Source organism: Zootoca vivipara, chromosome 8 (assembly GCF_963506605.1).
Source record: "Zootoca vivipara chromosome 8, rZooViv1.1, whole genome shotgun sequence".
Classification (NCBI taxonomy): Eukaryota; Metazoa; Chordata; class Lepidosauria; order Squamata; family Lacertidae; genus Zootoca; species Zootoca vivipara.
The window spans coordinates 76,160,812-76,449,169 of NC_083283.1; the positions used below are offsets into that span (position 1 = coordinate 76,160,812).

General features: G+C 43.5%; 1 protein-coding gene across 2 annotated transcripts; it reads left to right on the plus strand.

The window, feature by feature from the left end:
- The first annotated feature begins 1,523 nt into the window (after window positions 1-1,523).
- DNAH5 (dynein axonemal heavy chain 5) lies at window positions 1,524-153,394 on the plus strand. 2 transcript variants are annotated; one of them, XM_035125561.2, is made up of 79 exons: window positions 1,524-1,842; window positions 5,353-5,487; window positions 7,848-7,932; window positions 10,426-10,583; window positions 10,808-11,029; window positions 11,920-12,057; window positions 14,479-14,655; window positions 15,578-15,691; window positions 16,528-16,635; window positions 17,585-17,707; window positions 19,345-19,560; window positions 22,229-22,336; window positions 22,882-22,967; window positions 23,932-24,253; window positions 26,171-26,377; window positions 27,806-27,977; window positions 29,392-29,537; window positions 35,219-35,381; window positions 37,992-38,237; window positions 40,551-40,741; window positions 40,834-40,930; window positions 41,546-41,682; window positions 43,818-44,019; window positions 44,558-44,793; window positions 46,627-46,845; window positions 47,591-47,653; window positions 50,654-50,892; window positions 52,237-52,477; window positions 54,023-54,222; window positions 54,307-54,460; window positions 54,903-55,066; window positions 55,835-55,991; window positions 56,508-56,720; window positions 57,371-57,595; window positions 58,363-58,535; window positions 60,780-60,958; window positions 61,891-62,078; window positions 63,203-63,397; window positions 65,526-65,660; window positions 67,729-67,836; window positions 70,225-70,378; window positions 73,095-73,241; window positions 75,311-75,552; window positions 76,651-76,827; window positions 78,233-78,437; window positions 79,358-79,500; window positions 80,790-80,924; window positions 81,542-81,664; window positions 82,225-82,438; window positions 83,149-83,372; window positions 84,515-84,713; window positions 89,912-90,084; window positions 90,719-90,849; window positions 92,407-92,560; window positions 93,874-94,141; window positions 96,658-96,889; window positions 97,444-97,558; window positions 97,840-98,016; window positions 98,191-98,394; window positions 108,678-108,857; window positions 109,266-109,403; window positions 109,862-109,997; window positions 112,867-113,183; window positions 114,565-114,720; window positions 114,940-115,122; window positions 117,988-118,231; window positions 119,987-120,101; window positions 122,971-123,161; window positions 123,574-123,695; window positions 124,454-124,603; window positions 124,954-125,199; window positions 126,661-126,880; window positions 127,500-127,705; window positions 128,954-129,157; window positions 131,553-131,768; window positions 132,830-133,042; window positions 133,852-134,004; window positions 136,314-136,545; window positions 140,284-153,394. In XM_035125561.2, exons 1-79 carry the CDS (start codon window positions 1,786-1,788, stop codon window positions 140,433-140,435), a joined length of 13,890 nt encoding a protein of 4,629 aa, XP_034981452.2. In that variant the 5' UTR covers window positions 1,524-1,785; the 3' UTR covers window positions 140,436-153,394. The 2 variants fall into 2 exon arrangements, with proteins under 2 accessions (XP_034981452.2, XP_060134022.1); XM_060278039.1 differs by lacking the exons at window positions 1,524-1,842; window positions 5,353-5,487; window positions 7,848-7,932; ... (1 more) ...; window positions 10,808-11,029; window positions 11,920-12,057 and adding an exon at window positions 13,235-13,248.
- Window positions 153,395-288,358: the final 134,964 nt, after the last annotated feature.

Here is a 288,358-nt window from a genome sequence, read left to right on the forward strand (position 1 = left end):
GAATCCCTGTGACGGGGTGAGCTCCCGTTGCTTGATCCCAGCTCCTGCCAACCTAGCAGTTCGAAAGCACGTCAAAATGCAAGTAGATAAATAGGAACCGCTACAGCGGGAAGGTAAACGGCGTTTCCATGTGCTGCTCTGGTTTGCCAGAAGCGGCTTTGTCATGCTGGCCACATGACCTGGAAACTATACGCCGGCTCCCTCGGCCAATAATGTGAGATGAGCGCGCAACCCCAGAGTCGGTCACGACTGGACCTAATGGTCAGGGGTCCCTTTACCTTTACCTTTACTGTTTCTTTATACTGTAGGAAGCTCAATGTAGCTTATTTTACAGTATTGGCCACTGGGGGGCACCACAGCATTGCTTTTCTGCATTTTGCAGTGCAAGAGAAATTCACCCCTTTTCAAGTGTCTTCTCATAGCCTTGTAGGTGGCATCCTGCTGGCTGTGTGTTTTAAAGCGAAAGCTGGTTTTAGCTGCAATGAGCTGTTCGTCCTGGCACAATATTATCACAGCACTGCGCAGCATGAACCCATTTAATTTCATATCCAAACTTAAGGGCTATTGGCTCTCTCTTTCCTATGTTTGCAAAGCTAGTCACTGAATACGGGAAACGTAGAATTCGTACCCCCAAAATGCATCAAGGCCATTCGCTTCTCTGACACTGATCAGTTAAGCTGGCGTGATAGCACATAACATTGATGAACATTTCAACATCTCAGGGAGGGAACAAACCTGTAAATGTTTCATGCCCATCTCCCATGAGGATAGAGAGTTGTCAGTCTGGCTGGTATTTAAACTTCACACAGTCACTAGGAATGGAAATAGCTTTGTGAGGCAGGCTGAGGTCCCAGGACGTGGGGATATTTGCATTTTGTATTTTTATGCTGTGAACCGCTTTGAGATACAAATTAACTAACTAACTAACTAACTAACTAACTAACTAACTAACTAACGGGTCAGGGAGGCATCTGGCCAGAGATGAGATGATGCAGGGTAAGCAACAGACTGAGAAACGAGAATCTGAGGGAAGAAACCATCTTGAGAAAAAGGGAAGTGGAGATAGCCCTCCCTAGAGATTCCAGGTATTGAACAAAGGACTTACTTTAGGCAAAGCAGAGGCTCTATGACTGAGCAACGCCCCTAAAAAAGAAAGACTGAACTATTCATTGATTAAAAGCAGCTATCCACCACATTTCACCATACAGTATTAGATTTCAGGGCAGTACAGATCAAGATGGCAAGAGATTGTGGTAACGATTATGGAGCTCTGAGTCAGAGATTGTGCTTCTGTTTGTGGCTGTATTAATTAAAGCCAGTGTAAGGTTTGACATCTTTTGACAGCCATTCACCTGTCTTGCCTCACAGAGCAAAAGAAAGAAAGGAAGGGGAAAGTGTTTGCCCAAGACCCATAGAACAAACAAGACCAAAGAGTGGTAAAAAGAGAGAGCACTGGAACAGGGACAGCTAAGATTGATATGCAAATTTGGTGGTGTAGTTTCAGAAGTCAACACTACCATAACAACACCACACCTACGTTGGGCTTGTCTCAGCAGCTCAAACTCCCGAGTTGTAGAGCACCGGGTGGCTTCTATGGGTGGGCCAGGCTCTGTTCACAATCTGTTTTAGCTGTGAACATTGGCCACATTCAGGAATCTAAACCAATCCGCAAAGCACCTGCCTTTGCCGGGGATCCTCATGCCCCCAAAAGTTCGACTAAGGGACTCAGAGCAACAAAGCAAATGCTGGCTTCCGATTAACTGTTAGTGAACTTTAGCTAGCAAAATGTTCAGAAGTGGGAAGAGACAACTTTGGAAACAAAGCATTGGCAGAGTTTTGAAGGTAAGAGCCAGAGACCCCTCGCTGTTTTGCGGCTGGGAATTGCATACCAACCCATTCTGGTTGTGCAATAAAAGTGGATTCGGTGCTCTTGAGCAACAAACCTACTTCCCTCCCTGAATCTTTTGCAGTAAGGAAAGTGAGGGGGAAATGTGCTGAAAAGACCAGGAGAGTAAATGGGAATGAATGCTCAATAATCAGCATTTAATGGGATGACTGATTGACATATGGGGGTGGAGAAGAATGAGTGGGTTTTCTTTTGCTTCATTGCGAATCAGTTTTGTGTTTTTTTAAAGGTGAAAATTATACTTTTAAGCTCATTTTCATTTTTAATTATTTTGCTTCCTGATCTTTAGAGGATGCTTGGATTTAGTCCTTCACTATGGATTTTCCTTGCATTTTTTTGCAGCTGATTTTTATGTGGCAATGTTTATTTTGATACTGACGAGGATGCTCTATTTAGTTAAGTTTTATAGAATGTAGAAATTCTCTCTTTTTTTTGTTTTGGTATTTGCTGTTTATTTAAAATGTTTTAACCTATGCTGTAAACTGCTTAAGAGTTTTGTTTAACCATGAGCGGTATATAAATGGTCCAAATAAAAATAATAATTGAAGAAAATACACACTAAATCAGAGCAAATGTCAATATGCAGAAAACCCAGTTGCTGTTTGTTCCAATACAGCAGTAAAGACTGGGTTTTCCTGGGGAAAAGCACAGGTCTGGATGAGCTGCAAGTGGAAGGATGGGCATGTGATTTTCTCCCGTAATTTTTCAAAAACCAGTAGCTGGGGTGGGGGACAGACATCACAAAAGGTAGGAATGGTCTTTTGAGCCTCATAGTTCTAAATCTCCCCTTCTACATCCAGAATCCAAAAGGATACCCTTCCACACCCCAAAACAACCATTTTATTGATTCAAAACAATAAAGATGATAAACGATTGCACACAGAGAGAAAGCACAGGATTGCTTAGAACTTTCTTGTTTTAATATGAGGTAAAGTGTTCCTGGAGAATAGATAAATGACTGTTTTCTTGTGTGAAGCTTCTTCTCTTTCTCTTATTTATTTTTAAAATCCTTTTCCCTTTTCAATTTGGAGAAGAGTGACAGATCATTATTAGTGCATAATTTTTATTATTATTACCTCATGAATTAAACTTCCGCCCATTATGGGCTCTGATGATTTATGCATTTTGAATGGGAAAAAATTGCCGTAGTAAAAGACCGTCGCGTCTTCTAGAAGGTCTTTAGATATGGAATGACGGCTTGTTTTCAGATATTTAACGTAGATGATGGATTGAGCTGTGTATATTGGAATCCTTATAATACCGTATCTTGTGATTCATGAGCTGATATTGGAGTGTTATTTATTGCATGATGGATTGCTTTTGTTTCAGTACCTTCGCTGGCAAGTTGCAGCCCCCCTTCCTTTCATTAGAGGAATAAGCGAAATAGGTCTATTAGCCATGGTAACTAAACATAAACCCAAAAACTACAGAGAATTTTGTTGTTTTCATGTTGCTGCTTGTGGGCTTTCTCAGGATTCCTTCCAGCCACTGAGGGGAACAGTATGTTAGTTCTTATATATGATATCCTTTCTCATGTTTTTTTTAATGCAACGACATCCCCCTGCATCACCCCAATTGGCTTTCTGAAGCTTGGACCATGACCGAAAACGATAGCCTGAGACTAGAAACTGGCACACCCCCTCCGTAATGTTTTGTTTGTGGCAGCTTGGGTAACCTGTTGCTTAGCAGCTTTGGCAGCTGCTGCTGCTATTGTCAAATGGTCGAAGGCAATTTGCTGCCAGGGTGAAATGAGATCTCTCCATCTTTCAGGTTGCTTTTATCAAATGATTGGCTTTTGTTTTCTAACCCCATGGCGAGGACGTTTTCAGGAAGCCAAATGATGCATGGCTCGTTTGGGCGACAATCAAAAGCCCTCTTATATCTCATTTTGAGAAGCAGGCGTTTTAGAATCCGTTGGAAATGAATGAAGAAATTATTCTGTCCGCTCAGCAGTCAGGAAAACAGTGCATAACCAATCCCTTCCTGTGGGTACTGTATGTGGCAAAGCCTATGTGGCCCTCCAGATGTATAGAAACGTAGGGTTGGAAGAGACCCCCAAGGGTCATTGAGTCCAACCCCCTGAAATGCAGGAATCCTGCCCACAGCTGTCCCTGGGTGGGCTCAAACCACCAACCTTCCGGTTAACAGCTGGACACACTGATTCATTACACCATGAGGTAGTTGGACTACAATTACATCACCTCTAACCATTGGCCATATTGGCTGGCGCTGATGGGATTTGCAGAGGCGGAACTAGCTGCTCGAGCACCCGGTGCGGCGCACATGCTGTGCACCCGGAGGCAGGGCTAGCTGCCTGCAGGGGCGGGGCTAGCCACCCATGGGGCGGGGCTAGCCGCTGTAGGGGTGCCGCCCACGTCGCGCATTGAGCATCCCAGGGGGCTGCCTGCTCACGGTGAGCGTCGAGCATTCCAGGGGGGTGCTGCCTGCAGTGAGTGCCCCAGGGGAGCGGCGCGGCAAAGTCACCCCCCCTCAGGGATGAAACCCATGGCGGACTGCTCCTCTTCCTCCGCCACTGGGGATTTGGAGTCCATCTGCATTCCTATCTCCCTTGACAGCTTCAGAGCCCAATTCTATACATTATGTGATGATGATGATGATGATGATGAAGCTTAATTGAGTTTATATACCGCCCTATACTTGGAGGTCTCAGGGCGGTTCACAGAAAAGATCACAACATATATAATCAGAATGAAAACAACAACCCAGTAACAAACACCCCCCCCCCAAGAAAAAAAGCCACATTTTAAAAGGGTATAGATCAACCAAAGGGCTGGTTAAAAAGGAATGTTTTTGTGTGGCGTCTAAAGGTGTATAATGAAGGTGCCCAGCAAACTTCCCTGGGGAGAGCATGTCACAGATGGGGAGCCACTGCAGAGAAGGCTCCGTTCTCATGTTGCCACTCTCTGGACCTCTCAAGGAGGTGGCACACGAAGGAGGGCCTCAGAAGATGATCTCAGGGTCCAGGTAGGTTCATATGGAAAGAGGCGGTCCTTGCAGTCCTAAGCCATTTAAGTCTTTATAGGTCAAAACTAGCACTTTGAATTGGGACCCGAAACTAATTGATAGCCAGTGCAGTCGGATCAGGATTGGTGTAATATCCTCAAACTTTCTTGCTCCGGTGAGCAACCTGGTTGTTGAATTCTGCACTAGCTGAAGTTTCCGAACCGTCTTCAGAGGCAGCCTTACATATAACGCATTTATACTTGGGGGAAAGTTCCCATTGAATGAATCCGAAGGAACTTACATATTACTGCAGCCCTATCCAGTGAACCCTGAGATTTCCCCCTCCCCCAAGAATATCACATGGAGTTTCTGGTTTATCACTGATGGGTTCAAACATCGGGAATTTTTGAGCTTCTAATGCAGGGCCTGGAAAGAAACGCTAAGTTCCCTCTGAGGTAATAATGGGAATTTTGTCCTTCTAGCAAAAGCTGAAGGAGGAAAAAGAGGCGAAGCGTGCTCACCTGGACGGCAGGCATGATTATATCCTGTCGATTGTTGCTTCCTGCGTGGATTTAGAGAAGGCTGAAGTGGAAGATGCAATCCTCGAAGGAAATCAGGTAGGCTAATGGATGTAGCTTCAGAAGGCAGAAACCTGCTGGGAGCGAAAAGGGTTTAATGCTATGTTCTTAATGCATTTAAGAACATGCAAGTTGCCATGCGCCAAATGTTCGCTCGCTTCACCATAAATGGAGCAAAATGGTTTTCGAAAAATCCCTTCAGATATTTTGTACGCCGGTTTATTGCCTCTGTTGAGGCTTTAGCATTCCTCCTCTCCTCCTGCTCAGTTCTGGGTCATCTTCCTGGAAACGGATGATCCTAGTGAGTCAGGATCACAATTTAAAATATTTATAGATCACCCCCTTCATCCTATTAGGATTCCAGGACGGCAGTTTATGGCTCAGTAGAAATCACATTGTGAGTGTGAGCATGTCACAAAGCTACAGAGCCATTTCCAAGACGGATGGCTTTCTGTAGTCAGCCGGACACCCTGGCTACCAGAGGCCAACTGAGGCTTTGTTATATTTAAGGGGAAGTTGGATTAGGAGTTTTCTGCAGAACTCTCAAAAATCCATAATTTCTAAGGTGCCAATTGAGGTTGATTGTCAAGCAAGCCCAGGTCATCCACAGGGCAGGAAGGAATGCCATTAGCTTTTTATTAACAGAAAATAACAACACAGCAGAGTCCTCCGGCTTATATTAATTTAACCGAGACATTGCTGAAACTGACCACTAGCCCTACACTTCCCCCTCTAACCTCTCATTTTGGATGAGAGATGAAGGCTGCATTGAGTTCGGTGGGCTCTCCCTGTGGGCCTGTCTGGTAGGAGAGCCAGCAGGACTGGGACTGCCCTGCTGTTGTGTAGCAAGGGCAACCTCTGACTGCTCTCTGCCTGAGTCTGCACTCACACTGTGACTTTCAGCCTCTAATCCTGTCCTGGAAGGCCCTCCTCCTGATGCCCTTTGATTGCACAAACCCTCTGCTTCTAGCACATCCCAGCTCATCCCTCTCCCAGACTGCTCCACCACCATGATCTGGTCACCATCTTGGGCAGGTGGCTCCTACCACTCTTCCTCATCCAGCCAGTCCCTGACATCCTATCAACCAGTGACCTGAGTAGCTCAGTGATGCTCTTACCATACCTGCCAAGTTGCTGTCGGAGAAATAAGGGACCGGGCCGGAAGTAGCAGACCGGAAGTAGCGCTGCCGCCATTTTGGAGCTGGGCGGAGCATGCTCAGAAGTGACTTTTGATGCTGCTTTGCCCAGTTTCAAAATGGCCGCCGTGCCAGAATAATCCGGAAAAAACAAAAAAATCCGTTTTTTCAGCTAGGAACAGCTGGAAAAACGGGGATTTCCCGGGGAATACGGGAGACTTGGCAGCTATGGCTCTTACCCAAGGGTGAGTGGGAAGCCTGGGGTTCAAAACGGTCCCAAACCCTTGTGGGCAAGACCTTTTAAGGTCTTCTTCTCCTTGTGAGATCCTGTGGTGCGATCCCTTCCCATAAGAGCACACAAGAGCACAGGGAAGGGCAACTCGGACCTCCCCAATGATTTCCTGGTCACACACCATTGGGCAATGGTGACCTGTGTGCCTGAAATGAGCTTAAAACTTCAGCAGACTCAACTACATTATCAGGGCTTGTCCACACAGGGGCGGAGGAAGGGGGGGTGCAGTGGGGGCGTTTCGCTCCGGGTATCACCATTGAGGGGGGTGACAAAATTCCGGGCGGCAGTCACTGCAGGGCTAAGTCGCGCACGAGCCACATGTCTCTCCTGGGAGTGATGCGGGTGACTAGGGCGCCCGCGGGCTCCGCGCTGCCCCAAACAGTCCGCCCGCCACCTGCCTCTCAACTGTAGGGTGGCTGAGTGGGAGGAGCCAGGCAGACTCCTCGGAGGTCCCACAGAGTGTCCTGCCCCAGCTCACCCCACCCCATGGGTGGCTGGCCCCATCACTGGGCGTAGGGCATGTGCGCCACCCCGGGCGCCTGATCAGCTTGCTCCACCACTGTGGCCACACTAACCTTTGCTCTGCTCTTTTTCACCCCGTAGCTTTCCCTGTGAAAACCCACTCTTTAAAGCTCAATCGGAGGAAATGGCAATTTGTGGGAAACATAAAATATTTGCTCCGATGGAGCACTAAAGAGTAGGTTTTTGCAGAGAAAGCTCTGGTGCAAATAAAATAAAATGCTTGGGCACAGAGCTTTTAAGCACAGACCCATGCCTGGAAAGAGCAGATAGGCCCCCAAGGTGTTGAAAGCACATGCAGGTTGTTGAAAGACCTGATTTCTATACACTCTGCGAGTGCATGCAAATATTCTGGCACATGGACATGTTTAGCTCTTGGCTGCTTCTCGTAGCAAGGCACTGATATACATTCAACTTTGAATTGTTGACTACCAATGATGAACTTTTAACAGATAGAGCGTATTGATAAATTCTTCATTGCTGGTGGCTTTCGTCACGTCATGTTCTACTATCAAGAGATGGAATCATCGGAAACAGGTAGGAAAAGTATTGCCCATAGAATTTTGCGAGAACATCCTTAGGAGTCAAAGATACAACCCACCAGCTCTTTACACACACAGGATGTGCTCTTTAAAGGTTTTTATTTATTTATTTATTTATTTGAAATCATTTTTATTTGATTTTACAAATATAAATTTATAACAATCCAAATGCATATCCATATATAGAGATTGATCTGAACCTTGAGACTTCCCCCCATCTCCTTCATGGGTCCTTTTGTCAACATTTACAACTGCAATATTATTCCATAATCTATATTATGTATCCATCCATATTATCCACAGTACAGTGGTGCCTCGCTTAACGAATGCCCTGCTTAACGAAATTTCCGCTTAACGAAAGTTTTTTTCTAGCGGAGGTTGCCTCGCTAGACGAATTTGTTTTACGAAAAATTCATCTAGCGATTCACGGTTTCCCATAGGAATGCATTGAAATTCAATTAATGCATTCCTATGGGCCAAAAAAAATTCAATGCATTCCTATGGGATTCGCTAGACGAATTTTTCATTATAAGAAAAGACCCGTGGAACGAATTAAATTCGTCTAGCGAGGCACCACTGTATTTGTTACATTACAAGTGGGATTAAAACCCGGTAATGTGGGATTAAAATCCTGCTAACTGTTTACAGTGGTCTCTTGAATAAATTATAAAATTTTCCCATTCTTTAAATTTTTTTGTCCTCTTGGTTCCTGAGCTTTCCAGTCAACTTTGCCATTTTGGCATAGTCCACCAGCTTGGTTTGCCATTCCTCTCTGGTAGGGACTAAAGGGTTCTTTCAAACCCCTTTCAAATCCCTGCCCCATGGACTTTGGCTGCCCCCCTCATAGCTCACATCCACACATTTAGAGCACTCTTGCACCACTCTGAGACTTCACTGGAAGAATCCTGTGAACTGTAGTTTGTTAACGGTTCTGACCCTCCCCCGACCTAAAATTCCCAGCATCCTCAACAAACTACCGTTCCCAGGATTCTCCATGACTTTTAAAGTGGTAAAAGAACGCTTTAAAAGTATGGTACGGATATGAAAATAGTATTGAAGACATTATACAGCAACGGGAGGCTCATCTGCACCTCCCACAGAGCATGCCAGTTGTCTTCTTCTTCTTCCCAGGGGCTGAAACGTGTAGGTTTTCCCCACACCTGTTCTGTTTGCCACATGCATAGGTAGAGATGGATAGTCTCCATTGGATGCCTGGGTTACAGAATCACAGAATTGCAGAGTTGAAACACAAGGCTCATCTAGTCCAACCCCCTGCAATGCAAGAATCTTCAGCCCAATGTTGGGCTCAAACCCATGACCCTGATATTACAATGTTTCATGCTCTGCTGACTGAGCTATCCACAGGGTTGCATAGTTAGTTGTAAAAAAATAAAAATAAAAATAACCTGAACACGGTATTGTTGACATGCCTATGCCAAACCCCCCAAATTTTCAGTGCAGATGTCAGAAAGGAAGCAGGCTTCTGTGTGCTTTAGATGGCTGCAAGTTCATGATAAAATCTTGTGTGTGATTTTAAGCAACATGTTCCAGCATGCATTTTAGTCAGTGGGTGGCTCTAGCATCAAGTGATAACCTGCATGCTTGAATGCCCTATCAAGGATCAAACACAACAGAGAGAAGATTCTTTGAATCAACTTGCATAACGTGCAAAGTGGTTCACACGCTCAGTTGTGACTTATCAAATGTTGTGTAATTGGGCACTGTATACCTGTTTGTGTGAAGAAACCCTAACTGGATACCTTAGCGAGACCCTTTGTTAATAGCCCTTTCCCCCAAAAGGTTGGCCTTTGCATAATAATAATAATAATAATTTATTTATACCCCCCCCAACTGATTTGGTTTCCCACTCTGGGCAGCTCCCAACAGAATAATAAAAAATAAAATAAAATAAAATATTAATAATAATAATAATAATAATAATAATATGATAAAACATCAAACATTAAAAACTTCCCTAAACAGGGCGGCCTTCAGATGTCTAAAAGTCAAATAATTGTTTATTTCCTTGACATCTGGTGGGAGAGCGTGTCACAGGGCGGGCGCCACTATTGAGAAGGCCCTCTGCCTCGTTCCCTGTAACCTCACTTCTCACAGTGATGGAACCACCAGAAGGCCCTCAGAGCTGGACCTCATTCTCAGCTGAATGATGGGGTTGGAGATGCTTCTTCAGGTATACTGGGCCGAGACCGTTTAGGGTTTTAAAGGTCAGCACCAGCACTTTGAACTGTGCTAGGAAACGTACTGGGAGCCAGTGTAGGTCTTTCAGGACCACTGTGATATGGTCTCGGTGGCCACTCCCAGTCACCAGTCTGGCTGCCGCATTCTCCATTAGTTGTAGTTTCTGGGTCACCTACAAAGGTAGCCCCATGTACAGCACATTGCAGTAGTCCAAGCGGGAGATAACCAGAGCATAGTGTTCAGTTGGCTGCACTGATACTGCCCCCCTCCCCTTCTTGAAATGTTCCAGGACATGGAGGCTCTACGGCAGCTATCCCTCAGTCGGCTAAAAGCAAAAGGCCTAAATTATTTGTGACGGAAGGCAAGGATGTTGCTTTAACTGGCATATGCGTTTTCTTCATCAGAACTAACCCATCCAAACCAATCACTGTGGAAAATATTAATCGTGTGAGTATATCCCGCTTTTTAGTCACATTAATGAGCACTTATAGGGGAGCTGCTCTGTGTTCATCTTGAGTTTGATTTGCACTTTGCCATTTATCAAGCAAAACAGACTGGGATAGATTGCATGCTTGATCTCCTCATTCAAGGCTCCAGTCCTCAGTGTTCTTTTCAGTAGTATGATAAGCCCCAAGCTAACAATGGGATGCGTTGTTTTGTTTTGTTGCCAGGAAGTGGCTTTCAATATGATGGATACAACTCACGGGGGTTTGCTGAACAGTGTACAGCAGTTGCTGTCTGATATCTTCATCCCAGCTCTGAAGACAATGAACTACGGCTGGGGAGAGTCGAGTGGACCACAGAAAGGGGCTAACATCAAGCAGGACTTCATTGCTTCTCTAGAGGGATTTGTTAGTGTCCTTTCGGGGGCTCAGCAGAGCCTGATGGAGAAGGTAGACTTTCTTGGTTTTGTATTAGAAGAATATTAGCTGAGCAAGGTGCATATGTGTTTAAAACAGGACATACTTGTATGCACCAATGGCATTGTACTCTTTGAGTAATGGACAAGCTTCCAAGGTTTCTTGAGTGTCAATTCCCAGCATTTACTGGGAGCATCATTTGAAAATTATATGCTAAGAATGTTAGAACAGCCCTGTGGCATCAGACTAAAGGCCTGTCTGGTCCAGCATCCTGTTTCTGCAGTGGCCAACTAGATACCTCAGGGAAGCTCATAAGCAGGTCATGTGGGCAATGGCCCATTGTTATTCTGCAGCAGAGGTATGCTGCTAATGCAGTTTATTCAGCAGGTGGCTCTGCGGTCTAAACCGCTGAGCCTCTTGGGCTTGCCGATCAGAAGGTCGGCGGTTCGATTCCCTGCGACGGAATGAGCTCCCATTGCTCTGTCCCAGCTTCTGCCAACCTAGCAGTTCGAAAGCACACCAGCTCAAGTAGATAAATAGGTACCTCTGCAGCGGGGAAGGTAAACAGCATTTCCGTGCGCTCTGGCACTTGTCATAGTGTCCTGTTGTGCCAGAAGCAGTTTAGTCATGCTGGCCGCATGACCCGGAAAGCTGTCTGTGGACAAACACTGGCTCCCTCAGTCTGAAAGCGAGATGAGCGCCACAACCCCATAGTTGTCTTTGACTGTCCAGGGGTCCTTTACCTTTACCTTACCTTATTCAGCTGAAGTCTAGAGCAGGGCAGGGTGAAGTTCAAAGTGAGTGGGTCCTACGTTTTGCAGAGACAATAGCCTTGAGGTTAATCTGTGCACAGCCACAATTCCTTGGGTGAATGGGTTACTGAACGTATACATGGAACAATAACGGGTTAAAATATTGCTTAGGTGAATCTGAAGAAGTGTGAAACCTATGATCTGAAAACCCTCAAGGGACCTGCAGACTACCTGGTGGCATCGAATAGTACGGAGACTCTGGAACGGATAGAGGCCTGCATGAAAGTGTGGATTAAGCAAATTGAACAGGTGATGATTCGATGAATTGTAGAATCATACAACTGGATTAAGCAAATTGAACAGGTGATGATTCGATGAATTGTAGAATCATACCGTGTTTCTCATATTTTAAGACGTGCCTATAAAATAAGCCATGGCACGATTTTCTGGAGGCAATAAAATATAAGGCATCCCCCCCAAAATAAGACATGCTGGGGTACCGTAGTGTTAGTGGTGGGAGCAGGCCTGCATGGCGCTTCTGCAGCGCGCACCTCGCCAAGCGCTGCTGTCTCTCCTGGGTCCCGCTCAGTCGGGACTCCGCGCAGTGCACGCTGCTGTCTTTGCCGGGTCCCGCTGAGTCGGGGCTCGGCGCAGCGCGCGCTGCTGTCTTTGCTGGGTCCAGCGGGAGGCCCCGCCATCCCCACGCGGCGCAGCGTCCCTGCGGGTGCTGCCTCAGGAGCAGTGAAGCCACAGCGACCCTCCCGCCCTGCAGGCACCCCGACGCTCCCAGCGCAGCCATGGCGCGGCGACCCGGAACTGGTCCCGCAAGCGCTTCCGGGTCGCCGCGCCTCGGGTTTCTAAGGAAACGCAACCCGGAAGCGGAGTTTGACCAATCCGCTCTAGGCTCCGATGGGGCAGCAGCCTCTATGCTTGTGCCATAGAGAGAGCGCCGGCTTGAAGCTCTGGTGCTGGTTTGTTGGCTCTGCTTTTGAGTCCGCCCCCACCCAGCACTGCGGAGCTTGGTTTGCGTGCAAAAAGCAACAGCACCGAAGGAGATGCGAAGGTAGGAGCCTGGGAGGGGGAGAAAGCCACCCCGAGATAGGCACCCCGTTCTGGTTTAGCGCTGCCCTGTGAGTTTAAAAAGTAGTGGCTGGGCAAAGCCCCTCCAGCTGCTGCTGTTTTTAATGTCTTGAGTGGGCCACGTGTATGGAGATCCCGGGCTGCCCAGGTGACAGTACCGCCCTCGCGGCCTTGCTGATGTCACAGCGCCGAGTCCCGACCCAGCGGGAGCCGACAAGGGCAGCAGCGCGCGCCACACCGAGCCCGACCCAGCAAAACTCTCTGAAAGCTTAATACCGGTAAAAAATTAAAAAGCTTAACAAAAAAATAAGACATCCCCTGAAAATAAGCCTTGGGGTGTTTTTTTGGAGAAAAAATAAATATAAGACATGTCTTAAAATGTGAGAAACACGGTACAACTGGATTAAGCAAATTGAACAGGTGATGATTCGATGAATTGTAGAATCATACAACTGTAAAATTGGAAGGGACCCCAAGGGTCATCTAGTCCAACCCCCTGCAATGCAGGAATCTCAGCTAAAGCATCCATGACAGATGGCCAACCAGCATCTGCTAAAAACCTCTAAGGAAGGAGAGTCCACAACTTTCCAGAAGAGACTGTTCCATTGTCAAAAAGCTCTTGCTGTCAGACAGTTCTTCCAGTTGAGTCAGAATCTCCTTTCTTGTAACTTGAAGCCATTGGTTCGAGTCCTACCTTCCAGAGCAGGAGAAAACAAGCTTGCTCCATCTTCCATGTGACAGCCTTTTAAGATATTTGAGGATGGCTACCATATCTCCTCTGAGTCTCCTGTTTTCCAGGCTAAACATACCCAGCTCCTTCAACCGTTCCTCATAAGGCTTGGTTTCCAGACCCTTTATCATCTTGGTTGCCCTCCTCTGCACACATCCCAGCTTTTCAACATCCTTCTTAAATTGTGGTGTCCCAAATTAAATTGTGGTGTCCCAAATAGGGGGACCCAGGTGGCGCTGTGGGCTAAACCACTGAGCCTAGGGCTTGCTGATCAGAAGGTCAGCGGTTCGAATCCCTGTGATGGGGTGAGCTCCTGTTGCTTGGTTCCAGCTCCCGCCAACCTAGCAGTTCGAAAGCACATCAAAATGCAAGTAGATAAATAGGAACCACTATAGCGGGAAGGTAAACGACGTTTCCATGTGCTGCTCTGGTTTGCCAGAAGCGGCTTTGTCATGCTGGCCACATGACCTGGAAGCTATACGCCGGCTCCCTCGGCAAATAATGCGAGATGAGCGCGCAACCCCAGAGTCGGTCACGACTGGACCTAATGGTCAGGGGTCCCTTTACCTTTACCTAAATTGGACACAGCATTCCAGGTGTGAATAGTTTACTATACATTGTGATGATTATTATTTTTTACAAAACCAAACTTATAATTCATCATTATGATACTAAGGTCTTGCTGACTGCTGACTGCCAGTATCTTTCTGTCAGAAGTTTTAATGGAAATTCATTAAGAGAAAAGTGCATTTCTCAAGTAAACTGTCAATTTCTTCCTAGCTTGCTTAGCATTAAGGACTCAGCATCCAACCAGACTCAAGATGTTAACACTGAAAACCCAGCAGGTTGCACACAGTCCACTGAGAGCAATTAGCTCTCCCCATACTCACCTGATAACAACCTCCTGTGTGACTTTGTAGGTCATTGCGGAAAATAGCCAACTGCGGAAGGAAGCAGATGATCTGGGGCCACGAGCAGAATTGGATCACTGGAAGAAACGACTGTCCAAGTTTAATTACCTGGTGGACCAGCTGAAGACCCCAGATGTAAAGGCTGTGCTCGGAGTGCTTACAGCTGCTAAATCAAAACTTCTGAAGGTAAGTCTGCTGGTTAATTGCTGGTGTGTTCATAAGATTTAGAACCCCGTTCCTTTTTCTTTAAAGGCAATACAGTACTTGTTTCCAAACACACATACAGAGAGAGACTTTCCACCCAATAAGCTCAAAAGGCAGCTTATAATAAAATGTGCCATGTTCCATAAACAGAACAATAAAATACTATAAAATTAGTACTTGTATATAGCAACACACACTGAGCCTTTCAATTGGGGTTAGCCCATAGGGCAGCTCGTAATAAAATGTACATTTCAGGACTAGAACAATAAAAAAATAACGCGTATATATAGTAACACACAGGGAGAGCCTTTCAACTCAGCTTATAAAATGTAATATATATATATAACTGCTGTACAATTCATGAAGATTAGCACAGAAAATTATGCCTGTTGAAAAACAAAGGCTTTAACTCGCTTCTTAAATGTCCCTTATGCTTGATATATACTTTGATACAATAAAATGAATGATATATCCTTGGGCTTATTATACCCCTAATAAATGACACCCCTAATTATACCCCTAAATACAAATTGACCTGCGGCAATTTCCTAGCGCATAGGCAAGGGGTAAATATATGTTGGTAAGAGCAGCCTTCTTGAACCTGGTGCCGTCTGCATGGATTGGACTACAGCTCCTATCAATCTCAGCTTGCATGGCCAATAGTTGCTGATGATGGGGATTGTAGTTCAAAAGATGTGAAAGGTATTAAATTGGGGGAGGCTGGTCTGAAGTCAGCTTCTTATTGCTTTCATAGGATGAGCTATGGTGGTTCTTTGACCTGAGACGGGATTGCTGTTCATTATTTGTTGAGGGCAAAAGCATTCATTTCAGAAATCCCCCCCTTTTTAAAAAAAGGTGTTTTAATTTTAAGTAAAGGATATTTTTTGCATTTTCATTTTCCAAGAGTTGGCGAGAGCTGGACACTCAGATCACGGACGCAGCAAATGAAGCCAAAGATAATGTGAAGTATCTGTATACGCTTGAGAAATGTTGTGACCCTCTGTACAACAGTGATCCTGTAAGTTTTTAAAAAATTAATCATTGTTATAAAGATATGCTTCTGTATAGCAAAGGAGTTTCCAGGGGACAAGCTAATGATAGTGAATCCTAACGTTTAATTAAACTCTTTGCAAATAGAGTCACTGCCAACTAAATCCCTGATTTAGACCTTGTGCAGAGTAGAAAAATGAATTTGTTGCCATAAGAATGGGTTTCAAAGCTTTACTGAAAATAGTCTTGCAATAGTTACAAATAAACTTTACAAAATACAAAGTAAAACATTGCTCTTAAACATACTAGCGATGGATCCCAGTCTTCTTTAAGTCATAGCTGCCAAGTTATCCCTTTTTTAAAGGGAAATTCCCTTATGCTGAATAGGCTTCCTCGTGAGAAAAGGGAAAACTTGGCAGCTATGCTTTAAGTCCTTAATTCAGTTCAATAATTTCCTCTCTCTGCTCCCAGAGAGAGAACCTAAGTAACTTGCTTGTTCAACAAGCTAAGTTCCTGCTGCTGCTGCTGGCTTTTTCTCCTGCTGTCATGCTGAGTTCTTATGTTTCATCTCCAGAAATGAGTAATCAGTTAGCATACTCAGTAAATGGAAAATCTCCAGTCTCTCCTTGCCAAATTTATCTAGTGCTTAACCTACTGCAAACTTCTCTTTGCAAAATGTTTTCATACACAATGCACACAGACATTACTTTTTTTTTTACATATTAACCTTATATTTTTTAACAGTTTGTGCATTTTGTCTTCAAAATGATACCTCTCTTGGTCCATGTTGAGTAATATTGAGTGATCACTTTGGCCAAATGACACACACAAGAATTTGCACTTACTGTCATGTTGGCATTTCAGGTGACGATGGTAGATGCTATTCCAGGACTCATACATGCTATCAAAATGATCCACAGTATCTCACGCTATTATAACACCTCGGAGAAGATAACGTCTTTGTTTGTGAAAGTAGGTACAAAGACTCTACTAAATAATTTTCCTTTTCTTGGGAAATGAAGTTTGGCTATTGTGAACAATTAAAAAACTTAGAATGCTAAACCATGGTTTGTTTAGCAAAAGTGTATGTGTTTTGAATGTCTGAACCATGGTTTGATTTCTGGCAACACATCATGATGTGAAACCATGGCTTGCTCTTGGTTTCTGAGCCTAAGTTGTTTTAACAATGGCATGATAACTGAACTGAACAGTCTTGCATACAGATGCACAAGGCAAGAGCATCAGGAAAAGAAACTAAGCTTTGAGAAGCAAGCTATGGCTTGTTTGCTTTTCTGTGAAACAACTCCCAGTTTCTTGAACAAACTATGGTTAAAGCAAGCCATGGCTTAGCATTATGTGCAAACACAGCCATAGTTAATCATACGATTGGATAAATGAGCTTTCTTTCAATAGAAAATATAGCATCTGAAAAAAGAATGCGAAAAGATGCAAAGTTGAAAGCTAAGTTGCCAAAATTAGGCTCAGTTCAGTTTGGGGATGGAGATCTGTTGAGTCACTGATAAATCTCTTGGACATAATTTTCAAGTTGATATGTTATTTCATGGTAGCCTACTGAAGCTAGATGTATTTTTTTGGGATATGGCTGCACACTATGCTTATCACGTGAAATTTCTCTTGTTGTGCGTTCTTTTTCCTAGTACTTTGGGGGGGGCATCAAGGGAGCTCATGAAAAATAAGCACCAAGGGAGGGAGGTATCCAGTGACTGGCTCCTCCTTTATCATTATGACTTAAAGCTCCTCCATATTTCTTTGTTTTACATTTCTTAGCAGCCGGGGATGGATTGCTTTTTACACTTAGCAAAATGCATGGCCTGGATCAAGCCGAAACAGGGATAGACAGTTGTTGATTTCACACACACACAAAAGCTGACTGAGACTAAGCTTCTTGTCTTACCTATAGGTTACAAATCAAATGATAACTGCTTGCAAGGCTTATATCACCAATAATAACACCGCAACCATCTGGGATCAGCCACAAGATGTAGTTCTGGAAAAAATACAGGCCGCTATACGACTTAAGCAGGTAACTTTATAACGTGGTATAAGACAGGGTAGCTAACCGTTACAATGAGCCATGGTCGACCCTCCATGGGTCACATGTCAAAGTGGGTGTGGCTGAAGGGTTAAAGTGGTTGTAGAGAGAACTGCAGTCCTCAAGGCTATTTGACATTTCCCCACTATTTTTAAATCATTCCTTATTCATTATGCTGTCCCCGGAGAGACCCATTTGGTGCCATCATTGCATGTCTTTAGGCGCCAGGCGAACACATTCCTTTTTCTCCAGTACTTTGGACATTAAATACTCTGGCCTGTTAAATGTGGGGGCGGAGGCTGTTATTAGCATTATTTCTTTTATTATGCTGTCTATTATTATTATACTCTGTATTGTGCTTTTATTATTGTGCTGTATAAATTATGTTCTTAATGTTGGGATCTTTGGATAAAGGGCAGTATATAAACCTAATAAGAATAAGAATAGTTTAAAATGTGGGGCGGGGGCTCGGAGGAGCACAGAAATTTTTTGACATCACAGTATGACTTACAGAAGCAGCCAGCATGCTTTCTTTTAAAAAATGTGAAAGCAGCGCATCAAGGTCCGGCAAACGGTGCTCGCTTCCCCGAGGATTTTATTACCTCGTAGCAGGTAATAAAGTAGCAGGTCTGGAATGCAGGTTGTTTTCCCGGCTCAGTTCATTCTGAACTCCATGCTTCTGTGCCGACCGGCAGCCTCTCCCCCAGATGCAGAACCGGTGTTGCTGCTCCAGAGGGCGATGTCTCAGAACCATCCTCTGCTACCAATGTTGGAATAATGCCCTGAGGTGCTCCTGCATTCCCCGCTGTCTGAGCATCCTCCAGTATGCACAGCTCTGGAAAAGACATTTCCCTTCTTCTCCAGTGCGTTCAGCGACATATACCAGATGGTATATGCACACTAGTCTTCTAGCATTACACAGCAAGAAGCGTGAGACATCGTAGAGCTAATCTACATATTTATTTACACACTATGTACAGACAAATAATTATGGCGTCTTCTCTCATCAGCTCCGAGAGAGAACAGAATGAAGTAAAAGCAAAAGTACAGCCCAACAGTACCCACAATGGAAGATAGATAAGGTCGTCTTCCATTCCCAGGGTCTCCCAGACAGGCGTGTGAATTACACCAACCACATCTGGAGCATCGGGTGCATGAAATACTAACACTGGGCATACCTACAAAAATCTTTTGGCACCAAGGTTGGATGCAACCAATATACAAAGAAAACACTTTAAAAAATGTGGAATTGTTGGGATGGCACAAAAAACCTCTAGTGATGCCAGATGTGGCTCATAGGCTGCAGGTTAGATACCCTGGTATAAGATATAACAATGAATCAATGACAAATTCTACAATCAAGGTTTAAGATATGGAGGGGATAAGGAAGAAGATGAAGGGATTGTCAAGAAACATAGCGAAATATTCTGTTATAGTAGTGTTTCATAGAGGGATATTTCTTTTTCAGAGCCTCTCTGACTTATGCAAAGAAATACCTAAAGTCAGTGTATCAAAGCAACCTAGTATACTGATGATCATGTGTGTCGTAAACAAGCGTGCCATTTTTGTCATGGTGCCCAATTCCATTTATCCATCTATTTATTTGTTTCCTGGCTCGCGTTCTTAAGGAGTACCAGAACTGTTTCCACAAGACCAAACAAAAACTGGAACAGAGTCCATCCGAGCGTCAGTTTGATTTCAGTGAGATGTATATCTTTGGAAAATTTGAAACCTTTCACCGCCGCCTACTTAAGATTATGCACATTTTCGATACCATCACAACCTACTCAGTTTTGCAAGACTCCAAGATGGAAGGACTAGAAGTGATGGCCACTAAATATCAGGTATGCAGAATGCCAACCTAAATGGATTTAGTCATCCATAGTTGAGCTCAACCTCATCTCTCTCTCTGTTCCCTACACTATAGCCAGCTCTTTGTATTGCTGCCCAAGGCAGCTATTTTGTGATGGTGCCCACTGCATTTTTATCAATATGCGAGTGCTGGCACATTATCATTGTCATCCCTCCCAACCCCCCCCCCACCACCACAACAAATCACTGTCCCTACCTACAAACCTGGTGTACATCTTAAGGGACAGGATGTAAGGGAAAACTTGTTTTAGGATAAGGTAGCATTTTGTCAAGGTGACAAGATAGGGCATGCTGTTAGGATAAGGGAAGGCCTTTCCTGCCTCACTTCCACCTTATTCTCCTTTATTATCATGGTGGGTTTTGAGCCCTCCAAACCCAGGACGTTTGCGTAAAAGAGCCACATTTTCCAGCTTTCTGCCACTGTCGTGCTCATGACAGGACTGCTGGACCCTAACACAGACAAGTATGCCAAAAGCTGGTACTAGGCCTGTCTAAATTTCTCCATGCCATTAATTCCCTGTACTTAGAATTGGACTAAGGCTTGGCCTGAGCACTTTCTTCTGGTCCAGAGGCTTTCAACCTTTTTGTAGTCTGTGGCTCCCTTGACCAACTACATTCTTTCTGTGGTACCCCCTGTGGGGCTCAGGAGCCCAGTCATGTCCCCACTTGCCTGTGGAGCAAGTAGCTCCTTTCCCCTTTCCGAACACCCTTGTGGAGGGTTCCCTTGGCCTCCTCTGCCCTCTCTTTGGGATTCCTTTGGGCAACTGCCACCACTACCCTGGTCTGCCCCAAAGAGAGGTGCCCCCGCACACTGCCCCACAAGGGCATTGGGAGGCAGCGGTGGGCACTGTCCCGCCTGCATGGCGGAAAGGCTCCCCTTCAGCACCGGCTGCCTGGCTGCCAGGCAGGCCATGCACACAGCAAGCACCAGAAAGGCCAGCCTGCTTGCCCAGCCTCTCACTTGTCTGTCCATTCCCAACAGCAAGGGCTGGCAACCAACACCCTCTGGCCAGCCCCAGAGGCACCATTCACCTGGCGAGCACATTGTAGCCAGGGCTGCTGCTGCTGCAACAAACAACTGTGCAAGCCTTTGGGAGGCAGAAATGCAAGAGGGCATCAGAGAAGGGAGGGAAAGAAAGGGGGGCAGAGGCCAGTGTTGCCCATGGCACCCCTGACCATCATTCAAGGCACCCTAGTGTGCCATGGAACACTACTCTGGCTGATTTTCACATGGGAATTGGTTATTACAGTGGTACCTTGGGTCCCAGGTGGCGCTGTGGGTTAAACCACAGTCTAGGGCTTGCTGATCAGAAGATTGGTGGTTCGAATCCCTGCAACGGGGTGAGCTCCCGTTGCTCGGTCCCAGCTCCTGCCCACCTAGCAGTTCGAAAGCACGAAAGTGCAAGTAGATAAATAGGGACCAGTCCGGCAGGAAGGTGAACGGCGTTTCCGTGCGTTGCTCTGGTTTGCCAGAAGCAGCTTTGTCATGCTGGCCACATGACCCGGAAGCTGTCTGCGGACAAACACCGGCTCCCTCGGCCTATAAAGCGAGATGAGCACCGCAACCCCAGAGTCGGACACGACTGGACCTGATGGTCAGGGGCCCCTTTACCTTTACCTTGGGTTACAGATGCTTCAGGTTACAGACTCCGCTAACCCAGAAATAGTACCTTGGGTTAAGAACTTTGCTTCAGGATGAGAACAGAAATCGTGTGGCTGCAGCGGGAGTCCCCATTAGCTAAAGTGGTACCTCAGGTGAAGAACAGTTTCAGGTTAAGAACGGACCTCCAGAACAAATTAAGTTCTTAACCCGAGGTACCACTGTATTTGTATAAAGGAGCTCTCGGTCATTTCCTTCCATGGTAAAACATGATGCGTTGCATAGTTCACCACCCGAGGGAGAACAAGACCCAAATAGGGAGTTTTGGACCCAAATCCAGTGTTTCGCTTGCTGCACGTTTTATATTGGTCTTCAACCGGGTGAACGGTTCTGTTAATAGGTTTTGCCCGAGAATCCTGGGAATTGTAGTTTGCCGAGGTTGTCAAGAAATCCTTTAGAGACCTCTCACCCCCTTGAGTTTGCTGACTATTAATGATGTAAGACATCTTATTGTACTTTCATTTGTACAGACCGCGGCAATGCAGGAGCAATGGGAGGTAACTTGCGCCAGGGTTTTCAATGCTGTGATTTGTGGTTATGAATATGACATTTTTGCTTCTCACTAGAGGCCTTTGAATGAAAGGAAATAACACTGGGACGTTGTGTTTCAACTCCTATAAGCTCCTATATTTCTACTTCTATATATCCTTTGTCAAAATAAGTAATTGCACCAGAGTGTGTTCTACAGAAGTGTTGCACATTTTTGCATGTTTGAGTGCAAAGAAAGAAATATGGCTTTTAAATGAGAACTCATTGGGTTGAGCCTTTTTGTGTGCAAAACTTTATTACCTAGTTAATGAATGCTGCCTGCGTTTTAGCATTATCAGCTACCCTATTGTAAATATAAGCTGTGTAGGTCCCCCTCCCATGTGAAATATGTATTTTTAGTTGGGCACTGGGGGACAAAAAGTAAATGTTTAGTCCTTTGCTGATGACATTAATGCACTTTTGTAACAATATTCACTCCCAATTATATTTAGAGTATTATTGCCACCATGAAGAAGAAGCAGTACAACTTTTTAGATCAGAGGAAAACTGATTTTGATCAAGACTATGAAGAGTTCTGCAAGCAAACAGACGATCTTCATGTAAGTTTGAATACTCACAAATTTTATTCTTGATCACCCTCGTCACTGAGAATAAACACACCCCTTCATAACTACTACTACTATTAATATTAATATACCGCCCTATACCTGGAGGTCTCAGGGTGGTTCACAGAACAAAATCAAACTTCAAAACCACAAAATACATAATCAAAACAACAACAACAACAACCCAATAACCCCCCCCCCAAACCCCCACATTTTAAAAGGGCCTAGGGTGTCAATCAAATCGGCCAAAGGCCTAGTTAAAAAGGAACGTTTTTGCTTGGCACCTAAAGGTGTATATTGAAGGCACCAGGCAAACTTCCCTGGGGAGAGCATTTCACAGACAGGGAGCCACCACAGAGAAGGCCCATGCTTGTGTTGCCACCCTCCGGATCTCTCGAGGAGGAGGCACATGAAGGGCCTCAGAAGATGGTCTCAGGATCTGGGTAGGTCCATATGGAAAGAGGCGGTCCTTTGGCTGCGCTAGTTAATTTAGAATATAATTAATAAACGTCTTCCATCCTCATATTTTCCTCCTGCAGCAACAATTACAGTCATTTATGGATATTACCTTTGAAAAGATTACAAACACCGAAAGAGCCCTTAGTATGCTGTCAAAGTTCGAAAGGTAAAGATGATGACTTTTAACCATTTAATGTGAAGCTACCAGTACATATGTAACCCTTTCATCCTTTATTTTTGAATTAATTTTTCAAAGTGTTGCTCACAGGTAAAAGAACATGAATTCCCATGGCATGTGGGTTTATCATCTAGGGCCTAGATGGCATTTGTAGTCCCTTCCAACTCTGTAGGTGGAATGCAATGTCATGCTAGGACAAATGTCCAGTCTACCCAACCATTTCAGCTTGCCAGAGGGAATGACCCCCTCCTTGCCTTGCAAGCGATTCTGAGGGTTCTCCTATGCCTCCTGGTTTATGGGGGTGGAGAGGAAGGAAAGACCCATTGCAAGCAAAAGTCCTTGTGTAAGGCTTCCACTGATAAGACTTATTTTGTGAAGCTCGCTCACCTTTTCCCGGTGGGCAGCGTTGTGGCCAGGCAGCCAGGTCTCAACATTTACTTGCCAAGGGGGCAGAGGGACGCCGCCTCTCCCTCGCATCACATCAGCCATGTCATCATTGCTAGGGTCTGCCCCCTGTGGGACTACCTCAACCAATCAGCTTTCAGGGTGGGCATTGGGCTCAAGTGGTGGTTAGGCATTGGGTAAGCCTTTGTGCCTTTGTTTGGATGGAGGGGAGGTTGTAGCCTTCATCTGCCCCTCCTCAGTAAGGGTATCCGGTTAAAGGGATCTGGGGTTTGAATCCTGTCCGAAGCCTGGACAAGGGCTAGGGCCAAGTGGCAGATCGAAGTGCATGTCCTACTATGTATGTATATTGCTTGCTATTTAGGAATACAGTAAAATCTTCTCACCCACTTGTGTTTCGTATTGCTTCTGAATCCTAGACAAAAAACCCACCTTGCCTTTGGCAAGACAGTGCCTTGGTACGCAACCTTGTCCTATGATTCTATGAAGAGAAACCAATGAACTAACTCCGTCTTCACAAACCTCTTCTGATGGTGATTTCTTTTTGCAGACTAGGAATTCCTAACCTGGGGATTGATGAGAAATACAAGATAATCCTTCAAAACTATGGTCACGACATTGAGATGGTCTCTAAGCTGTACTCCAAGCAGAAGAACGACCCACCACTGGGGCGCAACCTTCCTCCCATGGCTGGTAAGATCTTGTGGGCTCGGCAGCTGTTCCACAGGATCCAGGAACCCATGGATCTCTTCCAGAAGCACCCCCTCGTTCTGCAGACAGCAGAAGCCAAGTCCATAATCCGCAACTACAACAGGGTGGCCAAAGTCCTTCTGGAGTTTGAGGTTGTCTACCACAGGGGGTGGCTTCAACAGGTAAGATGGCATCCTTGTTGTTTTCGTAGTGGAATCCAAGCGGCATGAATTGATGCTAGAGGTGGGGAGAAATTTGAGTTCCTGTTTAAGGCAAGCTGACGCAGTTACACAAATCGAAACACAGTTGTCCCCTTTAAATTTACCCTTCTCTGAATTTTGCAATGTGGTTCTCCAGCTGAGTAGCATGTACAAAAATGGGCACATTAATGTGTAGATTAGTGTAAATAGTATACAAAATGTGTTATACAGTATTGAGTGAAATTGCTCGGCAGAAATGAGTACTGCATATTAGATTGCTTTCTAATCTGGGTGGGTTTATTGCCGCCAGGCTTCAGTGGTATAATACAAACTTTGCTTGTGGAAGGTTCAGTCTTCTACATCTTGAGTTAAAAGGTTCTCAGATAGCAGGACAGAGAGACTCCTGATTGAGGTCTTGAAAAGCCAGTGAGAGTAAACCGTATAAGGGTAGATGGACCAGTGGTCTGACTCAGTATAAATAAATTTCCTATGTTCACATGGGTTATTCAGTGAAAGGTTTCTGAGCATACAACATGTGAGAATGTGCATGCAATGTGTCAACAGCAGCTTTCATCTCTAGCACAGCTAGCACAGAAATAGAGTTCTTTGCTTCAGGAACTGTGGGAGAGGAGAACCAAGATGAACACTGCTTCGGAGCTGGGCTTGTTGTGTAGCCATGAAGTGTAGCAAGTGCCATTTATTCTGCAACCTTGCTGGATGTAAATGTTGAACTGCAGTTTGCTAGAACTACAGAACTTGCTGAGATGTTGCTTCCTCTTCATGACTTGGGGTGGGATTCACCTAATGAGCCCCATTGGTGGAATTGCAGGGCAAGGACTTCTGCTTGCCCAATGGGGTTTTTCCCCTTGCCTCCCCTACGACCCCACAAATTGACTTGGGTGTGTGTGTTGAGAGAACCCCCATAGCAGCACACGGGTGGAGGAGAGGCGAATCATTCCACCCGGCAATCTGAAACGCTTGCGCAGACAGAACAATTGGAAGAGCGCAGCATTGAATTCCACCCACAGGCATTAAGGATTCTTCTAGATTTTTTGTGGGGTTCCAGGCTACTGCAAAGGGCTTCTGGGGCTGTATTTTCCACGCAGGCTGGCTTCCTCAAGTGCATACCATAAAAGGCATCAACTAGTTGTGTCTTCTAACTTCATCCCCAAGCCAGTCTATAGCAATCTAATGTATCAAAAGTCTATGGAAAGCTTCCAGATAGTTAGAAGAGCAGGATTCTGAGACTGGTAGAATCCCAGTGGCTCAGATGGTTAGATTGGGCTGTGCCTGCTTTTGTGCATGGCAGTGGTTTTCAACCGGTGAGTCATGGCACACTTGGGGGGGGGGCTTGAATGATGATCAGGGGTGCCGTGGGCAACACTGTCCTCTGTCCCCCTTTCCTTCCCTCCCTTCCTCTGATGCCCTCTCGCATCTTTGCCTCCCAGAGGCTTTCACAGATGTTTGTTGCAGCAGCCCTGGCTACAAGCTCCCCAGATGAATGGTGTCTCTGGGGTTGGCCCGTGGGTGCTTCCCAGGCCCCTGTGGGGTCATGGGAGGAGACACCACTCTTTGGGGTGGGGCTGGGGCAGCTCAGAGACCAGGGGCAGCAGCTGCGGCTTCCCGGAGGGCTCCCAAGGGGGAGGGGATAGGAGAAGAGGATGAGCCCACAAGGGAGGGTGCTCAAAAAAGGGTGAGGGGCTGTCGGCTCTGCAGGCAAGGGGTGACATAACTGGGCTCCTGAGTCCCACAGGGCTGCCTCAGAAAGAATGCAGTTGGTCAAGGGAGCTGTGGACCCAAAAAGGTTGAAAACCTCCGGTGTAAGGTGATAGTTTTGGACAAAGACAGATGTGAGCTCGTCTTGATGACAGTAATGTCTGTAACATTTCTTGTCTGCAGGTCCACCTAACTAGAGCCGGGCTTCAGGCCTCATTATTGGTGAAAGCTCCAGAGCCAGGAGAAATATTTGTTAATTTTGACCCAGAGATTCTCACCTTAATAAGGGAAACAGAGTGCATGTCACGCATGGGACTAGACATTCCACCCTTTGCTGTTGCACTTCAACAGAAACGTGACTCTTACAAACAGAACTTCAATAAGCTGCAGGTATTCTTCGATTTCTTCAACCTAACTGTTGCATCTATGGGAAAGTCAACTCGCTGGTTTAAGAAGATACCTGATGTTCCAGGATAAACTATCCTCGTGCCGTCTTTTCAGTTTACTTCATGCGCTGTTTACATATGACTGTTTAGAGATAAAACAGTTTTTTAAGGATCTCCTGGATGTGCCAGTAGGTTGAAATCCTGTCTTGTTTAAATTGCTATGTAGTCTTTCCTACTGAATTTATCTATACTGTATGTCGCTAAATTTTTCTTTTTCTTTTTGATAATCATTTTTATTAGTTTTCAATTACAATCCAATAATAGCCTCATTATAACAATACCAATTTATAATTCAATTATTAATACCAATAGTTCAAATACCGAATTACATAATTTAGATAAGGTGGCCCCCCATGTGCTAGAATTGATGGCTGGATTATTTGTCCCAAAATCTTATTAATTTCCATTGCTTTCCTGTCATAATAATAATCCCTTATACAACAACTGCAATGTTCATGACTTCTATTCATGTTGACACCTTAAATTATTTTTGAAACTACAAGTGAGGAACTCAAACTATATTCTCATATGTCACTAAATTTGGTTAGGTGTTCCCTCCAGTAAACTTGGAGGCTTATCAAGTATAATGATGAGATGAACTACAGCAAAACTGACCCCACCTTAAAAAAAGAAGAAGAGTATTCTTGCAAATTGTCATATTTGTATCCTGATAGTCTTTAAACCAGGTCTCGACATATTGTGACCCACCCTGTTAGATATAGATGGCTGACAAAGTCTGCATCTACACAGCTATAAAAAATGCTCTGAAAAAACCCGTTTTAAAGTTCACAATGAAAAATTTCACAGAGTTCCAATTTCAGCTCTACAGCGCCATCTGGTGTCACAGTGTTGTAACACATTTACTGTATAACGTTTTATTTTTACTAATGTAGCTGAGTCCCAACAGTGGCTTTTCCAGGACAGCAAAAACAAGATGGTTATAAAATATCTTGCCAGGCCACAATACATGGTTGATGGACAACTTGTGACCCAGTCAGTTGAACATAGTCCAAGTATATCTTTAATCTGTAGAGCAGAACTCGACAATATGAGGTGGATAAAGGTTTTTTTGGGGGGTCGGAAGGCACATTTGGGATTTTGAGAGCATATTGTGGGTGCCTATCACAAATGGCTGCTGTGGGTGTGTCATAATACAAAATGGCTGCTGTTGGGTATACGGTATAACACAAAATGGTGGCCGCATTGAAAAGAGACAGGGCTATGAAATGGAGAGGACATGACCCACCAGTGGGAATAATGCACATACTGAGATTTTGGGGGGTGGGTCTCATAAGGGATGCTAGTACCTTTGAGTGCCATTCCCTCCTTGCTCATGCTGCATGTTTACAACCCTTCCTGGGCCTCATTTCAGATGATGCTGGCAGAGTACAAGAGAGTGAAATCAAAAATCCAAACTCCCCTTCATGTGCTAATGGCTCCTCATTTGGCAAAAGTGGATGATGCTATCCAGCCTGGTTTGACCACACTGACCTGGACATCCCTGAATATCGAGAAGTACTTACAGAGTATTTTGGATAAGCTTGGTAAGTCTTATCATTAGGAATAAGACACTTTCCTTACAGACTTGTAACCAATCAGCACACAAATGCAGTGCCTTCTTAATGATCAGGACTGAGGTTCAAACTCTGCATGTGATCTGTTCGTTCTTGGTGGTACAGCAAGCCTGCAACTTACACAGGGGTTATGTTCCGGGGATCGCACCCAAAGCCATAATCAAGTGTAGGTAAAACCCATCAGGTTCAATGGCGGGTAAGATTGCCAAAGTCATTTTTCCTTTCCACCCTTTAAAAATATTATTGTTGTTGTTGTTGTTGTTGTTGTTATTTTGCTGAATGCACACATGTTAAATGTGCACAAGCTGCAAACTTACTGTATGCTGTTAGGTGCAAAGCACAGGTGTTCATTGGTGTGTTAAATGACATCAAGACGAAATTAGTGTTTATAATTCTTCTTTTGTTTGATCTTTGTTGTCTTCTCTAGTGCCACGATAAAGACTTTGAACTCCAGGAAGGAGTTCAGGAAGCTTATCACTATTTCTTCGGATTCCTCATTTTTTTTTTATCCTTCCTTATAAGTGGAAATAATAATGATACAGAGTGTAATAGGTTGTTTTTTTTTAATGCCAAACTAGGTATTTAGCACAAGACATGGGGCTGGGAACACCAGCTGTTGACCAAGCCATTCTATGACTGAATCTACACATATGTAAAAAAACACTGTGAAAATGCTTTTTAAAAACGTTTTAAAAATGTATGTGGAATTTACCATTAGCTCACCACCGCCATCTAGTGTCACAATTGTATAATACACTTACAACACACTTAAAATGCTGTATTTGCAGCTGTATAGCTGAGTGCCAAGTCTCAGCCTGTGTGCAGTTTTGTTTCACTTCTGAAACTCTTCAAAAGTGATTGGTTTTTATATTTTTCTTCTAAATTTTAAAATACATTTATTTATTTATTTAATTTTATACATTTCAATAATTTTACAATCATTTCAACATTTCAAAACTCAACTTCCTTTCCCCCTCTTTCTACAGTTCCTTAAATTTATTTTTTAATATTTTCTGCATATTTCAAATTAACTTTTCTTACTCATTTATTCATCTACTGTACTTTAAATATAGACTCTTATAAAATTGCAGGTTATTACAGCAATCCTGCCAATGTTCTTATCTGTTTACAGTTTGTTTGTAAATATTCAATAAACCATTTCCAGTCTTTAATAAAAAGTTTTTATATTTTTCAACTGTCCTCTTTAAGATTTTGATGATGAAAAACCCTCTCTGCCCTCTCGGCTGGCTGCTACGTTGCACCCCTTAACAATGGTTTTAAGAATTCCCTAACACATTAGTCCATTCATGCTTAAAAGGGAGGGGAAAGTGGCTTCTGAAAGTACTTGGCCTAACTATATTCATTCTCTTCTTTGCCCTTGAAGCTGACCTTGAGTTGCTGCTTGATCGAGTAAATGACCTAATAGAATTTCGTATCAATGCTGTTCTCCAAGAAATGAGCACTGTGCCCCTTTGCAATCTCCCTGAAGACGATCCGCTGACCTGCGAGCAATTCCTTCACATGACAAAGGTATAGTCATCATGTACACCTAGCCTTCACTGAGGAATTAAACCTGTGCCTGAGCTGCACCACTTTCAGCTGCTTGCATTAAGGATGTTCTTACATATACACATACACTTCCCTGCACATAATAATAATAATAATAATAATAATAATAATAATAATAATAATAATTTATTTATACCCCGCCCATCTGGCCGGGTTCCCCCAGCCACTCTGGGTGGCTTCCAACAAAACATTAAAATACAGAAAGCAAACATTAAAAGCTTTGACCTCTGGTGGGAGGGCGTTCCACAGGGCGGGTGCCACTACCGAGAAGGCCCTCTGCCTGGTTCCCTGTAACTTGGCTTCTCGTAGCGAGGGAACCGCCAGAAGACCCTCGGCGCTGGACCTCAGTGTCCGGGCAGAACGATGGGGGTGGAGACGCTCCTTCAGGTATACTGGACCGAGGCTGTTTAGGACTTTAAAGGTCAACACCAACACTTTGAATTGTGCTCGGAAACGTACTGGGAGCCAATGTAGGTCTTTCAGGACCGATGTTATGTGGTCTTGGCAGCCGCTCCCAGTCACCAGTCTAGCTGCTGCATTCTGGGTTAGTTGTAGTTTCCGGGTCACCTTCAAAGGTAGCCCCACGTACAGCGCATTGCAGTAGTCCAAGCGGGAGATAACTAGAGCAGTGTTTCTCAACCAGTGTGCCGCCAGATGTTTTGGGACTACAACTCCCATCATTCCTGACCACTGGTCTTGCTAGCTAGGGATGATGGGAGTTGTAGTCCCAAAACATCTGGAGGCACACTGGTTGAGAAACACTGAACTAGAGCATGCACCACTCTGGCGAGACAGACACATGAAAAATAAGCATGTCAGGGAGAAGACTAGATTAGACTTCACCTCCTTACTTCTAGTTTTATGAATGGAAGGCACTGTTTGCATGGTAAAGTCTACAAATCACATGATTGCCTACCTGCAGTATGGTGTAACAGATCAGGTGCAGAATTATGGCCTCAGAGAAAACTACAGAGTCATTGTTGTTGTTTAGTCATTTAGTCGTGTCTGACTCTTCGTGACCCATGGACCAGAGCATGCCAGGCACTCCTGTCTTCCACTTCCTCCCGCAGTTTGGTCAAACTCATGTTAGTAGCTTCAGGAACACTGTCCAACCACCTCATCCTCTGTTGTCCCCTTCTCCTTGTGCCCTCAATCTTTCCCAACATCAGGGTCTTTTCCAGGGAGTCTTCTCTTCTCATGATGTAGCCAAAGTATTGGAGCCTCAGCTTCACAATCTGTCCTTCCACTGAGCACCCAGGGCTGATTTCCTTCAAAATGGATAGGCTTGATCTTCTTGCAGTCCATGGGACTCTCAAGAGTCTTCTCCAGCACCATAATTCAAAAACATCAATTCTTTGAAACAAAATAAAAAAATTCCTTCCAGTAGCACCTTAAAGACCAACTAAGTTTTTTATTTTGGTATGAGCTTTCGTGTGCATGCACACTTCTTCAGATACACTGAAATAGAAGCCCCCAGACACTTATATATAGAGAAAGGGTGGGGAGGGGTATCACTCAGAAGGGTGATGGAGATGGATGATTGACTGACTGATAGCTGTTGACTACTGTAAACGACTGCAAATCAATTATTTGGCGATCAGCGTTCTTTATGGTCCAGCTCTCACTTCCATACATCACTACTGGGAAAACCATAGCTTTAACTATACGGACCTTTGTCGGCAAGGCGGTGTCTCTGCTTTTTAAGATGCTGTCTAGGTTTGTCATTGCTTTTCTTCCAAGAAGCAGGTGTCTTTTAATTTTGTGACTGCTGTCACCATCTGCAGTGATCATGGAGTCTTAGGTTCCTTCTGAACAGAGCTAGGTTCTTTTGGATTCATGCAGATACTCATAGTAAAAAATGATTGCAGGCCATTGAAATTTGTTGTTGTTGTTTTTAATATAAGCATTATAGTGTGCAATAAAAAAAAAGTTCAGCTGATTTCGGTATGGGTATGAAGATGCCAATTGCCTATTTTTATACTTGATTTGCATGTTGAAAATCATATTCTACCATTTGGTTTTTCCTGCTTCTAAAATTTATTCCAAAATTGGTCATTGTATAAGGGTATACAGGACTTAGCATTTAAATTTAGTCTTTTTTTTAAACCTTTCTTTTAGTTTTTACAATTATGATTCTCATCCGGCTTTTATCTACTCCCCCAAAATCAGAAATATAATAAAAGTTAACTTTGCTTTCCCATTGTTCTCTATTGTCAGGGGCTGGACAGAGGAGGAATGATAGAGACAGCCTCCCCAGCCTGACCCTTCCAGAGAAGAAGAAGACAGTTCAGAATTACAACAGGGGTTTGAGGGAGATCACAACTCAGTGGCAGACGAGGGGAAAAGTTGGGGAATAATGGGAGAGAAAGATCAGGCAGAGCCAGAGCAGCAGCTGGCCGACACGTTGTCACTAGAAAGCATTCCAGACCCTCCATCTCCCAGAACCCGACAAACCTTAAAAGTAGGAGAGCAAAGAGCTCAAAGACAGAGGGCATGTAGCAGCACCTGTAGAGGAGACGATGAGAATGACAAATGAGGAAGTGGGAGAGATTGGGGTTGGTGGAGATTCACTCGGGACGCCATTATCCAAGAGGCTGGTTTTTATAACCTCTCTTTGTAAAGTTTGAAATAATAAAGGACTGTAAGAAACTTTCCATGGTTTTTATACTTCCCTGGGCAACCAGCCAGGAGCTGCTGGTAGCATCCTGACATCTAGTAAAAGGTAAAGGGACCCATGACCATTAGGTCCAGTCGCAGACGACTCTGGGGTTGTGGCTGGCATTTGTCCACAGACAGTTTTCCAGGTCATGTGGCCAGCATGACTCAACTGCTTCTGGCACAGCAGGACACAGTGACGGAAACCAGAGCACATGGAAATGCCATTTACCTTCCCTCCACAGCTGTACCTGTTTATCTACTTGCACTGGCATGCTTTTGAACTGCTAGGTTGGCAGGAACTTGGGCAGAGCAACGGGAGCTCATCCCATCACGGGGATTCGAACTGCTGACCTTCCGATCAGCAAGCCCGAGAGGCTCAGTGGTTGAGACCACAGCGCCAACTGGATCCCAAGAGAGGGGGAGAACAGAGCGAGCGAGCCAGAGGAAGGGGCAGAGCTTAGCTGTTTAGTGGGAAACCACAAAATGTATTTTCTCCTGGGTATCTCTTAGTCCCAAGTCTGCTCTCTACTGACTGGAGATATGCTGGTGGGCATAGAGACCAGTGTCTGCCTCTCAGGTGAGCAGCATCTGCATGACATCACAGTGGTTAGCCCCTCCCTTTCAGGCAAGCATCATCATGTGGTCACAATGGCCTGCCTCTCCATTTCAGGCAGGCAACATTGAAATGGACCATAGCACTGTGCAAGGACAGGGGCTACTTGTGTCGTTCTCATCACGATAGCATATTGTTGGAAAAGTAGCAGGCGAGAAGAGGAAAATAGCGGGACGGCAGGTACCCCTGAGCAGTACAGGGCTTCTCTCTAGAGCTAGTGCCACCAAAAGTTGTAGAGATAATGGAAAGAAGTAGAAGAATGGTTTGCAACGCTCTAAATACAACACACGGGTGGTGCTGTGGTCTAAACCACTGAACCTAGGGCTTGCTGCTGGAAGGTCGGCGGTTTGAATCCCCGCGAAGGGGTGAGCTCCCGTTGCTCGGTCCCAGCTCCTGCCAACCTAGCAGTTTGAAAGCACTTCAAAATGTAAGTAGATAAATAGGTACCGCTTTGGTGGGAAGGTAAACAGTGTTTCTGTGCGCTGCTCTGGTTTCGCCAGAAGCGGCTTAGTCGTGCTGGCTACATGACCCGGAAAAACATCGGCTCCCTCGGCCAGTAAAGCGAGATGAGTGCCACAACCCCAGAGTCGTTCACGACTGGACTTAACTGCCAGGGGTCTTTTACCTTTACCTTTTAAATACAACAAAGTGGTATAGACAGCAATGTGCTGATACCCTAGAAAAGCAGCGGAGTTGTGGGCAACAAACAGAAGCAGGCTAAGAACAGACTAGTAGCAGAGGTAGGCATCCCAGATGTTACTGTGAGGCATCCACCTGAAGCAGATGTTTTGTGGCGACCGATTTATAGAATCATAGACTTGTAGAGTTGGGAGGGATACTGGGGGTTATCTGGCCCAGCCGCCTGCAATGCAGCTGTCCCATACGGGGATCGAACCTGCAACCTTGGCATTATCAGGGCCATGCTCTAATCCATGGAGCTATCCAAGGAGATAACAAAATGGGGTGGTGGGTATAAGGAGCAAGAGAATGAGACGGGAGAAGGCAAGGAGACTGGAAGGATAGTGAGCCTTGGGGATAGGAATAAAAATTGAGAGGGGGCCAGCCAGCAGGGGTAGAAATGCTCACTCTGGAATGTTGCTTCATCAGAACTGAGCAGATGCCTTCTGGAGACTGGCATGTTTGTTTCTGCTGAAATGACATAGTCACAGTGAGTGTGGTATAGGAATACTGTACCAGCCTGGGAATTGGGAGACGGGTTCAAAATCATGCTATGCAGATCTCATTGGGTGACCCTGGGCCAGTCACTATCTTTCAACCTAATCTGCTTCACAGGGCTGTTGGGAAGATAAAATGGATGGTGACAGCAGACATGTCTGTGTCTGTGTCTGTGTCTGTGTCTGTGTCTGTGTCTGTGTCTGTGTCTGTGTCTGTGTCTGTGTCTGTGTCTGTGTCTGTGTCTGTGTCTGTGTCTGTGTCTGTGTCTGTGTCTGTGTCTGTGTCTGTGTCTGTGTAGACCAGGGGTCCCCAAGCAAATCGCACAGCGGGCCGGAGGGCGGGGGAGTGTGCGGGAGTGTGCGCCCACATGCGTGGGCACACACTATTTCCAGCGTACTTCTGGATTGGAGGAGCGCCGGAAATAGCTTGTGCACATGCGCATGGGCCTGCTCCGACCTGGAAGTGCGCTGGAAAGGATGCTTGCGCATGCACACAAGCTATTTCCGGCACTCCTCCGACCCGGAGGTGAGCAGCTGTGCCACACTGCGCCGGTAAGAGCGGGCGGCGGCAGCGGGCGGTGGGGATCGCCGTGGACCGGATAAATCGGTCCTTCGGGCTGTATCCAGCCCAGAGACCGTAGTCTGGGGGTGCCTGGTGTAGACCCATGTATGCTTCCCTGAGCTCCTTGGAAGCAATGATGAGACAAAAATGCAACAAAGACCGTTGGCTCTTTCCATGTGTTTATGTAACTCAAGAGAACGACATACACAGCTGTCTTGTTGCTAGCATTGCTAAGCCAGAATTAAACCTAATTTATTGAAAGCTGCATGAATTACGATAGCTAGGAAGAGGCAAGGTGAATATAAAATGGAAGAATGGTATAGAGAGGTGTGGGATATAGCTATTAATGATAAATTAACATGTGACATTAAGGTAAGATGGGGAATACGCAGGAGAAATGATTCTGAGGAAATAGGGAAGGTGTTTGTAGAATTTGTACTGTTGAAATGGAAAGGGGTCAAACCATCTCAAGAGGTGTCAAAGTTTTGGGAGGTTGGATAGTTACAATGGAATGGTCTCGGTGGTGGGGTGCACATTTATATTCTTATTTGTTTATTATTATTACCTTGTCAAAATAAAAAAAGAAAATTAAAAAAATATAAATCTAAATGATACTGTATTGGCATTTTTGCAGGAACTCTGTACGAAGGGAGCATGCACTTTGCACCTGAAAAGCTCGTTGGTGGAGGAAGCAACAAACGAGCTTATCAACATGTTACTGGACACGGAGGGGCAAAACAGAGGGGATTCTGGCAATAAGATTCTGAGTGGAAGCAGCAATGAGGAAATGCATGAAGGTAAGGACTGGCATTTTTACTCAGTCTATTTCAGGTATGGGAAATCTCTGGCTTGTGGGCCAGTCTTGGCCATCCACCTGTTCTAACTTGGCCTGCAAGGCTATCCATCCCCCCCAACCACGCCCACACACCCATCAGCTGACGTCACCAGTGATGTCAGCTGATGGGCGAGAGGATGGGGCATTCGCTGCCTGCCCTGTTCCCAGCAGAGGATTGCATGCGGAAGAAGACTGGAAGAAGTTTAAGATATATTTGGAGAAAAACTATAAGGTTAGAGAAGGACAATAAGGGAGGGGGAAGTATAAAGAGGCTGAGGAGGCGAGAAGTTAAATAAAGGAGGGAAATGATTGTATGTTAAATAGTAATTATAGATTTCAGACTCTTAAGGAGATTTTTTAACTATTCTATAAATATGTTTAATAATAGGAATGGAATAATGTATGCAATGAGTGAATTAGAATGAAGAATAGAGGAATGAATTAGAGAGTGCCATATTAGATATAAACAGAAACGTGGAAGGGGGGGGGGAAGGAGGAAGTCAACAGTGTAAAGCAGACACCCCCAGACTTCGGCCCTCCAGATGTTTTGGACTACAATTCCCATCATCCCTGACCACTGGTCCTCTTAGCTAGGAATCATGGGAGTTGTAGGCTAAAACATCTGGAGGGCCGCAGTTTGGGGATGCCTGGTGTAAAGGAATTACAGGGGAGCAATATTTGGCTAAGGGATATTATATTGTTAAAGTATGAGTATATGTTTCCCCAAATGTGAATAAGTTTTGATGTATCTTATTTTTCTTTTTTCCTTGTGTTTAAATGTTTTTTCTTTGTATTTTTCTTTTTGCTATTTTTCTTTTTTCTATGTAACGGTTAGAAAATTAATAAAAATATTTAATAAAAAAAACACCTTTTACTCTTGCTGGAAAAAAAAGAGAAGAGGATTGCATAGCCAAGGCAGCAGGATTTCAGCTGAATTGGAGAAGCACGCAAGCTGCTTCAAACAGCACTTTTGTGAAGTGCTTTAAGGCAGCTCCTGCAGTCCCGTTTCAGCTGAAATGGGGCTGTGGAAGCTGCTGTAAAAGGCTTCACAAAAACATTGCACAAGAGGTTTCAAATATTTCTTTTGAAAGTGAGTGGTTGGTGGGAGGAAAGAAGGTTACCCCCTACCTTATTGTTGCCACTGCCATTTGTAGGAGAAGCATGTGAGTCTTAAAGGGCTGAGGGTAGAGACTCAGAAAGGCTTTTGCAAGTCTCCTCTCCCTGAAGTTCAGAGTGAAAAGGACTTAAAAAACAAATGGGAGGAGACTTGCATACACCTTTGCCAGTCTCCCGCCTTCCTTTTTTAAGTCCCCAATCTTGCTCCAATCTTGGGTTGGGGGACCCACAAAAGTGTTTGCGCAAGCTTCCTCCCACTTGCCTTTTAAGATCAGAGCAAAAGAGATATTGACAGGTGGGCACCCCATGCGGAGAAACTCGACACTGAGACTTCAGAAAAAGCACGAGAGCAGAGTGCTCATAATACGACATTGATGGATAATTTCCTTGTTGTTGTCCTGTGCTGTGTTTTCTACAAGCTAGTAACTGAAATAAATCTGTGCAGTTGTCGTTGCTCTTTGTTAATGTTTAATGAAAATAATAATACTAACTTTTAAAAAGAGAGAACGAATAGGGATTCCTGTCTGAAATTGCAGGAATTCCTGTCACTCATACACTTAATCTCTTCTGATTTTGGAATATTACGTTGTCATACCAAGAAGACAGATTTATAATTTTGAAATTTACTCCTAACTTCATTTACTTCCCATTTGAAGCATGAAGAACAGAAGCTTTACGTTCAAAACCATGATTCAATGTGCATGCACACAAAAGCTCATACCAATGACAAACTTAAAGGTAAAGGTAAAGGGACCCCTGACCATTAGGTCCAGTCGTGACCGACTCTGGGGTTGCGCGCTCATCTCGCATTATTGGCCGAGGGAGCCGGCGCACAGCTTCCAGGTCATGTGGCCAGCATGACAAAGCTGCTTCTGGCGAACCAGAGCAGCACATGGAAACACCGTTTACCTTCCCGCTGTAGGTAGGTTTATCTACTTGCACTTTGATGTGCTTTCGAACTGCTAGGTTGGTAGGAGCTGGGACCGAGCAATGGGAGATCACACCGTTGCAGGGATTCGAACCGCCGACCTTCTGATCAGCAAGTGGTTTAATCCACAGCGCCACCTGCGTCCCTATATCTGCAACCAAAAAGTAAAAAAAAAAAGTTATTAAAAAGAGAAAGGAAAGTTGAGATTCTCAGGCAATTCTGTACCTGGTCAATTTTGTGTGTGGATTGTCTGTGCTCCTGAAGCATCACAGTATTGTTATGAGCCATGTATAACATGGGGCATCTCAGTTCTGACTCATGTTAACTGGCTAATTGCATAAGTGGTTGACAACAAGAAAATGTGAGAGAAAGAGACAGACAGACAGACAGACAGACAGACAGACAGAAGGCATGTTCAGATGAACACAAAAAACCTCTAAGGGGGATGGGTTTCCTGTGCACACAGTCAAGATTAAGGACTGGCTGCTCAGACGGCTACTGACTTAACTCCACTGATTCTGTTCCCAGGAGTGGCGGAGGACGGGCCATCGGACCCCTTAGCATCCTCGCATACAGCTAGCCAGATGTCAGCAGGCTTGTCTTCCCCCTTGACCAAGAAAAAGAAGAGGGAAATGGAAATGCTAGAGGAAGAAGCCCAAGAGCTGCTGTCCCATTTCAACCACCGCAACGTGGATGCTCTTCTGAAAGTTACTCGCAACACCCTGGAGGCCATGCGGAGGCGCATCCAAGCCTCTTCTATGTTCAGCTTCTTAGGTAAGACTCGTGGCATGCTCAGCAGAAACAGATGGGCATGGCAAAACCATGGTTAAAATTTCAAACATCCCATCTTCTTACAAGCTGTTGTTGATGGAACTGGCTGTTGGTGGTCTTAGGTGAGACTGCACAGTTGGGTGGTACAATATTTCGCTTGTTTAAACCTTTACCAGATCAGCCAGGGCCAGCTCAAGACATTTTGCCACCCGAGGCGAAGGGCAAGCTGTTGCCTTACTTCCCCAATTCCACGTTGCAAAGCTCATTAGGCTAGCAGCTGAATCTTTCCCCTAACATCTTTCACTGTCCCCAAGGGCAGCAGGTTATCTTAAGGGATACAGGACAGGCTGCATGCCGTTACTTGCAAATGCCATTACTTGTTACCAGTCAATAATGCTCCATGAGAAATTTTCAACAGAAATCAAACATCCCTGCTCAACAAGAAACAGGACTGGGCCTACTATGGGGCAGATGTCCAGAACCGGCAACAGACTTATCTCCTGGAGAAGTCCTAATTTTTAGCATTGAGGCTGATTATTCCATCCTCTGCATCTCCCCACCGACTTGTGTGCTGCTGCATAGTCTATGCACAAAGCAGACTTTAGCAATCAAACAGAGCAGATAAGATTCCCAGGGCACACAATCCACTTCCCCTTGACATCAGTGGGATAACTTCCTCCGATGCTAATGGAGGTGGACTGTAGCTTCCTGAATATTGCTCTTTCATGCAAAAGGGGGGGGGGGAAGAATGCAGACAGATTTGGGACAAAGGTGCTTTGAAGTTCTGCAGTGCATTGAAAATACATGCTGATGCTTTCTTTATGAACTGCTGTGGGTTTTTTGATGAGGAGCATGGTTAAATAATCCTAGACGTCTGCATTGACAGAATGCTGCTGTTTAATCAGAGACGATATGGCATTGAGCAGACGTATGCTCTCTCAGCATGGACACCACACGCAACCTTGTTTGCCGGCACACTGAGACACTGTGTGTGGGCCACAACGCAAGGGCTGCAAATCCTAGCACATGCCAGCAATACAGATTTGTTCTAGTGAAGGCACATCATGGGAATGTCTAGGATTGGGTGGGCATTGTGTGTGCTTCTGCTGCACATCTAATCTCCACTGTCAGATTGTTATGGTGGTCATCTCCTCTTCAGGGTTGCATGGCTGGCATGAGCTGGTGCATGTGGCATAATGGGCACCATGTGTGAAGGGTCTGCCTGTGCTGAGTCACATAAGATTTACTAGAAATAGTTCTTTTTTAGTTTAGCACCCCAAGCCAAACCAGAACCATGGGCACCTCCAGTGGAATCACTTTTGGAGTGTCACCAAGTCATCTGTGTCAGGGACTAGATTGAAGAGGAATGGTGGGGACTGCCCCCTTCTCGAGAACAGGAAGACAGTATAGATTTAGAACAGTGGTTTGTGGAAGGGTATAGTTCAGAAGCTGCAGAGGGCAGAAGTTGGGAAATACTGGAAGGGGAGAGCAGGAAGAAGGAGAAGCACCAGGGGAGAGCCAGCTGACAGACTCGGTGTCCTTGGAAAGCATTCCTGCTCCCTCTCCCAAGACCGGATAGGCATTGAGGGTACTTTACTTGGAGCGACACCACCATTGAATAGAGACTACATTCTTTCTCTCTCTCTCTGTGAATACTGAATAAATTATGTGGTAAGGACTCTTTGTATTTATCTGCATTTTTGGCTGCCACTGGGGGAGGGATAGGATTCCCTGGGAGATTCTTATTTTTCTTCAGCAGAATATCCTGGATTAATAATGGTTTGTCTGTCTTGCTCTCAGGGACTGTGCTGGAGGAATGTTGGGAGCCTTGCCCTCCTCCTGTTCCTGATCTGGATCCTGAATCTTCCCAGGAGCAGTAGGACGGTATAGATTTGGAACAGTAGTTTGCAGAGGGACATAGTTCAGAAGGCAGAAGCTGGGAAATACTGGATGGGGAACAGCTAGGAGACGAAACACTGGAAGGGAGAGGGTTAACAAATTCACAGTCTCTAGACAGCATTCCTCCACCGTCCTCCCCAAAGTTGAGAAGAGCTCAGAAAGTGGCAGAACAGAAAGCACAGAGGGTATAAACTCTGATTACGAGATGCAGACGTGACATAGATTAATAGGGACAGAAGGGGGTGGACTCCTTAATTGGGAGCACCGCCATTACTAGGAGAGGTGTTCTTTGTATAATCCTCGCTAGGATTATAGTTTCTAACTGGTAAGAAGACTCATTTTTCTTTGTTCTGCTTATCTACTGCCATGGGGTAGGAAGCCGATTCCCTGAAGCCTGACACTTGCCTTTCTTTTTAGATAAGGAGAGTGTCTCCAAGCAGAGACAGAGTGCTCAGCCCATCTTTAAGGCTAGTGTTATCCTTTCCATTCCAAATTTTGCTATGATGCCCGCACTTGAGGAAGTACAGCAAGCACTCAACAAGGCTGTGGACTTCATTGTAAGCGTCATGAAAGGAGTTGGCCAGTGGAGCAAGGAGAGGCTATCTAAGGTATGGCAGCTCTGTGTTTCTGATAGCTTTCCTGATAAGATACATTCAGGTTTGGGTACCACATAATCTTTTCCCCCTTCATTTCTGCACAGCAAAAGATGCTAGAAAGTAAAATGGCTGCTTTGCGAAATGAAGGAGACAGCGATTCTGAGACTGAAATGAGACAAACTGAAGTTGGAAATCTCCTTGGTAATACTTTGCAGCGATTATGTATGAATCTTGCCTTTATTAGATATACTGGGAGAAATCTGTATTTTTAAAATTGTTTTTAAACTTAAGGAACATTTATGGTAACTTAGATCTTCTAAGCAAGTAAATTTTACAAGAGTTCCACATAAATTTTGGAGGAATTCATGAGCAAGCAGGCTGATGTGTGCAACTAAGGATGATTTTGCATGTTAAAACATCAGCAAAAACAGATGCATGAGTCCCCCATGTGTATTTTTTTTGCCACATTCTATCATATATGGAGTCCCTCAAAGCCTGAAGTGAGGTGTAGCTTGTCAAACCATGTAAAAAAATAATAATGTCAAGAGACCTTGTCTGGAATCCATATTTAACAAATAAATAAGATAACAAAATCACCAGGAGAAGATTGAAATGCTCTTAAGGAAGCAATTGAACAAAGAGCCTATCTAACTTAGCAGCAATATACTGCAAAGCTATCAGCATGTTATTTTTGGTTGTGCTTAAGTTTTCAGAATGGTCAGCACAATATATAATTAAGATGTGTTTCGAGATTTGTGATTTTGTCTCTGAGGCCTAATGTATTAATGTGATGATTGCAACTGTTCCCCGCTCAAGACACTGCTTCAGATACAGCCTCTCTGATCTTGCCTTCTCCTGTCCAAAACAAGAACTACTACAAAAGCATTTCAGAGAATAAGGAAATAATTAAGCTGATGTCCGTTCTTAGCACATCTATCAATTCCACCAAAAGGGTAAGTAAATGAGTAGGGATCTTTAAGTGGGGTGGCTGGTGAAAAGGAAGTAACCAAATCAGGAAGAGAAAAGGGTCACAGAAAGGGATGGGGAGGAAAGTATATGGGAAAGCAAGAGGAGGAGGAGGAGGAGGAGGAGGAGGAGGAGGAGGAGGAGGAGGAGGAGGAGGAAGGAATTGGCAGAAGTCAATCGAAAAATGGGACTGCAAAGCATTGCTAGGAGTGTCAATTTGCATTTCTTAGTGTAGAAAGTATTGATCTGATGTGTAGAGATCTTTCCTATTCTAATTAAATCAAGAGGGTTCTGGAAGCTTCTCTATGTGAAAGAAACAAGCAGAAGGTTCATGATGTTTGGGTTATTCCTTCAGAAAAGCTGAGTACAGCTGGTTTAAACTGGTCCTGTTATCTCGTCTGTCAAGGTCTTGCTGACTATAATAGTAAGGCCAGAAGGAGCCCAGCTTTTACTCTTTCTATCTCTCTTCCCTTCTGGTATGGTGTTCTGTACATAGTATGCTTAGTGTTAAGTTTCAGCCTTGTTGTAAGTTATTGTAAGTTTAAGTTAAGTCTGCTGCAACTGGATTTCTTATGGACAGTGCCGATCCTGAATGGATTGGATTTGTGACCGTTATGCTCATTTGCCTTCAGTAGCAGTAAAGCTCTGCTGGATGAAATTTTAATTTCCCTTGGTCTATTATTTTGGGGAATCCTGCCACTGTTTAAGTTTTACTCCGCTTAACTATACATTGGAATCTGCTCTGGATCAATATTGAGTGGAATTTCCATGACAAGTAGAGGGTGACAGAATGCAACTATTGCAGGACCATGTCTGACCTGGGCAGCCTTCTGAGCTAGCAGAATTCCACGGTCCCCAAAATGGGGGGGGGGGGAAACAAATAAATCTCATTAGCTATAGGTGCTTAACTACTTTTGCTTTGTGACTTTCCTTACATTGTGAAGGAAAACGCCCAACTGAGAGCTTTGTCTCAATACATGCCTGAAGGCCTTTTCTGTACCAGACCAGGAGTGGAAGGGTTGTTCTGGGTCCCTTCCATTTCCAGCCAACCAAACCCACATTGCAACACGGCATGTGATTCCGCCATTCTGCAGAGGGCATCTTTGTTCGTTAAGCCATTCAAGACTGCAGGGTTTGCACAAAGGAGCTAGAAAGAAACAGTGACCTTTTTGGACTATATAAGAGCCAGTTGACATGGGACCTTTTTCTTGGCTTGCAATGCTGGTCTGTTTGCATGTTTGGGAGCTCGTAGCTTTAACCTTTTGCAATTCTGGGCTGCATCATTAGGAGTATAGCATCTAGATCAAGGGAAGTAATAGTACCACTGTATTCTGCTCTGGTCAGACCTCACCTGGAGTACTGTGTCCAGTTCTGGGCACCACAGTTCAAGAAGGATACTGACAAGCTGGAACGTGTCCAGAAGAGGGCAACCAAAATGGTCAAAGGCCTGGAAACGATGCCTTATGAGGAACGGCTTAGGGAGCTGGGTATGTTTAGCCTGGAGAAGAGAAGGTTAAGGGCTGATATGATAGCCATGTTCAAATATATCAAAGGATGTCATATAGAGGAGGGAGAAAGGTTGTTTTCTGCTGCTCCAGAGAAGCGGACACGGAGCAATGGATTCAAACTACAAGAAAGAAGATTCCACCTAAGCATTAGGAAGAATTTCCTGACAGTAAGAGCTGTTCGGCAGTGGAATTTGCTACCAAGGAGTGTGGTGGAGTCTCCTTCTTTGGAGGTCTTTAAGCAGAGGCTTGACAGGCATATGTCAAGAATGCTTTGATGGTGTTTCCTGCTTGGCAGGGGGTTGGACTGGATGGCCCTTGTGGTCTCTTCCAACTCTATGATTCTATGATTCAATTTATGTATACTGTAAATTAGAATTTTTTGTGATTGTGGATGTTGCTTTGACTGAGCTCACAACTCCATGCTAAGCTACTTGAATAAATGCAGCATTACAAACCTTTCCTAAGAACACTTTTTGAAGGTTCACAACTTCTTTGGGTTTGTTTTCATTCTAATCTTAACTCTTCCTGCACATTCTTCCTAGGTGCCAGGTAAAACATTGTCTGGAAACTGGCTGTGTTCAGCCACCTTACTTTGTGACTTGTTAATGTTTCAGGAAGTCCTTGCAGCCTTGGAGCGCTTCAGATGTTACCATCACATCTGGCAGAGAGAGAAAGAGGAAACCATTGAAAACTTCATCAAAGGAAGCCCTTTGCTCTCTGAATTTGAATCCCAAATTCTATATTACAGAGACTTAGAACTCGAAATTAACTCTGAGCCTGAATACATATGCGTGGGAACAGTTGCGCTATTTACTGGTATGGTGATTTAATATTCAAATGTCATCAAATTCATGCTAGTCTCTGCCGCAGTTGAGAATCTTGCTTAAAACTAAAAGGTTGCAATCCATTGTACACCTCCCTGAGAGTAAATACCATTAAACTCATACATAGCATTTGTGTTGTAAATGTCACTCCTTTTGCTCTACCTATTGGTTCTAATGAACGTACAGTCGTACCTTGGAAGTCGAACTGAATCCGTTCCGGAAGTCCATTTGACTTCCAAAATGTTCAGAAGCCATGTAAGCTCCGTCGGACGTTCACCTGCCAAAAATAGTTCACAAACCAGAACAGTCACTTCCAGGTTTGCGGCGTTCAGGAACCAAAATGTTCGGGAACTAAGCTGTTCCAAAACCAAGGTACGACTGTATATTACAATGCATTATAAAAGCTGTTTTGTTTTTGGTCCCTTCTCTCCAAATTCATGGAATGGGAAAAGGAGGAGGGGTTTATTCAGGAAGGGGTGTGCCATTACTTCCTTAGCTAGCTGTCACTGATTGAATTTTTGTTCCCCCAGCGGATCTGAAATTGGCCCTAACAACAGAAACCAAGGCTTGGATGGTTGCGTTTGGACGTCACTGTAACAAGAAGTACAGGACAGAGATGGAAAACATATTTACCTTTGTAGAGGAAATAATCAAGAAACTGAACCGTCCGATTAAAGACTTGGATGACATAAGGATAGCAATGGCTGCCTTAAAGGAGATCCGAGAGCAACAGATCCCCATAGACTTCCAAGTGGGACCAATTGAGGTAGATGGAAAGGGAGCCTGTACCCGTCTCCTGATAGGATCTTTGGTGCTGAATTGTGTCTGTCCCTTGCTGCCCCATCCTGGCCCACAACTCAGGGTCCTATCACAGTCTGCTGTGCTCTTTTGTTTATTATATATAATCCCCCCCCCAATGCAATTTAATATCCTGCCTTTCTCTCCTAGTGGAATATCAAGGCAGCTAAGAACATCGAAACAATAAAATGTCACATAAAAAACAAATTAAATTTAAATGCTGATCAAACCAATTTTCTTCCCCATACCTGATGTTGATGCAAAGTTATGGGCTCCTTTATACCTCCCCTCCATTTTACAAACAAATTAGGTATTTTATATATTTCTCCACGGCTTAATCCACTATTGTATGTTCATGATGGGGCTCATTATCGTTTCAACTAACACAGCAGTGCAGGATCCATCGAAAGGATGGCCTGAAATCATTTTGGTCAACAGTGTTTCACATGAGATGTTAACGATTTTTCCTTGGTCACTCTTTAACTGCTTAGTGACATGTCGGGTTGTGCAAAATGTTCCTTGCTTTGGTGGATGTTGAAAAGCGACATTGAATTCTCTGTGCATTTCTCTAGAAAAAAGAGAGGATATGCAATTTTTGCAAGGGCATGTTTTTCTGATTTCTTGCGGATCCTTTCAGATCCTCCTAGCATTAGTGTTCAGACAATCATATATGAAGAAGCCTTTGGCTGCATACATGCTCCACTTGTTCCTTCCTTTGCATGAAGAAGCAAAAAAAAAAAACCAAGAACTCTACCATTAACTATAGTTTCTCATATCGCCCAGATTGGGTAACTATGGTCAGTGGGTTTAGAACACTATTCTGCCTCATTCTGAAGCCATTGATCCTTTGGGTGAAACTCCCAATTTGGGTGAAATGAGAAATTATATTAATGGAAGACTATCGGGTTATTTTGCTTGCTTGGGCAAATGGAGATATTAAGCCATAAAGGTAAAGGTAAAGGGACCCCTGACCATTAGGTCCAGTCGTGACCGACTCCGGGGTTGCGCGCTCATCTCGCATTATTGGCTGAGGGAGCCGGAGTATAGCTTCCAGGTCATGTGGCCAGCATGACAAAGCTGCTTCTGGCAAACCAGAGCAGCACATGGAAACGCTGTTTACCTTCCCACTGTAGCGGTTCCTATTTATCTACTTGCATTTTGACGTGCTTTCGAACTGCTAGGTTGGCAGGAGCTGGGACCGAGCAACAGGAGCTCACCCTGTCACAGGGATTCGAACTGCTGACCTTCTGATCAGCAAGCCCTAGGCTCAGTGGTTTAACCCACAGTGCCACCTGGGTCCCCCATTAAGCCATACTAAGCCAATTTATATATTGCTATTCATTTGGCAAGGATATCTTCTTATTTTTACATAGAAACACATATGCCCATCATAAACAGAAAATTGTTCTTGATAGAGGGAGAGGCGGTTTAATTATGTATGGCTCGTGTGACATCAGGTGCACACACTGAGCTCTGGGCCCCCTCAATCCTGGGGACAATCTGGTACCTTTGGGGCACATATCTGTAGCTGTAAATATGATTCACTCTCAGACCTGAAATTCTTAGATTTCCATTGCATCCCTGGTGCCATGTTGACGAACTAGAAGTACAGTTAATTAAAATTCCATGTCAAAGTCAATTTCAAGTTACCTGTTCCACCAGCCTAGCTCCTTTGCATCTTTAGCAGGACCACCTGCTACATTTTTGATCTTGAGTTCCCTGAAGAATGTTTCATTATGTACATACTTATATGTAGATTTTTTTTTTGATGGTCATAGATAACAACCTTTTGTCCCGGCAGGAGTCCTATGCAATGTTAAACAAGTATGAGCTCTTGGTGGCAAAGGAAGAGATGGAAAAGGTGGACACGTTGCGTTATACCTGGGAGAAAGCGCTGGTTCGAGGGAATGAAGTGCAGAATGAATTAGTAGCATTGCAACCCAAATTCAGAGGGGAGCTCATAAGCACGGTGGAGATATTTGTGGAAGACTGTGATCAGTACTACTTGGATTATGAGAAGGTGAAGGACCATAGTATACTGGGGGAGGGGGTATCATTTGTAAGGTATAGATTTTTTGGGAAGATGCCTGAAAAGGTGCCAAGCGTTAAACACTGAAAGTATATTTGAGTTGAATACATCCTCTTGGGGTCCCTTCCAGCTCCACAATTCTATGATCTGTCTTGGAGAATAATCTTGGGCTGTTGTTGTTCTTTATACAGAACAGGTATGGGTGATGATAACCCAAATTCAATTGAGGGGGTTGGATTGTGGACTGAAAATAGCTAGACTTCAGGCAAAAGGCTGGCCAGGTTCTTTTTGGTCTGTGGATGCCTTCTTTTTAATTGGTTGCAACGAACCAGTTCGTAACAAAACAAAGCACTCACACACATTTAAACAGTCCCATACATAAACAGCATTGTCTTAAAAGGCCAACATCAGCCCGACAAACAAAACTATAACTATATAAATGCTTTTAACTCCAGGTCAGGCTCTGGAAGTTTTCTAATAGGGAAGGTATTCCAAAGTTGTGGTGATACACACAATAAGACTGTCCTTTCTTAAGCCTTTGGGAAGGGTTAACATTGTCAGATGGTTTATCTGAAATTTACTAAACTTTTTTTAAAAAATTATGACGTAGACAGAATAGGGGTGGCAGAATGGAGAAGTTCTTAAAACTAAGGATGATTCCCCCCCCCCCCGAAAGGCTACGGTATACAAATGTATGGGACTTTTATTTATAGGATATGTCAACTCTCTCTTCCAGAATGGTCCCATGGTGACTGGTATTGAACCGCAGGAAGCTAGTGACAGACTCATCATGTTCCAGGTATTCTTCGACCATTTAGCCCATATCTTTTTATTATTATTATCAAAATATTTTATTAACATATAGAACACATACATTTACATTTACACAGTACATATACATAACACAATACCTTATTTTCATAACATAAAGCATACCTACATTACTCTCTGTATTATACCTACCTATACTACATATCTCCTGCCAACCTAGCAGTTCGAAAGCACGTCAAAATGCAAGTAGATACAGCGGGAAGGTAAACGGCGTTTCCATGTGCTGCTCTGGTTTGCCAGAAGCGGCTTTGTCATGCTGGCCACATGACCTGGAAGCTATACGCCGGCTCCCTCGGCCAATAATGCGAGATGAGCGCGCAACCCCAGAGTCGGTCACGACTGGACCTAATGGTCAGGGGTCCCTTTACCTTTATACTACATATACATACCAACACAGCTACACACCTGCCCCACACGAACACCCACAAAGTGAGTTGACTTCCAGCTGTTTTTGTTACGCTACTTTATTTTTCCAATTGGCTTAAACGCATTTCATTATTTCTTTAATCTCTTCTTCTGTCTTAACTTCACTCTCCTTTCACTCTAATCATTTTCTGGATTCACTCAATATCTGTCAAAAGTTCTACTTTTTCCACACAGCTTTTGATGTTGACCTTAAAGATAGCCCACTCCTTATTCACTTTTTGTACCATATCTCCTCTTATCCTCCGCGTTAGTTCGACAATATGAAAGCATTCCATCATTTTAGATAGCCAGTCTGTTTTTGTTGGGATGCTGCTGCTTTTCCTTTTAGCCCATATCATATTATTATTATTATTATTATTATTATTATTATTATTATTGCACCACCCTTCCCAGTCAAGACCGGGCTCAGGGCGGCTAACAACAAAAATATCAAAACAAGCATAAAAGAAAAATTCAATTAAAATACAGATTAAATACAATGTTAAAATTCAATTTTAAAATGGGAATCTACAAGTGGAACCTCATTTAAATATCTGTAGGATAAAACCTTAGGGGAGGGTAACACCGGGGTCAGACTGAGTCAGTCCAAAGGCCAAGTGGAACAGCTCTGTCTTGCAGGCCCTACAAAAAGATGATCATGTGCTTAACCTTCCCATCTTGCCGAAGCCCTAATCATAACTGGTGCCATGAAAACAGATTAACATGAGGGGTTAATGCAGGCATCCCCAAACTTCGGCCCTCCAGATGTTTTGGACTACAATTCCCACCATCCCCAACCACTGGTCCTGTTAGCTAGGGATCATGGGAGTTGTAGGCCAAAACATCTGGAGGGCCGCAGTTTGGGGATGCCTGGGTTAATGTGATAGAGCTGGTTCATAGAGAGGAGGGGAATGACCATGGAGAATCCATACAGGCTATTATCAACCCCCAAAACAGTACAGGTGCCCAATGGCTCAGCTACACTAGAGATCGTGGACCTGCTACATTGTGCTTGCATGCAAAGGGTGAGTTGGGTATTCTGGGCCTTGAAAATAATGGGAAGCTGAATGGGGATCACATGGGGAAAATATATTTATTGTATATTAAAACAAAGACCAGTTCTTCCACAGTGGGGAAGCAGCCCATGTTTTTCACACTGTTAGCAAACTCCCCGATACACTGTGGTTTTCCACTGTGAAAAGCATCATTGTACAATAGTTCAACACCAATATGCTTTCAGTTTTTGCTCATGGCACTTTCTATCCATGTCAGTATAATTAAAAATGGTTCTGGCTTTTGCCAGCTGTTCTTATGAAAACTCAGCTCAACTCCACACTGTTACTTTGAACGTGTCTGAGTCTCTGTATCTGTGCAACAAACTGCAGTTTTTATCCATGCAGCTACGATTTGTAGCAGCCATTCCATGTATTCATGTACAATCCCAATGTGTTGACGTGGTGTGGTGGCTTGGGTGCATTTGGATGTGCGTGGCAATACGTAACAAGGTTAAAAGGGACATTTTAAGAGATGAGTGGGATTTGGGCCTCTTTGAATGTATATGTGCATCTCCCCTCCATGTACTGCATGTGTGTATGATAGTTTTCAAGGTGGTGACCACCAGAGGTGGAGCTAGCTCAGGAGCCAGCAAACTTTTTCAGCAGGGGGCCGGTCCACTGTCCCTCAGACCTTGTAGAGGGCCGGACTATATTTTGCAAAAAGAAGAAGAATGAATTCCTATGCCCCACAAATAACCCAGAGATGCATTTTAAATAAAAGCACACATTCTACTCATGTAAAAACACCAGGCAGGCCCCACAAATAACCCAGAGATGCATTTTAAATAAAAGCACACATTCTACTCATGTAAAAACACCAGGCAGGCTCCACAAATAACCCAGAGATGCATTTTAAATAAAAGGATACATTCTACTCATGTAAAAACACACTGATTCCCGGACCGTCTGCAGGCTGGATTTAGAAGGTGATTGGGCCGGATCTAGCCCCCGGGCCATAGTTTGCCTGCCCATGAGCTAGCTGCTCCGGCACCCGCGGCGAGTGCTGCTCGTGGCGAGCATTCGGGGGTGTGGGGGTGTGCCGCCCGTGTTGTGCGTCCCAGGGGGGCACACGGCGATGTCACCGCCCCTCAGGAATGACACCCAGGGCGGGCCGCACTCACCACAGCCCCTTCCACTGCCAGTGGTGACCAGCCCTGAACTAAATTGGCTTGATTTTCAGTGTGTCTTAAAACTAGCATGTATTTGGGAACTTAAAGGACTTTCTAGTGCAAGGAAGCAAGACCAAACCTGTGACAAATTCAGAAGAACCCACCTTCTACTAGGTCAAAACGACAGTTTACAATGATTGGCAGACTTTCAGCATCTTTCCCAGTTGTAACTGAGGTTGCCCAGGGTTGAACCTGAGATCTTCCACATGCGGAATTTAGCTCTTGCTTCCCTTAGCTGCTAACTATTCCTAATTTGGATAAGTGGCCTCTTTGAGCTGTGTTCGTTTTATTTCTCGTGATTTCAAGCACCATATGCTCACATGTGATTTTAAACTCCAGAACCGATTTGACAACCTTTATCGGAAATACGTCACCTACACTGGGGGCGAAGAGCTTTTTGGTTTGCCCGTGACGCCGTACCCTCAGCTTCTGGAAATCAAGAAGCAGCTGAACTTGTTGCAGAAGCTTTATAGCCTGTACAACAATATCATCGAAACAGTAAACGGCTATTATGATATCCTCTGGTCAGAAGTGAACATTGAGAAGATTAATAACGAACTCCTTGAGTTTCAGAACAGGTGAGAAAACACTAGGATGTTCAATCTGCATTTAGCATTAAACATGGGCCATGTATTTACTCCTTCAAATTTGGTGCTAATATTTAGCTGCTTAAAGCAAATCTCCGAAAGAGCAATGGAAGGAACATTGAGCTTCAGCTGATTGGTTTTTTTTTTTTACTTAATCTTCTTTAGTCCCTGACTTGCCAGGCAGAATCTGTCACCAATTTAATTTTCATCTTTCGAGCTGTTGCTCTCCGATTAAGTGTTCAACACTTCTGATAATTATAAAGGTGTTGTGACTGTTTCTTAATGTGAGACGCAGATGTGCCTTTAGTACAAATAGGAAAATTGATTGTGCTACCTCTTCTTAAGAGAAGGTTTGCAGAGCCACAAACTGGGTTTTCTTATTGGTGGGTGAGGGCGTGGAACCTGGAGCCTTCCAGAAATTGTTGGACTCCCATAATCTCTGACCACTGGCAATGTGACGGGCTAATGGGAGTTGGAGTTCCCTTTCCCTTTCCCTGCTATAGATAAATGGTACTTCAAGGTGGGTCTTGTGGTATCAGTGCTCCTTGCGCAGACCATACCTGCCAAGTAGCTGTCAGAGAAATAAGGGACCGGGCTGGAAATAGCAGACCGGAAGTAGCGCTGCCGCCATTTTGGAACTGGGCGGAGCATGCTCAGAAGTGACTTTTGATGCTGCTTTGCCCAGTTCCAAAATGGCCGCCGTGCCAGAAGTCGCACTGCAGCCATTTTGGAACTGGGCAGAGCAGCATCCAAAGTCGCTTCTGAGCATGATCCGCCCAGTTCCAAAATGGCCGCCGCACCAGAATAAACCGGGAAAAAACAAAAAAATCTGTTTTTTTCAGCTAGGAACAGCTGGAAAAACGGGGATTTCCCGGGGGAAAACGGGAGACTTGGCAGCTATGACGCAGACGCTTTTCTTGTGATGTCCACACCACATTGTTGTCATCAAAATGCCACCCTGTATCCCGCCTCCCATTTAATATGGATTTACTGTTTCCAGTGGTGGAAATGCTAAAAACAACAACCTGTTGCCAGAAACCTCTTTACCAGTGCTATTTTTGTAGAAAAAGTTCCACTGAATTCAGAGGGATTTATTTCCAGGTAAATGTGTATGGGATTGCACGCTAGGAAGAATTTGAACCCAGTGGGGTTTACGTCTGAGTCAGCGTTTCTCAAACTTTGGGTCTTCCAGCTGTTGTGCAGCTCCCATCATCCCTGACCCCTGGTGGTCCTAACTAGGGGTGATGGGAGTTGTAGACCGTAACGTTTGAATTGCACTGTGGAAATATTTGAAATCAGGTTAAAATATTGGGTGGTGGTTGTGTGTGCCTCTAGGTGCCGCAAGCTGCCTCGAGCTTTGAAGGAGTGGCAAGCATTTCTGGACCTTAAGAAAACAATTGACGACTTCAGTGAATGTTGCCCTTTGCTCGATCTGATGTCTAATAAAGCCATGATGGCGCGCCACTGGAAGCGCATCACCGATCTCACTGATCACAGTTTCGATGTTGAAAATGAGTCGTTCAAACTGAGAAACATCATGGAAGCACCTTTGTTGAAATATAAAGAGGAAATTGAGGTAAGAATAATGCTGTCAGTACTGAGATGGGCCCATTGGTAAGTGATGTGACGTCTCCCATATCTAAATTTAGGATCTATCTATTTAATCTTTGCATCCAGTCACAAAGAAAACATTAGCATCTCTGTCAGCAAATGCTTCTGTACCAGTAGAATGGAAGGTAGGACAGGAACGCTATCTTGTTATATTTAGAATGATACCTGCACTTGTCTTATTCACATGTTCATACATGGTTTGGACCATGAGAGGGAAGAAAGGGCGGAAAGAATTCCTATCCTTACCCAGTGTTAAGAAACTTCATGTTAAAAAGGAAGTGGTTCTAGTCAGTGCTATTTTTCTAGAAAAAGAGGTATTGGAACTCATCAGAACACCTCCCTCATTCTCTTAGAATAGCAATGGCATCCACCTGAGTTCCGGCTGGGGAAAAAAGCCCCGTTCTAGTTCTTTTTGTAAAATGATTTGGGGTTTGTTTGTGTTTTACAATCAAGCAGTATATAAATTTTATTTATTTATTTATTTATTTTAATAAACAATCTAATCCTGTCCAAAAAGGAACCAGCTCCAGCTAAAGTGGTTTACTTTTACAAAACCAACTAGTTCAGTCCAAGTTCATCGAAACGAACTTATTTAGTTTGTAAAAGGTTCATTCTCGGCACTTCCCTCAGCATTCAGAATGTTACAAGCTGCTGTGCTGAAGGATAGAGTCTGAAATTAAATTAAGGATACAGTGAGATGTCTGATAGTGAGAATGTCAACTAGTTGCATTTCCACACTAAAGAAGACTTACCCTGTTTGATTGCTGCCTGTCACACAGCTGTTAAAGACGCAAGGCATTGTTTGCTTCTTTCTTCTACCTGTACTTCTTGCTGTTGGAAGAAGTCCTGTTGGAAGAGAGTGAGTCTCTTCAGGAGGGAAGATGCAGGGAACGCCTTCCATTCCTTCCTTCTGATTGCTTAGCACCTCCATATCTGCATAACAAATCTTCGAATGTTGCCTCCACGCTTTGCTTTCTAACTTTCTTTATAGACATTGGATTGACCTACTTTTTAAGAAAAAGAATGCTAAGAGTCTGGGATAAGCAAAGATTAACTGCATGCTGCCAATTCATGGAGTTTGGCCTCCAACTTCCATTGTAGTACAATACTTGGTCATTTAGTAGGGGCATTAGCTCATTATTTAGATGGGAAATGCTGCTGCTGAGCACTAATCATGTACACAGTGCTTTTTTTCTTAAAAAATGTTTAGGGGGACTATCATTTTCCGACTCATATTGAAATACTGCCCCTTGATGAGGCCAAACTTAGATTCACAAAATGTTTCGGGGGTATGCGCCCCCCTGCTGCCCCCCCCCCCCCAGGAAAGAAAGCACTGCATGTACATATTCTGGCCACATCAAAGAGCTGAAACAGCTACACGGGCAGGTCTTGGTAGGGGGGGTCGGTTCTTCTCTTAAGTGATGTGTACAGCCTCTCTAAGTCCTGCGTATTGGGTGATGCTGTGGCAAGCTGTTAAATTCCGTGCAAAAAATGTTGATTGATTTGATAGGATATCTGCATCAGTGCAGTAAAGGAGAGAGACATTGAACAGAAGCTGAAACAAGTGATTGCAGAGTGGGACAACAAAACATTTACTTTTGCTAACTTTAAAACTCGCGGGGAGCTGCTCTTGAGGGGAGATAGCACTTCCGAAACCATTGCAAGCATGGAGGACAGCTTGATGATTTTGGGTTCCCTAATGAGCAACAGGTAATATGGAAGACCCCCTTTCTCTTCTGATAAGTTATTTATGTGATTATTTTTAATCTGTCTAAACGCGTGCATTTATTTCAGGTACAACACACCGTTCAAAGCTCAAATACAAAAGTGGGTACAGTACCTCTCTAACACTACCGATATAATTGAGAATTGGATGACAGTGCAGAATTTGTGGATCTATTTAGAGGCTGTCTTTGTAGGTGGAGACATTGCCAAACAGCTTCCAAAGGTAAGTGCTTTTATTTTGTCTTATGGAATCGGCAGATTTGTTCAGGACAATTTGAGTATTTACAATGATTACCCCTTGCAACATTACATACCCCTGAACATGTACAGTGGTACCTCTACTTACGAATTTAATGCATTCTGAACACACATTTGTAAGTCGAAAAAAATTGTAAATCAAATCCCATAGGAATGCATTGGGAGATAAAATTCGTAAGTCGAAGCAACCCTATCTAAAAATTCATAAGTAGAAAAAATCCTATCTAAACCGCATCCAAGATGGCGGACGGAGCTCCATTTGTAAGTAGAAAAATTCGTAAGTAAAGTTATTTGTAAGTAGAGGTACCACTGTACTTGAAGAGCATCATACCGTAGTGTGGTCACAAGAGAATAGCATGAGAAGCTATACTGAAAACCATGCCTCCCTTGTTTGTACCTTAAAACAGGAAGCAAAGCGTTTCTCCAACATTGACAAATCGTGGGTGAAGATCATGACGCGAGCTCACGAAATGCCCAATGTGGTTCAGTGCTGTGTTGGAGATGAAACCATGGGACAGCTCCTGCCTCATTTGTTGGATCAGCTGGAAATCTGTCAAAAGTCTCTTACAGGGTGAGGTTGCTTATAGTGAAATCCTTCAGCTCTGGGCAATCAGTTATGACAGGGGAAATTGAAACCTGCTTATTGCTTGCATTCCACTAGGATTTGCCATTGCTTGCCGTTCTCTTAAGTGGCTGAAAAAGATCAGGCTGGCAACTCATGGTCCGAACTAGAAACTGAAGCAATTATGTCACAGTTAAGAGAAAAAAACTTAATTCACAGTAATCTCTGTGAAGCAAGATAGCAGTTGCTTCCTGTTATTGAACTGTTCAGGCAAAGTTTGCAAGGAGATTATACAACACAGACCGATTATCTGAGCTTTCATTCTCACATGTTTGCGGGGACTTGCAATGTTGCATCAAGCAACCCCACACTTTCCACTGCATTTCTTCACCACTTTTCTTACAGCAAAATGCTTGCTGTTTTGTTTTTGTGAAGCAGGGTTGTTGCAAACATCCCTCCTTGCCTGCCTCTTCATCTTCCTGTGGAACGGCTCTGGCTTTCTCTTGCTATCTCCTCCTCATTTAAATTAAGTATGTCTTGGGGATCAGCAGCCTTCGTTAGTTCATGTTGCAAATGGTCTGTAATACCAGGCAGCAACATGAAAGCATTTTAAGTCCCTTGGAGCACGGTGAGACTCACCTTCTGCCATTAACAGGGCAGTCTATAATGGGTAAGGAGAAGATTTGGGTCCCTGAGAAGCTATGATGAAGTTTCGGCAGGCAAGAGCTGTGTTACACCACTCACCACCGTGCTCATTCTGTTTTTGTTCAAATTCAGGTACCTGGAGAAAAAGCGGCTTTCATTTCCCCGTTTCTTCTTTGTGTCAGACCCTGCCCTGCTGGAAATCCTGGGCCAGGCTTCGGATTCTCACACAATACAGGCCCACTTGCTCAATGTCTTTGATAACATCAAGTCTGTGAAATTTCATGAAAAGGTTTGCATAACTGGTAACATAATTCTTAGAAAGGGAGCAGTGGTTATCTGAAGTCCTAGTTACCTGCCAGTCCTTTATATACCTTGCCCTAACCTCAGAGGACCAGAAATACAGGAAGCCATCTTGGAGCCTAATGAAACCACTCACCTGGCTGCTCAGGTCTCACCTGTGTTCACGCTCCTCTGTTAAGCTTAGGGTAGAAAAAGGAGATTGGCTTTTTCAGGTTATGCACAGCACAAAACAGTGCTGTCTGCTCCAGCCAATCGGAAGCCACACCGGATGTTCGGCTTCCGAAAATCATTCGAAACTGGAACACTCACTTCCAGGTTTCGATCGTTCGGAGGCCGATTTGTTTGGGAGCCAAGACATTTGAAATCCAAGGCACAAATGTATTTATTATTATTATTATTATTATTATTATTATTATTATTATTATTAGTCCAACAACATCAGGAAGGGTATGTTGGCTATCCCTGGTTCCATGCAACTTTGTCACACAAGATGTATAATTTCTAGGTGTATGATCGGATCCTTTCAATTTCCTCTCGGGAAGGTGAGACAATTGAGCTGGAAAAGCCCGTCATGGCAGAAGGTAATGTGGAGGTTTGGCTCAATTCCCTCTTAAAGGAATCCCAGGGCTCTTTACATCTCGTGATTCGGCAGGCAGCTGCAAGCATCCAGGAACCGGACTTCCAACTAATTGACTTTCTTTCTTCCTATCCCGCCCAGGCAAGTTTCTTACCCCCTCCACCAACAAAAAACAGTTATGGGATTATGGTTCCAATTTTTCCAAGGATTACGCTTGATATAAAGAGCCTATTGCTGTGTATGTGAATGGAAGCTGTCTCTGACTTGCCAGAAAGTCAGAGACTTTCTCAAAACATAAAGGCAGAAAAGGGATCACGGGTTGGGCCACCTTCTTGCAAGCTGACGGCAGGTGGTCTTTCTGGGGCGGTAGCTTGCTCCTTTGCTGCCCCTCGCACTCTTGCCTTTTCAGAAGCTTTTGTAGTGGTGGAGTCTGTTTGAAGTCCTCAAAGAGAAGCCCTCCCCAAGCCCACCAGGGAAGAGCTTCAGAAAGCACTTCTCCACAAGAACAAGTGCTTTCTGGAGCCCTCATTCTGCCTGGTGGCAAAGTCAGGTGGCAGAATGCTGTACCACTGCTAAATTCTCCTTTACCTGGGTTGCTTCTGCAGCGGTGGCGAGAAGGGCAGGACAATTGCGTGAGCCCTGCATTTTCAATTTCCACTACCCGAGGCAGCTGCCTCACCCTGTGTCATGTGTGGGCCGGCTCTGTCGATCAGCAGAAATGGCTTTTTGAAGAACCTGACTTGAACTCTGCATAACTTTCCTAAAATATAAATAAATCCCCCCCCCCCTAGGTTGGGCTGTTGGGAATTCAAATGATCTGGACCAGAGATGCTGAAGAAGCTTTGACCAACGCAAAGTACGACAAGAAAATAATGCCAAAAACGAACCAGTTTTTCCTGGACCTCTTGAATACTCTGATAGACATGACGACAAAGGACCTGAGCCCCATAGAACGCATCAAATATGAGACACTGATCACAATTCATGTGCACCAACGGGATATATTTGATGATCTGGTAAAATTATTTTTTATGCCTGGGGGGGGGGAGTAGAAGTATGCTCAATAGGGAATGCACATTAAATACATTCAGTAAATATAATCCACTAGGGCAAAAAAATATATTTTCGGTGCTGTCCTAGCAGACAAGTTGTGAACGTGTTTTCACCACTGCTTTAGCTTATGGTTCATATGTAAGGCTTTGCAGTCTTGTCTTATCAGGGATGCGGGTGGCGCTGTGGTCTAAACCACAGAGCCTACGGCTTGCTGATCAGAAGGTCGGCGGTTCGAATCCCCGCGACGGAGTGAGCTCCTGTTGTTCAGTCCCAGCTCCTGCCCACCTAGCAGTTCAAAAGCACATCAAAGTGCAAGTAGATAAATAGGTACCACTCTGGGAAAGTAAATGGCATATCCGTGCACTGCTCTGGTTCGCCAGAAGCAGCTTAGTCATGCTGGCCATATGACCCAGAAGCTGTAACGCCGGCTCCCTTGGCCTATAGAGCGAGATGAGTGCCACAACCCCAGAGTCGTCCACAACTGGACCTAACGGTCAGGGGTACTTTTGCCATTACCCTATTATCAGATCTGCCTCTTGTTGTGCTCAGTTGCCACTGTCCGTGCAACCTTGCTCTCAGTGAGATGTTATCATCCCAAGGCTTTTTCTACAGTCAGCATTCAACTAGTTTCCCTCTCCTTAATATACACTCGAGTCAGTTGCCAGATTCCTTCTCAGAAACTCTGTTTATAAAGCCCTTCATCTATGGCAACATGGTCTCTTGTTCCTAGTGCCGTATGCATATCAAGAATCCCACAGACTTTGAGTGGCTGAAGCAATGCAGATTTTATTTCAATGAGGATGCGGACAAGATGATGATTAACATCACGGATGTGGCCTTCACGTATCAGAATGAATTTCTGGGCTGCACAGACAGGCTTGTCATCACCCCTCTCACAGACAGGTGAGAGATACTTCTGTCCTTCCACCTACTTGAAGGATTAGATGCTCTGTATGCCAATGTCATTCTCCAGCATATTATTTCGGAGCCTCATTCAGTCTTACTTTCGTGGAGCATTAACTGTGAGGGTTTGTGCAAGGTTTTGAAATCAAGACAGAGAAGAGATTTTTCCTTATAATTCATGACATTTTTATATATCAAAAAAAAGAAGTACCGGTACATTCATCTTCATCTTCAATGAAAGATAAAGAGGCCTTGTTTCACTCTGGAATGGCAATATATGGTGGTTGTCTTTAGCATATTTCTAGGAAGGAGAGGGGTTTGGACTCCAGATTCCAAGTGTCCAATTGCAGGATCCATTTCAGATTGAAACTCAGACCATCTAGCATTTACCATAATGCACAATACAACAGGGACCAATGAACCAAAGCCACTACAGACTCTGGGTCATGTTTCTGAAGCCCAGTGGGTATCGTGGGAATTAGTATGGCTATTCTGGATTAAAACCAGAAGAGATTTGGGTGTGGTTGCTAATTACTATGTGTTTTCTTAGTGCTTGACTACAGTAATTTAAAAATGAAAACTTGTTGCTGACACATTTATGTTATCTTTAAATTTATTAAATGTGCATTCGGTCTTCTCACCCAAGATAGCTAATAGTAAAATATAAAGTAAAAAATCAAGACATCAACAGGTTAGTAGAACATCAATAGTATTAATACTATGCCTTTATTATGTGAAGCCAGCGTTTTCTGTACTCATTGCTATTTACACTAGAATAAATGTTTTAAAAACCCAGTAAGAGGGGGCACAATCTAACTCCCCTCCCTGCCTGCATGTTAGCTTTTGGATTTCTCAGATATTATACCTTGTAATTCCTCAGTATTCTGGCTTTTTATTGCATGTAGCTGAGTCGCATGTATCTGAAGCCTGGCAACCACAGCCAGTCAAATCAAACATTGCTTGAGGACCCCAGTGGCTCAGGTGGGCCTTTCATCAGCCTGACTTGACTATTCTGTCCCTGTTAGGGCTGGCCTACCTATCAGGTGAGGCAGCTGTCTCGGGTGGCAAGGTCCACAGGGGCAGCAGATCTCAATGTTGATCTTCGTTCCCCATCACCACTTGTTCCTGATGTCAATCTTCCCGGACTCACTTCTTTACTGGCAGGCAGGGGCGTAGGAAGGGGGGGGAGGTGGGGGGTGTTCCGTCCCGGGTGTCATCTGTGAGGGGGTGACAAAAAGGCATATTGCGGGAAGCTCGTGCACCCCCCCGGGTGCACAGCATGGCCACTGCTCTGGGCACCCATGCAGCTAACTGGACAAGGGTTGCGCTGGTCGGTTGAGAAGGCGGTGGGTTTTTGGGGGAGGAGTCTTTGGGGGTCGCCACAAATCACGCTCCTTGGCTGTTGGATGAACAGATGGTCCCCAACTCCTGCCTTGGGACTGAGGAGAGGGGAGGAGTTTTCCCTCTGGAATCCTTTCTGCTCAGCCTGGCAGGGTTGAGCTTCCTATAGGGACAGAGCCATAGCAAAGAGAGACAACAGATCTCTCTGTGAGGGGGCAAAAAAAGGCTCTTGATTCCCGAACTTATTTTGCATCCAGAGGCGCTCTCTCTCCAGGACGCAGTGAGTGGATCTGGGCTGGATTAGATGTGGGTGAGAAAGAAAGATGAAGGAAGAGGAGGAGTTTTGTTTTGCTGTGGAAACAGAGGGTGCCAGGATGGAGTAAGGCAGCGAGAAGGGACTTGAGTAGGTGGGCAAGGAAATGGGAGAGCGGGGGCCTCAGCCCTTGTGCTCCCAGCGACTCCATTCCACCAGAGACAGGGCACTTTTTCTGGCGCTGGGCAGGGTCTCCAAAGAGACCACGTGCAACCCAGAAAGCAGGGTGCCTTTAGGGCGATGTTGCCTCTCTGCCTTTCAGGAGGTGAAATGTCTTGGGCTGGCCCCACTTCTCCCCTTTGGGCCTGCAGATGGCTATCCTAGCGTTGGGCAGGCAGTGGTGCCACTTTTAAATGGGAGCCAAGCTCAGTTTGCATTTGCAGTTGCTACCCATCATTTTAATTCACCCAAAATGCAATGTCCCAGGCCATAGATCAATGAAACACAGTGGTTTGTGTTGATGGGGTGTGTGTGTGTGCATGCTGAGGGCCCCTTGCAATCCAGCACCAGCCCTGCTTTTAAGACCTCCAACTGGGCACAATAAGCACAAATGGCAAAGGGATATTTCTATTGCGCTCCTTTTCTTGCAGGTGTTACATCACGTTGGCGCAAGCCTTAGGTATGAGCATGGGGGGAGCGCCAGCAGGTCCCGCAGGAACTGGCAAAACAGAAACAACGAAAGACATGGGGAGATGCCTTGGGAAATACGTTGTGGTCTTCAATTGCTCTGATCAGATGGATTTTCGAGGACTGGGAAGAATCTTTAAAGGTCAGGATGACGTTCACATTCAAGTTAGGACATACCATGTGCATGTTATATTTGCTCTTGTGTGTGGAAATGTGTGATGTGGAAGAACAGACATTTTCAAAGGTACGATTTACCATGCGCTTAAAATTTCTATCACCACGGCCTTCTCAATTCCTGTTGCATGGCGTTTCTTCATCTCACAGAACTTCTGTTACCAAATCATTTGTATGTAGGGTTATTGATATTTGCATGAGTAGAATCCTATTTGTACAAGGCAATATAATACTGGCCGCTGAGACCATATAACACCGGTCCTGAAAGACCTACATTGGCTCCCAGTACGTTTCCGGGCACAATTCAAAGTGTTGGTGCTGACCTTTAAAGCCCTAAACGGCCTCGGTCCAGTATACCTGAAGGAGCGTCTCCACCCCAATCATCCAACCCGGACACTGAGATCCAGCACCGAGGGCCTTCTGGCGGTTCTCTCACTGCGAGAAGTGAGGTTACAGGGAACCAGGCAGAGGGCCTTCTTGGTAGTGGCACCCGCCCTGTGGAACACCCTCCCATCAGATGTCAAGGAAATAAACAACTATCTGACTTTTAGAAGACATCTGAAGGCAGCCCTTTTTAGGGAAGTTTTTAATGTTTGATGTTTTATTGTGTTTTTAATATTCTGTTGGGAGCCACCCAGAGTGGCTGGTGAAACCCAGCCAGATGGGTGGGGTATTATTATTATTATTATTATTAATAATAATAATAAAATAATTGCTACTAAATATTATTATATTATCTGAAGTTTGTTCCATTCTTGACTATGCATTCATTAGAACTCGCTTCAAGTTTTTAAAATTATTATTATTATTTGAAAGCATTCAAGGTGTCCTTTATATCTAAATCATGTAAAATGACCACAACACTGGCTGCTTTAGCATAAGGCTTTGCTTTGATTTCAGGTCTTGCTCAGTCTGGATCCTGGGGTTGCTTTGACGAGTTTAACCGCATTGACTTACCGGTGTTGTCCGTCGCCGCACAGCAAATTGCAATTGTTCTGACATGCAAGAAGGAGCGCAAGAAGAGCTTCATTTTTACAGATGGCGATAGCGTGGAAATGAATCCCGAATTTGGACTCTTTTTGACAATGGTAAGCACTCTGAAGATTTTGATAAGTGATAGTTGTCAGTTCAGAGAAACTGCAGAATTTGCAGTCTCTGCGGTTAGCTCATGAAATATGTGTCAGAGTTGAACTTTGCTCAGAAGTTACATCCCCGACCAAGGAGCCCTTCCGTTATACCGTGGATGAATGAGGGCTCACTGACCTATTGGTGAGAGGAAGATACAGTCGTACCTTGGAAGTTGAACGGAATCCGTTCCGGAAGTCCGTTTTTGACTTCCAAAGCGTTCAGAATCCAAAGTGCAGCTTCCAAAGAATGTTTGCAAACTGGACTACTCACTTCCGGGTTTGCTGTGTTTGGGGACCAAAACGTCTGAGTGCCAAGGCATTTGGGATCCAAGGTACGACTGTATTGTGTATTTCCTTAGTTGTGCTGTACTGCTCATTCACTCAGTTTTTCAGTGCAAGTGATACAAATGCTGTCAAGGAAGTGCTTTGGTGAACCAGCAGTAGGGAATCTCTGGCCCACATTTTTTGAATTAGGCTCAGCCAGGGAGGCCATTTTCCGAAAACACCTCCACCTGTCTCATACCTGATATTACATAAGACATGCCTGGGATCATCTAAGGAACTTCCTAGGTGGAACCTAGAAACATATAAAAAACGCTGAAAATGCTTAGTTTACACACACACACACACACACACACACACACACACACACACACACAGTGGTACCTCTACTTACGAATTTAATGCGTTCCGAATGCACATTCATAAGTCGAAAAAATTGTAAGTCGAATCCCATAGGAATGCATTGGGAGAAAAAATTCATAAGTCGAAGCAAGCCTATCTAAAAATTCGTAAGTAGAAAAAATCCTATCTAAACCGCATCCAAGATGGCGGACGGAGCTCCGTTCGCAAGTAGAAACATTCGTAAGTAGAGTTATTTGTAAGTAGAGGTACCACTGTATATATTGAATTTGCCATAAGCTCACCATCACCCTCTAGTGTCACATTTGTATAATGCACCTAAAACACACTTAAAACGCACCGAGTCCATGGTGCAACCAATGGGGCTTGCTCTCAGGTTGAGGACGATGTGAATAGTCGTCATAGTAGTGGTCTGATTAATAACTAATGGTCTGATAAACCAGAACCCAGGGTATGCGGGCCGCCAAGAGCTGCCTGAAAACCTGAAGATCAACTTCCGTTCGGTGGCAATGATGGTTCCGGACCGGCAGATCATCATCCGTGTCAAGCTAGCTAGCTGCGGCTTCATTGATAACATTGTGCTTGCGAGGAAGTTCTTTACCCTGTACAAGCTCTGCGAGGAACAATTATCTAAGCAGGTAGGAGTAGTCATGTGCTATGGAAAGCTTCATTCTACCAATAAATCTGAAGGACCAGTAGCCTTTCTAAATGTTGTGGTCTGCGACGTAGATGACGCCATTGGTTGGCTGGCTGATTTTTTTCTTTTCGTTTTTAATATTAGGGCAATAAATAAATAAATAAATAAATAAATAAATAAATACTTAACATAATTCATTGCATTTTTGCAAAAAAAACCCCCAATATATATATATTTTACATTGTCAGATTTGATCAAATTGAACAGGATAGGATTACTTGAGGATATTGAGGATGGGAGAGCAGATACCAAGAAATAGAAGCTGCCTCTGGATATGAATCACGGGACAGATAGATAGTAATCAAATAACAGCCAGTACTGCATAAGAACATAGGAGATAATCTGCTGTTTAATGTTGGTAGTGCTATAGGACATCCATGAGATGTTTCCTTTTGGGTTATCTTGATGTTCAAGGAATAGCATATCAATGATTTTTTTTCTTTCTGAAAATGAACCGATGTTGTGGCAGGAAGGGATTTTAAATAGATAGAGATGTTGAGAGATGTGATCCTTTGAGGGTTTAAAAAAATATTTTTGTGTGTGTGCAACGGTGTACCAGTATAAAAAAGAAGGTGAAAGACCCTGTTTTGTGGAAGATTTTTATTCTTAAAAAAAGTTTTGTTGCACAAAAGAGTTGAATATGTTTCCCACCTTCTGCAGGAATGTTCTTTTAATAAAAGGTGGGTTGAAAAAAATCCAGTGCTGCACCATGCCTCTAAGGGGGGGGGGAAAGGCACAATAATAAAATATGAAAACTCAAAAAGGAGAAAGAACCCTCACCCAACCAAAATGCTTTACTTACCTTAAAAAAAAAAATACTTGCTTTTGAATTCATGCTCACTGGGCAACCCTAAGCCAGCCACTGTCTGTCAGCTTAATGCTTAATGAATTTCAGAAATAGACTGGAAAGAGAAGTTGCTGAATTGCAACTTATCACCAAGCTCAAAACCATGGAGGGACCTGGTTGGAACAGAGACATAGGATTCTTATCTCATTATACATGATAAAGCGATCTTCAGCCATCCCAACCCTTGCTTTTTCATGCAAGACCATTTGCAGTCATTCACAGTTGTCAACAGCTATCAGTCAGTCAATCACCCATTTCCACCACCCTTCTGAGTGATACCCCCCACCCTTTCACTACATAACCGCCTGGGGACTTCTGCTTCAGTGTATCTAAAGAAGTGTGCATGCACACGAAAGCTCATACCAAAATAAAAACTTAGTTGGTCTTTAAGGTGCTGCTGGAAGGATTTTTTTTATTATGTTTCGACTACGTCAGACCAACACGGCTACCTACCTGTAACTAGCTTAATGCTTGTTTGTGAATGTAGAATGGCTTGTTCTCCTTGGATACTTGTGTAATACATGGTAATATCAGGGCAAGAAGTGTTCTTGAGGGATACAAAAATCTCCCTGGAAAAACTTCCTAATATGAGGTGTATTTCTTGCCTCTTTCCTGCCCTGCTGCCATTGGCACCATTTTTTTACAGCCAATTTTTCTTCCTCTGTTTGATCTTACCCAATTTGTGATGAATGTGAAGATGTCATGCATGGCATTATGCAGTCGTTCAGATTTGGCTATTTGGCTATGTCATGACGATGTAACAAAGGACAAATGAAGCCAGTTGCTCAATGTTTAAAAAGGAAATAGAGGGTCCTCATCCTCAGTGGGAATCAATTCCACTTCATGATAGACTGAAGTGTCATGACAGCAGTTATGGTGTGGTGTTAAATCATCTCCTTCATCTTTCTTTTTGGTGGAGATATCTGAAACGAGGATTGCATGTCCAGAAGCAGACCTTAGAACAAAGCTGTCGTATACTATTTGCAAATTTCTGTCACAGATTATAGAGCAGGCATCCCCAAACTGTGGCCCTCCAGATGTTTTGGCCTACAACTCCCATGATCTCTAGCTAGCAGGACCAGTGGTCAGGGAAGATGGGAATTGTAGTCCAAAACATCTGGAGGGCCGAAGTTTGGGGATGCCTGTTATAGAGCGATCTGTCATTGGTGCAAAGGTGTGCCAGATTTGCTTGCCTCTCAAAAAACTTTTGACCTGTTCTCAGGTACATTATGACTTTGGACTGAGGAATATATTGTCAGTGTTGCGGACCTTGGGAGCTGCCAAAAGGTCCAACCCGGATGACACGGAATCCACAATTGTCATGCGTGTGTTGAGAGACATGAATCTTTCTAAACTGGTAAGCTTGCCGTAGATGTGCCTGTGCACTAAACATGTTTTGGAGGCTCTTCATCAGGTGACCCAATCCTCAAAGATGAATTCCTTAAAATCATAGAATCATAGAGTTGGAAGGGATCCCGTGTGCCATCTAGTCAAATCTCCTGCAATGCAGGAATCCCAACACATGGCTCCCATCCAATTTGAAACCATACTGGGCCCTGCTTAGCTTTGCAAATGTGCTACCAGATACATTGCAGTACCACTAGTAGAGCAAGACTTCCGGAACGGATTAGGTTTGTAAACCAAGGTACCACTGTATTTAAAACCAGCTAGAAATGAGAGAGTGGGAAGTTGGAAACATGGGCCAGGGCTGTGGGCATGGTCCCCTCTCACCTTCCTCAGACAAACAGAAGCCCAAAGCCCTCGAAATGGACCCCCAGTTGCTGGTGATGGCAGCAAAGGAATAAGGGATCTTTGTGGACTCATTCAAGGTTATGGAACTGGAAGGAGAGGAGAGCTCCCTTAAAAATGCTAGGAAATACTGTTGTACCCTGGGCTGTGGTGGGAACATAAAGGAGAGAAGTCCTTTAGCACTGGGGATTACAGAGGAAATAAAGCTCAAGTTGTTTGCCTGCTTGACACAATGTGCCCTCTCATGAGTCGCTGGAAAGGACTTTGAAGTGCTTCTCTTCCCAGAAACCAAGGAGCGGCTTTCTTTGTTATGAAATGCTGTTTCCAGGGAAGCTGGTCTATTGCCCACTCAGTGTCCTCCTGATGCCAGGTGAAGAAGGTCTTCTGACTTCTGCAGGCCTTTCAAAATGATGGTTTGAGTTTTGAGGCTTTATTCCATTTCTGCGATTTTATTCAGGGTTCCCCTCCCCTCCCTTGGCCTTGCGGCTTTTGATAACATTGTTTTCAAGGCATATTTTATGTTTTATTGTTAATATGCTTATTTGTGCTAGTTGCCTTGGTATACGTAGCAATTCTGCAGGCGGCATAGCACGTGAGTGAATGAATACATTGTGCAAATTCAGTCTTTTGGTTTGTTGGAAGGCTGAATGGAGAAATAGGTTGGAATAATCAATGCAGCAAGCTTTTCTTAGGCGATTCCTTTGTCTTAATTTGTGCTTCCAAAATAACTTATGTAACAGCTGGCTACTTATCCTCTGATTTGCTTAAGCAGCTGTGAGTATTAAACCCATTGTTCTATTGATGAAGAAGCATTTTTCTATCTTTTCTAGACTACTATACCTTTCCCTTCCTCCTTCGCTGCCACCAAATGGCGGCTCCTGAAACCCAGTTTTTCCACCCATCCTTGTGTCCATGTTGGTGTTGACAATGAAATGAGTGAAAGCTGATAGAATATGTTTTGAGAAGGAGTGCAAAGTGCTGGTTGTAAGTGTTGCAGATATAAAATATGTATTTATAGCATTTGTACCCTGCTCTCCCTCCCCCTCCCCCCTCTCTCACACACAGAGTTCCAATCCTTAGGCTTGGAATCCTAAAGACAGCACAAAAGGAAAAAGGAACGAGGAGGGAAGAGGGGGGAATTCTGAAAGTTAAATAGCAGTTCTTATAATGACCAGCTGGAATGGAAACAGGGCAAAGGCAAGGAGGCACCCAATGGAACTGGTCTTGAGGCAGGGCTGATGAAATGAGACAGCCTGATGGAATGTCTGCTTCCAGGTGACAACCGAATTAGATGAGGCCTGATGCAGCAGACCTTTCAGTAATAGGGTTGCTGTATCACAAGCTTCCAGACCTCTTCATTTAATGCCTCTGGGTGCCGTCATTTTCAGATATTTCCCTTACCTTGCCTGCTTTATTTTTTCTTGCACTGTCCTTCCTCTTGCCTATCAATGTCCTCCCCTTTCCCCCCTCTCCAGGCTGCTTAGACTGGAAACTGTGTTTTATCTTTGCCAGCAATGCAGAGGAAATGTTAGGCATATTGGTGAGTTGACGCTCTCCTGTGCACTACAAAATAGTGGATTTGGCAACACATTATTGTTAAGGATCTTAATGAAGCTAAGCATTGCGTTACAGAAAGCAATACCTTTTCTGTTGACATTTCTGTGCTGTTTTGGCAGATCGATGAAGACGAGCCCTTATTTCTGAGCCTGATTGAAGACCTTTTCCCAAGTATTCAACTTGACAAGGCAGGCTATCCAGAGCTCGAAGCTGCTATTAGCAAACAGGTAATGATTACAAATGTTTACATACGGCTTCTTCAGCTGGACAAAAGACTTTGGCTCAATGAATGAATCCCTTGGGAGGGGAAAAACTTGCACTGACCATGAATTCCCAACACAAAAAAATTAGATTGAGTGGGTGCTTTGTTGAAAGCATGAATAAAAATCCCAGGAAGTGTTTTCTTCACTTTGGATTATAAATGAATATTCGAAATGGGCTATGTTTGAGGATATGCACACACAGATACAGTCTCTTTCTTCCTCTCCCCTAATCACACACACAGTCTCTCACACTTGTACACAACATCATGCTAGAAAAGGAGAAAGTAGCATGCTCTTGCCCCTAGGAATGTCAGAGAATTCTGATGGCAGTGGCAGCAGAAATGGCTGATGTTCGCTTATACATCCCAGGTCCAAAAAAAAAATGAGTATTTTTTGTTGCTGCTTTAAGTGCCCAAACAATACATAATTGGTTACACCCCTCTTCTATTTGCATTGTGTCTTCTTTGCACGGAAATGAACGGAGTGGAAGAATTTAATGACAATGTAATTATGTAATTGCTCACGTTGGGCCAGTTATTCGAATTTGCCACAGCAGACAGCGAGTCTAATAGCATAGCTCTGAATGCAAGGCAAGCTGTGGTGGAATGGAAAAGGTGTTGCATGGGAGAAAAGAAGGCGAATGGAAAAGGATGCCATCTTTCTTTTCTTTCTTTGGCGATCACTCGTAGCCGAGTAAGATTGTCTTCCATAAACACGATTTTAACAATGGGTCTGTAAGTGACTGTGGAGGCCAATTCTGGATCCACACGTCCTTCCACAGTGGGGATATAGGTTTCCGGGCAGGCGTTGATCACGGTGTGGATTTGCCAAGTGTGCCTTCCTCTTAGCGCATTTCTCCCTTGCGTCCTGAGATCGAGTTTCTTCAGAGCCCATGGCACCTTTGGTAAAGGCTGTTCTCCAACTGGAGCGCTCGCAGGCCAGTGTTTCCTAGTTGTCAGTGTTTATACTACATTTGTTAAGATTTGCCTTGAGACAGTCTTTAAACCTCTTTTGTTGACCACCAACATTACGCTTTCCATTTTTAAGTTCAGAATAGAGTAGTTGCTTTGGAAGATGATCATCAGGCTTCCACACAACATGACCAGTCCAACGAAGTTGATGTTGAAGAATCATTGCTTCAACACTGGTGAACACTTACATCCCGACTTGCACCTCATGCGCACCACATTTTTCTTTCCCCCTTGCTTAGCGAAGAGATTCAGGTGTTGCAAGATCATATTTTGTATCAGGGTCTGAAACTTCTAATTAACATTATTTAACTCCAAGCAGGCTTGCTAAGATGTACAGGACTGAATCAGATAAGTGCTGGAGATGCAAAGAGGTCGAAGGAATGTTCTTTCACACATGGTGGACTTGTAAAAGGCTAAAAGAGTATTGGGAAATAATCCATAATGAATTGAAAAAAATGTTTCAAAGTACTTCCCCCTTTTTGTTTGCGATAATTCAGACTGAAATTCCCAGGTGTCAGAAAAGGTTATTTATGTATGCCAATACAGCGGCCCACGTTTTGTTAGCTCAAAAATGGAAAATGAGTGAGGTCCCAACTAAAGAAGAATGGCAACTTAAGCTGATGGAATATGTGCAGCTAGCGGACCTAACATATAGAATAAGAGAACAAGAGGAACATACATTTAGAGACAATTGGAAAATGTTTATTGAATATATGGGGGGGAATTGTGTACACTTGAAAACGTTGGCAGCATTAAGATATATTCAACAATGTAAACAAGTTTTGATGGATGTAATATTGAATGGTTTAGTTTATGTAAAATATGCAGGGATTATGATATGAACCACAGAAAGAGAAGAAGGGAAGTCATTCATATTTTAAGGATGCTTGAATGAGTATTCTAAATTGTAAAACAGAAAATGTAATAAAAAATTATACAAAAAAGATAGAGAAACTTATAATTAAGGCTGCTATCATGTCCTTGAATTTCACCAATTGAGGTTTTCTTGGTTTGGCAGAAGGCCCTACCTGCTGGGCCAGCAAAACAGGAGATGCATCTCTGCCATGGCAGATTTGCCAGTGGAACTGGCTGGATATGCTGGTGGAACCCTCTGCTGGCGTAGATAAATCCCACCAGTGAGGATAAACTGGCAGAATGGCTAAAAAAAGAGAGCCGAGTCATGGACAGGATAGGGGCAGCAGAGGGGGAGACAAACGCTTCCACCAGATCCGCTACCAGACCCTAGTGATGGTGCAACATTTCAGCATCTCTGCATCTGGCGCAAAGAGTTTCCCTCTCATTGAATTCATTGGAAGTGTCTGTCAATGAGCTGCGTAGATGGGACAGTCAATCACGATATGATTCTTGGTGATCACGACAGGTTGAAGAGGCTGGCTTAATTAACCACCCCCCGTGGAGACTGAAAGTTATCCAGCTGTTTGAGACGCAAAGGGTGAGGCATGGCATGATGGCTCTGGGTCCCAGTGGTGCCGGGAAAACAACATGCATCCACACACTGATGAAATCGATGACAGGTATGCCAAACACGCTTGATCAGTAAAAACGATGCCTTTTTAAAGGATGTAACTGGTGGTAACATTGGGTTAGCCTGAAGAGGTACATGTTGGACCCCAGTGTTCAAAGGACCCAGTCTTACTCAACTAAAATGTATTGCATCTTGAGGCCCCAAGCCAGCCCCCCCCCCATGAAATAACTACACACGGACACAGAATTAAGGTTGGTGGGTAACATTAAGGCCACAACTTTATTGATTGCAAACTAAATGTGAGTGGTATTGGTATAGGCATTGGCTGAAGACTATAACGGACTACTGCCCCAGTTGAACAGAGTCCATGTAGGTAAACCCATCGAGGCAGCAACATTGGGGGTTTGCCCAACAGAAGCTTACCGCGAGGTTTCTGTGATCCTGGCATGGCCCTAGCCCATCAAGCGGACTTTGGACGAGATCCGGGACTCAGTGGCGTTGCAACGTGGGGGCGGTTGCACTCCCAGTGCCACATCTCCAGGGGTGACAAGACGGTGCCCCACCGCAGCGGCGCAAGCAGCGGTTTGGCGCCTCTGTTGCTCCAGGATCCTGGCACCATCCGCATGGTGTGGAGCGCCGCCACTGCCAAACCGCTACATAGCGCGCATGTGTGGCGTCACTACGTACGACATCGTACGTAGTGACGCCGCACATGCGCGCTACGTAGCGACGCCCCGCACTCCGGCACTGCCGGGACCTCCAGATTCCTTTAACGGAATACCTTTTGATCAAAGCCAATGCCTAACCCCCAAACCTAGAAAGTTGTGATGATTGCTAAGGGGGAAGGCAAAAAACCAAGTGACCAGTGCCAATTTGCCAAATGGATATAAAGACAGGCGACTTACACATAGTCCAAATCAAGGCCGAGTACCTACACTAAGGGTGGGAGGGTGGGTGTTCAATCAAGGGCCTAGGGCACTCTTGCACTGATGTTTATATAATTCCTTAACCCCCACCCCTTTCCTGATTGGCTGTGACCCGTGATGCCTATTTAGAGAAATGAAACTTAGACCTAGAAATGAAACCTACTTAGGGGTGTGTCCAGGGGCCCAGTCAGAAGAAGGACCGCCTTCTGAGGACGATCCCATTTTTAAACAGTGCGGAGACAGATTCTGAAGATGCTGAGTTTTATTTGTTTTGGGGAATTGTGATGACATGGTGGTGACAGATGGTGTCAGAAGAGAGTTACTATGGTAGCAGCAGAATCTAAAAGAAATGTTGTTACTAAGGATTTTATGGTAACCAGAGAGTGCCTGTGAAGGGTAGCAATGAATGGAAGATGGGAAGAAAGCTAAGGAACTTTTGTATTGTGGGATACCAGTATTTTTTCTTTAAAAATGCCAGATTTCAAATATAATAATTTTCCCATCGACGAACTACCGGTAAATAGTCAATGTTGGAGATTAAAGGTAAAGGGACCCCTGACCATTAGGTGACCGACTCTGGGGTTGCGGTGCTCATCTCACATTATTGGCCAAGGGAGCCAGTGTACAGCTTCCAGGTCATGTGGCCAACATGACAAAGCCGCTTCTGGTGAACCAGAGCAGCGCACAGAAATGCCGTTTACCTTCCTGCTTGGGGCTGTACCTATTTATCTACTTGCCCTTTGACATGCTTTCAAACTGCTAGGTTGGCAGGAGCTGGGACCAAGCAACGGGAGCTCACCCCGTTGCGGGGATTCGAACCGCCGACCTTCTGATCGGCAAGCCCTAGACTCTGTGGTTTAACCCACAGCGCCACCCACATCCCTTGTTGGACATTAGCACCTACCTAAATGTCTGGTTTTGGATAGGTTGGCTTGGCTAACTCTGAGATGAGTTGGTATGTTAAATTCAAAGGATGTTAATCTCGGAGAGAGGAAAGGATGGCAATGTACTGTTGATGCACAATTTCCTCCGGAGCCACCTCCGTGGATAGCTAGGGTTGCCAATAAAACAATGGGCACATGCCGATTACTGGGAAAGTTGTGTTTTCCCCTATGGAAGACTCCTCTCCCCAAAAGAAGTACTCCGAATCTGTGATGAGGCATGCAAGAGTTAAACTCTGGGGTGGAAAGCAGAAGGAAAGGGAAGAGACTTAGCTAGGCACATAGGCAAACCACTGCTTCACTATTCTCAATATTCTCTACACTGGCAGGCAGCAGTGCTCCTGGATTTCAGAAATCAGTATTAAGTACTATAGGCAATACACTTAAAAGCCTGAGCATATAAATGCAGGCTTCTAAGTTAACATACTGACTCAGGGTGTAAACCTAACTTTTGGAAGCCAGCATAATTTGTGCCGGCTTAAGCTAAAATGGCATAAAGTGTGCTAGATTTTCTGTTCAGGAGTGAGTCTCTGGCCACCTGCACCAGCCCAAGCCTGGCAGAGGGAAAACAAGCCTTTAAAATAGAGTTTAATGCACACTATTCTTTTTGCCAGTGTAAGTTTTGCCAGGTTACGTGATTGAGCTGAATGGAGTTAGGATCCAGTGTAATGCTATTCTCTGGTACCCGAAATAATCTTCTTCTTCTTCTTCTTCTTCTTCTTCTTCTTCTTCTTCTTCTTCTTCTTCTTCTTCTTCTTCTTCTTCTTCTTCTTCTTCTCCTTCTCCTTCTCCTTCTCCTTCTCCTTCTCCTTCTCCTTCTCCTCCTCCTCCTTCTTCTCCTTCTTCTCCTTCTTCTCCTTCCCCTTCCCCTTCCCCTTCCATTTTTAAACTTCTACAGACTGTGGGCAGCCTCATCGTGAAATGAGAATGAATCCTAAGGCCATCACTGCACCACAGATGTTTGGACGCCTCGATGTCGCAACCAATGACTGGACAGATGGGATTTTTTCCACTCTTTGGAGGAAAACTTTGAGAGCTAAGAAAGGTACTTAAAACCTCAGTGCTGAACTTTGATTAAATCAGGGACCAGGTAATCTGCAGCACTCTAGTTGCTGCTGAACTACAGTTCCTCTCTACCTTGGCTGTTGGGCCATTCTGGCTGCAGTTGATGGGAGCTGGAGTCCAATACACGTGGAGGGCCAAAGGTTCCCCACACTCCGCCCTAGGGGAAGACCATCAGCTACTCGTAAAAACATAAGAAGAATCTGCTGGATCTGGCCAATGGCTCCTGAAGCCCAGCATCCTGTTCTCACAGGGGCCACAGGGCCTGTGGGAAACCAGTGAGCAGGAACTGAGCACAGTTCTGCCAGCTGGTGTTCAGAAGCATAACTACCATGAATAGTACCCACTGGTAGCCTTCTCATGATTTGTCCAGTCCTCTTTTAAAGCCATTCAAGTTGGTGACCATCACTGCCTCCCATGGGAGAGAATTCCATTGTTGTTGTTGTTGTTGTTGTTGTTGTTGTTGTTGTTGTTGTTGTTGTTTTGTACCCTGCCCATCTGACCAGGTTGCTCTGTGTGGAGGTACTTTATATGTTCTGAATCTTCCAAAATGCAGTTTCATTGGATGTCCACGGATTTCTAGTGTTATCAGAGAGGGAGGGAAAACTTCTCGGTATCTACTGGTACTTTCTCCATAATTTTATAAACTTCTATCAAGTCACCTCTGACTTGCCTTTTAAGTCCCCTATGCTGTTGGTTGCTGCGTTTATCTGATTGCTGTGATGTTATGAGCCACAACTATTGTCCTGAGTGCAATGCAGCGCTCTTTCCTCTTTTACTACTCTTTTTGAATAGCCTGCTGGTTTGAGGGTGAACAATTGCTGCTTGGATAGATTTCCAAGCTATCTAAAGCCTTTTGTGTAAGGTACCTGAAACTGTATATCTATCTAACTGCCGGGGGAAGTTTTGAAAGGAGCAGCTTGCACACTTGAATATTTGGCTGAGGAAAGAGAAACTTTAGACTCTCTGGGGGCCAAAGCAGATCTGAAGTTAAACGAGGGCATCTTTGCATATAACATGTAATTTTCTTAAAAATGCAGAAGGCAGCACCTGTTGGGTTTTTTGGGGGGTGGGGCTAACAATTAATGGGATCAGAGCAGGTGGGGTGGAGGAGTTATGGTCCTGAACATTGCTCCTGAAACTGGCATGGGCTTTTAAGGAGGGAATTCCTCTATGCCAGCAGAAGATGTGTAAGTGAAGATAACAACAACAACAACAACAACAACAACAACAACAATTTATTACGATCAAAGACCAGCTTGCAAAACACAATAGTTATAGATTATTCATAAAGATAAAATATACAATTAGAGTAGATTGCAGCAATAGCTCATGAGTTAAAATTGAGATATATGCATACATCCGTACGGCTGAGATTTGGCCTACCATAAAAATTGATCCTAAGGCACCCCAAAAGGGGACTTCAGCTTTTCCCTAGTAAGCTATTTTATTCCAGGGGATGATCGGTGCCTACAGTTCTGGGCACAGAATCTGGCTACCAGCCAGGTCGTCTTGTGATCTTTGCCTAAGAGGAGAGAATTAAGTTTAGACTTGTCTGGTAGATCGGGGAGCCTCTTCAGCAAAGGGTTGATGGTTTCTCTACGAATCTCAGCATAAAAAGGACATCTAAAAAATATATGTTCGGGGCTTCCTATTTCCCCTAATGGGCAGGTGCAAAGTCTCTGTGCGTACGGGACTCTTTCATAGGAGCCTTCCAGAACCGGTGAGGGGAAGGCTGAGCTTCTAGTGAGAGTGAAATCCCTTCTTGTATTTCTGGATGCAAGGAAATAGAGATATGTTGCTGGAGCAGCATTGGTTAAATTGGAGAAATTGCATCTTTTGTGTACTGTTATTTGGGTCCTGTACTTTAAGTGGATTTCAACTGGATCTTATGCCAATAATAAAGGTGCATTATTGTATATCTCCCTCTTAGTTATGGTTAACTTTATGCAAGGATGCCAAAACATTTCAGGTGATTAAGCACCCTTGTTGTATAACAAAACAATCTCATGACATGGAATGTTGCTGTTTTTTGTAACCTTTGGATTATAGGGGAACACATTTGGATAGTTCTTGATGGTCCCGTTGATGCAATTTGGATTGAGAACCTGAACTCGGTGCTTGACGATAACAAAACATTAACGCTTGCTAATGGAGATCGGATCCCTATGGCACCAAACTGTAAAATTGTCTTCGAGCCTCATAATATTGACAACGCTTCTCCTGCCACTGTGTCAAGGAATGGCATGGTGTTTATGAGCTCCTCGGTTCTCAACTGGAGCCCTATTCTTGAGGTATAAATGTTTACATGTGTCCTTGGGCCGCCTCCATCATCAACTCCTTAATTGCCTTCGGGCAGTTGAAACTGGAACTGCGGAATAATCTGCAACGTCTCCTGGATGTGCATTTAGCTGGCTAATATGGATGAGAGTTTGCCATCCTGAATATTGCCTTCAGCAGGTTCAGCAGCCCGATAAAAAAATTCTGCTTCCATATGCACTGATTCAAAGCTGGACAGGATCTTAAATGTAGCTTTCCCACATCTAAGTCCATCATTCTGTGGGATGGATATCAGATCAAGTGCATGTTTACAGCTGACTTAAACCAATTAAGTTACAAAATAAATGAATGCAGCAGTGTCAAAATATGCCTGCCTTTTTGGGAGCTTTTAGAAATCATACTGTTGATTTAATGTTGTCCTCACCTGCCTGTGTGTGCCTGCAATTATACAAATATGATAGGCCACAAAATCTTGTAATGTCATCTCATTCATGCAATTGGGTGTTGTCACCTTTATGTTATTCTCTTGCTAATTAGGCTGTTTTAAATGTGCATTTTATATTTGTCTTCGTTTAGCAAGGTTTTATTTTGAAATTTCTAAGATAATATTTCAGTTTCTTGTTAATTAATGTTGCTTCAAAAATATACTTCAAAGTATACATTACTTGACTTTAGTCAGTAAGGTTTCATTCTGGATTGTTTTATTTGAGGTTTAAATGTGGGTTGTAAACTGCTTTGATTTCCCCCTCCTTAAAAATATAAAGCGGTATACAAATGAAATGAATAACGGTAACAATAATCTGACTAACAGGCAAGGGAAAATGGCACCAGAGCCAAAAGACCATTTGCTTCTTGCACAATCTAAGTGTTTTCCAGGGGCTGAAATTGCTCATTTCCACCTAAAAATCCAAATGGATAGCTGTATACAATGTTCTGCTCAAAATAATCCTATTGAAATTAATAGATATGCTTAACTTTAGGCCAATCAATTTCAGTAGGTTTACTGAACTTGATTGGTGACAGGCCTGGATAATATTTGGAGCAGCTCTATAAGAGTGAGAATTTGGACATATTTTTAAAAGTTACTTGACTCTTCTTTCTTGGTTGCCCAGGGCTTTCTGAAGAAACGCCCTACACAGGAAGCTGACGTTTTGCGTCACCTGTACACAGTGTCTTTCCCAGACCTCTACCGGTATAGCATCCAGTCCTTAGAATACAAGATAGAGATGCTGGAAGCCTTTGTGATAATGCAGAGCATTAATATGCTGCAGGGCTTGATCCCGTACAAGGTAAGCCGTTCCAGACTTTTGAAAAACAATTTTTGGAAAAGACCCTTGTTCTAAGCAAGATTGAGGTTTTGTCTGTATCTGGGTGTGCAAAGTCAAATGAGCAAATACTTTAGGGCCCTTCATTTGAATACCAATATTCTAAATGAATACATTATATCAGACATAGCTACATAGCACACATTAAATATTATTAATCCCTCAATAAGAATACATAATGCCCTTTGAAGTGCTTTGTACAATACTAAATTCTCCTTCCTTAAATAGCAGCAAGGAAGTACACATACCGGCAAGCTTTTCTATTAGTATGAATCAACTTCTGCTGGAATAAATGCAACACTGAAGTGTCCGTGTCTATTCATATACCAACTTCTGATTCTATACATAATATTGAGGAAATACATGCCCCAACATTCGAAATATGCAATCCACTTTGCGCTAACGTGTTATTATCAAGAAATGAGCAACCATCTTTTCCTACTCATGCATCAATGGGTTTTTATACACAATATACTTGAGTCACAAGGGAAGCAGACCAAAGTCTGGTTATATACAAAGGCAGGCAAAAACAGGACCTTGGACAGCTCCAACCGTGCTCTGCTGGCTGAAAGCAGCTAGATAAATGGTTGTCTCTGTAGGGAGCTAGGCAGCCAACTGAAACCTTAAGCAGGCTGGCAAGACCTGCAGTGTGATGAGCTCCTCTTCTGTGCAGGAGGTGGCTGGGTTGTGAAAGGGTCCTTTCCTTATTTGACCTATGAGGCTAAAGAGATAGAAGGACTGCAGGAGATTCATCCTTTGAGTCAGAGGATGGTGATCTATCTGTGCCCTCTGGCTGTCCCTAAATAAGGTATTGTCAACACTCCTCAGGGAAGGTCCCAAGCCTATGACATAAAGTATAATGCTGTCATGTGAACACCACTAACAGCCGTTTTTAAATTCATATTGCATCTATTAATGGTTGGTTTATATCTTTCCCTTTAAAAAAGGGTCTCCAGTTTTTGATAAAATCTTCTATCCTTCCCCGCCTCTCTATCTCTTATAGGTAAATACTCTGTTAAGCTAACCTTTCCAGCTGGCTCCCACAATTTCATTAGCTAAGCTAAGGATTATTGTAATAGCCTGCAGTTTTATAATAGTATGTATTTAAAGTAGATGACTAAATGAGCAAATTAAGTTAATTCGGATTTGCAGAAAATATTAAAAAATAAATAGAAGGAACCGCAGAAAGAGGGGGAAGGCAGTCAAGTTTTGAAATGTTAAAGTGATTGTAAAATTATTGAAAAGTATAAAATTGAAAATCATAAATAAAATAATAATAATAATAAAATGTAATTAGCTAAGCTTTCATAGCAGGTGCACAATAATTTCATCATTTAGTCACTAAAACCAATGGTGCTTTGCTGTTCAGGAACAGGGTGGAGAAATAACAGCAGAGTACCTGGAAAGATTGTATATCTTCTCCTTGATGTGGAGTGTTGGGGCACTGCTGGAATTGGAAGACCGTTGCAAAATGGAGCACTGGCTTCGGAATCACGAAACCATAAAACTTGACCTCCCCAACATCCCGGAAGGAAGTGAAGACACTATGTTTGACTACTATGTTACCAATGATGGTTAGTGAACTCCTGAGAAGTTACTATGTGTGCCTCATTACTAGCTTAAAAAGGTTTAGTGTGAATAGGTTATGAAGCTTTTGGGTTATGAAGTTTGCTGGATGTAACATCCAGTGATCAGAGACCTCCAGCTGAAGATTATTCAGATTTGAAAAACCTGTGTTGTTTATACTTGGTCTTCTTCAATCTTCACCCTGTCAATTCTAAGACACTTTGTTGGGACAAGAAGGCAGTGGGTTGCTGTGGAAGTAATGCTAATCCATAATTTAGCTATATAAGGACGAACACTTCCACTTTGTTCCCTTCCCATGTTCAGCTTGCTGTGCTGTCCGAACCCAGAAAACTGCTACTGATTTTGAATATAGTTAGTAGAAACAGGCCAAACCATAGTTCATCAAGCTGTCTTGTTTCAACAAACCATAGTTAAGATTAATCACTGATTCAGATGACATGCTAAACTGAAGTTAATCTAAAATGGAGGTGGAAATTTCTGAAATCCATGTGGCTGCTCCGAAGGAAAGTGGAGGGGGAATTATGCAAGACTGATATTCTGTGTGTTTTGCCCTCATAATGCAAATCTATGTTTAGTGTTACATAAGAAATGGGCCAGTCATATGCTTTTGCCAAGTTGTGCCATGCCTTTTACTCTCATGGGTCATGAATGTCCACCACACCTAATGCGTCATGAATACCCACCACACCTAATGGCTTCATGACTTAGTTCTGTTTTAAATTGGACGCAATGGGGATTAGAAGTTTCAGTTGCATCCCTGCTTTTGTAGATTTCAGATCTGGAAAGATGCCCAAAATGTCTCTCAGACTAGTTCTCCCTGACTACCTTCTTATGGGCTAATGCATACACATATGTTTAAATACAAGGCACGTTTCAAGGGGAATTCACTGCTTTTCCTTTGGACTAGGCAAATGGATGCACTGGAATACTTGCATTGATGAGTATGCATATCCCACCAGCAGCACGCCAGAGTATGGCTCCATCTTGGTGCCAAATGTTGACAATGTGAGAACGGACTTCCTTATGCATACTATTGCAAAGCAAGGCAAGGTAATTCTCTGATGATCCAGAGGGCTGGGGATTTTTACTTTGTAAACACAACTGACTTTGCTGTATGCATTTTTATCCAACTCCCCCAATTGTTCAAAGTCCTTTACAATTCTTACTTCCCTGTGGTAGGTTTATGATTTGGGCTAGGCTAAAGAATGTCAGCCACAAAATGAGCTCTATGGCTCAATAAGGATTTGAATATGGGTCTTTTGCATCCATACCCAGCACTAGCTGTTGCATTATGCTGGCCGCCTCTCAAAAGCAAAAATTCATGTTGTATGTTCAAAGATCTTGCTTTGCTCCCCTTCTGCTCATGTCAGGCTAGCTCTCCTAGAGCTGATTAACCCGGGTGACCAAATATAGCAGATGTTTAGTTGTGCAAATGGTATAGTATGGGATTTATGAGTAGCACTAGAGGTAAGTATGGCGGTTTCAAATCACGATTATTTTTTATGGTATGTGCACAACACGTTTCAGAGTTACACAGAAAACACAGATAGGTCTCTGCTTTCAAGGAGCTTGTAGATCTCAAATAAACAATGGGGAAATGACAGAGGGAGGAAGGGAAGAATGTGGGCAGATGCTATTATATATACATCAATTCCAAGACAGGAGTGCCTGGTGTGCTATGGTCTGTGGGGTCACGAAGAGTCGGACACGACTAAACGACTAAACAACAAAATACATCCTCTCATTTTCTTGCCTATTTTCTTTTTCACTCTTTCTTCCTCTTCTGCTTTCCACCATGGCCACATTCTCCACCTCATTATTTTTTCGGGACTATTCTTTCTCCTGCCCTTCCTTTCCAGTCCACCCCTCCCATGCAATGGTATTCTCAGGCCCACATCTTCATTCCTCCTTGACGCCTATTTCTCTACCGTTTTTGCATAGGCAAAACCTGCTCTTTTCTTCTCTAGGACTTTTACCTGCTCTTTTCTTCTCTAGGGCCAGTGGTGCTCTATCAATAGGAGCCAGTGAACCTTCTTTCTCTACCACTCCTTCTTGACATTAGAATAGCTCAGCTGATCAGTGCCAGAGGCTTCATCACAAAATCTCTTTGTGCATTACAATATAAGATTTTGCTGGTACAGCTAACTCCATTTTGGTCAGGGATGGGTGCTGCCAAAATAAATTATTAATGTTGCAAGCGATGATGTTTTTTTATTTATTTTTAAAATTTTCTTCTTCTTCTATATGACTTGAAAAGAATAATTTTGAGAATTGAGCCTCTGCCAATGCCCTCAGTTCAAGTATTCCCCAACTCATTTGGATTCTCTCCTCCTCTTCAGGCAGTGCTACTAATTGGTGAACAAGGGACCGCTAAGACTGTCATCATCAAAGGCTACATGTCAAAATATAATCCTGAAAGCCACATGGCCAAGAGTCTGAACTTTTCATCGGCAACAACTCCTTTAATGTTTCAGGTACTCCTTAGAATTATCTTTCTCTAAACTGAAAGTGAAGTGAGCCTTGTGGTTCACTTCCCTGACTGTATACCAGAAAGAGATTATTCAATTTTTTAAAAAATTAAATGTCAAAGGTCTATCTTCCCATACCCTGCTAATCTTGTTCCTGTGACTTTGGTGGCCAAATAGCCCCTCGCTTGGGGTGCCATCATTTCCTTTTTCATACCATTTAAAAATGCATAAGTGCATCCAATTCCTAATTCCTAAATCTCTTCCAGGTCTCCTGGTTGTTTCCATATTCCAGGGCAGTTCCAGCACTATTTCTGCTTTGCCGACTTTTTAATGGAATGCACGTCAGCCAAATTTAAATCTCCTTAAGATTTGCTTAACTTTTTTGGGGGAAGAATAAGATCTCTCCTCTTTGCGAGAGGGAAGACTTTGTGGACGAGATCCGCTTCCCGCGCTAAGCAGGGGGGCGTGTTTCGGCCCCCTACCACAACCTATGCCTGCTGCCGCGCCCAACCTCTGGCTGGCCAATAGGGCCAGCCGGGGGGCGGGGTTTACCTGCATGCCTGTCATTTTAAAGGCTTGAGGAGATGTTTAGATTTTTGCAAACATGCATGTTCTTCTTCCAGCGCACAATTGAAAGTTATGTGGACAAACGCATGGGCACAACTTATGGTCCTCCGGCAGGAAAGAAAATGACAGTCTTCATTGATGATGTGAATATGCCTGTGATCAACGAATGGGGAGACCAGGTCAGTGTAAATGAATAGGATATTTCTTTTTCACAATTCAGTGCATTGATTTGAATCAGTAGTCAGTATGAAGGTGATCACATTTTACCAAGGTTTTTTATTTATAGTGGAAAATGTTCCAATGTTGCTTCAAAGCAGTTCCTCTTAAGTTGACAGAGAACATTGCCTGATTTTATCTGGAATGGCAAAAATCCTAGATTAGCTCTAGTTATCCTACAAAGACCTAAAGAGGAGGAAGTAAAAGTGCTCTGACACAATCAAACATGGTCATGCTAGGATTTCATTCTTATGTAAATACGCCATAAGACAATGCAAGAATAAAAATGTATGAGATGAGTCAATTTATTAAAGGAGCTCTGCAAATCTGAAAAACCATAAGTCCTATTGAATTCAAAGGGTCAGTGGGAACAGGATTGCAGCCTGTTTGTTTGTTTAATGCCAAGTTTTTGACTGATTGGTTGCCTGAATTTATATCCCACCCTGCCTCCCAAAGGGGCCCAACTTAAGAGCAAAAACAAAGCACAAAACGTTATAAAATGCCTCCCATTTTCCCCCCACAGGTCACTAATGAGATAGTTAGGCAACTGATGGAGCACAATGGTTTTTATAACCTGGAGAAGCCTGGAGAGTTCACCAACATTGTGGACATCCAGTTCTTGGCTGCCATGATTCATCCGGGTGGCGGACGCAATGACATCCCTCAGAGACTGAAGAGGCAATTCTCTGTTTTTAATTGCACTCTGCCTTCTAATTCGTCCATCGACAAGATCTTTGGTAATGTGGAGAGCTTTAAAACTCTCTTGTTCGTACTCCATATTAAGTTTTCTTTACACTTGATGAAGAATTTAAGAGACTGCCAACACTGAGAGTTTGCTGCCCTTGTTTATTGTTGTTGTTGTTTAGTTGTTTAGTCGTGTCCGACTCTTCGTGACCCCATGGACCAGAACACGCCAGGCACTCCTGTCTTGCACTGCCTCCCGCAGTTTGGTCAAACTCATGTTGGTAGCTTCGAGAACACTGTCCAACCATCTCGTCCTCTGTCGTCCCCTTCTCCTAGTGCCCTCAATCTTTCCCAACATCAGGGTCTTTTCCAGGGAGTCTTCTCTTCTCATGAGGTGGCCAAAGTATTGGAGCCTCAGCTTCATGATCTGTCCTTCCAGTGAGCACTCAGGGCTGATTTCCTTCAGAATGGATAGGTTTGATCTTCTTGCAGTGGATGGGACTCTCAAGAGTCCTTGTTTATATGAGCAGGGAAACCCAGAATTTTATTTCTTCCTTAGGTTTTTCATTTACCTGTAGCAGGTGTGGCCTTGAGTCTCCTGGAGGCATTTGCTTTGCAGGTTTTTGTTTTGCAATACATCCACTCTCTAGTTTTGCTGTGCTGTTGCCTGAACTGCATCAGTTGATGGTGGCATGGGGCTCTGAGACGCATGGTTTCTCTCTCTCTCTCTCTCTCTCCAAACTATCATGTTTGGGTTCTCCAGGTGTGATTGGTGTAGGACATTACTGCAGCCAGAGAGGCTTTGTGGAGGAGGTGAGAGCTACAGTCTCCAAGCTGGTGCCACTGACCCGCAAGCTGTGGCAAATAACCAAGGTCAAGATGCTTCCGACCCCTGCCAAATTTCATTATGTGTTCAATCTCCGAGACCTTTCCAGGATTTGGCAAGGGATGCTGAATACCACCTCAGAAGTAATTAATGAATCAAATGTAAGTAATACGTGTGGTGCCTTCACATATTGCGGATTGGCATGATTTATTTCAGATGCTTCAGGTTTTTGGAGACACTTTGATGATAAACACAGTACAGTAGGAACCAGAGAAGCAGCCCTGTTCAGTAAACTGAACACTGGTTTACATTCACAAATGATAAAATAAAAGGAAGAGGACCCTGCTGAGTTCCAAAGGTTTACTCTTGGAAGGTTGATTTTGTTCCTGCATTATGGTTTACATGATTTTTGGAAGGCCAGGGCTGCAGCTGGAAGGAATGTTTTTGGAGCCTGGTGGCCATGATTCCCCCCTCCCCAACCCCAGGTCAGTAAGGGCAATCTTTCCTGCCCCCAAGTCTTTCCTATATCACCAATCACACTGCAATCGTACTTGGGAAGACGAAGACAACCATCAAGCAGTATTGGTACCCAAAACATTAGATTAGATAAAGAATCAGCTTAAAATAGGAGGTAAAGAAGACAAATAAGAGGTGTGTGTGTGTGTGTGTGTGTGTGTGTGTGTGTGTGTGTGTGTGTGTGTGTGAATTTCCCCCTCCTGATCCTATTCAAAGATGGCATCCTATTCCTGGCCTTTGACACTTCCTATGTTTGTTTTTTTGGTATTTTTTACACACTGTATTTCTCCAATTGAAAACTGTTTTGACTGATCGTAATATACTATTGTATCTTCCCACGTCTGTAACCTACCCTGGGAGCTTATGATGAAGGGCGAGAAAGTCTGCTCAAATTCCTTTTTTCTTAAGCACAGGTGCTAAGAAGAGTTTTTCGATGCAAGTCTATTCACCAAGGAACGGGTCACTGTTGCGTTAAACCCTTAATGGCCAATTAGCAAATTAACATGGTTTGATCGTTGGGGGGTGCCCTTAGGTGAACATTATGCACCTGCAAATCAGGTCTTACTCCGTTGTTACCACTTTGTGATGTTTTTATTGTAATGATCTGCATGTTTTAGCAGACCGTACTTGTGTGTGTGTGTGTGTGTGTGTGAGAGAGAGAGAGAGAGAGAGAGAGAAATTCTTTTTTTAAAGAGAGATCTGGATGCTGCAAAAAATAAAAAAACTAATCGGAAGCAAAAAGGAAGAATCAGTTTTTCTTTTCTCCATTTTGTAAATCTCTGGACAGGTGCTCATAAAACTGTGGAAGCATGAATGTAAGCGTGTTATTGCCGACCGTTTCACAACTCCTGAGGATGTCACTTGGTTTGATCTGGCACTGGCAAAACTTGTTGAAGGGGAACTTGGCAGTGATAAAAAGACCCTGGTGGATCTTGGCACTGATGCGTACTTTGTGGATTTCTTAAGAGATGCCCCTGAAGCTACAGGTAAAAATCTAAACTGAAAACCATCTGTCTGACATAAGGAAAATGAAGGGGTGATGGACAGGGGGTGTCTACAAGATGTCCAGTTTGGAAAGACATGGTCTCTTGACAGCAAACGGGGAAATAATAAAAATCATAATATAATAATGTATAATATTGCCTTGATAACTAGGCACTGTGTTGTGATTCTAAGGATGCTTTAGTTGTTTTCCCATTCATTGGAGGGAGAGCCTCTATTCTTGGCACTGCCAGCTCAGAGTGAGCGCAAAAGTGAAGCACTGGGGTGCTGGAGTCAACTAATGTGTCGGTGCAAACAACACACTAGTCTGTCTTGTCACACTACAGAAAGTAGCTTTTGCTACTTAGGTGTAGGTACCAGAGCATAAAGAAGCATGCATAGGCTAGGCCTCTATCCAATATAGTTGTTAACAAGGATGGGGGAGAGATTTGGTTGTTTGAATTTTAATGACAATCTGCCTAATTCACATTTTCCCAAATAATACGAGACACAGCCATCTGTCAAATGTATACGGGTGAAACTTGGAAAATTTGAATATCGTCGAAAAGTGCATTTATTTCAGTAATGCAACTTAAAAGGTGAAACCAATATATGAGATAGATGCATGGCATGCAAAGCAAGACATGTCAAGCCTTTATTTGTTGTAATTGTAATTATTTGTCATTAGGCGGGTCAATTATAAATGGAATGTAATTAATGAAATGTAATAGCGATGTTTATTTTGGTTTATTATTGTATTATTGTAACTCTTTGTTTTATTACTTTGGAATTTCCAAAAGAAAGCTTTTGTAAAAATAAAAATAATAAGTTGCATTACTGAAATAAATGCACTTTTCTACAATATTCAAATTTTCCGAGTTTCACCTGTACCTCTGAATGTTGCAATGGACTTCTCCAATTCAACAGAGGAATGAGTGCATCGTCATCAGGCAAAATTACATCCAAAAATGTGCACATTAGGAGAAAGGATGGCTTCAAAACCAATGTGGAAACAACAACAACAACAAATGTGGAAATAATAATAATAATAATAATAATAATACCACTTTGGTTGTGGAAATAATAATAATAATAATAATAATAATAATAATAATAATAATAATAATTTCCACATTGGTTGTGGTTGTTATATTTATGTGCCACTCACCTGACTGTGTTGTCCCAGCCACAATGCACGGCTCCCAACAAAATATTTAAAACACAATAAAACATCAGCAATTAAAAACTTCCCTGAGTAGGGCTGCCTTCAGATGTCTTCTAAAAGTCGAATAGTTGCTTATCTATTTGACATCTGATGGGAGGGCATTCTACAGAGCGGGTGCCACTACCGAGAAGGCCCTCCTCTGCCTGGTTCCCTGTAACCTCACTTCTCACAGGGAGGGAAGCGGCAGAAGGCTCTTACAGCTGGACCTCAGTCAGTGGCGGAGCTCAGTCAGTGGCGGGGGAGGGGGGGCGGAGAGCCGCCCTCAGGGATGTGGCGTGTGTTCCGGGGGCGTGGCATGCCGCCTGCAGGGGCGTGGCGCCCAGCACAGGTGGGGAGGGCTGCCGCGATGGCACTCCACTGGGGTCACATCGCCGGAGGTGGTGCGCTCCACCCGCACGCCTCTTCCTCCCTCAGTGACCTCAGCGTCCGGGCTGAACGATGGGGATGGAGACGCGCCTTCAAGTATACTGAGCTGGGGCCGTTTGGGGCTTTAAAGGTCTATACCAACACTTTGAATGTGGTGAATTGAACTCAAGACCATCCTTCGTTGTTTCACCATCCTTCGTTGTTCCCCACAAAAATGCTTTCACCCATCCTTCGTTGTTCCCCACAAAAATGCTTTCTATGGAAAAAGGATGTGATTTTCGTTCTTTTTCCTCAAAAGAAACATATTTTATTTCAAACTAGGTGTGGAGAAGGAAAAATCTGTGAAAGGTAAGCCGCAGGTGCCTGAGTCAGCTGGAATTTAGATATTTGTCTAGAATTTCTTTTTTTAAGGGCTTGAGTTCTGTATCCAGCTATGCATGTTTAGTTTCATAGAAGTCAATGCATCTTGAGCATGTCTAATATTTTCAGAGACGGTGGCCTTGAATTATCACTATTACTATTTGCTTTGAAACAACAGTAGCTTAAACAGGGAATAACTTAAGCACATAGCATGTTTGGGCTTACACAACCTTCATCTTGATGGCTGATAAGGGCAGAGCTGTATTTAAGGATTGCTATCCTTTTCAGCAAATGTTAATACTTCAGCTTCGTAATTGAGCTTTCTCCATATAGGGAAAGGTAACTGCTTCAAAAATTTGCCTCAATGAAGAACAACATTCAAGAAGAAGGGGGGAAAACTACACAAACCCCTATAACCCGTGAAGTATTCATAGGACGGCATTTTTATAGGACCTTTCTTATGGTGGAGGAACAAAACAAGAAATGATGTAATGTGCATAATTTTACAGTACAGTGGAACCTTGTTTCTCAAACTTACTCCATTCCAGGAGTCCGTTCAACTCCTGAATCCATTCGAAAACTAAGGTGCAGCTTCCAATTGCCTGCAGGAGCTTCCTGCACTCAAGTGTAGGCTGTGTCGGGTGTTCAGCTTCCCAAAAAACGTTTAAAAACACTTCCAGGTTTTTGGCATTCGAGAGCCAAAACGTACGAGTACCAAGGCGTTTGAGAACCAAGGTACGACTATCAACATATTTAGAAGCTGTTTTAAATAATGGCACGAAATCCTTGATTCAGCTTTTGAGATGAATTTATTGTGTACAATTAGCAGCAGGTATAGCCCTGCATTTGCATGTTTCAACAGCTGCTAACTGTGGGATTTTACTTCTTTGACTGTTAATGGGGGAAATGCAGCACCTGCTTTCATATACATGAGTTTATGCTAAAAGTAGTGAGCTTTGGCATGGAAACAATGCGCAGCATGTAGAGAAATGTTTCTCGCAGAGCAGTACTCTTTGGAATTTGTACGTTATGCTTGGGGAGAGAGGCTTTCTTCCCCCCCCTCTTGCAGCATCCAGGTTGCTCAGCATTGTGCCAAGTGCTCAGCAGCTCCTTACACGAAGCAGCCAAAGTTGTCGGCACTGAAAAAATCAGGAGCAGATGAAGTGGGAAGGGAATTAGCCAATTCTTCCTTGGGGAAGTGAAGTGCAGGAACGTGGCTTGAATACCAGCAAAGCAATAGCTCACTTTTAAATCTTCGGAAATGGTTCAGTCTTGTTTGTTTAAAATGTCTTTTGCAGGAATGGCAAAACTTCACACTTCACAAAAGCAACTTTTAAAATTTATTTAGGAGATCAGACATCATTGCTCTCTCCTTAAAGACTCTACTGATACTCTCCCACCTGCAGCAAGTTGCCCACAGCAATCTATTGCTGCCCTGGACCTCCTTTAATAATAAAAATCTTATTCCTAGTCCTCCCCTCACTGCTTCAGTAACCAAGGTAGCCTGTAGCTTATTCCTTCACTTGAAGAACTTGCCTATTATAATTCCCAGCACCCATGTCTCAGAAATTCCAAAAACTATGTGCTGGGATGCACTATTATTCTGTAAAAGAACTGGGAGCACATTCACACATATAGCCAACCCGAAACAGGATGGAATAATATGGAATGGCAGTGTCTGAGCTAGCCAAAACAACAAATGACCAGTTTTGGGGCATCTAGCCACAGAAACCATATCTATGACTTGTAATGAAAACCATGTCTTTATTACCAAATATTTGAGAAGACGTACTCTATCACATACAAAAGGCCTCTCTGTAATTGTCTCCACTGTCAGAAAACTACCCCGTCCAGTACCCTTTTAGCTTTTTGATTTGCTTGCATATAAAATGCAATTATCTCTTTGAAATGAATGAATAAAAAACTATCTGAAAGAGCACATTTTAAGCTTTATCCTGATACAAAACAAGCTGAATTTGCATACAATTAAACATTTACTGTGACATTTTTTGAAAAAATTTTTTTGTTTAAGATAAAAACCAATGCTTAAGCGCTAATATTTTTCCTGGGGGGGATTTTAAATACCACATGTCTAAATCAAACTTCTACTGTACACTTTCCTGCATACTTTAGTGTATAAAGCTAATCCTAATTCCTGCCCCAAAGGGGGAAAATACATCTATATGCATATTATTCTGTTGGATGGTTGTATAAATTAATAATAAATAATATCACAAGCATGATGCCCTGAGTTTATAACAATGTTTATAGAAGTAATTAGAATAACTAAACTATTTGAGCCAATTTTAGTGAGAAAAATGCATTTTACACAAAGGTTTACCCGCAGCTATAAAAAGTTGAACTAAGCTATTCAAATATTGCAATTAATTACAAATACAAAGGTTATTATTATTATGCCTGAAATGACATAAAGCACATGTTCCTTTTGAGTTGAATAAATTGTTGCACGCACAGAAATAAGTGCACATGTTTTTGCGATACAGTAAAGCATAACGCGGGTGGCGCTGTGGGTTAAACCACAGAGCCTAGGGCTTGCCAATCAGAAGGTTGGCGGTTCAAATCCCCGCGATGGGGTGAGCTCCTGTTGCTTGGTCCCAGCTCCTGCCAACCTAGCACGTCAAAGTGCAAGTAGATAAATAGGTACCGCTACAGCAGGAAGGTAAACAGCGTTTTAAGTGCTGCAACCCCAGAGTTGGTCACGACTGGACCTAATGGTCAGGGGTCCCTTTACCTTTACCTAAAGCATAACAGCCATGATCCAGCTAAATTGAAGTATTTTGCACCCCAATTGACTTCAATGAGAAAGTTAAGTATTTAACAGTGCAACTGTATACATGCCTTCTCAAAAGTAAGTCCCACTGATTTCAATGTGGTTTACTCCCAGGTCAGTGGGTACAGAATTGTGGCCTACATCTCTCTTTATTTAAAGATCCTGAATTGGACATTTTTATCCCAGATCAAATCTATGTTAATTCGATTTATCAGTCACTTTAAATGTTCATTGAAACAGTCTCTACAATCACCACTGTTATTATTTCTATTTCTGTTACTTTTGTTTCCACCACTATTCATAAAGCTGGCTCTGTTTGGACTAGTAGTCTCTTTCTCAATTCCTCATGGGCAAGAGAAGACCTTAAATTAGGACATTCAAGAGCAGAGCAGTATGTTAAAAAAAAAAATATCGCCCCTTGTCCTTGATATGAACTTGTCTTTTTTTTTTTTAAATCACAGGAGAGGAGCCGGATGAAACAGAAGTTGACATGCCTAAAATATATGAACCCATTGCCTCTTTTGAGCACCTGAAGGAACGTTTGAACATGTTCTTACAAATATACAATGAGAGTGTCCGTGGGACAGGAATGGACTTGGTGTTTTTTGAAGATGCAATGATTCATTTAGTGAAGGTACCAAATGGCCATGGCGATCTATTTCACTTCAGAAATTCTTAATCCAGAAAATGTCAAGTGAACTAGGCTAGTCTCATGTCTACAAACTCCGAAGTAACTCAAACAGAAAGAGTAAAAAGGTTATAGACTCTTTCAGATTAAGGGTTCCATATTTAAATGTTGTAGGTCAGCCTCCACAACTTCCAGATTTTTTTTTTAAATACAGCTCCCATTCCCCCCTAGGCAGTGTGGCCAATGGTCAAGGTTGATGGAAGTTGCAGGCCAAAACATCTGAAGGACGGGGGAAGGCTGAAGAGCAGGCAGTGAGAGGGTGGGTGGTAGAAACTTATTGGAGGCAGAGCTGTAGGATATCTAAGCTAGTCTGCTGCCCTCAGGTATGGAAGACACTGTCCCATTGCCAGTGTTAATTTGAAATTCAGCTGCCAGTCCATTCATGAAATGGAAGGGGAGCCATCTTGTCCTTTGCCTCTGGCGGCAAAATGTCTTAGACAGCTCTGGAGATTAGGTTAGACTGAAGAATCTAATGCAGGGTCAAGGCAAGGCCTCTACACACAGTTGGTAATTGCAGGAAAACCATCGCAGGAGCATGATTAGTATCTTGTGATTAGAACTATGTTGTGGTGTACTGCAGATCTCTCGAGTCATCCGCACTCCTCGTGGAAATGCTCTGCTTGTTGGAGTTGGTGGGTCTGGAAAGCAGAGCTTGACTAAGCTGGCATCATTCATAGCGGGCTACGATATGTTCCAGATCACGTTAACAAGGTAGGCTGTCGAACAAAATCGTGGTTTGAGCATTTAGAATGAAATAGCATGTGTTTGGCTCATACGAAACTTGTTCTCCCTGGCATAGGTTTTGATCAGATCTTCCTTTTTTTAAAAAAAAAAAGGGGGGGGGAGTTGGATGCGAAAAAGATGCCATGCAAGATATCAACTAAAGTTTTAACTTGTAAAAATCAAAACAAGGATACACAACAAATTACTAGTAGGGAAGGAAACTCTTTGTGTGCTAGTTCTCATGTTTAAAACATCTTTCTTGAAGAACAAGAACTCTTTGAGAAGAATATAGGGATCGTGTTCATCAATCTGAAAAATGACAGGTCCCCCACCCCCTTTTATGAGAAAGTCCTACCACACACACGCTGAGAGAGAGAGAGAGAGAGAGAGAGAGAGAGAGAGAGAGAGAGAGAGAGAGAGAGAGAGAGATTTTATACCACTTTTTTTCTAACTGAAAGGTTTGTGATATTTCTTGTCAGGGGATTGTTGCGGCTACTCCCGAGTAAAGACGCTCCAGTCCTTTCTGTCTTTAAGGGTTTTATTGTGCATACTATTTACAGTGCAGAGATAGCAGAAAACATGACCTCCTAGTCACTCTCATAATCTGGCAATGGCGCCCTTCTGCTCCGGGGCCAGCATAATAGCTTGGGCACCCCGAAACGCCGCCCTCTAAACCTGCGTTTGGGCGCACGCCTCAATTCGGGCGCCAGAAGCGGCTGTGCTCCCATAGCTGCCAAGTTATCCCTTTTTTTAAGGGAAATTCCCTAATGCTGAATAGGCTTCCTCGTGAGAAAAGGGAAAACTTGGCAGCTATGTGTGCTCCCTCTTGCACTTGCTGGCTAGGGCAGTGCAGGGGCTCTGATACTTTGCTGAGCCATCCCCTCTCCACTTGTTGGCTTGAGTGGTGCACAGGCTCTGATACCTCGCTGAGCCTTTCCTCCTCCATTCCGCTCCACTCCCCATTCCCCCCGCCTGACCCACTGCTACTGCTCTCGCTGAGCGAAGTGCTGGTCAGGATGATGGGGGGAGGCTCCCTGTAGGGAGTCCCCCTGACATTTCTTAACAAATCTAAAGGTTTGCCGAGGTATGCATGCATGAGACCCGCTCGTATGACAAAGGTTTCTAGTGAAGCATAGTCCTTATTTTCCCATCAACTGTCCGCAGCAGACAGCAAGATGACTAACCTAGTTTTTGACAGGTGATGATGTGGAACAGAAAATCCAGTTGACTCACAAGTCATGCACATTTAACTTGTGAAATCACAGCTTTACACACTTGGCCTATTCTGCACACTTGGGATTCTGTACATCCTTACCAAGGAAGAGGTTCAACTGAGCTGAATGGCTCTTACTTTTAAGTGCAGAGGCATAGGATTGTATTGTGTCGCTCAAAAGCCAACAGCCAATAAAAGAAGAATAAGCTGAATGAAAAGGTCTCGGCAAAAAAGCCATGTTTGCTGGGAGGCTCCTCTCTTTCATGGATTTTCCCATTGGTGGGGCCAGGGAGCTTTGTTTGCTAATGCCCTTGTTTTTGCTCTTTCCAAAGGTCTTATAACACATCCAACCTAATGGAAGATTTGAAGCATCTGTATAGGACTGCTGGACAGCAAGGAAAAGGCATCAGCTTCATCTTTACAGATAATGAGATAAAAGACGAGGCTTTCTTGGAGTACATGAACAATGTCCTCTCTTCCGGAGAAGTACGATATTCCTCCCCAACTCCACACACCCCTGCTGGTTTTTTGTTAGTCGATCCTTCCTTCTGCCCTTGGTGACCAAACAGCCAAGAGAGGGACTTGCGGAGGGAATGCTTCCGAATGACAGTGGGATAAGTCAGGGGTCCCAAAACTAAGGCCCGGGGGCCGGATGCGGCCCAGTCGCCTTCTAAATCTGGCCTGTGGACGGTCCAGGAATCAGCATGTCTTTACATGAGTAGAATGTGTCATTTTATTTAAAATGCATCTCTGGGTTATTTGTGGGGCATAGGAATTCGTTCATATATTTTTTTTCAAAATATAGTCCGACCCCCCACAAGGTCTGAGGGACAGTGGACTGGCCCCCTGCTGAAAAAGTTGGCTGACTTTAGATGCATTGCTTAAAGTTAGGGCAAGATGCTTTAATGGCAGATTAACCCATTATGGATGCATTCGTAAGTACACATATAAGGAAATCATGTCCGCTGAACACAATGGAACCTAAAAGGTAAAGATAAAGGGACCCCTGACCATTAGGTCCAGTCATGACCGACTCTGGGGTTGCGGCGCTCATGTCATGTTATCGGCCGAGGGCGCCAGCGTACAGCTTCCAGGTCATGTGGCCAGCATAACAAAGCTGCTTCTGGCGAACCAGAGCAGCACAAGGAAACCCCGTTTACCTTCCCGCTGTAGCGGTACCTATTTATCTACTTGCACTGTGATGTGCTTTCGAACTACTAGGTTGGCAGGAGCTGGGACCGAACAACGGGAGCTCACCCCGTTGTGGGGATTCGAACCACCGACCTTCTGATCAGCAAGCCCAAGGGTCTGTGGTTTAACCCACAGCGCCGCCAAAAGTGCAAAGCTGTAAAGCTTTAGGCAGTTAATTAGGGGGATGCAGTTTTAAAGTTATGGAAAACAGACTTGAAATTCTCGGCATGTTGTACGCTGAATGAAAACTATATGAAAATGATGTAGTCAGTTAGCAAAAATGTATAAAACAAGTAGAAATACCTGTTGGAAATGTAAAGAAAAAGAAGGTACATTTTTAATATATGTGGTGGTCGTGAGCTGTTAGTGTGTTGAAATAACAGCAAGTGAAAAATAAAATAAAAGTTGGCAGTCTAGTCATTAGTACTCTGTCTCCAGTATCTCAAAAAGACACCTCTGTTGATTTTTTTTGGGGGAAATATATGAATTAATTACTGATCAGTTAAAAACCAGATGCATAATCAACTGAAAGTTCCATAATCTTCTAGTAGCTGGCTGTAATTGAAATACACCAGTATTAAATATATATATATATATTTCACCCTAAGGTTTCCAACTTGTTTGCCCGTGATGAAATAGATGAAATTACTGGTGATCTCATATCGGTTATGAAGAGGGAGCACCCACGCCGGCCTCCGACCAACGAGAACTTGTATGATTATTTCATGACTCGCGTGCGTCAGAACCTGCACGTAGTTCTTTGCTTTTCGCCAGTGGGTGAAAAATTCCGGAACCGAGCTCTGAAGTTCCCTGCACTGATTTCTGGTTGCACTATAGACTGGTTCAGCCGCTGGCCGAAAGATGCCCTGGTTGCAGGTGAGTCTTAAGAATCTATGTTGTTGTAGTTGATTTGCTGTAGATCAGATGCAATGGATCAGAGGATGAGCAAACTCCCAGTGTTGTAGTCCAACTCCCGCCAGCCCCAGAAAGCATGGCCAATGGTCAGGGATGATGGGAGCAATAGTCCAAAATGTCCAGAGGGCTGCAGGTTCGCCATCTCTGCAATAGATGATAACTGTACCTATGACTTCAGCAGTAGAAGGATTGTGCCTGTAGCAAATTGGACTCACTTTGGATCTGGTTCTCCTGCTAGAAAAGAGGTTGGTGGCATGATTTTTGAAAAACCGTGCCAAAATTTGATAGGATACCAAGGAACTTCTCTCACTGCATATAAAAAGTTGATTATGTCAGCATTTGTTCCCAAACCCATCTGAACAATATATTTAAAAGTTGATATTTTTACGTAGCTCACTAGGTTCTGGAAATGCAAGATTACTTAGAGGATTCTTAGAAAAGGTGTTTTAAGGACACATTGAGTCATCTCAAACAATTCAACGTGTCCTTAAAACACCTTTTGTAAGAATCCTCTAAGTAATCCTGCATAAAACTGCTGCCTTTAATATTTTATTTATATATCCCAGTAGGTTTCTGGGTACAATTCAAAGTGTTGGTGCTGACCTTTAAAGCCCTAAACGGCCTCCGCCCAGTATACCTGAAGGAGCGTGTCCATCCCCATCATTCAGCCCGGACACTGAGGTCCACCTCTGAGGGCCTTCTGGCAGTTCCCTCACTGCGAGAAGTGAGGTTACAGGGAACCAGGCAGAGGGCCTTCTCGGTAGTGGCACCCGTCCTGTGGAACACCCTCCCATCAGATGTCAAGGAAATAAACAACTATTTGACTTTAGAGGATATCTGAAGGCAGCCCTGTTTAGGGAAGCTTTTAATATTTGATGAATTGTTGTATTTTAATATTTTGCTGGAAGCCACCCAGAGTGGTTGGGGAAACCCAACCAGATGGGTGGGGTATGTATAACTAACTAACTAACTAACTAACTAACTAACTAACTAACTAACTAAATATTATTATTTATTAAAATGTGAGACGGCAGTCTGCATGTTAGTGAATGAGAGAGCATCTATAAAACCTATTGCACATTTTAGTTTCTTCTTAAAACAAGTGCCTTGATGTGAGAAATGCAAATGACAGAATTAAATGAAGCCTGCTTACCTGTTCTCTCAGCACAGGGATTCCTAATCCCATCAAGACAAGAATACCAGCATAACTACCCAATAATTACAAAAAGAGGATTACCCAGCAGTGAAAAGAGATAAGCACTAAGATGATTTCACTTCTGGGAGGATAACCAGAGAGCCCTGTGACATGCAAATTTTAAAAAGCCAGAAATAAGAACTTATAAAATTAAAACAAAAAACACAAGCAAGCATTGCCTAAACAAGTGCAGCAATTAAAAATCATGATTTCTGTGAGCACACTGTTCAGTTATTTGGAGTGGCATGGCTGTCACTGGGTTAAAATTATTGATGTTGCAAAATTGCACATAGATCGTATCCGTGAATTACTGCTGGTGGGAAATTAGAAATGCATTGTAGTGCCTGAGCAAAAGTATGCCTGGTGAGGAAACAGAGGCTTGCGTGTTGGGGGCAGCTCTCGTGAGGCCAGGAATGATAGTTGACAAGGAAGAAGAGGAGAGATCCAAGAGAGTAGGGATGTAAGGGATCAATCTAGGATTTAGGATAACTTTCAGGTTGGAGGAGGAGGAGGAATTGGCTTGGTTATCCATGTCTTCTTCACAGTTCGTTTCTGGAGCGAGCTCAATGGTGGCTGAAGTGAAATTAAGGGGGGAGCCCCTGAGGCAATTTCTCTGTAGCATTAAACCTGCAAGTCAGGGGTAAGAGAGCCAGTGTGGTGTAGTGGTTAAGAGCAGTGGACTCGTAATCTGGTGAACTGGGTTCGTGTCTCTGCTCCTCCACGTGCAGCTGCTGGGTGACCTTGGGCTAGTCACACTTCTCTGAAGTCTCTCAGCCCCACTCACCTCACAGAGTGTTTGTTGTGGGAGAGGAAGGGAAAGGAGAATGTTAGCAACTTTGAGACTCCTTTGGGTAGTGTTAAAGCAGGATATTAAATCCAAACTACTACTACTATTCTTCTTCTTCTTCTTCTTCTTCTTCTTCTTCTTCTTCTTCTTCTTCTTCTTCTTCTTCTTCTTCTTCTTCCCCTTTGAATTTTCTCCAGGCCACTCCCCACTGTCTCCTCACTCTGAGCGTTTTTTGGGTGCCTGGAATGTTTTCTTGAACTCTGATGATGTTTCTTGCTTGTCAAGATGGGGGGTTCAGAGGAGAATGAGAGTGCCTTTACAAGCTGGCCTACACTCCAAAGGGAACATCAACCCACTTTTGCCATTGGTCCCGCCCCCTGCAGGCATCTGACCCTAAATGTCTGCCCAGAAGTGAATGTGGCTCAGAAACGTTCCACATCTCTGAGGTTTCTTCTGTACATAAACGAAGGAAACTCTTTTCCTTTCCCCTTCCAGTGTCTGAACATTTCTTGTCCTCCTACGAAGTTGACTGCACCAACGAGATCAAAAGTGAGATGGTGCAGTGCATGGGTTCCTTCCAGGATGGAGTTGCCGAGAAGTGTGTTGACTACTTCCAGAGATACCGTCGGTCTACACACGTGACCCCCAAATCTTACCTGTCTTTTATTCAGGGGTATAAAGCGATATACAAGGAGAAACATGCTGAAGTGCAAACGTTGGCCAACAGGTGAAGAGTTTGCTTCGATATTTTCCCTTTCATTTACTCTTTTCTAAATATTTTTACACGTTAGCCAGTATTCTCAGTATTACTTCTCGTTGGAATACTCTGAATTCTCACATTCGGGGCCAAAGCAGAGGGCCAGGAGAAATGTACCAAAGAGTGTACATAGTTTGACTGACTGTGCATTGCTCTGGGTGCCTTCTAGATGAAATATTGTAAATTTCATTAATAGTTATGTTCGGCCACAGTTGCTATATGTTGCAGCGTTCATGTGCGCTAGCGGCGATGGTGCTGAATTGGTGAGTGATGCCGTACGTTGTCAAAGAAAGGTGGTTTGTGTCTCTGCCCCCCCACCCCACCCCCTGGTGAGCTGCTAACAGGATGCATTAGTTGAAAAAATATATGTCATAAATACTTTTCAAGATCAAAACTGTGAAATTTGATTGAGACTTCTGATCAGTTCACCTAATCCAGGTTTGAAAGATACTTGTGCCTTTTGGGGACTTTGATCCTGCTGGAATTTTTGTTTTCATTTTTAATGAATGTACATTAAAATGCAGGATGAATACTGGACTGGAGAAGCTGAAAGAGGCCTCTGAATCAGTAGCTGCTCTGAGCAAAGAGCTGGAAGCCAAGGAGAAAGAGCTGCAGGTTGCCAATGAAAAAGCCGATATGGTAAGGAGTGTTGGGCAAAATACGCACCAACCGAGTAGCAACAGCGGCAGGGTCGACGAAATAACAAAGGAGAGCTTTGATTTTCATGCTTTAGTGGTGAAAAAAAGCCCCTACGAAGAGGAGTCTAGGGGATCTTGTTGCTTGTTTACTGAAAAATGAAATGAAAAGAAAAACCGTTAAAGAAAATTAAATATTTTGCCCAGGAAACATTTCTATTGTAATAGCAAAGATCTCTTACATTTGCTTTTTTTTTCTCTGTTGGCGTTTGGTTTCCACAATAGGTGTTAAAAGAAGTCACTGTAAAAGCACAGGCTGCTGAAAAGGTGAAGGCGGAAGTACAGAAAGTGAAAGACAAAGCCCAGGCTATTGTCGACAGCATTTCGGCGGACAAAGGTATCGCTGAGGAGAAACTAGAGGCCGCCAAGCCTGCCTTAGAAGAGGCTGAGGCTGCTTTGCAGGTTAGTGCAGGGCAAGTGGAAAGCCTTAGCTATTTGCGATAAAATTATCTTGAAGATAAATCTTTACTTGTCAGGAAAAGGTCTGTCGGTGTGGATTCAATGATAGATGGTTCAGATGTCAAACTGCCAATGTTTGTTACACCTCCTAATTCGGTGCTGTTTTCAATACCCCAGACTATCAAGCCTGCAGACATTGCCACTGTCCGCACTTTGGGTCGGCCACCTCATCTGATCATGCGCATCATGGATTGTGTGTTGCTGCTGTTCCAGAGGAGGGTAAACACTGTCAAAATTGACCAGGAGAAAAACTGCACCTTTCCCTCCTGGCAGGAGTCCTTGAAGCTGATGACGGCCGGGAACTTCTTACAGAACCTGCAGGTGTGTCAAAAGCCTTGATGGTGTTGTAAAATTTAAGCTGGTTCCTATGAACCCAGAGAAATGGATCTTGACCCAGGGAGAGCTCAAGGATCCAGGCAAGCAGACGAATTTAAGCGTCTCCTGCCCACCAAATAACAGAGACCAAACCAGGACGTACGAAGCAAGGCACTTTTATTTTTGCTGTTGCAACAGGGTCCTTCCTCTCACACAGGAGAACAAGGAAGGAACCCCAAACAAAGATGTCTTGCCCTTAAAAAGAGATTTGAAATTGGTTTCAGCCCACCCCCCAGAAGCATCATCCATATGTCACAGAAGGGGTGTAGCCCAAGACCCCCCCTCCCTAGATTCATCATAGGTACATCATGAAAGGGGAGGTCTGGTGGCAGTAATCTGAGCACCCTGGACCCTGCCCCCTGCCCCCAGAACCTAATCAACAAAATTGAGAGATATTTACATTTCCCTGTTTCCCAGCCAAGTTAATCACACCCTTTTGTCTGGCAGTCAGGTATCAGGATGCCAGGGATTATCACTTTAATTCCTGAGACAATGAGAAGGTTCCCCCCACCCCCCTTCTTCCTTGCAGAGGAACACCTGGTCAGAGAGAGTCAAAATGGTGTCAGTCAGGCCTGTTTTCCTGTGCTGCTTCAGACATGTTTCTGTACATTCATGTACATGTTTTATGAACAATTATTATATATATATATGACCTCAAAATTCTTATAACAATATCCCCCATTTGGGGCTATAATTTTTCTTAAAAATTGTTGCCCCACAAAAGAATAACCAGATGTGTTGTTTTAGTACTTTGGGAGAAGCATTTCTCAAAAATGGTCTATGTATTACACTTAACAGGATGGTCCACCAATATTGACTGGAAAGTGCAGTTTGCTTGTTTACCCTTTTGTGTGTTCTCAGGTGTCAAAAGCTAGCTCTCCTCTGGTTGCACACCTCCAACGTGGCACAACAGCAACAATCCCTGGTGAATCCCCTTAGGGCTTTCATATTGACCATGTCGCCTGGCACTCACCATAGCTGCCACAGGTTTGGACATGTCATGAGAGAGATGCCTTTGCCTTGGGCTTTCTATGGGCCTTTATTATAGGCTCTGGCCTTGCACTGTAGGGAGTTGCCCAGTTGCTCTTAAAGGAAGAAAGCTACTTGCACCTTGGATACACTTGCCCAATTAGAACTGAAGCCAAATTAAAATTTATACAGCCCCATAAAACATGTCCAAATTAGTCAAATTTAACTCTAAAAGGGATCATTCCTGTTAAATCAAGACATAAATACCTTCATTTATCTGGTGTTTCATGGATCTTGGAGCTTATTCTTGGTAAAATGAGTAAAAACAAATTTAAAAAATGTGTAGAGAAGGTTGGCACACTGCAGAGTGCCAGGTGGGACAAGAAAATGTGGTCATAAGTTGATCTAATCTAAATACTGAACTATGCAATATCCTGATCCTTTAAAAGGCATACAATGCATGGCAATAATACAAAAAAAAAAAAACATTGGGACACTATACATTTTTTTTTAAAAAAAAAACCCAACAATTAAACACAAAATTGGTTCACCTCCCCCTCCTTGTGGAAATAACATACTGTCAGACATAGTTCAATGTTTCTGTCGAATATCACGCAACATAAGACCTAATAATTATATATCAGTTGTATGTCTTGAGGCCATCATGATCTTGAGACAATTCCGGCTGCTTTTAAATCCTAGGGCACAGAGTCTTGAGGTCAAGGAGAGAGAATGTCCTTGCAATTCACTTTCCCCCTTTGTCCCAAAGTCATTTGACACATTTCAGTATTCCTATATAACACATAATGCACAAAACCTTCAAATTATTAATTATACGCCATTTGTATATCTTGAGGCAATCAGGTGAACTTGAGATAATTCTTGCTGCTTTTGCATGTATCTCCAACAAGGGGGTTTTCTTGTCTGCCTTCGAGTCACTGGGAGGAAGTTAACAGTACTTCTATAACAGCACTTCTAAACCTTGCTGAAACGTTATAGCTTTCTAGGTCCTCCTTCTTAGGTTGTGATCAAAGAGATAAAATGTCAATTTGGTTTCCTGTAAAACATCCTTTTGAAAATAGGCCTGCAGGGGGTTGGGGCCTGAAGATATAATTAGTTAAAAAATAATAATGATAAATAGTCAAGAAAGGGGAGAATATTCTAGAAATTTCTTCTTGGGGAGCTGCAAATAATATAAGATCATAGTTATTTAATTACTGCTGTTATTGTCTACTCAGTCAGTTTAATTTACTTCACCTAGTTTGGCTGTGGAGGAAACAAAGGACAAAAATTTTGTTAATTAGGACACAATCGATAAGTTATTAACATTTTCCTTATGTGGTTCTGAATTCTCTTTGAGGTTCATGTATCTTGTTTGAAAGGGATTATTATTATTATTATTTACAGGAAAGAATGACTTAGATGCTACATTTGTATGTACAGAAAGAAAAAGTAGAAATACCAAAAAAAAAAAGATACAAAAATAAAACAAAATAAAATTTAGATTACCACTCACACAACAATTTTTACCTGGTTATTGTTAGAATAATTTCATAGACATAATGGAAAAACTGATATAATAAATGGAAGCAGATTATTTATAAGCTAAAGAGAAGCGCCAAAGAGAAATGAAATTACTGTTTGTATCTCCTCACTCCTCACTTTTTTTTTTTTTTTTTTTGCTGTGGAAGAAAAGAATTGGCAAAACACTCAATCATTGCTACATTAGAAAAGGGAGGGTTATATTAACATAGGGTAATGCTTCGGGGTGAAATGCAAATGGGAGATAAGTATCCATCCTGAGTACCTGCTAGGAAAGAAATGGAGCCTTTTGTTTGCATAGTCTGTCAACTGGTAGACAGCAATTTTCTATGAATTTCCAAGTGTGGAGGGGCTTGTTTAGGTGGCGTCCCCCCCCCCATTGGGAGATAATTTTGCATTAAGGTTCTGAAAGAATTTCTCCACACCCTGAATCTCAGTATTCTGCTGGAAAGGGAAAATTATTTCATGTGAAAATCAGTCAGGAAATGTTCCTAAAATGTACAGAGTTTTGCATGTTGAACTGGAATTGGCAGCTTCTAAACAGTTGATGGTTCTCAATGGTTCTTTATCTATTTATTTATTTTTACATAAAGAAATTTAAATTTAAGTTTCATGTGCAAAGCATAACCTTGAACCTCTTAATTAATTTATAAACTACTCAAGAGACAGACTTATAGTAGTACTCTGCTATTTATACCTGTGGAAAGAATCTGGCATGTTAAGATTTTGAAACTTGGCAACCATTTAACTTTGATGGACCAGTAACATACATGAGGTTGTTTTCCCTCAGTGGTTCAAAGCTTTACATTAAGAAATTTGAATAATATTTCATGAGCAGATTATAACCTTTTCGCCCCTTAGTTTAAACCTCCTTTTTCTCCTCTATTTTCCTCTTCAAGCTGACATAGCCTCTGTGCATGTACAGAGTTCATGATTCGGCAGTCTATTATACCCTTTTTTTTTTTTAAAGTGCTGTACCTCTTGACAACATTACCATCTGAATAAAGGAAGGGAAGGGGAAAGAGTAGATTTTAAAGTAGGGTTAGATTTCAAACAAAAGATAGAAACATAGCAGTGTTTTTTTTTTCAGAGCCAGTTTAAATTCTTTTTCCTTGTTTGGAGTCCTAATACAATTTGATACATTGTTTCTTGTTTCTTGCTGCTTAAGAAGCAGGCTTATAAACCTTAAACTAACTTGGAAGCTGCAATAAAAGTTGGGTCAGATTAAAGTCCTAATGAAGTCACCAAATAAACACCTCATACCCCAGGCAAAATAAATCTTGATTTGCCCCCTTTATCTACAGGGTTCGGGGTGAATTCGTAATTGCAAATGTTTTCGTTTGTTTGTTTGTTTTTAATTAATTTATTACAGCCATGGCAGACTAAATTCTCTGCCCCTTTATCTATGGGTAATATGGCCATAGAGCCAGAATTCATAAAATCCTTTGCATTCTCATTGATTTTCAGCCTTACCAATTCCAGACAAAATTTTCTGGCCCTTTATTTACTTGAACTGTTGGCTGGAGTTTTGCAGTTAAAAAAAATAGCTGACAATATGGTGGAAAAAATAACACCAGACATTCATTTTCAATGCATGATATACCATCTCTACCTCTTTCTGAATGGCACCTCAAACTCTTCATGCCAAACTTTAAAAATCTATCTTTCCATCCTTCTCCACCAAAGAGTAATGCTTGACTGAATTCAGGCCATTTCACTATACCACCAGGGTTTAAACTCACTTTTCAGTGCTTACAAACACATTTTCTCTCCCTCCTTTTTCTAAGTTTGGAAAGGGTTGGAAGGGATCTTGAGTAATCTAGTCCCCCCCTTCTGAAATATGGGGATCTCAACACTATCACTGCCCTTAGGATACACATACATTTGAGTACAGACGCCTGACTGGGAAGGAAACACAGGCTATGCCCTATCACGGAAGCACATGTGTGTACTAAGGGAAAAATAAGGAAGGGGAAGATTAAAAGTACCAACGTTATATAGAAGCCTTTAGCAAACCTTAAGATTGGATAAAGATTGGGAAATGTTCAAGACTTTCATATGTGCTTAAACTTTAAACCTTAATAGAGAAAGTGATAAAAACTTATATAATCACTCCACAAAAACAACAATTACACTCTTGTTCCAACTCTGAAAACCAATAATCTTTCCTTGCCAGAAAGCAGAGCTGGGCTGAATTTCAACCCATCACCACATCAGACACATTGCCTTTCACATAGCTCTAAAATGGGGGTTAGAAGGGACCCTGAGGTCATTTAGTCTAACCCTCTAAGATACAGGATTCACAAGATTTGAATGAAAATACCAACTTTATACAGAACCCTTGAGCAGATGAGTTGTTTTTTTCTTAAGAGACTGATATTAGGAGCCCAACAATAACCCTTCTGTCCAACACAATTGAAGTTAAAACTAGACTCAGATAGACAATTCCTGGCTATGGAAGCTCTACCTTTGACAAACAAATCACCTTTATTGGAATAGCTGTTCAATTTTCCTTTAGTCAATATTCATCTAGTCACTTGGAGAAAGACTCCCCTTTGGAGCCTCTCTCAATAACAAACATTTGCACACCTCATTCTCATATTTATAATGTTTAAGATTGATCGGTTCAACATTGTTTCTATACTAGAAATTTAAACAAGTTGGCAGTTTTAACTATGCACACTTAAGAAGGCAGTCTATGGATGTTGTAGCCAATTTAAACACACCCCATAACATTCTAAACCTTGAGTACATCTCTTATCCACTTATAGCTGGAGTTTATGAACATTTTCAAGTTTAAAATATTTTCAAAGCATTGAGCAAGCATTTTTAAACTTACAGCTCGTTATTTTCCTTCATCCTGCCCCCTCTTTTTACTTTTGGAGAGGAAACAATGGCCTTCTACAGCCTCTTTAAAACAAACCTTTACACACTACCTCCACTCTTTTAAATATTTGCCATGTTTTTGGGTTGATCAAGCCCTTACATAAGATTATTTAAGCAAGCTTGCCTTATTATTATATTATTTTAAACTATGCATGCTTTAAAAAAGGCAGTCTGTGGGTGTCATGGCCAAATTTTACACAAACCCCTAATTTCCTAAACCTGGATTATATCTCTCATTTACTTTAAGGGGAACAATGAACTATAGCAGACACAAGGATCAGACGCACATACACTTCACAGACAACACAGACAACATGTAACATGCAAACATATATAATTTTATACCATAACATACTTTGTAGGATTCCTCACAAAACTTTTCTCATTCAGAGTTCACCAGGGTTAATTTTAAAGCGGAGATTCACTGTATGTTAAAGGAACCTCCTGGTAGCCATTTCCCCTCATCTGGGTGGTCCATAGTAAAGCGGACCCAGTGTTTTTTTCTTACAAAGTTTTTGCAATTGGTTCCCTTCAAGCTTGTCCGCCCCGGGGATTTCGTGCCAATTTAAGAGAACGAATTGGAGTGGACTTTCATCCTCAAAGTCCTTACCGGAGCCAAGCCTCAGTTGTGCTTTGCCTCGGTTGGGAGTCTGGGAAAGGAATTCCTTAGAGTGGGTTGCACCCATTTTACTTAAGCCTTTTTATACTGCAGTTCGGGTCCCCGACCCTGTTCCTGGACACTCTTAACTTCCCGAGTCTATGACTCACCCCCACGTCCTAGTGGTGTTCCTGCCTGCCGTTCGCGTGCACTAACTACTAGGCGGCCTGGTGCAGCTAAAACCCTATTGGAACCCTCCCACTGGTCATCAATTGCCTGAGGGTTCCACAGCAACTTCCCTGCCTCTTACACACTAGACTCAGGTCCTACTGAACGCTTGCCTACGCAATGTCAGGTCGGAACTGAGGAATACAGAGATACAGAGTAGTAGGAAAGGAACGGGCGCACTTGCAATCTCTGGTCATGGGTCATACCTAACAAAGGTCGCCATGGCAGGGGGGCGTCTTCACCCGAAGATTAAGAGCAGAGGAATAGGAAACAGAGCTGGGATAGCCAGATTCCCAGATTGGTAGAAAAGCGACAGTTTGCTCAGACTTCTGCTCAGTTTGGCAGAAGGGAGCTGGGACAGTCTTTCTAAGCTCTGCGTTTAACGTAAAGACTGTTGCCTGGGACCTCAGTTCTACTCTGTAACTGTGCCTGGCAGCCTTGCTGCAACTAAGGTCCAAAGAGGAGAGTAGAAAAGGATAGTCCAAGTGGAGAAATAGATTTTTAGTTGCTGTGGTTCTTAGCTCACCCAAGGTGTCCCCTTTTAATACTCACGACCGATCCTTTCAGTCGAATCCCGTTGTCTCCAGCTTCCAACTGGTTCCTAAAAAAAAACAGCCTTGTCCCTTTAAACGTTGCTTCGTCCTGGGGGTCCCGCTTGGACTCTCAATTACTACCAAGTGCCTCGGGTCCTGAGGTTGGTTTACCCCCCTGCAAAAGAGGCAAGGGCGCGCTGGGCTCCCCTTCCTCAGTGAACCCGGAGCTCAAGGCAAAACTGGGTCCCCGAAGTGGTCGCCAAACTGTTGTAAAATTTAAGCTGGTTCCTATGAACCCAGAGAAATGGATCTTGACCCAGGGAGAGCTCAAGGATCCAGGCAAGCAGACGAATTTAAGCGTCTCCTGCCCACCAAATAACAGAGACCAAACCAGGACGTACGAAGCAAGGCACTTTTATTTTTGCTGTTGCAACAGGGTCCTTCCTCTCACACAGGAGAACAAGGAAGGAACCCCAAACAAAGATGTCTTGCCCTTAAAAAGAGATTTGAAATTGGTTTCAGCCCACCCCCCAGAAGCATCATCCATATGTCACAGAAGGGGTGTAGCCCAAGACCCCCCCTCCCTAGATTCATCATAGGTACATCATGAAAGGGGAGGTCTGGTGGCAGTAATCTGAGCACCCTGGACCCTGCCCCCTGCCCCCAGAACCTAATCAACAAAATTGAGAGATATTTACATTTCCCTGTTTCCCAGCCAAGTTAATCACACCCTTTTGTCTGGCAGTCAGGTATCAGGATGCCAGGGATTATCACTTTAATTCCTGAGACAATGAGAAGGTTCCCCCCACCCCCCTTCTTCCTTGCAGAGGAACACCTGGTCAGAGAGAGTCAAAATGGTGTCAGTCAGGCCTGTTTTCCTGTGCTGCTTCAGACATGTTTCTGTACATTCATGTACATGTTTTATGAACAATTATTATATATATATATGACCTCAAAATTCTTATAACAATGGGATCAGAACCAGAGACAAATGCGTGCAGGCCTGATGCATCAGAATAAAATATATTGAGCGAATTAAGCCCATACGCTGTATATAATAAGGGAGAGGCAACTGGAAGACAAATCTAGCCTCCCAAAGAATTTCCCATCTGTCCCCCAGCAGAGTAAAGGTAAAGGTAAAGGGACCCCTGACCATTAGGTCCAGTCGTGACCGACTCTGGGGTTGCGCGCTCATCTTGCATTATTGGCTGAGGGAGCCGGCGTATAGCTTCCAGGTCATGTGGCCAGCATGACAAAGCCGCTTCTGGCAAACCAGAGCAGCACATGGAAACGCCGTTTACCTTCCCGCTGTAGCGGTTCCTATTTATCTACTTGCATTTTGACGTGCTTTCGAACTGCTAGGTTGGCAGGAGCTGGGACCAAACAACGGGAGCTCACCCCATCGCAGGGATTCAAACCGCTGACCTTCTGGTCAGCAAGCCCTAGGCTCAGTGGTTTAACCACAGCGCCACCTGGGTCCCTCCCCCAGCAGAGTACTTTCTCCCAAACCTATTTAAAGCATTTTTTACCTGCTTTTTGGGGCCTAAAAAAGAGCCACCCACCTGTAAATCGCCTGATGTTGCATGGTTTTGGGTAAAAATGTCAAAGGAGCCTGCTGTCAGCTGATTGGTTGAGCCTGGCTATGTCCATTGGTAGATGCTGTTTGAAAACAAACCGAACCAACAAATGGGCACCTATAAATGGACAATTTCAAAGGGGCTCACTGTCACCACCAATCAGGTGATTTATGCTGTCAGCTAGCTCTGCTTGCCAAGGAACTATCGGAAGCACACTCTCAGCTCTTGATTATTTCCAGCCATAGAGATCCCTCGGCACTGAGATGCATGTGTGTTAGCGACGTGGAATTTTATGCATACATGTGCCCACTTAGCATGCCACTATCTCATGTGAAGGGACCCAGGTGGCGCTGTGGTTAAACCACTGAGCCTAGGGCTTGCTGATCAGAAGGTCGGCGGTTCGAATCCCTGTGACGGGGTGAGCTCCCGTTGCTTGGTCCCAGCTCCTGCCAACCTAGCAGTTCGAAAGCACGTCAAAATGCAAGTCGATAAATAGGAACCGCTACAGCGGGAAGGTAAACGGCATTTCCATGTGCTGCTCTGGTTTGCCAGAAGCGGCTTTGTCATGCTGGCCACATGACCTGGAAGCTGTACGCCGGCTCCCTCGGCCAATAATGCGAGATGAGCGCGCAACCCCAGAGTCGGTCACGACTGGACCTAATGGTCAGGGGTCCCTTTACCTTTACCTTTTATCTCATGTGAAAGGACTGTTGCATTCCCAGTAAATGCCTGGAGGATTTTGCCCCCAATTAATTCCTACAGAAGTACAGTGGTACCTCAGGTTAATAACTTAATTGGTTCTGGAGGTCTGTTCTTAACCTGAAACTGTTCTTAACCTGAGGTACCACTTTAGTTAATGGGGCCTCCCTCTGCCGCCACCGCACAATTTCTGTTCTCATCCTGAAGCAAAGTTCTTAACCTGAGGTACTTTTTCTGGGTCAGCGGAGTCTGTAGCCTGAAGTGTCTGTAACCTGAAGCATCTGTAACCCGAGGTACCACTGTACTGTGAAAACTAGGGGCCTGATTAAGATTCATGGAAACAAACAATCCCCAGTACCAGGACTGGCCACAGTTTATTAAATTGGAATTCCTCTGAAGACCATATATGTGTAAAATTAAGTAGCCCAGGTTTTATTAACGCAGACAGCAATGTTACCGAAACAGTAGATTGTGTTGACATAAAACAATGTGTAAAATTCAGATTACAAAGCAAGGTGTAAAATTCAAGACCCAATGCAGAACAGGAGTAATTGTAATGCAATGGCAATAAAAGGAAACAGCCCTTAGGATGATTCAGGAGGCCAATTAGACACTTGGCCGAAATGGAAAACTGTGTTTACAAGACCCTCTTGTAAGCATGGATTTGTGGGGGGGGGGAATGGAGCTAAGAAGGCATCACCCAGGGTAATTCAATGGAGGCTCAGCAGGAGAAAAGCAGGACCTTGGACTGATTTAGAAGCAGCAACACTCTTGTGTGCAGGTATTTATAGGATAATTCAAATCACCATCTACATCACACTAAAAGAAGTGATGAACTTGGTGATTGCTAAATCAGGATTTCTCTTCCCTAGCAAATACAAAAGCATGACCTTAAGGAGGATATGTTATTGACAGTACGTAAAATCTAAATAAAGTACACAGGGGGAAGGCCTATTTAGCAAAACAGTTTCTCAAGATGATGATATGATGAATGAGGCATATTTGGCGCAGCTTTTGAAATAGCCTTTAGTGACCCTTGAGATACTGCTCTAAAATCAATAGGGAGTCACCTAAGGTTTGCATCCCTGTTGTTGTTTTCCTTTCTTAGTGTGAGCACGCATAGAGATTATGCGTGAAAGTACGTTTCATTTTGGGCAAGTCAGCGAAGCTAAACTATCTTTTCCGTGATATCTCTAGCAATTTCCAAAAGATACAATAAACGAAGAAGTAGTGGAGCTCTTGAGCCCTTACTTTGAAATGTCAGACTACAATATTGAGACAGCTAGGAGGGTTTGTGGAAACGTGGCTGGCATTTGCTCGTGGACCAAAGCGATGGCTGCTTTCTTTGCAATCAACAAGGAAGTTCTGCCTTTAAAGGTAAGCACATATAAACAGGGCAAAGCTGAAAACTGGAGTAAGACCAGATCACCTGACCACTGGTCCTGTTAGCTAGGGATGATGGGAGTTGTAGTCCCAAAACAGCTGGAGGGCCGAATTTGAGGAAGCCTGCTTTGGATGGAGCCTTCCTGGTGTGCTGCATTTCGATTCGTAAGGAGTTGTTTGTTGTATTTATTCCACAGGGAAGAATGAAAAATCTGCCTCCTGCAGTTCGTTATATGTGTAGCTCTGGCTACATTCATTTATCAATGGCTACACTTACCACATGCAGCCAGTGTTATGCTTGTTTTAAAAAGAGCTTTGCCTGTTTTTCTTTAATATGGTAAGGGATACAATCCTGCTTAGCAATTTATGAAAGTTGTTCTCTGTGAACGGGTGTATTTCTAGGCTAACCTGGCTGTACAAGAAAACCGTCTGGCCACCGCCATGTTGGATCTCGAAAAAGCTCAAGCCGAGTTGGATGCCAAACAAACTGAGCTAGATATTGTACAGGCGGAGTATGAGAAGGCGATGAGAGAGAAACAGGTACGTCACTCTGCCCGGGAGGTGTTTCACAGAAACAAGCATTTATTTTTATTATACTTTTAAAGTTTATACATTTCACTAATTTTACAATCATTTTGACATGACCTTCTTCCCCCTATTTCTGCGGTTCCTTCAATTTATTTTTTAATATCTTCTGCATATCCAAATTAACGGCGTTTCTGTGTGCTGCTCTGGTTCGCCAGAAGTGGCTTTGTCATGCTGGCTACATGACCTGGAAGCTGTACGCCAGCTCCTTTGGCCAATAATGTGAGATGAGCGCCGCAACCCCAGAGTCAGTCACGACTGGACCTAATGGTCAGGGGTCCCTTTACCCTTTATAGGCTGCTTATATCAGTGGGAAGTGCATCATCTACAAAGCACCATGAAACTGTTGCAGATGGAATTTGGATCAAGCTGTTTCCTATACTTAGGCATGCTAATATATTTGCTTTGGGCAGACGTTGCTCGAGGATGCAGAACGCTGCAGGCACAAAATGCAGACGGCCTCTAGTCTTATTAGCGGGCTAGCCGGAGAGAAGGAGAGATGGACTGATCAAAGTAAAGAATTTGCTGCACAAACAAAGAGGCTTGTGGGTAAGGCGAATGCGCTGCCATTTCTTTTCACTCTCTTTTTGAAATGTTTTTTATTCATTTTTGCCTTTAACAAATATCATCACAAATAAATCATAATCATATACACCAGGGGTGTCCAGCCGGTCGACTGCTATCGACAGGTAGATGACCCTGGATGCTGGCAGTCGATTGTGGTCGATTGTGGGATCCCTTTTGATCACTGGATGTAAATAAAAAAAAAGGAATGAAAGTCTCATCTCCCTGCCACCCTCTCTGTGTTCCTCCGTTGTGTCAAATGGGCAGTCATTTGTTGTCATTAGCCGAAGAGATATGATGTGGAATTAGACTTTATTGCTGTGTCGGCGTAGTTTTATGTGAGCAATTTTTTGCTTTCCCCCACAAAAAAAGCTCAACAGCTCTGGCTTCTTCTCCCCCCCCCAAAAAAAGCTCAACAACTTTTGCATTAAAGCTCAGTAACTCTGGCCTCTCCCCCCTCCAATGGCAATGGGTAGATCACTGCCAGTTTGTTTTAAACAGTGGTACCTCTGGTTACGAACTTAATATGTTCCGGAGGTCCGTTCTTAACCTGAAACCATTCTTAACCTGAGGTACCACTTTAGCTAATGGGGCCTCTCGCTGCTGCCGCGTGACCGCCGCACAATTTCTGTTCTCATCCTGAAGCAAAGTTCTTAACCCGAGGTACTACTTCTGGGTTAGCAGAGTCGGTAACCCGAGGTGTTTGTAACCCGAGGTACCACTGTACGGGGAGTAGATTGCAATCTCTTGGGAGTTGGGTGTGCCTGATATACACATAGGATTCTCTGAATCCCGGGCTTCCCTCCACCCTCCATGGTTTCCATCATTATTCTTTTCCAACCGCACCTTATAATGTTCCCCCAATTTCCTTAATACTTAATTCTCACCATAGTTCTAGCTGCATTGCAAGTGTTTTTTTAGGAGCCTGCCAATGTTTTTAATTGTTTACAGTGTTCTTTTAAGTAACTTATAAATTTCTCCCATTCTTTGTTAAATTTATTATCTTCTTGATCTCTGATCTTCCCAGTCATTTCCACCATTTCAGCATTTTAGCCATCATCTTTAACAGCCAATCTTCTCTTTTAGGTACTTTATCTTCCTTCCATCTTTGGGCAAGTAGCATCCGCATAACTGTTGCAGCGTACATAAACAGTCTCTTCTGCTTCTTTGGTATTTCTGGACCTAGAATTCCTAATAAAAAAGGCTTCTGGTTTTTTTTTTTGACAAAAGTAGTTTTAAACACCCCCCAACTCATTATAAATCATTTCCCAGTATGCTTTTGTCATCTTGCACACATCCACCACATGTGATGAATGCCCTGCCATTTCATCCCTCTGTAAAATTGTCAGTCGCAATGGCTATGTTTCATCAACTGTGGGCTGCAAGAACTTGTGTTGTTGTCTAGCTGGGGACATTTTCAATGTCTCGGTTAAAAGCAATTGAGAGCTTTGTGATAACCTTGAATAGACATGAGCTCTGGTGGCCTAAAGCTGCATTCAGGGCCGTCTTAAGCATATCTGGCGCCGTGGTGCGAAGATCCCTCCGGCGCCCCCCCGCCCCGTTTCCCAGTGCGGCTGTCTGGTGCAGGGGCCGGCCCTGGCTGCGTTTATCCATTGTATGTTCAGGTTTTCTTGAGCCTATGAAAGATCCCATCACAATGCATTTTGTAGCCCTCTTAAGTGTCACAGGACTCAGTAAAAACAAACAAACAAACAGGCTAATGCAGCGAGTCTTCTGAAAGCAATCTGCCACTGTTTTATTTTAATTTTTGAAGGCATACTTCTTTTGGATAAGCTGTGACTGGCAGAAATGGGAGAGCAACAATTCATCAGTGTTGACCCACTCCCATAGGAGGCAATTAGGGATGGAAAGACCTGCCAATTTTGGTTCTCCATTTCTCACTTTTCCAATATTAAATCCAGTTCTTCAGAGTTTTGCAACAATTTGCTGGTGTGTGTGTGTGTAACTCATGAAAATTCACCAGCATTTTGATGTGAATTTCTCCAAATAAGCACATTTTTGTGCCCTTTTTTGATGAATGTTCCCATTACTGGACTCTCCTTCCTTGGAGGTTTTTAAGTAGAGGCTGGATGGCCATCTGTCATGCAGGCTTCAGTTCAAATTCCTGCATTGCAGGGGTTTGGACTAGATGAGCCTTGGGTCCCTTCCAACTCTACAATGATTCTGTGATTTTTGCAAGCAGATTTTCCCTATATAATGCATTTTATATGTTATTTTCACCAATGTATTTAATTTTTATACACACTTTCCCCATTCACTGTCACAATTGTTTGGCTGGGAAATTGCATTGCAAAATTCAGATATGTGTGGATTTTGAAAGATGCCTGTATTTCGGTTCTCATACTGCTTCAGAAAGTGCAAATTCGAGAGACTGCAGCGCGCACACATTGACCTCCCACACTATTTCAGAGGGTCCTCCAACCTTTCAGAACAGCTTTCCAGGGGGATCTGCAAAAACTAGCTCCCTTCTTTTTTCCGCTCATGAAAATTCTGGATCCAGTTTAGAGTATTCTAACACATTAAGCTTAAAGCTGCTCTTGCTTCTGTATTCTGAGAGCATGTTTGCAATGAGAATATAACATCTGTACTGGCCATAATGCTTATTCTCATTACAAATGCCTCTTATGTGCTTTCTGTTCTGCATGAACAATGATCAGATATTCACATAAATTGAGTGAGAGAGGCACATTAAATCTTAGGTTTTTTTGCTTCTCGCTTCTTAGAGATATTTGTGTTTGTATTCACTGCAAGCACATGCAATTTGCTCAACAGTGCTTTGATATTGCTCCTTCAGCATTTATCAAATGTGATCTCTCTGTGTATGTTAATTTAGGGGACGTGCTGCTTGCCACAGCCTTTCTGTCCTATTCCGGTCCTTTTAACCAAGAGTTCAGAAATCTGTTGTTAACCGGTTGGCAAAAAGAAATGAAAACCAGGAAAATCCCATTTGGAAACAACCTGAACCTCACAGAGATGCTGATAGACGCTCCCACGGTCAGTGAATGGAACCTCCAAGGGCTGCCAAATGACGACCTGTCTATACAAAACGGCATCATAGTCACAAAAGCAGCTCGTTACCCTTTGCTGATTGACCCGCAGACTCAAGGCAAGATCTGGATTAAAAACAAGGAAACCAGGAATGAACTTCAGGTAAACTAGATTTCATTTTGCTTATACCTCTCTTTCAAATCAGAACCGGTGAAGGTCCTGTGTGAGTGTCTGGATGTGGTTGGAGGATGGATGGCAGCTAACAGATTGAGATTGAATCCTGACAAGACAGAAGTACTGTTTGTGGGGGGACAGGAGGCGGGCAGGTGTGGAGGACTCCCACCAGAGGTCAAAGAGAACAACAGTTACCAGGCCTTTAGAAGGCATCTCAAGGCAGCCCTGTTTAGGGAAGCTTTTAATGTTTGACGAACTTCTGTATTTTAATATTTTGTTGGAAGCCGCCCAGAGTGGCTGGGAACCCGGCCAGATGGGCGGGGTATAAATAATAAATTATTATTATTATTATTATTATTATTATTATTATTATTATATTCCTGCTCATGAGTAAAGGCATTTTAGTCAGCAGCGATGAAAATGCGACCCGTAGCATACACCACATATTCCAAAATATGTGGTACTAAAAATATGTGGTACTAAAAATGAATTTGGGTGCATTTTGTAAATAATCAATATTGGGATAGAAGACTAACTCTGTATATAACTTAGATACAGTAGGAAGCAGAGTGCCTCACAAAATAATAATAATAATAATAATAATAATAATAATAATAATAATAATAATAGTATTTGTACCACACTCATCTGACTGGGTTGCCCCAGGCACTCTGGGTGGCTTCTAGCATATACAAAAACATAATGTAACATCAAACATTAAAAACTTCCCTGTCACTTGGTGGGTGTCCGTGTGGGGTAGGTGTGTAGATATGTTGATATGTATAGTATAGGTAGGTACTATATAGAGTAATGTAGGATTTATGCTATGAAAATAAGGTAGTGTGTTGTGTATATGTATTGTGTAAATGTAAATGTATGTGTTTTATATGTTTATAAAAAATAAAATAAAAATTAGAGAAAATTAAAAAAACTTCCCTGTCTTCAGCTGTCTTCTAAAGGTTGTACAGTTGTTTATTTCCTTGACATCTGATGGGAGGGCATTCCACAGTGGGGATGTGACTACCAAGAAGGCCCTCTGCCTGGTTCCCTGTAACTTCACTTCTTTCAGTGAGGGAACTGCCAGAAGGCCCTCGGAGCTGGACCTCAGTGTCCGGGTTGAACGATGGGGGTGGAGATGCTCCTTCAGGTATACGGGTCTGAAGCCATTTAGGGCTTTGAAGGACAGCACCAACACTTTGAATTGTGCTTGGGGTAACATTGGCTCCCTTCTTCAGACCGCCATGCATTATCCCACTCAGCACCAAAAAATAGCTCACACAGTCAAGGGGAGCATGGGACAGAGGAGCGAGTTGGTTTCCCCCTTGTGAATAAACAGCTTAATAGATGGTCAGAATGGTTCTCTTTTCAGATCACCTCTCTAAACCACAAGTATTTTAGAAACCACTTGGAGGATAGCCTATCTCTTGGAAGGCCGCTGTTAATTGAAGATGTTGGCGAAGAACTGGATCCAGCTTTGGACAATGTACTGGAAAGAAACTTCATCAAAACAGGCTCCACATACAAGGTGAGGGAAGTAAAAATGTTCCTGAAACATGCTGTCTGCTGCATTAACAAAGGTGCAATTGCTTACATGGCAACTGCTTGAAATACCAAGTGTTGCTTTACTAAAGTAAAACAATAACAGAAGCTAGGTGTTGCAACAAGCCGATGCTTGAAAGAGTACAATAAAGCTTTTTGGGGCTTCTAATTCTCTTCTACTCCCATCATCGCTTTTGTTAATTAGGTAAAAGTCGGGGATAAAGAAATGGATGTAATGAATGGCTTCAGACTTTATATTACCACCAAACTTCCGAATCCAGCATATACCCCCGAGATTAGTGCTCGTACCTCCATTATCGATTTTACTGTCACTATGAAGGGTCTAGAAGACCAGCTTCTAGGGAGAGTCATTCTAACAGAAAAACAGGTAAGCGAGAAAGAATCTCTGACAATTCTGGAACTATCATTTGTACAGAGTTTTGTTGCTGTTTCCTGTGGTATTTCCCCCCCCCTTTTCTAACATTGGAATGATGAGCTTCACAGCTTCCTGAGATGCAGTGAGGACCACACAAAACAACACTCCGGTAAAATAAGTGAGATACTAGAAGCAGAATCAACACAGTTCAGCAATGCTTTCTCTCTCATACATCTCCTCTGCTTTCCCACCTACTATTTCTGTGTCTTATATATAACCTTTTTTACATTGCATATGGACGTATGAATCTGCGTGAATCATGCCCATTGTCCATTTTGACTGACAGGTGGCACTTCAGGGTCTCAGCAGGAGGGCCTTTCCCCATCCCTCCAACCTGAGGTTCTTTAACTGATGATGCCATGGGACCTTATTGGGAACGTTCTCTGTGTAAGACATATTCAAAGCAGACTATCTACAGCCGAGTGATCATTCCTTGCCCCAAAGGCTGCCTTGGCCCTGGGATTGCACCTGGCAAGGTTTGAAGAAGTATGGCCATCACAAGCATTCCCCTTTTGCATAATATTTCAAAATCTCATCCATCTTTCTTTATTAACCTTGAGATGTTAAAGCCACACCAACCCTTCTTCCCTAAACCGGTTTAACCACTATAGGACACAGTTCTGCACAAACTTCAGAGTGGGACATTGGTAGCCTCATCCCAGAACTAGGTTTCCCAAGCAGGGAGTAATGATGACCATGTTGGTATTTTACAAGCTTTTCAGTATCACAATGTATAAGGAAAAGACTGGTCTTCTTCCTGGCTGTGTACCAGACATTCTGTTGGTTCTGACATAATGGCCAAACCATGGCTTAGCTGTTGGGTTTGAGTCCTCCCATCTCTTCTGTGACTTCCTGGTTCAGACAACCATTGCACCTGAGTTGACAAACTATGGTTTGTGCTTGCCCTACAAACCATAGTGACATAAGATAGCATGCATTGACCTCCCCATGCCCCCATTAATGCTTTTAACTGTTGTTGACTCTTGGCAATCATCTCATTAAGAAGTGCTTCATTGAGGCTTTGCTGAAGAGTGTATCAAGTTTTGGAAATTTGTGTAATAGGCTACATCTGTGCTTCCAGTTTTAATACTTTCTTTAAGTGTCTCAATTAGCAGGTTATGTTACTCAGTGGTGTGTAACATGTCTACATTAAAATGAGATTGTCTTGCACAATGATGTTTGGAGTATATATATTATGTTGCTGTTGTCCAGAAAAAAAGAAAACCTTGTAGGCATGAGATCACGTGCTAGAACGTTGCAATTATACCTGTTTGTATTCTGGAGACATCTTGCCTCTGCAACCTTTTCATCTTGAAATGGAAACTAATTAAAACAAATGAAATGAGCAAATGTTCCCTCATTTCTTTCTGGATTACCTTTTCATCCTTTGCTTCAAAGGTATTTGCATTTTTAATGTTCAGATTTCCTATCACGGCTTGTCCAAAGAAAACTCATAATTCTCATAAATTACTTTCACAATCCCCAATTACATTTCCTTTTGTTTCTGCAGATTGTACATGCCATAGGTCTGCCTTCCATGCAGGAAGATTTTCTAGCTCGTTATGGTCAAGTCACATCCTACAGAATGAAGCCCACTTTTGAATTAGATGCAAATTAACTTTTTGATGGCACTAACAATGTGAAATTAATCATTCCTGTCTGTGCAACAGTTGGCTCTATTGTAGTGTTTTATCCAAGCATAAATATTATGTAGCATAACAGGTTGCTTGTAAGATCAGTCTTGCAGTGGGGCTGGGAAAACTCCAGAATTTTTTTCAATGGTGTTGTGACATGACAGCTGCCACACTATCTAGTTTGGCTACCTAGTGAAGTGTTTGCCATGGATTCTGTGGTGTTCAAGACCTGCTAGAACTAGGAATGCCAGGAGATTTAATTCCATCTGGAGTTCAGGATGGATTCTCCGGTTCCACTTGCAAGTGGCTCCATTTCTGGGAGTGAAATTGGACCCATCAGTTTCCAGAGGGCTTTGTTTCAGAAACACTATGTGAAGTGAGATCTGGTTTGGTCTGAGGCTTTGAACTGGTCTTTGCCACATTGATGGGCTGAACCTCTCCATCCTTGCAAGGATGAATTCTGCAGGCAACTTGGTGTTTTTCCGGAGTCTGGATTTCATGCATGTTCCTAGTGGAAATAAAAAATCAGGTATCAAGGCATTCCTGTCTCCCTGTAGAAAGGGGAAGGGGAAAACTGTGCTTATCTAGACATTATTCTAGACCAGGGATGTCCAACTCCCTATAGACTGTGATCTACTCACAGTATTAAACAACTGGCAGTGATCTACCCATTGTCACAAAAAAAAACTACCCAAAGTTTTTGAGCTTTTTTTGGGAAGCAAGAGTTGTTTAGCCTTTGTAGGAAGCCAAAGTTGTGGAGCTTTTTGGAAAATGGCAATGTTGTAGAGCTTTTTTAGAAAGCCGTTGTTGTTGTTGTTGTTGTTGTTGTTGTTGTTGTTGTTGTTTTGCTTCTTCTAAGGAGATTGCTGGGGGGCCAGAGATCAACCAGGATCTACCAGGAACACCCCGTGATCTACCAGTAGATCACAATCTACCTGTTGGATATGCCTGTTCTAGACTACAGCCCTATAACCCCTGCCCATTTGCCATGCTGGCTGGGGCTGATGGGAAGTGGAGTCCAAAAATCATATATGGAGAGCCACATTTGGTGTCTCAGTTACATTGCCTGTTATACTCATTACTGCACTGCCTATACTTTTCACTCTGTGTATTGTATACATTAATGAGCCTGCTTCTGACAAAGCATTTCACTGATGTGTGGCTTTGTGGTGAACTTTAACAGGAGCTGGAGAAAGAGAGAACGGATCTGATGGAAGATGTGACTGCTAACAAAAGAAAGATGAAAGAACTGGAAGATAACTTGCTGTACCGGCTGACAAGCACACAAGGCTCTCTGGTGGAAGATGAGAGCCTCATCATTGTACTTAGCAACACAAAGAAGACAGCAGAGGAGGTGACACAGAAATTGCAAATTTCGGCAGAGACTGAAGTACAGATTAATTCAGCCCGAGAGGAATACAGACCTGGTGAGCAGAATGCCCTCTAGTGATGGTGACCCAACTTCTCATAATATAATATACAGTTATAAAAGTAAGAAAAGCAGTTAGTGCCTGTCAATCAGCTGGTGTTGGGCACTTGGAAAGTGCTGTGCAAAAACACTTTGCACAGGTGGCCTGCACCACCCACCTGTCTGCAGAAGTAGGGAAAGAGTAGCGATCACTCGTAGATGAGTAAGATTGTCTCTTAACAGTGAGCCTGTAAGTGACTGTGAGGGCCAATTCTGGATCCACACATCCTTCCACAGTGGGGACATAGGTTTCTGGGCAGGAGTTGATCACGGTGAGGGTTTGTCAAGGGTGCCTTCCTCTTAATACATTTCTCCCTTTCGTCCTGAGTTTGAGCATCTTCAAAGCCCATGACACCTTTGGTAAAGGCTGTTCTCCAACTTGAGCACTTGCAGGCCAGTGTTTCCCAGTTGTTACTGTTTATACTACATTTTAAAAAAGATTTGCCTTGAGAGAGTCTTTAAACCTCTTTTCTTGATCACCAGAATTACGCTTTCCTGGTGATCTTTGCTTCTTCCAATACACTGGCATTAGTCCACCTGCCTTCCCAAATGATGTGTAAAAATTTCCAGAGACACCGTTGATGGAATCTTTCAAGGAGTTGGAGATGGCGTTTATAAGTGGTCCATGTCTTACAAGGGTGGCTGCCAGGCCAAAAATGTTCTACGCCTTTGTTACATATACAGTAGTCTTACGTATGAAGTCCATTATAAGATTTATCCAATGGTGTATTTTATTTTATTTTATGTTGTTTTACTTTTCTTTCTTTATGAGATTTTTTTTTACTTACCCATCACCATATGGTCCTAGGCAGATTGCCATAATATAATATACAGTTATAAAAGTAAGAAAAGCAGTTAGTTATAAAAACAACAAGGAAGTCTGTTCAGAACAGTATAGATTCAGCAAAGCGTTATTACTGTGTTGATGTTGCATCTCTGGTGAGAAGCCACTGGGGGGAGAGCTGTATTTGTGATAGATGCTCCTGGCTTAATTCACGCTGGAAATAATGTATAGAAACTAGATTATTTTGTTGAATGCCCATTGGACATTCGGAAAATGATCTGAACTGTAAATTGATTCTGGAATGGATCAGGCTGCTAATCTCATTGCTGACTGCCAGAGTCTAAGATATTTCTGCAAGGTTTCTGGCCTTGCCTCTACCTTCTCCATTTCTCCAACCTGCTGGGGTGGGCTCTTCAGATGTGCTGCAACCTGAAACGGGTTCCCAAACCCCGTAGTGCCCTGACCAAAAATAGATATGGGAGTGCACACTTCAAAAATCCAGCGGCTGAACTCCCAGAATCCTGGGATCGCTTTCCCACGATTTCCTGAATTGGTGTATTGTTGGAATTTCACCTATGGAACAGCAAAGCAGCAATCTGGAGCACACACTGCAGTTTTAAAATATGTGGATGCATGGCTTGTTTTTTGTCCCAGTGCTTTGCCTGGGAAAACCCACGTTTTACCTCTGAATTGGAGAACAGCAGCAAAATATGGGTTTTTCCTGGGGAAAGTGCTGGGACAAAAAATAATAAAATTCATCAACAGAGCTTTGAAGCCTGGACTTGTACCTGGAAAATGTGGTGCAAAAGGAAGTCTTGATGAGCCCCTCTGTTAACCATGAACAACTTGTTATTATTTGTCCATCAGAAGACCATCAGCTTTTGTTTTGCATCCTGTATTTTGATCATATCCAACTTTTCTTTTCTCCAGTTGCAACAAGAGGCAGCATTCTCTATTTCCTGATAACCGAGATGAGTATGGTTAATGTCATGTATCAGACTTCACTCCGACAGTTCTTGGGCCTGTTTGACCTTTCCCTTGCTAGGTAACTATGACAAGTGAGATCTTTCCCTTTCTGAGGATTGGTATTATAAGAAAAACTGCTCCCTTTCCCTTATGGGGTATTCTGGAGCCTGTATAGAGTCCTTAAGTGGGTTTCCTATCGGAAGGAGAAAACAGGCCAACCAGAGTATATTGAGAAGCAAAGCGGCTAGTAAGCGTGATCTTTATTAAAGGAACTGTTGCAACAGGGTCCCCACTTACCACACAACGGGAGGGAGAGGAACCCTGAACAATGGTGTGCAAGCCCTTATATAGTCTTTTGAAATTGCCCACCCTGTAGCCAAGACCCCTCCCAACAAAACATCATACATACATCACAGAAGGAGGCGGTCTACAGCAGAAATCCTGTCTGCCAGGATACCTGATAATGGTAGCTGATTGCATTACCTGGGCAGCTTGGCCATTCTTTTGTGATGGTTAATACTTTAGTTCCTGAGTCCAGGTCACAGGCTTGCCCTATTCATACACAAATGGACCCTAAAGACAGGATTTGCAAGCAAAAAGACAATGGGAAGGCTTTCCCCCCATTTGCCTCCCTTACATCAGAGGAATATTTGAGGTCATTGGGAGAGTCAGAATGGCTTCAGCATTGCTCTCCCATACTATTTCAGACAGACGGTTCATATATTTAGATATGTGTGCATTTATGAATATTTATTCTATATTTGAGGCCTTACAATTCTCATAACAGTATATAATCAGATGGCCAGACTGTTTTCAATGAGTCGGAAGTGATGCAAGGAAGCCAGCATCATTTGGAGTGTTCCTTCATTCACCACTGTTTTCGTTTATCAAGCAGGTTTGGCATGTTGTGGTCCAGAAATGACAGCAGGATAGGGAAAATAGTGCGCAAACCATGATCCATAATAGCACTATCATTTGTCTTAACTGTCTGAAAATCTAGTCTTTGGTTTCGCTTGATGACTATTTCCCCTGTGTTCGCGTTTGCCATTGAATGGGCAAAGTAACCTAATGCTGTCATTATAATGCAGAAGCACATAGTACAATCCTTTTTGTATTGATTTCCACACAATTTCTCGGTTTAAGTAAATTCCTGATTGCGTCTGCTAAGCTTCCCCGCTCTATCCCCCTTAAGGGCCGGAGTCTTCTCCCAGTGTTTGTCTCCAAACTATCTGGAGCTTGGGAGAGATAGTGAGCAATGTAATGAAAGGAAACAGAAATCCTCTTAAGCTGTGTACTGACATCGGAAGCATAAAGCTGCATTCAAGGACTTGAGCTTTCGTTGTTTAAGACGGGGAAATCACTTCAGAGGCAACTGAATAATATGCCATCCACAGAGATTAGGGGGCCCTGGTTAACCAGAAGCAATTTGTCTATAAAGGGCAAAATAACTGCTTGCCTTTTGCTTATTTGTCCATATGATCAGCAGGCAGACACACAGTAATTAATGTGTGTGATGGGCCCGTTGCCGGCCCTTGAGTTTACCTTTGAGGCATGCGTTTCCAACAGCATTGGAAGGAACCAATGGATCAGTTGCAGTCGGTGGCGCAGTGGGGTGACTTTGTTAGGTTAAGGTTACCAGACGTCCCTGCTTCCCGGGGACAGTTCCCGGATTTACAAATCAGTCCCCATACAAAATCCATTGAAGTTGAAAAGTTTCCCTGGATTCATTGGGGGGTGGGGTGGGAATCTGGTAACCTTATGTCTTCACAAGCTTCTCACCTGTGCCAGGTTTTCTAAAAAAATTAATCAGGCAGAACAGATAAAGATAATAGAGTTCAGTATTTGAAGCTGAAATACTGTGCCCTTCCATCGACAGTGGTACCTCGGTTTATGAACACAATTGGTTCCGGACGTCTGTTCATAAACTGAAGCGTTCATAAACTGAAGCGAACATTCCCATTGAAAGTAATGGAAAGTGGATTAATCTGTTCCAGACGGTCCATGGAGTACTTAAACTGAAGCGTTCATAAACTGAAGCGAACTTTCCCATTGAAAGTAATGGAAAGTGGATTAATCCGTTCCAGACGGGTCCGCGGAGTACTCAGCCTGAAGCGTACTTAACCCGAAGCATGGGTGTAATTGGTTCCGGAAGTCTGTTCATAAACTGAAGCGTTCATAAACTGAAGCGAACTTTCCCATTGAAAGTAATGGAAAGTGAATTAATCTGTTCCAGATGGGTCTGCGGCATTTGTAAACCGAAAATTCGTAAACTGAGGTGTTCATAAACCGAGGTTCCACTGTTTTAATAAAGTACCTTAGCTCCCTTACTAGGTCCAAAGGTAAAAAAAAAAAGGTAAAGGACCCCTGGATGGTTAAGTCCAGACAAAGGTGACTATGAGGTTGCAGCGCTCATCTCGCTTTCAGGCCGAGGGAGCCGGCGTTTGAGCACAGACAGCTTTCCGGGTCATGTGGCCAGCATGACGAAACCGTTTCTGGCGCAACGGGACACTGTGACGGAAACCAGAGCACATGGAAATTCTGTTTATCTTCCCACCACAGCAGTAGCTATGTATCTACTTGCACTTTGATGTGGTTTCGAACTGCTAGGTTGGCAGGAGCTGGGACAGAGCAACAGGAGCTCACCCTGTCGCGGGGATACGAACCGCCGACCTTCTTATTGGCAAGCCCAAGAGGCTCAGTGGTTTAGACCACAGCGCCACCCACGTGGTCATAGTAAGTAGTAAGTTTAGCTCCCTTACTAGGTCTAGCATAGTAAGAGCTCTGTTGGATCATGGTGACTGAGCAGCATTACAAGTCGATTTGGCCACTGTGACTGTATGCTTATGAAGTGCAGCTTTGAAAAGGCTTTCTTTTCAGACGAAAAAGCTTTCTAAAACCTCACCAACAGCACTAGATTATGCTTTCATTCCCCCCTTTCTTTTGAACAGGTCTGTCAAGAGCCCCATTACGAGCAAGAGAATAGCAAATATCATTGAGCATATGACCTATGAAGTATATAAGTACGCTGCACGAGGGCTTTACGAGGAGCACAAGTTCCTGTTCACATTGCTCCTCACCTTGAAGATTGACTTACAGCGGGGCAAAGTGAAGCACGAGGAGTTCTTGACCCTGATTAAAGGTGAGAGCCAATGCATGAAATGCGCCCCTTATTGTGTTTCAACCCGGTGCAAATGTTCAAATTCTGCATGCAATGGGGCAGGCAACCTGTTGCCCTCCAGATTTTGTTAGACTGCAACTCCCATCAGCCTCAGCCTGTGCTAGGAATGGATGTCATGGGAGTTGTAGTCTGGCAACATCTGGAGGATTACAGGGCCCCCATCTCTGCAGTAGGGGATATGGAGAATGCCAGTATGCCCTGCCCCAGTATACAAAGTCCAACACATGAGGTACAGGTGGGGCAATTGTGCCATGGGAAGTGGGCGGTGCAGTCACAGCCCATCCACCATGAATAGAATTTTAAATATCCGACTTTATATACGGTATTTAGCAGCTCTTTTCAACTGGTTTTTGTCGTGACGTCTTTTTTTCAGGTGGTGCTTCTTTGGATCTGAAAGCTTGTCCACCTAAACCAGCTAAATGGATCCTGGATATGACTTGGCTGAACTTGGTGGAGCTCAGTAAACTGAGACAATTTTCAGACGTTCTTGACCAAGTAGGTAATTGACAAGAGGCAAAGATTAAGCAACATGACACATTTCATTCTCTTGAGGGTGTCTGTAGATATTTCAATGTCACATGCCTTTTACGCTTCAGAGGAACTGCTGATGTGAACCTAGAAAAGTGAAGCCCAAGCCTGCCTCAAAATGTATTTTCCATCTGACTGCCAGGTGTTAAGACAATCGTGTTGGAAGGCCTAAATCTCCATGCTGAACAGATGTTTCGGAAGCAGATTTTCTGTTTCCGGTGGACCATTTTCGAAAGAAGGGAATTCTAAAATTGTGGGGCCACTACTGAAAAAGGTCCTCTTGCAAATAGAGACCAGTCTCATCTTCCACGATGGTGGCAACCATAAAAACATTTACAGATCCCAAGCCCCAGGGATGAATATATGGAAGAAGTCATTCCTTTAAATATCCCAGGCCCTGGCTGTAAAGTCCAAGGTTACACAGCTCCTTAAATTTAGCTCAAAAACTAACTGGCACCCAAGGAAGCTCTTGAAGCATTGATGCAATATGCTCATGAGGCTTGCCTAAGACAAAAGCCATATTGTCACACTTGGGATCAAATGAAGTTTCTGAGCTGTCTTCAAGAGTGGTAATGCACAAAGTCAAGCTGAGATGTTGCCATTAGCATGGACGTTTTCTAGAAAGGGACACCCCTAGTCCTCCATTAAGATATCTGAAATTAAAAATTAATAATCTTGCTAGCTATGCTATTTAATAAACATATTCCCCTATTTGTGCTTAACAGATCTCACGAACAGAAAAACAGTGGAAAATCTGGTTTGATAAGGAGAAACCAGAAGAAGAACTTGTTCCCAGTGGTTATGACCAAGCTCTGGACTGCTTCAGACGCCTCCTCCTCATAAGGTCTTGGTGTCCTGATAGAACGATAGCTCAGGTAGGCCAAAAACGTGGACTAGGATGGGAATAGAATGCCGACAGGTGGGGGCTCAAAGCAGTTCTAAAGTGAGCATTATAAGTGAAGAGATGCTTACATGCCATAGCTCCTGCAGTCCAACGCAGCAGGAATCTTTCCCATTCCCAACGCCTCTCTCACCTGCTGATGCTCCAAAAATACCCACCCACCAATACCCTGCATTTGTGTTACCGGGAAGACATGAAGATGGGAACTTGTGTTTCTTGAGATATATAGTTGTATCCATGGCTTGATGTCTCATAAGAACTGAAAACTTGGTATGAAAATCAGTGAGAGAAAACTGGTGTACATCTCCTTTTCTTTTCCACTAGGCTAGGAAGTACATTATGGATACCATGGGGGAGAAATATGCAGAAGGGGTCATCTTAGATTTGGAGAAGACTTGGGAAGAATCCGACCCCCGCACTCCTCTCATCTGCTTCCTTTCCATGGGCTCCGATCCCACTGATTTCATCATTGCTCTGGGGAAAAGGCTGAAGATTGAGACGCGCTATGTGTCCATGGGCCAAGGGCAGGAGGTTCACGCCCGCAAACTTCTGCAGCAAACTATGGCACATGTGAGACAAATTCTCTACTTTCTTTTAGTGCAGATCAATCTTTGAATTTTCCCAGGACTTTATCAACATTTGTTAGGCTAGGCATAATTGGCTGCTGATCGATGCAGAATTGGTTCCTACATTTCTTCCTAGAAGGCCAAAATAGGATTATATGTAATCGGGAACACACAAAGGCCAGAGCTATGGTTACAGAGACCTTGCACCACCAACAGAAACAGCTTCATACCACCTTCTCCTGGTAACATCTCGCAAACTTGAGACACGGTGCTGAGCGAGAGTCCTCATAATTAAGTCCCATTGTGTTCGAGTGGCTTACTTCCTAGTTAGAATGGTAGCCTACAATGGGAGGCATGACGTTATCATGTTGTGAGTTTCCCTCCTCTCATGGCTGCTTATGAAGTGGGGCAAGGAAGTGACAAATGCCGATTACAAGTGGGAGAATGGGAGATAGTGTGGGTTTGCTGCTTTCATTCATGTGCTCACAGTAATGCAGGGGTGGGGAACCTTTTCCCAACCAAATATCAAGAAGAACTTTCTGAATGTAAGCTGTTTGACAGTGGAACAGACTCCCGCCAGAGAGTGGTGGACTCTCCTTCTTTGGAGTTATTAAAGTAGAGGTTGAATAGCCTGGTTGGCACTCATGCACTTGCTATAATGTCTAGATTGAGTAGGTTGCTGATACCCTAAATGGGTTGGGCATAATCCCATCACGTGGCAGGATCATGCCCAACCCATTCAGGTCATCAACAACCTGCTCTTCAGGTAAGACCAATCGTTCTTTTCAGTCTAAGGCTAGATATAGTCACATGAGTTACCTTCACCAGTGACAATGGAATTGCCAGCTTTGGTAGGAGAGAGGAATTTCAACACGAAAAACCGAGACCAGGCATAGACACACTTGGCCCTCCAGATGTTTTGAGACTACAGTTCCCATCATCCCTGACCACTGGTCCTGTTCAAGGGTTGATGGGAGTTGTAGTCCCAAAACAGCTGGAGGGCCGAGTTTGCCTATGCCTGACCAAGACTATAAATTATGTTGCTATTTGTACTGTTGTTTGTAGAGACATACCTTTCTGTGATCCATATGTTAGGTTGAATAGTCAGCTGGTTGTTCACCTACAAGCCTTTTGTTCGAATTAATTCCTCGCCCCCCAAATAAATCTAATTGCCTCTAATTGAACAGTATATTCTTTCAAGAACAGAATCTACACAGTAAGAGTTTGAACATCCACCCAGATTGGGGAGAAGGAGGTTCGAGGCTGAGCTTGGTTGGGCCTGGTCTATATCTGCATGAGGATTGAGAGCAAGAAAAGGATGCACATTGGCACTGAAAAGAATTAGGACAGCATTGCAGGCATATGAACTGTAGTGTCACCAGCAGAAAACAATTGCGAAATTGGTTTGGATTGTGTTGACTTCCAAAATGAATATCAAGTTTCTTCGATGACTTCCCTTTCTTAGGGTGGATGGGCACTTTTGCAGAATTGTCACCTGGGTCTTGACTTTATGGATGAGTTGATGGACACGATTGTTGAAACAGAAAACGTTCATGAGGCCTTCCGTCTGTGGATGACTACGGAGGTCCACAAGCATTTCCCCATCACCCTTCTACAGATGTCTATAAAATTCACCAATGAGCCTCCCCAAGGACTCAAAGCTGGTCTGAAGAGAACCTATGGAGGTGAGTGGCTTGCTTTCCCCTCTCCCCTTTAGTTATGCCTAAGTATCTCTGGCATTCCACTCCCAGTAGCTTTTAATAGGGGCATCTTGAGTGATCAGTTCCTACAAGGGATTATATTCTGTGCGTATATTTAAATGTTTAGTCTGGGTCCTTAAAACACAGTGGTGTATATTATTTTTGTATAAGTGATTGTCATATGGAAGTATTTGAAGAAATCGGAAAGGACTAACAAATGTAGCTCTAGAAAACAAAATGCGAGTACCTTGCTATAATATGGTCCTCTTATAAGGCACTATAAAAACTATCTAAAGCTTCTACTTTATCTCAGTAATGCTGAGCAAATTATCACCCATCTGCTACTATGAAAGGTGTGCCTATTTAACATTTTTGTAAGCTTACCATATGTCATTTTTGCATCAAATTGCCATTCAACTCCCACAACGGCTCCTTTATGTGTGTGGCAGCTAAGATCCATGCATTTGACAAAGTGGGTTTGAGTTCATTATTCCATAATAAATGTGTTCATCTTTAAGGTGGCACATGACTCTTCATGGTATGTTGACTAACATGGCCACTCCTCTGGTGTTATGGATATTATCAAGAAGTGTCTTTGTAACAGGTGTGAGTCAGGATCTGTTGGATATCAGCAACATGGTTCAGTGGAAACCGATGCTGTATGCTGTAGCCTTCCTACACTCCACGGTCCAGGAAAGGAGGAAATTTGGACCTCTGGGATGGAACATTCCTTACGAGTTCAACCAAGCTGATTTCAATGCCACAGTACAGTTTGTTCAGAACCATTTGGATGACATGGACATCAAAAAGGTACTTGGCTCCACGGCTTAGCAAATTAGGTGGAATTTGAAATAGCGTGGACAATCAAATGGTTGTTTCAGCAAATGGATTCTTCCTTGTAAGTCCGTGTATAAGTCGATCAGTGGTGACCTATGGCACGTGGGCCTAATTAGGGCTGTCACACCTTTGGGGGCCAAGCACAGACATATTTCCATCTGCCTCATGTCATATGACATTGGGCGCATGGCTTAAGCTGTGGTTGCAAAGGAAGAATTGGGAGAGAATGTGCACCCAGTTCTTTCCTCGTGGCCAAAATCTAGCATCTTTGGTGCATTTACTCTCACCCTTAAAACTTACATTAAAGGCCCATTAACTTTGATGTGCAGAATGGAGGCTCCAACACTCTCTGCACTGTTACCATCTATGCTGCTGCCTATTATTATTTATTGAATTTATATACCACCCTATACCAGTAGGTCTCGGGGCGGTTCACGGAATCAAATCAAAATATAAAAGCACAAAATACACAATCAAAATAAAAACAACCCAATAACCCCACCCCCCAAAACACATTTTAAAAGGGCTTAAGAACCTCACAACATTTAAAGTAAGACAATTAACAAACCTGGAGAAGAGCCACTCATTGGAAAGACCATGATCTCAGAGATGTCTGCAGCAATATTTATTGGCAACCAAATTGGCCGGGTGCCTTCCTGATACAGAGACAAAAATAGCTTTGAAATAAGAGGGGGAGGAGAAAAAATAGCTTTGGTTGTTGAGCAGATGTAATACTAGTGTTTCATCTCCTGCAAGATGATGGAGATCAGATTATGTAGGGTGAAGAAGCAGGTGTTGAGGGGCCGGGCAGCGGCGGAGCGTCTTGCTCCGTCATCGGGGGTGGAGAGCAGGCGCACTGCCCCCAGTGACATGGTGCACGTTCTGAGGGCGGGGCGCTCCATGCGCAATGACGTAGTGCGTGTTTTAGGGTGGGGCGCACCGGGGCAGGGCACGCATTTTGGGGGCAGGGCGGCAGCGGCGATGGCACCCCTGGGATCGCGTCGCTCGGGGCACACCGCCCCGAGCGACCCTATCTTCCTACGCCCCTGAGGCCGGGAGATGGATTGGGGAAGTGATCTGACTGCAATGGTTCCAGTTTGACTCTCAGAAGTCTTGGAATTTTCAAAATCAGCATATTTATATCTATCAATAGATACCCACACACATTTTAGTGTAGTGCTGCATGACATCATCCCACACCCTTTTCTGTTTTTGTTTCAGGGTGTGTCTTGGAATACTGTTCGTTACATGATAGGGGAGATTCAGTATGGTGGCAGAGTTACAGATGACTACGACAAAAGGCTGCTCAACACATTTGCTAAAGTGTGGTTCAGCGAAAACATGTTTGGCCAAGACTTCTCCTTCTACAAAGGTTACAGCATACCCAAGTGTGCTGCACTGGACCAGTATCTTCAGTACATACAGGTTTGTATAGTTAGCAGCGACTTCTCAATAGGTAAACCTAAGAGAGGCTCTGTCGGAATTTTCCATTCCAAAGCTTTCCCTCCTTTCTGAGGCCACTCTACTGCTTCACTTGCTCTTTAGTTTCCCGTAGGCATATTCTGTTTCCCATAGGTGGGAGAGCTGAGGACATACACAAGGATGTCTCAAAAGTAAAGGACTGTATGCCTAGATGTAGAGGTGGGTGGAATTTGTTACTAGTGGACAGATACAAATTTGTACCGCTGATCAGGAAGTCACCAATTTGAATCTTGCCTCTGTCATGATTCACTATGTGGGATGCAGGTGGTGCTGTGGTCTAAACCACTGAGCCTCTTCGACTTGCCGATCAGAAGGTCGGTGGCTCGAATTCCTGTGATGGGGTGAGCTCCTGTTGCTCTGTCCTAGCTTCTGCCAACCTAGCAGTTCGAAAGCACACCAGTGCAAGAAAATAAACCACTGCAGTGGGGAGGTAAATAGCATTTCTGTGCGCTCTGGTTTCCGTCACAGTGTCCTGTTGCATCATAAGCAGTTTAGTCATGCTGGCCACATGACCCGCAAAGCTGTCTGTGGACAAACGCTGGCTCCCTTAGCCTGAAAGTGAGATGAGTGCCGCAACCCCATAGTTGCCTTTGACTGAACTTAACCGTCCAGGGGTCCTTTACTATGTGGCCTTAGGCAAGCTACTCTCTCAACCTCACCCCGCCCTCCTCATCTGTAGTAGGGGTGAGGAGGGGATAAAATGACATACTTTGTAGGATTGCTATAAGGATTACAAAAGTGCGAGTAGGGGCTTTTGAACTTTTGAAAGTGTTATACAGATGTTAAGTACTATTATTATTCTTATTCTCCTGCTTCACTCAAGGGTTTCTTGAAAGTGTTTATGGAAGGCATTATTAGCTGAATTGCTGCATTCTGTTGTGACCCAAACCATGTAAGAGACCAATTCAAAAGTTCATGTGTTTAGTGGATACTTCAGTGCTATTTTTCTAGAAAAAGAGATGCTGGAACTCACCATGAATGCCTCCCTTGTTCTCTTTTATCAGTAAGATATGAACATGGTGATACCTAATTTATTTTATTTGGGGGAAAAAAATTCTGGTTCATATTGAAAACCTACAGTGGTAGCTCGACTTACGCATGACTCGACAACCAAATTTTTCGACTTACGAATGGGGGTAATGGCTGCGCGCTTACAAATGTCTCAACATATGAAAGGAAATCGTGGCAGTTTTAGATAGGGATTTTTCAACTTACAAATTTTTAGATAGGGTTGCTTCGACTTATGAATTTTTCCATTTCCAATGCATTCCTATGGAAAACCGCGTTTCCAATGGCATTTTTCGACTTATGAATTTTTCGACCTACAAAGGTGCCTTTGGAACGGATTAAATTCATAAGTTGAGGCACCACTGTATTCTTATTCACACACACACACATGCACAAACAAACAAACAAACATACACACATTGGTCACCTATCTTAGGGTTACCAGACGTCCCCGTTCCCTGGGGACAGTCCCCATATTTGCGAGTAAGTCCCCAGATAAATTCCATCCCCGGAATGTCGCCGTATTTCATTTGATGTCCCCGGGAAATGCAGCAGCGGCAGTCTCTCAGCAGCCCTGAGGAGCTGGCTCTGGCTGGCTTCAGGAGCTGCTTGGAAGTCCCCATATGCAGGGGCTCTAAGATGCAGCTTCCGGGCTGCCTCCACCTTCCCTGACCCCAGCAACTAAGCTGTGAAGGGAGGCTTCATGCTGCCTATCGGAGCAGCCTCCCAACTCCTCCTTGCATGCAAGGAGGAGCGGGCCAGGGATCTCTCAGCTGTGAAGGGAGGCTTCACACTGTCTATCAGAGCTTGCGTGTAAGCAGGAGGGGGCACAGATCTCCCAGTTAGGCAACGGGAAGCCTCCCTTCCCAGCTGAGGGATCCCCGCCCCCTCCTGCTTGCATGCAAGTAGGAGTGGGATTGGGGCTGCTCCGATGGGAAGGGAAGCATTGCGCTGCCCGAGCCTCGCCACCACCGCCGCTCTTGGCCCTCCTTCTCTGCCTTCCATGCCTTCCATGCCTGACCCACTACACACCACTTCCCCACCACCACCATCGACAAACCAGCAACTCAGGGGCTGCCCAGGCTCATGGAGAAAGGAGATAGAAGCCTCGGAGGAAGGGGAAACATGGTGGCTGAGGTCAAGGTGGCAGCTGCCCCTCTGCCACCGCCATCTCTGCAGCATCAACACCCAGAACATACATTGATTGATTGATTGATTGATTGTGTCCCCGGATTCATTGAAAAAAAAAATCTGGTAACCTTAAGTCCTATCTTTGTAAAGCTTGCATTTCTTAACCTTCTGGACTTTACCTTTATATTTACCCACCTAGGGGTTGCCTGCTTACGATACGCCAGAGGTCTTTGGGTTGCATCCCAATGCTGACATTACTTACCAGAGCAAACTTGCAAAAGATGTGTTGGACACCATCCTCAGCATCCAACCCAAAGACAGCTCCAGTGGAGGAGGTGAGACCAGAGAGGCCGTGGTTGCTCGATTGGCTGATGATATGGTGGAGAAACTTCCTCCTGACTACATTCCATTTGAGGTAGGTGTATAAAATCACCAGGGTGTGCTTTCTCTGCAGACTTGCCCAATTGAAAGAAAGCCTTTCTATCCTGGGTTTGTTTTTGGTTTGTTTGCTGATAGGGTCTAGGAGAAAATTATATATCGATGGTCTCTAACACCGAGTAAATTGGCAAAAAATGTATGAATCTAAATCAAATAAGTGTTGGAAATGTAAAGGGGAAAAAAGGTTCTTTTTATCGTATGTGGTGGTCTTGTAGTAAGGTTAAAGCTTACTGGGAAATGATATATAATGAAATGAAAAGGATGTTTAAAATAACCTTTGTAAAAAACAAAAAAAAACCAGAAGATTTTCTTTTGGGAGTTATAGTGACAGAACTACCCAGCAAAGGAAGAATGGATAGAAAACTTATGGAATACGCAGAAATGGCAAAACTTACTACTTACTGGAAGAATAAGAAATCAAGATTATATATATATATATGGAAATGGTATATTGAATATTTAAATTGTAAACAGATAAGAACATTGGCAGGTTTATTGTAATAACCTGCAGCTTCATAAGAGTATATATTTAAAGAAGATGAATAAATGAGCAATAAAAAAAAAAAATCCTTCCAGTGGTCTCTAAGGTGCTACTGGAAGGATTTTTTTTGTTTTTGTTTTGACTACATCAGACCAACACGGCTACCTACCTATAATGAGCAAATTAAGTTAATTTGGATATGCAGACGATATTAAAAATAAATTGAAGGAACCGCAGAAAGACGGGGAAGGAAGTCAAGCTTTGAAATGTCAAAATGATTGTAAAACCAGTGAAATGTATAAACTTGAAAAGTATAAATATTCTTTTTTTGAAATAATAATAAATAAAATTAATCCAGCTGCTGAGGAATGAGTTGTAGCTGCAAAATGTGTCAGGTTCAAAGAGGGGATGAAAATGTGGTTCATGCGCCCAGCCTAAAGTACTATCCTGCTTGCCTCTCCCTGCCTCCCCTCCTACTCAATTAAAACTTATCTAAGCTAGTACGGAAGCTGTTTACAACTCCTGGCAGCTTGCTGTATTCTGTGTTCTCATGTCAGGTAAAGGAAAGGCTGCAGGAAATGGGCCCATTCCAGCCTATGAACATCTTCCTGCGACAGGAGATTGATAGAATGCAGAGGATTATTGCTCTGGTGCGGAACACTCTGACAGACCTCAAACTTGCCATTGATGGGACCATCATCATGAGCGAGAACCTCAGAGATGCTTTGGATTGCATGTACGATGCAAGGATTCCTGAACGCTGGAGGAAGGTTGGTGGTACTATTTCCTTCACTGGGGAAAACAAAATAGTGTTAGATCATCAATCTTCTGCACTAAATACGCTTTATTTAGTCATCATGTGCCCCAGAGCATCTAAACATGCACAAACTTCTGAAATGACAGAAAGCTACTCATTTTGCCCTACCTGAATGGCATGGTTGCATCTTTTGCAGTGCTGGATTTATGCATAAACTAAACAAGCTGTAGCTTAGGGCAAAGGTAGGCAAACTAAGGCCCAGGGACCAGATCTGGCCCGTGGATGGTCTGGGAATCAGCGTGTTTTTACACGAGTAGAATGTGTTCTTTTCAGGGCCGTCTTAAGCGCCCCTGGCGCCGTGGAGCGACAGATCCCTCCGGCGCCCCCCGCCCCATTTCCCCTCCAGACTATATTTGGGCGGGGGAATGAACGAATTCCTGTGCCCCACAAATAACCCAGAGATGCATTTTAAATAAAAGCACACATTCTACCCATGTAAAAACACCAGACAGGCCCCACAAATAACCCAGAGATGCATTTTAAATAAAAGGACCAGGGCCGGCCCTACGGCCAGGCTGGGTGGTGCAGGGCATCACTGCGCCGGCCCGCCAGGAGGGCGCCGCGAACTGTGCCCGCCCGCTGGCTGGCCGGTCCGTCGGTCTGCCGCGCAGCTGCGCCCACGGCAACCGCGCTGTGCCTGCCCGCCCATCGCGCAGCAGCGCCTGTGGCAGCTGCGCTGCGCGCTGCACCCGCCCGCCCACCACGCTGGGACATGGGTGTGGCCTTTACATCATTAAAACATTGCTTTGTCTCTCTTTCTAGGCATCCTGGGCTTCCAGCACTCTCGGATTTTGGTTTACTGAGCTTCTTGAAAGGAATCGACAGTTTCACTGTTGGATTTTTGAAGGGCGACCGAACTGCTTTTGGATGACAGGGTTTTTCAACCCACAAGGATTTTTAACTGCAATGAGACAGGTTATAGAAAGCCTTTAAAATATATTTTGTGTGTGTGTGTGCATTTGTGTGTGTGTGTGTGTGCATTTTTCATTTTCATGGTTTTTAAAACCATCTGAAACCCATAGTAACAGACATACAGTCGTACCTCGGGTTACAAACACCTCGGTTTGCGAACAGTTCGGGTTACGAACTGCGCAAACCCGGAAGTGTTTTCGCCGCGCGCACATGTGCAAAGTGCGAAAAGCGCGCTTTGCGCATGCGCAAAATGGCGCTTCGGATCGCGTTCGTAACCCGAGGTATTACTGTAATACAGTGGTACCTCAGGTTACAGATGCTTTAGGTTACAGACTCCGCTAACCCAAAAATAGTACCTCGGGTTAAGAACTTTGCTTCAGGATGAGAACAAATTGTGTGGCAGCAGCAGTGGGAGGCCCCATTAGCTAAAGTGGTGCCTCAGGTTAAGAACAGTTACAGGTTAAGAACGGACCTCCAGAACGAATTAAGTTCTTAACCCGAGGTACCACTGTATCTGTTCATATGCAAAGAATTGCTTTTGCCTCCTGAAAGCATATGGTATCCCCAAAGAATTATGGGAAGTGTGGTTATACCCATTACGAATGGATCTGTCAATATCAGTTCTCTGTTTCTCATTCTTCCATTCTTTAAATCAGTTCTGCATAGTTTGCAGCAAATTGTTTTTTTTAAAGATCTGTATGAAAATTCTTCAGCATCTTAACATAAAAATTTCTCACAAACAAATATTTGTATGCAGTTTTGACTAATGTACACATTTTTGCAAACAATTTATCCTAATATAATGGCCAGTTACCTTTCTCCACGGTGAGCGACGGTTGTGGCCCACCGCATCGCCACCTTTCCCCGTGGAGCCTTGCCATTTTCCCAGCAGCTCCTGCTGCCCCTCCCTGGCCACTGTGAAGCCGTGTGGGCATCCGCCAAGCCCACAATTCAAATTGCCCAATCCGCAGCACCCTGGGAGGCAGGGTTTGGGGAGCGGACATGAGGAACTCAGTCTTCCCTCAGGTCCACTCCCTGGGCATGAAAGTAGACTGAAGCTGCTCACAGCAATGCAGTCGACCAGGAGAGAGGCATTCCATTCTGTTGTGACTGTTATTCCAGTAACTGTGGTTTTTAACTGCATTCTGCTTCTGTGTGTGTGTTTGTGAGAGAGGAAGATGGGTTGCTGAGAGAGGCTTCTCAGGATACTGCTGAGGACAGTGTTGTGAAACAAGACAGTGAAACAGACAGACAAAGATCCCTAAATGTTGATAGGGAGAAACCTGTGCGGGATCTCTCTGTAAGGAACAGAGAGATTGTTGCTGAGGTAAAAGTAAAGAAACTGTAAGACTCTGAGGTAAAACTCTGGTGTAAGTCTTAACACAGTTTTGTTTATAAGTCTTAAGTAAGAAGACTACAATCTACAATTCAAGTGAGACTTTACCCATGCTGGAATAAGCACGAGATTGCAAATATATATTTTTCAGTTAGATGTTTATGAAAGTAAAGTCATTTTGAATACAAAGAGTCTGGACATTAATATAGTCTTTACAAAGAAGCTATCAATCAACTAAAAGAGTTATTTAGCTTCCCAGCTGTAAGCTACTCTGCTACTTTGCACATCATCAAAATTTATTTATATGATACCGGTATATACATAACACTTTGTATATTGCTGGACTACAACTTCCATCATCACTAGCCATGCATTGTTCTGGCAGTGGCTGATGGGAGAAGCAGCCCAACGCCGTCTGAAGAATCACAGGTATTCCCTTCTCGTTCTTTCGAGGTCGCTTCAGCCTGTGATTTCCACAGGGAGACGGGGGGGGGGGGGCTTCTGTTTACGTGATGATTAAGTAATTAAAAGTCTACTTTTGTGAAACTGGATTAACTCTTGGTCCCTCCGGGAAATACTCAAATTAGCTCGCTTTTTTACTTCTGGCTTCTGTTAACTGCCTTCTCTGGATCCGACTTGACATGCCTTGCTGCTAGGTTGCAGGGCAATGGAACTGATAATCAGGTGTCAGTGTCCCTCTGAGCCTGTCAAGTTTCCCTCAGCTTGTAAGGCAGATAGAAATTTAATGAAATGTTTGAGCGTCTGTAAGGAATGTTGATGTGCAATATGGGGAAAATGATTTATTAGGAGACGAACACCTTGAATAAGCCTCGGGGGCTGGGGGGAGGAGATGAATGTGTGAGCTACAGTAAATGGGACTGCACTTGGCCCTATTGATTGGTCTGAAGTTATGCAATGCCTTTTCCTGTTGAAATCCATGGTTCCACCTTTCAGCTAACTTTGTTGCTCTTTACAGGAAATTACCCGAGCGAACAAAGGATGGGCACTTGACAGCGTCGTTCTGTGCAATGAGGTCACCAAGTGGATGAAGGATGACATCACAGCTCCTGCCTCCGAGGGCGTCTATGTCTATGGCCTCTATCTAGAAGGAGCAGGATGGGACAAAAGGAACATGAAGCTAATAGAATCAAAGCCCAAGGTGCTCTTCGAACTGATGCCCGTGATAAGGATATATGCAGAAAACAACAGTAAGTATTAAGTCGATACTGACACATCAGAATATGGAAACTGTTATGTACTGAGCTGAATCATAGAACAATAGGATCCAGAATCAGCAGTCTGATTGGTCCACAGGAGCCACCCAATCCAACTCCAGGTGGAAGTGAATCCGCAACCTGATTGGCCTGCAGGAGCAGCCAATCAGGTGGCTGGCAGAAGTGAATCCGCAACCTGATTGGCCTGCAGGAGCAGCCAATCAGGCTGCTGGCAGAAGTCAGTCCACAAACTGATTGGGCCACAGGTGTAGCCCTGAAGTAGCCAATCACGCAAAGCCCATTGTGTAAATAATGTATATAAGCAGATGGTTTTGGGAAAAGGGCATTCTTCTCTTCTTCTCCTTGATGACTATGAGCTGAATAAAGAGCATGAAATTCACTCTCGACTCCGAGTATATTTCAGAAACCTTTACATTTGTGGCAGTGTCTGCCCATTATTTCATGGTCGCCAGATTTCATGGCATGGCTGAGCTGTCCATCAAATGATAGTGAGTTGTGAAGTCTTCCTCCAAGGACTGGTTTAGATGCTTCCTCTCCTGAATGCAGGCCGCTGAAAAGTCTTATCTGAGGTGCTGGCTTACTAAGAAGTAGTCCTTACTACATATAGTATTGCCAAATTGAGTGTGAACTCTTTGCACCAGTGTGTCCCTGGCATCAGTAGTGCTAGCATGCATGCTTTATGGCCTTGCTCACAAAGGAACTAGGACACTGCTAAGAAGGGCGAGAGAATGGATTAATAATGGAACATCTTGCTCACGTTCAAGACCTGACCCGGAACTTTATACAATGAGCCAATATCAGAACTGCAGTCAGAAGGGCTTACTAGGATCAAGCAGAAGAACCCTCGGCAGGTTCTGTGAGTGTCCCTAAGTTGTTCTGGGTTCAGAGCTAGTTATTCCTTCAGGATAACCTTCCTTCCCGTGAACATAGGTCTGCTACAACAAGAAAGCACATGCACTCAAAATAAAAATGGCAAGTCCCCCTGGAAACAGAGAAAAGTGTGTGTGTAGCCTCTAGGTGCACATAAATGTATCTATCGAGCTCATAATTACATTTGAAATATCTTCTTCAGGGGCACTTGCAAGCACAAGAAACTGGAGTCGTTGGCCTTCTTCTTATTATTTTTTTGCAAAAGATTCTGCAAAACCCACAGCTTTTGTTCCAGATGGATTAATTATCATAATTGCCACCATCTGGTTCTGTGTTTATAATTAGTAATGCAGAAAAGGAGCCCCTCTCCATTCATGAGCACAGAGCCCGTGCATATAGCCAAGCCTCCCGCTGGGTCTTCTATTTCACTCACACGCTGAGGTCACTTGGTTATTTGTTTCATCCTGCCAAGAGGTAAGGATGATCTCACCACATGTTAGGAACAAAATGCAGGGTAATTGGTCATCTTGGTTTGCACAGCAGGGGGAAAGGTCGCTCTTAAACCATAGTTTCAGTACCTTGGCCATGAATTCAAAAGGAGAGTCCGCTGTGGAGGAGGAAACTAACATCATACTCATTGAAACGATAGTCTTGCATGCCACTATCCTATCTATGTATCTATCTATCTGTCTATGTATCTATCTATGCAAATTGTGTGGATTAGAGAACAATAGTGTTGTAGTGTCGTTGCTGAGCAACAATGTGCAGAGCTCAGTGGAGTGGGAGACCAGCCCACCAGAAGAGTCTCTGAGCTGGCAGAGTCAACATCCAAAGTCAGGTCGAGTCCTAGCGTCAGGTGAACAGCAATCCATGTGGTCAGACGGTCTAGGGGTCAGGGAATCTGATTATCAAGGATCAAGATGAGCAGGAAGCAGCAAGTTAGGACCAGGAACTACAAGTGTTTCCAGCATCTGACTGCTGCTGGAAGCTCTGCTTAAGAAGGCTGAAACCAGCTGGTTCTCATCAGCACCTTCTCTGTGTACTTGAAGGCTGATCAGCTTAAGGTGCAGTCACACTGCCTTCTTCCCCCTTCAGGCTGTCATTCAGCAGGTGAAGCTGACTCCTGGCCCATGACACTCTGTAGTTGTGGAATATATTGTTGTGCGCTGGGTGTGGGTGCAACGCTGCTTAGCACTTCTGAATTCTATGGACCTAGGCATATACAACTAGGAATAAGATTGGACTATATGTTAGTACGCCCTACTTTGTTTTTCCTGGAACCCTAGATCAGGCACCCCCAAACTGCGGCCCTCCAGATGTTTTGGCCTACAACTCCCATGATCCCTAGCTAAGAGGACCAGTGGTCAGGGATCTTGGGAATTGTAGTCCAAAACATCCGGAGGGCCGAAGTTTGGGGATGCCTGCCCTAGATCTTTCAACCAGAGCCAGGTGCTAAAGACAAATACTTAGAACAAAAGAACAGGGTGTTTTTGACCTTACCAGCTTTTCAAGAAAAATATTCTACTCCTGGCTTCCCCAAGTTTTCTTTGCTTGTTTCAGAGGAGACAGCCACCTTCTTTGTTGCTGCCATTTTTAAAAAAACCTGAGAATCAGAAAGCCTTGTCAGTCTCCCAGAGATCTGCCAGAAGATCCTGACCTATGTTCTGCCCACCTGCCCTGGTGTATTTATATGTAATTATATTTCCCCTGAATCCTGCATGTCCATTTTCAGGATTAAGACCAAGCGCAGATGGCAGAAGAAGTTTGCTTGGTGTGAGCAGAAGCACAAAAAGACCCTTGGTCTCAGTAGGCCAACAGAAGTGTCTCGCACTCCCTTCTCCTTTTGCCAACTGCAGGGGTGGGCTTGGTTGCCAAGACACTCTGGGCTGCAAGGCAAGGGGCCAAGTGACACTTGGTCCAATAAGGCTGATGCTCCTTCCCTCTCTGCCAGATGCTGGGTGGCTTTCCTGGCAATCGCTTGACGTGTATTGGCCAATAAACAGGAAGTAGCTAATAAGCATGGATTTATGCATTGACTTTTGGGAAGCCAGATCAGCTTTATAAGCCACAATGGCACCCAGGGATAGGAAGTGAAGAGTAAAAAAAACCTGTGAATGTGCTAAAGGAAAATCCAAAATATCAGAAAAGATATGGGAACTATTATGCATTCTTTCATGGTTTAATTTAAATGATTTTTTTTTTTTTAAAAGAAGGAATGTCAATCTGCTTAAAATCAACTTTTCGCTGTTGCAAGAATTCATACTGGGGAGGCTACAAGTTGTAACCAGGTCGGCTGGAGCTAGTCTTGACAGCTAAATGTACGGAATTTGGATCTGCTTCAGCAAGCAAGTCAAAAGATTGAAAGAGCAACTTTAGAAGTGGAGAGAAGGACCTCTGGGGTTCGTGTAGGAGGGAAGCAGCTGTCAAAATGGATTGTGGGTTGGAGAGATGGACACCCAAAGCCCAGGCTGCTTGGTGTTGTAGAATTCAGTCCGTGCTGCTTGCCTGAAAACAGTCAGTTTGGTTTGATAAATAAAACCAAACATGAAAGAAATATAAAAGCTGTGAAGGGCACAGTCTTGTGGGCTATTTTCCTACTTCAGTTTTTTTCTTTTTACCACAGTCAGATCTATGGCTAAGGCTGTTTGCCTAACTGAGATTGTTAGAGATAAGCAAGCAAAATGCCTCTCAGGTATGAGTTGCAGCTATGTGAGGGGCTTGAAATTGGAAGTTCCAGATAGGACACCGATTTTAATTTCATATGGGTTTTTTTTCCAATAAGATGTTTGCTCTGTTTATAGCCTTATGACAATGAAGTGTTTTCTTCCTTCATCTCCCTAGCCTCGAGAGATCCACGCCTGTACTCCTGCCCAATCTACAAAAAACCAGTTCGGACAGATCTGAATTATATCGCCGCAGTGGACCTCCGGACCACCCAACCTCCGGAGCATTGGATATTGCGTGGAGTTGCCCTTCTGTGTGATGTCAAGTAATGTTAAGAGAATACCTGCATGTTCTTAAAGTGTTGCCACCCACCCACCCACCCAAGGCTTTTAGAACAGCCTTTTCCTTCACATTCTTCATTTGAACATCCACATCACAAGGAAATAGCTAGGTGACTGGTCACAGGGTTGCTTGTTGCTTTTTAAAAATCAACTATATCAAGAGTATCTCTCTATTCTTCTACTTTGACTTTCTTTCAAAGGTTAATGGGCTTGATCAAATTTCCCAGAACTAGAAAGCTCGCTGAATACTTGCTCTCATTCATCTCTAAGGGGCTTTATTTTTTTGTCACTGAAGTGTGCTTGTAAACATCAAGTTAAGTGACTAAGTATATACGCAGAGCAAGCTATCTGGCACTGTGGCCCACTAGTGTGATAAATAAATGGCAATTTCTATAGAGCGAAAAATATAAAATGGAGTGCCACTTTCCACATAAAATGTACCCGCCATATGCACAGCAGTTTAAACCGACCCGTCAGTGTTGTCAAGGCTGGTTTGCGATGGTTCTTCAACTAGCCCTGGCTTGGGGGTCCTTTCTGGGACACTTGAAATTCATGGGCTACAATTCAGAAAGAGCTGCAGCCCTATTGAAATCAATCAGGAGTTAAGTTATGAACAAACAGCCTCTGGATTATACCTACTCTCCCTGACATAATTATAGGGAATGGAGTCCTTAAGCAAAGTTCTGGAATGTTGTACCAGAATTACTGAAGGTCCCAAAATGGGGAAGGGGGACGCTACCACCATCTCTTTCATTTTATTTTCGTATCTTCGCTCTTTATCATTCCTATCCTGTTCTCCTTTTCAAACCTCTCTCACTACTAGTGTAGTTAACATTTCATGTTTGGAGTCAGCTGAAGAGAAATGTAAATCATGCCAAGCAATTTGACTCTGTCACACTCCATGTCAAATCGTATTTCTCAATTGTAAGCTACTCGGTGAGAGTGTCTAGAATTTGTTTTAAAGCATCCTGCCTCAGTCTCAATGAAAGAAAAGTCCAAATCTCAAATGTGTTTTGATTATATTTTAAAACTTCCATGTATGTAAGCAGCCCGTGGATAGAATGAAACCCATTAAAGTTAATGTGCAGTGTTTTTGTTCATAGGCACCAAAATTCAAAACATTTTTTTATGCTCCTTGTCTTTGGTTTTTCCATCTCATTGCAGAATCAAATATTTGATAACCCTAGGCAGCCCTCAATTTTTCAGTGGTTCAGTATATGAGTTACATGACTCTCCTTCCTTGGAGGTTTTTAAGCAGACGTTGGCTGGCCATCTGCCAGGGGTGCTTTAGCTGAGATTCCTGCGTTGCAGGGGGTTGGACTAGATGACCCTTGGGGTCCCTTCCAGCTCTGTGATTCTGTGACTACAAAATGCCTCTGCCTTAAACCTTGGAGGGTTTAAGACCAGTCGATAGATAATATTGGTCAGATAGACCAGTGGTCTGACTTAATATATAAGGCACATTACATATGCAGAGTAAAGCTCTGAAATGCATGGATATTGTTCAAATGTCCAGGAGCCAAACTGAGACAAGACATGGCTGATACATGACATTTCACTGCCCTCCAGACTTCATTCTCCCATAGCAACAGTTTAGTGATCTTCTTAATCTGAATACCTATATAAAAAAACCCTAGTCTTCCCTCTCTTGCTTTCCCCTGTTCCCCTATATGCAAATTCTTTCATGATTTGAACTTTTGAAATGGAATAAATATTGCAAAACACTTCATGGAAATGTGCCTAATTGATTCAGAGCGAGTTGCTGTGTTATCTTGGCATAGAGCTTAACCTTCCTGAGGGTGAAGGGTGAAGAATTACTGGTTCTTTTGTATTGATTAGTGATCTTTAAAGACATTGACAATGGAGAGCAGCATAAGTTAGTCACACTTTGTAAATGGATTCACTTGACACTGGACTCTGCTGGCAAAATAAATTCTGAATGAGGACTGCATTCATCATTGTAAGGGGTGCTGCAGTGGTTAGCAGATATTTTCACACCCAGAAAATATTTGCAGGTAGTGGAAAAACTAGCCCCCCCAGGATGAAAGTGACTTGCATATATCACAGGAGAACATCAAGAGCTAGAGCGACCAAACAGAGGAAACACTGCTTTTTATATGAACACAAATACACAATCACGAATTTGTAGGAATCTAACATTTCCATTTATGATTATGCGCGAAAGAGAAGTCTTTCCTTTTACAAAAAATGAACGCTGGAATCTGTTTTCGAATCACTGATTGTAATTGGCGTGTTGATAGTGATTGACATTGCAGAATGCCATTTGTGCGCTTGTGGAAAGCATTTAAATACAAAGTCAAATTTATTTATATTAGAACACATTTGAAGAAGAATGCGAACAGATTTTTGTTTATTCCAGCAGTATGGGATGTTGCAGATTGCACTGGCAAATCTGCTTTGATGGTACCGGACAAGAGCAAGTCCTTTTTAGAAAGTTTCTATTGCCTGTTTGTTATTTAGGCAGGCAGATAAGGAATCAACAGCTCCTGTTCTAGATAACCAGGCAGATGTTCTTGATCTGCATCAGGCCTGGAGAGCTTGTGACTCACCAGCCGAACACAAATTGTGTCCTCCCTAAATGAGGGCACGTGTTGCGGTGAGACCTGGAGGCTGACCTCCTGGTTGTGGGTGGGTTTATTGGATAGCCACAACACCCGATTGGTAGGTCCCTCATTGTTGGGTGTAATCTGGCCAATGGGTGCAGTGTAAAACGATTGAGAGACCTATATATAAACCTATGCACGTGTCCCAGAGCTTACTCTTTCAGCTTCTGCATCGGGGCACCCGCCCACCTCTCCCTATTTTTGGAGCATTTTTCGTTTGACCTTGCTATGCTGTCATGTGTCGCCTGTCGTTGGGACAGGGGCACAGCAGGAATTTCCCCCACTTGGCTGATTGGTTGTGGCCATTTGGGTTTCACCTGCCACATAGCATTTCATCACAACTTGTAAGGTTGCGGATAGGCACTGGTTCATGTGATAGGGATGGGGGAACGGTCTCGCCATCCCTATGTGAAGGGTATTCCGTTAAAGAAATCCAGGGACTCAACTTGGTTTGGTAAACCCCTGAGAGGGGTTGTGCCCGTGCCTGAGTCCAGGGGAGCAAACAGAGTCTGTTCCGGGGCTTCCTATCTACCTCAGGTGTTCACCCTTGGCTGACCTATGATGGAGCTCTGGGTCAGCGCTACCTGCAAGGGTTTAGGGAGCTAGTCGAACCAGAGCCTATGCAACCACTCACTTTTCTGTAATCAATAAAGTTGTGGCCTAAATTCTGCCAAAAAATAAAAAATAAAATTTGAGTCAAATGTGTCTTTATTTAAGGGGGAGGTCTCTGGGTCTGAACACGAAACTAACCAACTATGCAGTGTGGCCCACTAAGGTATTGGGGGAAAAAGCCTATTTGTGCCTGAGACTGCAAGAAATTGGAGTTATTAAGCACCTAACAGACCAAAGCGCATGTCTGGTGTGTTGACCGGGACTTGGTGGGTCACCTGCTATGCAAACCTCACATGCCTGTAGCTCTTGGCTGCTTTCAAAAAAAAAAATGCCCCCCTGCTTTCTCCCGCTCAGCTCCAAACAGAGAGTTTGGAATAGAAAAATCAAAGTGAAGGCTGTGCTTGAGCCTGCCCACATGTGGTCTTTGAGCACATTTCTTGCCTTTACTGCATTTTTTTGAACAGCACAAGGAAATCATGGAGCCACATTCTGCAATATGCTATTTTCAAAAGCAACATATAGCTCTGATCTTTACCTTCCCTTCACCTGTGAATCACCACAAATGTATGTCTAAAGTTCAGGTAGGAAATTCATATGCCATTGAATTCTGACTGCAAATGACCTGTTTTACTCAATAATTGGGGGGGGGGGACGACAACCCAAGAAATGTGAGTTTATCTTGCCTTGAATGTCATGCATTGAGTGAGAATGTAATTGTTAAATAATAGTGAAAATGAGTCCACTTTTCTTTTCAGCAAATTTGCTTTACTGCTCTTCTTTTCCCTTTTCCCTTTCTGTCACCTCTTGATCTCTATTCTCACCATCCTTTGCCCCATCTCAACATTAAACTTGATTTTTACTCATCTTGTTTTGCCATCCTTTCCTCATTCCATGGTTCATTGTATTCTGTAGTTATCCCCCCTCCCCTTCAGGAGTTTGAAAAGAACCAAGAACAATATGTTAAAAAGCCAGGGTTTTGCTAACTTCTTAACCAATTAAACTCTTGGTAAACTCTTGGTGATACGGAACTGATCAGTTGAGTCTATTTATATGCCATCTTTTCATAGCGAGAGATGCCCCAAACCAGCTTCCAACAAGCATTCCAAATGTCAAAATACAGAGCATGGGGGTGGGAGAAGTCAGTTAACAAAACATATCAATAAATTCAAAAAGGACAGAAATCAACACAGAATATATTCGATACTACAGAAGATATAAGCTAGACTTAAATACAAAGCAAAATTAAAAATTAAAAATGTTGACCATAAAATTCTAGGTGCTAGTAATACTGCGTCCCAGGGAATGTCTCTGAACATGATGATGATGATGATCACAGACAACATGGGACTAATAATGTTCTAACAAAATATTTCTAGCATGTATTATTTCACAATTCTTAAACAGAAAATATGTAACGGAGTCACAAATAATAGAAGTCAATCAACATTGCATGAGCAAAATTAGAAAATGTAGCCAATCAGTATCATAGAGGCAAACAAGCCTTTCAACAGTCACAATCCTGTAACCGTAATGGTAATGGATGCTCCAAACGTAGAACAGTTTTTCCGGATGACGAACTGTTTTGATAGTAACTCTTAATAATAATAATAATAATAATAATAATAATAATAATAATAATAATAATAATATTTTATACCCGCCCTTCCCGGTTTAAAAATCGGGCTCAGGGCGGCTAACAGCAAATATAAAATATTGATTAAAATATGACTTAAAAACAGCATAAAACACAACATAAAATGCAGCATCAGTATCAATAAAATTCAAAAATTCAGGGGTCATTTTGGAAAGAAAAAAACCCCAGTCAGTAAATATCAAATGATCACCAGGGCTAACTGGCCAAGTTGGTACTACTAGGGCCAGCAAGGGGACTAGAGAAGAATTTAAATGTGGGCTCCGAGAAAGGGTTTCTTCATAGAAGAGGAAAGGGGGAAAGGGGAATGGAGGATCAGGCTAATTCAAATTGAAGGCCAGGTGGAATAGCTCTGTCTTACAGACCCTGCGGAAGGAGATCAAGTCCTGCAGGGCCCTAGTCTTGTGGGACAGAGCCATAGCTGTCAACTTCCGGATTGAAAAATAAGGGATCAGCAGCAGCGCAGCACCGGAAGTCGCTCAGACATGGGCAGAGCGGCACCGGAAATCAGTTCTGTGCATGTCCAGACATGCGCAGAAGTGACTTCCGGTGCCGGGCTGCCCGTGTCCGCATGTCTGGGGCACCAGAAATTGCTTCAGCACATGCCCGGGCATGCACAGAGGCAATTTCCAGCAGCACTCGGACGGCAGGAGCTGCTTTCTTATAAATCCGGGGCATTTACGGGATATTTTGCAATTCGGGATAACAGCGGGAATTGGATTTAAATACGGGGGTTTCCCATGAAAAACGGGAGACTTGACAACTATGGACAGAGCATTCTACCAGGTCGGAGCCATCACTGAAAAAGCCCTGGCCCTGCTGGAGGATAGTCTGGCTTCCTTAGGGCCTGGGACCTTTAAGCTATTATTATTCATGGACCTTAGGGTCCTCTGTGGGACATACCAGGAGAGACAGATAAATCAGCAGATAAATGGTCCTAAGGGGGTACATCAAGTAGCAAAGGATCAGCACTCACTTAGAAGTTCAGCTTACTACACTTCTAAGTGAGTGCTGACCCTTTGCTACTCGATGTACCTCTTAGGACCATTTATCTGCTGATGAATTTTTTGTCTCTTTGATACTGATTGACGACATTTTCTAGTTTTGTTCATGCAACATTGATTGAGTTCCATTATTTGTGACTCCATTACATACTGGTATTTTCTGTTTAAGAATTGTGAAATAATACATGTTACAAATATATTTTTAGAACACTATCTGCCTGTGATTACTCAGAGTTGTCTGTTTTGCAACACAGGGGATATCCTTTGGTGTATATCCCAGGGAACCTCAGCAGCCTAGCTTAATTAAGAGGGGAGCAGACATCTCACCAGGCTATATGACATACACTTGGAAAAGTCTTCCTTCCTTTCATTTTATTCCTGGGTAGTTTACAACTTGCACAACAGATCAAGATCATGGGTGACCATTATGATATAAAACTTCAGATAAAAAATTCCTCGCAAAGTTATGGTAATACAGGAGGATATCTATGCGCTCATTAGCAACTATCCATGTTATATCCACACCTTCCAAAAGCCTGGGCAAAGAGGGATGACATAAAGAACAGCACACCACAGGGCATATGGAGGTGATTAATTTTTTTAATTGGCCTGGCTAAGTTCAACCACCCTATGCAATTGTTTAAGTACTTTGCTAAGTTTAACTCACTTCCTTCAGGATCAAACAGCCTCCAGTATTGCCATGATTTTGAAAGCTCCAAGGAGAAATATCCAATTTTAATGCAGTAATATAAGATAGCATTATGGATGGTTGTGTATAGTGCCAAGGGTTTATATGAATAATTTCTGCAGGTCTGTAATGGTCTGTAATATTAATTACGATAGGATATAACAAATTCTTGATACCGTACCTTAATTCAAATGCTTTTTCCAGAAACTCAAAATCACCTGGAGAGATTAATACAATGGTACCTCGCAAGACAAATTTAATTTGTTCCGTGAGTCAATTCGTTTTGTGAAAAATTCGTCTTGCAAATCACGGTTTCCCATAGGAATGCATTGAAATTTCTTTTTTTTGAGGTTCCGGTTTCCGCTGGCAGGAATGGCGGACCTGTTTTCCATCCCTCTGACCTTCGTAAGGAATTTGGCGGTTGCTAGGGGAGTAAATGGCAACCCCCTACCCTCTCCGGGGGTTACGGAGAGGGGCCGCTGGCCCGCGATGCCCCCAGACCCACTCCGACTGTTTATGGAGTGGGGGGAGCTTGGGCTGAAAAGCACTTACGAGGGCCAGGACTCCCGGACGCTAATCTGCATGGCGGGGATTTCCATGGTTAAAGAAGATAATTAGGCTTAAATCTATGGACATACTTCAGAAGGAGGGGAAGAAGCGCTGTTTACTGCTGAGAAATTTATGCTGCTGAGGGAGAGGAGTCAAAGGCTGTATTTCATCTGGAAGAAGGATTGATGGGGACGGAGCGATAAGGGAAGTGAGTTTTTTTTAATTTTTCTTCATATGAGTTACTTCGTACCTTCCCAGACGCGATGTCCTGGCTTGTTTGGAGTGAAAGAGAAGCAAAAGACTGTGTGAGTTGAACTTTATAAACTGTTGTTACTGAGCATATTTTTTAAAGATGTGGAGTTGCCGATGAGAAAAGCCCCCCCCCCCCTAGTCGGACGGAAGGAGTGCCTAGACGCGTTCGGAGGATTTATGAGCTGTGACGCACTTTGAATTGGAGCAGCGACCTGAAGCTAAGTTCAGCTATAGGGCAAGGAGATCCATTAATTTACCAAGAGTTTATGGTTTGATGTTTGGGTCTTCTGCCTGGAAAAGCTGTAAATTTTATAAAGATCGTTAATCTACATGGCTATGAGAGAAAACGAAAGTGATTTGAGCTTTTTAAGATGGCGCTGCTTCGACGCAACAGGGAGCTCCAGACTAAGAAGATTTATGGGGAGGCTGGACTGATTAACCCACACAGGAGAAAGAACATCTGTGAAACCTTGTTTGATATTTATCTCAGCAGCTGGGAAACAATCGGTTGAAAGTGGAAAACATCTATGTGACTGTAAGGGGAAGATCTGGATTATTATGAACTTGGAGAGACGATTTGAACTTTAGAAAAAAGACGGCAGTGGACGGTTGCGAGGAATCCCCAATTTCTTGAAGCATGGGAACCCAAAAAAAAATTCTCTAGATGATTTGGCATAACATTCGGTTTGATTGATATATATATGTGTATAATTTGAAATAATGAATGTGATATAATTGGTTTTAATTGGAAAATTAATAAAAATATATATTTTTTTTAAAAAAAAGAAATTTCTTTTTTTGCCCATAGGAACGCATTAATTAAATTTCATTGCATTCCTATGGGAAACCGCGATTCGCAAGATGAGTTTTTCGCAAAACGAATTCGTCTTGCGAGTCACCATCAGACCGCAAGACGCATTCGTCCTGTGAAAAATTTGTCTTGCAGGGCATTCGTCTTGCGAGGTACCACTGTACCGCCTTATCCTATCTGCTGTATCAATACAAGGTGGCTTTTGAGGTGCTAAATGTCTATAAACAATATGTTGCGGTAATCCCACCTCAGAAACCTTGCAGTGTTTCACTTTCCCCCAATTCACTTTCACTGGGATTGCAAAGACTCCAGTGCCATTGTAATGAAACTCTTAAAAGACAAACAAAACCCGCCCCCATTGGATAGGCAGGAGGAAAGTCCATTATTTTAGTAGAATACATGGAGTATGAAATGGTACACGTTAGGGCAGAAAGTTTTGCATATTGCTTAAACCCATTTTGGGGCCAGATGTTACAAAAGTATGGAGGGTTAAAATGCTGGAAATAGCAGCTTTTGAATTAAAACAGGTTTTTGTGTGTGTGCGCGCGAAAGTATTCAGAGTGAAATGAAAAACATTTTCATGGCAAAAGATGTTAGCTGGATGTTGTTGAATGCTGACCATACAAGAAGCAGCAGATTTGAACAGGAGCTGTAGGAACTACATCACAAATATTCTGCCTTTGTTGTGGGTAGTTTACCACTCCCCACACTCCAAGAAATGAAGTATCTCTCTCTCTCTCTCTCTCTCTCTCTCTCTCTCTCTCTCTCTCTCTCTCTCTCTAACGCTAAAAAGGAAAACTTCATCCACTGCTAGTTTCTGCAGGATTGTAAGCTTAAAATAATTCTATAATGCAAAAATATAAAATGTAAATATTGAGGGGAATCAGTGTCTAGTCCCCCAAGACCTCCTGCCAACAATGTAAAGCTTCTGTTGACATTTGTGTTTGTGTGTGGATTAAATAACTATTCCTATGTCCAAAAACAGGGAGATGAGTGTAATGAGTGTCCTTCACTACCTCGACAGCCGGCAAAGGAAGGGGCAGAGGAGGGAGAGGGACGAGAGGCTTCTCAGCATTTCTTCCAGCTTTTAACTCTTTGCCGTGTTGGTCCTTGGGATTCCGTGGCATTAGCCGCAGAATCATGGTAAGCAGTGAATGATGTTAGGAAGGGATTGCGTCCCCGATGATACATTTCTATTGCTGTTTAGAATAGATAGTGTGAAGCCCTTCCATGTCTCTATGCTGTGCGACATGGCACTGAGTTCTTTTCTTTGGAATTGCCATCTTGTGTTCATTCGCTTTTTTGGACAGTCCATAAGAAGTTGTTACCAAAATGATTCCACTCCAATTTTTTCTGTGTTGTCCTCTCACATTTTTTTTCCAGACCTCGATGACAGTGCTTTAAAATAAAATAAAATAAAATAAAATAAAATGCAATTGCAGTGCTGATCTGCCCAATGTGAATAGGCTAGGTCAGGCACCCCCAAACTGTGGCCCTCCAGATGTTTTGGCTTACAACTCCCATGATCCCTAGCTAACAGGACCAGTGGTCAGGGATGATGGGAATTGTAGTACAAAACATCTGGAGGGTCGAAGTTTGGGGATGCCTAGGCTAGGTGCTACTGGTGGGTTTTTTTTAGGATAGTTGTGTCTTCAGTTGAAAGTTCATTTCTTTCAAGTTCAGCCTGTTCTTCTATTTCCTCTTTAGTATATCTGGAAGATGAGGGGTGGATTGCTCCCCATGGCAATTGGTGGGTAGATAAAATTACTCCTTCCCCTTAAAAGCAGTGAATAATAATAATTTTATTTGCACACCCACGCCCATCTGACTGGGTTGCCCCAGCCACTCTGGTGCTTATTTTGCTATAAGAAGGGGAAATTAATGGATGGAAACGATCTCTCATTTGTCTCATCCCTGTGTGAGCAGAATCTGACAAAGAATCGATTCATATCCTTGCCTACCCTATCCTGGATGATGCTTTTGGCCATGATTGTAGAGAGTAACAATGGGATGCAACAGAACCCCAGGGACATTTCTGTCCTATGTCAGTGTTCTCTTGAATGACAGCAGGTTTCTACCACTGCCACCACCTTGATTTTTTTAAATAAAATAATAATTGAAGAGAAATGTGGAAATGAACAGTATTAAGTGCAGCTCTGGTAGATTCTGAGTTATGGGACAGGCCTTGTTTTGAAGGCAGGTCCACCTAATGTGGTGGGTTAGACAGCAGCTTAAAGCACCAGTGTTGGAACATGGATTAGGATTGAACCTTCAGATCTTGGAGCCCCATCCTGCCTTGTTCTTGGTTTGTCCTCTGCCATTAACTTCCACGCAGCTACCTTCCCTGCTCAGCCTTGGGTGATTCATGGAACTGTGGTAGGCAATGGGCAGTGTGGGTCAGAGTATGGGACCTTTGTATTTCATGGGCCTTCAGCTGCCCAAAGATCTTGACCCAGAGCCTCAATTTGTGCAGCTGTTGTGTCTTCTCCCCTCTCTAATATTGTGGAGCCATCTCATAACAGACTCCTCCCTTTTGTTGGTTACCTCCCCGATACAAGTTGTCACAATGAGCTCAGAGAGTTGCCGTGGAAGTTTCCTTTCTCGTTGGCCCAGGCGGCAAATCTCCCGACTTGTTAGCATAATAACAGAAGTATTTCAAGTAGAAATAATGCACAAATGATTAGGTAATGAGGAGATGGTGATGGCGGAAATCACTGCTTAGAAATTGTTAAATGGCAATACATTCCCCCCAAACCCAGATCAGACAGGCCAAGAAGAATTTAATTTTCTGCCCACTTAAATGTACATAGAAATGTCTTCTTTTCGGAGTGCTATTTCATTGGCCATCTAATTGACTAGTAAATAGAAACTTTAGCTTTCCTTTTTCCTACGCAGCTTGCAATTTCTTCTCTGATTTCTGCCTAAGTGTGCTTTGTGAGGCTTCGTTGATGTGATTCTGAACCCCGTAGCGTGTGGCATGCATACGGTAGCCAGCTATGATGTGTTACAAATGCTCGGGAGAAGAAAAAACATCAGCTTCAAGGCCTGTTAACTAATTCATGCATTGTTTCATTTTGTTTTAAAATCTCTCTCTGTAGGCATTGCTAAAATGACTGTAAATTCCTTTCCAGATTGTGAACAATATATGCATTACATTATTGCAATAGCGCAGCTCTCTGCTAGGGCACACATGCAAGAGAACTTCTAGTGTGCCAGAAGAAATAAAAGACTCCTGTGATCCCAAAGTGCCCAGAAGAGACTGCCGCCCACATCTCTGCATGATTTACTGGGATTGCCTCTTTCCGATCAGCCTCAACTCAGGGTGATTGGATCATATAATCCCTCCCCAGGGAGGGGACATAACCGACATAGTCGAATTACCTGCTTTCAGAAGAGGCATGCCTAGAACAGTGACTTGTGCAGTTCTAAGGGCGCTTCCAGACAACCCGTTTCTTGTGCATTCATCCTCATTGGTTTTGCAGGGAGATTAGATGACACTGGCTATTCACAGAATCGCAGACCTGAAGGGACACGAGGATCATCTGGTCCGAACCCCTGCCATGCAGGAATCTTTGGCCCAATGCGGGGCTCAAACCCACAATCCAGAGAGTAGGAGCCTCGTGCTCTACCGACTGAGCAACGAGCATTCATTCTGATTTGCTTGCGGGGAGGTTAGGCAACATTGCATCAGCAACATTGCATCATTTTCCCTCCCACAAAAACTTGGCTCTTTGGGGGGGAGCGGGTTTGCTGCGCAAGACCTCCTAATCCATTATAATGGTGCAAGCTGAATTTGCAGGCGTGTGATTGAATACCACCCCAAAACAGTGACGGTCTGGAAGCACCCTGAGTTCTCACGGAATAGCTCTCACTGTTTTTCTACATTCCCACTAATATGTACTCAACCACCTGAGTTGGAAGCGAAGTATAAGAACTTAAGGGGATCAGGCCACAGCAGGGACTGGATCAAGCCAAAGGCCCATCTAGTCCAGCAATCTGTTTTCACAATGGCCAACTGGATGCCTATGGGAAGCCCAATAGGAGGACCTAAGTGCAACAGTACTCTGTTTACTTATGGTTCCCAGTGACTTGTATTTAGTGGCATTCAGCCTCCAACGATGGAGGGAGAACATAGCCATTATGGTTCGTATCTTGGAGAGAAGACAACTAGGTTAAAGGGGTGATGCCTTTCACATCTCCAGAAATATGTCCCCACCCCCCCACCCCCCCGGTTACATAGGTATAAAACACTCAGAATTTAGGACTGTATATGCCATAGAGCACTGCAGGGGGCGGCTGGGGCCAGAGAAGTGAATTATGACTTTTATTCTCTCTGAAGTTCCAAAACTCGCTCCTGTCCCTAGTCAGCACAATTGTGCTCTAATTCCAGGTTTGGTTGGAGCTATGAACAGGAGCAGGCCTCCTAGAGACTGCAAAGTTTTGTTGTACATTACACTATACGTTTAATGCACATTCAAAGCACATTCTTTCCCTCGGAGAATTCTGGGCGCTGTAGTTTACCCGCTCAGAGATTTACAATTCCCAGCAGCCCTGAACAAACTAAAGTGCCCATAATTCGAATGTGCTTTATAGTGTGCACGCAGCCTTATTCTCTCTAAGAGTGGATGCTTTTGGATACAAGAGTGAAGTTGTTTCTCCTGTTTTCAGCCAGGAAAAAGGTGTGCCTCGGCTATTTAAACGTTTCAGCAACATTGCTTATTAAAAAGAGTTGCATTGGTAGGCATTTGTATTTTTTTTTTTAATATGGAGTTATGGGGCGAATGTGATGCTTGCCTTACAGGATCAAATCAACTGCACTTCCTCTGAAAATGGAAGTTGATAGACTTCTCCTCTTTGCATTTTCCTAATCCTTTAAAAAAGTCAAGCTAATGACCATTATCACATCTTACGGCATTGAATTTCAAAGGTGAACCACAATCACACAGAAGTGTGTGTTTGTGTTAAACATCCAGAAGGATGGGTTGGGTTCCCAAAATGGAAATGGTAGGCCTTTGGTTTTAGAATGAGGGTTGTGTCTGTCAATTGTGGTGCGCTAGGATATTATTTTCCCTCAAATGGTGATCACCTTGAGAAGACTGCGTGAATTTTACCTCTGGTGGATGGATGTGGCACCTTCTAATGGGGATCACCAGAATAATAATAATAATAATAATAATAATAATAATAATAATAATTTTATTTATACCCCGCCCTTCCCAGTCAAGACCGGGCTCAGGGCGGCTAACAACAAGAATATCAAAGCAAGCTTAAAAGAAACAATTCAATTAAAATGCAGATTAAATACAATGTTAAAATTCAATTTTAAAATTAGGAACCTACAAGTGCAACCTCATTGAAATATCTGTAGGATAAAGCCTTAGGGGAGGGTAACACCAGGGTCAGATTGAGTCAGTCCAAAGGCCAAGCGGAACAGCTCTGTCTTGCAGGCCCTACGAAAAGATGACAACTCCCGCTGGGCCCTAGTCTCCTGAGAGAGAGCGTTCCACCAGGTTGGGGCTAGTACTGAGAAGGCCCTGGTCCAGGTCGAGGCCAGTCTAACCACCTTGTGACTCGGGATCTCCAGTATGTTATTATTTGTGGACCTTAATGTTCTCTGCGGGGCATACCGGGAGAGGCGGTCCCGTAGGTATGAGGGTCCTAAGCCGCATAAGAATCCATTCCGAACCCACCTAAGCTTGAATTCTTGAGAGAGATTGCTTTTCAAATTGGGCAAACAATATTGGTTTTCTTTGAATGATCATATATTGGGTAAGATATTTGACTTATAAGTGAGCATTTTGCCCATGTGTGAAGGCCTCTTTGTATGAGACTAGAAAGTCCCCAATTTCCCCATGCTTAGGAACTTTGGAACAAAACAAGATCTCAAACGACTGTTTCCTACTCCTTGTTAGTTAGAGACTTCTTGTTTAATTGCCATTCATGTCAAGGGAGGAGAAAGGCCTTATGCGTGTGGCTAAAATACTTGCTTATATCTTGGCTTTTAATGAGCAGCGATTGTCCAAAGCAGGCCACTGTGTTCTATTGTAGGGGAACAAAACTTTTGTATTGTTATTGGGGTTGAATATAAAGGTGTGGGGCCAAAGAACTGGTAGACATTGAAGCTGTGGGGAGCTGCTGATTCAAAAGTTCGATGTTTGCTATGTGTACTCATCGCTGACTGCAAGCTGTCGAATTGTTCCATGAAAACGGTGGATTGTGTGTTGCCATGCTTGGAAGGCAATAATTTGGATGGAAGGGTTGGGCTGTGGATATTTGAGCAAATGCTGAAATATAAAGTTGCTTCCACCCTGCATTGTTTTTAGTTTTAAAAATGAAGCATTCCCTGAGGTTCTTTCATCACTGGATCTCATTTGTGTGTCAGTTCCAATGCACACTACCAGTTCCCACAATTTTCCTCAGCATGATTCTCAATAAGCATAATAAGAACGTGTAGTATATTGCCACTTAGAGCAAACATTTGAAGCAGAGGCTCATACCTTTGACTTGTCAGCCAAGCCATTATTTTTGCTGTGAACTCTCACAGCTTCCTAATATTACCAAATGAGCCCTATATATCCTTGTCTGGCAGGAGATGTCAAGAAGGGTGAATATGATTTTTTTGAGATGTTATCATTATTTTAAGGCAAAAAGCTTCCAAGAGAAGGTGATAGCAGAGCAACAGTGAGAACCTATTCTCTTCGGGGTGGAGGGAAAAGTCAAACACGAGACTGAAGCCTGACTGACGGGACTTCTGGGGCAATAGAAATTGTGATGCTTTTGTTTGTGCATGTATCTACATTATTACCATGTCGAGCACTGCCACGTTGAAAAGAAAATATGCCGGGTGCGGGGAGATGCAATGCTGCTTTCAGCAAATATTTATTTCGGGATTAATGGGTTAATAGTCTTAAAAAGAGGAATCAGTGGCAGGGCTGGATTGTAGTTTTGACAATTATAACCGAAAGGCTTTCATCAGTAATGCCTGCCATAAACTACCTGCATGGCAAAGGTCCTGTAAACATCCCTCTTGAGAAAGTGGTTCTCCTATCCATGCCAAATAAAGACATGTCGTAATAAGATTGGTCTCTGCCTCGCTTTTCATTTGCAGCTGCTGTCTATTCTATGATACAATGACTACTTGTGTGCGTTCATATGTCTGTGTCTGCAATCTTCCTGAGGGTCTGCTGCCTCTCCTGTGGTGACCATGAGGGAATTTGGTTCTGCCACAGCTTCGTGTTTCGGAAGCCTCGCAAAATTTTCTTTCTACAGTGGTACCTCGGTTTATGAACACAATTGGTTCCGGAAGTCTGTTCATAAACTGAAGCGTTCATAAACTGAAGCGAACTTTCCCATTGAAAGTAATGGAAAGTGGATTAATCCGTTCCAGATGGTCCGCGGGGTACTTAAACTGAAGCGTTCATAAACTGAAGCGAACTTTCCCATTGAAAGTAATGGAATGTGGATTAATCCGTTCCAGATGGGTCCGCGGAGTACTTAAACTGAAGCGTTCATAAACTGAAGCATGGGTGTAATTGGTTCCGGAAGTCTGTTCATAAACTGAAGCGTTCATAAACTGAAGCGAACTTTCCCATTTAAAGTAATGGAAAATGAATTAATCCGTTCCAGATGGGTCCACAGCGTTCATAAACCGAAAATTCATAAACCGAGGTGTTCATAAACAGAGGTTCCACTGTAATGGAAAGTGAATTAATCCGTTCCAGATGGGTCCGCTGCGTTCATAAACCGAAAATTCGTAAACCGAGGTGTTCATAAACCGAGGTTCTACTGTATTTATATCCTGACTTTCAGGACAAGTGTCCTCATAAGGTGGAGTTTAAAGCCCTTCACAGTACAATAAAGTCGACCAGGGCCAACCCAGTATATTTTGTTCCCCAAGGCAAAGGAAAAGATGGCTCCATCTCCCATTCAAAGTACAAAAGTTGATCAGGGTAGCATTTGAATCTTAGTTCAACAGTGGGAATGAAACAGTGTCTTGCACCACACCTAAGGGCAGCAGGTTAATTTGGAGCGGGGCCGGGCGGGTGGTACACACAGCTCATTCTTTTTGTTGCTCATTTTTTTGCACCTGTTGCCTGGTCTGGCTGCCATACTCTGCCTAATAGTAAACCGTTAAAATCGTTAGTAGGATTGGAAGATCACTTGGAGTTTAATGGTGAATTTGGGACAGAATGGAGAGGTAAAAGACTTGGATTGTCATAAAAGATGCAGGAGGAAATGATTCCAAATAAGAAACCACAAAGGCGAGGAGGGAAGTCCGGGGAAGTCTTTGGAATCTTGTTTCTATGCTGTATGTTGGATATGTGACTGTAAACTTCGAATCTGAAAAACCAAATAAATAAATTAAAAAGAAAGAATTAAAAAAGAAACCCTTCTGTTTTCTGCAGTGCGGTTGGGAATACACAAAGGAGACACGGAGTGTCCCTTTCCCTTTCCTGGGTGCACAGGGTTTTAAGAACCCCACTTCAACATTAACAATTGATTTGGGGGCAGAATCAGGGGCAGGTGTTTCCTGGGTCAGGGTGGTGATGGAGAGAGCTAACAACCCTAAAGGTAAAGGTAAAGGGACCCCTGACTATTAGGTCCAGTCATGACCGACTCTGGGGTTGCGGCGCTCATCTTGCATTATTGGCAGAGGGAGCTGGCGTACAGCTTCCAGGTCATGTGGGCAGCATGACAAAGCCACTTCTGGCGAACCAGAGCTGCACCCGGAAATGCTGTTTACCTTCTCACTGTAAAAAAGGTAAAGGTAAAGGGGCCCCTGACCATCAGGTCCAGTCGTGTCCGACTCTGGGGTTGCAGCGCTCATCTCGCTCTATAGGCCGAGGGAGCCGGTGTTTGTCCGCAGACAGCTTCCGGTTCATGTGGCCAGCATGACAAAGCTGCTTCTGGCGAACCAGAGCAGCGCACGGAAACGCCGTTTACCTTCCCGCCAGAGCGGTACCTATTTATCTACTTGCACTTTGATGTGCTTTCGAACTGCTAGGTTGGCAGGAGCTGGGACCGAGCAACGGGAGCTCACCCCGTTGCAGGGATTCGAACCGCCGACCTTCTGATCAGCAAGCCCTAGACTCTGTGGTTTAACCCACAGCGCCACCTGGGTCCCCCACAGCGCCACCTTCCCGCTGTAGTGGTACCTATTTATCTACTTGCACTTTGAGGTGCTTTCAAACTGCTAGGTTGGCAGGAGCTGGGATCGAGCAACAGGAGCTCACCCTGTCGCGTCCCAAAATGTCTTATCCATGCCTTATCCATTCACAAATCTCAGCATTGTTCTGGTTCTTAGAATTCCCAAGCACCACTGGAAACTTTCCTTTACTTGGATTTTGCTTTTCAAAGTGTGTGCTAATCTATTATGGAATGCTGTTCTTCACAGCCTTGGAATTCATTCTGCGCTTCTAAGTTTTTGTGATGTGACACACTGGGACCGTTGTATATGATGCAGCTGGATTTTGTTGCCAGAAGAAAAGGCCTCTGTTGCTTTATTCAGCAGCCACCAATGTGTCTTTGTCATTTAACCATGCAGGTATATCTTCTTCACATCTGATCCGCAAGAGAATGGCTGAGTCTTCAATCAAATGCAGCCTGACCAAACTGAATGGGTTTGTCTGGGGGCCTCTATTTATAACAAGATAAAGGTTCCCTTTCACCCCCACCCAAGTCTGTACATTTTAGGAAACTTTGTAACATTTTGTGATTTTTTTTTCAAAGCTAACAGTTAACAATACCGGACCGGGCATCTCTATAGCGCTTTCAAATGTTCAGGCTGCTTCACATCCATTATTCTCATGGTGAAAATAGAATTCATTCTAGACTGTGGAAGTAGTTCGAAACACTTTCATGGCATTCTGAAGCATTTGCTTTCTGGGTGGAAAGTGTGCCGAAAGCACGTCCACCACCTTCAGTGCATGCCTTTCTTTCAACTCCAATAATCCTTTTAACAGCTCTGCGGAGTAGCCATTATCTCCCTATTGCCAAATTGGGTGGGACTAGGCTGAAAGACAAGTGCCTTGCCAAAGGCTATCTATTGAATTAATTGATGATGTGAGATTTGAATTTGGAGAGTTTGAGAAGGGCACCATAGAACGTGGGACGCAGGTGGCGCTGTGGGTTAAACCACAGAGTCTAGGGCTCGCTGATCAGAAGGTCGGTGGTTCGAATCCCTGCAACGGGGTGAGCTCCCATTGCTCGGTCTCAGCTCCTGCCCACCTAGCAGTTCGAAAGCACATCAAAGTGCAAGTAGATAAATAGGGACCGCTCCGGCGGGAAGGTAAACGGCGTTTCCGTGTGCTGCTCTGGTTTGCCAGAAGCAGCTTTGTCATGCTGGCCACATGACCCGGAAGCTGTCTGCAGACAAACGCTGGCTCCCTCAGCCTATAGAGCGAGATGAGTGCTGCAACCCCAGAGTCGGACACGACTGGACCTGATGGTCAGGGGCCACTTTACCTTTACCTTTACCATAGAACGTACATGAGGCAGGCAGGCGTTGTCAATCCCAGACAGGGGTGTCAATAGAATCTGGGCCTAGGTAACTCAAATTTCCGCCCAAGATATCTGAGGCTGAAGGATGATGTTCTCATCAGTCTGATTTTCAGGAACCTGAACTGCTTGAACACAGCAATTTTGCCCATTTGCAGATCCAGTTAAAAATAACCCAGTGCACGGTTTGCCCTTCAAAACTCCCAACTTTTGTGTCACGTCTCGCCTTTGCGAGGGTGTGGACGCAACTAAAAATTTAGCATGTACTCTATAAACGTGTCGTTAAGCTGCCCTGTTCAATTTGTGGCCCTTTAAGGTTTCCACTTTCAAAAATAGGCTGTTGTAAGTAATAATAGCAATCATTATTAGGAGGGGTGACCACTTGGTGGCAGCAAAATCTAGCAATGCTGTATCATGTCGTCTGAGAGTAATGCTACTTTATTTTAGATGAGATGTAGAAATTTTTCTGCAGTGTATTTACCTCTGCATGGTTTAAACTGAGGAAAATAGGGTAGTGCTAGTAGGACCATTGTACTGGCAGTTGCTGTCATTACCTACCTCAACTTCATTCATACCATAAAAGTTTAAGAAAACACTGCAAGCTTGGGTGCATTTTTCAGTATCCGTACATACTTAAAGAGAAAGTTTCTCTTTCGAAAAATCCCCTTTCCTTTAAGGTACCATGGCTGGGTTACAATTTATTTAGCAATTTCTTCAACCCCACAGTTATATTAAGCTTTCTGAAAGCAGAGTGAGAATTGGAGAGGTTTTTGGCAAGTCTTCACGCCACCATTTATTACGTTGTGGAGCGGAGAGGCATTTCTTGACAAGGGCTGGGAAAATCAATAGGGCTTTAATGTGGGGGGTAAACCTTTTTGTATTGCCAGCTGTTATCCCGTAAGATGAGATGTCACTGGGCTTTCGTGTGGAAACCTCTTAACACAGACCGTGCTCTCAAACAGTAGAACAGCAAGTGCCTCGGTGCTGTGACAGCAGTGGCCATCCAAGTGTCGCCAAGGTAAGCCAAAGGCCGCTGGACCGCTCTTGTCCTCAACTTTAAGAGAAAGACAAAGGTGAGATCAAGATCACTTAGTCACCAGCCAGCATGCTTTAACTATCCCTGTGAGAGGAGAGACTGTTAGGTATACAGTAACTGGTTTAATCAACACTGAAATGTGTATTAATGAAGGTTCAAAATGGAAAAATGGCTGAATGTGTGTTGCTAACATTGGGTCCCCCCCCCTTTTCAAGTTTTTATTTATACTATACAGCACATTTTGTTAGTTTTACAATCATTTTAACATTTAACATGGTTTAACCTGAAGGCAGCCCTGTTTAAGGGAGGCTTTTAATGTTTAATCGATTATTTTATTTTTCTGTTGGAAGCTGCCCAGAGTGGCTGGGGAAACCCAGCCAGATGGGCGGGGGTATAAATAATAAATTATTATTATTATTTCATAGTTTGACTTCCTTCCCCCTCTTTCTGCGGTTCCTGAAATTTATTTTTTTTGGTATCTTCCACATATCCAAATTCATTTAATTTGCCCATTTAATTATCTACTTTAAATAGATACTCTTATGAAACTGCAGGTTATTACAATAATCCTGTCTGTTTGCAATTTATCTGTAAAAATTCAATAAACCATTTCCATTCTTTTATGAAACATTTGTTAATCTTGAGATCTTATTCTTCCGGTAAGTTTCACCATTTCTGCATATTCCATAAGTTTTTGTATCCATTCTTCCTTTGCTGGGACTTACTCTTCTTTCCATTTTGGGGCAAGTAGCATTCTTGCTGCTGTAGTATAGTAGCAGGTAAAGGCGCCCCTGACCATCAGGTCCAGTCGTGTCCAACTCTGGGGTTGCGGCGCTCATCTCGCTCTATAGGCCAAGGGAGCCGGCGTTTGTCCGCAGACAGCTTCCAGGTCATGTGGCCAACATGACAAAGCTGCTTCTGGCGAACCAGAGCAGCGCATGGAAACACCGTTTACCTTCCCGCCGGAGCGGTCCCTATTTATCTACTTGCACTTTTGACGTGCTTTCGAACTGCTAGGTGGGCAGGAGCTGGGACTGAGCAACGGGAGCTCACCCCGTCACAGGGATTCAAACAGCCGACCTTCTGATCAGCAAGCCCTAGACTCACAGCGCCACCTGGGTCCCATAGTATAGTAGCAGCCATAAATAAATTTCTATAAAATTTAGGTAGTTCTGTCCCTATAATTCCCAAAAGAAAAGCTTCTGTTTTTTCTTTCTTTCTACAAAGGTTATTTTGAACATCCTTTTCAATTCATTATATATAATTGGGAACACTGGGGTTTTTCCAATGTTGTTTTCAAAAGGCCTCTGAGCTCCTTAATGCCTCAATGAGAAATTGTTGATTGTTTTCTACTCTGTGCTGAGAGTGAAAGAATTCTGGGAGATGATATATTATGAACTGGAAAAAAATGTTTAAAATAAGCTTTTCTAAAAATAAAACCCCCAAAGCTTTTCATTCAGGAATTCTAGGTGCCGAAATTCCAATGGATCAGAAAAGATATTTATGTATGCTGCTCAGAAGTTATTAGCCCAGAGATGGAAAGAAGGCAGAGTCCCTACCAGAGAAGAGTAGCAGATTAAGTTGATGGACTGTGCCGAATTGGAAAAAAATGACCAGAAGAATCAGAAACCAGGAAGACCAAAATTTTATTAAGGAATAGGGAAAATATATAACTTACCTTAAAAATCCCTTGTAAACAATTAAAATTATTAGTAGGGTTGGAATAACACTTGCAGTTTAATGTTGAATTTTGGGTATAATGGAGATTTAAAAGATCTGGATTAATAGACAAGATACAGGAGGAAATGGTTAATATAAGGACCCACAAAGGGGAGGAGGGAAGTTCAGAAGATCCTTCAGAATTCTCTTTTGATGTTGGTTGTTGGATAATTGTTTGTAAATCTGTAAATTGTAAAATCTGAAAAGCCAAATATATTTTTTTTAAAAAAGAGCGAACCTTTGATCATGTGATGAAGGTATTGAGTTGCAAATCTCCATTTTGAAAGTAAGTTGCCTTTGAGTCTTTGTCTCCCAAACTCCATGGAGTGAGGATGTAAATGAAGCTCTCCTGAAGAGAGAAGAAGCAGCCTAAGGCCAACAGAGGCTGGAAAGGAGGCTGTGGGGAGAGACAGGCCTGTGCTTCTAGGTCTATTTGAACTATTTTGTATTTTCTAGGATGCTGAGCTTGTGCTGGACAGCACAAGACATTGTATGGAGTGTATGTTTGATGCTTGTATCTTTGATGCTCATGTTCTGTTTCTGAAGAGTTCTGCCAGTAAAAGTGTGAATAATATTTTTATGGGCACAGACGATGTTTCCTTCCAAAAGCAGTCAGTTCTTATGCTTCCAGTCGCTTCAGACTGCACAATATTCATATCTGCAACAGAGACTGCATGCCAATTTGATGCTACAGTGGCCCTTACCTTGAGGAATACCAAGCAGGCATTCAGCCTCTGTACACAGCATAGTTCATTGTAAAGCCATGATATGAAGGCCAAGGAGGAAGAAGACTGGATCCTCTGACCAGTACTTTAAAAGTGCATTCTTTACTGCTGAGAGCAAGTGTTTCTGCCAAGTCCACACACAAGAGCATCTTCTAGCTATAACGATGACTCTATAAAAGGAAAAAGGAATAATATTAAATTATATCAAACTGCGCACTTTTTTCAAGATTTAATGCAATGCTGAACAGTGATGCAAGCAATTATTTTGCAAGCTATGCCACTTGAATTTTAATGTTGGAGATAAATAATGCTGCAATGTCTTCTCCTGTTAGGACCACCAGCTTTTCCCGGTGAAAGTGCATATGGTTAGCTTTGCTTAGATACCTCCACTAATGGAATTTAGGAGTTCAGCAGTTCAGGCCCAGTGGCCACAGAATGCTCACTGGCTGGTTAAAGGGAAAAATGCAAAACTAGGAGAAGAAATAGAATGGAGTATTCTGGAAGATGGCACAGCTGGCTGGAAACCTGAACAGGAGCGTTCCATATGGTAGCTTTCATTCGTTTCTATTTAATGTGTGATGGGCTTAGGAGCAAAGTTGCTTGAACTCATTTGGAAATCCTAATTTTACAGCAGCTTAAGAAAGTATAGAAATGAATTGTGTGTTGTTTCAATTCAACTTCATTATAGGTAAAAAGGTAAAGGACCCCTGGACGGTTAGGAGCAGTCAAAGGTGACTATGGAGTTGCGGCGCTCATCTCGCTTTCAGGCTGAGGGAGCTGGTATTTGCCTGCAGACAGCTTTCTGGGTCATGTGGCCAGCATGACTAAACCGCTTCTGGCGCAACAGGACACAGGACACTGTGATGGAAAGCAGAGTGCATGGAAATGCCATTTACCTTCCTGCCACAGTGGTGCCTATTTATCTACTTGCCCTGGCCTGCTTTTGAACTGCTAGATTGGCAGGAGCTGGGACAGAGCAACGGGAGCTCACTGCATCGTGGTGATTCGAACCGCCGACCTTCTGATTGGCAAGCCCAAGAGGCTCAGTGGTTTAGGCCACAGCACCACCCGCATCCCTCTGTAGTTTTAGTAATGTCTGAAGGGCCTAGCAAGAACATGCAGTCACCTATTAGATACCAAGGTGCATAGCAGCCACACACCCCTGGCTGATAGGTGTTCTCTGTCAGATTGGAGGGGGCCTCATGTATATGCATTGCACTCTTTTCATGGTAACACTTCAGCAAACCAGGGATGGCATTGCCGACGTGCATTGGCACCAACAGGGTGAAGCTAGCCCCAGCATTCTCACTAGCCCCTTCATTCATGGGTACCAAGTACCTGAATAGGCACAATCTTGGCATAATCCATGCCAGACTCCCAGGCTCATATATGGGACCCAGACAGTCTCAAAATATTGTTTCACCACTAAATCATACCAAAAACAGTCTTATGCCAAAATGCACAGGAAGATGGACTCTGCTGCAGAAGGCGGTTTTTTTTTTTTAGTCGTTGGTATATTTTAATTCTTTCAAGTCATGTTTATACAGCAAAAGTAGAAAAGAAAGCTGGCTATTAAAAAAAAAGTAGAGGGGGAGTATTCTGGGGTGTGATATGAGTATACCTCTGATATGTTATGGAAAGGTGGGCTCTAAAAATTCATTATGCCCCATATTGACTTAAGGCAATTGGTCTTCAGCTGAAGACCATCCCAGCCTACGGTCAATCACATGAGCATCACTACCATCGTTCTGTGCTTCGATGATGTGGGAGGAGCTATGGATACAAAGCTGGTCCCACCTGGTGTTAGAAATCTTGGGTCAGACAAAGTTGAAGACTATTACTGTAATCTAGATCAGGGGTAGCTAGCACAGTGCTCTCCAGATGTTGTGGACTACAGCTCCCATTAACACATTGGCCCTGCTCGCTGGGGATGATGGGAATTGTAGTTCAATACATTAGAGCAGGGATGTCCAACAGCTCGATCACGATCTATTGGTAGATCCCCGAGAGGTTTTGGTAGATTGCGGTCGATCGCACTGTCCCTTTCCTTAGTGTAGGTAAAATAGAATCCGGCCCCACCCCGTTGCTCCGCCCTCCATTGTTGTATGATCTGCAGAACGGAAGACGGAGTCAATCAATCAATATACTTTATTCGACCGATAGTCAGAAACAACAACAACAACAAAAACATTTCTCAATACAAAGATGAACATATAAAACTGAAGGCATCAGAGGGATACATAAAAATATAAAAATATAAAACTGAAGGCATCAGAGGGATACATAAATGGGGTATGACCGCGCTACTAAACCTCCTACAGATAACCCACATCAAGACATTCGATTATACGTTTCCGACACTTGAGCGCCAGGAAGAGGAATTTAGCCACTGAGAAGGTTATTTTCCCAGTGGGCTTGTTGAGCAAATATGCTGCCTGCCATTCTCTTGGTCGGGAACTAAACTGAGATAAATACGGGTTTATAAGATATTGCCTTAAATCATTATAAAAGGGACAACTCAGTAGAATGTGTTCTGTGGACTCTACCTCACCCAAGGCACAATGGCACATTCTCTGACCGTATGGGACTCCTCCAAATCTTCCCCTCAAAACCGACGAATCAAGGACATTCAGTCTAGCCGCAGTAATTAGTCTGCGGTATTCCAGGTAGTGGATATCCGCCAGGTAACGGGCTGGTGCAGACCGATACACCTGCTCCCCTAAAAACATCCCAGATTTCACGCGGGCTATGTCCTCCTGTCTGGCGATATCCCCCAATCTCTGAGCGATCATCAAGACGGAGTTTACTTAGTGATCTGTTAGTGAGGAGCTGTTCCCCTTTCTCCCTTGAGGTTAGGCTGGAATCATCGAAAATCAGGGCTTTCCTCTTCCTTAAATAATGCTCAAGAACATTGCCCTGTACTCCTAAAAACGGGGCTTTCCTCCTCCCTAAAAACAACTCAACAACTTTGTCCTGAACCAGTAAAAAGGGGGAAGATCACTGCCGGTTTTTAATTCTGTGAGTAGATCGCAGTCTCTTGGGAGTTGGCCACCCCTGCAGTAGAGGGCACCATGCTGGCTACTCTTGGTTGAGACTCCTAACAAGCGCATTCCACATTGGCAGTGAAATATCTACCAGGAATCTTAAGAGTCCAGGCTTCTCTCTTAAGACAGCCATTCATTTTGCTGCAGCAGTAGGGGTGGTTGACACAACTAGGTTTTCAATTACATTTATTATTTATTTATCCCACCCTTCCCCCTCCAAGAAATAAAAAAAAAGCTCAGTTGGCTCATACATAGCAGTCACCAGCTTCGGTGGCAGCTTCTGCTTGTGAAATCAAGCTGTTCAGTCTAAAGACCATTCTCATTTTAGTGCTTTGTTTTTCCAAAATGTATCCCTTCTAGTGGAACATATGGTTAGCTTTCCCCCACCGTTAATGGGTTCCTTGTTGTGCTCTATCTGGAGGAGAGGGGAAAAAAACTTCCTTTACTAACTCACTCTCTCTCTCTCTTCAAGCTATGTCATGCTCTGAGAGTTTTGTCTGCTGTGGGCGCTGTATTTTTATCCAACTACTGTAGAGGCTTAAAAACAAAACTTGGCTTCCAAAAAACTAAATGTATTTAAGTCACTCTCGACTCAGAGTATATTTCAATTTCCATCATACTTGGCTCACCTATGCACTCCCCCCCCTTTTTTGGCTAGATGTTTAGCTACATCATTTCTCTGTTGCCAAGGAAGCACAAGGAAGTGTTGCGTGGCAAGGCCCCAAACCAGCCCCTTATTAAAATAATTCACACAGACACAGAATGTTTAGTTTAAGGTTATTGGGCAAAATTTTGGCCACAACTTTATTGAATTACAGAAAAGTGAGTGGTATTGGCTTAGGCCAGGCACCCCCAAACTGCGGCCCTCCAGATGTTTTGGCCTACAACTCCCATGATCCCTAGCTAAGAGGACCAGTGGTCAGGGATGATGGGAATTGTAGTCCAAAACATCTGGAGGGCCGAAGTTTGGGGATGCCTGGCTTAGGCATTGGTGTAGACTATATCTGACTCCTGCCGCCTTTGCAGGAAGTCAATAAGGGTAAACCACGAAACGAGGGAGCCTGCCTGCAGCTCTCCTCGGTGTTCCCAGAGGCCTGGCATGGCCCTAGCCCCTCAAGCAGACTTCCGACAAGATCCAGGCTCTGGATTCCTTTAACGGAATATCCTTGATCAAATGGGGGGGCAGGCGATGGCTGACCTCCCCTCCCCCCCAAAAAAATCAATGAGCCAATGCCTAACTGCCAAACCCTACAAAGTTGCGACGATCGCTAAGAGGTAGGCGAAAAACAAGTGGACAGAGCCAATTTGCCAAATGGGAAAAATTCCTACCCAGCCCCTGACCCAAGCCAGGAGACCAACCAAAGTCCAAAGCAAGTCCAGAGAACACACATAAAACAGGGAGGGTGGGCGGGTGTCCGGCAGCGCGAAGCAGGTGCCCAGCACACACAGCGCTGCTGCTATTAAACCCCCCCATGATCATCCCGCTCAAAAATGATTGGCCAATAGGCCTGGGGTGATCGTGGTGCCACCCTGGCATGAAGGCGTTACTCCACCCACACCAGGGTGGGGGGTGGAACTGGGTCGGGGGCCTGCCCGCAACCAGGACCATTCTAAAAAGGATCCCATTTGCCCCATCACCTTGGTTCAAAAGACCTCCATTTTGCAGGGGGGGGAGGGGAGCTGAACTTGTGCAGGACTCGTCACAAAGGACCAAAAGGCGACATTCCTCAGATGAAAATGAGGACATTTCTCACTTCCCCACAACTGACCTCCCTTGAACCCCCATTCCCCGCCTCCTGCAGAGCATTTCCTACCAGAAGAAGGGTGAGTGCTAACACAGCTACACAACATACAACCTCCACCATTCTGAGAAAAGCTCTTAATCCCAGTTTTATTATATTTTATTATTTGGTATATTTATAGAAAATATATGCTGGTCGAGAACCGTAACAATAAACTAAGCTAAAACTAGAAAGAAAAGCACGCAATAAATAAATTCTAGAAAGGGGCAAGGTTAGATGTGGATATAAAAGGCACTTTGTTGTTGTTTAGTCGTTTAGTCATGTCCGACTCTTCGTGACCCCATGGACCATAGCACGCCAGGCACTCCTGTCTTGCAATGCCTCCCGCAGTTTGGTCAAACTCATGTTCGTAGCTTCGAGAACACTGTCCAACCATCTCGTCCTCTGTCGTCCCCTTCTCCTAGTGCCCTCCATCTTTCCCAACATCAGGGTCTTTTCCAGGGAGTCTTCTCTTCTCATGAGGTGGCCAAAGTATTGGAGCCTCAACTTCACGATCTGTCCTTCCACTGAGCACTCAGGGCTGATTTCCTTAAGAATGAATAGGTTTGATCTTCTTGCAGTCCATGGGACTCTCAAGAGTCTCCTCCAGCACCATAATTCAAAAGCATCAATTCTTCGGCGATCAGCCTTCTTGATGGTACAGCTCTCACTTCCGTACATCACTACTGGGAAAACCATAGCTTTAAATATACGGACCTTTGTCGGAAAGGTGATGTCTCTGCTTTTTAAGATGCTGTCTAGGTTTGTCATTGCTTTTCTCCCAAGAAGCAGGCATATTTTAATTTTGTGACTGCTGTCACCATCTGCAGTGATCTGCACCATCTGCCCAAGAAAGTAAAAACAAATAAATCAAGGCTCCTTGCACCCTGCCCCTTTCTTCCCACCCAGGGAGGCCCTGCACTCTTGCATGCTCCTCAGAGCCAGCGTGTTATGTGGGGGGGGGGGGGGCTTGGCAGCTGCAGCCCCCTTTCCTTATGTGCCCTTCAGCAGCTGCTACAAGCTGCCTAAGGGAGGAGGCCGGTATTGGAGGCCATGGAGAGGCCATGAGATGCTTCATTGGGGCCACAACTCCGGATGAGCACTGGTTCATTCTCCTCCCCCAGCTCAGCGACGACCGGCGAGGACAGCCGGAACATTTTGGGATCAAATCAGAAGCCAAGATGGCTTTTGGCATTCTGGGAAATTGGGACACTTGGAGGGTATGACAGAATACTGGCTGTTCTCTCTCCCAACCCTCCACTCAGCACACACGATACCTCAAAAAAATAATAAAAAAATGCTCACACACCCTGCTTCTGCATTGAGTCCAATCTAATCACTGCACCCCAATTGACTTGCTTTTTATAGACCTAATGGCGGGGAAAAGGCATTATACGAGAAAGCATGGTACTTTCAGCTGAATATCCAAGGATCAGCCGGCCACAAAAGACTAAAATGTGAATGGGAACTTTAGGCAGAATAGCTTAATTTCGGAGTCAGAATCCGCCACCAAAGCTAACTGCTGCTTTGCATGATGCAAATGAGCTGCTTCTTCTGGTTAGGGTGAGTGGAATAAATAAATAAATAATAAATATAGCTGGAAGCCAAGTTGGTTTACACTGCCAAATATACTGCAGCAAGATGGATTGCTTTGTTAGTAAGCATTGGTGGTAACTGTTACATCACCATTTTTACCTTTTACTAAAACTACAAGAGGTGGCATGTAAGGCTAGAGGATACAGTGAACATGGTGTGTGTGTGTGTGTGTGTGTGTGTGTGTGTGTGTGTGTGTGTGTAGATTCACTTAGCACAGTGGGCTAAGGGGAATCCGCACACTCTAATTTTCAGCTTGCATACTCTGCATTTGGTTGGGGGTGGCCAGGTGCAAAATGTATTGTGCAAAATGCATTTGAGATGCTGGTGAGGCCCTCAGCAAGCAGGAGGTGTGCTATCTTTTGGGAAAAGGGGCTGAGAAGAGAGACAATTCTCTGCATGTAGGACATAGGATGAAAGCATGCTTCTTCTTCTTCTTCTTCTTCTTCTTCTTCTTCTTCTTCTTCTTCTTCTTCTTCTTCTTCTTCTTCTTCGGCTATCACTCGTAGCCAAGTAAGATTGTCTTCAGTGAACATGATCTTAAGAGTGAGTCCGTAAGTGATTGTGGAGGCCAATTCTGGTTCCACACATCCTTCCACAGTGGGGACATAGGTTTCCGGGTGGGAGTTGCGTCGTCGTAACTTCCGGTGTCGCTTTGCCCTTCTATGGGCACCAAAAATTGCCGCCGGCGGCTTCAAAAGTAGCTTCTACGCATTACTGGAAGTGCATCGACGCAACTTCCGGTGTCGGCCTGCCCATCTATGGGCACCAAAAATGGCCGCCGCCGACACCGGAAGTCACGTCTACGCACTTCCGGTCATGCGTAGATGCGACTTTTGAAGCCGGCGGCGGCCATTTTTTGTGCCCATAGAAGGGCAAATCAGAAAAAAATGGCCGCTGGCAGGAGAAAATAATGGAGAAAAACGGGAGACGAAGTGATACGGGGGACCACCGGGAAAAGGTAAGTAAAAACGGGGGTTTCCCGGGGAAAACGGGGTACTTGGCAGCTATGCCTTGGCTGCACTGAAGAGACGTTATGTAGCTTTGCTGGTGGAATGGCTCTCTGGAATATTCCAGGTGTTCCAACAGCATATCAGCTTTCTGAGTCTGCTTTTATGTGATCAAATCCACTGAGCCCTAAAACCCCTCCAATGGCATTGCTGAAGTAAAGGATTGCGCCCTGAGATTGCTAGACATCCCTTTTCTTTGTCCCAGGTGTCCTGAACTAAATTGGCTTTGTACTTTTCCAGTAGTGACCTGACTTAGCTAAGTCAATTAACATCTGTTGCCACTTTGGCAACGGTGTTGTTGTTATCCGTCTCGCCTATCCAAAGCTCCAAGCATTTTCTAAACAACTTGTCGCCCTCCATATTTGCAGTACTTGTTTTACCAATGAAAGTATAGATGTTGCATTGACAAAAGATAAATTATTCAGCACTAACTAGCTCTTTTACTGGTCGGTAGACCACAGGGAATGTTAAATCCATCTCAACGCATGACTCAGTAGCTTTAGTTCATTTGTGTGTTTCAATTTAAAATGCCCATTTTAAATAAACCCTCCTTATATCAACTGTTACAATTGCAATGGGTTTTCTTCTTCTAGAAGCTATCCATGCATGAACAAATTATATAAATAACAAGCACAGCTGTCATGGTGAGATGTATGGATTTCAGTTTTTCGGTCTTCATCCCACCCCCAGTCATTTTGTACATTCCATAATGGATTCACGCAGTGATTTTTCCCCCTTAAAAATAAATAAATGTTTAGGGGTAGTCCCATTTTGACTCAAGAAAATCACCATTTTATAGTTCAAATCGGGGAAAATAAATACAGTAAATGGACAAAAGTACAAAGATTCACAAAATGTTTAGGGGTACGCGTCCTCCTGCATCCCCCCAGAAAAAAAGCAATGGATTCACATAATGCGAAGATGTTATTTAAAAATGCAGCTGGAATGGTCCAAGTAAATTTGCCTCATTTTGAAGGTCCAAATATAGTAGGACACTGAGAGAATGTTTTAGAGAGTTCAAACCATTTCACATACATGGTGTCTGTAATCTTGACAAGAGGCATGGGATACTCATAGGTCTCTAAATATTGTGGTTCTACAATTCCATCATTCCTGACCAGTTCTGGAAGGGGGCTGCAGGATAGATTTTGAACAGGCACAACCAGAAAGAAAGAGAGCTGAAACTTTCTAATTCGAGTTAGGCGACCAGATGTCAGGGCGCCAACAGGTCAGCATGCTGAAGGCAGCAGTCGGATGCAGATGGAGACTAGGTACAACGGTCCGGGTCAGGAACCAGCCAAGCTCGGGTATCAGTACCAGGGTAAGGAGAAGCCGAAGTCAGGAGCACTTGGTGATAAACTGTTGAGAGGAATGTCAAGTCATGGCATGTTCTTCTACGGTGGTGATTTTCCTTGTAGCCTCCTTGTGCCTTCTTCATCAGCCAGTCATGAATGGGTAGTTGTAGGAATCTCCACTGAGTTGAACTTCCCCCAAGAACATACACACAAATTAGGGTACCACCTTTGCTTACAGATTTCTGCATTAGGTTCCATCTGAGAATACACCAAGTTGCACACACAGGTGACTAAGCTGATGTTGCCCACTGGTTTCCATGGTTACCAGCTGGCATCCAGCAGCCCATTGTGACACAAGTGCCATCCTGCTTCTTCCTAATGACATAAATATTCACGACTTTGGCGTTGCTATTGAGAAAAGCCTATATTTTCATCTGGAATAATTCCACAGCTCTTGATTAATTTCTCTGCAGGCTAGCTTCATGTACCAGCTTCATCGCTTGCAGAGAGCCAAGCCATTTTAAAATTTCCAGGGGTGGGCAAAAGGTGACCTTTGCGGAAGGAAAAGGGAGGCCTTTGGGGTATCCTTTTCCCGATCCTGGCATCCCGGATATGGTGTTACCAATGAGCAAAAAAAAAAAAAAAAAAAAAGGTCTGATCAGATTTCTTCACCTCTAGGCCAGAATCCAGTAATGTTTGTATGAAATTCAGGAAAAGGCTGGCCTGAATTTCTCTCTGTGCATTCTTACTTATTGCTCAGCATGAGCTCAAACGGTAGCACATAGATGGCAGATCACTGAACTTGGCCACAGTGTGCCATTTGACATGCAATTCCACTTGAGTTTGTGGCATGTATGAGTGGGACAAGGCCCCCCCCCCTGCAACGTTTGGCGATAACATCCACACGATTCAGACATTGTCTGATTGAGTCCAAAGTGCCGTCAAACGCAGGGATAACGCCCCTTGTAATGTTTGGTGGTGAAAACCCCACATTTCACAGCACCCCACAAAACGAGCTCTCGGCGCACTGACCCGTGGGGTCAACATTGTGCCAAAAACCCGACGTCTATCTAATTCCCAGTTCTGATGGTTTTGTACCAGTCTTCCACAGGCTTCTCAATGACATGGGATGCAATTTCAAGTAATGAAGTACGTGCATGCACCCAAACATTTCAGAAAAATGTACAGGTATATTGTAGCAGCACATGTGCAATCAAATACATGTTGCAGCAGCATACACAATGTGCATGAATTATAATGGCCTCCATCATAATTTTTTGGTTCCTACACCAAGAAAAAGATTTTGGATAAATTGCAAGTCAATCCAATCTAATTTTCCCTTTGTAATTTAGAAACCTAAAATCTCAACAAACTTTTTCTGATGTCATATATAAATTAATAATAAGAATTATATGCATATTTTGGGCTTTCTTCCCATTTGAGGGAGAAATAGCATTATGTAGGGTTGCCATACGTCCAGGAATTCCCAGACATGTCCTCTTTTGGGGGTCCTGCTTGCCCATCCAGGGGGGAATTTTACATTTTAAAGCTAATGTCCTGTATGTATATATATATGTGTATATATATATATATATATATATATATATATATAGAGAGAGAGAGAGAGAGAGAGAGAGAGAGAGAGAGAGAGATAGATAGATAGATAGATAGATATAGATATATATATTGTAGTGCATGGGTGGGTCTGGTTTGGGCTCTGGCTCTGGCGTGGGAGGCTAGGACTCGAAGGTGAATAGGCTTCCTCGCGAGAAAAGGGAAAACTTGGCAGCTATGGTCCATTCTTAACCTGAAACCGTTCTTAACCTGAGGTACCGCTTTAGCTAATGGGGCCTCCCGCTGTCGCTGCACTGCCGGCGAACAATTTCTGTTCTCATCCTGAGGTAAAGTTCTTAACCCGAAATACTACTTGTGGGTTGGAATCTGTAACCCGAAGTGTTTGTAACCCAAGGTACCACTGTATGTAAAACCAGATTTGAAAAATTTGAAAAAAGAAAAGTCAGCCATATTGATTCGTATGCCGAACAGCCAAATGTGAAGTAAGAGAGAGGGGGGTTAGGACAATTGCAAATGGCACACCAGTCAGCAATGCAACATGGGGGAAAAAAGTGGGATCAGGCAATGATTCTTGGGTGTGAGAAATGTTGGCAGGTATGCAGTCCTGGTGAACGAAAACTAACACTGGGTCAAAGCAGTTTGTTAGATCCTTGCTATTTACCGTGTTTCCCCCTTTTTAATACGTAGTCATAAAGTAAGCCATGGCAGGGTTTTTAAGCATTTGAGAACTATTAGACATACCCCGAAAATAAGCCATACTTCCGCACCAAGGGCACGAGCGGCAGGAGGAAAGAGAGAGAGGCTTGTTGCTTGCGGCCGTAATAGGGGACAGCAGCTTGGAGCAGCCCGTTAACGGGAACAGCTGCTGCTGCTCCGGCAGTTCGCTGGGCGAAGAGGGGGGAATTCCATTGCCGAGGCTGAGCCCGGGAAAACGCGTGGAGGGACGGCAGCGTGCGCGGCTGCTGGCAAGGCCAGTGCGCGCCAAAGCGGGAAGCCGCAGCGAGGGCTGCCGAAGCGGGAGGAGGAGACAGCGGCCACAGCAGCAGCAGCAGCGCGGAGGAACAGGGAAGCTCTGTTTCCCTCTGGCATTTGTGTCCGGGAACTGGTGGCTGCAGCGCCGAGCGCCCTGCCGGGCCGGGTGGAGTGCCTAAGCCAGCGGCCTCCACCTGGCCCGGCCAAGGAGGCCTGCCTCCCCGCCGCCCAGAACTGGCGGATGAAGCGTGAACAGAACACAGCGCCGAGCACTTGGAGCGCCCTGTCGGTCCGGGCGGAACGCCTGAGCCAGCAGCCTCCGCCTGGCCCTGCCAAGGAAGTCTGCCTGCCCCCCCCCCCCCGCCCGGAACTGGCGGCTGCAGTTTGGAGCGTTGGAAAAGACTCCTGGATGAAGCCCTCTCTCCAGGCAGAAGAGAAGCTGGGGGTTTGTGAGTTGACCCCAGGGCAGAAGAATCGTGGGCAGCGTGGAGGGATGCAGAATGAAGTCGGGCAGAGCAGCGTCCATTGCACCTGCTTGCTGCTTTGCTTTGCCCTCTTCTGCTTTGCACTAAGCAGCAAAGGGCTTGAAAATGGGGACTAGTTAAAGGAAGTTTATTTTTTGCACAGCAGGTTGCTCTTACACTCACATGAGCAGAGCCAGTAAAAATAAGTTGGCAATCCTGCTGTTGCAATGTAGTCTAACAATATGTTTTGAGTTGTACTTTTGCAAGGTACAAGTAGGGTTACCATTTTTCCTCCTTTTTCTTCTTGATTAATCCCCAGGACCACCATTTATGAGATAATTTTATTTCCGTTCCTAGTCCCAAGTACAAGATAGATGCTTGTGACATCCATTTTGAAGTATGGTAACTGATACTGTGTTTTTATACATGAGTACAAAATTATCTCCTAAATTCTGCTTCATTTCTTTGCCATGAGAAGTTTTGGAAACTCTGCAACTGGCTTCCCTTTAGAATGGTTTGCTGGGCTGCTCATTGCACAGGATCCAGCACAACTAAAGACAACTGAGAAATCATACAGACAGATGTGCTCAAAATACTTGGTCAACTGGAGTGTCTGGTTCCTCAATAATATAACATACCATAATAAAAACCATACTGGTAATAAAAAAATAAGACACCCCACCAAAAATAAGACACCCTGTGTTTTTTTGAGAGAAAAAAGTTATAAGACGGTGTCTTAAAAAAGGGGAAACACGGTATTACCTCTATATACCACCTTTTTCTTCCAAGGAACTCAAGTTAGTGTACACATCCTAGCACATCAGATTAGGGGACCCAGATGTGGCCACTGAGCAGAAAGGCAGTGACCCGGGGATGCCAAAGGAACTGCTGCTACTGATGACCTTCATGGGCTCCCATTTTGAGAGTCACTTCACTCTGTCTAATGATAGGGCTGGCCCTACACAAAGTTTGCCTTCAGGATCTGGAGGAAGGGCAAGTAAAAAGGGGTGTGTATAACACTTCCCCTGCCAAAGAAAAAGAGATGGGGGGGGGGCTTCTTCAGGTTGTTTTTCTCCCCACAGGGGAAACAACCAGGGGCTTAAATAATAATTTTTGTTGGTGCATTTTTAGGCAGTAATAGAAAGTTGGTGCAAGGGATTCTATTGACAGAAGATGGTGTTAATAAGTTCTTTCCCAATAAAGGGCCTAGGGACCACAAAAGTGACATCCTCCCACTTAATCATAATGTTTTAGCTACCTGCAACTTTTGTTCTTCATGTGCAGGTGTTTGTTTCAGGTGTGCAACACTTCAGAAAAAGTGCTGTACATGATGATACATGAATGCCAGATTTGGTGCTTTAGAACTAGTTTCTTCTAAAACAGCTAAATCCAACAGAATCTATGATAGTCAATAAGAAGAATCTAAAAGAAATTTTCTACGTCAAGTTTAATTTAGGAGGCTTGTGCTTCAGGAATTTCCTTCAAATTCATTTTAGCAGTCCTGATACAGAGCAATCCTATTCTCGTTGAGTATTCAATGAGGCTTATTCACTAGTAAGCATGTTTATGAATGAACACTTACAATCCAGTCTGATGGATATTTACTTACAAGTAAGTTCTGCCAATTTCAGTGACATAAGTCCAGATAGCAGCCCCATTCTGGGTATTATTATTATTATTTAATTCTCTATAGACTTGATATTCTTTAAATCTAAGGGGTTGAGTTTTTGTTTCGTATTGGACTTGTTGTGACCTCGCCAAATAATTGTTACAACTGCATGTGAACAGGCAGTGTCAGTAGCATACCTCAAAATATATAGCATGATCTGTCTGTGTTCTTGTAATTATAGCCAGGAAACTTGGTTATACGGTGGTATCTCGGTTTATGAACACAATTGGTTTCGGAAGTCTGTTCATAAACTGAAGCGTTCATAAAACTGAAGCGAACTTTCCCATTGAAAGTAATGGAAAGTGGATTAATCCATTCCAAACGGGTCTGCGGAGTACTCAACCTGAAGCGTACTTAACCTGAAGCATGGGTGTAATTGGTTCCGGAAGTCTGTTCATAAACTGAAGTGAACTTTCCCATTGAAAGTAATGGAAAGTGAATTAATCCGTTCCAGATGGGTCTGCGGCATTCGTAAACCGAAAATTCGTAAACCGAGGTGTTCATAAACCGAGGTTCCACTGTACTGTATATTTAGTGTACAAACTTTTCATGCTAATGCTAGTTTCCCATATATATCCTTGTGACTTTCAAAGATTGAGTAAGTAGAAGAACTCTGCTGAACATGAGCAAATATATACAGTTGCATTATAGGATTTTTTCTACTTATGAATTTTTAGATAGGGTTGCTTCGACTTATGAATTTTTTCTCCCAATGCATTCCTATGGGATTCGACTTACAAATGTGTGTTCGGAACGCATTAAATTCGTAAGTAGAGGTACCACTGTACATTCTTGTTTGGGAACCAGAAGGAGAAGATTGGTGCAAAATCAGATGCTCACAGAGCTGGTTCACACATGAAGGTATATCTGTTTATTTCTCTTTCCTCAAGGACTGGACACTTGATGACTAGCATTTAAATGCATGAATCGCCTCCATTGAGATTTACTACCTTGAATGGATCTGAGGTGACATGAAAGTTCTGTTTATACTGTTTGACCTCTGATGGTTCATTTAAACATAAAAGTCATTGTGTGACCAGGCACGACAGCCCCAGCCCCCAGGGATCATAAGAAAGGAATAAAGACTCTGACAATGTGTTATGGAATTAAAACTAGGCCACAACTTTATTAAACTTCCAAATGTAGGAAGACCTTGGGCTTAGGCCTTAGGCCTGTATCCCTCCCAGCCTCCAGCCGGGGGAACTGGGGCTCATCAGGTTAAATGGGATATGGGGGTGCTCTGTGAGACGTAAGTGTAGCAGGCAGCCCAGCCCATATCCCCGCACGCAGGATAGTTCACTGACAACCTTTCAGTGTATGGGCAGTGATACCCATATATATAACCCCTTTAAGAGGGGACCCTGGAATCGCCGCCACAGGGGGGTGAGTCACCACTTCATGCCCCCCCCCCCAAATATAGGGAAGAAAAGACTACAGGATTCCACCCAAGGCCATAACTGCCAAAGTTGTGACAAATTGCTATGGGGGAGACAAAACCTGCCAAAGCAGGAAAATTTCTTCCCGGTCCTTCAACAGCAACCAGTCAAAGACTGTAGCAGCTCCCGCTAAACAGGAAGAAAAAGTTAACCTGCAACAAGAAAACATTAAACAAAGGGAGGGTAGGGAGGGTGATTCTCCAGAGCCGACTGCCTGGCTTTTGTCAGCTCCACCCTCTATTTATAAATGGGGCTGGCCTCACCTTCCAGCAAGAAACTTGATTACTGAGGCTGGGCGTGAACCTCCAAAAATCAACACTGAGAGGCAAGCCAGCCCCCTTCCACTATTAAGTTCCCTGGGAACGGTAGCCCCATGCGTGATCCTGCAAAGGGCACCCACATATAAAGTGTGAGTGCTCACTGCTTGATGTTGCAATCATGAAGCGATGGCCATGCATGGATGCAGCAGGCCTTAGTATTAGGTAGGTTCACACCAAGATATCTGATAGACTTATCGCTTATTTCCTTTAGACATTAGCATGAATCCCGCAGAAAAGCCACCTTACAAATGAAAGGGGGGGGGAGGCACTTAAGTCAGCAGGGTATATTATTACAGCAACATTTTGTTGCAGTATGTTTTCCAGTATGCCACTTCATTTTCCTCTTACTCGAAGATCTCACAGGGAGATCTTTGCAAAGGCCATCTTGTTTAGATTGTATCTGTCATTGTTTGCATATGTAATCCAAACACAGCAGGAGAATAAGGAGCTATAACAATGAACTGAATGGGACCCTAGCTGGCTCATCAGAATGGTGTGCCTTTTATGAGGAAGGTTTGCCGGAGGTTTGCTGGAATGAGGCACTGCGGACGTACTGTATAGGCTTTATGCGATATGGCTACATCCTGAAAATCAGTATGGGGCAGTTCAAGCAAAGACACATTTTATTGCCCCCAGACAGCTATAAAACAGAGCTCAGAAGTTCACATTTAGTCGAATCATCCTAGTAAGAAGGTCCATTTTAAAAGTTGAAGAAAAAGTAGTGTGCTTAGCCACATTTATTATTTGTTATTATTAGTTATCAATCTTATTGGTTGCACAAACTCACTCCAAGTGATTTCCATTAAAGCACAAACACACATTATGGAAAAGCAGCAAAATAATATAACACAGGCATGTCCAACAGGTAGATCGTGATCTACTGGTAGATCACGGAGTGTTCCTGGTAGATCCTGGATGATCTCTGCCCCCCCAGCAATCTCCCAGCGATCTTACAAGAAAGAAGATTCCACCTCAACATTAGGAAGAACTTCCTGACAGTAAGAGCTGTCCGGCAGTGGAATTTGCTGCCAAGGAGTGTGGTGGAGTCTCCTTCTTTGGAGGTCTTTAAGCAGAGGCTTGAAAGCCATATGTCAAGAATGCTTTGATGGTGTTTCCTACTTGGCAGGGGGTTGGACTGGATGGCCCTTGTGGTCTCTTCCAACTCTATGATTCTATTATTCTACTAGCTGACCCGGCCATGCATTGCTGTCAGCCATATGTCAAGAATGCTTTGATGGTGTTTCCTGCTTGGCAGGGGGTTGGATTGGATGGCCCTTGTGGTCTCTTCCAACTCTATGATTCTTTGGAAAAAGCAAAAAAATAAAACAACAACAACTTTGGCTTTCTAAAAAAGCTCCACAACTTTGGCTTCCTACAAAAGCTGAACAACTCTTGCTTCCCCCCCAAAAGCTCAAAAACTTTGGGTAGATCACTGCTAGATTTTTTTTTTATGACAATGGGTAGATCACTGCTAGTTTTTTAATACTGGGAGTAGATCACAGTCTATTGGGAGTTGGACGTCCCTGATATAACACATTAATATTCCATATAACATATTGTGGGGGGGGGGGGCAAAGAAACCCTGCATAACAGTGATAGAAAATATTGGCAGCATAATTACAATAAACAAAACAACGCTCCCACCCATTAACCAGCAGATAAAAACAAAACAAAAGACCGACACCTGCTTCCTGGCCCAAAACATATGCACATCAACCCAACATTTATTTATTTTTTTTAAAAAATCTACCCACCCAGACATTTAGTGTCAAGCCCAGCTGCTATATGTTGAGGGGGGGGGGGTCCTCTATGGATGTTACTTCACCTCTCGTCTTCTTTCAGGAATAGCAGCAGAAAAAGCAGAATTGGGAATGGTAAAAGCTTACCTGTTCTGCAGTTGTTCCAGCTCCTCCTCCTCCGCTGGTGGTGTCATTCCGCATTACTATATAATAAAAATGTAAGGATATCGTCACAAATGCAGTTTGAATGGCTGGTGACAGGTAGGGTTACAAACTACAGCATGAGAACAGAGCAGCAAAGTTGGAGGGTGAGGAAGGGTGAAGGTTAAGTGGGGCTGGTGAGCAAACGGGCTAGAGTCAGCAACCCCTAGTACTGCTTTGTTATATAGCCATGGCAACTGAATATGTTAGTTGGTGTCAGTTGACTTTAAGGAGAGTTCCCTCTATCTATATCACATCTGGAGTGCACTAAAGGCACATTGCTGCTAATCAGGGAGTAAAGAAGCTCAGTTCTGTGACAGCGTTTGCCATATATGATGGCTGCAAAATGGGCCATATCTGGGGTTCTGTGGAGAATTTTGAAAGTTTTTGTTGAGGGCTTCTGGCATGAGAGAGATGTATGAGATGGTGCGGCAACAAATGTTGGGTGACAGAGGGGGGAGAAGGGATGTGTACCAGTGCAAACTTCCCATTATTCAGTTTAATAATAATAATAAATGTAAAACATTAGATATTGAAAATTTCCCGATACAGGGCTGCCTTCAGAAGTCTTCTAAAAGTCACATAGTTGTTTATTTCCTTAACATCTGATGGGAGGGCGTTCCACAGGGCGGGCACCACTACCAAGAAGGCCCTCTGCCTGGTTCCCTGTAACTTCACTTCTCGCAGTGAGGGAACCGCCAGAAGGCCCTCGGTGCTGGACCTCGGTGTCCGGGCAGAACGATGGGGGTGGAGACGCTCCTTCAGGTACACTGTTTGCATCATGCATGGAAATATTTGCAGTCAATGAGTATCCAATGAGATTTTAAAAACAACAATTAAGGAAAAAAGTTCCAGGGTCCTATTATAGCTGTGTAGATTCCTCGTTCTGTATTTACTGATCAGTGCCAAAAGACAGTATAACTTAGCAAGAGAGCTGTACAGTAAGTGTACAGAAGAACTCAATGTTTGTTTACATACTGTGTTTCTCCAAAAATAAGACACCGTCTTATATTTATTTTTCCTAAAAAAACAACAACACTATGGCTTATTTTCAGGGGATGTCTTATATTTTTCCTCCTCCTGTCGCGGCCGGTATTGCTGCTGTGCCTATCACTATGTCTTATTTTTGGGGTATGGCTTATATTCCTTGAATGCTTAAAAATCCTGCTATGGCTTATTTTATGACTACGTCTTAAAATAGGAGAAACAGGGTTGTAAATATAAAATATTGGCTATATTGCTGCCAGTTAGCTACTGAGCTAAGTTCGGGATGCTAGTACTGGGGTACAAAGCCCTATTCATTTTGAGAATAGGATACATAAAAGATTGTTTCACCCCTTCAAAAAGGTAAAGGACCCCTGGACAGTTAAGCCCAGTCAAAGATGACTAAGGGGTTGCGGTGCTCATCTTGCTTTCAGGCCAAGGGAGTTGGCATTTGACAGCTTTACGAGTCATGTGGCCAGCATGACTAAACAGCTTCTTGCACAATGGGACACAGTGACAGAAGCCAGAGCTCACAGAAACACTGTTTACCTTCCCACTGCAATGGTACCTATTTATCTACTTGCACTGGTATGCTTTCGAACTGCTAGGTTGGCAGGAGCTGGGACAGAGTAACGGGAGCTCACCCCGTTGCAGGGATTTGAATTGCCGACCATCTGATCAGCAAGCCCAGGAGGCTCAGTGGTTTAGACCACAGCGCCACCCACATCCCTTCTACACCCAACCAACCACTGCCATCTCATCAGGATGCCCTTTCCCAAGGTAGGAATTGGGTGTTTCATGTGGCAATACCTACCCTTTGGAATTATCTCCTGCTACATATGAGACAGGCACTGCCTCTAATGTTCTGTTTTGGCTCCTGTTGAAGACCTTTCTTTCTCAATGAGCTTTTTAAGTGGCATTTTTTATCCCTGTCTATATTTGCACTGACTGGATTTCAAACTGCTTTTAATATATGAAATTGTTTCAATGGTTTTTTTTATATGTAATTGTTTTTATTGTTGATGTTTTTATTGTTAAATCATTTCGAGGTGTTTTACAGGAAAAGAATTAAATGAATAAATGCATACATTTGTATGTCTGTAAGTACTGAGCCATTTAAATAATTGAAACAACACTGCAAGAATCTAAATGCTTTGGTTTTCCTCCTTGTTTCTCTGACATCTAATGGCTAGCTGGTTTAGACAGGAATTTTGCCAGACCGTTTGAGAAGAAGTGATTCTTCCTCCGCATTCCTTTAAACGAGTAGGCCTCCCCCCCCCATGATGAGTGCTTCTTCTGCTCTGTAATTGTCTCAATTATGATGATGTCACAAAGGCAAATGAAAAATAGTAGTGGGTAACTGCTGCCATTTATTTTTATTTTTTGGTTGGTGAACTTAGCCATTGCTGGTTCAAGTCAATCTGTGGCTGCGTACACATTTCAGGCTTAAAAACACAGCTAGGTTGTTCCTCGCTCCCTCTTAATGTGGATTAAAGCACATTGGCTGGGAAACACGCTGAAAGCATTGTACAGTGGGACCTCTACTTACGAATTTAATGCGTTCCGAACGCACATTCGTAAGTTGAAAAAATTTGTAAGTCGAATCCCATAGGAATGCATTGGGAGAAAAATTTCGTAAGTAGAAGCAACCCTATCTAAAAATTTGTAAGTAGAAAAAACCGCATCCAAGATGGCAGACGGAGCTCCATTCGTAAGTAGAAACATTCGTAAGTAGAGTTATTCGTAAGTAGAGGTACCACTGTATTTCAGAAAAACAACAACTAGATACATACAGGAAAGCAGTGGCGTAACATTGCTTCCCAGACAGAAGACAATTCAGAATTACAACAGGGGTTCAAGGGAGGTCACAGATCAGAGGCAGATGAGGGGAAAAGCTGGGAAATAATAGGAGAGGAGGAGGAGGCAGAGCTGGAGCAGCCAGGGCCGTCTCAACCATGTCAGGCGCCCTGACGCCGTGGTGCGGAGATCGCTCTGGCGCCCCCGCTCCGCCCCGTTTCTTGTTGTGGCTGGTGGGCTGGCGCAGCACGGCTTCTGCGCGGCTGCGCCGCGTGACGCCCCCTACTGGGCCGGCGCCCTGGCACCCCACGCCACCCAGCCTACCCGTAGAGCCGGCCCTGGGAGCAGCTGGCTGACACGTTATCACTAGAAAGCATTCCAGACCCACCATCTCCCAGAAACCAGCAAGCCTTAAAAGTAGGAGAGCAAATTGCTTGGATGCAGATGGCCCTAAGTGGCAAGCATAAAGGGGGTGTTGTTGTTCTGACAAATGAGGAAGTGGGAGAAAAGGGGTGGGTGGAGATTTACTCGGAGGAACACCATTATTCCAAGAGGCTGCATTCCCAAGCCCCTCTCTGTAAATATTGAATAAAAAGCAGATGGTAAGAACTTTTCCTTGTCTTATCGTTCCTGGCAACCTGCCTTGGGGGTTGACTCCTCTGCCGCCTGACAGTAACATACCCCAAACTGACGTATATGACAAGCCCTAGATTGTACATCATCGGCCTTTATATCCCCTCCCCTCTGATTCTCTTCTTCTTCCTTACACACCGTTCACCCTCAGGCTCCAGGGCTGGTTACAACATCGAAACACTATATTTAAAACCGATTAAAACAATTTACAAGTTGTTACAAAACAACTTATCTCTTCACAGATGTTCTCTATTCCTCCCATCGTTGCTTTCAGATATCCTACCCCACACGTACGCCAATGTTGGCAGAAAGCTGGCCGATCCTTATCTCCTGTATCCATCAAATTAACATGCACCCACCCCAGCCCTCCCCTTACAATCCATTTCCAGCCATATGAATCTTACCTGATCTGAGTTTGGCCTCTTTTGAGGACCTACTTTCCTCCTACCATTTCTGAGAGGCTGAGATGATGCAGTTTGCCAGTGGTAGTTTCAGGACAATGTCTCGTAAATCATCCAGTTCGCCGTGACTCTCCGGGTAATGTACCCTAAGTACAACTGTTGGTTGTACATTGAGCCTGGCCATCCACAAAGCTTTCTTTGTTTCCATGGAGACTGGGGTCTGAACATTGTGACATTGTGAAGCAAGGAAGAAAACTCCCCAGTAAGACATAAGCAGCTAGGTGGGAAATTCTGCTGTGGGGCATGCCAGGTGTGGAGCAGTAAGTATTGTTGCAGAGATGAGAAAGCGGAAAGTGGCAACAGGGGATTATATTTTCCCCCCAGGTTATTTCAGGCTCTCTCTAGGGGATAGGTGCTTGAGGGGGAATGAGGAGAACTCTTTAGTTGAGAGAGTAGTTAATCTTTATTGACCTGTTGATGATTTTACAGTTGTAGAATACCCTCCTTTTTCCGTCAGAATGCCATTGAAGCTCATTTGTGTAGCCTTTGCAGCAGGGACAAAGATCTCTCTGGGGATCCCACCATCCCTGACCATTGACAGTTTAGCAGGGGCTGATGGAAGATATCAGACTCCTTATCCCTGATTTACAAAGTAAGAACTTGAAGAAAATGCCTAAACATTTTGAATAATGTTTAAATCATTTAAATCATTTTGAATAATGTTTAAATCATTTAAATCATTTTGAATAATGTTTAAATCATTTAAATCATTTTGACCAAGAAGTCTAGTAATTTTTCGCAAGAAGTCTAATAATATAAGAGCTTAATTACGCAAACATTCAGCACATAATAGAAATTTTATACCCTGGATTTAGACAAAATGTTTCAAAAGACACACTTGGGAGCCATCGGTGGGGAGTTAGTTAGAGCAGTGTTTTCCAACCTTGTGCCTCCAGATGTTTTTGGACTACAACTCCCATTATCCCTAGCTAGCAAGACCAGTGGTCAGGAATGATGGAAATTGTAGTCCGAAAACATCTGGAGGCACAAGGTTGGGAAACACTGAGTTAGAGAACTGCTAGCCATCAGAACTTGGCTGAAAAGAGGCGCTGCCAGGGTTATTTTTCCCCTTTTGTTCTCTGTCGAGGAACCTGGGAGTTTCACTTAAGGCTAGATAAAAATCCAAGCGGCTGCTGGATTTTATACTTTCAAAAATGGGTTTTCAGCCATTATTTGCTTCTATGTCCTGAAACCTGAACAGCTTCAAGTGGATCCCTAGGCAGATAAATGTAATGCCTTCAACTGCCCCAGCTGCAATAAAACATATCTCTCCCGTATCAGTCTCTGCAGTCGCAGCAATTGCAGTAACTCTCCAACGGTTTGATTTTACCCCTGAAGGTGCATTCCTCCATTGTCTCCTGAGACAGGCGGATGCCAACAATCTCTCCCTATCTCTCCCAATTTTAAGACTAATTGGAGACTTGGTAGTTTCAATATCAAATCAGCTTATTTCCCCTGCCCCATTTACTTGGTTTATCATCCAGCCTAATGAAGAGCTCTGGAGAATCCTAAAGCTTGCTCAGTGATATTTTCATTGATATTTCCCACTCCTGCCAATCCTCAGTTTTATATATTTCAATAATTTTACAATCATTTTAACATTTCAGAACTTGGCTCCCCCCCCTTTCTGCGGTTCCTTAAATTAATTTTTTAAAATATTTTCTGCATATCCAAATTAACTTAATTTGCTCATTTATTCATCTTCTTTAAATATATACTCTTATAAAACTGCAGGTTATTACAATAATCCTGCCAATGTTTACAATTTATCTGTAAATATTCAATAAACCATTTCCATTTTTTAAAATAAAAAGTTTGTTATCTGGATTTCTAAATTTTCCAGTAAGTTTCACCATTTCTGCATATTCCATGACTTTTTGTATCCACTCTTCCTTTGCTGGGACATCTTCTTCTTTCCATTTTGGGGCAAGTATCATTCTTGCTGTAGTCGCATACATTAATAAATTTCTATACAGTTTGGGTAGTTCTGTCCCTATAATTTCCAAAATGAAAGCTTCTGGGTCCCCCCCCCAAACATTATTTTAAACATCTTTTTCAATTCATTATATATCATTTCCCAGTAAGCTTTACTACAAGACCACCCCATATGATAGAAAGAACTTTCTTTTGCTTTACATTTCCAACACTTATTTGATTTGGATTTATATATTTTTGTCAATTTCCTCGGTGTTGGGTACCATCAATATATCATTTTCATATAATTTTCTCCTGCCTGAATTGACCTATGCGTCACTTCCAGTGGGCAGGCCAGAAGTATTTTGATTGCCCCATGCCCAAGCCAAACCTCTTTCATCTGTATTCAATAAAGTTGTGACCTGTTTTGATCCAAACCAGTCTTAGTGGTCTTTTATTTGTCTGGGGATTGGGGACTGGAGAGCATAATGCCTGGACCTGCAATGAGCTAGGCTTCTTGAGTCTGCTCTAAGGAGCAAGAAGGACCCTCCATGGTTCCCCTGAAGTAACAGGTAAGAGATGGAGCTCTCAGCTACACCCCAAGGATAGAGCACGGAGGTGCTATTATCTCCATGTTGCTGATGCAGGGATGAAGTGAGAAAACTATGGCTTGCCTAAGATTACACACCAAGGTTCTGGCTCAGGGGAAATTTAAATGGGCAACCTCTAGGGTTGTCAGACTCAATAGAGGACAGGACTTCTGTGCCTTTAATTGCCCTGCTCTCTTTTGAGTCTGCAAACCTTAAAGAGAAACCAGCAGACTCTTTGCTTGGAAATTAAACAAAGGGTCTGCTGGTTTCTCTTTAAGGTTCGCAGACTCAAAAGAGAGCAGGGCAATAAAAGGCAGAGAAGTCCTGTCCTCTATTGAGTCTGGCAACCCTAGCAACTTCCTAGCTCACAGCTTACACTAAAGATCAACTTCCCCTGTTGCACGTAGCATACAGTGAAAATAGGATCCCTAATGAAGCGGATTTAAGTAACATGATTGCTCACCATGATTAGCAATCAGGTCTACAGTGATTGTGGGGCTGGACAGTTTAAGAAAAAAAATCAATAATATTCCATTTTTTTATTGCAGACTGTGGTGTGCCTTGTTTTTTCATTTGTTCAGAATGTATTTTCACAAAGTGTTGGGAGATGCTCAGCATAACAATGCTTTGGGCTGCAGATTGCTGGCAGCTGCCTCTCCACCTGGTAAGATCCACAAGGGTGTAGGCTTTTAAGTAAGCCGGATCTGTCTGCAACCTGACTTTTGCACCTTCTGTCCACTATCAAAGAATTACACATCCTATCTAGCTCTCCATCTAATCGCATTTCTTTCCATCCATCCCAAGAGATCAGGGTAGCAAGACAGCAGAGAGTCCCTTTTTCATCCTCGGGTTGGGCTGAAAGAAGTTACATGACTGAGAAAGGATTACCGCTTTGGTCCTCCTAGTCTAAAGCAAAACTCTATCCATTATGTCACACTGGCTCTACCAATGCCTTCAGTGTTATTTGCGTGACAAGGCCCTGGGCCCCGTAGTTCCCTAATGTATAATAAACACACAGGGACAATATAATTTAGATTAATGGGCAAAAAATAGGCCACAAATTTATTGGTTACAGATGTGAGTGGTTTGGCTTAGGCATTGGGTGGAACCAGACAATATCCGGACTCCTGCCCATCTGCAGGGAGTCACACTAAGGGTAAACCACCAGTAGGGGGAGCCCTTTGACGTACGTCAAATCAGGGCACCCTCAGGGTCCCTGGTGGGTTGTGGTATGGTCCTAGCCCATGATCACACTTCAGACAGGATCCACACCCCCGGATCCTTTTAACAGGATACCCTTATCAAGGAGGGGCAGACAGAGGCAACAACGTCCCCTCCCATCACAAAGACTTACCCAATGCCTGACTTCACCAAGTTGTGACGATTGCTACAAGGTAGGCGAAAACAGAGTGGCTGGTGCCAAGTGGAAAAATTCCTGCCAGGTGCCATCAATATGGCGGCCAACATATGTCCATAGCAAGGTTGCTGTCATAGCAACACATAAAAAGAGGGCGGGTGGGCTGGGAGATCCACCGAGAAGACGAAATGAGTCCACCACCCCCGGTCATGCCGCAGTTTAAATGGCCTGTGGCCACGCCCCCAGCTGCCTGATTGGTCGGTTGGAGGCGTGACATGACCAGGAATCCCCATGATGTGGGCAGCATCCCCCCCGCCCCCAATCTGCGTCACTGGAGTCCTGGGTTCCAGTCTGCAACACTGCCCCCCAGGGAAGGGGAGCGGATTTATATGAAGTGTACAGTGCAATGCTAAACCATCTTAGGCAGAAATAAATCAAATTCAACACGGTTTACTCCCATAGCAAGTGTCCTTTGGCTGCAGTCCTAAACACACGTAACTAGAGAACAAGCCCCACTGAACACGGTGGGCGTTACTTCTGAGTAAACTTGGATAGGAGGGCACATTGTCTGGAAAGACTAGTGTCCCTCCCCCTCCCAAGAGTGCTTAAGATGATAAAGGCATCATTGTCCAAGGCGTGCTCCACTGCCATCTCTGCCCACAGGTTTTCTCCTCCTCTAAAAACCTGCAAAACCTATTTGACTGCCAGCACAGTGAGACAGGAGAAAAGAGTGTTTACATTGCAGGCAATGATTCCTGCTTTGAAACCTGTTAGAAGTCATCCTCTGTATCCTGACACTTCCTGAGAGGTGTGGCATTTCTTTCTTGACGGTGGCAAGTCATTACAGCCGATAAGGAGGGTAGCAGACATATACCCTTCTAAGATAAGGGATCACGGATCCCACTCTTTGCTTTTATGAGTCTTCAGGTGACAGGTTTGTTTCCCTGTGGCTGATATTGATTGTAGGGATGCAAGCATCCTCCTAAGCTTGCTTTCTGCCTCCAAGCCTTTTGTTCGTTCTTCTAGAAGAATCAGACTGGGTTTCTTCTCTGGGCAATCACTCTCTCCACCCACAGTTTGACTAGGAAGCAGAATGTTAAATCAGATTTCTTTTTTCCCCCTTCAGCGTGTCTCTTCCAAACAGTTCTGCATCATGGGGCTCCAAAAATTTACAGCCTCAGGATACGATGCTTCAAGGTTAATGCAGTCAGCCTTTGACAGCCTTTCTCCAGAAAAAAATAATTATACACCTCTCGGTAGGAGAACAGCTGTGCTGCTGTTCCGACATAAAACGTTCCAGCTGTTTCAGGTGACACAAACTGCTTCTATTTGTCTTCCCACTCCTCTTTGCACTCTAGAAACATGTGCCCCCCCTAAAATATGCAATGGAGAATAAAGTCTAGTAGATGGAGTGTCTGCTCCAGGTAATTCATGCTCCTGCACTTAAGCCTAGTGGGAGCACATAGTGTCTTCTGAATCAGGCAAAAACCTCTGCAAGGGCTGTACTATTGCCTGGGGGCAGTAATGACAGAGAAACAAATATGAGATGGCAATAAAATTGCACCAGATAGTCTCCACTTTGAGAGGCTGGGGATACAACTAAAATTTTTGGTCAGGTAAAAATTAATTTCTTCAAAAAAACCAAACTAAATTTATTTATCACATTTTGAGAAAGGGGGATTCTGTTTGGAGTCCTTGTTATCACCCGCAGCTGCTGTTTCCTCCTTCCTGAATTAAGTCCACATGAGTCATCCCAGCCAATCAGTGATTATTATTTGAATAATCAATTCAGGGAGGGGTTTTTTTGTGGGAGGGGGACACTGTTGAACAAAAAAATGTAGCCACAAAAAGCAGTGAGTAGTTTTGGCTCAGCCGTAGGTGATAGCGAGCATGGTTCATTTGAAAGCCCTGTTCCTCACTTTAATCATGAGGGAATATGATGAAGGACACCAAATTTGTGTGATGATCTCTTAACTCTTGTATCTGTGGCTCTGATGAGAATGGTGAATAGCACCCAATGAGGTCACTTCTTCAGCTGATTGTAATGAGACCACAAAATTGCCCAATTACCTATTCACACAAATGATTGTCAAAATCAGAGAGAGGGGGGGGAGGGGAGCTGTGGAATTTATCCCCTCTGCTTGAGGGCCGGCAGTCATGCTGTGTTGGATGGAGCAAAGAACTTCATTTGAAGATTTTTTTAAAAAAGGTACTTGCAGTGTTGAAACTGCCAAAGACATTGGCATAAAGAGAGAGGCTAAAAGTGTTGGTGTCAGAAACCCACCCAATGAATAGAGACCCAAGAGTCAAAGTTGTCTGGCCTTAGGCTTTTTCTGGGGGTGGGGAATTATTGCATCATTACTCCTGTTCCCTTGACAAGATGTGACATCTCAGGGTACCCTGGTAAAGGGGTCTTGAGTGGAAGTTCCTGCCCTGAAGCTCGAGGTGAGCAGATGGGCTAGAGGACGTCCAGTTGTGGCTAGGAGAGGACCAGCTTAGTTGACCTGCATTATGAGATGGTCTTTAACCCAGGCACAACCCTGTTTAAATTTCAGCCATCAGGTGGGAGGCTGATTCAGAATTCCTACCCAGTACCTAGGCCAAGGCCTACCTACATCTGTAATCAATAAATTTGTGGCCAATTTTAACTCCAGAACATTGTTGCACCACTTCACTGCTTCACCTCTTCCTGTCCCCGGGTGCACTGCATCTGGGTCTGCAAACTTGTCAGGAGTTTGTGCAGGAGCCGGGCCCTGAGACCAGCAGGGCTTTGCAGGACTGGGATCCTCTTCGGCTTGTTCTGGAGAGGCAGGGCGCGGCCACACAGGTGAGGCCACTTGGTATTCGCTGCACCTGGTGGCAAGAGCCGGCAGGGGATATAAGGCCAGCATTTCCCCTCAGCTCTTTGCCACAGCAACATACTCTCTGCCTCACCATGTGTCTCCTTACCTTTTGACTGTGACTTTGTGCCTTGATCCTCAGACTGTGACTTTGTCCTTTGACCCTCGGACTGGGACTTTGTGCTTCGACCCTCGGACTGAGACTTTGTGCTTCGACCTTCGGACTGTGACTTCTTCCCTTGTGCTTCTTGACCCTTGGACCTCTGCTCCCTGGACGTTCGTGCCTACCATCTTGCCCCCGGTCCCGACGCTCCTTGCTGGGACTTCGCTCGTAAACGGCCCGGACCGTGACAAAACTCATCCAAGGAATAGAGACCCAAGAGTTAATCTACAATATGTAACCCTGTTGATACATATTACTGTCCTTGTTCACTGTACGCTGAAGCTGCTTACCATCATCCAAATCATCTTATCCATGTGGCGGCAGCTGCTTAAATATCACAACAGCCTTGCGGAATCAACCTATGGAAGAACGACTCCACTCTTCAAATAGACACCAAAGAAATCCATTCTCTTCCCAATTAGCTGGGATGTTGAACCTGTGGTTTTTCAGATGGTGTTGGATTACAGCGACCGTCATCCCTGACCATTGGCCATGCTGCTTGGGGGTGATAGGAATTGTAGCCCACAACATCTGGAGATGCTACAGGTTCACTGTTGTAGTAGTATATTACACTTATGTACATTGAGTCAGGTTATTTGTGCTGACTGCTCCAATATGCAGTGGCTCTCCAAGTTTCCCGACAGAGGCCTTTCCCAGCCCTGTTATCTGAGATACTTTAACTTGAGGGGCCATGGATTGTTCCTGAAACCTCAGTCGTGGAAACCATGTACCCCAACATTAAGCTATGGTCCTTCCACAACACACTGAACTGAAAGCTACTTTGTGAAGCCTTTGTTTTTCGGCCTCATATGTGTCATGTTGGATTAAAAGGTAAAGGGACCCCTGACCATTAGGTCCAGTCGTGACCGACTCTGGGGTTGCGCGCTCATCTCGCATTATTGGCCGAGGGAGCCGGCGTATAGGTTCCAGGTCATGTGGCCAGCATGACAAAGCCGCTTCTGGCAAACCAGAGCAGCACATGGAAACGCCGTTTACCTTCCCGCTGTAGCGGTTCCTATTTATCTACTTACATTTTGACGTGCAGTTCGAAAGCATGTTGGATTACAGCGATATAATTTTCTTTCATATTCAAAGGACCATGGCAGTTTTGAAAACTGAACAGTATGAATGTGGCCTCTCACAGTTATCCATGTTATTCATGGGGGGGGGGGGATGTTTGTGAAATTTTGCCAAATATTCTCAGAGAGGGGAAAGGTAATTTTCCAACTATTTGATGGGTGTCTGTGAAAAAGAAAATTCCCAGAAAAATTCTGAGAAAACTCGCTTTAAAAAAATAAAATTTGGCTCACTTAATGTTGAATGAAATGATATCACTCTTAATGATAGATAAAGGAAGCAGTGGGGAATAGGGTCCAAGCCCATCCCTTACTCCAACAATAACAATATACTACAGGTTTGCTCCATAGTTCTGCTCAAAACCCCCCCACCCTATATATGAGTGGATAAGTTGGGAGGGCCATTCCACTGAATATTCTTGAGTGGGGCCTGGAATTCTTCAACAGCCTGGGGTGAACCCACAACTGGATAGTCTCAGAGAATTTCTAATGATATTCTTTGCTGAGAAATTCTGGCTCATCCCTATGTATAGTAGCAGTTTGGTTCTTGATAATCCAAGGTCAGGTCATCATTTCGTACCATTCATGATACAGCTGATCTTTTATGTTATATCCAACTAAGTGATATTTACAGTAGACCTGCTGAAATCAATAAACTTGTTAGTCATGAGAACAATAGTATATGCTGACAATTCTTGGTAAATGCTAAGAGGTGAAAATTGACTGTACTATTGAAAGCACCTGGTGGTTTTTGAGATGTATTGATGGATATCATGGGAAAAGTTCACTACTGGTAAATGATGGAAATGAGTATTAAATAAATACCAGGGCATTACGACATTTCCCACTGGTCTCAATAAAGCATAAGAATTGCAAGTAAATGTCAACATTCATTGAGTTTCTAATATTTTTTCGCTAACACACACACTGTCCCAGGTGATAATTAAAAACTCACAAAAAATCTCCAAGCAGCTATAGTTTCTAAGTGTAGTTGGCTCTATCCATTAACATTTTAAGCTTCACACTATGCAAATACTTTGAATATGGTTTCTGTGGTAGAGCAATTGATCAATTACTGGAAGACAGTGTGTTTAATTGTAACCTTTTATTGCATTAACATTACCCAAGAGCCAAAGCAATCCTCGAGTCGCTTCGTTCCTGAAGTGTCAATCTAAAGTGACATATCCCGTTGTACAAAGACTTGGCTATATCCTCTTGGCGCAGCTATAATTACAGTTAACCTAGTGAATTGCTCCTGCCAGAGCAAAGTATTTTATTGTTGGCTCAGAGGCATTTATAATTGGTGGTACTTGTTTGGAGGCTAGTGGGAACCCATCAAAAGCAATGTTGGTCTACACCAGGCACGCCCAAACTTCGGCCCTCCAGATGTTTTGGACTACAATTCCCATCTTCCCCGACCACTGGTCCTGTTAGCTAGGGATCATGGGAGTTGTAGGCCAAAACATCTGGAGGGCTGCAGTTTGGGGATGCCTGGTCTACACTATACCTCACCCAGCCAGCAGATAGTTTTCCTTTACACATTCCCATGGACAGCTGTATTTGTAGTTTTGATGCACGAACAGAGAGGAATGCCAATAATGTTTAAATATCTCTTACATGAAGAACGTTTCTTTCCCCCAAAGATACTGGACTCAGGAGTTGCCGTATGTAAATTATCAACAGGTGTCTACATTTTCTCTAGCAAGGTCAGATTCCATCTAATAAAAACACACCACTACCAAATGAGCTTTTTCTCCCACAAGCTGTTTGAAACGTCCTGTCAAGACCGCTTACAAAAATTGCTGTCTTCCACAGATGCTCAGCTTTTGCCAAAGGCTCTCCCCTTACGAGAGATGGACTTTGTATTAATATGAAGCAGGCTTGTAAGGCCAAAGTGTAGATGCTGGAGGAAAAAAATCCCTTGCTGGCTTTAATGCTCTTCATAATTCAGAAAACCTTTCTCGCGAAACCACCGAGTTATATATAAATTGCCAAGCTCCAGCTAAGTGGTTGGGAAAGGTCTGTTCATTTGCTTTCAGAGCTTTTCAACAATGACCCATGACACCTGTGATCCAGCTATCTCGAGAGTAGGCAGTGCAAGTAGAAATTCACAAACCTGGTTTTTCTCCACTGCCCAGGGCTAGTGGCTAAGAGGAAGAATGGTCAGTAGACAGAGATGTTTGCTGGCTTACGCAGGTCTCCCGAACAGCATGCCATAAACACAAGAGTAGGGCTTATGTCTTGCTTACATCCTATGCTTGATCGTATTCTTGTGATGAAATTTCAACTTTGCAGCTAGTGAACCCACACTAATACAGGAAAGAGAGCAAGAACACTGAATATCTGGGTGAGGGTAGCATTATTATCAATTTATGATGGGGTGGAAGGTTTGCAGGCTATGAAGGACTTGCTCACAAATTTATTGACAGCTGCGCAACTTATGATAGCTAGGAAGTGGAAGGGGCAAGCAGAATATAAAATGGAAGAATGGTATAAAAAGGTGTGGGATATAGCTATAAATGATCAATTAACAGGTGCCATTAAGGTAAGATGGGGAATATGCAGGAGAAACGATTTTGAGGAGATATGGAAGGTATGTTTGTAGAATTTGTACTGTTAAAAGGAGGGACCCAGGTGGCACTGTGGGTTAAACCACAGAGTCTAGGGCTTGCTGATCAGAAGGTCAGCGGTTCGAATCCCTGCAATGGGGTGAGCTCCCGTTGCTTGGTCCCAGCTCCTGCCCACCTAGCAGTTCGAAAGCACATCAAAGTGCAAGTAGATAATTAGGGACCGCTCCGACGGGAAGGTAAACGGTGTTTCCGTGCGCTGCTCTGATTTGCCAGAAGCAGCTTTGTCATGCTGGCCACATGACCTGGAAGCTGTCTGTGGACAAACGCTGGCTCCCTTGGCTCTGTAGAGCAAGATGAGCGTCGCAACCCCAGAGTCGGACACGACTGGACCTGATGGTCAGGGGCCCCTTTACCTTTACCTAATGGGAATGGATAGGTAGAAAAGAGGGGTAAATCGTGATTCTTTCATTCATATCTTGAAATGTTATTCACCTTGGAAATGGGAACAAAAGTTGTCCCAATATCCACTTAGTGTCAAGGGAAAAGTTTAATTAGATCCTCACTCCTCGAGCTTCCGCTGCATGTCAGGGCAAACCAGAAAGAGCTACAGTCAACCTGACTTTTTAAGGCTAGCATCTTGTGACTTGCAGGCTACAGTGAGATTAATTTGATTTCACCTACAGGGGAAAAAACAACAATCACAGGTGTTCATTTCTAATATTTTCTTTTAAATTTCAAAAATACATTATCAAGTTGCGGCCCCCGAAACACTGAAATATATTTTAGTGGAATGCAATCCCGTACATGTCTATTCAGAATTAAGTCTCGTTGAGTTAAATGATTCAAGATGTTCACTGTCTGTGCATCTTTACCAGCTGTTGCCTGCAACCTCCGGCACGGTGCAAAAACTTATGGCAGCAATTTTTGCAATTCTCACCCACATTCAATGAACTGTGTCCCTTCACAATCAGTGGTTCCCAAACTTCCAGGGACCACGTGAAAATTGCTGAGGGTCTTTGCTGAGACCACATAATGATTTTTATGCCTGCTGTAGTAATTGTACCAGATGCGGTGTGATTTTTTAAAATTATATATTTATTGCTTTTATTTCTCGCATTGCATTTCATTGCATTACAATTTGAATTCCACAGACTGAGAGACAGCAACTGACTCCAGGAGACAAAGTGAATTTCATGGCCAAGTGGTAATTTTCATCCTGATCTCTCTAGTCCTGGTTCACTTGGTATCCTTGCCTGTCATTGCACATTATGGGGGGGAAAGAAATGAATATAATGGGTGGGTGGGTGGATAATGGTTTTTGATAGATATGGAAATCTATGGAGTCCTTTGATAATTTTCCTGTGTTGCACCTTTAAGACTAACCAGTTCAGGCCACAATCCTGTACATATCAGGGAGCAATCCTCATGGAATTCTGTGGGGCTTGTGTCTTGAGAAATGCACACTTTCCACACTAGAAATTGTGACAGCAGGGACCCCTTCTTTACCTAGGTAAGACCCTTAGATACCAGGTATTATTAAAACTGCCGTGTGTTAAATGATGTCCACTTTTTTTTTGCAAAGGAGGAGGATATGGAGAGAACCAGAATAGATGGAAGCCACAAAACTGTTCTCCCAACCCAGAAGCAACAGTTACAGTACAGTAGGAACCCCTTCTGAATCTGAAGTAAGACATTTTTCAGTTTAGTTGGGTGCTGTTTGCAAAACCGTAATGTTTAAGCATCCACAAGGGAGGAATATGCTGAGAAAACCAGAATTTGGGCATGCACTTGTGAATTGTCATTGACCCCACACTCCTGACATTCTAGCAGCCCCACCAAGTCTAGTGGACACCAGATGCCACTGCATTGCCATATAGATATTTCCGCTGGGTCTGGTCAGAGTTGAAGGTGTGGAGGAATTGAAAGGTTTGCCCCATGCTTGCAAAAGTAGCTTAAATGGCACATTTTCAAGCACCGAAGTTCTGTTATCTCAGCCTTGCATATCTAAAGGCTTAGGTGAATGGGCTAGATAGAATCAGGATAGGCTTAACTATATTTACTTCTTTTTTATAATAGTTTTTATTACGTTTTCTGTTTTACAATTTCAAATCAACATTTTACAGCCTTTAAAATATCCAATGACTTCCCTTCTTCGCTTTCCATGATTCATTTTGCATATCTTACATCCCTGCATATTTTACAAGAACCATTCCATTCGATTTCCCACTATTACATCCATCAAGAATTATTTACACTGTTGAATTTATCTTAATGCTGCCAGCGTTTTCAGCTGTACACAGTTATTTTCCATATACTCAATAAATGTTTTCCAGTCTTCTTTAAACATATATTCTTCTTGCTTTCATTCTATATGTTAAATCTGCAAGTTGTGCACATTCTGTCAACTTGAGTTGCCAATCCTCTTTAGTTGGGACCTCGCTCACTTTCCATTTTTGGGCGAAGAAAACATGGGCTGCAGTTGTTGTGGACATGAATAATCATTCCTGATATCTTGGGATTTAGGTTTAGGTTATTCCCAGCAAAAATGACTCTGCTTTCCCCCCCGGGACGGTGGGGGGGAGTATAGTTTCTCACTATATTACCTCTATGAATAGAGGTAAGCTGGATGTGGTCAAAAATGAGATGACAAGAATAAATATCGACATCCTGGGCATCAGTGAACTAAAATGGAAGGGAATGGGTGAATTCAGTTCGGGTGACTATCATATCTACTACTGTGGGCAAGAATCCTGTAGAAGAAATGGAGTGGCCCTCATAGTCAACAAAAGAGTGGTTTTGAATTATGGTGCTGGAGGAGACTCTTGAGATTTTGAATTATGGTGCTGGAGGAGACTCTTGAGAGTCCCATGGACTGCAAGAAGATCAAACCTATCAATTCTTAAGGAAATCAGCCCGGAGTGCTCCCTGGAAGGACAGATCGTGAAGCTGAGGCTCCAATACTTTGGCCACCTCATGAGAAGAGAAGAATCCTTGGAAAAGACCCTGATGTTGGGAAAGATTGAGGGCACTAGGAGAAGGGGACGACAGAGGACAAGATGGTTGGACAGTGTTCTCGAAGCTACGAACATGAGTTTGACCAAACTACGGGAGGCATTGCAAGACAGGAGTGCCTGGCGTGCTATGGTCCATGGGGTCATGAAGAGTCGGACACGACTAAACGACTAAACAACAACAACAACAACAACATATTTACTTCCAGGTGAGTGCAATGTTAAGGTTTTTCCCTTTTTCCTTTTGGTGGATTTTGTGGGTCTGTTTCTGCAAAGAGGGAAATGGAAAGCTTGCTGCTGCTGCTGTGATTGTAGGCTGCAATCTTTCATGTTTTAATAATGCTGATTTTAGAGCAATCGATTTCAATAGCGATTGTGTAACTCATTGCTTTCCGGAATTACAACGTACCACATTAGGTTTCATTGGTCTCTTCTAGTGATGGTAATCATTTCTGTTATAAAGCACCTTGGGGTGTTTACATGATTTGGTATCATACAAATTTGTTTGTTAATGTGGCACAGCATGACAGTGAGATGCAAAATGCATTCATATGGAAGAGGAGACCAGATGGTTTGGTAACGATGTCTGGAAAATTTTCACTTAACACTGTCAAAAAGGCATCTTGGCGAAATGAAGTTATGGGGATATTTTGCGCAACTGTTGGCAATGTCAGCTGCAACGTGCTTTGGAATATAGATATATTTTGCAAGTCTCCCACAAAGAAAACCATTTGATTTACCAATATTGAGATTGTGGCTAGGAGGACACCTGTGCAATCTCACACGGGCGTACTCAGAAGGAAGTCCCATTAAGTTCAACGGGGTTACCTCCATACCTGCCAAGTTGCTGTCAGAGAAATAAGGGACCGGGCCAGAAACAGCAGACTGGAAGTAGCGCTGCCGCCATTTTGGAACTGGGCGAAGCATGCTCAGAAGTGACTTTTGATGCTGGGCAGAGCAGCATCAAAAGTCGCTTCTGAGCATGCTCCGCCCAGTTCCAAAATGGCTGCCGCACCAGAATAAACCGGGGAAAAACAAAAAAATCCAGCTGGAAAAACGGGGATTTCCCGGGGAAAACGGGAGACTTGGCAGCTATGGTTACCTCCCAGGTAAGTCCGCTCACCTTCTTTGGTGGACGGTTTTGCAGCCTGACCATTCTGTTTGTCTGTGTTTTTACTCATCTATTAGGGAACTGCAGGTCACGGGGTCCTGGCACGCAGGTGAGTATAGGAGCAGCGCGGAACCTGCGCGTGCCCAAGCCACCACATCACTCCCAGGAGAGATGCGTGGCTCGGGCGTGCTGCAGGCCCCGTGGTGAGTGACGCTCAGCATTTTGGCACCCCCCCTCAGTGGTGACACCCAGGGCTCCCCGCCCCCACTGCACCCCTATCTCCGCCCCTGTATATCAGTCATCTGAATTGAAAATATATATAAACGCAAATATATATTAATTAAGGAGTTGGCACAAGAAAACCCTGATGCCACCTGGCAGAGGCATCACTTTATAGTATAAGGGCTACCAATCTTTCCCCCACTTTATTAGAAAGTGCATTGTGGCTCATTTACATTTTAACTAACCCAGAATGTTTTCACTACAGAAAGAGTAGGAGGTTCAATAGCTTATTCTGACTACTACCTCCAACCTTATCTGTAGAGAGCTCTTGGCATTGCTATTAATGCCTTTGTTCCTTTCCCATGGTGGTTTTAGTTTGAAGTTGTGTCATCGTGACACTGCAAATGGACAACAAAATGCAGCCTTTTATGCCAGCACACAGAACTGCAAGCTCTTGATGTGTTTAAGATGGACAATTTTTTGAAGATGAGTGTATTTTTCATATACAGCAGGGAGGCTGCGTATAAATAGAAGCTGCTTATCTTTCTTTACAACTGATTTCCCAGACTTTGCGGGCGCTTTTTTTCCTGCCATTTGATGAGCGATAAGCTCCTGCTACCTGCAGAATGCAGAATAAAAAATAATAAAGCCAAACTCTCACCTGTGCTGACCCTCGAAGTAATTGCAGCGCACAACGTTTCCTGCGGTGATTAATAGCTGTGACAGCTACCATTTGGCTGAATAGTTAATACGGGTAATAAAGAAACAAACAATTGCCACTTCTGCCATCTGCGATCCGGCATCAATGTTTTATAGAACCAAAGCTGTTGATGGAGGAGCATCTTTATTTTTTATTTTTTATATTTTTAAATGGCTTATTATTTCTAAGGCTAGCCTACTTAGCCAAAGCTCAAGGCCATTGCAAGCCAAAGTTTATTAACGGTTACTTCTGCTGTGTTGAAGACAGAGGTTGGGGGGGGGATTAATATAGGACTCAACAAGTATGTCGTGATTCTAGTTTTAAGCTTTTTCTTTCTTTTCCAGCATTTTAGCTCAGCCCTCTTTATTGTTAAACTCAGCTCACTGTGTGATAGAGACATGGGTGGGGGCGTGGGGTTGGGGTGGGGTTGGGGAGGATCCACCTTCAGTACAGGACCCAGATGACCCCATTCCCATGAGGGCCTAGCCCTAGAACAAGGAAGGGCAACCTATGTCCCTCTAGATCAGGCATGTCAAACCTGCGGCCCTCCAGATGTTTTGGCCTACAACTCCCATGATCCCTAGCTAGCAGGACCAGTGGTTGGGGAAGATGGGAATTGTAGTCCAAAACATCTGGAGGGCCACAGGTTTGACATGCCTGCTCTAGATGTTGTTGGACTTCAACTCCCATCTTTCCTGTTCATTGGTCAATATAGGCTGGGGCTAATGGGAGTCCAACAAGAACTAGAGGCCACCATGTTTTCTTTTTTCTTTTCTATAATTTTTATTAAATTTTCTGTTTTACATTTTAGAATATTCATTTAAACGTCCTTAAAACATCAATGACTTCCCTTCCTCTCTTTCCATGGTTCATTTTGCATAACATATATCCCTGCATATTTTACACAAACTAAACCATTCAGTATTCCATTCTTGTATCTATCAAAACTTATTTACAGTGTTGAATTTATCTTAATGCTGCCAACATTTTCAAGTGTACACAATTCCCCCCCCCATATATTCAGTAAACATTTTCCAATCTTCTTTGAACGTGTGTTCTTCTTGTTCTATTTTTCTGTATGTTAAGTCCTCAAGCTGTGCATATTCCATCAATTTAAGTTGCCATTCTTCTTTAGTTGGGACCTCAATAGTTCCATTTTTTGGGCTAACGAAACATGGGCCGCAGTAGCACCATACATAAATAACATTTTTTGACACCCGGGATTTTCCATCCCCATTATCCCCAACAAAAAGGACTCTGATTTCTTTGGGAAAGTACTTTCAAACATTTTTTTTCAATTCATTATGAATTATTTCCCAATGCTCTTTTACCCTTTTCCAAGTCCACCACATATGATAGAATGTACCATCAGTTCCCTCATGTTTTTTACTACTCCTGCTCGTGAGTATGAGCAGCCCCGTGGAGCTTATCCTACCACAGTGTCTATGGCCATTGAGCTACTACACGTAAAACATTGCTGGAGTCAACACTTGTAAAATTGGGGAAAGCCTCCTATATTTTTGAAATCGAGTGATCGAGACTCAGCTGCAGCCTATCTAATGCCTTAGTGAACTGAAGCAGTACAGTGGTACCTCGGGTTACAGACGCTTCAGGTTACAGACTCTGCTAACCCAGAAATAGTACCTTGGATTAAGAACTTTGCTTCAGGATGAGAACTGAAATCGCACAGCGGCGGTATAATGGCAGCGGGAGGCCCCATTAGCTAAAGTGGTACCTCAGGTTAAGAACAGTTTCAGGTTAAGAATGGACCTCCAGAACGAATAAGTTCTTATGAAGTGTGCATGCACACGAAAGCTCATACCAAAATAAAAAACTTAGTTGGTCTTTAAGGTGCTACTGAAGGAATTTTTTTATTCTTAATCCAAGGTAAAGGTAAAGGTACCCCTGACCGTTAGGTTCAGCCGAGGACGACTCTGGGGTTGTGGCGCTCATCTCGCTGTATAGGCTGAGGGAGCCAGCGTTTGTCCGCAGACAGTTTCCGGTCATGTGGCCAGCATGACTAAGCCGCTTCTGGCGAACCAGAGCAGTGCACAGAAACGCCGTTTACCTTCCCGCTGGAGTGGTACCCATTTATCTACTTGCACTTTGACATGCTTTCGAACTGCATGAGCTGGGACCGAACAACGGGAGCTCACCCTGTTGCGGGGATTTGAACCGTCGACCTTCCGATCAGCAAGCCCTAAGCTCCGTGGTTTAGACCACAGCGCCACCTGCGTCCCTTAACCCAAGGTACCACTGTATATCAGCCCCACTTTTGTGTGAGCAACAGACCTGGCTTCCCATGAGCTTGAAGTAGAGCTGTCCAAGGTCCTGGTCATCTCAACTTTTCTGCTAGGGCCTAAACTTGTTCTAGAACCAACCTGGAGCAGAAGAGAGGCAGAGCCGTGGCAGAACCTGTGGAGGCTGGAAGGAAACCTGAATTGCTTTTCAGTTCTCACTGCGGGCTCCTGGCAGTGCATGGCTATATTGATCAGACCATGAAAATACTGGTTAGTCATTGGGTCATTGGGCTATTTTGTGTAATCATTGACAGATGGGGTGTAGGAAGTTAAGAATTACAGTTTAGATGAATAAATCATGGAAAAGGACTTTTATTCAGTGGTCCTGAATAAATGCCGATAAACACTCTGGTATGTTATCTGTGCCTTCTCGCAAAATAAAATGAAAATGAGAAAAAGTGTAGCGCTGAATCTACACATTCTTTGAACATGGCCCCTGGGAAGAATGTGGTTTTGTCTTTATGAGAGGATGGAAATTGTTCTTCCCTTAAACTCCCTCAGGTACTCATGTTCTCTCAAATGAGAACGATACAATTCCACATATTGAATTGCACTCTTTTGAGGGGGGAGAAAAGGATGAGTGGAATCGGAAGGGATTCACGACAGATGTCGATCTGCAGTTGCCAAACTTGTCTCCATTGTGATGAAATATAAAAATGTGCTCATTGACTATGGGGTTACTGTTTTGCATTCCAAAGGAAAAGGTATGTGTCATCTTATCCAACTAGTCGCTTCTCTGTGAAAGAAGCTGGGGAAGCTGGCCGTATGGAAAATATCCTTAAAATTCAAAGGTAGCATTAGCATATCACAATCTCCTTTCTGCTTAAGATACCCTACTGGTTGAAAACAATCCTATTTGGCCATGGAAGGTAGAGCAGCATGGGTTGTAAGCAACATCCTAAGGTCACTAGCTAACAAATAAAGCAGTAAAGCAAATACCAACATCATTTGGGCAGTATTTTCTACAGAGCAGACTTAAGCACACTGCAAACAAAAGTGCAGGCGCACACCCAAAGTGAGGTTCAGTGAGATCAGCCAAGGATATGCATAATAGCAAAGGATGTGCGGTCTGAAAGCCCAGCATTTTCAGCACATAAGAAAAGTAAAAAGCAGGATTCATAACTGGAAGCACAAAAAAAGAGAGAGGCCTGTCTGAATAGTATAGGTGGCATTGTTCAGCTCTACAAAAACAGCACTATTCACATTGGGAGGGAAGCCTTCATTTGAACCATGAAGGCTTCTCTCTCAGTGCAGAAAAGGACTCTGTGTATGTATGTTACTTTTTCAGTGACCACAACATAGCAGAATCAGAATAAACTCTCCCCCATGCCCCGGGTTTCCTCTGCAGCTTTTATTTACCTTTTAAAAAACATGTGTGTTAATCGAATTCATACAGTTAACATTTCCTCTGGTTTGGCTCAGTGTGGCTTTTAAACCAGAGTACTGAAGCAGGTTCACAGGGTGCTGGCAAGTGTGATTTGCTTAATCATTTGAATTTTTTGACCTGCCATATCACAAGTGCCCAAGTTCTTCGGTTCAGTCTCATGGTCTGAATTTCCTGGTTTCTATTTAAAAAGCTCTGCTGAAGTCTGGGCGAAGCAATTGCTGCAGCTCCTTCTGTTGCATACCATAAAACTAGGAAATGCTTGCCTGAGTTCAAATCAACAAGTCAACAACAACAAAAAACCACAGCCAAAGCTGTTAGACATAAATTATGCAAAATATGCATTTTGGCCTATACAGTGGTACCTCGGTTTAAGTACACAATGGTTCCGGAAGTCTGTACTTAACCTGAAGCATACTTAACCTGAAGCAAACTTTCCCATTGAAAGTAATGGAAAGTGGATTAATCCGTTCCAGACGGGTCTGCGGAGTACTTAAACTGAAAGTACTCAAACCGAAGCGTACTTAAACCGAGGTATGACTGTATTTAATATTGTTTTATTTATTTCTGATTAGTTTAGCGTTAGTCTTTTTCCTGAGTTCATACATGTTCATTCCTCAAACAAAGAATGGCCTTGTTTCATATTAATTACAGGAGATCTTATTCCTACTACTAACATTTCACATATTTAAATTGCACCCATATAGTGGTACCTCGGGTTAAGAACTTAATTCATTCTGGAGGTCCGTTCTTAACCTGAAACTGTTCTTAACCTGAGGTACCACTTTAGCTAATGGGGCCTCCCACTGCCGCCGCGCGAGTTCTGTTCTCATCCTGAAGCAAAGTTCTTAACTCGAGGTACTATTTCTGGGTTAGCAGAGTCTGTAACCTGAAGCCTCTGTAACCCGAGGTACCACTGTACAATTTATTTTTAACTAGGGATGTAAGAAGACAGCAATTTTCATTCCAACTTGCATTCATCACAATCAGCACTGTTTCCATTTTGCTGCTGTTCAGTTTCTGCCAAAACATATATCCCTTTTAAGGTGGGCCTTCTGGCGGTTTCCTCCCTGCAAGAAGTGAGGTTACAGAGAACCAGACAGAGGGCCTTCTTCGCAGTGGCACCCAACCTGTGGAACGCCCTCCCACCAGATGTCAAGGAAATAAACAGCTACCTGACTTTTAGAAGACATCTGAAGGCAGCCCTGTTTAGGGAAGTTTTTAATGTTTGAAGTTTCATCGCTTTTTAATTATTATTAATATTCTGTTGGGAGCCACCCAGAGTGGCTGGGGTAATAATAATAATAATAATAATAATAATAATAATAATAATAATAATGGCAGCTCCAAATGACTTGTAAAAGTCCAGTGTGGATAAGAGTTTACCAGGGACATATATCAGATATGAAAACTAGGAACAACAGTTATATACATAGATGCCAACTCCTAGAGGCAAAGGCAGTTTTGCCACCCAAAATATTTTCCTTTGAGGGAATGTTCAGAGGATGTTGCACGACATTGCGTGTGTGACGTCAAGACATCACACGATGTTGCGTTGGCCCTCTAGATCAGGCTTCCTCAACCTCGGCCCTTCAGATGTTTTGAGACTACAATTCCCATCATCCCCGACCACTGGTCCTGCTAGCTAGGGATCATGGGAGTTGTAGGCCAAAAATGTCTGGAGGGCCGAGGTTGAGGAAGCATGATCTCGATCCTCTGGAGAAGCTGGTGGCTCTGGTTATATACTGTATGTTCTCCCCATTAGCAAAAACACAACACCACGTTAACTATTTAACAAAGGCAACTCTTCTAGGGCAGACGGGATATGTGGGATTCAGTTTTGAGTCCTATTCCAATAAGGCTTTTTTTTGTGTGTGGCCAATCACTGCAAACATCCGAATGTTCATTCGCATCACAGCATGCAGGAAATTAACAACGTAATGTCTGCTATTTTCTAATGTCTTCCTCCTCACTCTGCAAACGTATTCCCAGGTGTCTCATTCACTTTACAAGCAGATGCGAAGGCTCATAAACTCAATTACAGCCCAAAGGAACGAGACATTCTGAGAACTTTCTGTTGCTAAGGTAACCCACCCTCCATTGGCCGATGTTTACACTGAGTCTCCGGGTCTCTTGCTTTGGCAATCATGAAAATACATATGTAAGGAACAGAAGCAGAGAAACCATAAGGTATGACGAACTTCTACAGCCTCTAAGTGCTCCGGTAGGGAGCAGTAACTGCAGGACACAAATTCTGTTCATTGAAACTAGGAACCCATCTGCACTACACATTTAATGCACTATGATACTACTTCAGACAGTCATGGCTTCCTCCAAATAGTCTCCCAGGGACTGTTGTTTGTTAATAATAATAATAATAATAATAATAATAATAATAATAATAATAATAATAATTTATTACTTATACCCCACCCATCTGGCTGAGTTTCCCCAGCCACTCTGGGTGGCTCCCAACAGAATATTAAAAACACGATAAATACATTAAACTTTAAAAACTTTTCTAAACAGGGCTGCCTTCAGATGTCTTCTAAAAGTCAGATGGTTATTTCCTTGACAGCTGATGGGAGGGTGTTCCACAGGGCAGGCACCATCACCGAGAAGGCCCTCTGCCTGGTTCCCCGTAGCTTCGCTTCTCACAGTGAGGGAACCGCCAGAAGGCCCTCAGAGCTGGACCTCAGGGCTGAACGATGGGGGTGGAGACGCTCCCTCAGGTGTACTGGGCCGAGGCCATTTAGGGCTTTAAAGGTCAGCACCAACACTTTGAATTGTGCGCGGAAACGTACTGGGAGCCAATGTAGGTCTTTCAGGACCGGTGTGATATTGTCTCGATGGCCACTCCCAGTCACCAGTCTAGCTGCCACATTCTGGATTAGTTGTAGTTTCCAGGTCACCTTCAAAGGTAGCCCCACGTAGAGCGCATTGCAGTAGTCCAAGCGGGAGATAACCAGAGCATGCACTTCTCTGACTGAGTGCTGAGAGTTCTTTAGGAGATTGCTATTCCCCTCACAGAGCTGCAGTTCCTGGAGTGGTTTAAAACTCCAACCCTATTTCTGGGGAACTCTGGGAATTTTTGAACGGTCTGATTTACAATCTGGTTTGCTAAGTACATATAAAATTGGCTTCTCAATCATTAAATGGAAGGAGAGCCCCTGGTTTTAGATATGGAAACAGTGGGGGGGGCACGCATGCTCCATAATTGTGAATGGATTTGAGAAATGTCACAGAGCTGGCAACACCGATCGTTCCTTATCTGAGGCGAAAGTCAACGTTGGATGATAACGTATCAACACAATTTGAAATTGTTCTTTCCCCAAGGCATTTTAAGGTTGGATTTTGTTTTCCACAGGGAAGGTGAAAACTAGGAGAATCAAAATGAATATAAAGTTCACTTTCCTTTTAAACCTAATGGCCAGCAGGCATAAGAAACAATCATTTGGAGAAAGGACATGTTGTTATAAAAAGCAAACTGCAGATAAATGAGAGTCAAACTACCATGGATATGGTGTTTGTTTAATCGTAGTTTCTCTATAGCTTGGTGGCCAATAAGGAAGTAGGAGGCTTGCCTGAAATAATAACGAAATACACAAAATGAAATCTAAAGCAAAGCATAACAAAACAAGTTTTAATTCTTCCATGGTGCACAGATTAAAACCTCATTTAAGTGTCACTTTGCTGCTCCTCCTCCTCCTTCTCCTACTAACTACACTATGCTTTTCCATTCCATTAACCTTTCGAAAATATTCTCTCTTCAATATTTAGGGGTAGGAAAGAGCACATAGAAAGATTTCAGTGCTGCTCAGCTTGCAGACACATTGTCCTGCCACAGCTACATCACATCTTGGGTCCGTAGCACCTTGCAGATTATGAAAAATGTGGCAAATCTGTGATCAGAGATCCCTTGTGCAGAAGCATCAGAGGCCTAAATACTGTTCAATGAAGAATATGGTAGCACAAAGAGAAGCAGCTGGAATCCTATAGACCAGATGGGTTTTTGATGAAAATATATTGTTTTGGTCAAGGTAAACTAAAAAGGCAGAATTTTGCTTCGGCGTTTCGAACTTTTCTTTCAAAACCTGTTGCTTGCAGGTTGTGATCTGCAAGACAGAGTTTCCATTGCATCATCTATATCTTCAGTAACCAAATCCATCTTTGGTGAACAGAGTATAACAATAACAACAACAACAACAACAACAACAACAATAATAAAATTTCTACCCCGCCCACCTGGCTGGGCTTCCTCAGCCACTATGGGTGGCTCCCAACAGAATATTAAAAGCACGATAAAAAAATCAAATATTAAAAACGTCCCTAAACAGGGCTGCCTTCAGATAGTTGTTTATTTCCTTGACATCTGATAGAAGGGCATTCCACAGGGTGGGTGCTACTACCAAGAAGGCCCTCTGCCTGGTTCATCTAACATCACTTCTCGCAGTGAAGGAACTGCCAGAAGGCCCTCGGAGCTGGACCTCAGTGCCCGGTCTGAACGATGGAGTGGAGACTCTTCTTCAGAATATGTTGTGGGGACACAGTTGTTGATTTTTCTGGTCTGGCATAGATTTTGATTGCATTTATGACAAACTCATGACCTAGTCTTCACATGCAGCAGCATGACGTGGAAGTGTAGACTGTGCCATTTCAGGTTGCAGAGACAGTGGTGCTATGCTTTAATGTTCCTGCACAGAAAAGGCCTCCTTGCAGGTAACCCCCCACCCCAGTAATCCACAGAGAAGGGTTTTAGATTAGCCCACATTTTGCTGCCCAATTTCAAAAAGCTTACTCTAACACAGAGGAGCTTTCAAAAATGAGTCTTCCCACCCATTCTTCTACCATACTGTTCCCACCTAATTCTGTCACATGTGCAGGCCAGACTTAGGTTTATGAGACGTGAGCTTGTATTTGAAGGCAGAAATGATGCAAATAGAAGTCGGTACTTACGATGCAATAGGTACACAGAATTATCTGCTGTGTATTTAGCATCAAAACAATAACAGGAGCAAGCCTCATGGTGCCATTAGAGTTCTCTGTGTTGCCTCTAAGAGGGTTAATTATGAGAAGAGTGCTTGTAACTCTAGCACTTATAAACCACTCACCCACTAATTTAGGGGCTGTTTCTTTTTGTGCGCAATTTCTTTACTTTTCGGATTTCATGAATTTGCGTGCCATTTGCTGTTTGCTGAAGCAAAGAGCAGCCTATTTAACAAGAACAGCTGAAGACTTTTCGTATTCTTGAAAGATGCCTGATACAGAGTCCCCTTTTTACAATGGGTAAGCCATTTCATGCAAACAGACCTTCTGTTTTAGGTCACCTCTGCCATTAACTCAGTAGGTGTCAGGATGCTGTCAATGGCTCCTGGCTGGTTGCCCAGGAAAGTATAAAGGCAAATTTTCTTACAGTCCTTTATTCAGGGGCGGAACTACCTGCCCCGGCACCCGGAGTGGTGGGGTAGGGCTATCTGGCCCGCAGGGGCAGGGCTAGCTGCCCGCATGGCGAGCATCCTTAGCCGCCCACCACCTGCGCGGTGAGCATTGGGGGGGGGGTGCCGCTTGCCACCCATGCTGGGAGCTTCCCTAGGTGTTTGCCGCCCACGTGGCGAGCGTCGGGAGGGGTGCCACTAGCCGCCCATGCAACAAGTGTCGGGAGGGGTGCCACTGTGAGCCGCCGGCGGCACCATCATCCCTAGCAGCCCACCACCTGTGCAGCGAGCGTCTGGGAGCGCCGCCCGCGCAATGAGCAGGGGTGGGTGGCGTGGCGATGTCTGCTGCCCTCATGGCTGACACGCGCTGTGCACCGCACCCCCCGCACCCCCCTTCCTCCACCAGTGCCTTTATTATTTCAGACTTTACAGAGAGAGGCTATAGAACCCAGCCTCTTGGATAATGGCTTTGTCCCAAGTGAATCTCCACCAACCCCCATCTCTCCCACTTCCTCATTTGCCATTCTCATCGTCTCCTCTATGGGTGCCACTAAGTCTTTGAGTTCTTTGTCCTCCTGCTTTTAAGGCTCACCAGGTTCTGGGAGACCTGGAATGCTTTCTAATGACAATGTGTCAGTCAGCTGCTGCCTGATCTTCCTGATCTTCCTCTCCCATTATTCCCCAATTTTCCCCCCTCATCTGCCTCTGAGCTGTGATCTCCCGCAAACCCATTGTAAATCTATACTGTCTTCCTCTTCCTCCTCCCTGGAAGGGTCAGGATGGGGAGGCGGTCTCAACCACTTCTCCTCCTCCTCTATCCAGTTCCTGACAATTAGTTTTCTTTAACAGTGGAAGCAGGCTTCTTCAGGCTTTGATAGTGAGAGCAAAAAATAAACATCCAAGAGTTTAGATAGAAACAACTGGGTAGTCAGGCTGATGGTTACTTGGCTGCAGAAGTTTACTGGCCATTGCTGTTGGTCTGGAGATAGTGTAGGAGGTTGAATGCAAACATGCCATTCTGATGTCATGTGTGATGTCACAAAAGGGGATATGCTTTAAGTCTTGGTAAAGCCAAAAACAGTTAACTGTCGAGATGGAACTCCATAATAGGCGATGAATAGTTTTATTTGGGGGATATATAAATGAATGTTCTATTGGGGGAACCCCTTCATGGATCAATGCCTTGTCGTGGCGAAGGGTCTTGAATAACTCAGAGAAGCTATGAGCTATGCCATGCAGGGCCACCCAAGATGGACAGGTCATAGTGGAGAGTGTATGGAAGTGTGAGTGTATGGAAGTGAGAGCTGGGCCATCAAGAAGGCTGATCGCCGAAGAATTGATGCTTTTGAATTAGGTGCTGGAGGAGACTCTTGAGAGTCCCATGGACTGCAAGAAGATCAAACCTATCCATTCTGAAGGAAATCAGCCCCGAGTGCTCCCTGGAAGGACAGATCGTGAAGCTGAGGCGCCAATACTTTGGCCACCTCATGAGAAGAGAAGTCTCCCTGGAAAAGCCTCTGATGTTGGGAAAGATGGAGGGCATTAGGAGAAGGGGACGACAGAGGACGAGATGGTTGGACAGTGTTCTCGAAGCTACGAACATGAGTCTGACCAAACTGCGGGAGGCAGTGGAAGACAGGAGTGCCTGGCATGCAGTGGTCCATGGGGTCACGAAGAGTCGGACACGACTAAACGACCAAACAACAACATTGGGGAAAGTTTTAGATTGGTTTGCCAGCTTGTACTCCAGCTCTGCCTGCTCCTCCTCTCCCATTATTCCCCAATTTTCTCCCTCATCTGCCTCTGAGCTGTGACCTCCCGCAAACCCCTGTTGTAATTCTGTCTCCACCATTCCTCCTCTTCTGCCCCAGCCCCTGACTGTAGGTGACCTTAAGAAAGCTATTATCTCTCTCACACATCCAAATCTACATTATTGGGATATAAAAAAAATACTAAAAGGATTTACTTTGAACACTCTCAAATTATTCTCATTCTAAATATTAGAATATTTCAAATGTAATAATGCTAATAACTTGAAAAGAATGTTTGAGTTCAGGTGTGCCAACTTGAATAAAATATTGAGGGGGCTAGGTAAGCCCTGCCCCACATAATTGATCACATGATGCTGTGCACACACACCATTTGAATGACAGTGCTCAACAACCTGGGGGAACTCTCATCACCCCAAAATATTTTACTGGGGAGTATGAAGACCCCTCGGCCTCCAGGAGTTGGCTCCTATGTTTGAGTTGGTAACTTAGGTTAATCGATGTCTTTAGATGGATTCCTTCAGAAAGATTAAGGATCTTAACTGCATATTTCTATTTCATATATACCGGTATGTATATTTCTCTGTGTAAAGGTAAAGGTAAAGGTAAAGGGACCCCTGACCAGTCGTAGAGTGCATTGCAGTAGTCCAAGCGGGAGATAACTAGAGCATGCACCACTCTGGTGAGACAGTCTGCGGACAGGTAGGGTCTCAGCTTGCGTACCAGATGGAGCTGGTAGACAGCTGCCCTGGATACAGAATTAACCTGCACCTCCATGGATAGCTGTGAGTCCTCAGTTTTACCTGTTCCGTTTGTGTGTCGAGGCTTCCCAGAAAATTACCTTAAATAACTCACAACTGACAACAGAATTATGGTTTGGTTTTTGGCAAATAATTTAGGGCCACAACTTTATTAAATACACAATTTTTAATCCGAGTGTTGGCTTAGGCTTTTGGTTATTCACTCGTCCTTCCTAAAGAAGGACTATCCCCATCTGTCCATCTAGGACAGGACTCAATCAGCTGTCCCCTTAGGACAGGACTCACCTCATCTGCCCCACGTGGCAGGACTCACATCAGCTGTCACCATAGGACAGGACTCACCTCATCTGCCCCACGTGGCAGGACTCACATCAGCTGTCACCATAGGACAGGACTCACCACTGTCCGCTTGGACAGTTCCTGCTCCGACTTCCGCATGGAAGTCAAGTAAACATACCTGGGAGTGAGGAGGTGGCTGCGCCCAGTCATTCCCTCCTCACCTTCACCAAGAATGTTCCTCAAGGCTCTTGCTCTTAAAATTGGGCCCACCATTCCCGCCAATGGCGGGATGGTAAGGACAAGAGTGTAAGCCCCGAGATTCCTTTAACGGAATACTTCTATATGGAGCAAACGGAGGTGAGGGTAGGCATCCGTGTGCCACCCCCTCTACCAACCGATTAACCAACCAAAAGCCTAACCGCCAACCTAACAAGTTGTGACAATTTGCTAGCGCAGTAGGCGAAAACCAAGAGGCAAAGCCAATCAGCCAATTGGAAAAATTCCTACTGACCCCTGAATACAGGCGGCCCCGAAGGCAATAGCAATGTCGTGCTAACCTGCAAGAAAGAAAGGGCAGGTGGGAGGGGTTCAAACGCCAGGCAAAAATGTGACCAGAAAATGGTGGACGCAGCTTTAAGAGGGGCCCCAACAACCAATCAGATCCAAGGAATTTGCATACGCACGCCCCCCATTACTCAGCATGAGCTGTGGCCTTACACAAACCAAACCCTAAGCTAAATTTCTTAACAGCCCTACCACAATCCGCTTTATATTATATGATATAAAGCGCTTTCTTACAGCATAAAGGCTGATTCCTTAGTTCCTTTATTTCTTGACATGGGCTTCCACCTCCTCGCATCCTCTCTTGAAAATGCTCAAGCATTCTGCACAATGACTCTCTTATTGTGGCATTTTTAGGAGCCCCTAGGATACCAAAACAGAAGCACCCCCTCTGGACAGTAGGTGACTTGAGTCAGACAGAATTTATAAGACCACCCACACTTTTGACTTTTGTATGATCTTTATCGGAAGCCATCAACTTGAAGAGCAGCATGTGTGTTTGAAGTAAGTAGCGCACATTAATTTCATGTGCAGGCCAAAGCACGGAGTGTTCTTGGGAAGACATTTGAAAATGTAAATGTCAGGAGATGAATAATTAGATGGAACATACTGAAGGCTTTTTCTGTGGATTAATGCTATAGTATTGCGGCTGATCTTGTTTCAAAATATAGCCAGTATTGTAAGTCCATCAAGCTGTAATTAAACAATGAACTAGAGAATACCAGTGTATTATTTAACTATTGTTCACTCTGCTCCATTAAAAAAAAGTTGCTTAAAATCACGAGTTGTTGCAAGATAAAACACAATCCCAGTAAAGAGAGATAAAATAATACAAAGTTTCCCAACTTGATACAGTCAAAAAGGAAAAACGAGAGCTCAAATCTAAATTCACATGGGGCAAACGGTCTGCAATCATAGCTGTCATATTTCCTTACATGATTTTAACTTGCTTTATAAATAGCAATTTTCAGAAATAAATAACTATAGCTTAGAAAGAAACCTCTGGTACAGAAATCCAAACCATGTGGTTCTTGCAGAAAGAGTCTGTACACAGTATTTAAATTTTTTAAAATCTAATTTGTCCAAGCAGCAAGCGCATGTAATATTGCCTTATGTAATATTTGTTTGTCTTTGAGCTAACACTTGACATATCCCCCCCCCCCCCAATTAATTCCTAGGCATAATTCTGGACAGGATAATGAAAATAAGTCTTTCTCTTGGGGATTTATGTAATAGACAGCGCTATAAAAGCAATCTGCAACAACCTCCGCACACTGCCGAGCTCAGACACACAGACATTTCTTAAAAGAATTTATAAAAATGCATTTTTCTTCCCAATAACAGGAAAGTATAATTTGAAAGTGTTGAGCCCTATGGGCATTCCTTGTAGCACAAAACGCTGAATCATTAAAATACGAATCCATACCACTCAACTGTCCCGAATTAAGCAGGACATCAAGTATTCACAGAAGCTGCCCCAGCTTCTGTTTGATGTCTGGGATCTCCTGCTTTCACCACCTCGCCTCTGCCTCCTCTGCGGCAGCCAGGGTGGCTCCTGCCATAGGCTCTACCGCACACTTCCAGAAACAGATGTACCACTTCCAGCCAGGGGCGTCTTACCCCAAGAGGCTAGTGGTGCAGGGCGCCAGGGCGCCAATATCTGGAGGGTGCCAGGGAAGAGGCGGAGGCTGGACGCGGTGCTTCCTCGCATCAGCTCGCCATCCTCACCCGCCTCCACCATGCCGTACCAAAGTAGCGACACGCCCGGAGCCTCCGCCTGCCGTGGCCACCACGGCATGAAGCGGGCAGCTGAGCCGGGAGCCGCCACGTCCAGCCTCCGCCTGTTCCCCGCCGGAGAAGCTGCCCTCCAGGTGCTGCCCACCTCCTCCAGCCCCACAAAGCTGGGCGTGTCGCCGGCAGCGCTGTCCTCCCTAAAAAAGGTCGGCAACTCTGGGAAAGGGGAGGGGGGCGCTGGGATCTTCGCACCATGGCACCAGATATGCTTAAGATGGCCCTGCTTCCAGGGGGATGGTATACCTAAGAAAGATGTTACTTTTTTCTGTATGCCACAACAGCAGCAAGAATACTATTGGCAAAGAATTGGAAGAATGAAGAATTGCCAACTGTGGATGAATGGCAGAAGAAGCTGATAGAATATATGGAACTGTCTGAAAAATAAGCGTATAATAGATTGAACCAATGGAAGTGAGGGAGATACAAAGAGGTTGTAGATAATACAAGGGTGTGAAATAAGTATTGTTAGAAGATAAGGATAAATTAATTAAGAAGTAAGATATAGATTGAGTTTATAAGGACAAGATATAAAAGATAGAGTAATAAGGTAATATTGAAGTAATAATTAGAGTTTATATAAGATTTAGAATTTACTAAGTATGAAATGTAAAGAATCGCAGTAGGAGGTGGAAAGAGGAAGTCAATAGATTGATAATAAGAGTAATAAGTTAGAATTTTTGGTTTTTTGTATTTTTTCTTGCATTGTTGTATTTTCTGTTTTTTGACATTTCTTTTTGTGTTTTGTAGTTTTGTATGTTCTGCTGTTTTTATATATATAAAGATGGCCCTGCTTCCAGCAGCTGCAGCAAGGCTGAATAAGCCGTAAGAACAGGCCTTGAGAAGGAAGAGTAGGTTGCTAGAAGCCCAAGAACTAGCTGAATAGGTGGCGAAAATGCAAAGGTGGAGATGCAATGAGGTCGAAAGTACGTTCTTTCATATGTGGTGGACCTATAAAAGGGTAAAAGGGTATTGAGAAATAATATATAATGAAATGAAAAAAAAAATGTTTAAAAGCACCTTTCTGAAAGAAACCCCAGAATCCTTTTTGTTGGGGATAATTCAGATGGAACTATCCAGGGGTCAAATAAAGGTTATTTATGTATGCCACTACGGTGGCCCGTGTTTTGTCAGACCAAAACTGGAAAACGAGCGAGGTCCCAACCAAAGAAGAATGGCCCCTTAAACTGGTGGAATATGTGCAGCTTGTGGATCTAAAGTATAGATTAAGAGAACAAGAAGAACATTCATTTAAAGAAGATTGGAAAATGTTTATTGAATATATGGGGAGAAATTGTGTACACTTGAAAACATTGGCAGCATTAAGATAAATCCAACAGTATAAATAAGTTTTGATGGAAGTAATAATGGAATACTGAATGGTTTAGTAATATGTAGGAATTTATGCTGTGTAAAAGGAATCATGGAAAGAGAGGAAGGCAAGTCATATTTTAAGGTTGTATAAATGAATGTTCTAAAATCTAAATGGTAAAAACAGAAAATTTAATAAAAATTACACACACACACACACACACACACACACACACACACAGTCCATGGATTGGGGAGGGGTAGAAGAAAAATCAAGCAGTTCAGGCAGGGTGAGCGGGAGAAAGAGTCCATGGATTGGGTGTGTGTGTGTGATTGCTAAACTACTGTTTTCAGGATTCTTGGTGTAGTAGTGACATATGCTTTAAATCTGGGGTGTGTACTCTCTTTAAGTTGCAGCTTGAAATGGTAAAATAGCTGATTCATGCCCCAGGTTGTCAAATGACCCCATCTGCTTGCCTTCCATTGTTGTTTTGCACATTCGGTTGGCTTAGCTGTTACTGGTAACATTTGCTTCATTGTTTGCAGGTGGCACTGTGTTCTAAACCACTGAGCCTCTTGGGCTTGCCGATCAGGAAGGTTTGCAGTTCAAATCCCCGTGACAGCGTGAGCTCCCGTTGCCCTGTCCCAGCTCCTGCCAACCTAGCAGTTTGAAAGCACACCAGTACAAGTAGATAAATAGGTACCACTGCGGTGGGAAGGTAAACAGCATTTCCGTGCGCTCTGGTTTCCGTCACGGTGTCCCGTTGCGCCAGAAGTGGTTTAGTCATGCTGGCCACATGACCCAGAAAGCTGTCTGTGGAGAAACGCCAGCTCCCTTGGCCTGAAAGTGAGATGAGCACCGCAACTCCATAGTTGCCTTTGACTGGACTTAACCGTCCAGGGGTCCTTTGCCTTTTTACATCCTCACTAGCCCAAATAACAGAGATTGGCTTGAAGTGCAGCTACCTTCCATTCAATCCCCCTGCTCTGCAGCTTCGGAAAGAAAGCTGCCCTGAAGAACCTGGTTTCACTCACTGTTTCATTATCATGGGGTGGTGATGGTAGGGTGTGAGATTGCAGCAAGATTTCATGTTCACCAGCAGGGATAAATATTCCAAAATGTTGATGATGGAAGTAGAAAGCTTATTGCCATGATAGTCATCAACTTGTTTCCATCTTACTATCTGGCCTAGAATGAATATCTGGGGTAGGAAGGAGAACTCCATGAACTGATGATCAGGCAGACAAAAAAGTGGGCTCTCTAGCTTACCCTTAAAGACAATCTCCCTGTTTTTCTCTGCTTAGTCCTGGCTCTCAGCATGACCACTTCTACAACCCTGCCACCACTTTCTTCAACTTTATTGATTTATTAAAAACAAACAAACATGAAATACAGATGTACGTAAAATGACTAGCTAGTGTTCCTTCTGAGGTTTAATTTGGGTGGTTTATTTCCTGACGGAACCCCTATGTACATTTTATAGACGTGGTGGCAATTTATTCCGAGACTGTTTCCGAATAAATGGCAAAAGTTCATCTTGGAATGCCACCAAACTTTGGAGTAAGTTACGTAACATGCCTCAGCTGACCATAAAGCATAAGATTTGTTAACTCCGTATAGGTACACAATATATTTATCCTGCTAAACTGTCGGTCCTCAGCACAGCAAGGCAATAATTATAGCTTTCATTAAATTATGCTAGGAATCGCACAATGAATTACACAGCAGGCTACAGGGTGTAAAACATCTTGGTACCGCAGCAATGAACCAGGAACTAGAAGTCTTTTCATCCTGAGATCTGGCTTGCCATTGCTTTCATTTAAGGTTCTGACAATGACAGAGTCCATTAACTTTCCAGTTAATCATCAAGTCACAGCAATATAATCCGCTGGGTTGTTGCTGTTGTTGTTTTTAAAATATGGCGGTGGTTGCTATATTGTACGGGTTGCAGCCTCCAGATTCACACCGATGTTGCAAAACCTTGGATGCATAGGAATTTCAGGTCTCTGTACATGTGTTGGTCCCAATTGTGTGTGTGCGTGCCATTTGAGCTCTGCTTCAGTCAGCATGGCCAGCCTAACACATTTAGCTGCTTGAGCCAAAGGACAAGATGGCACGCAACCCCCCTGCTCCTACCGTGTTTCTCATATTATAAGACACGTCTTATATTTATTTTTTCCTCAAAAAAACACACCATGGCTTATTTTCAAGGGATGTCTTATTTTTTAATTAAGTATGGTAAACCATGCATAAATATTGTACTTTTGCACCAAGCAAAAGCACACTCAGGGGGAGCAATTGCATGCAATTAAAGCTTGCATTAAACATGCACAAAATGAAAGTTTTCTGAGATCAAAAGCAGCAGAACAGAGCCCAAACAAGCATGATAAAAGCATGCTTTTCACAAACTTTTCCTGCATCACAGAATAGCATTGCATGCATACCGTGCAAGCTCAATGTTTTCAGCCCAACAAGCCTTGAACTTCGCGCGCCACGGCTCCTGCCAGCAGGGCAGTCTTAAGCCTTTCTGGCGCCTTGGTTCAAGGATCCCTCCAGTGCCCCCCTGCCAGCTTGGGACTTCCATTTTCACTCTCGGACCCTGCACTGAGTGCCTGCATCTTCATCTGCTGCAATTGCAGGCAGCAGCTCGTCAGGTGCAGCGCCCCCCTTTTCCCTTTGGTAAACAGCCTTCTCGTAAGGCGCAGCGGGCAAGATCCCGCACACACCCAAAAAGGGAGGCAAAACCAGAAAACAGAAACCCTGGCCGGCTGCTCGGGCAGCTGAATGCTCAGCACGGCCGCCTTGCCTTGGCTGGGATCCGCCTCAAACCACCTTTTCCGCTCATCCTCAAAATCGCCTTGGTTTTGGGAAGGGAGGGGGGGAAACAAACTACGGCCACCAGGGAGACCTTCTCAGCGACCCACTCTGATCAGGGGAAAAGACAGAAATGGGGAAGCACGCAGGCGAAAGGAAGAGATCGCCCAGCAGGGGAGAAGACACACACACACACACACACACACACAGAGAGAGAGAGAGAGAGAGAGAGAGAGAGAGAGAGAGAGAGAGAGAGAGAGAGAGAGAGAGAAGCAGACTTGGTCTGTGGTGTTAAGTCTCTTATTACTGTATGTTGCTGTTGCTGCTATTGCTATCGCTTCCGCCACCGGCCCCAATCCAAGCTGCCTGGGGAATGTCTCTCCCCCACCATTACCACAAAAAACTGCGCCCGCACACACCTCCCCACTTTCTTCTTGGGTTGTTGGAAAACAGTCACGATCTCCCCCCACCCCCCCGTGATTTCCATTTCACTCCCACCACCAGCCTCCCTGCTCCTCTTCAGTGAAAACAGATAACCCCGGCACAACCTCGTGGCTCTTTTCTTTTCTTGCAGCCCCACCACTCCTCCTCCTCCTCCTCCTCCTCCTCCTCCTCCTCCTCCTCCTCCTCCTCTATCATCACCTCCATTTCCTTGGGCTCTTTCTCTCTCCCCCCCTCCTCCCATGGCTCCATGTGTCCCCAAGGAGCCCCTGGGTCAAGCTAGCAGGAGGCAGAGAGCTCCCGGGGATGGAGCTCTCCTCCTCTTCTTGCAGAACCAGCAAGACGCCTGCCTAGAGTGGCACCACGCGCCTGCTGCCACTCTAGGCAATAGTCTCGCTGGTTCTGCAAGAAGAGGAGGAGAGGAAGCTTTTGCCGCCTTGCATGGAGCTCCTGGCTGCCGCGCTCAGCCGGACACCAGCCATTATGTGCCCCTTTGGCGCCCTTTTGGTGCAGCTGCCTGCCAGCTGCCGGGGCTTTTCGCGGCTTGAGCTGTGGGTCCAGCCGGGTGTGCTGCAGCTCTTGCCGGCTCCCACTCGGACGGAGCTGCACGTGGCAGCAGCATCCGGTTCTGAGGAGACATCTTCCTTTTCCTCCCACCACAAGCCGGTACGGCTTATTTTCAAGGTATGCCTTATATTTCACCAACCCTTGGAAATCCTGCCATGCCTTATTTTGTAGGGATGCCTTAAAATATGAGAAACACGTTATTCTACAAACAGATGCTGACAAGGCTGGCGTTATAAGTCTTAGTTCAACACTGGAGATGGGATGGGATCCTTCACCACACATGAGGGCAGCAGGCTAGCTTAGGGGGCACAGGGTAGGAGACACGGTCCTTTTCTTCAGCACCTTGCAGGAGCACCAGAGGTTATCACATGAACAGAGCAGCACATGTGCTCAGAAAATGTGTGCTGAAGCATATCGCCTAAGCTGGCTGCCTCTCTGACCATACCTGCCAAGTTGCTGTCAGAGAAATAAGGGACCGGGCCGGAAATAGCAGACCGGAAGTAGCGATGCTGCCATTTTGGAACTGGGCGGAGCATGCTCAGAAGTGACTTTTGATGCTGCTTTGCCCAGTTCCAAAATGGCCGCCGCGCCAGAAGTCGCACTGCAGCCATTTTGGAACTGGGCAGAGCAGCATCAAAAGTCGCTTCTGAGCATGCTCCGCCCAGTTCCAAAATGGCCGCCACGCCAGAATAAACTGGAAAAAAACAAAAAAATCTGTTTTTTCAGCTAGGAATAGCTGGGAAAATGGGGATTTCCCGGGGAAAACGGGAGACTTGGCAGCTATGTCTCTGACTGCTCCTTCCATCAGGGGCCTTGTGCAATGTGATGTGTCGGGAGGAGGCAACCAGGCAAGACAGCCACACAGTCCAGGCCCAAGGGGCAAAAATAGCTGCTGCTGCGGTATCAGATGAGGAGGAACAAGCAGGGGGCTGTTGCCATGGTCTCCACCATCTGCTTCCTGAAGCAGCTGTCTCACACTGCCACACTGCTGTCCTTCCTGTTCTCGTGGGAAGAGTTGTAGGGGTGTCTGGAAGAGCACAATCTCACTACATAAACCATTTCTAGTGTGCTCTGGAACCTAGCAAAACCAGCTGGACTCCAACATTGGCCCACAAAAACAACCCGGTGGGTTCTGAATTACTTGCAAAGTAGAAATGATGGAAGTTGTCTAACGCTGTGCACAGCTGAACAACATCTTACCAAAAAATTAAAAAACTGTTGGATGCATTCGAAACTCTTGGATGCCTTAAGCCTTATATGAGGTCTAAAAAGGCATTGCCCAAGCCGATGATGCAAAAGGAGTATGGTCAGGCACCCAACATCTGAAGGAATATGACATGCCAGGGCGGGTTTGGGGCTTGCTGTAGTTTGTGCCATCATAATGCTTCCTTTTATAACTCCAAATGAACTTGAAGAATCCCTGAAATGCAATTGTAGCTGTATAAATCATATTGATATAGTTATTGCAGGTTTATGCTGGTGGAGATCAGAGCCGAACTCACCTATAAAATCAGGGTATAAACTTGTCCATACAGTAGAGCGGAAACCTCTCTATTAAAAAATAAATAAAATTGGATGCAGGAAAGAGAAGCTGCAGAAGGTTGCTGGGTCAAGGGATTTTGTTTCAGTCTGTCTGAGACTGCATTGCCAGTCTTCTGAAACACAATCCATTGTACCTTAGACTTCTGAAAGCTATGGCAATTAGATTGTAGCTGCCTCGATAAGGAGTGGCTTGACAAGGAATCATTTGGACCAGGCATCCCCAAACTACGGCCCTCCAGATGTTTTGGCCTACAACTCTCATGATCCCTAGCTAACAGGACCAGTGATCAGGGAAGATGGGAATTGTAGTCCAAAACATCTGGAGGGCCAAAGTTTGGGGATGCCTGATTTGGACACTTGAAAGAATCAGCATTCCAGACAGACAGTGACTGCCAACAGACTTTTTCTTACGCAATAAAGATCCTTCGTGTGTTTTGAGCAGTATCATCCATCCTAAGAAGATTGTTATACTAGTTCAGCTTGGTCTTCAGCTATCATTCACAGCTCTTTCTGCATAAACTCTTAAGCAGAATGACCACTTTTTAAACTTGGGCAGCTGGTCAACTACTGTACGTTTTACCCAGAGGAAACCCATTGAAAGTAATGGACCTAACTTCACCGTGTCAGTTGATGTCACTAGGTCCTACATACTTTTTTAAAAATGAAAGTTGACAGTCTATGGCTCCTGTTGGCTGTGAGACCCATTTCTACCCCCTGTACCCAACTCTTGGTGGCTCTGCCTATAGTTATGAGCATTGCAGAGCTCCCAAAGAGCACCAGACTTTCTTGGAACACAGTTTGAAAACCACTGCCCTGAATCTCTTTGGGTCGTGCTTTATTTTTGTGAAATATTCTGTGAAATGATGTTCTCATTCCTTAATTGCTCATGGCAGATTGCTTTCCCCCTAATTTTGATTGATAATATTGCCAGTTCTAAGGCATTTTTTCCTGGTTTCCTGTTCAGTTTCTGCCAAGTATTAAAAAAACCAGCAGCTATTTAACGATCCAGTGTTTATATTCAAGAAGATGAAGCTTCATTATTAGCCACTGCAAACAGATTTGTGCCAGAGCTGGTATCACTGAAGCTCTTTGCTTTTTTTGTTACTCCTTGTTTATGCAGAGTTGCCAATACATATCTTATGAACAATTTACTGCTGAAACTGGAAATGTTGGGAAGCATAACTTGACTTTTTTAAAAGAATACTTTGAGTGAACCCATATTTACATATATCCAGTCTTTTCAGATCTGTTATCCAGCTAGAGAATTGATTCCTTCGACTGCTTAAAGGCGGATTAAAAGATTCCCTCCCTACAATGCCTTTTCACAGCTACATCTTGTTGCATAATGCTGCTCTGCCTATGTGTACCAAGTATTTGGTGCCAAAGTCAAAAGTTTAATGTGCATAAAATGTTTGTTTGCACTGAAGTTAAAACTTGTGTAAAGGTTTGCATTTGAAAAGCAGAGAAGTTTGCATTAAGCAAGAAGTTCCCCACCTCTGGGATCAATGAGAGAAGTTCCTAGATGGTGTCAAAGGACGTAAAGAACCGAATCGCATAGCCTGCTTGTTGAATGCATTGTGTTACTTTGTATTTTCACTCAGTAACATTTATATGTAACTAGTTTTAAGATTGTATTTCAGTACAGTGGTACCTTGGTTCTCAAACATAATCCGTTTCGGAAGTCCATTCCAAAACCAAGACACATTTTCCCATAGAAAGTAATGCAAAATGGATTAATCCGTTCCGGACTTTTAAAAACAACTCCTAAAACAGCAATTTAACATGAATTTTACTATCTAACGAGACCATTGATCCATAAAATGAAAGCAACAAACAATGTACTGCAGTCACACAATCAATCAATCAATCAATCAATCGGTAGCTGAACTGGGTTCCACACAGTCACAAAAACAAAACAAAAAGCTGCAAAAACAAAAATGCAAAATAAATAGCAAAAACAGACAGACCTCAGCATCACACTCAAAATGGAAGTGTGGCACTCAAATCGGAAGTGTAACACTCAAAACGGAGCATGTTCGGCTTCCAAAAAATGGTCGCAAACCACAACACTTCCAGGTTTGCAGTGTTTGGGTTCCAAGTTGTTTGACTACCAAGGCATTCGAGAATCAAGGTACCACTGTAAAGTTTAAAAACTCATTATGAGGGTGGAAAACTCATTAATTTCTGCACAAGGTCCAGATCAGGAATTCCACTGAACAACTCTAACCATGGAAAGCCAGGCAGGTGGAGGCAGCCTGTGCTTCTTCAAAAGGAGGCCCATTTCTCAGTTTCAAAAGTATTACCAGGGGGCGGGGGAAAATGTTTCATCACATATTTTCTTCTATGACTTTGGTTTTCTGCGGTATAACTCCAAAAGGTAAAGGTTGCCTTTCATAATAACGAAAGTGTCTGGATGATTTGCAAGAGCAAAGCTAGACTCATAAACTGTAAACTCCAGTACTTTAAAGAGTGCCCTAAAACTAGCAGGTAAAAAAAAATTAATCAAGAAGATCATACTATTCCTGTCAAGCCAGAGGCAAAAAACAGTAGCAACTAAAACGAAAAAATGCAATGGGCCAAAGATGTGGTCTAGCTTGTATTTTACTTCTACATCAGGTTGGTAGCATTTTAAACACTGTGAAGGGAAGGGAAGAAACACTGTCAAGGCAAATGTTTTGAGGCAGTCACTAGGTAGCCTACAATATTTTTGATGGAGAGGATCCAAACTCCCTAGTTCAGTGTTTGTCAAATTTTGTTATAGGGACCCTTGAGTTTCTCAGAAACTGATCAGTGGCTTGGGCATTTTATATTGAATGAATAACTCATCATTTGAGGGGCTTGTCTCTCCTTGTTTATTACCTATAAAACACAGATCTTCAAGGTGAAATGATGGTACAATCCATAAAGTCATTCTGGGATGGGAATGATTGCCTCGTATCTTCTGATCCCTTTTGGACTACTTCACTTATGCTTCTGTACTTTGCCCATTTTGTTCGAATGTCACGAAGCATTCCAAGACCCCCATTAACTTCTGATGAAGTAAAAAGAAATAAAAAAAAGCCTTGCTGCCAAATTTTTGTGTTTTTTTTAAGGCAGGCAAACTTACTTGAGGCTAGTCTACATATATTGTGCTGTGTTTCGCCGATAACTGGAATCTTTATTTATAGAGGTCCAGCCCGGTATGTAGAGTAATTCTACAGCATTTTCGCTTCCATGCTAAGCGATAAGTCAAAAGTACAAAAGTCCGTCTGTGAAATTCTGCTTTCTTTGTGCCTTCCAGCGTGCTTATTCAGCAGAGGCAACCTAGTCAGAATGTTTGTGAGACATCAAGCTTTTTACATGAAACTACAACTTAAACAAGTTATGGTGTGCCTTGCCAAATGGAAGGTGGTTCTTTAATAATGAGATTCAGAAGCAATACAAAGCACAAGTGAGTGAGAAGATTAAATATTTTACTCCAAATAGCAAGCAATATATACATACCAAGCATGCACTTCAATCTGCCACTTGGAAGCCCTCAAAAAGTGGTGAAGTGACTCCCCCAGGTAGCCTCAGATTGCATGGCCCTGCAGCCAGATCAGTCCATGCACGAGCTTATCCAGAACTCTGCCTAAAACCATCCAATCTATAGATAGCTAGATAACTAGCTTGTATGGCCTGGCCACATGCAGATCAGTCATTAGCCACCCCCTCCCAATGCCTCACTTTCTCCAAACAATGTCCAACATCAAAGAAGGTACTCATCACTATCTCCTCCTCCTAACTGATTAGGACATTATCGGCTGTTCTCATGCCATCAAAGAACTTAAGAGACAAGGAGAGGGGGATGGAACTGTGGCAGGAAGAGGGCAACAGAGTCAGATCACTAACTCCTCGAAATACAATTTATCTTCCCGATAGATAGTGGAAAGCTATAAACTGGATGATAAAACGATTACATCAGCCACTGAAAGTTTGAACAAAATCGGTCAATTCTCCAGTACCTTGTTTTGGGATATTTAAAGCATTCATGTTGCGATGTGCTTACCTTCCCATCTCCAAAACACCCAATTTGGGAGAGTGTTTTGTTAGCTGCTGGAGATCCAGCTAATGGCTCGCCTGCCTGTCCTTTGAGAGGGAAGATGTCCTGTACCAGTGGAAGTCCATATCAGCCATCAGAGCTGGGTGGAGAGACATCTTGGCCCAGTCTATCACTGCCAGCCCAGCATTGGGCTTTCGGAATTCCTCCGCCCATCATTTCTCAAAATTTATTTTCCCAGTTTGTTATTGTTGGGGCTTCTTTCAAGGGCGTACCCACCACGGGGCAAGTTAGGGCAGCTGCCCTACTCTAGAAGCAGGGCTGGTGGGCAGAGGCGTAGCACAGCCCGGTGGAGCGCGAGTTCGCCATTCCCGCCGCACTGCGCCGCACCCTCCCTCCAGCTCCCCGGCGTGCCCTCAGGCAAGGCCAAGCGCGGCGGGGAACCAGGGAGCGCGGCGCGGTGGGCGGGAACGCCGAACTCGCGCTCCGCTGGGCTGGGCTCCGCCTCCGCCCACCAGCCCTGCTTCTAGGGAGGGGCACAGCCCGGTGGAGCGCGAGTTCGCCGTTCCTGCCCACTTTGTGGCCCCTCCCCTTCCGTGCCTTGGCCCCTCCCCTTGCCCCCCCCTAGTTTTGATCCTGGGTACGCCCATGGCTTCTTTCTAGGCTGTGGCTGTCCTGGTTCCTTTTAGCTGTGCTTAGGTGAGTCTGTCCTGGCCATTCCATTTGCTTTCCTCCCCTTTTGCCCACCCTTACCTTTCCACTCCCTACAAAACAATCCTTATATTTGCTCCCACTCTAGGCATTGACTGCACATAGCTGCTGATGCCACACACTGAAATAATTCAAAAGGGGAGAAACTAGTTGTTCAAGGTGCAACTATTATGGTTTTCTTAATAGCTCAATAAGTTTTGGAACTGAGGTTCCTACTTCTTCAGGAGCATGCTTCAACTTCATTGTGTCAGATAAGTAGCAGCATTTGTGCAAGCTGCTTCAGATATTCTGTAGAATTTGTAAGTCTAGGATTACTCTTGAAGAAGGAACCTCAGTTCTGAAATGATATGGGCCATAACAAACCTTAATAGTTGGCACTTTTGAGAACTAGTTTCTCCTCTTTGCTTTATTTCTCGTTTCTGTGTCTCTCCCTTTTTGTAATGCTACATTAGAGATGGATGAATATGTCAACTTCCATTTCTCATATTTCCAGTCATCCGTTCACCGCATTTCTGCATCAGTTTGAAAAGAAATCCCATGTGAAAAATCATTGGCATTGTAGTGTGCATTTCTGCTAATATACACATTTTTGGCCGGCATTTTTGTGTAATGCAATACATGTATTTTGCATGCTCTTTTCATGAATATATGCATGCACGCATGTATTACCTTACACAAAAACGCTGGCGAAAAATGTTTCGGGAACTGCAAATTGGGGAGGTTCACATTGAAAGGTGAACTGAATTTATCCCCCACTCCCCGCCACACGCCAAAGGGGTGTGCCTAATTGACAACTCTGCAGAGAATTTTTCTGCAGCAAACTCTATGTACAGCAGCTATCTCTTTGCCGCTGCAAGGAATTGAAGAGGCCTAGACACAACGACATGCCACTTCTGTCACTGTAATGCATACTGCTAGCACATTCAACAGTTACTGTGCCAGACATAGCTGTGTAATGTGCCTCTCATGTTTTTGCAGGCCTTTTGTCTTTTCTGTTTCATCTAATCTTGTATCTCCCCCTCCCCCCCTTTCTTACTGTGTCCAAGCATATGCCAAATAGACTGGAAGCAACCTTACATTTCCCTACAGGCTTGGTTCCCTTCACCACCTTTATAAAGGTGAAGCACTCCTCAACTGGTTAAAATATGCTATTTAGACACCGCATATGCGTGGCTCATTATGTCTCTCTTGACGGCTTTTGTCAGCAAGCCGTTTCTGTCAATAATTTTCCGCTTCGCTGCGCTGTTCATTAAAATTCCATTATAGGGCATTTGAGGTTTGACAGATCTGGGAGCTGTCATCTAGTCAACTAGACATCACCAGTTTCCTTTCAAATCTGATATTGTCATCTTGATGGCGCTGAGTAATTTCCGTTCTTTTCTTGCTCTATAGCTTGTCCAGGGCAAAGAGCATTGCTCTTTCCTGTAAGCATGCTTGCTATTCAATGGTACCCAATAAAGGCACTGAGAGAAGCAACTGGGTGCTGTTCTGAACTGTTCTGCCAATGGGGCTGCAAAGTGGCAAAAAAACCCAAAACCCTGGAGTCCCAGGTTTCTGGTTTTTCATTTTGAGCTAGCTGCAAGATGAGCAAAGGGGAAATGTTTTTAAAGCTCCACACCTTTGGTAAATAGACAGGGCTTAGGTTTGGCTCCATTCCTAGACCTTCCGTCATTCACCTCCAAAGCCAGCCAGAACTGTTAGTTCCACCCCAGGCTCAGAACGTGTGATCGCAAGAACAGGCAACTCTATTTGTCAAACTTCTGATTAAATGCCTCCAAAATTATTGATGGAAGTAGATGGAATCACAGAGAGCAAAGAACCTTAGCTAGCAAGTGGCTTTACTGGAGAGCTGTGATGCTAAAGCATTCTTTAGCAGATTGTTAGTGAGGGGTGCGCTTAAACCACAGGTAAGCAATCACATCTTTCTGAAACCAAAGCCTGGTGGAATCTACACACATATTAAAAACGCTGTGAAAATGCCTTTTAAAAAAGTTTTGAAAAACACATTGAATTTTGCATAGCTCACTATCGCCATCTAATGTCACAGTTGTGTATTGCCTATTACAACACATTTAAAACGTTTTATTTTCAGCTGTGTAGCTGAGTCCCCTGTATCACCTTTGTTTATCTCAGGGAGATGGTTACCTTTAAAACTGTATAGATTAAAAAGAGCACCACGGTTGGTAGAACTTACTGTATCAAATCACCCGCAGGTCTGGCAATGTAATTCACACCAGTGAGTGCAAATTGCCACAGGATGCCATATTTAGTACTTGTGTAAAACAACAACTTGCCTAAGCGAATGTCTGAGAAACCAGAAAACTGCAATCTTGATGGAGCGGGGGGAAATGGAACTAGTTTCAAAGCATTTCAGTTCAGATAATCTCTGTATTATGAATTATTGTAGAAGGGATAACAGCTTATCTCTTTATAGATGGGAACACCTTAACCCCACACGGCCTTGGCAATGCCAGGCATCACTTGGTACTTCAAGTGCAATGTTTCTGGGTATTCCATCTTCCGTATACTATAACTGACACATCGGCTACAAGTACCCCTTGGTTCACAGCAGAGCATCTGAAGGAGGCAGAAGCCAAAATATTTTGCTTTAAGACTTTAATATCTCTGCTCTGACAGTCACTGTAAAAAAAAATACAATCTTGGTGGTTAACTGCATGCTCTGGGGATGCAAACTTGTCTGAAGTGCTGTTCGATGCTTGAAGAAGTGGGGTGGGGTGGAGTGGGGGGGTTGGCTGTATCTTTTAATTAGCACACAGTGTTGAAATATATTTCACATCATTTTTAATTTGTATGCCATCTTTCCACCTTCCTGCACTCAAGGCAATTTACGGCCTGCACGAATTGCAAAGTAAATGAAAACCAGTCATCCTAGAACAATTCAAAATAGATCTAAAAATAAACAATTAAGGCAATAACAAGAATCTGTTCACATATCATATTTACCAGAGAAAAAACAAAATACCAGCAAATGACAATAGAAGGAAATCGCCCCCCCCCCCAATTACAATATATGATTAAAATGTAAGCAACCAAGACAATATAAGCAAGAATAAATACATGAAATGCAACTAACTATGGGGAAAGATCTATTTTGCAGCTAGGTCATCTTATGTGTGTTGTGTGTTGGAGAAGAGAAAGTACGAATTGAGAGCTCTTGTATGGCAACCAAGAAGTGAGGTGGTTCCTGCAATGTTGAGATAGCACCACCAAGCAGCCACAGACAAGAACAAGAGTCAATGATTCACGGTGCATGCACTGCTCCTGTAAGGAAGCTAGCATACCCATCTTGGGCTGATAAGGTAATTGGCTCTCATCCACTGATTGTTGTTAGCTATTCTGTTGCTAGCTATTCTGTTAGCCCATTTGAAACTACCTGTGTTCATGGAAAATCGGTGATGAATTTGAAATAGTACCCTAGAATTATAATAAGCTTCCATATGCTTTTTGTGCAACATTACATAGATGAATTTAATTTGCAGCAGAAGTGTCCTCCTTGTTAGAGACACACTGTAATAACAGCACCAACATAAATGACAGAACGAACTGCGATACCTGAGCGTATCGTTTCACTTCTAGTTAGTGTGAGATTTTATAAAGCTTCATGTCTTTCCACTTTAAAAAATTTAGGCAACGCTTCTCAAAATGACAAGCTACATCAGCAATCCTGTTTTCTTCAGTAGGTTATATTTATTTTATTTCAGCACAGTGACAAAAGAACTGTCAAGTGAGAGGAAGCTTCCTTTGGATAGTTTTCCAGAGCATAAACCGCTTCAGGTTTCTTTGTTGAGACAGGAGTATGCCGAAGAACAGGAGCTGTCATTATTCTGCATTGACAAATTTAGGTAGCGTGCTGTTTTAATCAGGACTGGCATTTGAAAAAGAGTTGTGCCTATTAAAATGGATCAATTCACTTTTATGAATTACTAATGAGGGAAACTCATTTTTTATTGTAAACTCCACATTAATGATACATTTAGAATGAGATCACCGCTTTCTTAAAGAAGTTTTAAACAGGTTTACATTGGGGATGGCAAATACAGGATGAAAGAGTGCAAACAGTACGTGAGGAAATTGATATGGCAAGGCCTGCCTTATTTTATTATTTATGTGACTTATTCATCATGTTATACCAACGTTTCAAGGTGATTTAACAACGAGGACAGACAATGCAATAAATTACATATAAAAAAATAAAAACAACAGCACAAGTGATCACATAGTAATCAAACTCACCTCTCCCCAATAGCATTATGCATGCATGCCTTTTTTATTATATTTTTTATTACTTTTACATAAATGTTAATACAGCATAAACAGAACATTTTCACACATTTTTTTTAAAGGGGTTCTTTCGAACCTTGATACCTCCTTCCTTCCCTCCATGGGTTCCAATTCTAAATTGTATTCCTTCATCTTTTACTGCAATCTGTTATATAAGCATAGTATCCAAAATCCATGCTACATTACAAGTGTCATTTTATTCCTGCCAACGATTTCAACTGTTTACAGTGATCTCGCAAATAGGTTAGAAAGTCATTCCAGTCTTTTAAAAAAATAATAATAATACTTGGTGTTCCTGGTTTCTGATCTTTCCCGTCAGTCTTGCCATTTCTGCATATTCCATCAGCTGGGTCTGCCACGCTTCTCTGGTCGGTACATGTCTATGACTTCTGTAGGTTCTGCTTTAAACCTGGCCCCAAGTATTTTGCTTTGGATATGAGTTTGTGTGTCAGTGCAACACAGGATCCCTATAGCGTAGGTCAGAATCGTCAAGATTCAATGGTGGTTTTCAAGCACCAGATCCTTCATCATTCATAAGGAACAGTAAGTGGTTGGCAACATGTTGTCAGGTATCTTGATGGCCATGAATGGCCACGACAGCCTCACAAAAGCAACCATCGTATACATCAGGCCCATCCAACAGGTAGATCGTGATCTACCGGTAGATCACTGGATGTCTGTGGTAGATCACTGGTAGATCAGCTTCCCTCCTCCCTACAAAAAGCTCAACAACTTTGACCTGAACCCCCCCAAATAAAGCTCAACAACTTTGATCTGAACCCCCCAAAATGGGGTAGATCACTACCAGTCTTTATCTCCATGAGTAGATCACAGTCTCTTGGAAGCTGGCCACCCCTGGTATACATCATACGCCCAAGTGGCCACAAATTTGGTATTTTCTGCATTTTGTATCTTTACCCATGGGTTTTCTTATTGTTTTCTTCCTGCTGAAACTTTACTGCCTCATGAACTTTTGCTTTTGAGTTGATTCACAATTTCCCCCCCCAAACAATCTTCTCCGTCAATGTGCGCACATACCTTCCCATTATTTGCAGCCTCGCATGATGCTGATCCCAGCTGGCGTTTTACATCAGATATTACTATTAATATTTATTAAATTTATACACCTCCCTTCGTCAAAAGACCCCAGGACAGTTCCCAGAATAAAATACAAGACAAAACATAAGTAAATAATTAAACCAATACTACAAAACAATACCCCCCTCTCCTTCCCACAGACATATTTAAAAGGCTGTTGGATATTAATGAGCCAAAGGCCTGGTTGAAGAGGAACATTTTTGCCTGGTGCCTAAAATATATATAATGAAGGTGCCAGGTGAAAATCCCTGGGGAGAGCATTCCACAAACAGGGAGCCACTACAGACAAGGCCTGTTCTCATGTTGCCACCCTTCACACCTCATGTGGAAGTAGTATACAAAGAATGGCCTCAGGTGGAACCATACAAATCTGATCTGGACAAGCAATTGCTATATGCAGCAAGGAAAGAGATTCTGTACCTATTAAATCTTATTGGTTGGCAAAAAAAAAAAAAACCCCACAAAGAATGGCCTCAGATGATGAATGTAGAGTTTGGGGAGGTTTAAATGGAGAGAGGCGGTCCCCGTTATCTCTCATATGGGTGAATTGTTGCCATTCATCTCTATGCAGAAAGGTAAAGCCTTGCACTAGGGCGGTGTTTTTAAAATTTCTTCCCCAGAAGTTGTTAGAGTACAGCTCCCACCAGCCCCATCGAAATCAGCCAATGGCCAAGGGTTATAGGAATTGGACATTCAAGGCTGAAGAACACGGCATTGTGAGACTTTGTTTAAAGGTAAAGGGGCCCCTGACCATCAGGTCCAGTCGTGTCCGGCTCTGGGGTTGTGGCGCTCATCTCGCTCTATAGGCCGAGGGAGCCGGCGTTTGTCCGCAGACAGCTTCCAGGTCATGTGGCCAGCATGACAAAGCTGCTTCTGGCGAACCAGAGCAGCGCACGGAAACGCCGTTTACCTTCCCGCCGGAGCGGTCCCTGTTTATCTACTTGCACTTTGATGTGCTTTCGAACTGCTAGGTTTGTTTAAACTTTGTTTAGTTAAGGAGAAATCCTGCCCTGATACTGACTGGCCTGGTGCTCACTGACAAAGAACTTAGAGAGAAGCACACAGCATCCTTTCAGGGTTACACAAACCTTCCATTTATACATATGCCACTCTTTAATAACGACGGGAATTTTCTTATTACTATAAGGGACCAGGTCATCACCCAAGAACGTCTCAATCAATGGCCACAAAACTGTCTTTCCTCATTTTTTATACATATTTTAAAAACCAGAGGCACAAATAACTCTTGCACTTCCCATGGGGCTGCAATGAGCTTGGAAGTGGTTTGCAGAAATTCGCTCTAAAAGTTGCTGGATGCTGATCAAAACACAGCTGGCTTCTGTGATTCCTTTCTGCAAACTGAAGGCAAATATCCAAGGTGTCACTGTGGCAACTGACACCTTCCAGATGGTGCAGATGCCTGTGGATTGGCAGGGTGCTATTTAAGCACATTTATGCGCGGAACAGCAAATGAAGAACAAGCGAGTCCTCCGCCACCATGGGATTTTGCTCCCAGCTTGAGGCTCCGCCTCTTGTTTCATACAACATGGAGCAGATGTGGAAACTTCTGCTTTCCATGAAAGGCTCAGCCAATTGCAGAAGTTCAAACACCGAAGGCATGGGAAAGGACCCTGGGTTGCTAGGTAGCACAAATGGGGAAGAAGCTATTGTCCCATATAGGTCAAGGTAAAGGAAAAGGACCCCTGGATGGTTAAGTCTGGTCAAAGGCGACTATGGGTTGTGGCACCCATCTCGCTTCAGAGCCGGCATTTGTCCACAGACAGCTTTCTGGGTCATGTGGCCAGCAGGACTAAACTGCTTCTTCTTTTTTTCCCTGTTTTTTTAAAACACTTTTTATTCAATTTTCCAATTTTCCAAAATAAAATAAAATAAAAATACACACAACAGCAAAAATATAACAAAAATACAGATAACAAAAATACAATAAAACAAATAAAAAATAAAATCACAGAGCAAATGTACGCAAACAAATAGACAAAAATAACTAAACTGCTTCTGGCACAGCGGGACACCACGACGGAAACCAGATTGCACGGAAACGCTGTACTTTCCCGCCGCAGCGGTACCTATTTATCTGTTTGCACTGGCGTGCTTTTGAACTGCTAGGTTGGCAGGAGCTGGGACAGAGCAACGAGAGCTCACCCCGTCACGGGGATTCAAACCGCCAACCTTCCGATTGGCAAGGCTCAGTGGTTTAGAGTACAGCGTCACCCACATCCCTTTTGTCCCATATGATCTCCATGGAAACAGTGAAGAGCATCAGTTGAAAAACACACACACACACCAGCAGCAGCAGCAGCAGCAGCAGCAGCAGCAGCAGCAGCAATAGCTAAGGCCTAAGGACACAGTCCATCATCATCATCCCACCAGAGACTTGATCAATCACCACTGCCTTTTAAAATAATATTATTATATATCAATTTTCACTTATTGCCAGCTGCCTTGAAGGCCTACTGTCAGGCAGCAAGGCAGGATATAAATATTGAGGATGGATAAATCATAAAGTTATTTTATCCAAATTACAGATCCGGACAGTTTTACCTTTTGGAAAACGCATTTACTTGTTTGTTAAGAGGGAGCTGTAAGGTAAAGGTAAAGGACCCCTGGACGGTTAAGTCCAGTCAAAGGCAAATATGGGGTTGCGGTGCTCATCTCACTTTCACTGGCATGGTTTCAATCTGCTAGGTTGGCAGGAGCTGGGCCCCGTCGTGGGGATTCGAACCACCGACCTTCTGATCGGCAAGCCCAAGAGGCTCAGTGGTTTAGACGACAGCGCCACCCACGTCCTTGCAAGAGGGAGCTGTGATTGATACTAGAAGCATTTCTCATGGTGGCTTTTTGTTTGTTTTTTGACTCAGTAAAACCAGAGGTGGCCTGAAATGAAAACGTTTATCATTTGCACCCTTGCAAATACACCACCACATGTGTATGAGTTACTGTAACCAATGCACCAAAAATGTAGCCTTATTTGCTGATAAGGGTCCTTAAGTTGCGCCCAGGCAAGGACAGAGACAGTCAATAAGACATCGGGGTTGAGTTCCAGAGAAAGAGTTTTAATTCTTAAATTTAAGAGACTCTTGGTGACCAAGCTTCACGACAAGAGTAAAGAAACATAAATTTGCAAACATTCTTATACACTTCTTGGGCTGCTTTCCCCCTCCTCTGTAATGTGCGTGCGCAAGGGTGTCATAGGTTGCAAATCCATATAAGGAAGATCCGTATCCTGTCCTTCTCATGAACACAAGGGGGTCACAAGTACATATAAGGATCTTCCTGTGTCCGGTTCTGTGCATAAGCACATGCTGACTCAGCCTTGAGTAAGACTATGCGTCAAGCATAGCAGCTTCCAGCGTCAGGCTCATCCGCTGATAAGGCTTTCTCTGTGTTCCAGACAAGGTCAGCTCTTAGCCTTGATAGCAAGTCTCACTGTTACATTGCACTTTGACACACAGAGGCATAGAGGCAATTTTAATAAGCATTTTAGGAGGAATATGGGGGGGCAATGCAGACTATAGGATAACTATAGGATATTGGCAATGCAAACCATAGGATCAGAATTAACTCAATAATACAATTGGCAAACCCCTCCCTTCATTACAACTGAAGGAAGGCTCTTGCTTTTCCTTTGAAAGTTACATAGACTGATGTATGTAAAACCAGGAGTCTATGTACCGGTAACTTTCGTAGGAAAAGCGAGAGCCTGCCTTCAGACGTAACTCCAGGAATGATCCGGGCTTTGATATTATTGGGGATGATGATGGAAGAGAATTGTTTATTTACAAGAATATGCTGAGTTCTGTCTGAGGGGCATCTCAAAGACTAGTTTGAGTGAGAGATCTGAAACTTCTGCTAGGCAGGACAAGCCAAAGTAGAGGCAACAGAAGCACATTCCTCTGACTAAAGGAAGACTGCTTATTCATTTCCCAGTGTCTGAGGATGCATGGACTGAACAGTGAATCTGTGGACCCCTTAAAGCATTGCACAGCAATTCTGTTGAAACTAACAAGAATGAATGAAATGAGCATGAACTGAATATTAAAAACTCATGAAATCTGCCCCATTAACTTCAAACATCCTCAAGTTTATTCCAAGCACATTAAAGTCTCTCTAATGCAAAGGGGTAATTAGATTAATACATTTTTAGGTATGTGTGTTTCTGCTGGGGGGAAAACCCCCAAAACCCTGATAGTTACTCAAGATTTATCGTTCAGGTTTGTACATTCTGGACATCAACAGGCCAAGTACAGCAATACATATATCCAGGCTGCTTGCAAATTTTAATGCAATGTGAATAGCTAATGTTACATTGAACCAAAGCTGTCGTTCTTTCTTTGGGTGTGACTCACACTTTTGTTTCATCCTGAGGATTTGGTAATGCCACTTATTCCTGCTAAGTGCTATCCTGGCGAAGACACTGACCTGGAAAACGTATGAGGGTCAGAAAGCCCATCTGCAGACAAGCAAATAAAATGCTGCAATACAGAAGATCCAGTAACCAGCAGGGATTTTTGAACTGGTAGGCTACATCATCCAATTGGTCAGCTGAAGCCCTCGAGAGAATATAGAGCTCTAGACCTCAAGCCAAAGGGCAACCTCTTTAAAAAATCTGTTCTTCACTAATGAGGTGAGGTTTGAGGCAGTTTCTAGGCCAATATATATAGGGTTCCATTCTGATCGGTGTGTGTGTGTGTGTGTGTGTGTGTGTGTGTGTGTGTGTGTGTGTGTTGGAACAAGCTGCCTTTCCAAGAGCTATCCATGCCTTGCTGCTAATAGTGTTCCTTTGCTAACCATTCATCCCTTTCATAACACAGTACTAATTTATTTCACAATGAACATCTCATTTCCCTCCTTAGGTGTCCTTTTGAAAACAACAATCCTGCCAGACCAGACCTCCTGTTCACTGTGTTCTTCCTCAGAAGTTTTCTTTCTGGTCCAGAAGGGGAGAGCATTCTGTTTCACATGGATAAATCCTTATGCCGATGGAGCCAGTGATTTACTGCTCCACTGAATACAGCCCGTAGTCTATCCTGGTTTAAGGCAGTGTCTTATGTTCCTGTTTCCTATGAGATTTTATGTGTTTTGCAATTAAGTCTGTCTGCAGTTAAACCTGAACAGGAACCAAAGTCCTTAGGTTGATGCTGCAAAGTGAACAACACAGACCCCCACTCAATTCTTTGAAAAGCAAGACATTTGTAATTTTCATCACATTACTTTTAATGAGCTGGGCTAGTTGTGAGCCAGAATCAGATTCGGTTTGTGGCCTACAGACCTGTGGTGACATAAATTATTTCTTGTACAATAGGCTCTATTATGAAGCTTAGAAAGTTGTTATTAATGAGAGCTGGCTAAGGGCTAGGATAGCTTTAACCATGCTGCCCGTAGCTGGGATCAACTGATACTGAAACAGCTCCTGGGGGTTAATTCTAGTGAGCAAATAGAAGAGTCTAGAGCAGGGCAGTCTTGAGCAGGTCAGGTGCCCTGGCGCTGAGGGGCGGAGATCGCTCCGACGCCCCCGCTCTCGCAGGGCGCAGCATGGTTTCCGCGCGGCTTTGCCACGCAGTGCCCCGCCTACCAGCCCGGCGCCCTGGTGCACCGCACCACCAGGAGTCTACCTAGAGCCGGCCCTGGTCTGGAGACGAGCTGATCATACTTCCTTGGATTGATGTCCTGAACACCCAGAAGCCACCAGCATATATAGCAGAACAACTTGCCCTTGATGGTTGGGAGTCAGGCAGCTACTCTCTCCAGTATCCTCAATGCCAAAAGATTGCAGAACAAGAACAAGAACAAGAACAAGAACAAGAACAACATATTATTTATACCCCACCCATCTGGCTGGGTTTCGCCAGCCACTCTGGGTGGCTCCCAACAGAATTGATGATGATGATAATAATAAAGCGATAAAACATCAGACATTAAAAACTTCCCTAAACAGGGCTGCCTTTGGATGTCTTCTAAAAGTTAGATAGTTGTTTATTTCCTTGACATCTGATGGGAGGGCATTCCACAGGGTGGGCGCTGTTAGCATAAATCCTATGCAAGGGAAAAAAGCTGCATGTGACTGATTGTTTACATTATAAGACTGCTGTAACTTTCCCACACACAGGAGGCAGTGTAACTTGATCTCCTGTCATGTGATATTCTTTGTTCTGTTTCTACTTTCACTTCTGATTAAATGAGAGTGATGGCGTATACACTTAACCATCGCTCCCTAATAAACGTAGTTAAAAGCTACGATTGTTTGCTGTCTTCTTTACCGAAGCCAGTGGCAAGAGAAAGAATATAGGGCTTTATACCCCGATATTCTAACAGGCGCCACTACCGAAAAGGCCCTGTAACCCCATTTCTTGTAGTGAGGGAACCCCCAAAAGGTCCTTGGAGCTGGACCTCAGGGTCCGGGCTGAACAATGGGGGTGGAGGCCATTTAGGGCTTTAAAGGTCAGCATCATCACTTTGAATTGTGCTTGGAAACATACTGGGAGCCAATGTAGCTCTTTCAGGACCGGTGTGGTATTGTCTCGGCGGCCACTCCCAGTCATCAGTCCAGCTGCCACATTCTGGATTAATTGTAGTTTCCAGATCACCTTCAAAGCCCAATGTAAAGCGCATTTCAGTAGTCCAAGAAGAATTTATCATCTAGATATGCATATAACCTTTCCCAGCATCTGATGAAAATTTCCTGTTCTGGAAATGCCCTCACATGTGCATGCCAAATCAGGGCTAGTATGGAGTGGTGGCAGCAATAATGGCTCAAATTTGGGATTCATTGTGGTCACACCCACACATTGAAATCACATTGGCGGCCAACAGATTCAGGTTAAATCCTGACAAGACAGAAGTACTGTTTGTGGGGGACAAGAGGCGGGCAGGTGTGGAGGATTCCCTGGTTCTGAATGGGGTAACTGTGCCCCTGAAGGACCAGGTGCACAGCCTGGGAGTCATTTTGGACTCACAGCTGTCCATGGAGGCGCAGGTCAATTCTGTGTCCAGGGCAGCTGTCTACCAGCTCCATCTGGTACGCAGGCTGAGACCCTACCTGCCTGCAGACTGTCTAGCCAGAGTGGTGCATGCTCTAGTTATCTCCCGCTTGGACTACTGCAATGTGCTCTACGTGGGGCTACCTTTGAAGGTGACTCGGAAACTACAACTAATCCAGAATGCGGCAGCTAGACTGGTAACTGGGAGTGGCCGCCGAGACCACATAACACCGGTCTTGAAAGATCTACATTGGCTCCCAGTGTCACGGTCCGGTCGGCAGGCGTCGGGACCAGAGGCAAGATGGTGGTGAAGAAGCAGGAACAGGTGCAGGGCTGAGGGTCCGGCAGCAGGCAGTTGCAGGGTCAAGGAGCAAGGCAGAGACGAAGGTCCACGGGGCAAGAAGCAAGGCGAAGGCTCAAGGAAAAAGAAGCAAGGTGAAGATCCACGGGTCGAGGAGCAAGGCGAAGGCAAAGCAAGGGTCCCAGGAGCAAGGAGCAAGGCGAAGGATCAAGGAACAAGAAGCAAGGCGAAGGTCTAAGGAACAAGAAGCAAGGCGAAGGTCCACGGAGCAAGGATCAATACGTCGGCAAGGCAAGGGTCCACGGAGCAAGGATCACGACGTCGGCAAGGCAAGGGTCCACGGAGCAAGGATCACGACGTCGGCAAGGCAAGGGTCCACGGAGCAAGGATCAAGACGTCAGCAAGGCAAGGGTCCACGGAGCAAGGATCAAGACGTCGGCAAGGCAAGGGTCCATGGAGCAAGAATCAAGGCGTCGGCAAGGCAAGGGTGCAAGGAGCAGGAGGCCAGATGCAACCAGGCAGGGAAAGTGAAGGTCAGGAGGCAGGCAAAGGTCAGGAGGCAGGCGTCCCAAAGGCGAAGGTCCGAGAGTCAGGAGGCAGGAAGCAAGAGGCCAGACATAGCAAGGTAGAGAACGCGTTACTGTGGCAAAAAGCTGAAGGAAAATGCTGAGCTTTTATCTCTCCCAGCTCCTGCCACCAGGTGCAGTGAGATCTCAAGTGACCTCACCTGGGTGACTGCTCCTTGCCTCTCCAGCACAAGCTGATGTCTTCACCTGTGTGGCCACGCCTTGCTTCCCCAGCACAAGCTGAGGCAGGCCCCAGTCCTGCAAGGCACTACAGGCCCCAGAGCCTGACTCCTGCCCATACTCCTGACACCCAGTACGTTTCCGAGCACAATTCAAAGTGTTGGTGCTGACCTTTAAAGCCCTAAATGGCCTCGGTCCAGTATACCTGAAGGAGCGTCTCCATCTCCATCATTCTGCCTGGACACTGAGGTCCAGCACTGAGGGCCTTCTGGCGGTTCCCTAGTTGCGAGAAGCCAAGTTGCAGGGAACTAGGCAGAGGGCCTTCTCGGTGGTGGCGCCTGCCCTGTGGAACGCCCTCCCAACAGATGTCAAAGAGGAAAACAACTACCAGACTTTTAGAAGACACCTGAAGGCAGCCCTGTTCAGGGAGGCTTTTAATGTTTAATAGATTATTGTGTTTTATTTTTCTGTTGGAAGCCACCCAGAGTGGCTGGGGAAGCCCGACCAGATGGGCGGGGTATAAATAATAAATTATTATTATTATTATTATTATTATTATTATTATTATTATTATATTCAATGCACATTTAAAGCACATGGAATCTTGGGAACTGTAGTTCATCAAGAGTGCTGCAGATTGCACCTTGGTGAGAGGGAACCTACAGTTCCCAGAATTTTTTGGGGGAAATCCATGTGCTTTAAATGTGGGTTGAAAGTATCTGGTGTGGATGTGACCTAAGTGTGTGAACCACTCCAGTTACAAATCACAGTGGAAAGTATCCCCCCCCCAAAAAAAACAGAGTCCTTTTTGCTGGGGATAATTAAAGCTGAAATTCCCAGGTGTCAAAAAAGGTTATTTATATATGCTACTACTGCGGCTCATGTTTTGTTAGCCCCAAAATGGAAAACGAGCGAGGTCCCAACCAAAGAAGAATGGCAACTTAAGTTGACAGAATACACATAACTTGCAGACTTAACATATAGAATAAGAGAACAAGAAGAACATACATTTAAAGAAGATTGGAAAACGTTTGTTGAATATAAAGGAAATAATTGTCTACAGCTGAAAATGTTGGCAGCATTAAGATAAATTCAACAGTGTAAATAAGTTTCGATGGATGCAATAATGGCATACTGAATGGTATACTTTTTGTAAAATATGCAGGGGTGTTAGATATATAAAATGAACCATGGAAAGAGAAGAAGGGAAGTCACTGATATCTTAAGGATGTAAAATGAGTATTTTAAATTGTAAAACAGAAAATTTAATAAAAAATATATATGAACAAATAACAGTTGACATCTGATTTGTTAGTCTGGATATCATTCAGGTTTACCAGACTAACAAATCAGATATAAACCTACCAAAATAAAAACTTAGTTGGTCTTTAAGGTGCTACTGAAGGAATTTTTTTATTTTACTTCGACCCAGACCAACACGGCTACCTACCTGAAATCAGATATGACAGGGTCTGCCCAGCTCTACCCAAAGATCAGAATAAAACTCACTCAGGTCGTTGAGTTGTCACAGAACAAACCTCAACTGAAATCCATGTACTGTATGGGCAAGACCTTAGAAGAGGTCCCTAACAGCAAGTTTGACCATTGGTTTGAGAGACACAGTTTGGTATGCCTATGACTCACTAAGCACCTCCTATCTATGTACTGGCAGTGAGTGATAAGGATGCTAGAGATGATATGAAGCAACCTGAAATTCTTTCACTATATATGGTTGGGTGTGGGAGGGAAGAGATGCTGAGTGGCTACACAAGACTGATATTTCATTGCTTTGTTTTCGTGTAGGGACTGTATATTATTAATGTCGCACAGATATTGGATGGGTGCTGCCAAATCTAATTGCATTATTTGCAGTGGGCAGTTAAACCAGGAAGGATGCTAAGACTTAGAGCCTGACAGCTTTTGAGAAATCAGTGCTTTGCAACTCTCTCTGTTCCAAGTTCCACGAGAATAGATTCTGAATGGTGTGCAACTCAGACTTGTTTATAGGCCTCGGGAGACGATGTATGAAGAGATCATTGCATAATTTCACATATATTGTATAATTTATGCTACGATGAATGCATTCTCTTTAATGCTCCCAAGATGTCTTGGATGATCCAAGGGTTATTTCTGTCCACCATGAAGATGCAAAGAGACTACCTATGGCAGCTCCTCCTGTTTAGAGACACCAAAGCCGTGGAGAACGCAACCGTTTTCTATTCTGCACTGCAAAAAGAATAAAGAATCCCGCTATCTCTGAGAAAAGGAACTTCCGAATGTTCCTGAATCTTTCATGATGAGGCTAGTGTGAAGAAGGATGTTTTTGGTGAGGGAGGTGTCTCAACTCAACTCCATTTCTCATGGAAATAAAACTGAAAACAACATCCACATTTTAAAGGCAGCATGCTATTTTGGTTCCGGTCTCTTATCTTTAAAGACAATACGTATTCATGGCTGACAGTCTTCTTCTTTGGCGATCACTCGTAGCCGAGTAAGATTGTCTTCCATAAACATGGTTTTAATAGTGAGTCCGTAAGTGACGGTGGAGGCCAATTCTGGATCCACACGTCCTTTCACAGTGGGGACATAGATTTCCAGGTGGGAGTTGAGCACAGTGAGGGTTTGCCAAGCATGCCTTCCTCTTAGCATGCTTCTCCTGTTTGTCCTGAGTTTGAGTGCCTTCAAAGCCCATGACACCTTTGGTAAAGGCTGTTTTTCAACTGGAGTACTCACAGGCCAGTGTTTCTCAGTTGTCACTGTTTAGAATACATTTTTATTATTGAGAGAGTCTTTAAACCTCTTTTGTTGACCACCAGCATTACACTTTCCATTTTTAAATTTGGAATAGAGTGGTTGCTTTGGAAGACGATCATCAGGCATCTGCACAACATGACCAGTCCAATGAACCCAAGTCTTACACAGGGCCTACCCACTCATCCTTGAGAAGACCCTCCCATAGAGGGTGGGTGGGTGGGGAGACTAGCAACAGAATAGAGGAAAGCCAGGGGGTGAAGTCTTCCCTCTGGTCCACTCCTCAGGTCATGTCCCCAAGCTGGCTACAATCACAGGGGGACACCAGCAGTCAGTATGGCCGGCCAAAGAGGAAGTGACGTCCTCACCGCACCCAAACCGGATGTGTGCCAGAGCCCACACCAGGCCACAACCGCAAGCTGCCCAGAGCTGCAAGCAGGAGTGTCAGCTTGGCCCTGACCGTGGGTGCCCAGGACCATGGGGGCCATGCAGTGTGCATGGCCCTGGCACTGAAATTTGTTGATGGGAAATTTTGTGGGTGCTCAGGTGCCTACAGCTGCAAGGTAAGTGGCTATTTTCACCTTGTTTCTTTCCTCTTGGACATGTAGTAATACAAAATGCTAAAAACAAAAGAGAGAAAGGTAGCGTGGGAACCAGCTTTGCTTTGTAGCACTACAGTGCAGATTAGACGATATCACAGTGGTGTGCTGATGGGGGAGCAATGCTTTTAAAAGGAAAGTTTGCGGTATAATATAAGGCAAACAACAATGCTCTTGTCCGCTGCCAGCAGAACTGTTTGAATACCTCTGCAATTTAACTATACAAAGTTGATAAGGAAACAGCAGTATCACTGAGGTTTTTTTTTTTTTTTGCACTTGCATGTTTCATGTTTGTTTGGAATCTTTTTAGAAATCTCCTTGCCTCTCGAAAGAGCAAAGGAAACCATGCGGCGCTGGCCCCAGGCTGGGACTGTGAACTGCAAAGCATTCGCGGGGGAAGAGCTCAGCCGCTCCAATCTTTGATCCAACTACACACATCTATTGTAGAATGATAAAAAATCATTTCTGTCCTTAGGCAGGAGAATAATGTAGCCTTAGGAAGAGGCTCTGCCTTTTTCTTTCTCTCTTTCCCTGGGAGATGAAGCCTTGCATCTTTCAAGGTGAAAGAAGATTTCCCATGCTTATCATGCATTATGAAAGCCACTGATGAAACACCCTTTTAAACTGTATTTGAAATTGGGGGGCGGGGGAGTTGAGAACGTGGATTGGATTTTTCTTCTTGATGCTATTTTTGTGCTCTGTTACAGCTGAAGGGTTTAATCAGTGGTTATCAATAGCCAATCTATAGGGTCTAAGGGATGTATTATTTTTATGCTTACTCACAAATATTTTCCTACCAAATAAGGCTTCCTAGGGCAACTCTTTGGAACATTTAAATTACAGGATTATAGTGGATTTAGTTGTCGTTGGCAAATTCCTTATCCCACACAGTTAAACTATGGAATTCAATTCTACAAGAAATGATGGGGGAGATATATGATTCGATGTGCATTTAAAAAGAAAGTCTATCAAATCAACAATTTCTGACATGATGTAAGAACCTAAACGCAGCCATCCTTTGAAAGTAACACAAATCCCAATTTTGTGATGTGGTTCTCCGATGAAACCAAGTTTGCCAAATTGCATACATCCCATAAAAACGTACATAGGAATCATAGCTAGTGAAAATAACATACAACTGTGCATATTTTAGATTAAACTGCAGAAATGTGTACATTATGTAATCCAAATTACATACAGAAATGTGTTTCTTAGGAGAAATTTGCACCAAAGTGCTGAAGAATTTTATTTATTTATTTAGCAAGTTGCTTAAAATCTGAGATAGTATTCAACTCCAAGTAGGCTTGCTAAGATGTATAAAGTGAATCGGATAAGTGCTGGAGATGCAAAGAGGTTGAGGGAATGTTCTTTCACATGTGGTGGACTTGTAAAAGGGTAAAAGAGTATTGGGAAATAATCCATAATGAATTGAAAAAAATGTTTAAAAGTACTTTCCCCAAAAAACAGAGTCTTTTTTGTTGGGGATAATTCAGACTGAAATTCTGTCAAAAAAAGAAAAAAGAAGAAGAAAGGTTATTTATGTATGCTACTACTGCAGCCAATGTTTTGTTAGCCCCCAAATGGAAAATGAGCAAGTTCCCAACCCAAGAAGAATGACAACTTAAATTGACAGAATATGAACAACTTGCAGACTTAACATATAGAATAGGAGAACAAGAGGAACATACGTTTAGAGAAGATTGGAAAATGTTCATTCAAAAATGGGGGGAAATTTGTGTACAGCTGAAAACAACAATTTCTGCATATTTCCAAGAACCATTTCTTCATATTTCTCATATCTGGGCTGTTTACACGACCACGATCTACTTAGCTTCATCTGGTCTGTGCCTTCCAACGATTTTCTGGGCCCTCTATGCAAGAAACTGCCCACTTGTCTGCCTTGAAATTAGAATTAAGGAAGTTGGTTAGCCTAAATTTATCTGCAAATCTATTTACTTCTTTTGTACTCAAGTGAAGGAATATAAAATACACGAAGTTTTAATAGCTTCATATAAGGGGGAGGGGGAGGACATGGAACCTAGAAAATACTTTCAAAGACAATTTCTCGGGTCTTTTTATAGTCTCTTATTTTTTAAAGAAAAGCCCTGTTATTGTCATTCAGAGGCTGTTCAGGAGGTCTGGAGACCTAATAGTTTTAGGGGTGTAAGATGGGAGTCTTATTCAGGAAGCAATAACAGAGGCAATGTAAAACCTGTTTCAGGACTCCAAACAGCCCTTAAAGCAATCATCATTTCAATGGCTTATTGATTTCTGGGATATTTAAAAGTGCAGTGCACATTCTCAGACTTGAGCAGCAAATCAACATAAAAGATGTCCTGCCTTTTGATTATGAACAAACACTATATAGCCTAACAAGACAACTAATCTGCACTAAAGGCAATGGACTGAAGCAAGTTTGAACATGGCAAATGAGAGCTTTTTTCTGGACATTTTTAGATTATTTCATAGGTTTCAATGCTAAAGTCTTCCAAACACCAAACAGTTGAAGCCCATGATGTGCCTTATGTACATAAAATGGGTTGTTGTCATGCATCCTGCATGTTTAAGCAGGTTGGGCAGAAAATGCCCAGAGAACCCTGAGAAAAAAAAATCTGTACCTGTTAATGACTATATCCTAACACTAAGGAATAAATCACACCAAATATGGTTGGGTAGCATCTTGTACTCCTCCTTCTGGCAACTCCTGCCGCCAAGCTGGTGCCAAATGTATTGTTCTGCTTCCCTTTGAACCACATCTACAAGGCTAAGAGGGAGGCCTTGTTGTCTGAGCAACCCAAGACCTCCAGCTACATTGCCCAGGCTTGTACCCCAGAAAGGTCACTTTTGTGCCGCTAACACAACAAAACACGTGGGCGACAGCAGTTTGAGTAACTGGTCTCTGCAGCCACAGCAGGCGCTGTGATTCTCCAGCGGTTTGACTTCACTTCCAGAGACACACTCTGTTGTCTCTTGAGACAGAATCCAGAGGTCAGCAAACTTTTTCAGCAGGGGGCCGGTCCACTGTCCCTCAGACCTTGTGGGGGGCCAGACTATATTTTTTGGGGGAAATGAATGAATTCCTATGCCCCGCAAATAACCCAGAGATGCATTTTAAATACAGTGGTACCTCTACTTACGAATAACTCTACTTACGAATGGAGCTCCGTCCGCCATCTTGGATGCAGTTTAGATAGGATTTTTTCTACTTACGAATTTTTAGATAGGGTTGCTTCTACTTACGAATTTTTTTCTCCCAATGCATTCCTATGGGATTAGACTTACAATTTTTTTCGACTTCCAAATGTGCATTTGGAACGCATTAAATTCGTAAGTAGAGGTACCACTGTAAAAGGACACATTCTACTCATGTAAAATCATGCTGATTCCTGGACCGTCCGCGGGCTGGATTTAGAAGGCGGTTGGGCTGGATCCAGCCCCTAGGCCTTAATTTGCCTACCCATGGTGTATGCCAACAACCATCAAACTAAATGTCCTTGACTTGTTTGAGCTCTTGGCTTCTCTGCTGGTCACTGTAGGTTTTACATTAATAAAACAAAGCCGCATGTTTCTATCATTATCCTTTACATGCTGCCTTTCTGGCCTTGATGGCCTCATAAAAGCACTATATGATAACAACAGTATTAAAAACCGGCCCAACTCACACTTTGCACAAGGATGAAACACACAAACAGCAATGAGCAAAGTACGAAAAGGAAGAATAAAAGGAAAGGAAGAATAATAGCATCATTGATCAGATAGAATCCAGCACCATCATTCCTTTGCCTGCTGTTCTCTGTCATATTTATTATTTTATTACATTACATTTTCAGCCCACTGTTCCTCCAAGGAGCTCAAGGTGGCAAAAGCAGTTCTCCTTCCCTCCGTTTCTATTCTCACAACAGTCCTGTGAGGTAGGTGCCATCTCAGATGTAGTCGAAAAGAAGTACATAAGCGCATCAGAAAGTAGAAGGATTCTGTGCTTCGCTGAAAGGTGGCAGAGTTCAGCCATATTTAGAAATCATAGTGCATGGCTCAGGAATCCCTGTGCCCAACGTATGATGCTAGTTATTGTTAGTTGCCTGACCTTTGGGATTTTCCTCACATCACACCCAGGGGCATAGCTACTATTGGCACCTGGAGCAGTGGGGGCGGGGTATCCACCCAGGGGGGGGGTTGTCATGGTGATCCACGCATGGGGGTGTCACAGTGAACTGCCCAGGGGGAGGGGGCACCACGACAATCCGCGCACGGGGGTGCCGCAGCAATTTTACATTTTAATGTGAAGACACCTAATTTGCATTTTCTGAACCAATACATGGATTGCAGCACAGTTATTCTTTGAAATTTGCACTTCTGTTTTTGTAATGTAGCTCGCCAACCAAAAACACACAGACAAGCATGTACGGTATTAGTGTGCACACATAGGTTTGTGAAAATTACATTTAGGGAATTGGTTGTGAAAATGCATATGTTAGTTAAAATTGCGTACAATGAGAATATCAGGAGAACTGGAAAAAATGCACATGATTTTTTTGTTTTCTAAAAAAATCTGAACTGAACTGAAGTGAACTGAAATTATGACTGGGAAAATGAGGAAGTGATAGAAACCAGAACTGATAGATTTGTCAATTGCTAGAACCCACTCAACCCATTCATAGGCCCACTCCAACTCTAGAGTTCTATGATTCTGGGTTTTATTTCTTTGTCATGCTGGAGTGAGACAGAAAGTTGATAGGGCGAGATTGAATGTTTGGAACTGGGTACAGGCAGAAGCTGAACGGAATCTGTTCTGGAAGTCTGTTCGGGTTCCAAGGAGTGTTCCCAAACAGTAACACTCACTTCTGGGTTTTGTGGCGTTCAGAAGCCAAAACGTTTGACTCGCAAGGTGTTATGCCTGCTTTCTCATTTCTTTTCTTATCCCCCTAAGGTTGTCCCGAAATGCAGTAAACGGTCGAAGTGTACAACAATCCAATTATACTGAGTTATGAAAAAGAGCAAACTATCGCTCTGCAATGCTGCATATGTAATCCATTTCAAATCTGGTCCCAAACATGGCAGCTTAGTTGTTAAGAAGCACGACAGGCAATTGTTCTACAAGATCTTCAGTGGCTTCCAGTTAGTTCCCATGTCCGGTTTAAAGTGCTGTTTGGGGGGGGGGGTTTAAGCAGCCTGGGTCCTGAGTTTCAACGAAAATGTTTTTCCTGTATGCTTATGTCATTAACACTATCACAGCTTTGAATACTTTAGCTAGCTACATTAAAAATGGCAGTAAGAGAAGCGTGACCTTTTCACTGTGGCAAACTCCCGAGAAACAATTTCTAGTAATTTCTAGTGTATATAAAGAACACGTCTGCAGCGGCACAACTGGACACCTTCATCTGCCGCATCTGAAACAAAACAGGTCTCTCCAATTTCACAGGTGCTGTATCGACCACACCCCCAAAGGCACATTCCTCCATTGTCTCTTGAGACACATGGATGCCAACCAATGATATAAAGAACATGGTGCTGAAAAACAGCTCTATGGTGCGAATGTTTCAGTAGAATGGTACTCGTACAATTATTATAATACTTTCTCAAAATTAATCTATTGGGTATATTCCTCTAGGTTTAGTGGAAGCGCATACTCCTGCACTATGTGAGAGATACATGTGTAAAATGTGACTTTACATGTGGTTGATTTGCACATTAACAGACATGAGCTGCCCTTGGTACTGGTCTTCCTAAACTTTTTGTCATGTGTGGGGTTGACAAACAATTTTAATGTTTGGATCTCGTTTTTATCAGTAATAAATAAATAAGATCCAATTTTTTATTGATAACAGCGGGAAGCAAATGAATAAATCATAGGTTTGCTTACTTGAATTTTAAGAATGCAGTGTGCAAAACCTTGATGTGCTCCTCAATCCACTTGTAGTCAGTCAAACACAGAGGCAAACTTAGACCAGTCTAAGTAATGTTTGCTATCTAGGGAACCGTCTTCAGCTCCCAATAAGGATCCCCTGGGCACTCAGTGGTAGGGATCTTCTGTAGGCTGGGGGCCTTTGTGCTGCCTGTCTCCAAAGGCAATCTCTTTCATCTTCATTCATAACAGTATTCAGTAATTGATCACAGGAAAATTCATACCAAACATGCTGATTGTTTTATATTCAAAGTCTGCCTGTCAGGCTTCTTCAAGAGATCTCCCCACCCCCACCCCCATATTCCCCAAGTCCAGGAGTGAGGAAAGTTGGGCCTGCAGGGGTCAAATACATTCCTCCAGCTCTGTCCATTTGGACCCTGGGATTTCCTCAAGACAAACCCCTCATCAGCCTCCTTGACTAATGATAATTGTTATTGTTTGCCTGGGTGGAGGATAGAGATGGCTGTACAAAAGCAGTCTGCGTAAAAACTAACCTGCTATACAAAGGGAAAATTAATTTCATTGTCCTGCCCGCTTTTTACCTCTGGACCTGCTTACCACAAGCATGTGGTCCCTGAAAGGTTGCCTGGAATGGAATCTGGCCCTTCATTTGGAAAAGGTTCCCCACTCCTGCCCTACTTAAAATTCTATTTCTAGTTTTGCCATTCTGTGATTCCATAGTGCCCAAGAGCGGGGCTGGGGGGGAAATTCTTTTGAATGCCAGTGGGGTAAAATTTCTTAATTTGGCCAACCATTTCAGTGCCATCTCATGTAAATAGGTCATTTGTTCTTTCTGACTGATCTCCTTTTGGATCATTCTTGAACACAAGCATTTAATCTCTAGGTAATATCCTATACAGGACATTGATAGATATTGCTTCTCAAAATGAGCACCTAAAACTGCGCTTGTGATTTGGACTCATGCTGTAAGTCAACCAAGATCAGCAGATGTTTCTCATTTTGATATTTCTAGCGTAATGAATCACGAGCCAATCGTAACAAAAGTTTCAGCTCTCTAAACATCTTTAGTCTGTAATCCTGTTAATCATGGGGATCAGATTTGAAGGGAGGTCACCCAATGGGTGAAGGTTCTGACGCAGTTGAGGTTGGAATGAAAACGGCACTTGAAGCATCAAAGAACTTGGAGCTTGTAGAGGAATTGATAAGTGAGGAAAGGGATCGACTGAAAATTCAGCATTGATCAGTGCTGAGGACCAGTTAGTATGTTTGGAATAACTTCTTTGACATTTCCCTTGTATTGCCATTTCAACTCACCCAGTGCCCCATAGACATATTTGCTGCCACTAAGACTTTGGAATATACCAGGCATAGGCAAACTCGGCCCTCCAGATGTTTTGGGACTACAATTCCCATAATCCCTGACCACTGGTCCTGTTAGCTAGGGATCATGGGAGTTGTAGGCCAATAACATCTGGAGGGCTGAGTTTGCCTATGCCTGGAATATGCCATTGAAATTCAGATAGTTGTTGTGAGTGGTTTGTTAGTGTTTGAGTTACGATTTAGTGATTTAGTGACCTTTATCTCCTCCTGTTCCTAGAATCCCTTTGTAGCTTCATATCCGTCCTTTGTAAACAAGCTGCAGTAAGAGCCTGGCTACATGTTACACTCACCATCCAAAAGGAAAGGGAATCTTATGGCATCTTAAAGGTCAACAAATGTATTACGGCATCCATTTTCCACCAGACTTTTCATTGTTTTGGCTGCAGCAGACTAACATGGCTACCCTCCTGGAAATGGTCACAATTCCAAAAGCACCCTCACTTCTGTCAGTCAACACTCAGGGAAAGTTTGGCAGTATTCATCTTGGTGTCATAGTGCGAAGGAAGGAACAGCTGCTGGCCCATGGGCTTTTATCTGCTGCTCACATGCATTGTTAATTTCCCCTGTTTCTCAATAGCTGGGGGAAATTAGCAAAGCGAGATAAGAGATGGGCCAGCAGCTTTTCCTTCTCTCTCAGTGTGACACCAAGGCAAACACCTCCAAGCCATAGTTGCCAAGTTTTCACTTTTCTCGCGAGAAAGCCTATTCAGCATAAGGGAAAATCCCTGTAAAAAAGGGGATAACTTGGCAGCTATGCTCCAAGCTCTCCTCAAGAGCTGACTGTTCAGCGGGCACCTTCAGAATTCCAAACAGTCAAAGCCTGGAGATGCCAAATGTGATAGATGTCATGTGTAGCCAGGCCCCTCCATGGTTAGCAGAGGTTCCACCTCGCTAGAATTGAGAAAGTGTGAGGGGGTGAGGGAGAGGGCTGAGATATCCACGAGGGTGAAAAATGAGGCCGCGGGAACCCAAGCTGCTGAAAACCAGTACTTAAATAGTGGAACAGCTGGCAAGGTTCCTTCAACTACACCTTTCCATTAGAATTTAAATTGTTTTGCTCCAGTTCATGAAGCCATCCATTTCCTCCTGCAGAATGTTCCGATCATTTAGAGAGAAAAAAAAGAGAAAGAAAGCAGACTCTAGAAAGGGGACATGATCAGTTTCCAATTCGCTATATGTCAATCTCGATTGATTGGAAGAGTTGGGAATTTCCATTAAAACCGAGACACAAATTAGAAAGTGGCTCAGTATCGGTGCAACTACTGGATCTTTTGAAACCTGTGGTGTGGCCAAGTGGGCACATAATGTAGTGGAAAGTGGGATTGATCCTCTCTGATCGCTATCCAAATGTGTAAATACAATGACCAATAACTGGTAGGGTTGTCAAGTAGCCACCTAGAGTGTCCTATTTTCCCATAGATGTTATCAGCACAGCAAGAAAGTTTATAGAACCATCACTGCCAGCCTTCTGGTTCGTTCCTTTCCTGTCCTTCTCCATAGCTCTTCTCTTGCACCTAAAGCAAGCTGGGGAGGAAGGCGAGTAGATGGAGTGGGGGAAGCATTAGGAGATATGTGTGCAGCTGATCTCAATCTTCTCCTCCATTGTTAAGGTCAGAGGTAAACCTTCACTTCCTACGTCCCTTGAATGAATGTGTCTGGACACAGTCCTTTAATCAATGGGAAGAATCCTATCATCCTGATGTTTGCCTGTCCATCCAGCTGTGGCACATTTCATAAAGGATCAGGAAAGTTTCCACTGTCTAGTGGGCATTTCACTTTTACTGGAGAAAAAATAGTATTTTTTTTATTTTTTACCCTGGATACACACAGACAGATTGCATTCGGCTTGTTTGGCTCTGACCTTTGTACACTGCAGCTGTTCTACCCGGGTTAGTCGAACTGTAAACAAGGGAGAGCATGGATGGTTCTCCAAATTACAGAATAATGAAAAGGTCAGAATCTCTTTTACAGACTGCCTTCCATTTCTCCAACCAGAAGGCATTAAAAAGCCGCAATGCTATGCCTCGTTTGGGTGTCTTAAGGGTTCTAATGAGAGCAGAAAATGGCTCTGCATGAATCTATGCTTCTGACAGAGACTGTAATGAGAAGAGCAAATGGTGATAAATGTAACCATTCATGGACCCTCTATAGCGGTTTTGCCGTGTGGCGTTTTTTTTGCTTGTCATGCAAGGAGGAAAGCACTTCTATGAAAACGGGTTGCCTGCAAATACACCATTCTTTTTAGCTATTAGTGGTCAACTAGTTTATACCAAATGATGTTTTCAGTTCACAGCAACATGCTTTTTTTAAACGGACACTGCGAGGAATTGTTAGAGAGGCCAGTAATTAGTTTTATGAGTCAATATTGCAGGAATCCTGACTTCTGTACTTAGGATCACTAATAGGATTTCATCCACACATAATTGTATATTGAGAAGGACGGGAATATCATGTCACTTTTGCCACCTCTTTTCATACTCAGGATGGTTGAGAAATGGCTTCTTGGGTTAAAGGATCTTGATTATAAGTCCCTTGTATGCTCAAATATGAATTGCATATGCATGAGACCAGAGATTCTGTACACTCTCACATTATTTAAGATTAGGCCCTTGGGTGCAGCTCCTGAAGATCTGCATAGGATCAAAACAAAACAAAAACACAATTACAGTCATACACATACATACACATCCCCCTATTCTGTTACACTGCCTTTGTTTAAAGTTGTGGCTTCCAAAGTTTGGAGGAAAAAGTCGCTTATGTTTCCTTTTCCTTTTGTGTTGCATTAGCTCTGCTTCCTTTCTGAGGAAGGTTACTTTGTATATCTTGAAGGGCTTGATTTTGCACATTTCACAGTAGTGCAGTAGTCTGCAAGTATGGGTTACTGACGAGCAGTAGTTGGGAGATGGAGGATTGGAGTGGTGTTCAGCTTGTTTTTTTTTTAATAAAAAGTAGGCACAGTCCCTGTTTCAGAACTTCATCCCTCACTCAAGAGATCCAGTGGTGTTCTGGGTTAAAATGTATGCTGGAGAACAGATTATAAGACGGGACTCTCTGAAAGAGAAACTTGTGTGCATAGCATAGCTGCCAAGTTTTCCCTTTTCTCGCGAGGAAGCCTATTCAGCATAATGGAAAATCCCTGAAAAAAAGGGATAACTTGGCAGCTATGGTGCATAGCTGGATGAAATGGAATCAAAGAAGGTGGAATGTTCTTGTTTCTTTGGTATGTGAGAGTGGGAACAATGGATGAGCTTGGGGGCGTCATATCAGCATGCCGGCCCGACAGCCCCGCCCCTGCCTCCTTTCTCTGCATCGCCCACCATAGCTGCCAAGTTATCCCTTTTTTTTTCAGGGATTTTCCATTATGCTGAATAGGCTTGCTCGCGAGAAAAGGGAAAACTTGGCAGCTATGCCGCCCTCGCCTCCTCCTTAAGTGGATTGTAATCCATGGATTATGATAATTGTCTTCCTGCTTATTTAACTTATATGCAGAATTCATCATGCGAAAGGCTGGACTAGATGACTCCCAAGCTGGAATTAAGATTGCCGGAAGAAATATCAACAACCTCAGGTATGCAGATGACACAACCTTGATGGCAGAAAGTGAGGAGGAATTAAAGAACCTTTTAATGAGGGTGAAACAGGAGAGCACAAATTATGGTCTGAAGCTCAACATCAAAAAAAACCCAATATCATGGCCACTGGTCCCATCACCTCCTGGAAAATAGAAGGGGAAGAAATGGAGGCAGTGAGAGATTTTACCTTCTTGGGCTCCTTGATAACTGCAGATGGTGACAGCAGTCACGAAATTAAAAGACGCCTGCTTCTTGGGAGAAAAGCAATGACAAACCTAGACAGCATCTTAAAAAGCAGAGACATCACCTTGCCTACAAAGGTCTGTATAGTTAAAGCTATGGTTTTCCCAGTAGTGTTGTATGGAAGTGAGAGCTGGACCATAAAGAAGGCTGATCGCCGAAGAATTGATGCTTTTGAATTATGGTGCTGGAGGAGACTCTTGAGAGTCCCATGGACTGCAAGAAGATCAAACCTATCCATTCTGAAGGAAATCAGCCCTGAGTGCTCACTGGAAGGACAGATCGTGAAGCTGAGGCTCCAATACTTTGGCCACCTCATGAGAAGAGAAGACTCCCTGGAAAAGACCCTGATGTTGGGAAAGATTGAGGGCACTAGGAGAAGGGGACGACAGAGGACGAGATGGTTGGACAGTGTTCTCGAAGCTACGAAACTGCGGGAGGCAGTGAAAGACAGGAGTGTCTGGCGTGTTATGGTCCATGGGTTCACGAAGAGTCGGACACGACTAAACGACTAAACAACAACAACAATCCATGGAGAGCCTGGTGTCTCAGCTACTCCCGTCGGGATATTGTTTAGGCAAAAATATATATGACCATATACTGTTATACTGCTGCAGTTAAGGTGGGGCAGAGCTGAAAAGCATGTGTTTAAGATGAGTATATGATTTTTTAATTGAGCACTGTTGAGATGAAGTCACAGTGACCTCACAATGCGGCTACAGTGACCTAACAATGAGCCTAGCCTCAATGACACATACAGTGAAAGTGACTGTATAAACTGTAACTCATACAGAGTTTTACAGATCTCAATATCTACAGCTAAGATACTGGCAGATCTCAACATTAACGATTAAGAGAAGAACAATTAAATGTAGCTATTCTGTTTACCTTGGGTAAGTGAGTTATGTGATGTTGGCAATGAGATGGTTGCTGCCTAATACCAATTGGACTCCATTAGATCTTATTTCCTTTGGGGAAATTGTCTGCATATAATTTATTACAAAAACATTTCAAGGCTGCCTTTATGAGTAAAACTTACTCAAGACTGCTTATGTAATAGCAGATAAAATACAGCTCCAATGGTGAGAGGATACAATACAAAACCTCTCATAAAACTCACATTAAGAAAACCAACAGTAGCAGCATATCACTCTTGGATAAAAGATTTTTTTCCATGGCTACCAATCCAAACGACCTCAGTAGCAGGATAGAGTCACTCATGGATAAGTCAGTGAAAATAAGTAGGTCTTCAGTACTGTTCATAGCTGCCAAGTCTCCCGTTTTCCGTGGGAAACCCCTGGATTTTAATCCGTTTCCCGCTATCACGAATAGAAAAAATTCCCGTAAATCCCCCGATTTCCTACCTGCCAGGGAGGCTCCTTCTGTGCACGTCTGGACATGCGCAGAACCAATTTCGGGTGCCACTCTGCCCATGTCTGGGCACCGGAAATTGGGCAGCGCCGGCACCGGAAGTCGCTTCTACGCATGTCTGGACATGTGTAGAAGCGACTTCCAGTGCTGCGCCGCTGCTGATCCCGGATTTTTCTTTTTTTTTTAAATGATATTTTATTGATTTTTGCATAGTAAAACACACACACACACTCAAAATACAGAAACAAACATAACATATTTTCCACCTACTTCTGTCCACCCTCCAAGAGCCCTCTCCTCCCACAAGAGGATCCCCTGGAAAACGGGCATTCGCAGTGGTTCATTTTATGATTGGATTTCTCCCCACTCCTCCCTCCCACCCCAGGAAACCCCCCCCTGCCACAAAGAGGCTCCAGGTTTGCAGGAGGGACGCAAGTGGGTATCCATCCAACCATCTATTCAATCTTAATACACACTCAAAAAAAAAAAAAAAAAAAAAAGAAAGAAAGAAAGAAAGAAAAAAGGAAGAAGAAAAAATAAGAAAAAGAAAAAGATAAAAGAAAAATATTATTAACTAATCATTTTCCCATAAACATTGTTTTTATGTGGGCTTCCCCGATCTCCCCTCTATCTGATTTTCATTTTTGAATCATATTTTACAGTTTTCTTATCATAGTCCTCATTCTATTTTTAATCTTTCCAATCTTATATTACTATACTATCCATATTCTTTAATAATTTCTCTTTTATTCCCAATTCTCACCTCCTCCCTCTCCCGTCCCCCAGAACCCCTCCTGCCACGAAGAGTCCCAGAGGACGGAAAGAGGCAAGGAAGTGATTCTTTTTCCAATTGGATCCCTCCCCCCTCCCCGTCCCCCCCACCCCAGAAGCCCCCTCTGCCACCAGGAGCCCCCAGCCCGGGGACGACCGACAAGTGGGGGAAAGCACCCAACCGTTACAAATCATCTTGCCTAAACCATCTTTCTGATGCTACCAATTACTATTACATCCTAATTCTAACAAACATACAATTTTGTTCCCTCCCTTGCCACAATTTTCTTCCAAGGGCATCCTTATATTTTAAATCCTTTTTACCTTCCCAATCTTTAATTTATCGATTATTCTCAATTTTCCCTCCTCCTCCCCCGATCACGGCTATTCCCTTCCATTCCAACAAGTTCCAAAGTCAGCAATCCAGTTTTCAATCCCTTTTTATCCATCCTAGTAAATAATATATATTCCATCCTCCTTCATCCCTCCCCTTTCTTAACATATTTTACAACCCAAATGTCTCTGGCCTCCCCCCAATGTTCCCATCTTGTTTGCACATTGTTTTCCTTGTGCGTTTTCTTCTCCTCAAACAGCTCTTGTTCCACCCCTTCAAAAGGGGGGGTATTCCAAATCCCAATTTGATCTTTCTCATCTTGCATATCTGCACCATCCTCGTCTTCTTTGATTGAATTATGGTTCGATTCATGTGTCCTATCCTCCTCTTTTACTGTTGATTCACTTATATCCTGTTTCTGTACATCCTGATTTATTATTTCCATTTGCTGTTGAGTCTTATCCATGCTGATTTTTATTTCCCACAAGAGTCTCATGACTTTTCTCTGGAAACCAGGTGCATAGTCCATTGTTGACATTTTCACCAACTCTTCAAGGACAGAGCAGAACTTGAATAACAGGAAGTGGTCACCAATTGTGACTGTACCGATTTCTGCCAACTGGATGCATTAAGTCCATTCCTCTAAAAGTCCATTCCACTATTTCTTTTATGTCCTCCCCGTCCGCTTGCTGTTATGTCCGGGTTGCCGCTTTCGGAATGGAGGGGGAGGGGCTTGTCTCTTTAGATTCCACTGTTTGCAGGGGTTTTCCAGCCTTAATACAGTTCTCCCCCTTTGCCCTGCCTCTGGGGGAGAATTTTTTTTTTTTTAATCCTTGGAATTGCTTAGGCAGCAAGCTTCCTTTCCCTGGCATCGGGTAATTCTCCTTTTACTGCTTCTTCTTTACATCAGCGGGGGAAGATCGGCTTCCGTTTTTAAGTCTCACCCCCGTTCCAAATTAAAAGTCAATTAAAAAATTTTTAGGTCCTTTTACTCACAGTTCCCAATCTTTTCAGTCCTTCTTTAAAAAGTATCCAGCGCTCTCCACCTCCGGTTCGGAGCTTCTCTCCGCGAGGGCAACGATCATGCTCAAGATGGCCCCCACGACTACAACCTTTCCTGCACCGGCGCTCTTATTAGGGCATACCGGCGAGCTAGGGAGTCGGAATTGGGGCTCCGCTGAGCATTTGCCCCAGTGACGCTCGACACTGGGTTCTATGGGGTGCAGCGTCGCTCCCGCTGCTTCCCCCCCCCTCGCAAAGACGGGCTGCCTCGGAGCTCGAAGCAAACCCCACCGGACGGCGCTGGCGCTAGACCGGAAGCCTGATCCCGGATTTTTCAACGGAGACTTGGCAGCTATGGTACTGTTATGAAGAGTTGTAGTAGCATTACACTTAAGTTACATGATCCAAATGACAGCAATCCTTTGCACTGCTGTTGAATTTAATTGGTTTTAGACACTGAGCTGTTTCCTCTCAGTGTGGATATGTCTTGGTATTACTGTCCGTTAAGTCCATGGACAATAGCCATGTTGAGGTTGGTTGTACTCACTTTATACCTCAAGGGGAGAACTTGGCACATGCCCAGGAACACTTGAGCCAAGACAGACCTCTGACACTGAAAAAGTGTTGTAGCACTGGGTCTGGGGATAAATTAAGCCACGAATGGTGTTTTTTAAAACAAAACACCCCCAAAGAAAATGCTGAACTCATCTTGTAATTTTGAAAGAGAGCAAATTCTGCATGACCCAATGATATCACAGGAAACATATTTACTAGGTAGGTCTTTCCAGACTTGCGAGGACACCAGATGAAAAACTTGATTGGTTTGAGCAAGGGCATAGGCACATATTTAGGATTATAATTTTTCATTTTTTTCATTTTTACTTTGACGTATCTGGCTTCCTTTCATCAAGCAACTATAGCAAGCAGTGCCACTAAAGGGATTCCAGGAAACTGAATGCAAGTTCATGTAAAATCACTCAGTTTTCTTGTTTACAACTGGATTTATTGTCATGCCCATGGCTAATTTTTGTTACATTAAATGAGAAAGATACCATAGCATTGATGGAAATTCTAGCGATAGTCACTACCTCGGCTGGGAAGTTGTTAGTAAGCCCTCAAGTTGTTAGTAAGCCCATCAGGATTTATAAACTGAAACACAAGGTTTTCTTTTAAAAATGCAGGCACACAATAGGCTATATGCCTCGCTTTTACAAGTAGTGACTTTAATTAATGCATTTAAATAATGCATTTGGAATAATGTATTGGAACTATCTGTATACTGAACAGCTGCCATGATGCATTCCCTGAAGAAATGGGAAATTAAGTATTGCTTGTAGATCACATGGATGAGAAGTGCCTATGTGGGGACATGTGTATGTAGCTGAAGTGATGTGTGTGTGTGTGCGCGTGTGCGCGCACGCACACACACACACAAACACAGGTTGGCTCGATGTATGGAAAAATGACTAAGAATTTGCTGTTTTTCATGACATCCAAAGCAAGCTGCCTGAATAGCCACCTCAGTCTGCCCAAAAGTAGGGCCAGGACTGTCACCTTACAGGCCCGCTGCTGCAAATGTATGCACACACACACACACACACACACACACACACACACACGGGATACTGGTGGCTTTGCAGTCTAAACCACTGAGCCTCTTGGGCTTGCCGATCGGAAAGTCGGCAGTTAGAATCTGTGCGACGGGGTGAACTCCCGTTGCTCTGTCCCAGCTCCTGCCAACCTAGCAGTTCGAAAGCATGCCAGCACAAGTAGATAAATAGGTACCACTGTGGTGGGAAGCTAAACGGTGTTTCCATGCACTCTGGTTTCCATCACGATGTCCCGGTGCACCAGAAGCAGTTTAGTCATGCTGGCCACATGGCCCCCAAAGCTATGGACAATGCCAGCTCCCTGCAACCCCATAGTCACCTTTGACTGGACTTAACTGTCCAGGCGTCTTTAACCCATTTTATATACACACACACAATTTCATAATCTACTCCTTCCCTTTGTTCTGGTCCCCCGCCTCCAAAGTGGGTTTTTCCTGTTTTTTATTCCAGTGATGAGCTCTTTAGGACCTGGGATCATGCCTCTTTTAAATTAAATGTCTCTGGCCTCCCCTGAGTTGTTCAAAAAAGGCTTTCAAGAAGACTGCACCCACGGCAACTGGCATGCAAAGTGGATCTGTCTCTTGGCGCCTTTTTAAGAAACAAAAAAACAAGACTCCATTAGACATCAAACTTCCCACTTAACAGAGAAGTCTCCTGACAACCGTGTTTCAGATACCTGATGAATTAAAAGCCATGTCTTTAAAAGCTGCACAAATTCTTGGTTTCCTTGAGCGGTTCAGCAAGGTTGGTGCACCAGAGACTGAAATAGATGATTACAGCCTTGAGGCCTTGCCACAAAATGAATAGAAAGTATTGCATTTTATTGTAATCTCTCTCTAGTCTTTCTTGGATTTGAAGCCCGTTGACCTTTCTTCTGCACATCTTTTTTATTTTATTTTTAAGAATACTGAAATAATATAATTCACAATTGCTGAGCTGATAGAGCCTGGGCTGGCTCTGACGGGCATCAGGGGGAAGCTGCTTCCCTCCGGGGGTGGGGTGGGGTCACTGTGAATTAGGTATAGATGAAGGTAGGAGAGAGAGGTTTGGAAGAGTCTTACTCTTTTGTAGCAGAGTTAGTACAATGGCAATTCTTCTGAGCACATTTGCTTTGCAAACCAGTGATGATTTTACTCACAGTTTCAGAAGTTACTGCAAATAATAAGTCTTCATCCATTGGCAGTAAAATAAAGAGAGAAAGTGTTCCAAAAGAAAGAACCTGGTTTCCTTACAAAAGAATAATGCAATCTTAAGATGCAGGCAGCAAAAATATCTTTTTAGAGAGTTTTTCCATTCACATAGCTGCCAAGTTTTCCCTTTTCTCGCGAGGAAGCCTATTCAGCATAAGGGAATTTCCCTTTAAAAAGGGAGAACTTGACAGCTATGTCCATTCATGCAATTTTTCTTGCAGCTGGCAGCTCCAGCTTCTTTGAGGAAGGCCAGAGAGAGGGAAGGAAGGAGGAAGTAAAGGCTAGTCTAAGCCACCCATGGCAACTTGAGCTCAGGGCTCAGGTTAACCCTTCCATGCACACAAGTGTGAGTCAGTAACTAGATACTGCAACAGGAATTCATATCTGAATGCTACAGGCAAACATGTTGGACCTAGCAGGGTGTGTGTGGCTTTTGGGATCTGCTTCAGGTGGCAAAATGGTTGGGGCAGGCACTGGACGGAGAATGAGAAGTGCTGGATTTTTCTTTTAATGGCTAGCTCTATTGGTGTGGTCAGAGAATGGTGGCCAGATAATGGTTGTATGGGGTGAAGCAGTTCTAGGTGAGACCAGCAGGAAAAGGAAGCTAAGCAGTATCTGACTTGTTTCCATTTTGTATATAGCTTTGGAGCAGCACACTGCTGAGTAAAGTTTATTACTTTTAATTCAGTCTCTGTGGACCATTTGTAATCTTGCAAATACTACATGGTGTCAGAAGACAAAATGAAAAGAAGGCAGTGAAAAATGGACCAGCTGAAGCCTCTAATAAAGCTGCTATTCGAAGAAAATGCTGCAGAGAACTGGAGAATCTGGAAGCAAGGGTTTGAATTCTGCAGCATTGTAAGTAGAACAGATAGAAAAAGAGAGAGACTCTAGTCATTTCTGCATGTGGCAGATGAAGAAGCAAGAGATATATGTAATAATTTCCAGTTTGATGATGAAGAAAATAAGTATAAAATTCCAGTTTTTATTAATACACTTGAAGTATGTTGCCTACCCAGAAGAGTTACTTATGAAAGGTACAAATGCTTCATCAGTATTCAGAACAGATCAACCAAGCAGTGAGTTCCCAAGACTAATGTATGAATTCATTAAACCTGGGTCTGTACTCACCTCTCACTGAACTGGCAAAACTGTGTCAAGGCAGTATCACTACAGAATGCAAATACTGCTCTGCAACAGAACGATTTCCTTGCACCCAGAAAGCTAGCATGTTGGAGACAGGACTGGGCTCAGTTCAAGAACTGCTGTTGTTATCTTGTTCCCAAACTGCCTAGGTTGATTCAAGGACTGCCCGCTCTTATTGAAGGATGCTGTGTTAGAAAATAGTGTCATTCTGGCTAAGCAAAGAGGAACAATTAGTGAAGTGTAAAAAGCTAAGTGCCTTGGGCTAATCCATCTCTGAGCACCTTGTTCAAGACAGCAATAGGAAACTCTCCTCCACCACAAAGTAACATATGGAGCTTGTGGTTAGGTGAGGTGTCCAAAGTCGAAGCTTCAAAGGCAAGGGTCAGCAGGAAAAAATAGTCCTGCTAATCACAAATAGAAGAGGGCAGGATATCAGAAAGGGCTTAGTGGCAATAGGAAGGGGCGGTGGAAACCCCCTCCCACAAATGCCTAGTTAAGGTCGCTTATCAAAGGTCATGATTAGGCTTTGGCAACTGCACAAAGGTGCAATAAGCTGGGAGGAAACAAGGCATCAAGCTGTTTATGTCAAATTATAAAGGCCTATGTGTAACCTGTACAGGCAATCCTCATTTTGTGCGGGGGTTCTGTTTACATCGGCAAAGCGCATGTATGCCCATACTGCCCTATTCCACCCCCACTCAGCCCCCCCGCCCTCGCCCTGCCTCCGTCCTGCTCCTATTCATGATGCCTTTCTAACAAAGTTAGAAAGTTCCACAACACTTCTAAGGTTAGAACTGGGCCTTTTCCATAGTGCCCTCCCGAGTCCTGTGCACCTTGCCCTCCCCCCTTTTTAAATTATTTTTTAAATTAAGTTTTACATAACAATTCTAAATTCAGACAGATCAGAATTATTATTATTATTATTATTATTATTATTATTATTATTATTATTATTATTATTATTTACAACATAGTCCACAACAACTCATACAGACAAACAAACCCACCACCATTTTAAAAAATAATAATTCAGACAGATCATTCACCTCTTCATTTAGGATTCTCTGAATCCCTTGACTTCCCTCCACCCTTCCAGGGTTACCATGATCAATCTTTTTTAAATCTGCTTATCTTATTTTCTCTAATTTGTAAAAAATGAATAATAGTTCATTTTCCATAGTTTTTCATACATTACAATCATTATTCAAATCCTGCCAAAGTTTTTAGTTCTTTACAGTGTTCTCTTAAGTACATTGTAAATTTTTCCCATTCCTTCTTAAAATCCTTCTCTTCCTGTTTCTGATTTTCCCAGTCAGTTTTGCCATTTCGGCATGGTCCATCATCTTCACCAGCCATGGTTGGAAGTTTGTCTTCTTTCCATTTCTGGGCCCACTGCTGTCATCGTATACATGAATAGTCGTTTCTGCTCCCTCTGAATCTCTGTACCTAAAATCCCTAACAAAAAATGCCTCTGTTTTCCCCCACAAATGTTATTTTAAACATTTTTTTCAACTCATTGTAAATCATTTCCCAGCATGCTTTAGTTATCTTGCACGTCCACCACATATGGTAGAATGTGCCTTCTTTCTCCTTACATTTCCAGCAAACATTGGAAGCAGTTCTATACATTTTTGCTAGTTTTACAGGTGTTAAATACCACCAACACATCATTTTTCATATAGTTTTCCTTCAACGTACAGCACGCTGTAAATTTTAAGTCCATAATTTTTTCCAAGATGCAGATTGAATATTGTGCCCAATGTCTTGTGCCCAGATTATCATTACTAATTTGACTTCTTTGTCCTTAGCATGGACAAACAACCACTCCAGCAACAATTTATACATTTTAGAATGTAACTTCATATTATTTTCCAATAATCCCTTTTCAAACCTTGAAATTTCTATACTAAATCCATTTTTCTTATCTATTTTAAACACACCATTTACCTTGTACCTCTCTTTATGTGTTCTAGCGACCAGGAGTTTTATCCAGGCCTTTAAAATTCCGAATATTATGGTTTTATTTTGAAGCTGCTTTTAAGTAGATTCAGTTTTATGCTCCTACTAAAAAGCTTTTGCATGTTCTCATTTTATTATTGATTTTAAGAATGTTTATTTTTTATTGTTAAAATTATAAAAGCCATCTTGAAATAATGTTATGGATAAGGTGAGATACAAATATGTTAAATATCACTAAAGTACTTTAGATCCTTTTCTAATTATTGTTTTGTTTTCTTTTAAAATGAAGGCTGTTGTAGGTTGTATGGGTTGTGGAACTATGGGTTGGCTGTGCTTTGGTCCAAAATCTGGGCACCAGTTGGTACCTATTAAATAATGGATATTATTCCACTCATTACACTTTATTCATAGAGAAACAATCCAAACCATTTTACAGGAAAGAATTTTTGGGCTACTCATACTGCCAACTATGAACAACAGTCCAATTTACTCTGCTCCTTCTTTTCTGCTTATAAGAAACAGTAGAAATGTTCATTGTGCACATTCAAATTAGTTTTTAGCTTTGCCAAATACAAATTATAATGTAAATGATTGACCTATTCAAATATTCACAGTTGTCTATTTGCACATCATTATCATTAGTTGCTGTCTTCCCTGATTAAATCTTAGCCTGCGCTTTGTACGTGAATATGAATCTGTTTCATGTGTATTGTATCAGTTTCTTTCGCTCCAGATGATGTCTTCGTTAGACTGGATACAAAGCTGTGTCCTTATTCAAAATTGTAGCTTCTTTGGTGACCATGGTTTCGTTGCATCCACAAAGTTCAAAGTAGGAGAAGGATTTGAATCAGGAACTATGAATCGGGAATAAGCCACAATGGTGCACAAGCTCTATGCTTCTTCTTCTTTTTTTCAACTGACTTGCAGGGATTAAATAAGACAGCTTCTCCAATGTAGTATTGTATAAGGGGAAGCTGGGGGCTATAACTCTGATGGCAGAGAATTAGACACAACCCTATGTCTAAGATGGTGTCTAAAATACAGTCGGGTGATTGTGTTGAATGTAAAATAGTAAAAATTAATAAGAACTATTTTTTTAAAAAGAAGATGGTTAATATGGGGTGAATGGCAAGGGGGTTTGTGAGTGGAGCAAGCAGATGTGCAGCCCCTAGTCAACAGATGCTTTTCACTGGGTTTATGTGATGCTTATTTATCCGGGTTTCAGAAAAGAACCACAGAACTGGAAACTGACTTTGCTTCTGTTAAAAGGCTGCACCGCAATTCAGCCTTATCTGCTGCAAATCTTTGGCTGCAACATAATCTGTATCTTTGCCTGTTGATCCTTTAGAATAAGATAATAAGAATGGGAAGCCACTGTGACAGATCAGAGGCTGTATGATTACGGTAATAGGAAACAAAATCTAGGAACTTCTTTCATTTACAGCCCTGGAAACACATCCTTGTTTTAAACAAGCAAGCCCACGGCCTAATTGGATTGATGACTTCCGGCATTTGCATATATGTGTGTGGATGTACATGCTGCAGGAGCTGCCGTAGTTTTGCTAATTGCAGACAGAAAAAGGAGATCCTTAAGTAGGGAAGAGGAGGAAATGCCTATTAGTCCTCCAAAATTATTGGCTTCAAAGGAATTTAGGATAATAAAGCCATTCCACGGCAATCTAATAGGCTTGCCTAGTTTGTGCTTTGGGTCTTATATTCCAAGTTACTCCTACACATTAAAGTATTTATCACGGCACTAGAATGCTGCATTATGAAGGATGAAGAGCATCATAACACGAAATCCCTTGTTCAGAGCTAAATTAAGTTTAAAAATTGGAAAGAGGAGCTCGCTTTCCTTCATCAAGTCTGAAGGCAAAGATCTCCTCAGCAATAGAATCTAAAGCTGTAAGTTTAGTCCTGAGAAACAAGCCATCTGAAACATGATCCAATGAGGTAGAGAGGGTGAATCCCTTTTCAGATTTTCCTGTTCATGCTGGGGTTATACTCCCTCTGAAGGAGCAGGTACGTAGCTTGGGGGTTCGTCTGGGTCCATTTGCCATCACCTGAAGCTCAGGTGGCCACAGTGGCACAAAGTGTTCATCTAGACTTACTATTTGTGCCACGTTTCTAAACACAGGTCTGGGCTTCAAAGCTCTGTGTCTGGGCAGTTCTTTTCCCCATCCTGGTGCTTTCCCTGGTTAAACTCACATTTTAGTGCTGAATTGGAGCAAACGGCAACCAGAGCTTCAAAATGTGGGTGTGCACCTGAAAAATGCAGAACAAAAGGTAGTCTGAATGAGACCTGAACTAATGGATCAATGGGACCAGCAATGGAAACTGAGAAAATATTGGACACCAGTCGTTCCCAAAGAGTAGAAAGTTCCAAAACTATGACTACATTTTGCCAACACCGCTACAAATTAACAAAATTAGTACAATTCACTTAAATTTCATTGCTAAGCCATCTCTGAAATGCTGTGCAATTCAATACAACAACTAACATAATATCTATTTACTTATTCTATCACCTCTTTAGTTCCTGCTTAGCCACTTAATTCTGTTTATTGTTTACAATGATCATTAGCCTGTATCTATAAATGTGCAGCACTTTGAACATCTCTTAGGAAGCAGGGACTCCTTATTCTTTGCCATTATACATTTTTAAAAAGTGTTATATATAAATGCTATGTACTGTTGGTCGAATGAACTGAGGCCTTGGGTTTAACTTGCCTGCTTGGCATTCTCTTTATAACATCATGATAAGCAGTAGATAAGGAGAGAGATCTGTAGAATCTGTCTGGATTTGGTTGATGTAAAAAATATCTTTGTCAGGCTCTGCTCTTCAATGACCCTGCATAATATTGCAAATCAGAGTTGTGGAACATGAACAGATTTGTTGGAATGAGTTTCTTTAACAAAAGGCTCGTGGTTACAAAATAAGCCCTGCAGGAATGCATAACGAATCTTTATTTTTCTTTCCTGTGGGTGCTTGCTAACGTTCTTGGAAGCAGCCACAGATGCAAAAGCATTTGGAAGAGAGAAAATGAAAGGACGAGAAGGAGCTTTCATAAAGGAAATGTATGAGAAGGATGCTTAAAATTTCCAGGGGAGGGGGAGACTCTGTAGGCATCATATTCAGGTTGGTTCATGCATGCTGGGAATTGAGCAGGGGTGAGGAATCTGTACCCCTGTGGGTTTTGTTGGACTCTACTTTCCATCAGGTCTGCAATAATTCATGTTGTTGTCTTTGCTCCAGCTGGCTGCTGGAAAACTTAAAACAGCAAATCAGTTCCTCCCTTTCTGTATTTTACTCTTAAGAACATTGTTATCTACATCCTGAAAGTCACACCATTGTTCTCTTTGAAAGCCTTATTTATAATTTCTGTTACTTTGACCCGTCCTCATTGTGAGATACACATACTTGTTGTAACCAAAGCAAGACCACCTCCATCTTTGTTATAACTGAAGCAAGATTAATGCCATCTTCTATGGAATGTTGGAATTAAGTTCACTGCATGTATGGCTTTAAAAGAAAATATAATGAAAATGATGTACAGGTGGTTGTTGTTGTTGTTTAGTCGTTTAGTCGTGTCCGACTCTTCGTGACCCCATGGACCAGAGCACACCAGGCACTCCTGTCTTCCAATGCTTCCCGCAGTTTGGTCAAACTCATGTTCGACTAAATTAGCTAACATGAATAGAATGAAAATTAGAAAATGTTGGAAATGTACAGTCATACCTCGGTTTAAGTATGCTTCGGTTTGAGTACTTTCAGTTTAAGTACTCCGCAGTCCTGTCTGGAACGGATTAATCCACTTTCCATTACTGTCAATGGGAAAGTTCGCTTCAGGTTAAGTACTCCATGGACCATCTGGAACGGATTAATCCACTTCCCATTACTTTCAATGGGAAAGTTTGCTTCGGGTTAAGTATGCTTCAGTTTAAGTACTCCGCGGACCATTCTGGAATGGATTAATCCACTTTCCTTTACTTTCAATGGGAAAGTTCGCTTCAGGTTAAGTACAGACTTCCGGAACCAATTGTGTTCATAAACCGAGGTACCACTGTAATAAAAAAGGAGATTTTTTACCATTTGTGGTGGACCTGTGATAAAGTTAAAGCATTTTGGGAGAATATATATCATGAGTTAAAGATGATACCCGAAGCATTCCTGTTGGGAATGGTAGGAGATGAAATATCTAGATCAGATCAGAAACTATTTATGTATGCCATTACGGCAGCAAGAACATTAATTGCCCAAAAATGGAAACAAGAAGAAATACTGATGATACAAGATTGGCAGGTGAAGATGATGGACTATGCGGAACTGGCAAAACTGACAGGGAAAATCCGACACCAGTGTGACCAAGTGTTCCAGAGAGATTGGAGTAAATTTATTTATTATATAGAAAATAAGTGTATACAATTAAAAACGCTAGCAGGATTGAGATAAAGCTCGCAATGTTTACAAGAAGAAATATTCTACCTGTATTTTAAAAAATTGGAATAATTTAGAAAAATGTAGAATTGTGATGATATAAATGTGTGGATTTAAGATAAGTCTTAGAAAATATGAAGACGGATGGAGGGAAGTGAATAGCTCGGCAGACCTAAAAACTAAAATATGTTATAAGATGTTGTATTATTGTTAAAAATTTGGAAATCTCTCTCTCTCTCTCTCTCTCTCTCTCTCTCTCTCTCTCTCTCTCTCTCTCTCTCTCTCTCTCTCTTAATGCCATCTTGTTGCAGGCTGATGTCATAATCGTATATTCTCATCATGCTGAAATGCCAGCTTCAGAAAGGGGAAAGGGAAAGTGGAAAACACAAAAGGGTGTGTGAAGGAAAGTTGCAAGGGCATGACCTTTAGAACAAGGATATAATAAGGATGGGGGGGGATAGACAATGCCACCATTTCCTTGAACTAAAAATTGCATCAGAACATTCAAGGAATGTGAAAGCTGGTGGATGAGCAGAATTCAATATGCATATCAGTTGCAGACTTGCTAACCCCCTCCTCAAATTTCTTTGACTATCAGAGCTTTGGCTGGTTGTGACAATGAGCTAGGCATTTTTAGCTGCAGCTCCACAGTCTCACCACAGTCCTATCACGGAAGGAAGGCATCTTTAAAGTTATTTAAGCTCACTTTGCTTCAACAATTTCACTTTCAAAACTAGCATTCTAATGCGCACCTTCAGCTAAACGTCCCATTTGTCCTGTTCCTCGCTCTGCAGTCCTGCATGAAGGCTCGGAACAGCTTCCTCTTTCAAAAGGGATTTCTGTCGGCTGGCTGAGCTTTCATCATCTTTAAGGGCAATTTATTGCACAGTATCTACCTGTCACCAGTGGTGTATGTTTAATGCTTACTGTTCCAAAATTGCTTTTGATTTCTAAAGGTTTTTTTTAATGATTTTTAACAACCTGAGGGAACCAACCTTTGGATCCAGAACCAAACGAAAAATAATTTTAAAACTTATGTATTCACAGTATCTATATAAGGACAAGAATTCCCCCACCTCCTCAGCCAATTCAGCTGCTTCCCTGTCCAGAATTAGAGGCTGCTTTTTGAGAGTACAAAGAGAGATGTCACTTTTAACTAACTAGTAATACCTGATACATTGTTATTTTTGACAAAACCCTTGTTGGAATTGTCCCAGACTGACTCGGCTCATTGCCAAAAGTTTACTGGCCTTACCAGAATTTAATCTCTCTATCCAGTTCCGGAACAGAAAGACAGAAGTCCAGGAAAAAAAAATTGTTTGCCCATGTTTTTGTTATTTTATTAAAGTCTATAAAATGTACTTTTAATTTAGAAAAAAATGGAAATTTGGGAGGGGGCACTCTGTGCATGCATATTTATTTATTTATTTTAAAGTTGCTTATTGGGAGGTAAATAGTATTCACATGCTCAGAAAACCGTTTGCCGTTGACCCTTAAGGGAAAAAAACACATCCTACCATTATTGGAAATGGGCTCTGGATATCCCAAAAGGCACTCAGTCACTTTCCTGGATTTTAGAAAACTAGGGCTACAATCCTACACTTACCTGTGAGTAAGTTCAATGGAATTCAATGGAATTTGCTTATGAGTAGGCATGCATAAGACCCGAAACAAGGCCAGCAGCAGGCCCAAATTCTCTCCGTTTTTTTTTGGAGAGTCCATCTTGCTGTATCCCAGATTTACTTCCGCAAACATAAATTGAAAGAACAGCAACACAACAGTTCTAGACTTCAGTAAAGTTGCATTGACATGCACTGAATATTTATGGTCTTTTGGCAGCATGCTTCTTTTCAGCCAGAGGGCAGTAGAATATAGATTATGCTGTGTCTCCCTTACATAAGAAATGGGATGTTTAGTTGACGGTGCATGTTAAAAATGCTAATTTTTAAATTGAAATCATTGAAGCAAAGTGAACCTTAAATAACTTTAAAGGGGTGTTTCCCTCCCTAACATGATTTAATGTGTGATCAGTAATAGCAACATTAAGCAAAGATGCATCAAAATCCCCCAGGAGAATTCCACTTTATTAATGTGCATTCCCATTCAGCACATTTTTCTGAGCCTTTGTTGCTACAAACACGTCAGGGGTAGATGGGATACTGCTGGTTAAGATTTGCTCTGCAATGAGCTGTGTGGATTGACTGCCAGGCTATGAGAGTAAAGACCCTTAGTTTATTGCCAACGAAAGAATAAACACCCATGTAAGTTCTACCTTTTCATCCGCAATAATAAACGAAAGGGATTCTCCTGAAGGTCCAGTTGCTGGGGATCACAAGCGGGGAGAGGGCTGTAACTCTCAGCTCCTGCTTGCAGGCTTCCCATTCCCATGTGGATGCTACCTATCAGAATGGGAATCTAGACAAGGTGGACCATCGGCCTGATGCAACAGACTCTTCTTATGTGGAAATGCTCTTTGACTAGGTGATTGTGTCTACTAGCCTGAAGCTATTCCTTACTTTCAAAATTTGGATCTTTGCATGGCTTTCTAAATTTCTGTATCAGGCCCTAGAAGAAAATGGCTTTCAGAGTGGGCACATTCTATCTGGCCCGAGCTCGTAAACAATAATTTATTTATTTTTTCCTGAGTGTAGGTGTTCCTAAATACCTTAACTCTCAATATCTGTGCCTGGCTCACCTTAGCAATGCGTTTGATGACTTGCTCTTTAGGAGCCCTCTATCAGTGTTTGCCTGTGGCTGCAAATTTCGTTAATAAGTTATTGACAGTTTGTTTTGCCTTCTGGATCATGCTCTGTAAATAATGTAGCATTAGGAATCAAGCTTCCCAATTCCAACTAGGCAAGAAGAGATATGCCGGCCCCCAAAGCTTTAATGTGAAAAACAGGAAATCGATTCGTTGACATTTTCAATCTTCTACATCTGCACAATCTATTAATAATGTTGCATTTGCAAAGGAGGGTTCCTAACCCCCCCTCCCTCCCATTTTTATATAACACCATCTAGCAGCAGCAAATAGTGGTTTGAGAGAGCATATGAGCATATTTTTTGAAGAATTAACCATGCATCAAAATCCACCTTGAAGCCTTATGTTTTCCTTTCTCTTCTTCTAGTAGAAAGAGGGTCTTGGCAAACCAAAAGGTCCACCTGGCCCACCTGGGCATGATGGAGCCCCTTCTCAGGAGGTTAGGATTGCACTACAAAATCCTTATTCCTTTACAGCAATTAAATTACAGTCGTTCGGTTAAAGTACACAATTGGTTCCAGAAGTCTGTACTTAGCCTGAAGCGAACTTAACCTGAAGTGAACTTTCCCATTGAAAGTAATGGAAAGTGGATTAATCCATTCCAGACGGTCCATGGAGTACTTAAACTGAAGCGTACTTAACTTGAAGCGAACTTTTCAATTGAAAGTAATGGAAAGTGGATTAATCCATTCCAGACGGGTCTGCGGAGTACTCAACCTGAAGCGTACTTAACCCGAAGTATGAGTGTAATTGGTTCTGGAAGTCCGTACTTAACCTGAAGCAAACTTTCCCATTGAAAGTAATGGAAAGTGGATTAATCCGTTCCAGACAGGTTCGCGGAGTACTTAAACTGAAAGTACTCAAACCGAAGCGTACTTAAACCAAGGTATGACTGTATTATAACTTGCATTTTGATACTTTTGAAAGGATCAGTATTGCCTTATGTTACCATTCCTTTCTTCAGCTGACATAAAATCAGTTTTCAGTCTTTGCAATTGGAACTAACTTGTTTTTTTGTTTCGTTTTGTAAAATTCTCCATAAGACTTGCTCAAATTTGTTTCCCTGTCTTTGTCCATCAGTCCTGGGAATCTGCTAATTCCAGCCAACACTAGAACAGATACAGACTTATTCACAATAATATCTTGCAACAAGTCTATAAAGCTCCACATCTCATCGTTTGTCTGCAATGCTTAATGAGCTGAACATAATACATTCACTCCATAATTGGAGCTACATGTCAGTGTAGCAAATTATGAATCACAATCCTTGTCCCTTTGAACTTCTTACCTGAAATTTATTTTTCTTTGCTTTTAATTCACGCCACTATGATTATAGCCTTTCAGAGAACCCTAGAGAATTTATTTATTTGTGGCATTCAGTGACTATTGCCTGACTTAATTTGCTGTATGCCTTGAAATATATTACTGGTTCACATATATTTAATATCAACATTATTACTGCCTTTTTCTCATCCTCATTCTCACATTGAGCATTGAATAGCTAACTTTCCTATTGGTTTCCATATCTGAGAGACCAGGGACACTTCCAGAATTGCACTCCAAAATAGCAACAATCACTTTCTGGCACAATTCAGATTGTGAAATTAAAGTTCATTTGGATCTCTTGCACACATCCCCTCCCCCCAACCCCCCCCCAACACTTTCATAATAATGAATGTGATAGAAAACTGTGCTGGAAAGTGAGGAATAATATTTTCTGAATGTAACATAATCTAACCTCCCTGCAAACCAACCAAAATGAATGTTAAGTAAATAATCGATATCCCTACAAACTTTGTGCAAACAAATCGAGGTAAATGCTCAAGAAGGGAGACAGTCAAGAGTAGGTCAGAAATAAAACACCCAGTGTCAGTGAAGTTAACCCTTTATTCAAAGAAACCAACAGAGTGCAGCCTAGTGTAGTGAACACAACACCTCCTCTTCCCAATCTCCTCTTCCCAACCCTTTCAGTTTGATAAAAATGTTCATGAAAGCTTACATACCACAAATATAAAATTACATGCTGGTTAGGACCCAGGTGGCGCTGTGGTTAAACCACTGAGCCTAGGGCTTGCTGATCAGAAGGTCGGCGGTTCGAATCCCTGTGACGGGGTGAGCTCCCGTTGCTTGGTCCCAGCTCCTGCCAACCTAGCAGTTCGAAAGCACGTCAAAATGCAAGTAGATAAATAGGAACCGCTACAGCGGGAAGGTAAACAGCATTTCCATGTGCTGCTCTGGTTTGCCAGAAGCGGCTTTGTCATGCTGGCCACATGACCTGGAAGCTATAGGCCGGCTCCCTCAGCCAATAATGCGAGATGAGCGTGCAACCTCAGAGTCGGTCACGACTGGACCTAATGGTCAGGGGTCCCTTTACCTTTACCTAGCTTAACATCTATCTATTCTGGGTAAACCAGTTCTCAGAATTTCATCAAGCCTATAGAGCATGAGTGGGGAACCTTTGGCCCTCCAGTTGTTGCTGAACTATACAGTACTCCAATCAGTTTCAATAATCCTGGCCAGTAGCTATGGGTGGTGGGAGTTGTAGTTCCACAACATTTGGAGGGCCAAAGTTCCTCACACCTGATACAGAAGAACAAGCTCTGCAGCAGAAGAATCAGCATGGCTTCCATGAAGGTAAGTTCTGCCTTACTAAGCTTGCAGTTGTTGGAGAACATATCAAATATATGGAGAAGCAATGAAACTAGGGGTTGTCTATCAGAGCAGCAACTTATTTATTTATCAATTCTCTCATCTGGGTTTGCTTCCTGAATTTCAAATAAATCATGCTACGACAACTGGTCAATCGAGAGGGATGTCTGGTTCATTGTGTTTTTGCTTTGATTCCCTCCGGGTAGGAGTAAATAAAAGTTGTGTTACCTTGTACCGCCTATCGGGAAGACTGTGTGGGAAGAAATGAATTGGCTGCTAGTCAGGCAGCAAATCATTTTACTGTCTTGTTCCTTAAGTCAAATACGCCTTAGTTTAATTTTGAAGGGATTTAATTTTAGAGCCATGTTTAACAATTCTATTTTATGTACTGTGTCTGATGTCTTTCTAGACCTTGTTTCTCCTGTTCTGATTAATTTGTGTGACTGTGTGGGTGCTGCGTAGCATCTATTGGCATCCTCCGCATAGCTTATTTTCCATTCTCTGTAACTACCAAGTGGCTTATTAAAGTAATGCAAGATCTCATTCTCAATTCCCAAAGGAACCTCTAATGCTATGGGAATAGAGGGATGCAATGCAGGGGATGTTTACAATCCCTCAAGACATGTGTGGAAGGGAATTAAATGGTAAAATGCTTTGGAAAATTTACAGTAGTGAGGAGTTGTTGAAATTTGTGAGCACAGCAACAGAAGAAAGCCAACCAATCCTGCTTGCATGCTGTTGTCTGGGGCAAAGACGACACGACTCGAGGCAGGTTGAACTCAATGGGAAGGCGACCAAGAGCAGAGCTCGAGTGCTTCCTTTTATTGAAAGCTCAGGATGACAGTTAATCATTATAACGACAGTGTAACTTCTAGCCAATTACAGCAGTGCAGTCCCATACAAGGTGATGTTTCCTGTAATGTCACACCCGGTCACTCCCTAAGACATCCTCTATAGCCCACGTGTTGTTTTGCCATGCCCTCTGTCCATGCTCCAAGCACATGTCACTCTGTAAACACCCCCTCCTAGTTCCCATTGTGTTACCCTCCTTGGCTTGACCCATCTGGTTTGTCCTGATTCATCCAGTTCCATCCAGATCCTCCTTGATCCTTCTAGCTCTGTTGTGACCTGTTGCCCTGCTGACCTGAGCCTCTGACCTGTCCTTCTTCACGTGTCTCCCATTCTGACATTAGCCGGTTTGCCGTGCTAATGCCCACACTCTCAAAGATCGGTGTGGCTTGCCAGCACCAGATCTCAGTCATTCCCACACATGACAGCACAATTTCCTCGTGTAATCCCCACAGCATGCCTTGTATACCCAGGCTACCAGGACACTGGTGGCGCTGTGGTCTAAACCACTGAGCCTCTTGGGCTTGCCAATCAGAAGGTTGGTGGTTCTAATCCCTGTGATGGAGTGAGGTCCTGTTGCTCTGTCCCATCTCCTGCCATTCTAGCAGTTCAAAAGCACGCCAGCGCAAGTAGATAAATAGGAACCGATGCGGCAGGAAGGTAAATGGAGTTTCCATACGCTCTGGTTTCCGTCACAGTGTTCTGTTGCGCCAGAAGCAGTTTAGTCATGCTGGCTACATGACCCGGAAAACTATTTGCAGACAAACGCCAGCTCCCTCTGCCTGAAAGCGAGATGAGCACTGCAACCCCATAGTTGCCTTTGACTGGCAACTTTCTACATTTTGCCTAGGGTACCCATCATGTCCAAAAGACAGGATGCTTCCTAAAGGATTATTGAAGGCTGATATAAATCTTAACACCTTTTGGTGAAAACAGCCTCAAAAGTGCTTCCTCAAATGTGTGTACACCATATGAAACCACACACACACACACACACACACACACACACACACACACACACAATTAAGAGTCTTGTAGCACCTTACGGTTTACTAACAAATATAATGTAGCACAAGATTCGTGGACTTGAATCCACTTCTTCAGATGCAAGAAATGGTGATCTTCACTTGGCAGGTTCAGACGATACAAGGGGGGATCACAAAGAGGAAGGGAGGTGAATGACAATGCAATACAAAAAAGTGGAGTCACTGAGAATTTAATGTAATGTTTGAGATGACCTTAGCAACAGAAATTGCTGGTAATACCATCACCACAGTTTTACTATGTTAATTAGCCGGTGTTGTGGATCAGGAAACCAATTGGTGGCCTTCCACAAAGTTTTACTCAGAGAATAGACATAATAATGAATTTGGCTAATTTAGGCCCATTAAATGGTCTTACTCTGAGTAAAGCTTAGTTGAAGACCACCCATAGTTCCTATTCAAGCCTAATCAGATACATTCTAGCTTCTGGAATAGTTCTAGCTCAGCAATTTCCTGCTATGGTTGCCTTTTGGTATTCCTTTGCTGGAGAATGACAACCTTTTGGTCAGCAGTAGAGTGGCCAGGATGGTGTTTCCGTGCGCTGCTCTGGTTTGCCAATATCAATTATCCCTGAGGCCTTTCTACATGTTCAGAAAAAGCATGTGATACAGCTCTTCTAGGACTGTACCACTTCAGAATATAAATGCCGGGAGCAATGTCAGCCCCCCCATTCTCCCTCAGAAGTTGGCGCCTCTGACTTCAATCCTCAGTTTCATCCAGAACTGCAGTTCTTAGGAATTGCTATTGTGAGCTCCTGGGGAGTGAGAGTCATAAGATTATGCATGAAGGTCCATCGCGATTACCCAACTGCTCGAAAAACAGCGAAAACCTGTTTTCCAAAGACCGAAGTTGTGTTGTCTCATGTCCTTTTGCAGCCTGTTGTGTGATTTGATTGGTTCACACCACCTATTCCAGCACCGCAATGTGAGTAAACATATCTGAGCGACTCGAGACATTTCAACAAAAATGCCGTGGATTTATAATGGAAACCTGAGGCAGGATGAATGGGGTGTAAAATGCTACAAAATGAACCCATCTTCATGTCAATGTCAGGCTAACCATTGGATAATATAGCACAAAATTTCCCCTTGCATAGATCTGAAATTGGGCATTTGAAGTATAAACTCCTTTTCAGTGCTCTGTTCAAATCCTATCTTCTCCAGCAGTTGTGCCTAATTTAGCAATATAGTTTCCATTTGTCTTTTAGATAGAAGACTTGAGGGCGGGTTATGTGGAGTTCATGTAAGAGCTATCTCAGCTTGTTTCTGCATGTGCAGCTATTAAAACTCGTGCTACCTGCACGATTCTAGATCTGCTACTGAAGGTAGCTGCCTCACTCTGTCTATGGATAGGGCCGGCTCTGCAAGTGTGTTCTCAGGAAAGCCTGTCCACCTCCTCCTTTCCACAACATGCAATATGGGGATAAATCATGACAAATATACCTTCCAGGATTGTTGTAAAGCTGATGCACATAACATATGTAAGTGCTTTGCAAAACTCTGAAAGTCTAATAATAGCACATCTATAAATCCTCTATGTCAGATGAATATGATGGCAAAAATCTGCAATGATAAGCAGCTCAGAGTTTCAAACACCATCCTTGTATACAAGGAAAATGAAACTTTTATAATATTGAGGGGGGGAGGCTGGGCAACAGCAAAGCCACTTGGATCACAGCTTGTTGTTGGGATTGTCAGACACTGAAACATATTCTTAGCTTGAAAGATAGGTTTCATTAACCGAATTGACTGGGAATGTTTTGTTTCAGCGGGCAGAGAGTAGTAAGAGATTTCATTATGCTGTTTTGCTCTGTCAGCCCCAAATGGAATGTTTCGATATGCCCAAAATGAGCTATTTCATTTCAGCTTGTCAAAGTGAACTCTCTCGCTTTCTCTCTCTGGACGTATTTTACCTTCTTATTAAAATATGCCGTTGAGTTTTGTTTTGTTTTGAAACCGAGTTGTTGGGAAAAGTTCCACGGAACTTCAGAAGAGATTGGTTTCTCTGGTTGTGATGTAAAAATAAAAATCAGAGAAATCTTAATTACCAACATGGTTCAGTCAGGGCAACAGAGACATTAGTGGTCCTCTAAGCAGGAGTAATGTCTAAAGCTAGAATGGTCATTCTACAAATACCACCATCCCTGGCTTGTTGGCAGTGCTAGCAGGGGTTGATGAGAATTGGTATCTAGCAAGATTCCCTAGCCCAGGTCTAAACAATGAAATACTTGAGCATATATCACTGAAGAACTGCCTCTGATCCACGTCCCACCATCAACCAGGAGTCTTCTCCACTATGATTTTGGAGCTCTGCTCCAGGAGGAGAGGAGAGGCTGCCTATGATGCCTTTTTAGTGCCGTGTGATAAGTTTTATTTGGCCATGATTTGAATTTTACTTCCCCTCCTGTTGTACTTAAAGCTGTTGTTTTGTTGATTTCATGCCGTTTTATTATGAACTGGTTTTTATCTTCCGTTTCTTAAAAAAACACCGAATTGTCGCAAGCCTTGGAGATCCCATTATTGAGAAGGAAAGCGCAGGGTGATATTTCAGCAAATAAACAAAACACAAAATAATGAAGCCAGGATTAGTCAGTATCAGATAATTTCCAGCAGCAATTGCTTTTTGTTCAGTCCACTTTAAAATTGTGTTTCCATAGGTCTGCCTTTGGTAGGAGCCAAGGAAGCAATTTAAAGTTGAAACATATTCTGTGCTGCACTTGAGTAGGAATTAAAATCATTTTTGTGGATCCCAATTTCTTCCTGGCTTGCTAACTGCCATTTTTCACAGCTTAATGCTTCCCTCGTAGTTGGCCAATTTCCTGGAAGGCCTTGGAAGAAATTCCATAATGTGGAGGCTTTAGCATATCTGAAGTGGTTGTTACCTATGCCAGCGTACCATTCAAATATTTCATATTATTTCAGCAAACCCCCCCCCCCAATCAAAACCCCAACGTTGCCTACAGAGGCATGTATCTGTCTTGTAAGATATGTCAGGAACTCTTGCTATTCTTCTGCTGCCTACTGGGTAATGTTGGCTGCAGCTCTGACAACTGTGACAAACAAGAAATGAAAAATACATTAGCATCATGTGTGAGAGAGATATACTTCATCTTACGTTGCTGATGAAGTATGGCAGAGCTGTTCTAAAGGCTCATAATATTTCTCTGTTGTTCTTCTAAAACGGAAAGCTTCAGAGGGCTCATCCGCATGCCCATTTGCTCCATGTCTAGAAAGCACGGGGTCCAAGCGGTTTTCTGCTTCTCCCACCGCCTTCCCCAGGAAAACCCACTCTTTAGTGCTGAATCAGAGCAAATGTCAATCCTTTCACACACACCACAGCCATTTAGGTGAGATTGGAAACTCTCTTCCATCATCTCAGTTGCCTGGACCAAACCAACTTTCAGCTACCCTTAGGCCAGGCATCCCCAAACTGTGGCCCTCCAGATGTTTTGGCCTACAACTCCCATGATCCCTAGCTAACAGGACCAGTGGTCAGGGATGATGGGAATTGTAGTCCCTAATATCTGGAGGGCCAAAGTTTGGGGATGCCTGCCTTAGGCATTAGTTTCCTAATAGGAGGGTGTTCCTTACTGATTTGATTATCTTTATTTATAGGGGGAGTTTCCCCACCTCTTCCCTTTGTTTAGCTCTGTGTTGGTTAGACGTTATTTCCATAATTTGATCCATGATTGTATTGGCTTTCTCTGGAGGCTGAAGGTGAATAAGGGTTCTTGTAAGGAAGTCATTCTGCTGATGATTTCTTCCTGTGACTGGTAAAGGAACCCCTGACCATTAGGTCCAGTCGTGACTGACTCTGGGGTTGCGGCACTCATCTTGCATTATTGGCCAAGGGAGCCAGTGTACAGCTTCCAGGTCATGTGGCCAGCATGACAAAGCCGCTTCTGGCGAGCCAGAGCAGCACACAAAAATGCAGTTTACCTTCCTGCTGGAGCGATACCTATTTATCTACTTGCACTTTGACGTGCTTTCAAATTGCTAGGTTGGCAGGAGCTGGGACCGAGCAATGGGAGCTCACCCCATCGCGGGGATTCAAACCACCGACCTTTCAATCGGCAAGCCCTAGGCTCTGTGGTTTAACCCACAGCACCACCCGCGTCCCACTGCCTGTGACTGGTAAGGGAGGGCTAAAAGAAGAGTTTTAAAGGCTCTTTTCATCGAAGGCAAGGGAATCGTCAAACTCATTTTTGGAATGTTGTACTTCTTGGTTTAGACTGGGCTGTTTTCCTCTGTCACACTGGTCGTTAACTATGCAGATTCTCCAAGATGATCAGATTTCCACCTGTGCTATCTTTTTGTTGATGTTTCATTTTTCTACTGACTAGGGTCATAAGCATTTTGTTTTCAAAATATCTATTTACCTCTATGCCGACTTCCAAAAGTTTGAATTTTTCCCTATATACTCTATTAGTAATGTTCCAAGTTATAAAACTTACCACTGAATGAGCATAGAAAAGGTACTCTATGTTTGATATATCCGCTATACTGAGAGATGATAGAATTATTGCTTCTACTAGCTGCAAAAAAAAAAAAAGTCTCTTATGTTAGGTCTGAGTAAGCATACCTCTAGGCTTAGGAAAATTTGAGAATACCAATTTTAGGAGTTTTAGAACCAAATTCCATTTTGGAGTTGATGTTAAATTAATCTCATATTGGTCAAGAAGTGGTTGCTTAAGTGTACAGTGGTACCTCGGGTTACAGACGCTTCGGGTTACAGACACTTCAGGTTACAGGCTCCGCTAACCCAGAAATAGTAACTTGAGTTAAGAACTTTGCTTCAGGATGAGAACAGAAATCGTGCTCTGGCAGCGCGGCGGCAGTGGGAGGCCCCATTAGCTAAAGTGGTATCTCAGGTTAAGAACAGTTTCATGTTAAGAACGGACCTCTAGAACAAATCAAGTTCTTAACCCGAGGTACCACTGCACATTCTTGTCCTCTGTTAAGTTAGTTTCTTTCAACTCAGCTACTTGGAAGAAGGGAACTTGACACAATCTTTTTACATAAGCCCAAGAATCCTATGGGGAGCAATACAGGAGAATAAAAGCAGAAATATCCAGTAATATAACCCCAAAATTCTTAAATGAAAATAAAAATGAGTATGAACAAGCATCCTAGAGTCTCCTGTTTATGCTAAAATAAAACCTGGTACCTTGAACTGCATATTGGCAGTGCCTGAAATTTAGTGCAAAGCAATGACAAACCTAGACAGCATCTTAAAAAGCAGAGACATCACCTTGCAGGCAAAGGTCCGTATAGTTAAAGCTATGGTTTTCCCAGTAGTGATGTATGGAAGTGAGAGCTGGACCATAAAGAAGGCTGATCGCCGAAGAATTGATGCTTTTGAATTATGGTGCTGGAGGAGACTCTTGAGAGTCCCATGGACTGCAAGAAGATCAAACCTATCCATTCTTAAGGAAATCAGCCCTGAGTGCTCCCTGGAAGGACAGATCGTGAAGCTGAGGCTCCAATACTTTGGCCACCTCATGAGAAGAGAAGAATCCTTGGAAAAGACCCTGATGTTGGGAAAGATTGAGGGCACTAGGAGAAGGGGACGACAGAGGACGAGATGGTTGGACAGTGTTCTCGAAGCTACGAACATGAGTTTGACCAAACTGCGGGAGGCAGTGCAAGACAGGAGTGCCTGGCGTGCTATGGTCCTTGGGGTCACGAAGAGTCGGACACGACTAAACGACTAAACAACAACAACAAGAATGTTCTGTAATCCCAAAGCCATGCTAAATGGCCATGGCTTTTTAAGAGTCTTCCACAAACCAACATAGAATCTACAGCAGTTAAAGTGAAGTGTGAGAGGCTTTGAATGGCTCGGAGGCTGCTTGTGTAATGAACACTGACAGAACGCTGGCCAGGTGCTAATATGAAAAAAAGAAAGAAAGAAGCCACAGTATTGAAGATGCCCTCCTAAGATTTAACATCCAAATGTCTCTGGAGTTTTCCTATTTGATCAAGCAAAACAAGTCAGTTGAATACTGTATATTGAAAATATCTGATGGTTAAGTACAGGGGTCCCCAAACTTACATCGCCGAGGGCCAGTGCCACCAGCGCCGATTGCGCTGCGGGTCGGAGCGTGCGGGAGCGTGCACCCATACGTGTGCACGCACGCGATTTCCAGTGCACTTCTGGGTCGCTGGAATACCGGAAATAGCTTGTGCGCATGCGCATGGGCCTCCTCCGGCATGGAAGTGTGCCAGAAATGATGCTTGCACATGCGCACAAGCTATTTCTGACACTCTGGCAACCCGGAAATGGGCAGCCGTGCTGCACCGCGCCGTTAAGAGCAGGCGGTGGCAGCGGGCAGTGGGGGTCGTCGGGGGCCACATTAAAAAGCCTCATGGGCCGCATCTGGCCCCCGGGCCTTAGTTTGGGGAAGCCTGGTTAAGTATAACGCTGGCAGCTTGTTTCTGCTTGTGGCTGCGTGGCGGGCTAGTTTCATGCCCTATGGCGGCTGCCGCAGAGCTAGCAAGACTGCAACACCAGCTAGAGAGCTAGAGAGAGGAAATACCAGTAATACATAACCATCCCCTTGTGCCTTCAAGAGTTAAGAGTTCTGAGGGCTTAGGGGATCTGATAGCAACTGCCTTAGAACAGCTGAAATAATGGCACCACATGTGAGGGATTCCCTGTTTCCCACCCCTCACTGCGTAAACAACAGAGGCTCTCCCTGTGCTTCTCTACAAACAGGAGAAAAAACCTCCAGTGTCCAAACTGGACTTGTCTCCAGAGTACCTCAGGCACTGCGTTCGAAACCTATTGCCACCAGTGGGAAGTCCCTCCCATGGACCCCTACTGCTACAATGTGCCTCTCCCTTAGGCAACTATGTGGCTCCCTTTGGCTTCGCTAACCAGCCCTATGTATGACAGGAGAAAAAGCAAACAGTTTCCTCTTCCACAGGAAAGCTTTGTTCTCCCCTCTTTGCCACACCTCTGAAGGTACTGAGACACTGCTGAGTCAGTGAGCGTTTAAGCACATTTAACTTTATTATTTAACTTATAAACATGAATTTCTCTGGTTCTTAAAAGCACATATCTTCTTTTCATATAGCACAGACTTGTTAACACAGCTCCTGCATCTCTCTCTAACACTCTACTCCCAACTGCCAACTCCTAACTGCCAATTCCCGAATGCCATCTAGCTCCGCCTCCCAGGGAACACCTGCCTATAATGGGAGTGATAGATTAACCCATAATGAACTGGAAGCATCATCAGGCACTATTCCGCCACACCACACAATCAAGATTCAACAATAAACCAGTTGCTTCTCTTTAGTGTTGCCTAAACTTGGGGTTGGGAACCTCAGACATGAGGGGCAAATGTGGATTCCAGGTCTGTGTCTGTCCCTTGGGCTTGCTTGCCTGGATAGAAGACAGAGAGTGCTGTGAGAAATGGTCGGTATCTCTTTGTCTCAGGAGACAATGAAGGAGATGGAGTCAAACTGTTCGAAGATTACAGCGCCTGCTGTAGAGACTGATATGGGAGAGACATGTTTTGTTGCAGCTGGGTCAGATGAAGGTATCCAGCTGTGCTGATGCAAGTGTACCATGGCATTTCTTCTTTGTGTGCTCCTCCCAGTGGCCCTTCCTCCTCTGGTCACTGCTGTGAATACACAACCTGACTGTCTCTCTCCAAGCACTGTGGTCATCTGCAAGGCTTCCCACATGGCAGGGTTGATGTCATGTATGCAGACATCTTTGTAAAGCAGAGTTGGACTGCCAACAGGCCTGGTGCCTGAAGCCAGCTCCCCTTGGAGCACATCCTAGGGGATCTTGGCATCCTGTATTCACCCCACTGACTAATAGTAGGGCTGGATCTAAACTAGTGGGCCTGGAAAATGCAACTTGTTAAGAGCGCTCAGAATTGTAGCTCTCTGAAGGATAAACTACAGTTCTCAGGATTCTTTGGGGGAAGCAATGTGCCTGTAAATGTATGGTATGGATGTGAACTTACCAGCAAGCATAATGTATACCTGAAAGAGCGTCTCCATCCCCATCGTTCAGCCTGGACATTAAGATCTAGCACCGAATGCCTTCTGGTGGTTCCCTCAGTCTGAGAAGAGAAGCTACAGGGAACCAGGCAGAGGGCCTTCTCGGCAGTAGCACCCACCCTGTGGAATGTCCTCCCAATCATATGCCAAGGAGTTGAGCAACTATATAACTTTTAGAAGACACCTGAAGGCAGCCCTTTATTATACCTTAATTCAGGCATGTCCAAAGTCCGTTTCAGGGGACTAATCTGGCCCGGTGGGCCGTTTAATCTGGCCCCTGTGGCAGTTCATTTCCTGGGGCAAAATCCTAAAAAAAAAACCTTAACAACTTCAATCCCAAAAAAAGGTCAACAACTTTGGTCAGGCCTCACCTTCACTTATGACTATGTTTAGTATTGGTATGTCAGGCTCAGTTTATTTTGGAGAGTTCCTAAAAGTAAGGGGTTGAGGGTTGTCAAACAGGAAAATTCGATTTATTTTCAGCATTCCTCAGAGCAGCTGTCACTTGGTTGGTTTCAGTGCCCCTTTTTGATGGTGCTGCAAATCAGGAGGTGATGAAGCTGCTGAAGGGAGAATTTCAAGCGTGCAATTCCCTCTCTCCCTACACATCTGACTAGAGCCAGCTTTAAAGTTGTTCAAAAACGTCCCTCAGAGTAGAAGGGGGAAACACTGGCTTTTTGAATGTTTGAATATATACATCCAAAGGAATAAATAGGGACTTCCTACTGCTACTGGCATCTAGCACAAGGCAGTCTAGAAATCAAATGAAAGCGCCTGTTGACGGAAGGGTGTGTGAGCAATGCAGCTAAAAGAAAAAGAAAAAAAGGAAGCAAACTCATAACGGAAAAAGCGGCTGTTTTCCTGTTCGTTAGCATTCGAAATGGGCAGTTTGAACATATTAGGGAATGTGAAACAATTCTGATAGACATGCTACTACCATTGCTGTTAGACATTCACTGAGCACCAGGTGAATATGCAGTACCCATAAATAATGTTGACAGCAAAGGCTAGGGATAGGCTGGATGGTGTTTTATGGATTTAGGGCTTGAGCATTTTCTCCTGCCCTTCTTTACTCTGTGAATTTCAGACTCTTCCCCCACCCTACACTCGTGATGCCTGCTCTATCTGTGATACATTGGCTCTGTTTGCATTTCACCCTAAACTGCAGTTCGGTGTGACATGGGCATGTAGAAATGAGCAATCCTCACGCTCTCCGCTTTCCACAGGGGCTTCCACTCCTGATTGACCACAGTTTACCTTGTCATCCAGACCAGGAATTGTGATTCATCCTAACTTCAGTATCTGTGGTTTGAAAATGACTTGTTTGATGTTGCCCCTCTGCCTGCATGTGGGCTGCCTTGGTCTGGTGGTGCTGTGGTTCTAGGCTTTGGTCTTAAAAGCCTTGTCCACACAAGCTTCCCACCCAGTCATCTTCAGTGAAAGCGCTCATCCAGACTTCTCCTTCTCCCACCACTTTCCCCTGGGAAAACTCGCTCTTGACCATGGAATAGGGTTTTCAGCAGGTTGCTGTTTGCTCCGATTCAGCACTAAAGAATGGGTTTCCCCTAGGAATGTGGCAGAACAAGCAGAAAACCACTCAGACCCATGCTTTCTAAGCACTGGACAAATGGAAGTGTGGACAAGGCCTTAACGCTTCACTGGGCTCTTTCGGTCATCAGTAAAAAGAAGAAGAAGAAGAAGAAGAAGAAGAGTTTGATACCCCACTTTTTATCACTACCCGAAGGAGTCTCAAAGCGGCTAACATTATCCTTTCCCTTCCTCCCCCACAACAAACACTCTGTGAGGTGAGTGGGGCTAAGAGACTTCAGAGAAGTGTGACTAGCCCAAGGTCACCCAGCAGCTGCATTTGGAAGAGCGGTGATGCGAACCCAGTTCCCCAGATTATGAGTCTACTGCTCTTAACACTACACCACACTGGCTCTCAGTAAATGAGGCCAGAAAGGAATTTTACTCCAAATGGCTCCAAATCAGTCAGGGGTTAGCATCACTTTTGTTAGGCCTTTGTCACAAATCTGCGCACAAATGGTATTGGGCAGGATCAAACCAGTAAGAAGGAGCATAGGGGACCTAGGGGAAGATAGTGGATCAAGGCATGCCCCTAGCTTCTGTGGTACCCAGCCTTGCTTAAACCATCTCCTGGTTGCCCAGTGGTATTCTGGATACTTAGCTTGCCTCAACTCAGGTTCCAGCACTGGTCAACTCCCAAGGCTGCATTGGAGGCTTCCCAAACCATTGGCCAGAATGCCATCCCAGTGGCAAAGGCAGATTGTAATGACAACCCTACCCATGTTCCATTGCCAGGACAACTTGTGGGCTATTTCCACCCAACAACAGTGCCTAGCATGTATCATTCCTACTGTACCCACAAGCTGCAAATCTACAGCCACACAAACATAACCATAAGTGAGATTAGCCACAGTCTGTCATTCTAGATGACATGACAAACCATGAGCAGCCATGGGAAGTGGAATGCCCTCCTTTCTGAGGTCCACCTAGTACCATCATTAACCTCTTTTTGGTGCCACGTTAAAGCTTGTCTCTTTTCTCAGGCTTTTAATGGATTGTTATTATTTCTGTTGCCTAGTATTTTTTGCTGCTGTTCTATTGGGTTTGTATTATAGGTTATTGTATGGCTTTTATAGTAACACATTATTCTTTTTTCTGATTTTATGTCATGCTTTCTGATTTTAAAATTTTGCTAAGTCCCTTGGAGATTCCTGATGTGTCAAGTGTCTACAAAGTGAATAAATAATAATAATAATAATAATAATAATCATCATCATCATCATCATCATCATCTATGGCTGTTCCCCTCCATCAAACCAGTTCTGTCTCTTTGATGTGTTCTTGAGTGTGACAAAAAGATACCATATTGGGAATTGGCTGTTTTATATGCATTTTGTTTTCAACACTTCAGATTATACATTTCCCCTTAGGGTCAACATTTCAAATTAACAATGGTAAAGAAACGTGCAGTAATAATATCTTAAATCAAGTCACAGAGCATCGCGTAAGTATTCTCATACTTGAAATCTTTCTTTCCTGTAAAGTAATACAGTGGTACCTCAGGTTACAGAGGCTTCAGCTTACAGACGCTTCAGGTTACAGACTCTGCTAACCCAGAAATAGTACTTCGGGTTAAGAACTTTGCTTCAGGATGAGAACAGAAATTGCATGGCGGCGGTGTGGCAGCAGGAGGAGGCCCCATTAGCTAAAGTGGTGCCTCAGGTTAAGAACAGTTTCAGGTTAAGAACGGACCTCCGGAACGAATTAAGTTCTTAACCCGAGGTACCGCTGTAAACATACAAACCTGGCCTTGACTGATCTGGGGCAACCAAATTGAAAGGTAGGATGAGAACAATCCATAGGGTAGTCATCTTCAAATATTTAAAGGGGAAGATGGAGCAAGCTTGTTTTCTCCTGTTCTGGAGAGAAGAACCCGAACCAGTGGTTTCAAGTTAAAAGAAAGGGGATTTTGACTAAACATCTGGAAGAACGTTCTGATGGTGGGAGCTGTTTGAAAGTGGAACAGACTCCCTTGAAAGATGGACTTTCCTTCCTTGGAGATTTTCAGGCAGAGGACGGATGCCCATCTATCATGGGAGCCAGTGTGGTGTAGTGGCTAAGAGCGGGAGACTAATAATCTAGGGAACCGGGTTCAAGTCTCCGCTCCTCCACATGCAGCTGCTGGGTGACCTTGGGCTAGTCACACTTCTCTGAAGTCTCGCAGCCCCACCCACCTCACAGAGTGTTTGTTGTGGGGGAGGAAGGGAAAGGAGAATGTTAGCCACTTTGAGACTCCTTTGGGTAGTGATAAAAAGTGGGGTATCACATCCAAACTCTTCTTCTTCTTCTTTTTACTGATGACCGAAAGAGCCCAGTGAAGCGTTAAGGCCTTGTCCACACTTCCATTTGTCCAGTGCTTAGAAAGCATGGGTCTGAGTGGTTTTCTGCTTGTTCTGCTTCTTAGTTGAGATTCCTGCATTGCAGGGAGCTGTATTAGATGACCTTCCAACTACAGTGGGTTATGTATTAGATGACCTTCCAACTACAGTGAGTTATGAATTTAATTCGTTCAGGAAGTCCGTTCTTAACCCGAAACCGTTCTTAACCTGAGGTGCGCTTTCACTAATGGGGCCTCCCGCTGCCGCCATATCACCGCCGCACAATTTCCATTCTCATCCTGGGACAAAGTTTGTAACCCGAGGTACTACTTCCAGGTTAGTGGAGTTTGTAACCCGAAGTGTTTGTAACCCGAGGTACCACTGTATATGATTCTATATCAGCTGTTCTAAATAAGGCTAACAAGGTTGATGCTTTTTTAAACTTATTTTGTATCTTTAATTCTTTGGAATAAACTTTCTCATTAGCCAACTCTCTCTCTCTCTCTCTCTCTCTCTCTCTCTCTCTCTCTCTCTCTCTCTCTCTCTCTCTCTCTCTCTCTCTCTCTCTCTCTCAAAAACATTAAAATTCACAGTGCTCAGGTTTTTTTTCTTCCACCCTTCCCCCTCTAATCACTCCCCTCTATTTTCTCCATCTAGAACTTCCCCAGCTTTCTCTTTTCCACCTGTCACGGACATTACCGTAGCCTTCCTTTCCCACCGTGACTTTACCGCCACAGATGACAGACTGGGATGTAATTTGCATGAACTGCTTTCAAGAATGCCTTGTAAACATGACAGTGTGCCCAAGCACTGTCACAGGAGGCTTATTAATATCATTCCCCATTAACTTGACAAACTGGCAGAGAAATGTGCACATGTGAGAGAGGGTACAAGGGCAATGTGGCAGACCCATGTGCCTCGCACACTCCATCAATAAGAGAAGGATGTTGCAGCAAGCAGAGTTGCTAGACAGAAGTGAGCAGAACCTGGAATAATTGCTCTGGGGAAGTTTCTGTGACAGAGGAGGACTTTTCTTTGATCTGCGTATTTCATAGAAGATGGAGCAAGATTCCCTGGCACAGAATATATTACTTGAATACAGAATATATCCAGACAGCTTGTGAAAGCCATTTTGAAGAAGGGTCTTCCATGACCGGTGGGTGGAAATGGTGCAAAGGGGTGGAATCTTCCAGGAGGAACGTGATCTTTGCAAATTACTGGTTTGTTGCTGTTCATATTTTGTGGGTTTTTTATATTGTAATTTTATGTTGTGGGCCACTCTGAAATCTATGGATGAAGAGCAGTAAACACATTCAATAAATATTAAATAAAAAATTATAAATATAAATATATAAATACAAACTTACTTGAGCTACATTGCCCAGAGCTCCGCGAGCCTTCTGGTGGTTCCCTCACTACGAGAAATGAGGTTACAGGGAACCAGGCAGAGGGCCTTCTCAGTAGTGGTGCCCGCCCTGTGGAACACCCTCCCATCAGATGTCAAGGAAATAAACAACTACCTGACTTTTAGAAGACATCTGAAGGCAACCCTGTTTAGGAAAGCTTTTAATGTTTGATGTTTTATCGTGTTTTTAATATTCTGTTGGGAGTCACCCAGAATGGCGGGGAAAGCCAGCCAGATGGGCAGGGTAATAATAATAATAATAATAATAATAATAATAATAATAATAATAGTTGTTGTTGTTGTTGTTTAGTCAGATAGTCATGTCTGACTCTTCGTGAGCCCATGGACCAGAGCACAGCAGGCACTCCTGTCTTCCACTGCCTCCCGTAGTTTTTTAGTAGCATTATTATTATTATTATTATTATTATTATTATTATTATTGCTTTCCAGAACCTGCTGCCCTCCAGATGTGGCCATGCTGGCTAGGCTTGATGCGAGTTGGAGTTAAAAACATTTTAGGGAGGGTTGGTCTACAACATTAGATATCCACTGGCTTTCACATATCCTGAATGTTAACTTTCCTCTCTTTCCTATTTGTCCAGAGAACATTCTGGAATCCTACACCCATTTTGGGCAGGAGAGCAGTAGGATGTTAAAAACTAACATTTAACAAGACAGGCTGAAACTGGCCCTATTTGAATTTGGAACTTTCTGACCCTTCTCAAGCTACCTCATTATTTAGTATATACAACGGTGAGATAAATTCTGAGTATGACTTTGATCAGTTCCTGAGAGCCTTCATATGACTAAAACAAGGGAACAAAACCTTTAAACTTTTCTACCTTTCAACTTTCTCCCCATAAGTCTCTTTCATTACTTTTAATTTTCAGTTGAAAGCCACTTTGGAACTATCCAGGTTCATGAAATTAGAGGAGAAACTTCACCTCAACAATTAGCGATGGCATCTTTCTTTTTCATGCATCTATTAACCCAGATCCATTGCAGTCCCACCCATTACTTCTAATTCCCTAAAAGCTGTCCAGCCCCTCAGTGTCTAGGAAGCTCAACCTCTAGGGATGTCTATATTTTTCATTCTGCTATGTAATCTGCCCCTAATCTTATCTATGGGCTTGATTACCTGTTACTTCTTAAATTATCCTTCCAGTTCCCAGGCAGGCAATCCAGAAGAGATGTCTTGAGTTCAGAATCAATTCAGGAGCTCCTGAAAT

Coding starts and splice junctions, on each gene's coding strand:
- DNAH5 (XM_035125561.2), top strand. CDS start 1,786: ATGTTCAGAAGTGGGAAGAGACAACTTTGGAAACAAAGCATTGGCAGA. Junction 40,742..40,833: donor GCAAGGAGAGGCTATCTAAG/GTATGGCAGCTC, acceptor ATTTCTGCACAG/CAAAAGATGCTAGAAAGTAA. Junction 54,461..54,902: donor TTGCCAAACAGCTTCCAAAG/GTAAGTGCTTTT, acceptor ACCTTAAAACAG/GAAGCAAAGCGTTTCTCCAA.